This window comes from Photinus pyralis, unplaced genomic scaffold (assembly GCF_008802855.1).
Source record: "Photinus pyralis isolate 1611_PpyrPB1 unplaced genomic scaffold, Ppyr1.3 Ppyr1.4_LG8, whole genome shotgun sequence".
NCBI classification, from domain to species: domain Eukaryota; kingdom Metazoa; phylum Arthropoda; class Insecta; order Coleoptera; family Lampyridae; genus Photinus; species Photinus pyralis.
The window spans coordinates 10,133,349-10,421,706 of record NW_022170819.1 but is presented as its reverse complement, the minus strand read 5'-3'; the positions used below and the strand labels follow the sequence as shown (position 1 = coordinate 10,421,706).

At 37.0% G+C, this 288,358-nt stretch overlaps 14 protein-coding genes across 20 annotated transcripts; 6 read left to right on the top strand and 8 right to left on the bottom strand.

The window, feature by feature from the left end:
• Positions 1-47,283: 47,283 nt before the first annotated feature.
• Positions 47,284-49,279, bottom strand: LOC116177621 (kinesin-like protein Klp10A). Its single transcript, XM_031496631.1, has 2 exons — positions 49,087-49,279; positions 47,284-49,040 (listed from the first exon to the last, which is right to left on the bottom strand). The coding sequence occupies exons 1-2, from the start codon at positions 49,244-49,246 to the stop codon at positions 47,392-47,394; spliced, it is 1,809 nt and encodes a 602-aa protein (XP_031352491.1). The 5' UTR covers positions 49,247-49,279; the 3' UTR covers positions 47,284-47,391.
• A 5,404-nt stretch (positions 49,280-54,683) lies between these two features.
• LOC116178612 lies at positions 54,684-55,894 on the bottom strand. The gene is made up of 5 exons (XM_031498160.1): positions 55,731-55,894; positions 55,503-55,682; positions 55,287-55,451; positions 55,043-55,240; positions 54,684-54,998 (listed from the first exon to the last, which is right to left on the bottom strand). The coding sequence occupies exons 1-5, from the start codon at positions 55,800-55,802 to the stop codon at positions 54,732-54,734; spliced, it is 882 nt and encodes a 293-aa protein (XP_031354020.1). The 5' UTR covers positions 55,803-55,894; the 3' UTR covers positions 54,684-54,731.
• A 6,903-nt stretch (positions 55,895-62,797) lies between these two features.
• LOC116178924 lies at positions 62,798-63,348 on the top strand. The gene is made up of 2 exons (XM_031498584.1): positions 62,798-62,980; positions 63,035-63,348. Exons 1-2 carry the CDS (start codon positions 62,885-62,887, stop codon positions 63,296-63,298), a joined length of 360 nt encoding a protein of 119 aa, XP_031354444.1. The 5' UTR covers positions 62,798-62,884; the 3' UTR covers positions 63,299-63,348.
• A 5,273-nt stretch (positions 63,349-68,621) lies between these two features.
• LOC116178156 lies at positions 68,622-69,449 on the bottom strand. Its single transcript, XM_031497568.1, has 2 exons — positions 69,121-69,449; positions 68,622-69,074 (listed from the first exon to the last, which is right to left on the bottom strand). Exons 1-2 carry the CDS (start codon positions 69,235-69,237, stop codon positions 68,814-68,816), a joined length of 378 nt encoding a protein of 125 aa, XP_031353428.1. The 5' UTR covers positions 69,238-69,449; the 3' UTR covers positions 68,622-68,813.
• Positions 69,450-71,555: 2,106 nt separating this feature from the next.
• LOC116178154 (putative nuclease HARBI1) lies at positions 71,556-73,156 on the top strand. Of its 2 annotated transcripts, XM_031497565.1 has the most exons (4): positions 71,556-72,120; positions 72,176-72,462; positions 72,522-72,557; positions 72,612-73,156. In XM_031497565.1, exons 1-4 carry the CDS (start codon positions 71,729-71,731, stop codon positions 73,100-73,102), a joined length of 1,206 nt encoding a protein of 401 aa, XP_031353425.1. In that variant the 5' UTR covers positions 71,556-71,728; the 3' UTR covers positions 73,103-73,156. The 2 variants fall into 2 exon arrangements, with proteins under 2 accessions (XP_031353425.1, XP_031353424.1); XM_031497564.1 differs by having other exon boundaries at positions 72,522-73,156.
• Positions 73,156-75,104, bottom strand: LOC116178155. Of its 2 annotated transcripts, XM_031497567.1 has the most exons (6): positions 74,909-75,104; positions 74,621-74,862; positions 73,794-73,897; positions 73,567-73,746; positions 73,422-73,508; positions 73,156-73,365 (listed from the first exon to the last, which is right to left on the bottom strand). In XM_031497567.1, exons 3-6 carry the CDS (start codon positions 73,891-73,893, stop codon positions 73,157-73,159), a joined length of 576 nt encoding a protein of 191 aa, XP_031353427.1. In that variant the 5' UTR covers positions 73,894-73,897; positions 74,621-74,862; positions 74,909-75,104; the 3' UTR covers position 73,156. The 2 variants fall into 2 exon arrangements, with proteins under 2 accessions (XP_031353427.1, XP_031353426.1); XM_031497566.1 differs by lacking the exons at positions 74,621-74,862; positions 74,909-75,104 and having other exon boundaries at positions 73,794-73,970.
• A 6,313-nt stretch (positions 75,105-81,417) lies between these two features.
• Positions 81,418-163,584, top strand: LOC116178152 (runt-related transcription factor 3-like). Of its 4 annotated transcripts, XM_031497560.1 has the most exons (6): positions 81,418-82,253; positions 98,961-99,074; positions 109,805-109,840; positions 121,263-121,421; positions 156,758-156,913; positions 162,808-163,584. In XM_031497560.1, the coding sequence occupies exons 1-6, from the start codon at positions 81,851-81,853 to the stop codon at positions 163,338-163,340; spliced, it is 1,401 nt and encodes a 466-aa protein (XP_031353420.1). In that variant the 5' UTR covers positions 81,418-81,850; the 3' UTR covers positions 163,341-163,584. The 4 variants fall into 4 exon arrangements, with proteins under 4 accessions (XP_031353420.1, XP_031353421.1, XP_031353422.1 ...); XM_031497561.1 differs by lacking the exon at positions 109,805-109,840; XM_031497562.1 differs by lacking the exon at positions 121,263-121,421.
• A 6,432-nt stretch (positions 163,585-170,016) lies between these two features.
• LOC116178378 (probable inactive peptidyl-prolyl cis-trans isomerase-like 6) lies at positions 170,017-171,360 on the top strand. Its single transcript, XM_031497860.1, has 6 exons — positions 170,017-170,241; positions 170,284-170,484; positions 170,533-170,595; positions 170,643-170,734; positions 170,780-170,980; positions 171,033-171,360. The coding sequence occupies exons 1-6, from the start codon at positions 170,065-170,067 to the stop codon at positions 171,358-171,360; spliced, it is 1,062 nt and encodes a 353-aa protein (XP_031353720.1). The 5' UTR covers positions 170,017-170,064.
• Positions 171,361-175,996: 4,636 nt separating this feature from the next.
• Positions 175,997-204,038, top strand: LOC116178057 (chloride intracellular channel exc-4). The gene is made up of 3 exons (XM_031497339.1): positions 175,997-176,208; positions 199,054-199,320; positions 203,394-204,038. The coding sequence occupies exons 1-3, from the start codon at positions 176,137-176,139 to the stop codon at positions 203,823-203,825; spliced, it is 771 nt and encodes a 256-aa protein (XP_031353199.1). The 5' UTR covers positions 175,997-176,136; the 3' UTR covers positions 203,826-204,038.
• Positions 204,039-206,038: 2,000 nt separating this feature from the next.
• On the bottom strand, positions 206,039-207,096 carry LOC116178179 (nucleoside diphosphate-linked moiety X motif 8). Its single transcript, XM_031497600.1, has one exon. It carries the CDS (start codon positions 206,783-206,785, stop codon positions 206,042-206,044), a length of 744 nt encoding a protein of 247 aa, XP_031353460.1. The 5' UTR covers positions 206,786-207,096; the 3' UTR covers positions 206,039-206,041.
• An 8,037-nt stretch (positions 207,097-215,133) lies between these two features.
• LOC116178178 (nucleolar MIF4G domain-containing protein 1) lies at positions 215,134-226,500 on the bottom strand. 2 transcript variants are annotated; one of them, XM_031497597.1, is made up of 10 exons: positions 226,198-226,500; positions 225,936-226,158; positions 225,370-225,891; positions 221,993-222,327; positions 221,747-221,943; positions 216,338-216,513; positions 216,107-216,285; positions 215,787-215,951; positions 215,605-215,736; positions 215,134-215,556 (listed from the first exon to the last, which is right to left on the bottom strand). In XM_031497597.1, exons 1-10 carry the CDS (start codon positions 226,423-226,425, stop codon positions 215,263-215,265), a joined length of 2,451 nt encoding a protein of 816 aa, XP_031353457.1. In that variant the 5' UTR covers positions 226,426-226,500; the 3' UTR covers positions 215,134-215,262. The 2 variants fall into 2 exon arrangements, with proteins under 2 accessions (XP_031353457.1, XP_031353458.1); XM_031497598.1 differs by having other exon boundaries at positions 225,936-226,152; positions 226,198-226,499.
• A 2,963-nt stretch (positions 226,501-229,463) lies between these two features.
• On the bottom strand, positions 229,464-230,897 carry LOC116178377. The gene is made up of 7 exons (XM_031497859.1): positions 230,853-230,897; positions 230,566-230,692; positions 230,441-230,515; positions 230,288-230,386; positions 229,996-230,237; positions 229,789-229,948; positions 229,464-229,695 (listed from the first exon to the last, which is right to left on the bottom strand). The coding sequence occupies exons 1-7, from the start codon at positions 230,895-230,897 to the stop codon at positions 229,502-229,504; spliced, it is 942 nt and encodes a 313-aa protein (XP_031353719.1). The 3' UTR covers positions 229,464-229,501.
• Positions 230,898-269,264: 38,367 nt separating this feature from the next.
• On the top strand, positions 269,265-272,280 carry LOC116177609 (sulfotransferase 1E1-like). The gene is made up of 6 exons (XM_031496619.1): positions 269,265-269,660; positions 269,708-271,181; positions 271,231-271,327; positions 271,374-271,530; positions 271,578-271,698; positions 271,742-272,280. Exons 2-6 carry the CDS (start codon positions 270,989-270,991, stop codon positions 272,146-272,148), a joined length of 975 nt encoding a protein of 324 aa, XP_031352479.1. The 5' UTR covers positions 269,265-269,660; positions 269,708-270,988; the 3' UTR covers positions 272,149-272,280.
• Positions 272,281-277,571: 5,291 nt separating this feature from the next.
• Positions 277,572-279,331, bottom strand: LOC116179772 (sulfotransferase 1C4-like). Its single transcript, XM_031499604.1, has 5 exons — positions 279,087-279,331; positions 278,944-279,040; positions 278,740-278,896; positions 278,573-278,693; positions 277,572-278,528 (listed from the first exon to the last, which is right to left on the bottom strand). The coding sequence occupies exons 1-5, from the start codon at positions 279,286-279,288 to the stop codon at positions 278,122-278,124; spliced, it is 984 nt and encodes a 327-aa protein (XP_031355464.1). The 5' UTR covers positions 279,289-279,331; the 3' UTR covers positions 277,572-278,121.
• Between the last annotated feature and the right edge of the window lie 9,027 nt (positions 279,332-288,358).

Here is a 288,358-nt window from a genome sequence, read left to right as displayed (position 1 = left end):
GAAATGCGCTACTTTTTTCGCGACAAAATTATAGATCTTCATTATTGATTAAAAGTTCGAACCGAAAGCCGTATGTATAACCGTAGTGTGTGAGAGAATCATTGCCCTCGCAACCGAAGACAATATCTCCACAAACATTCTGAACAGCTTTTATTTAAATCACTGTCCGGTAAAATCAACATTTACCGAGTTATGCCTTTCAGAACATTCTGTATATTAAAGTCCGCGTCGATAACAACGCTCCTAAAGTCAACTGTCATCCGCATGAATCCATTTCCCCTTTCAGCTTCTGTTACTTTTTCCATCAGTACCGATCCCGATAGTGCCTAAAGAACGGAAACCTTTTGCATTTTCGATGTACGTGTTCAGCGAGTCGTTATAGTTACGTAGTAAAGCACGATATAATTCTGAAATAAGGACGGAATTGCATCATTTACAATGCTCTCAAAGGTATCTGTAAATAACGACACAATTGCTTCGCTACAAAAAACCAAATCTCTTTGATGTAGAGCAATTATGTTATCATTCAATAGATAGTCCCTTATTACTAAAGCACTCCTTTTGAGAGGAGGATTTACATTACATCTGCCAGAAACTCATGTCGGGTAGCTTGTTTTATCACCTTCAGGCTGGAAGAGGATTAGGATTAATTTTGGCGTAAAAGCGTAAGTGCATTACTTCAAATGGTCGACGTGAGCCTTATAGGTGTGAATGCGACTGCAATAAATAAAAGTTGGCAGACACACTGCTGGGACAACATAAAACGCAAAATCTTTATTTCTGCCATTTATTGCCATTTTTATTTAGGTTGCACAGTATTGATTTTGATGAGCATAAGTCGTTTACTCCCTGTTTCGGAATTTCTTTTACATAAAGGTAAACTTATTTAACCGTTTATTTTTATGTGTAAATGCCATAAATTATTTCCGCGCATTTTCATTAACGGCTTTTCGAAGGAACATTCCCTTTTATTAATAACGATCGATATACGTACAACATTCATTGCGTATTTCATATTTCGAACAATCTGTCGAACATTTCCAATGGCAAAAATGGCTTACAACGGTTTTACATCGTAGCTGAAGTGCTTCAATTTCGAGAGTTAAACTGCTCGATTTTGATACGAAACCGCTGGCGTGTAAAGCTGAACCGCAAGTGGAGCCTTGCGAGATATTAAAATGACATCTTTACAGTACCTTTGTATCGTGAAACGACTCGTCTTCTCTCATACTTAACGTAATACATGATTTTGGAGCATTTAGAGTTAAATAATTGTGAAACCAATTTTCCTTGTGGATGAGCACTATTTTTCTTTACAAGAGTAATAAGACATGTTGTAAAGAATAGTTAGCTCTGGAGATACCCAAAATCATCGTCAAAGACGACGTTGCAGCAACACTCATCATTGCACTCGATTTGTCCATTCTGCGCTGCTAAGTTGTCATCTAATACAAGTGTTGGAACAATATAAACATATTCGTTCATTTTTTTGTTTATATATTAAAGTTTTGAAAACAACAGAAATAATTCCATATTCACTTTTGAAGACATACACATACAAGATACAAATGACACAACAAACAACTTAGATTACTATGTGCCCCACGTTGGGCGCCAAATAAAAAATGCCATGTGCAATGGCAAACGATGACTAAACCTTCCACAAAACACCTGCCCAAATAGTTCAATTAAACTCAGGTACTGACAGAACCTTTAAAAGAAGTAATTACCATTTTTCTAGGGCACGTCTAGCCTGCGCCACAATAAAGACCTCGATATTGACGTGTTATTAATTTGAAAAATTCACCTTCTGGGTATAGAAAATCAACACTCTTATTTAGGTCGTAATTTGGTCTCAAAACCAATCATTTACAGATCATTGACATACCGCAATCAGGCTGTAAGTAAAACAGTCACTCAGGGTCAGAATAGAACACCGCGTAAACAAGCGATCGATAGAGAATTAATTAACGCGCTTCTTAATTACCTTAACGTGTCAATAATCTAAAATCTCCGGTCGAAACTGCGATTTTCAAACAAACAGACCCACAAACAGATACAAAATGATGATTCTTCGGACTTCACTTTTTCGATTGCTCTCAGATCTCTATTATTTTAAACGACACCGACTTTGTTGTAATTACAATTATAGTGTTGGCCATTTGATGGAAGACAAACTCCCATTAATGGGTACTTGAAGACCTTTACTTAAGCAACACACGCTCGATAACCACAGCACTTCGATTAGACTTTTTTATAAATGGGAAAATACGCTCCTATCACTTAAACCGGCTTATCTTCATTTTTCACACGACGACTTCTTCGATAACAGCAAAACTAATTGTTTTGCAACAAATACGCTCAAATACAAGCGTCAAAGAAAACTCGATTTACATCTTCCACCGGGAACATCTATCACTAAACAAACGCTTAACTAATAAAGAAGGTCCGATTCACTTATAAAACCTTTTCCCTTTCCTCACTTCCGTTTTTCCTTCCCTACAAAATTAATGCGCCTCTTCGAAAAATCAAGCTGCATCTGTGTTTTCTAAACGACGATAAGACGTCCTCATCTTGAAATTTAATTAGCATACGCAGCGATAAGGACATTTCTTATCTAGGACATGAGATAAACTTTTACAAATACTACGCAAATAATTTCCAGAACGTTTGCACGTACTTTAGATTCAAAATTAAATAAACAAGGCAATTATTCAAACAAAATTCTGATACAAAACAAGGTCGACTTTGAAATCAAATAACATGATAGAAATTACGCTCAATCCCAATTTTTGACTAACTTTAACTTTATGAAATTACACATCCAGGCCAAATAAAACATCCAACTGACGTAGTTTACACAACCTTAATTTTGATTGTGACATCATGCAATGCCACTTCTTTCTAAACATTTTGGCATTGAGACATAAACTGTCTCCAATGTATAATGTTTACCATCAGATAAACCACGGAATAGTAATTTTTTTATGAATACATTTCTATTATTGGAACGTGGTTTGACTTTGGTCAGACGTCAATATTTTGCATGTATCATAATCTACCTTTTTCGAACTATACATTGCCGTTTATAACACTGCCTGCTGTATAAAGATTTGTTCCTTTTCTTAAACATACAATATGTTCAAGCATTAACACATTTACCAATATACTGCAGTATTTACATGTCAATTTTCCCCTTGTATACATAGGGTTTTTACAGTAAACTCTTAACGGTTGCCGTTTAATGCCGTTAATGCCGTTTAAAGAGCGGTGCATACATTTGGCTAATAAACTTGTTTATTTCTCGTAACTAACCGTTCCAGGTATAAACGCAATGAACGTTCTGTACTTGTGACCACAATGCTTTCGTGGAAAATGTATTTTCTCAAAATCACACTAAGTAAATGACCAAAATGAAATTGTTGGAAGTTCCCCTTTTGAATAAATGAGTTACTTTATATTAGGTTTACTCGTAATGGCAACTCGCAAACAATTTGAAAGCACACACGACAACAATTTCGTCAAATTGGCGGTAAAGTTTTCTTTTGTAATGCAGTAAATAATTTCAACTTTCGCAATAAAAATGTCAAGCACTGTTTAAATCTTCCATATACCTTGATTATACGAATTCATCTTGTAACTTTCCGGTTCTCCTTGAAGGTTCAGAGAGGGATTTCATTTTGCGCGATCTAAAATACAACACACGGCTTACATAGGTTCGCCTTGAAAGTTCGGCGAAGAATCTCTCTTCCCCACCCAATTTTTCCTAATATAGTCGTCAATACCGAAAATCGAAATGGACCTGACGCAAACTAAGTTGCGGTTACATTTTTTTATACATGTAAGGTGATGGCAGAAAATTTGTCCCACATGCTTCGTAAGAACGATCTTTAAAATCGCAAAGAATGTTGGTCTTATCCGTTGCACACTCGCTTCTTATCTAAAAGCGTTTCTTTGTATTGTATTTTACTTCCGTACATTTTTACTATGAAGCGGTACACTATAAAATTTCCTATACGGGCAAATTTGTAAATTCGAAACCAAATTTTTTTAAGCCTAAAGCAAGCACCTGTTATACACAGTGCTGCAAGGTATGTAACATCTTTTCATTTGCTGTAGATTAATTCAATTGAATAGATAATGATCCGCATGTAGATTTTATAATACACGGAACTTCCGTGTGGTCTAATTGCCACAAAATAAGTTCATATTACAGCCACTAGGAGCGTAATTCAGAGACAACTTAATTACGCCTTGCGCTTTGTTATTATTAATTAATATTTATCCTTCGCGGAATTATGCGTCCGTCTAACGTCAATTATTTGAACCCAATTGGTATTAAGTTTGCCCAACTATGCGAGCAGCTAACGTACATTATATTAAATTTATCTGAAATGATACTCATTTCCTTTTCCTAGCATCTTTTGTATTTTACTTTATATTTTAATTTTATTATTTGACGAACGTAAATTGGAGTATTCCCGATAAATATGTGCTAGCTTCGGGTAGTTATAAAAGTTTACTGCAGCTTTCAGTGAGGCCGCTTATTACTCTTAATACCAGTTCGCGTTTCCGTAGCGAATCGGTCCTGAGTACTGCCATTTATCCGTGCGTTCATGTAGACCGAAAATTAAGCGCTCAGCCAACGAGAAAGAAGTGGCTGTACCTCACCACGTCGAACTTCACACTTATCGGGAAATATGGCATACAAAGCCAATAAAATCTGTACCAATTTGGTATATGATGCCACTTCTCTGGTAAACCTACCTATATAATTTATGTTGACATTACAAAGTAAATTTAACAATAAGTATTACTTGTGATGGCGTTGTAGTTGTTTTACCCGTAATTTTACACCTACCTGAAAGAGTAGCTAATAAAACATAGCAATAACACATATATTTTATGGTTAACTTTTTTCAACTTATATACACAGCCGCACAACTTTCTTTTACTGCTTAACGCCAGTACTAACTGGGCTTACTGCGTAAATTTTTCGCGGATCGCACACTTAACGCCTTCGCGTTCGAGTCCCGAATGCCTCTCTAGGATTAATCCCCACTTTTCCCAATTTTACAAAACGCGAGTTTAATTCCATACATCAATTGTAACTTTTACTGTGGTTGGATTTGACTACTAGCGGTCATACAGGTAACGTCCTATCGGAAATCCATGTCTTGCCACAGTTTATTAAGCATATTTGCCGCCACTTCTGCAGCTGCGGCAATAATCCGATTTCATCCAAAATACCGACCATGTTCAGGCCCTGTGAAATCTGCCATTTTAGTTTTGGTTGTTACTGTCACACCCAGTGGCGTACCTAATTGAGTACTACAACAATACATGATGTATTTTGCTACAAGATGACACCTCAACAACATGTATAAATCTTCTTAATAAAATTATATATTATGTAAGGAAAGTTGTAGAGCCCTTTTGTAATTACCCGTGCCAGGATCTTTACCATTCCAGAATCATAGTAATATTCCAACTAAATTGAGAATCCGCCAATATTGTTGTTTTTGAACAGTTTTATTAAATGAGGGCACAAATGAAAATTGACACTCATCCCTTATATATTGCGACCACTTTTGCCACAACTGTTTGCATTACTTCGCCCACGTTCAAAATGGCGCGCCTGATGTTGGCGCCGGTACTACATTTAAGGTAAGATATATATCGATCTAATCTGACGCGATAGGATAGTAAATACGAACTTTATTCATTTACTTTGAATTCTTTTGTAGCAAACCGCTAGTAGGGGCAATTGCTTTCGAGTTGTTACAAAGTTTGTCGGTTTATTTATCAGTTCTCACAAATAGATAGCGCCATCTTTATTAGCCTATAATTTGCTGAGCTCTACTTTCTGAGACCTGTAGCCAACGAGATTTATGTAATGTTGATTAAAGTAAAAGATACTATCAGAGTTCGGAGTGGAGTCACTGTCTATTTTCCTACGTAGGTAGTTGTAATATTTTACAAGAAGCTGTAACAAAATGGGCCGCATTAACTCAGATAATTTATCGTTTGAATCAATTGAAAAACGAATCTGAGGAACCCATGGTAATAAAATTCAAATTGGCAAATTCTTAATTTATGACGCTGCCGCCGAGGTAATGGCCTGCACGTGCCATATTTATTACCCACCCTGTAACCTATAGTAAACTATTCGTGAGAGTTTTGTGTGTCACTTACAGATTTTACTCTTATATGCCTAAGAAATTTTCGAGAATGAAATAATTAGGCGGGTCTTTACAGAGGAGGGTTCGAACGCCGCTATACAACTTTTCGGAAATTAAGTGTGCTTTATTTTCCGTTTCGCATCTGAAAGTTTCCCTTTTGAAATACGAACTTGACAGCTATTTTAAGGTACTTTCGAAATAACACAGAACATAATAAAACAATTTGCAACTATTAAGGTTAAAGGAAGACGCATGGCTGGATGCCAAGAGACGCAAGCATTACGGAAGCAAATCACGTAACAATGACGTTTAATTAGCATCGCAAATCTCAAGTTTCACTATTCAATGTCCTTTAGCTCTTTATCTATCGGGATCAATCAGATAAACCAATTTATTCTATCCCGTTGGTTTGTGCAGTTCATTACATTGAGAAGTATAGAAGATGTGGCACTTTAACTAACAAAACTTCGTCACGGAATTTTTGACTTCGCGTGTACATGAGGGAAATGTTGATTGACTACCGTCGTCAATATGTACACTGTAGGAGGTGTCTTGTCGAAGAACGTGTAACGTGTAACCACTGTTGTAAATATACTCTCATTTGCATTCTGTGGTGTAACATGTACCACTATTGTGACAACACTTCGGTTTCAGTTCCAAATGTGTTTTACTAATAATAATTTAACCCCAAATAACTAACTCGCGCTCGAATAAGTCTGCGCCCTATTAGTCTCAGTAGTTTCATTATCGCGAAAGCAGATCTGAAAGCACGAAACAGTATAAGTTATTCTCTTCGGAGATGAAAAACGATTAACCTTTATATTAATTTGACGACTTTCGGAATGGAAAGATCTGAACTGAATGTTGGAATTCATTTAAAGTGAGCAATTACCACAAATCTAACTGAAAATGCACAATTAAAGCTTTAATCAAACATACGTTTATTATTATAGATATTTATTGATCAAGTGCGTCATAAGGTTCTTTATTCACGTGCAAAATAATTTCTCAAGTGGGTAAAGAATCTATGACGCACGAGTTAAATACAAGATTTTATCCAAAATCGCTCAATGAAAAAGTTTTTACTCACAATCGGTTAGTATTATCTGAATTCCTTGTTGTAAATCGCACTAAAATCCATAGTTTAGCTGGCCGATTGTAGGAGTTTGAGTTGGGCGACTGTAATATAAAGGAAGAAGTGAAGATGGCTGAACTAAAAATTGTAATGTTGTTTTTGTATGGAAATAAAAGTAGTTTTATATGATTTAGTGCGTACTTTGTGTTTAAAAACTTCAGGTTATGGGCCCAGACGAATCGAGAGATATAGATAAATAATAATCGGAAAAATGGCAAGTCAAAGCAGGATTACGCAATATTATGCGATTGAACCCTTGAATGGAAATAATTACAACACGTGGAAATTTCGCATGGAAACTATCTTGGAAGAACATGGGGTCAAGAATTATGTAGAACAGAATATTGATATTACAAATTTTAATGAAAAGCAGAAGGAAGAGCATTGTAAACGGGAAGCAAAAGCCAAATCGTTAATAGTCCAGTGTGTGCACGATAACCAGTTAGAGCATTTAAGGGAGAAAGAAACAGCAAAGAAGATGTGGGAAACATTAAAAGAAAAATTCGAGAAGAAGGGTTTGCCCGGACAGTTATATTTAAAGAAAAAACTGTTGGCAATGAAGTGGCAAGAAAAACAATCATTCCATACATTTGTAGCCGATTTCGAGGAAGTGGTAAGACAGTTGAAAACAGCGGGCGCCGACATGAAAGAAGACGACTTAGTATGTAACCTTTTAATGAGTTTGCCGCCATCATATGAGACAATCGTTACCGTACTGGAAAATACACCGAACCTGAAATTTGATGAAGTAAAGAATAAACTTGTTGGTGAATATGAAAAAAGAAAACTAAATAACAAGGTCAGTGACAATTCACATAATGCATGTGCCTTTAATACTCAAAATAAAAAGTCATATGTTACATGTTACGGTTGTGGGGAAGTTGGACATTTTATTAGAGACTGCAAAATGGGCTGGAGTGGAGGTAGCCATTTTACTGGAGGTTCGACAGCAGATCGGAATCGAGAAACAAGTCAAGGGACATCTCGTGGGGAATATTCAAGAGCAAATGCGAACCGAGGAGGATATCGACGTCCGTGGACACAACGAGGTAGTCAGAGAGGTCGGGGAGTTCCAAACAACTATAACAATTATCCCAGAAGTAACTACAGTGAGAATCGTGAAGAGAAATCAGATAAAGAACAGGAAGAAGAAGAGAAAAGCGTATGTTTTATTGGTGAGGTACAAAATGTCAAAGAGGTAGATAGAATGTGTAATGATATCAATTTTTTTATTGATTCTGGTTGTACTGATCACATGGTTAATCAAAAATCTTATTTTTCAAATATAGTTATGCTAAAGGAACCTTTAAAGATCGCAATTGCTAAAAATGAGAAGTTTCTAGTAGCCATGGGTGTTGGAAACATTGAGGCAATAAGTATTGTTGGTAAAAATCGTATTAAATGTACAATGAAAAATGTTCTTTTTGTACCACAATTAAGGAAAAATTTGTTAAGTGTTAAAAAATTAGAAATGTCAAATATTAAGGTCATTTTTGAGAATTCTTGTGTGAAATTAATTGATAGAGATGACAAATTGTTAGGATTAGGGAAAAGATCTAATCTGTATGAAATATCATTTGAATTGCCTAAAATAGAATGTTTAAATGTCGAAAGACAAGATTTTTTGAAATGGCACAAAAGGTTTAGTCATGTAGGTTTATCAGGGTTGAAGGAAATTATAAACAAAGAAATGGTTGATGGTATAGGGAAAAATGTTAAAGTACAAGAGGTTGATTTTTGCGAGTCATGTATTAGTGGAAAGATGAGTAGATTCCCTTTCGGGGTTAGAACTAGAAGTAAACGAATTCTTGAAATCGTCCATACTGATGTATGTGGCCCTATTACTCCCATAACATATGACGGGTACAAATATTTCGTCTCGTTTATTGATGATTTTTCAAATTTCTGTGTAGTGTTTTTAATAAAAGAAAAAGGAGAGGTGTATAGTAAATTTCAGGAATATTTGTATATGGTTGAGGCAAAATTTAGTCAGAAAATATCAAAACTTAGATGTGATAATGGAGGAGAGTATATTTCTAGAGAGTTTAAACTATTATGTCGAGAAAAGGGAATTATATTGGACTATACGGTCCCATATAGCCCACAGCAAAACGGGAAGGCCGAAAGAAAAAATAGAAGTTTGGTAGAAAGAAGTAGGGCAATAATTGACGAATCAGGAATGCCAAAAGAATTTTGGGGGGAGGCTATAAGAACGGTGAACTATGTTATGAATAGAGGTACATCAGCAAGCCTAAAAAATATTACACCCGCAGAAGTTTGGTATGGTAAGAGACCTAATGTAGCAAATTTAAGGGTATTTGGTTGTACAGCATACAGCCATGTTCCACATGGGTTTCGTGAAAAATTTGATTCAAAAGTAGAAAAGTGTGTAATGGTAGGTTATTCAGAAACAGGTTATAGATTGTGGGACATCAATAAACAAAAGATAAAAATAGCTCGGGACGTAGAATTCAATGAAAATGCTTTTTTGTTTAAAAAGAAATTGATCGAAATTGATGAGGATAAAGAACTTTACAAAAATGAAATTGAGGTAGAAAATTCAAATGAACCTGGGGAATTTAAATTGGACGATAAAGATGGTAATTCACCTGTGAACGAAATTGATAATATAAATAGTGAATCAAGTAAACGAAAGACAAAATTACCAAATAAATATAATGACTATGAACTATATATGGCGTTTAATGCTTGTAATTTTTTAAATGATGTTCCTAATAGTTACAAAGAGTTAGAAAGTAGAGTTGATAAAGAAAAATGGTTAGGAGCAGTAAAAAGGGAGTTAGAGTCAATAAAAGAAAACGACACATGGGAAGAGATTGAAAATCCAGATAATGTAAACATTTTAGATACAAGGTGGGTTTTCACATATAAACATTTAGAACATGATGAAAGTGATAAATATAAGGCAAGGTTAGTAGTTAGAGGTTTTGCACAGGAAAAAGAAAGCGATTATGATAATATTTACTCACCTGTTGCAAAAATGACCACGATTAGGGCACTTTTGATAGTTGGTAATCAGTTTAAATATTATTTTCAACAGCTAGATGTAAAAACAGCTTTTTTGAATGGGATTCTGAATGAAAATGTATATATTTTTCCGCCAGATGGCATAAAGCATTGTAAATCAAATCGCATATTAAAATTAAAGAAATCTCTATATGGTTTGAAACAATCGTCAAAATGCTGGAATGACGAAATAAATAAGTTCTTAATCAATATGGGTTTTTATAGATCAGAAAATGATTTCTGCTTATACCAATTAAATACAAAATGTGAAATGGTTTTTCTTTTAATTTATGTAGATGACATAATATTAAGTGGGCCGAATGAAACTACATTAAGTAAAATAAAAGAAAAATTAATGTTACGATTTAAAATGAAAGACAAGGGTACGTTACATAATTTTCTTGGACTTGAAATCAATTATGATAGACAAAATGGCATATTAAGAATAAATCAATCTAATTATGTTCGACGTATTTTAGAGCGTTTTGGTATGGAAAATAGTAATGGATCATTTATACCCATTGATCCAAAGTTAAGGATTGTTTTTGACGATAAAAATGTAACCACAAAACCATTTAGACAACTTGTAGGATGTTTAATGTACTTGATGCTGGGTACCAGACCAGACATTTGTTTTTCAATCAATTTTTTTAGTCGTTATCAAGATAAGGCTAATGACGAAGCGTGGAATTCTTTGAAAAGAGTCTTGAGATACTTGAAATATACAATAAATTTTGGTTTAGAATATTGTAGAAATGACAATGTTGACGAATTTTGTTGTTTTGTAGATGCCGATTGGGGCGGTGACATGCATGATCGAAAATCTGTTACTGGATACACTTTTAAAATTTTTGGTAATACATTATGTTGGACTACACGGAAACAAACATGTGTGTCGTTGTCCACAACGGAGTCTGAACTTATAGCATTGTGTTCTTCAGTTTGCGATGGATTATGGCTAAGAAAATTGTTATATGATTTAGGTGTAAGTTTTGAATGTGTTTCATTTTATGAAGACAATCAGGCATGTATTGCATTAATTAAGAACCCTACAAATAATCGTAGAGTTAAGCATATCGATTTAAAATTCAAATTTGTGTGTGAACATTTTGATAATGGAAATATTAAGTTAGTTTATGTGGAAACTGAAAATCAACAAGCCGACATATTGACAAAAGGCTTACCGAATATTCCTTTTGTAAAATATAGAAATCTTTTAGGTTTAAAGGATTTTAGCGAGGAGGGGTGTTGTAAATCGCACTAAAATCCATAGTTTAGCTGGCCGATTGTAGGAGTTTGAGTTGGGCGACTGTAATATAAAGGAAGAAGTGAAGATGGCTGAACTAAAAATTGTAATGTTGTTTTTGTATGGAAATAAAAGTAGTTTTATATGATTTAGTGCGTACTTTGTGTTTAAAAACTTCATTCCTAACCTTCATAGCGGTTGCGAAGCGACTCATTACTCACCTTAGCTGGGAAAGTAACTTTCCCGGCTAGCTGTCACTTTCCCGGCTAGCATCTGTCACTTTCCTTACCTGCAAATGCTATTCATATTATCCTTATATGAAACTGTGACACCGCCAATGTAACCATTAATGTTTACAACAATAGCAAATTACCGAAACTATTTGCTATTGTTGTAAACATTAATGGTTACAACTATTATTGACAGTTAAAGTAACACCTTGTTGAATTATATACTTTAGATTGTGAGTAAAATAGTATACAAACCTCGCTGGTCAGTGGTTCATTTTATACCTCACCTCCGCGCTTCGCGCGTCGGTGAGGTACCTTAAGCCCTCGGGGTAGGTAATGAACCACCTCCCAGCTCGGTATGTAATCTACTATTCCGTGCGCTAGCCTGGAAAAGGCCAGATACCATTATTTCTAATACAGGTGTAAATAAGGTGATTTCAATGAAGTATAATAAAAATAACTTTTCCCGGTCCCTTTGAGTCTTTCCGTGCGCTGAATATAAATACCCAAAATATTGCTTTAAAATACAAATTTACAGGGAAGTAAACTAATTTTTAGAAATTCTATATGCGTTGTAATGTTTCATATGTAAGTATTTTGCGTTTTAATTCGTAGATGTTTGAATATTTAGATAAACTTCTTTCAGATTTTGTGACATTTTTTGACGTTTCATCAACCTTATCTGAAATAAACTGATTAAACAAATCGCCTTTGAAATGATTTGAGAGTAACCATGAAAACGCATTTTCTATAACTGTTACAAAATAAAAATGTTGGCGAGTTTGTTGTTTTTTGTTATCGATTGAGAAGAAGTATAATAAAAAATATCGTTCATTACATGTCCAGAAATGGTTTTTCCGTGCTTGCATGACTTCCCGTGTTCGGCTACGCCTCACACGGGAATTTGTCACGCGCGCACGGAAACAGCCTGCTTTCCGGACTCGTAATGAAATATACTATTGTATTAAAACCTGATTAAATGTAATGTAATTCATTGCCTACATGAAAATCAAAGGTTTATAGGACGAGGTTTCCATGGAAATAATATTGAACGCGTATAATGACTTCTTTATTGGACGGTTTGGATAAAACGTAAAAGAATAATTGCAACAATAGAACATCATGGGAAGTGAACTCTTGTTTCTGAACAAAAATACGTAACCTTTCGATGCAGCTACATACTGACTGCAATTGTGCGTTAATTGTTAAAGATTAAGTAATTATTCCTAACGAATCGCTATAGGGATAGGAAACGGGATTGGCCGGCTAGTCAGGGAATAGCAGGTTTCCCAGTTTAACAATCCAAAGCGAATGCAAACCCGTATAGGGTGGGCGCCAGACAGGCACAAAATCCTGCCAAAATGAAACTAAAAATAAAACAAAAATGTAGGACCATGTGGGACAATACAAGTTTGAAAAGCTCCGGAACTAGGGGCTCTGATTTCCTGTCTGAATAGTCAGCGATATAGCTGACATATAATAATCATTTAATTTCAAAAGCAAATTATTAAAGAAACCAATTCCGTATCTTAGTAATGTCTATATTATAATACTAAAGTACAAAACAAATTCAGAACAGCTGTTCCTGTAAGACATTGTTTCAAGAGAACAATAATAAATATCCGCTACAATAAATACATGCAACAATACAAAGGCATAAATATACACTAAAAAATGTAGGTTTAAATTAACGTTGAACGACCAACCCATATAAAGTCTATAATAACCAAGACACATGTTACATAAAGAATAGACATACGGTCATTAACAACAAAGGCACGTTTTACATAACTGGGTTCCTATAAATAGATACAGTAGAGAATATATGATATATTAATCGACTTCGAATTTGCCGGGAACATGTGATATAGACTAACCTATAAAATAATGTAAATATAAATAATATGCTTACCTAGATTAAGGTTAGCAACAACTCAACGTTGTTAAGACGTTTAGATAAATAATTTCTGCGATTTTAACTCAGGAATTTCATAAGATTTCAACACCTTTCGCAAAAGTCGTACCTGTCATTTATTTAATCCCAATGGTACCAACTCACATTCATTCAAACCTTGAAGGCGCATTCAATCAGACACTCTTAAGGGTACATTCAACGAGAAACGGAACATTGCAATATTAAGAAAACGTTTTCGGCCTTCTTGCACGTATTAGATATGTGAAATTGGGTTCTTTAAATCAGGACAGAGTAATGCACAATTTGATGAAGATAACTCGAATTTCTAGTGCCACCGAAATTTTGTACTTTGAAAGTTTTGATTAGATTTAGTCGACGTTCTCCTCTCTGTTTGTAACTACGCATTAATTAATTAACTTGAGATATTTGGAAGTTGTAGGCCTATAGCTTACAACCCTATGTCCATGACAAATTAAAGTTCAATTTTTAGTTCATTTACGTTTACTTCTGAAAACATGAATGCCAATTAAACATCGCCCAACGTAGACACCTCAAGCTCTGTTTGGAAAAAAGAGGCAACCGTATTTTTTTGCGTTTTTCTATTATTTCTGAAAATTAATAAGTTCAAACAGCGTACCAATTTGTTACACTACAAGGGTGGAAAATCTTCGTTTGTACTGAAGAGAATTGGCTTTCCACTGCAATGACAATTTTTTTAAATATTTTTTAAATGAGGACAACTCCCAAATAACTTAAAAGAGCTTACTTTACGAAAGTATGACCTTTTGTTCAAAATCTGAAAATCCAAAGTTGGCGTGATGAACATGAGTATATACAATTTTCAAAAGAATGAGTACAACCAAAATTCTTTAGATGGTATCCAAAAATATTAAAGAAGATACTAATTCATTCCATGCAATAAACCTAAACCGATCGATTTCTTTACTATCCTAAGTACCTTTTATAAAAGTTTAATGCAATTTCTTAAAGAAAACCGATCATTATTTTTTATACAAATCAACAAAGATTACGTTGCCTTAATTAAAATGTTTACGACAATGAATGGTTTTTCACTAGGGTACACACGGATCTACCCGTTTTCTTAAATGTTCCTCGGACGACTACCTTTTTGTATAGCTATGGGATTGATCAGGCAATGAACTGCTGTATTTATTTCAACTGCATTCAAACTAGCTGGCTACCTCCGCTATATGAGCTATTAGAGAACTATGAAAGCCAAACTAGTGCAAGGTTAAACACCGAAACTGGACAGATCAAACGCCACATTAACCGGAAACGGCTGTTTGTAATTATGTAAGTTAATGTGACAATTCCTCACACTGATATAACCGTATACATATTTAACTAAGGCAGTTTATTATGAGCAACTTTTTACTATAATCTCATATGAATCACATTACCGAAACGCCCGATTAATTTACATTTACGGTTTATTTCTGTAAGTGTGTAATAATTGTTTTTACCCAAAATCGTCCTGGAACCTTCAGTTTCATGCCTAATTTCTGTCAGGAAATTTGAGTTTCCATGACAGACGCAGAGCAGACTACGGCTCCTGCCGATTGTCACTTTACTGGCCGCACCTGTCACTTTACCGGACGCATCTTCATTTTACCACAGCCGTCTATATTTACAAGCCATGCTGAGAAGTTTGGCAACGTTGTTTGAAAGTCAATCGGTGGGCCGGTTTAATTTTAATTATTAATGGAGTCTTGTTACTCTTGAAAAATTGCATTTTTCCTCTTTCCTGTGTTTCGCCTTGGTGGTTTTAATACAGAAGAAAGATACTTAGGCAGCTTATAATTGTACATATATTTTATTTACTTATTTACAAAAATGGATAAGAACATTTTTATTTGACTTTAAAATTCGGAACGCTGTAAATTGGTAACTGCATCATAATGTGTTTTCCATCGAGACTCCGAAATTGGTGAACTTCTCTCGAAAGAGGTCGAGGTGAAGCACATGCTTGAGCACTTAATTTCGGTAAAAGGACAGTAAATCGCTGTGCATCAGCGAGGTTTTATCAACGACCAGGTGCGATTCGGAATGGCAAATTTTAAGCCAGTCGCTACTCCAGTGGGTCTAGGTACGAAGTTTTTAGAGAGGGGAGCCCCGTAGACTTCAAATTACCGTACCGTGAACTCCTGGGAATAAGTCGAAAGGTTCCTTCAGAAAATCGACTTGACATGTCCGTGCTAGAATACCTGAAATACAAACTAATTGTATTTTTTCACGATAAACACTTACCGTAGTTACGTACCTCGTAGTGTGTAGGTCATATTTGAGCTTGTATAGGTACTTTGAACAAATACAGGTGCTTGTAAAGGGTCCAATAATGAGTAGCCTGCTTTAGAGGTTATGACAACAAATCGATATATTTCGTTTATCAACTTACCTGAATAATAATTTCTGTTCATTCCATACGGGGTAACACAAATTGTTACAATCTCGCTCTGTTAAAACAGGTAAATAGGAATATTACACCCAAAACACTTATAAAATACACCTGAAACTGCCTGAAAAAGTTGAATTAGGAAATCGGCCTACCATGCAGTGTTGTCATAATTCTCAGCACGGCTTGTAATTATAGACGGCTGTGATTTTACCGACCGCAAATTTGACAATTACTAAATGTCTATAATGACTCCTGTCATCACTGACAGATTGACATTAATCAAAAGTTCTATATAAAAATTGAAATTTTATATTAAAATACGATATCAGGTAAAATTTAATACAATACTCGTCAGTAAAATGACATTACCTGACTCGGAAATTAAAGTACTCGGCCCCGAAGGGGCCTCGCACTTCAGTATTTCCTTACCAATAATGTATCATTTTCCTGACTTTTATGTAAATAACTATTGGTTGCGTTATGGCGTCACCTGTCGGCGGATTTTCCACACACGCCTCTAGGCGCGTGCTTTGTTTTTCAATTTCCTCTTCCGGCATTAAAGTAAAAGCACGTCTTAGTTCGGCACGTTGAAGGTAACTGCAGAATTTATTTTACATATTGGTCTAATTGCATTGGCGAAACTCGACCAAAGATGAAGCTAATAAAATACCAAGGTAATAACAATATAGCGGTTCGTTGACTGCGGCGTAGTCTGCACGTGGTGAGTACCAGTCGAATTATGCCGAATAGACGCCAAGGATGGTAATTAATGGTTTCTGCTTTCATGCCAACATCTCGCCGTTTCTGTTAAGATGCGGGTAGATTTTATAATTTCCTAGTGGAGCGACTACTCGGAAAATATATTAATTGCCGTACTTGGCAAGTAGAAGAAATACCGACGCCAGCACATGAGGGACGATGCCAACAATCGGCCGACAATACGGACCATGTTTGCTGGGTAGTCTGAAACTTTTCTTCTGCTTTCGTTCCGGGCTCTTCTCTCGTTGTGGTTTCGATTCTCCCCAGATGGATGTGATTGCTACCAGTGGTACTGCTGTACTTGAAAGGCTGATTATTATGGGCTGTGTTGTATTTTTTTAAGTACCACGGCCTTGGACCACGTGTAAGGTTACTCTTGTAACTTTTAAAAACGTTAGGAATCCAAGATGCTTTCTCCATCTTGTTAGTATCAGGTCACAATTAAAGATCATGTTGCAGTAGTCCTGCAACTGCTAATGTTCTGAACTTCTCGGGTGTGTCTCGGTCATCTAAAACGGTATCTTCACTGTGTTCGTTCCACTGGGATCTATTGTAGTGATTTGTATTTTGTTTGGACGACTTTGCTAGTCCTGGAAATTCTTCTTGCTCCCAAAACTTTTCTACCTGTGCGCCTTCTTTAGATCGACACACCATTTTGTAGATAATAATAATAAAAGTCGAATTGTTTCCTCGGAAGATCTGTAGTGGTCGTCTTCAAGACTACTACGTCCGTCGTTAGTGTGAATGTGCACGAATGACGTGGCCGTAGTTGGTGATTTTTGAGGTTGCTTTTGTCGGTTCTGAATTCCTTAAGCCACTGATTTCTGCACGTACTCCTTGCCTGGCCAGCCTTAGCAATTGTGCTGCCTGATCGGTTATGAAGGACGCCTGGGAACCTTGATCTATCAATGCTCGTTTCTACAATTAAAATCTCGGAGACTGCTCTACGCTAGTACGACCGATGCTCGTATATCTGCTTAAGCTGTGGCTGCCGAGCAAAAGTGAACCAACGCAATCTTCGCGACCAGCGTCCCCTTTTGATAATTGTCAATTTCTATCTGTTTAACATTCTTTGAGGAAAAGAGACTTACAGGCAATAGTATTTAGTGTCGTATGCAGAGTAGCCCTTCTTAAACTTGTTTGATGCGTTGGTCGTCTATAAAGAACGGCAATTTCGTTATAACTTCTTTATTCAGCATTTATCAATTTTTTATCTAATGGAAAATGCTTATTGTTATCTGATCAGATAAAGTACAGTGTACTATCAATTCAGTAGAATACTAACTCCCAGCGTAAATACTATGAGGATTTTTTTGTCAATAGAAAGTAAAGTTAGATTCGAATAAATACAAAAATGCAACAAAAAAGAGATTAAAAGCATACAACTTCACACAGGACGCACTTTACAACTGACAGACGTGATTGGTATTAAGTCAAATAGAAAAGATGAAAGGCTTTGTGCTGCTCTATATACTAACTTGTTACAAAGTGAAACTATTTCCCACTAGATACGTTTGGTTTAATGGTAGATTAGCCATCGACGTGCCGAATGAGAGATTAAAGCGGGAAGTTTCTCGTAATATATACATGTTTCTTCAGTTTTGTTTTACGTGAGACGGCAAATAATCATCCCGAGGGGCGGATGTACTTCATTGAATTTTTCGTGTTGTAAGCTCTTTGGTTGACAAATTTTATAAACGTGTAAAGTGTAGGTAAGTCGTGCAACCTTCCATTCCACTGTACGAGAATGAAGTCTTGCTATTGACAAATTTCTCTCTTGATGGTCGTTCTATATGTATTTTTTTTCATCGAGTTTTAACCTTTGTAGTAGAAACGGTCCAGTAAACCGCGAAATTCACTTAACCGTAAATCACTGCACTAAATTAATTGTTCAAAACGTTGTTTAGTACTTACACGTTTCCAGAACTTTTAGAAAAACGTAACTTGTTTTCCCAACACAAATAATGTTTCATAGGAAATAGGCGATCTTTATACTGCCCCCTCCTTAAATATATTCCGTCCCAGAGTACTGGGATCCTCCTGACGCCATAGTAGATATGTTCCGACTTCGAGAGTATCTTTCTGAAATATCTGATGACTATTTCCTGTCCGTCTTGAATTTGTGACAGGACGCCTTCTATCCCAACTTTGTTGGGAGCTATCCGTGTATAGGCCAAAGTCTTCATGCGTATCGCGATATTCAGCAACCGGTAATGCAAGGGCTTCCTCTAGTCGTTCGAACGCCATCTGTTGTTCATTGGTCGTCTCAAAAACCATTCCTTCCTCAATTAAGCTTTGCTATGTAGATAATTCACTAATCTCCTGTAGATAATATGTGGTTGTCTAGGAAACTGCTCAGCTTCTGATTCTTTCGGTACGGGTGGTTCATCGATATCCTCTTTTTTTGCTCCATGGAAACACCCTCTTCGGATCCTAAATACTGAACACTACGTTGGAAAAAAATTCACTTCAGTCCAGTTTCAAATTGACGCCGGAATACCACTTCCTCTGGAGGAACCGTTTTTCTCGATCATCGACTCGAGAACCCCACAGGTTCCTGAACTTGCTAATTACGTTTTCCTGCTTCATGTCCTGAACGATCTTTTGCGCTTCTTCCCGTTTTGCTGGTCTGGTGGCTCCGTATGACCCATACAAAAATTCAGTATGCTAAAATGTTACGCAGAAATTCAGGGCTAACACTTAAAAAAATAAACGAGACCGTCACTCCACAATTCGTCACTGAACATGACTTCAAAAGAATACAAAAACATTTATTTACACAAGCTTTTTAAATGCATACGATTCTTCGATCGTAACGAAGCGTCTAGTTAATTCATTTAATCACTTCCTTTTATAAACAAGCGCGATATCGCGTACTACGCCCACTATTTTGTGAGACGCACAATTTTTGTAAGCCACTATTTGGCCGTACAATACGTTGTTATTACGTAAATAAAATGTTATCAATTATTATCTTATATAGGCCAATTTCCTGCTATAAGACAATTTTATACAAAGAAACACCTGCGAGTTTTATCAGCTTAAAATGTCATTTTTATCTATAGGCCTAAATTCAACAAATTGTTAAATTAAGCCTTTTTCAATAAAAGTAAAGGAATTACGCAAACGCGTGTTATCACAGCAGAACTACATATTGGGAATGTACAAAACAGTGTACCTATTTCACTTTGTGTCAACGATTGGCCCTTTTATCTCTAAATGAAAATGAATCGATTGGATGTGACAATATTTTTGCCCTTTTGGGATACAGTCAGCTACATTTAAATTCAAATACTTTTTGGTGGTGGATGCGGAAGTAAACAACAAAAGTGGATTAATGCAATGTTTTTGTTCGACGAGTTGCGGCGTCTTTGTATTTCAGTTTCGAATTACAATAAAACATTCGCTTTGACATTTTGATCATTTCCGATTAAAGCGTTTCGTACTTGTGGTTTGTTAATGAGTTCAGAATATGGAATGAAACGTAGGTATACAAACTCTTCGTTATGTTAAATATACAAGGAATGCTTCTTGCTTTTATCGAATGCGTCATTTGCAATGTTTAACGAAGGCAATAATGGTCGCTGAAGTGAATATTTTTAAATGAATTCAAATGTTGTTCTTTTTCTGTTCCTTTAAGCTCGTGCCTCGTGCTGTATGATCATGGGGTTAATGGCGTTATAAGTTTTTTCGCAGATTACTAATATAATGTTGTTATAGGTTTACTTTCGTGATACTATTATAAGTTGGGAGTTACCAATTCTTGAAAAACTAGATACCTAAATAACTGTGCTAAATATGTAGAAACAATTACACAAAAAGCTGTATCCGTGTTTTGTTCGAACAGCATAGATAAACAATTAACTAATTGTATCTATTGTTGTGTAAACAAGGCATCTAGACGTTATTTCGGTTTAAACACGAAAAATATTGACGGGACAGCCTGTAAATGTGAAACACTTTAATTTGTTAACAGTAAGTCGGGAGAGGGGGGGAGGGGGCTATTTACGAACAGACACAGAGTTGGATCTTTTTACTTGAATTTGTGCCTTAGTGCTATTTTTTCATTTGGTTTTGTTTGTAATTGTATAATTTGTGTAAATTACTTAACTTGGATGAGGCGCTTTCGATAAGGCACGTCTGGTTAGCTTCCTAGCGTGTGCTAGGTAGCCGTTTTTTGAACATTTCAAAATTTCATCAAATGTCGACGTTTTAGACCATTTTAAGCAACTTTTAAAGAATAAAATTTTTTTCCGTCTGTATGTACGTACGTATACGTACGTTTGTTGGCAATTTTCTGAGAAAACGGCTCGACGGATTTTGTTGAAATTTTGTATATATGTTTTAGGCATACCGAACAGAAAAATAACGGGCCGGATTTTTGAAAAAAAATTTTGGAGCGCCGTAACGGCAACGAACTTTTTTTTTCAAATAGCAACCTAAAGTTTTTATTCTATTATTTGGAAGACCTTATTTTCCTGTGTACAACCTACAAAAAATTGGGCCGGGTTATATTATCAAAAAACGGAGAAAAAAATTGTCAAAGTCAAAAAATTGTGTTGCATATGTGCAAAACGCAACGATCTTGTTTCTGAAGCAATTTAAACGAAATTTCTATGGTAAGTCCCTTTAATAAAAGCAAACAAAATTCATGCGCAAAAATCGTTTTGCGCATGCGCAGAAATGCATGCGCATGTGCAACATCCAACTTTCTTATTTATGGAGCAATTTTAACGAAATTTGGATGGTAGGTCCCTCTAATAAAAGCAAACAAAATGCATGCGTAAAATAGTTATTTATATAACAAGAGCGCGAAGTTCAATTTCGCGCATTGAGACTGAAGGTATTTTGACGAGGCGAAGCCGAGTTAAAATATCAGTCAAATGCGCGAAATAACTTCGCGCTAGCGTTATATACAATATTTTTTCTACAACTGAACCGATTGTTAATTAAATTGCTGTTTAAGTTCAACTTTGTCCCGTGCGCGAAATACTTTTTTTCACTGTTGACGATTTCGCGCACGTTGTCAATAGCAACCTTACTTATTAATTAACCGATTAAAAATCTAGTACTTCGCGTTTCGAAATCCGTCAGAAAATGACAGGTTTTTTTGACAGTTGTAGAAAAAAACATATATTGGCAATTTTTGGTTTCAGCTAGGAAGCTATTCTGTCAAGAATTTGACACCTGGTTTTTTTTGTCATAAGAAGTTTTGTGATCGGACGTCATTTAATTGATGCACGTGTTCTAATGCTGATAGCAATAGAGGCAGGTAGTGAACTATGTGCGCATTATTCGGCGTAAGTGGGCGCGTTCCGTCGCAGCCGGCGTTATTTAATCTAATTGTAATTGGTGCATTGCATTAGCAAATACCGGACGAAAGAGATTATTCTTCGATGGAAGTGGTATTCCCTTAAATACGCGAGACAAAGTAAAAAAAGGGGCTGGTGTTAGTTCGCGACGGTAAAAAGCGGGTGTAAATTTTATTACGCTAAGTTACAGGCGGTTCCACAAAACTAAAAAAACCGGGAAATTTAAAAATCGCATGTTACGTTGACTTGACTAAATTAGAAACCGTCACGTTCTTAACAATGGCCAAAACGCAATGACTAGTTTGAGGTTAATAATGTTAATTTAGGTGCGGCAACTACATACTTACATAATCCGTTGACCCACGTTCCGTTGAAACGCTAGACATAAAATGTAATTAATGATCGTCGACAAGAAACGAGGTAACGATCGTTGGTTGGGCTACTTTGTGATCCCTGAAAACAACTGAGATATAAGCGCCCTTTATTAAAACTGCACAAATTAAATTATTTCAGTCAAATTGGTGGTCTTCTCTGTGAATACGAACTTTTTCACGGTCCACTTCATTCTTCAGATCGATCGTAAACCCGCACTGTCTCATCAAGGTCATTCTCAAAATCACCTCATCTCTATCACTTGATGCGTATCTTTCTTGAATCTAATATCAATATCGATCGTCAGCTCTCCCAGCACACGAGCTTGATGGATCACCAGTTGCTTTCTTCAGTTTCAGTTTTGAAAATTGTAGCTTTTTCGTTCGGAATGTCAGGTCTTGTCTTGGTCGTTGTACTGTCGAGGCAATTTCTTATAATGTGCCCATTTTTACCATAGTCCCAGCATCGCAGTCGTTTTGCAGGACGATTGTGGAACAGCTAGTAGATTTTGTATTATCACAGATAACACGTCACTCTTTTCGGGTTCTTCAGTCAATAGCATAAATCGACTTCGTTTTCTATCGTATGAAGTTTATCTTGGACACCCTCTATCTCATCTTGAATCATGCCTCTCACTTCTTGTTGACATCCTTCGCATATTAGCTTCCATGGCCTGCTGGCCGGCTTTCATTTCAGTTTGCCCAGTAAAATCGCTCCCACACAAAATGGCACACGTCCGCGTACCCCTCCAAACCAATAGGAAACCTGCAAATGTGTTAAATGCAACGTAGCGAAACCTTTAGATCCGAAGAGAACCGGTTCTTGGTATGGCTTGTTATCGCTAGACATATTTTCGTTCATGTTCGCTATGAAGCGATGCATGTGTAAATTGCCGTATGTTTACCAACATATAAATTCGGAAAATTATTTTTTAAGTCTAAAGTGACAACTACTAGGGTGTTACATGATCGCATGTAAAAAAAATTGGAAGATAGCGGGGATCAAGACTTTTTCAAATAAACCGAGGGTTCAACGTGTTTCGCTGGGAGCCACCCCCAAAGAAATGGTGAAATTTGGATTCCTTCTTTAATTTTTTCTCCGCAATCAAAAGAGTTACAAAGATGGGTGGTACGTCCATGAATAGGTTGTCGGATATGCGCTATCCGATATTTTTCTCAAAATTCTTACTACGAAAGGGCGCACCCCTACTTGGGGGTGCGAAAAAATTTTGATTTCCACGAAATTTAGTATCTGCGGGTTTTTGAACATGAAACCACGAATTTGGAATTAGTTTTTGAAAAATGCGAAAATAAAGTTCCATTGCAATTTTTGGCCGGACAACGAAAATGATCAAAGTCAAAGTGTCCCCCGCCTGAGTGATCTAATTTGGCACGTAATTAGGTAACTGAAAATGATCGGTCAAGAATTGCAGTGGAATTTTGTTTCGAATTTTCAAAAACTAACTCCAGATTCGTGATTTTCATGTTCAAGAACCCCAGATTCCAAATTTAGTCGCAATCAGAAGCGACAATTTATGGGTTACGAAGTTATAAATAAGGATCGACTTATGCAGTTTTCTATGCTGTTACGAAAATTGGATAATACCTTTAAAAATTAAAATAAAATTATAAAAACGTTGACTATTTGTATAATTACCATTTTATGGACGTAGAAGTATAACACAATAGCGTCTTATTGAGGTGTTTGGAGAAAATATGTTTTACTTTCCAATTTCAATCTTTTATGTTCTAATTTATAATATTATCGAAATAATTTAGAGGTTCCATGTTTTTCAAAGTTACCTAACGTAATAAATTTAAATATAAATAAATTCTACGGTACCCCTAAATTTTCCATTTTACTTCCTCTGAATTACAAAACGAATGTTACAGTACCGTCTTGTCCTAATTCGATGTTGTATTGACTTCCATAGATGTCGCTAAGACGAGTCCTTGTAATAATGATCGCATTAGTTGTTACCTATATGGAACTTTTCTATATAAAATTGAAATCGCTTTACGTTTGCGTTTCTGGTTTCACCAGTTTTAATTGTTTTGCGGCCAGCCTTCAAAGATGGTCTCAGCTTTCTCCCGGATCCAACGCATTATCACGTAAGTTCACAAATATGACTAGTATCAAAATTCACAAGTATAGCGTCTTGGTCCTCACGAGGAAATCATAAATCATCACTGTTAATTTGTGCGTCAAACTTAGTAATTGGTTAATCTCGCCGGTAGGTAGTTAACGTGAAATTTTCTCGATTATTAACTAGTATTAATGCTTGGTTATTGCGCATGTGATACAAACAAAAAATTTGCTGTCGCTATAGACAATTACGTCATATCTCACGACACTGAGTCACTTAAGTCTTCAACGCAGTTAAAAGTCAAAACCATACTAGGGACTATATGCACAAAATAGAAAATGATTAGTACCCTGCTAGAAGGTACCGTTACATATGACACAAACTACAGCTAAAATTCATACAAAATATATTTCAGGCAGTGTTAAAAAATAGCTATGCATTTTCTTTATCAATCTCAAATGTCATATTTATATTCTTTAGAGCAACTTTACCAAAAAAGGGCACGGCTTTGGGAATCAGCTACGAGCTAAACAAGTTTCCCAACTGAATATCTTCCCTTTGAATAACAATATCTAATTTTAATATTTAGTAGAGGAAAAGAAAACTTGCACGGCTTTTAATAAGGAGATATTATTTTTAAATCCAATTTGCAATTACTCTTAAAGTTTATGGCTGGAAAAATTTGACAGTGATGATTTACGCGTTTTGACACCACCAAAATTATTATTAAGACCCTCCTCCCAACTTTATTATGCAAATTCTCAGCATTAAACTTTTCTAATTCCTAAATGAAGTTATAAATCACATCCACACGCAAATTTAAAGTTAAATTGGATATGAATTAATATCTCTGTTTCGTGTAAGCAAAAGGAAATTACAGGAGAAGTTTTTAAGGTTGATTTTATTTTTGATTATCTTTGGAAAATTTAATCAGTACTGATCGGGAATGGTGGCGGTAACGTCTCCGACGTTTAGATTTATAGTAATAAATCCATCTTTATCAAAGTAATGTTAACAGCACGTCTTGATTGTATATTAACACGCCATTTGTGTATTTAAATTTTAAACCCCGTCGTTACACAAACTTTACGTGAGTTTGTTTCATGAGGGTTCTTCAGAAACAAAGTTCCAACTTTTAAAACATTATTAAATAGGAGACTCCCTTTGCATAAAAAGCACGTAATGCCTTTGATGTACATACATGTGGAAAATTACGTTGGAAAGTACGGTCGTCTGTTCCTATTCCAAAACGTTATTAAATACACACTCCGATTTATTTCTAAGGTGAATAATAAAAGTGTATTATATATGTTCGAGCACAAGACGGAAGAAGTTGTGCGTAACCCAATTACGTAATGGCACTGCTACGTTTATTTTCCATGCCCAAAGTAACGCTTTAAACGCCCGTGGCGTTAAAAACTCCTGCATCTCGCCAGTTTCAGATTAGTTAACCGCATTTCCCCATTAATTTATTCGAAATTGCCATAACGTGCCGAAGCACGCTTTTTATATTGATTCGCTCGCCTTTATAATGCAATTACTTTTAGGCCGAGAATGATAATTGAACTTTTCGTACACGTGACGTGTGAAAGCTGTTTTGGAAAGCGTCCCAACTTTTAGCAATCGGACCTCAATAAACCAAGTGTACTGAATTTGATATCGTCTTTTCGTATATGTGGACGTCTCACCATAACTTTTGTTAATACCCCGTTTATTCCTTCCAGAATCGCTGATGCCTGTGTAACCATTTCCATGGACCTGTAGGAATGGATCATGGTTGAAGTAAGTAATATGTATGTTGTTATTGTATTACTCGAGGGACCGTCATGTCATGATAAAGGATTTATCTGGAAAGGTTGACATTAACGCGCTGTTATTAGATAAAGGTGATAAATGCTTTCTTCACACCATTACATTGTAGTGAATTTTCATTTTAGACTACTAGAAGTAGACAAGCCTCTATTTGAAATGCTTTCGTTGATATTATGGTTAAAGAGAAGTACAATACTTAATTTGGGCAGCTAAAACGTATTGTTTCTACATTACTCGCACCACCTCTACAGTTAAACTCGACGGTCCGAACAGCCCACAATCACACATCACCGCCCTTCCATCTTTTGTGCCCGATTCTTTTGGTTTTGTATGCCATTTTCCCGATAAGTACGAGGCCTGATGTGCCGGGGTATACCCACTTCTTTTTTGTTCACTGAACCCTTAATTTTCGGTCTACTACGAGCGAACGAATAAGTGATAGTACTCAGAATCGTTTGGCTACGGATCGAACTGGTGTTAAGGGCTGGGATGGCCTGTGATTTAGCCGCAGTTAAATTGTCTGTGGTTCACAGATAAGTATGAGAAGACTGGACCATCCTAACTTTTCACCAAGCAGTCTTAATATCTAGCGACGAGCTTCGTGTAGTTGATCTAGGATCGTTGAAATGTATGGTAAAGGATAGGCGTCTTTAAGTGTACATAAGACAGAGACTTGTTATACATAAGAGACTCAAAATCTTAACTTTAAATAAGGGTTGTCCATCAGCGACTTCATTTATGCGTTTCTTTTGAGGCAATTAGACCTCCAAGGACACGTGCAATTAAATTCAATTAATAAATGATAAATGAAGGGATAATACCTTGAAGTACTTTGTGATTCAAAGTTCATTAGCAGTGTCAATAATATTGCACATTTACTACTTTACGCATTTGAGTATTATTGACTCTCTAAATTACGCATTTCTACTAGACAAGTTGACTCTATTATAAAACTTTACTCACTGTTCCCTGGAAACCCACTCCTTTTCTTTAAAAATGTGCTTAATTTAAAAGTCACTCTAGTGTCTAGTCGGACGTAAATCTATTTTGACAGTTTTTTTATGAGTGAATATCCGTCTTCGTGATTTTTGTTGTTTTTAAGGCAAATAACAACAATATCGAACTAATGTCTAAAAATAGCCCAACTACGAAAGGATTCTCATTTCTAAGTATTAATTCATATTGAATGGTCTAGTAGTTTTAGTGCAAATTTTGCACAATAACTGCCAAATAACTCAATCTATTTAACACATCTGTTGCGAAAACGACAAAACGAAGTAAATCTGTTGGGAAGACCGAAATGTGCTATATAATAGGTAATCATTGAATGATTATGAACACGCAAATGACGAGAAGAGAAGAGCAGTTGTCTTTCTTTGGATCAAGGGTGATGTGACGAAAAAAGAAGAAAGGTGAACGCTATTCTTTTCCTGTAATAATAAATCACAGGGTCGTTTGCAAATCTCAACATGTGGTGTTGTTTCGCTTTGTATGTTCGCTACCAAATTTCCCGCTTAGTTTAGTTTCTTTCTGTTACCAATTTTTTTCCGTTTGGGCATTTTTTATTCGAAGGTTTCTCCTGTTTAATATGGCAGGTCACACATCCGGACTGCAAGTTACGGTTAGTTAAATTTAATGTTGTAGTTAACCAATTTAAGATGACATTAGCATTTAAATTTTAATATGTCAACCATTAAACATCAATTTCTCCTGTCAGTATATTACGTAAGACATTATATTTAACCGAACTTATGCAGCATGCTTTCTAGAATCTTGGTTAACTTCACCATTTCCGCCACGCCACTGACCTTGCAAGGCGATGTTATTTGTAAGATTAATGACGTATTTTAGTTGAGCATTTTCCACTCCTTTTGTGCGATCTCTCAATAATCAGTTGCCACGTTACGGGGGCGTTAGTAATCCCGAAAGGCATTCGAGGTCTCACCCGAGTACTATAAATGCAGTAATAGTATGAGAAGACTGATCCATCCCAACTTTCCAGTAAGCAGACTTAATATCTAGCGACCCTAAGTAACGAGCGCCACGCAGTTGTTCTAGGATCGTTGAAATGTGTGATAAAGGATAGGCGTCTTTGAGTATAACAGAGTTCAATTTCCTGTAATCGATAGGAACCTTCCTTTTTTGGTATCTAGCAGATGCGTGAAGCCCATCCACTTTTTTATGTTTCGATAATCCCCTGTTCGAGCATTTTGTCGATCTCGTCATTAAGAATTTTTTGCTTGGTTGGACTCCCCGAAAAGTACTCAATGCGAACTACGTCAGATGAAAGCGTAATTTCTTGATTTCCTACGGTGGTTAAACCAAGTGAATTCCCCGTGGATCGGGACTGGTCGCCCAGCAAATTATTCAAAGCTTGTCATTCGGGTATTGTTTACACAAGCCCTTTCTAGAATTGCGAACGATTTAAATGTTTTGAGCCCAGACAATTATTTTGTTATCTCTGTGGATCTAAAGGCTCCACCGCCCGAAACTGTCGGGTATGTACGGGAAACGGCCGTTCATTTTATTAACCAAATTTCAACTTGTACCATAGCAGATGGATCTGCTTCTCAATCTAACGGTTATGTAATATCTCCAGTCACCATACGGTTAAGGAACATCATTCTGGGCTGAATTAAATCTTAAAATAAGGCAGGCATAACCAGCAAGTTCAAAATGATGCTCCTTGATTGTATGGCGAATGGAGATCTTACATAACCGATAATAATTGGCTGGGTGGGTATAGAAAACAAAAATTTTCCTGTAAGTATATTACGTATATAAGATATTATTTTTAAACTTTCGCAGGATGCTTCGCCTAACATCTTAGCTAACCATTTAATTACATGAAATCATTGCCAATATTATGGTTTGTACTCTACGGTTTTAAATGCTAGTTTTTAATAAGCAATAACCAATATTCAGAGTGCGTAATTGCAAATTTTCTGATCTTCCTAAACCTTGTCTAAGCTGCATGCAGATGTGAGCATTGTCCCCACGAAGCTCTTTCTATCCACGGGATCTGCTAGCTTCAACTTCAAGAAGTCTACGCCTCTGCCACCGCTCGTCCTATAAAACGGCATGCCAATATTTCAACTTAAGCTTACCTGAACCCTTTGACCTTATTTCGGAAACTTTCACTCGGAAATCACGGCGAAATAAGTACCTCAAATTTCGACGACATACATTTCTCAATATGTACACGCGGTAATCCTCAGAACGCTATTCCTTCTTTAAAAATTAATGGTAGTTGTATTGTTCTGCAGAGATATTCCTGGAATAAAATTACCTTTGAAGTACATCAAAGACTTTTCGAATTTCTGTCGTCCGCTCATATCTATCTTATGCGGCTTAGAAAAATAGCAAATATAGAGCGACGGCTAAATTGGGAAAGCACTGCTTTTACATGCTCGATTTAAGATACCCTTTTGTGAAAAAAAAATGCACAGCCAACTATATAAATCTAGCTTTATTGTGGAAACATTTGGAACGGAGGAGGAAATCACTTACTTAACAATACAGTGTAACCGAATTAGTCACGTATGTTATAGTTTTTGTTTTTAGTTTTTCTAGTGGAAATCGCCACCAGCTATGATGTTTTGACAACAAAGTTATACGCATTCTATCGTCGAAATCAATTAAGAATATTTCAACGTTTGCCCACCTGTGGTTCTCACATGGTCAAATTGATGTGGATGAAAAGCGTTTTTTTAGTGGAACACGTTTCAAGCAGTTCATTGAACATTGGACTGGAGTAATATAACGCGCTTTCTGCGTTGCAAAAAAATTTAGAAAAGAAATTTAGAGATTGCTACGTTCACTTTAGGGAAATGTAACAAAATTACCTTGAGATAAGCACACGGTAAGCTCAGGCAAAGTAGAGACGGGTTGCGGTGAGTCCAGTCGATTCATTTTCCCTTTGAGATTACTCTCCTCCGACAAACCGTATTCGAGATATTCGCTCTTAAAATTTTGACATCACTTGCGTATGCAAAAGTTGGGACCAAATGGTTGTTATGTAGGTTTTTTTTTAAATATCAAAATATTATATTTATGAATTTATGTAAAAGTTATCCACGTTTTACTTTCAAAAACAGAATCTTAGGAAACAATTCTTGGGGGGTCCTCCCATTAAGAGAGCGAAATTTGATGGTCGTCTAGCACACCTGCAAGGTATAGGCTACATATTGCAAAATTTCAGGACTCTAGGGCCATTCCCCTAGAAGTAGTTCAAACGGCAGAAGTGAATCCGGACGGACGGTTCTTAAAAAATGTGCTAAAAAATAGTAATAGTAAACCGGATAGGAGCCACTTGGTGTTTAGTAATTTGAAAGGGAGGAGAGTATACTTACCAAAAGGGGCAAACTAAGAGATCCTTGTTCAGGTCTTGACAAGGTAAACAAAATAAAATACTTCCTAGGGATAGAACAACCTATTCTCGGCTGTTATTAAAAGAAAACTATTTAAAAAAAACATTGACAAGAATTGTTGTCACAATTGAGGGTGATCTCAAAAATAATACAAATAGGTCAAATAGATCTGCAATGCCAAATATTCAAATTTATTTAATTTTTAGTAAAAAGGGGATCAACACGTAGTCCGAGAAAGTATTGATATCGAAACATGCTTCCGCAGAACACAACGGAGCTATAATCGTTAAATGAATATCAAACAAAGGTAGTAATTGCAATTCGCATTGTATCGAAAACCAATCATTTCTCCATTATGAAGCAGCCAAAATATTTATTTGAAAGATCTTCTTAACTTTTGAATAGATGGCTCCATCTATTGTTGGCATTTTAACCACAAAATTTTACGGCGCAGTGGTTGTCGATTATTGTCCACTTTCATTTTCGTCGGCCTTTTGTAAGCCGTAACACTTCGCTTGAACAATCAGATGAGGCGTTAGTTTAGAACGCATGGAATTTGAATTGCCATCATCCATATTTTATTAATCCTACCATTTTCCATAGACAAATTGTTGTTGCATCTATAATAATGTACATTTTATGACATCAACGAAGAAGGTTACCTTTGATTTCTTTTAGGGTTCCAATTGTTAGTTTTAATATTAGTTCAAATTCAGTTTGATTCTTTTAATTCTTCAAATTCTTCAGATCCAATAACATTTGAGGAATTCTTCCATTTCTCAGAAATATTTCAATTTTTGAAAGTTTAGGTATATTTTTGGTGTGTCCTCCAGTTTTTTCAAATCCTTTAACATCTTCAAAATCCTTCATGTACTTCGGATTTTTCGGTTCTTAATAGTAAAACAGTCTCTCTTTGTGAGCATTTGGGACGCTATACGGGTTCTAACCGTACTAATAACTTTTGAAGTATTTTTTCAGGTTTAATAGAGTAGAGATATCATGACGCCCGTGAGACTATTTAAGAAAAAATCTTTCTAGAAACCTTTCCAACAAAATTTGACGTACTTATTTGACGAAATCCATTTTTATAAGGCTTTTTGAGAAGATTCCTATACTTTCAGATTTCAAGTATATTACACTGATGGGGTTACACAAAACATGATGGAGGTAAGTTAGTATCTATTCCCTTTCCATTATTGATTCATTGCTTATTATACAATTCTAAAACGTGATTTACAGCGACGGAGAAACATTAATATTATCATCACACTAATTATACCGCATATCCTCATTTCCCACAGTCGAAAATCGCTTGATGGAAACGAGGTCTCCGTTTCGATAATCACCTGGCAATATGCAAAATGTTTATGCATAAAATGTAAAACGCGAGTTTGAAGTTCTCGTAAAGCATAGCGCTCGCGGAATTATTTTCAAATTGAATATCTAGAAATTGGAACCGGGGGTGTTTGCGAAATGTGCCTATCTATTTTTCTTTTATATTCTTTGGTTCGTTCGCATTCTTATTTACATGATTCGATGCAAATGGATTCCTTAAGATGACATTTATATTGCAACTTACAAGTTTATGTTACGAAAAAGAATGACTGTTCGTTAAAGCACGAAGTGCACAAGTCATCCTTTACAAAACGTGAGAAATGGCGTCATAAATTTTAAGTTCATCGACGCAAAAAAGCGTTTTCCTAACACTAAAGCTGTGGTACTTATTTTCTGAATAAAAAACAGGAAGTTCGTGCGTTGTCTTAAAAGAGCAAAAAAAGCATCATGTAAACAATCCCTGTGATTGGTTAGGCGCCGGGGTGGGAAACAGACCGCAATAATCCTTATTTCGTAGCCTGACCCCGCAATAAATGGTCTTACAACACCACGGGCAACGGTCTGTGACTGCTTCCGGACACCAGAGTCACGCTTAAATTTGATATTTCAACTTTTCAGAACATTTACAGCGCGATTTATGCACGGAATTAGGGTTGCTGGAAACCATCTATCGATCACGGGCTCAATCACTTTCACGACCTTCGAGAACGCTAATTAATAACGGAAAACATTTGCATTGGATCTCCCGTACATTTCCCCTATTTTCCGTATTTTTCAAGTGAACTTTCTATTAGGAAACTTTTTTGGAATTGGAAAGTTTTCCAATTACGCCTACCCATGATATGTTTCTATATTACTCTGTGGCGATATTTTAGACAAACGTAATATGAGAAAAGTAAGGTGTTATTATCGAAATAAATTTGTTTGTTGAAAAGCGAAACAACGCTACCCTCTTTTGTGAATAGATGGCGATACGTAATTAATTAGTAGACAGCACCTGAGACAGTAATTGGTCAACGTGAGGAGGGAGTTGAATAAAGTAGGTACATACAACAAAAAAGCAAGAGAGAATAAGTTTGGCCGCCACTAAGGTTTAGAAGCGAACTTAGAACAAATACGTAATTTTGAAATAATGAGGATATAATAAAACGTAAATTCGTTGCCACCACCAGTAGGTACCTACCTCACGACAGGCCTTGAATTAATATCTATCAAATGAAAATTTTTTGCTGTCTATTGTGTCCTGCGAAGAAGGCGTTGCCCCACTGCAGGGGATCAAATCCAAATGATTGCTGACTATTTCTGCTTGCAACTTATCCATGTTTCAGGCCGCAATACCGATTGCTGTGTAAATTTACATAGTGTAGACGATGGTTACTTTACGGACATTAAAAAGAGAGGTAAGATATGTTGTTAAATAGAGGAAGCAGTGTTTTAACGTGCCCATTCGCCTTTCGCTTTTGGCCGTTTGTGGGAAGTCGGGTGAGTTGTAGTTGGTAAACTTTATAAATGAAAGTCTGTTGAATTAAGGGATTGTCAGTACGTCAGTTGAAAGTAAATAATAGAGTTTATTATTATCGGGACAACATTTGTATAAAAGATAATTTTCAAAACAAATTATACGAAAAGACGTAAAAACATAATAAAATAGTTGGTGCCAAAGCGAGATCCACTACGGTTCTAGAAGAATCCATACCGTCGACTTCAGGCGAGAGGGGAAAAATAAATGGTCAAAACGTATCCATTACGTATGCCCGCGAAGGTTTCTGACGTAGCAAACGGAGGCGGGGTGAGGTGATTGCGCCACCGCCGTCGCAACTGAGTTTATGCCCATTCGAGAGACTGATAAGCGATACGAAATTCGCCGAGTCTGTTAGTTATCGAATAAATGTGTTTTTGTGTCAAGACCCGTATTCATATAGTGTAAGAATTCCGCCCAATGGGTTCGTCCGAATTCTCCCAAATTTGTTTGACGTTAATACACATACATACCTCGGAACGACTCAAGCATTCGTTTATTTTCGCGGGTATTTACGCAGTATACTGTGGGAAACCGTACACACTAGAAAATATGCCGAACGAATTCTTCACGAATTTCTTTTGATATGCCTCCAGGTGAGCGAAAACGAGAGAATGCTAACATATTCGTTCGCCTGTGATTGGTTGTACGTACATTTGTTCGCTACATGAATACGGGCGTTAAAAGAACAGTTTCGCACTAGAACTCGCACTAGAATGAGCCCAAGTTACGACCCAGGATTTTAAGTGTTCTATGTTGATTATTTGTGTGAGTGACCGTTTGCCATTTTACACAACACAGTATTTCAAATTATTTAATACGTATCTAAACAAACTAAGTCTAGGATCAATCCGGCAGTGTATCAGGTTTAGGAAGTTTTAGGGGAAGTCTAGTTAAAACTGATAGGTACCCTCAGCAAAACAATTTATCTGAATTTCTCAATAGAATTGCCAAAAGTTTATTGGGGAAGCTTTCAGAACTTTTAAGGGAGTACCTTCTACTATAATGAGAACACAGCATTTATCTCCAACATTGCATGAGTAGGTATATACTTAATTGCACTTGCGATGTAAACAATGCTCTATACTTCTTGGTCTTTAGCGCATTTTTACAAATAAATGGCCGTTTGCACCGACAAATTTAAGTGGAGCTTAGCTTAAAATCCATGGCAACCATTGTCTCAATAATCGTTGCCATGGATTTTAAGTTACGCTTCAGCTAAGCTCCACTTAAATTTGTTGGCGCAAACGGCCATTACTGTCTGGTATTCAGAAACTTAACTAACTCATAGTTATTTTTATGAAATTTTTTAAAAAGTGAAATTAGAGAAATAAAGGGGAAATTTGAATTTTCCATTTAAGGATTTCATTAAAAAGAACCCAGGGCATTGAGACATTAATGCGTGGGGACCCCTTCTCTCAGCTCTGGAAAATATCCTCACCGCTGTAAGGCCTCCCCAGTTTGGGGAATCCGAGGTTTACACTCCCTACCTAAACTTTTGTGACGAAGAAAATCTGGAAGAAAAGAAATAATCCAGCATTACGGCTCCAGTTGCTCTCGGTGGTATGGGTGGTTCAACGATACTAAAAAAAAAACTGCTCAGGGAATTTAGGCGGCACTAATTTTCGGTAAATCCCGCCGTACAGGAAAAAACTAGAAACCTGCTCCTGGTGATCTGGAAATGCACGACGAAGGGTAAAATTATAACGAGGAGAAAATAGAGAGAAGTAGCGAAATCGGTATTTATTCGGAAAAATCAAGGTTTGTAACTAACGCCGGTATTGCAGGGAGAATGATGGTGAATAAGAAATGGCAGTGGAATGATAACAGGCAATGCAATAAAAGAACGGTACGAGATCTCGTCTTACAATAAGGCACAAAAACTTGACTCAAAATTAATTAAACGGATGTAAGATGACTGATTTAATGTAATGTTTTTTTTGTAATAAACTTAACAGGTTTTTAGGCAATGATAAATGAATAAAGGTACATTGGAGGTTGCTTAGCTATTGTTCCTGGCTCCTGAAGTTGTCCAGCGGTTGTTCGGCAGATTCGGTGAGGTTGTAGATCAGTGGCTAAATACGGGGAAAATGATAGGGAGGAGGGTAGAAGGGATCAAATGGAAAAGAAATTTGAGGGGTATCGATAAAAGACTGAAGACGGGCGACGAAGACTGAAGACGGACGACTGAAGACTGAAGACGGAAGACTGAAGATTTCGTAGCAGTAGGTACAGGCATAACAGATATATACAGAGTGGCCCAACGAGAAGTATACAGAGGGCTTTTAGGGTATTAAATTTAGAAATTTCGAAAAATCCTCAAACACGTCAATTTTGTATTCGAGGGGGACAACTTTTGGAATACAAATCACGAACCCAAGTCTTCACCCCTCTACGTAGGGAGCTTAACCCCTAAAATTTTAAATAGAATCCTATGGCAAATGCCACATTATTTGAAAGCCAATTTAATCGTGATTACTAATCTGCTTTGCTTTTTAAATTCTATTGATTCGTTTCGGAGATATTCGCATTTGAAATGGTTTTTTCCCCTGATTGAAGTCCTTTAGATTACTTCTTGTGGGGATATTTAAAGAATAAAGTTTATGCTACTCCGCCCGGAACATTACAAGGGTTGCGAGCACGTATAACCATAGTGTAAGAATAGAATACACTATGGTATAACCTTAGTGTAAATACACTATGGTATAACCACAGATTAAAATACTCCAGATATATCACGCCATGTAAAAATATGCTGCGCGAAATTTGGATTTCACCGCCAAGTGTGTTAAATCCAAATTAACTTTCTAGTACAGTTTCAAACCCAAACATTAAAATTAAAAGTTCATTCTTAGTTAGAAAGATTTCTGCAACGTTCCTATAGCAGAAGAGAGAAAAAAAATCTTTTATTTATATAACATAGGTAATACCATTGTATTTGTAATACCTAAAGGTATAGTGTTACACCGTCTGCGATAAAATGTTTATCATTTATTCTTTGTAGTGAATGAACTCCACTTTATAGTACGACAATCTCACAAACAAGTTGTAGCTTTGTTTATTCATTTGCAAAGGTTGTAACTAGTAGAAAATTGTTAAACATAGCGGGTGGTTATTCCTAATGTCCTCAATGAGTTAATATCTGATATCTATATAGGATGAAATAATACCTATTATTTACTATAGGTACCTAATTGTTATTTAATATGGGCAATTGGAAAATAATAATAATAAATCTGAATAGAAGGTCAGTGAGATAGGAGAAAAGGTGGCCAGTATTCTTTATCTAGAATGTGCTGGTATCGTACGGCAAGCAACAAAACGTGATTAAAGGAAACTCTTCAACATTTTTTAATTCATACAATATAGCCGAGATACTCACTTCAAAATGAGTAGAGAGGTGAGAGAGAATGTTTTGACTACGGTGACATCATTCCATTGATAAACTTACGCACGTCGGTAACTGGATACCTTTGATACAACGATCGTCTAAATATAGTTTTCAGATGAATATCCGACTTAATTTTTTAACAAGTTATAAGTTCTTAATTCAATAATAACAGCGTTGTTGCAGAACGTAAAAAGTCAATTATTGGATACAAGATAATTAGACAACAATATGCTATGATAATATGATAAAGGGTCCGTTCACTTAGCCAAAAATGAACAAATTTTTTTTACGTATTGTTACGTATTCGCACCGTTTGTGCCTTTTTGGTTTTGGAGATAATAGGACAAATCAAATGGGGGCAACTTAAATCGTTATTTTTTTGTTATTTGTGACATTTTCAACTAACTACATACGAAATTAGATCATTCACTAGTAGGCGAGAGACACTTAGTAACCCCAAGGCCCATTCTTCAAACGAGTACCTATAACTTTTATTTGAAAAGTTATTTTAAAATTTTGTTCCTTAACTCATCTAGTATGTACACAACCAATTTCGTGGAATTCTCTCCATTTTCGTTGTCCGGCCAAGATTTGCAGTGGAACTTTTTTTTCGAATTTTCAAAAACTAATTCCAGATTCGTGATTTTTATGTTCAAAAACCGCCAGGCACCAAATTTCGTCGAAGCAGGGGTGCGCCCTTCCGTGATAGGAAATTTGAAATTTTTTTTCAAAATCGGAAAGGGCATACCCGAAAACCTAATTAAAAACGTGTCACTTATCATTGTAACTGTTGTGTAGTGATTGTTTCAGGTACGGTGAAAATTTTTTTGCGGTTTTAGGTCACTAAGTAGGTCTATTTTAAGAATCTGCAAAAAATACAAAAATTAAATTTTTTAAAAATATGGGCATGTAGCACATCGATTTTAGGGTTTTGAAGTTTTCTGAATTTAAATTTTTAGTTAAAAATGTTTTTGGGGGCATTTTGGAGGAGTGAGGGGTGTTTTTAAGGGGTGGGTTTTTATATTTTTTACATCGATTTATATGTTTTTATGGATAAGGATCCCGAATTCCATATCAAAATGGAGGTACAGCAAGTTATTCAATGTTAAAAAAGTAGAACGACGCCGACAGACGGCCCGAAAATAACATAAAACGCGCGGTACGCCTCGCCCGCGCTGCACGACATCATTTTAATAAAAAGATAATAATTTTGACGCTATCTTGTATATCTTTCTAGGATTTATTCAAAAATCATACTTTGACATCAAAATTGTAATCTCCACCCCAAGAAACTTATAAAAAGACGTATTGCACTTGTTATAATTATTATCTTTTTATTAAAATGATGTCGTGCAGCGCGGGCGAGGCGTACCGTGCGTTTTATGTTATTTTCGGGCCGTCTGTCGGCGTCGTTCTACTTTTTTAACATTGAATAACTTGCCGTACCTCCATTTTGATATGGAATTCGGGATCCTTATCCATAAAAACATATAAATCGATGTACGACAAGTTAATATTGAAAAAATATAAAAACCAACCCCTTAAAAACACCACCCCAATCCGCCAAAACGCCCCCAAAAATATTTTTAACTAAAAATTTAAATTCAGAAGGCTTAAAAACCCTAAAATCCATGTGTTATATGCCCATATTTTTGAAAACTTTAATTTTTGTATTTTTTTGGCCGCCATCTTGAATTTCTCAAAATGCTCAAGGGTGTCAAGGTGGCATTCTCAAAGTAGACATCCTTACGAACAAAAAACCGTCAAAAAACCTTCACCGTACCTCACTTCCAGGTTAAGCTAAAAATCCCAGTTTGGCATCCAGACTATTAGGGAAGCGATTGAAGAATGAAAGGACACGTCACGGAGAACGGCCGCGACCGCGCGGTACGGCAATAGTGCTGTCGCTTGTTTACTTACATGTTTTCTATAATATTAATAATTATGTTTGTGTGCCAATTAATATAGTTTGCGTTGAGCAGTTTGTTGCTGCCCTTTCTTCCAGTAAGACAACACAAAAGTAACTCTGGTGATTGCTGAGAAAAAAATTAAAGAACTCCAAATTTCACCACTTCTTTGGGAGTGGCTCCCAAACGAAACACGTTTGACCCTCGGTTTATTTGAAAAAAAGTGCTTATCTTGAACCCCTCGGCCCTCTATCACCCAATTTTCACCCTGTATAACCAACTTTAAATGACATCCTTACCTTTCCATGCCTGATATTAGAAGTTTTAGTTTTTGTTAAGATGAATTCAGATATTTTCAATCGTCTGAACGTTAATCATCAATACAACACAAGGTATGGTCATAAGCTGCAGTATGAAAGACATAATCTGAAAAAGTATAAACAAGTATAAATTGTGCACAACTCTTGTACAGATAAAGCGTATTTTTTAACCGAAATAGCTTTTGTTTTGACATCACTAATTGATATATTTCTTGCAGACGTCTCAATCGCCCTTTGTGAGTACCACGAACTTATAAATTAAGATGGACTGTTAATGCTGAATTGACAAATGACACCTACATGGGGGCCGCCATGATGTGCACTCACATGGCGCGAAATTCAAATCAACTAATAAACAAGCATTAAAACCCAACATTAACCTCACATTTTCTAAATAAATTACTGTGACATGTCATTTTCCAAGGCTGCAATAGTCTCAAAACTTGAGCACTAGGAAAATTCCCCTACAAAATAACTAGAATGTGCACATCATGGCGGCGCCCCTGCTAGGGCCATTTCTACCTCTATGCAACTGTTTGATCAGCGGTCCATCTTAATTTATAAGTTTGTGTGAGTACCCTCTTCCGACAATCCGATCTTGAGGTATAAGGGAATATACCTGATCACGATAAGAGGTTGAGGAGGAGGGCTATGATTGGTAGAAATTAATTCCTTTCGTTGAGACTCTTCATTAGAGTATCATGATGAAGGATAAAACCAGTTCCCCCCCCCCCCCCCACTGATCTCGAAAATGAGGCGCCCGGAAAAGCTATAGTTTGTACAAATCAGTTTCTTTTGATGAGACCTAAGCGTTCACTTAGCCCCAGGCTTAGCCCCCATTTGATTTTTCCTATTATCTCCGAAACCAAAAAGGCACAAACGATGAGTATGAAAGCACGATTAAACACAATCGAAGTACTACGCAATACCGTCGATGAACTATCAAAAAGTTTAATTTTTGGGAGGGCTAAGCGTTCACTAGCCCCCATTTGATTTTTTCGATTATCTCCAAAACCAAAAAAGCACAAACGGGGCGCATAAATGCACAATTGAGGCACAATACATAAAAAAAAATTGGTTCATTTTTGGGCTAATGGGGGGCTAAGTGAACGGACCCTATGATAAATGTATGTTCTCTTGATTTATTTTTTGACGGTAAAAAACATTCCATTGAATGCGATTGACGACTGCGTCTTTTCTCTTGCTATGGAAATTCATACCTATAGCTTTGAAATTTCTTATTCGATCCGTAAACTCGACTCGAGAACTTAAGCCGTTCTCTGCATACGACTAGGAAAGCGCTTCAATAGAAATTATATGGGTCGAATAGCGTGTCTAGGTGTGGGACTTAGTATAACATTTTGAGTAAATTGGATTCTATACCGTGTTGTTAGGTGCCGATGTAAAGATAAAGGACACATCTATGCCTCTATTGTATTGTAACAGATTTTTGATTTAATACTCGAATTTTGCATAAATAATTGTAGAAGTACTTGATATTAATATGGTATTTTCAGGTGCCGTAATTATTAATATTTAAAAAATATCAAAAATATGTTACAAGAGAGACGTAGAAAAAGGTTTAGAAGCAAACGTGCCGGCATGGCGTTTTCGAGTCTTCGTTTCGTAAAAGTGCAATACAATTTCTTTCATGAAGCCGATTTTAAAAACCTTTCATTTCACATCATAATAGATTATATTGCACTTCTCTCATTTGAATTTTAAAGTTGTTGTTTAAAGTAGTACTTAATTCCAAATTTTGTCTCAAAAACATGTTATTTGTGCATTTATACGGAAACAGCAATTAAACAATATCTGTAAATGCTCGCACAACTGAGACTGACAGTATATTGCATATTCTGAAATATCCCAAAACATTGTCTATAGGTACAATAATAGTAAAGTTTAATTTCGATCTTAAAGTCTACATAGGGTAAGATCGTTGGAATCAAGATTTACTTGTAAGTTGATAACTTTGACGTCATTTCCTAAGAGGTGTGCAAATAATAACATGTATTACGTAAGCATAAGTTTGTAAATACAGAGATAATATTGCATTGCAATACGATCTTCACCTGCTGTTATAACTCCCACGCAGTCTACGAGATAAGTACGCGAAAGTAGCGTCATCTAAAGAAATCTAATCACTTTGATTCAGTTGAGTAGGTGGTATAAAACCTCGATTAAAATTTAGTTACTTTTGATAGTTATAAATTCAATGCTTTTAATAAGCGGAGTTTGTCCCAGAGGGCAACCTACGGAGAAACTCCGTTAAAGTGGACCCTTCAAAAAGCATTGCGTTGTCTTTCTATTCAGATTTATTATTCAATGCTAGTAGTCAGTAATGAGAACTGTCACGCTGTAACTTTTAGAAAACACAACCCGAAATTGCGCTCAATAATCTCTAAAATGAATAATTGCCACCATCCGCCATTTCCAGAGAAAATTACATACCTAAAATTATCACATTTTGAAAAAATTCGAACGAAATTACTCTAAAAAAATATCTCAGTGACAGAACAAAATACGGCATGTTTGACTTGTACTTGTACTTGATTGACATGTTAAATTAATAAACAAAAAATTCTGTCCAACCGTTCACTTTCTTATCAATATAATATGTTAATTTAGAGGACTTCAAGTGCTAGTAGTGAAAAAAAATAGTATATATACCACGGTAGAGAAGTCTATTATTGCCTTCGCACCTTACACCCCTCGGCGCAAGCGCCTCGAGATGTAATCTTGGTGCTCAGGCAATAACACTGTACTTCTCTACCTTGATATATAATGTACTATTACATTTTTTTATTTGTATAAAGTAATGGTCGGTTATTTTTAAGAATGTGCATAAGGAATATTATTTGACATAATTTTAATATCCCTAAAGGAATCGACCACACGTGAAAGTTATTTGCCTTGAACAAACTTTGTATTGTATTAATTGGTATTAACATCTATACAAAGAATTTTGGTTATTTTGTTTCATTGGTGGGAAAATTGCATCTAATTTCCATGATACAATGGTTGGATTAAAATTTTGTTTAGCATGCAGAGGTGTTTGTATGTTTTGAGCAGGTTATGTTAGCCGTAGTCCGAGCGATTGAAGTTTTTAGACAAATTGACGTACGAACAGTGAAGCACGTTGAAATCGACTACCGGAAGGACACCGCTTACAAGGTGGAAATTAGTATAATTAAAAAGTCCTTGCTAAGACTAGACCGGTAGAGGCCTAATCAGTTTCGGGGTTGATAGAGCCACTGCGGCGGCGTTTAATGTGCGATAAGGAAAGCAAAAGCACAGTGCGATTTGGTTATAAATTCAGATTCAGATAGGGCCATAGAAACCCAGCAGGTAGTTGGTCAGTCAGAAGTACAAGGACGCCATCAGGCCCTCTTTTTCCCATTCTTCTTCAACAAGTCTGGGCATTAGTACAACACCAAAAATACTGACGTAGCATCCAGTATAATTAGCGTATATGATAATTATTTCAATTTATGAAGTAAATCTGGGGATTATTTACGAAATAAGAACAGAGTTGGTTTGTTTCATTTGAATTTGTATTCAGTGTGTTTTTCCTTGAAGATTTGTCTGTAAATGCGTAATTCTTGTTTAAATATTATCGCTTTGTAATTATTCAATTTAGATAAAGTGCCAGAAGTAAGAGACATCTGGTCTAATTTGCGTGTTTTATAAAAGGTTACATCTGGTCGTTTGCGATAATAAGTTTTATTGTGAGACGAAATCTAATTAGCGCAAGCGTTCTGGTGCTTTCCATCGTAATTAGCGATTTATTTGAAAATTCTGAAAGTAGTTTATTTTATGGTGGAAGTGGTCTTTCTTTAAATACTGAAGACAAGAAGAAAACGAAACTGCTATTTGCGACGGTTGAAGAGCGTGTACAATTGTTTACGCTAAATTCTCGGACAGTCAGCCCTGTTTATTTTGTTGAACACGCAGTTCGTCATTTTTTATAATAAATATGTGAAGCCAGTTAACCAAAGCGGTGCAAAAAGTTTAACGCGTGTTGTCTGATTACGGAAGAAGTTTTGTAAAGTTGAAAAAGCAAGCAGTTTGGGGGGATTTTGGTCCGGTGTTATTGTCTTGTACCGTTTTTCATTACATCCCCTTCCTACGATTTTCATCAACTATACCAACTTGCCGAGAAAATTTAGTACTTAATTTTTGGGGCACTTCTTATAGCTCGATTTTCTACTGGCGACACGAGAAAGAGCGACCGCTATTTGAGCTCTAAATGACTTTTGGGCGCCCAAAGTCGACTACCCCTCGAAGACGCGCGTCTTGCCAAAGGTGGTTAATTTCACCCCATGGAATAAAAAAGAAAGTTCCGTCACGCAGGAGTTTACAAAATCTTTCCGACGACATGAATTTGAGAACAACCAGACCAAAACTGTAGAAGAAGATGGGGAAAAAACTGAAAAATCACCACGCTTGTGGATGGCGCTCAGATGTCGCCGACCCCACATCATATAGGCCTGTCCCTAAAGTAACTAATTACACGGGCGCGGGAAGTACATGTACATGTACATTCCTCGTCTTTCTACAAGCGTTCTTCTACGTACCCATTTGCTGCCCAGCCAGCCAGTCGACCAAATGGAAAATTAAAGCTTACCTTTTTACAAGTAAATTTGCAGGTACTCCAGCAAGTCAGAAACTGTGCGTAACTTTTATATACGAAAACCAATTGGTGTCAGATTTGGATACGCATGCCTCTAGTGATGCCAAGTTAAAGTTTAGAAAATGAGGGGGGGGGGGGTAATTCCTAATTAAAGGTCTCAACGAAAGGAACAGTTTTCTACAAACTACTGCCTTTCTTCCTGTCCGGGGTGGAGGGGGAGGGGGGGAAAGGAATTAATTTATACTAACCATAGTCTTTCTCCTCGAGCTCTTGCCGTGATCGGTTATAATTCCTTATATCTTAAGAGTGAATTGTCAAAGGAAAGTACTACGGTTGGGACGTTTGGAAGAAATATAACCATTGGACATTTAAATAAAATTTGATACATAGCCACTTGGAATAAAAGCAAATGTAGCGCCATTTTCCAAATTTGGTTTTGTGTAGGATGTGCAGTACCAACTTTCTTATTTATCGAAGAAATTTCGTAGGGGTGTTTAAAAAATGCGCTTTACCTGCACAAGGGTTGTGCACAATTTGTACTTGTTTCAGTTCAGTTTCAGTTATTTTGCGTTATTTAGTATGGGGTAAATAACGTTTTCTACAGATAACCTGAACGTAAAATTTAACGTTAGTGATACGTCACAGGACCGATTATAACATTCATTACACATTATAACATATTATTCAATTCAAATTTGGGTTGTCTAAAAGTGCTTTTGCACTACCGTCTGAAGGAACAAGCTTCAATACGTACATGCAGAAAAATGTGAGATATCTGCACCAATCAAAAGACTTTCAAAGGTAAATAAGTCCATACAACTGTTGACTGTTTTTACATACAGGCACCTCTCATATTTCCGTTATCGTTCTTGACTTGAGAGAATTGAATCCATCTGATAGCTATTATTTTATCAGTCTCTCCGCCACAACTTTCTCACACATTAAGCTCTGGCATATTAACGAAATATCAGTATCTTTTGACAGTTTCTCACGAGAAACAACTTATCGTTGGATTAGTTTTCAATATGATAAGTTGACCACATTAGCGAATGACGAAGCGTTTACAATGATAGGTAAACTCTCTATGTTTGCTAGCTTTGAGAAACAGTTTACTACATACCAAACTATTCTTTTTTTACGCGTCTCTTTACCATCCACGGTTCAACTTGTAGTGCGATTAATTGACAACCTTGCTCCTGAAATAGTATGAAGAAAACTGAGCTTTTCAATCGGGAAAAGTACACAAACTAACTGAGGAGAATTATATTGAAATCACGTTAAATCAGGAAAGAAATGTTCATTAAATAATATCGGGTGATCAGAAATGATTGTCCACATTAAGTGAAGTATTGAGGAATTCAAGTTAGAGGAGCTGAAATTATTAAAAATTCATAATAATCATGCACTTTGTGACGAGTTTTTGAAATTTGGTATAGGTATGATCTTAAGGTTTTAGCAAACCATCGCAAGCAACTTGTGCGCGACCTCTGGTGTTGAATGGGCGGTGTGGAATACCCCCACTAAACGAAAATTAGTTGTCGCTCTCTCTGCAATGGTAACTAAATAATTCGTTTACTCATACGAACAAAAATCTCGTATATCTCAGGTTCCCCGAGATTACGTTTTTACCTACAATTCTGAGTCCTGAGGGGGGTCCTCGTGATACTTTCAGAAGGGACCATCGTGCCTTTTTTTCTTAACGAGCATTGCACTATCCACCGGAGTATTTTCTCTACAATTTTCATGTGAAAACGCTAAACATTTGGGGGGGAATGTAGTATCAGGGGGTATGGAATACTTCCCAGTAAACGGAAATTTGTCTCTTTTTTTACTTTTAAGGCTCTTAAAGATCATAACAAGTCTTTCAAAAAGATCTTTCAAATCCTGCTACGTTCAAGGTTTTTCCAAACCTTTCAGTGCCTCAAAAGGCCATTTACGACTCTTAAAAACTATACAAGTCTACCAAAAAGACTCTTCAGGACCTTTACTACCTTGAAAAACTCAATTCAAATCCTTGTATGATGTCTTTTACTGCTTTTAAGTTGTAACGAACCTGAAAGTCCCACAGTTGGGCGCCATATTACAACGGAAGTTAAACTTCAGGTTCATGGTTCTATATGTGTAGTTTTTCTTGTAAACTTTTTCCTCTTTCCGTGGATAGTATGTTAGGCTCTACGGACAGTTGCAAGAGATTCCAGGACATATTCCGGTTTCTTCTCTCATGGTCAGATTTCAAAGACATTACACGACCTAACGTACGGAACTCGCCCCCAGATGAAGCACCCTGTAAATAAACAGTAACATATTCATGCAAAGGAAAAGAAATGTGCTGCAAGAAAATCACTTACGAATTAACAATATAGTGTCGATGTTTCCAAATACAGCACCATCTACGAATCGCTATTACATCGTTTAATTCTGCATACTCGTATTGGACATCATCCCTAAGAGAACATACTGTAACTAAATATAAATAAAAACACGTAAATCTGTCTGGAATTCTTACTGAGGGTTGGTAGGTAAAACCAGCGCTAGGAACAAAGGGATACTGTAAATTAGAAAATGGGATCTTACCGTAAGTAGCCTTATGCTTTTAATTCAAAGTATGAAAAATGACAATGCCCATGCTGTACTGGAATGCCGTTAATTTAGCAAATAATATAACTGGGTCATATAATTACTAAATGGATGCAATAAACGTAAAGATAAAATAAGGAATACGTCACTAAAGTAATTGTCGAAACTGCACTCACTATTCGAAACGTAAACATTACCACTGCTATCAACAAAAGCACAAATACCTCTGCCCCAATTTCCCCTTGTAAGTAAATCGTAGGCGAAAATTGTTAATATCGACGCGCCCAGAGTCGTCGGTCGATATGGATCATTACCTTACCTCGTACTGCTTTATATTTGACACTTATTGTAGATTATGGCCCATTTGAATGTAGGGCACAAAAGAAAAAAAACACGTGCTCCACGGTCAAACGAAACAAAGCGCAATATTTAATTTTTTCGTTGCGGCCAGGGGAGGATTCGGGAATAATTAAATAGAATTTTAGCGGGCAAATTCGCTTCGATTACAACATAATTATGGGAAATATTGTGCCCTCGTGTTTGGCCCAGGTTTCATGGGGGACAGGAAATTCAGCGCAATTTGCAATAAAACGGAGACTGGGTGACTTGCGGTTGAGTCAAGGCCCACAACCAGTTCATCCGGTAATCCACTTGAATCGAGACGAAACAACTGATGATTGGAAACTAGTGGGAACTGGTTCGTGGACAAAAAAAAACGCGTTCCCCAAAATAATCAGCGTCACATAAGGTGTGGTCACCATTTCGCCATTTATTTGTAATAAAATCTTGAAAGGTAAATAGATAAAACTTGAAAATACTCATTAAGTATAAAAATCTAGAAAAGTTAATATTTCCATTTCTTTTTACAGAGTAGATCGTAGTAGCTCGTCGCATGGACCAGTGCATCCTTGTGCACATCGACCGTGTCCTCCAGTAATTTCTTCCAGAATCGCGCGACATCCATCTTACTACAACTCGGATCTTGGAGATTATCGTAGGAGTCCATCGCCATCTTGTGTAATTCGACGCACTGTTTCATTATTACCTGATGTGTCTGTAGTACTTGGCAAAACTGATCTACAAGCTCGGGATTCTCATCTGGAGAACTGGAAGCGGTCGAGTCATCCGAACACGGGTCACTGTCATTCCCGAAATCGTGCTCGGGGCAAAGGTCACCTTCGCCCACGGCCAACTCCTTGACACGATCGGCGTATCGCAACGTGTTTAAGGTGTGTTCGCACGACGAAACACCGGGAGATATTAACGCGATCATGCAAGTGCGCGAGTTTTCACCGATAAACGAATCGCGAAGGATTTGGGTCAACTTGCTCCCTCTAAACGGGCAATGGGTCTCCTTTTTCCCCAAGGCACGAATGCACTCCTTAAGCGCCAGCAGAGACCGATTAATCACAGCACCTTCTATTCTGGTCAGTCGATTTGATTTAAACGTGTCCGCACCGCGCTCATTCCCCGCCAGATCGATGAGGGAAAAAGTGCCCACAACCCTTTTGCCACCAGCGACTATTTCTCGCAGCACAATCTGGAAAACGGCATGCGATCGCGAGGAAGACAGATTGGCCGAGGTCTGAGCCGATGTCCTTTGGTTCGACCCCTTCTGAATGATTTCGAGGACCTGCTCGACGTTTTTGACGACGATCTCAGTGAGATCGACGATTTGCACCTTTTGATTGCCGTCCTCCCACACCTTCAGACGTTTCCGCTTCGCCAACAGGTCGTATACGAAGTTTCCGTAGATTTCGAAGAAGCTCGCCGAAAGGGCGAGGTTCATTTGGCGATAGGTCGGCGTCGCGAGTAGCTTAAAGATGTCGACGGCTACCAGGCCGTAAATTCCGCTCGCGAAGTTCTGAGTTTTTCCCTTGAATTCGCCGCCCATTGTGTGCGTTTTTCCGGATCCGGTCTGTCCGTACGCGAAACACGTGGCGCGTCCGCCTTCGAAGACCGTTCTGATTAAAGGTTGGGCGGTGAAGCGGTACACCATTTCGTTGCTGACGGTGTCATCGAAGACGTAGTCGAACCTAAAGTTCAGATTGTCGAGGTACTTCGTTAAGTCTACCTTTTGCTTGGGTTCGTGTAGGATTAAGCGGTCGCGTTGGGGTATCGTAATGACGTCAATTTCGTTTTTGTTGAGCTCCTTTGCGTTTAGTGGCCTTTTCCGTACGCATACAGTAATTTGGTGATCGACAACGGGATCTGTGGAGCGAAGCGGATGAAAATCCAGAGTGGTCTTGTACTCCTTGATCATCTTCAGGAACTCCCAGTTTGGATTGTCGCCTTCCATTTTGATGAGTGCCTCTTTGATCGCCTTGGAGTCCGCATTCCTTTGTCTCCGTTCGTTTCGGTTTTTTGCTATTAGCGCAATTTCGCGGACTGCTTTCGATTTGGGTATGTGCATACTTTCATTGCGGTGACAGTTCAGAGACCTTCGCACGCATTGTGGCGAATGCGGCGATGACGAGTGGGATTTTGGGGACGCTACAATTGCGGATGGTTAAATACTGGAAAAACTACCAGCACTTACCTTGCAGTCGATCAACTATCATAGTTTTACTCCTGGAGCGAGTAGCAAACGGAGGAACGGTATTGTTAAGTTGTTCATTGTGATTTCCGGCTTCATCCGATAATTTTGACACCTGATCACGTTCGTCTTGAGCTTTAGAGCTTATTAAATACGAAAACATCCTTCGTGTCAAAGTTTGGAATGTCAATATACAAATTTAGAACCAAATGAGTGACACATAGCAAATGCGATCCTGCAGAATAAATAAGGTCATTAGTGTTCAAATGAAAAATCCTTACCAATTTAGGTGACACAAGAGGCATTTAACTAAAATTAATCACAAACAAAAGTGTACAAGGGTATTTTCCGACAATGAAATCCTATTTACTGCAAACGAGAACTTCAAACGTATTATTGACCAAACTTTCGGGGCGGACCAAAGCTCATGTTCCGTACAATAGTCACATTATAAACGGACAATATTCGCATGGAGGATTATAAGAGGATTCGCTTCTTAGAGAAAGGATTTAAAACATTTCCTCTTGTCGATGTTTTTTGCTATTTACAGCTCCCCCTTTCATTTTACTTCGGAAGATTTTAAAAGAATGTGCGTTTAGATAGAAGCGCCGATTTGCCAAGTGGACAAAAACATACAAAAGAGGTTATTGTGTGACTATATTTAGTGAGAGAGTGTAAATTAATTGCCACGATTGAAACAAAGATCTATACTTAGATTACATTGAACCTAAATTTAGTTAATTAGTATCGCTCGTAAACTGTTCTTTTAGTACTCTTCAAACAGTCGCTCTTGTTATCATAATGTCAAAAAGGTCGAATAAACAATCTCAGCAAGGTACGGTGCTGTAGATGTTATATAACTGTTAGTTTGGTTGAAACTGTTGCAGTAATATAACCTGGGACTTGAAAGTTATAGACAACTTACAATTTCCCACTCGAAGCGAAATATAGTACCTAATTAATTAATTACATATCATTGTTGCATTGGTGTTATGTACCAAATGGTTAATGATTTCTATCGAAATCCATAATTCTTTTACTTTGGTTTTACCGTCGATACGTAATCGCTTACTAGACCTAGGAAATTAGAACAATTTTGCCTGAAAGTTGTATATACCCTCAAAATTGGGGGTGCCGAAAAAATGCTCGGAAATCGTTACTCGAGGGTTTTATGTTTATTTTTACAATTTACTGAAAAGTCGCCTCCGCCTCCCTCGTATCGCCATCCTTGGGCATCCCCGGGAAATGTCGAGGGCAGATCTGAACCTTTTTATAAAAATAAACGTAGTACCCAATAAATCAAATCTGAACTGTCACACAAATGACTTAACAAAACAAATTCATAACGAAAATAAGATAACGTTTCCCTATCCTTAATGATTTTGGGAAATAATCTTTTTACAATGAAACAAATAAACAAATACCTTGGATACAGGCTAGTAGGCAAAATTTTTTGTGTTTAACTGTAAAAAAACCACCAGATTAATTAAATGAATTGAAATTAACATTTGATTAGTAATTAAACGACTCGTATTCACTTCAGGTGTGTAAACAATGTTGGGTTGGACCTCAACGTCCAATATGTTTATAATTTTTATGAAATAATAAATGCATTTTTGCACCCCCTCTGCAATGTTCAAAATATGGGTCAACCGGTATTATACAACATTTTTCTTTGTATTTTTCTGAACACTATGCCAAAAACCGCATTTTGATACGAACTGAGTGCAAAAATTTCCTTATTATCTCTTGAATTCTAAGCGCTTTTTAAAAAGTTGGAACATCGTCAGGACTGTAGATAACTCGTATGAGCCAAACAGACTAAAAAGTTAACAGGTGGTTACAAAATTGGAAATGATTACTTTAAAATTTATCAAAATAGGGGTTGAATCGACTAGGTCAATTGAATGGGACATCCTTAAACTTACGCCGGCCCGCTCAAAATTTTACTTTTTTGTTCTAACTTTAACTTCCTTGTGGATATAACTGCAAAACTTAGCGGACTACCTGCACGCTAGGGCGAGTACTTAGTGTCTATTCCCTTTTTATTTTGCTTTATGTTGCCGAGCAGAAACTCTGAAAAGAACCCACCGAATCGGCCCGCATCCGCCCGCAGAGCTTTGATAGCTTCCGTAGCGCTTTTCCACAAATCCCTATTTTAGTCTTATCTATAGCCGTCAAGAAAAACCAAAACGGATTTAACGCAAACCTCGCCAGACGTCTCCAGTATCGCCTATCCTACGCATTTTTCGCGTCTTGTAGAATGTAGTCGTCATTAAACCTACTCGCGGTCACTCTTCATATAAAGCGGTACATATGCAATTTGACACATTTATAAAATTAATAAATTTAGAAGGTCATGCGAGCACCCATTACAAATGTTCTTAGAGACAATTAAGGACTCGTAAAATCTCCTTAAAGAGAGTTCCTTAAAATTTGGCTTTTAATTTCTTCAAAGTCGTCCTTAAAAACTAAATGTCTATTAAATGTTCTAAAAACCTGTTCGAGGCTGCTATGTCCCTGGGAAATTCTTAAATTCCATGCTGTACTGCATCTCATTTACCTAACTATGATTCGCACAAATAAAATATGTCTTACCATACCATCGTTTGCCGTCACTGTCCCAGGGAAGCGAGATTGTGTGAATTTGCAATTTAATATGCCTTTCCCTCTATTCAGCCCAAACGACTAATTCCGTATACCCTACAAAACCATTAGAAAACTTTTGGAGATCTAAAGGCTATAGACGGTTAAGCCCTAGGCTCTTACTGGATCTTACCGTTAAATGTTATTAAAAATCCCTAAAAGCGTCCACAAAAGCTCTAAAATGCCCGGCTCTGAAAAAGTGCCAAAAATCGCAAAAAATTATAAAATAGACTCTAAAGACTGTAGATAGTGCAGAAAACTCTAGAGAAGTTTACTATGACTGCCTTCCGACCTTTGCAAATAGCGAGTTATGGTTTCCAAATCTCAGAAACGTAGATTCAGTGGAAAACGTGAAAGAAACCGAAGAAGGCAACAAATCTTCGAAAACAGCAGAAAAATGAAAACGACAGGAACAAAATAAACTCGGAGAAGTCAGGAAATTAATGAAGCCCAAATAGACCGACGAATCAGAAATTGAAGAAGGATGAAATGCCAAAAACGAGGTAAATGCTACTTAAAATAACATTTTAGTAGTAGAGGTCTTTTACCTAGTTCTTTAATTTTACTGTTAACGGCGATCCAAGTGTTATAGATTCCTTATTACAATAGTTCTTTGTTTTGTCGTCCGAGTTCGTGCAGAGGTTTTCTTAAATTTTTTGGTGCACGGACTACTTTGTTGAAAAACAGATTCAATCCTTTCTCGTAAGAAGAAGTAGGGGTTACTCGACATTTTTGTCTACCTGTTAAAAGGCATTTATATGGCTGTATAAGTTTGGTGAAGTTTTTCTATTGTTATTTTGCTTTCGATACTTCGCCGACGCTGTTTGCGTTTATACCCGATTGTACGAGCAATCCGTGGTCGAGGCAAAATTTTACTTTTGGTTAGTTAACGTAAATTGAATTATTAATTTTTATTGAGTATTAATTACGGTTTAACATCCGATTGACGACTAGTCCAGTAAAAGTAGACATTGACCCAGAAATTTGAAAAAACAAGCTGAAAATTGGCATACATGGTGAGGATGGTGCTAGAACTAAATCCTGAAAAGTCCCAAAAGATCCCGGTTGGGGAACGGACGCCATCTTGAAAAAACTAACCCTAAATTTGATTTTCCGATTTTTGAGCATAACAAATGAACGGATGGTCCAAATTTCGTCGTCAAGGTGTCAAAATGGTTGTTTTGATGTTTGTTTTGAGTGAAATAATTATTCCGTATAATACGATGCCCTTGCAAATGTGACCTTTTTCAAAAAACGACCCCCATCATGGGTTTCTCTCTTTTCCGGCTATTGTTGTTAAATAAAGCTTCGGATAATTAGTATTGATGTTTCTAATCGTTCTTCTTGACGTTCTCTATCTGAATGTCAAAATTTATGTTAAAAAAACCTTCAGAGTTCAGAACAAGATTGAGAGTACTAACTAAATGAACACTATTTTATTCATTATTATTTGCAGTCAGGTTAAGTTGCAAGTAAAAATATTTAAATGCATTTTACAATTAATGTAAATGAGCGGAATCCTTTCAACTATTCGCACATAACTAAAAAAAACGGCGTGAAAATAATCAATCCATACACAGGTTTTAAACTGGAAACATTCCGAGACCGAACGACAACACAATGACGAACATCTATACTATGAGTAAAAATCAGACACCGATCTACTCTTACAAAAGTAACCGTTACACCTGAACGCACGGTATCGAAACGTGATATAAATTTGGGTGTTTCGTTACTAAGAAACCGTAGCTTCCAGATTTATTTATTTATTTTAGGAATAAACAGAAGGTGATTTAATTTCTAGCGCCCTTTTAGCTGCCGATGAGGAAACCAGTTTCCGTATTACATAAACACTTTCTAAGATAACCGCTCCTTTTGCTGTTTAGGTAGTAAGGTTACACAAGATAATCGTTGCAAGGAAGATATAAAATCCAGGATAGCGCAGGCTAAAAAAGCATTGGCATAAAAGTGGGACCTGCTAAGATATGAGATAAATTAGGAAATTAGGAAAAGATTGATAAAAACGTACAAATGGAGTGTAGGTCATACAGGTGCGAAACCTGGACGATAGGCAGGGAAAAGTAGGATAGAATGAGGCTTAGCTGGATGGATAGGGTAACAAACGAACCAGTCTTGGAGCTAGTACAGGAAATAGGGAAATATGGAAAATCGTACCGAGAAGACGAGCTAGAATGATAGCGAACGTGCTAAGACACGGAGGAATAGCACTACTAGCTATAGAAAGTAGGGCCGAGGGCAAGAGAGGGGTAGGGCCACAGAGACATAAATACATAGACCAAATAGTTAGGGACGTAGGCAAAGGTAGTTATGTAGAACTGAAAAGATTAGCGTAGGATAGGAAAAGGTGGAGGACTGCGTCCAACCAATCCTAGGATTGCGCAAACAAAACAACAACAAATGCCGAAAACGTGAAAAATCCAGGTTGGGGGTGATCTTTCTAAAAAGCTCGAATTTTCAAGGGCGTCTATGTGCGGAATTATGTTTTTACTCCAAATACACATTTTGACATTTTGACACCTTAGCAACGAGAATCAGACCATTGGTTCATTGGTTTTGCTCAAAACTCGAGAAATCGAGTTTAGGGGTAGTTTTTTTAAGATGGCGTCCGTTCCCCAACCGGGATCTTTTGGGACTTTTCAGAAATTGGTTCTGGCACTATCCTGAACATGTTTGCCAATTTTCAGCTTGTTTTTTCAAATTTCCGGGTTTGGCCCTTATTTTGTCTAATTTTACTGGACTAGACTGCCAGACGCGAGAATGGCTTTAGCAATATTTTATCTGCCGCGCTATTCACTACCCCTTCTGTTTCGTTTTGCTAGTGTACAAAAACCCCGATATTCACCCCGGCCCACCTCTTTGTCGAAACGGAATTATAAGCGATCTCACTGATAGCGAGTTAGGGAAAGAGAAGAGGGTAATAATGAAAATACAAGTACTAGTTAACACTATATTTTAGTAGCCCTTACGGAATTACAAGTTATCTAATCCGAATCTTCTTCTACATCGGTACCCCAGACTGTGTACACCTGATCATCGAAGCTCGCTTTCATATGGATAGCGCTCGTGACGTAATGGTCTCCATTTCCAATAACTGCATTGAAGGAGTATTCCGGAAACTGAATCCCCAGGTACCTACACAGAAGCAAAATTCTTTTCTTCGGGTCACTCTTCATGCCACAAGTCCGCTTCAATGCTTCCGCGACCTTCATCTGCATAGGAACAGTCATATCGCTACTCAAAACTGCCACCTAAAATCTCCGATAAGGTCGAGTTGCTTAAAGTTGAGGCGAACCTTTTTAGGTGCGTAGCTAGCCTTATCGGTCTTGATCACCTCCCCAGCATTGTCAAAGGTTTTTATTTCTACTTCAACTGGAAGTTCGAATTCTTTAAGGAAGCCGATGTAGTCTTGAACACTATCGCTGTCAAGTTCATCGTCAGGGTCGCTATCGTCCTCAAATAACATGTGGGTACTACCGTCTTTGAAGTGAATCTGCAGGGAACAAGTGAGAACTTTCAGTGAGCAATACGTTCCTTACCCTTAATTCTTCGGTCAGGAGTGTTTTCTCCTGCAAAACGCCTTCGAGATCGAAAATTTGTCTACTACCCACAGCTGTCAAATTCAACTTCTTGGCTAAAGCAAAGACTGATTTAATTTTGGCTTCATCGTACTTCTCTTCCAGCTGGGGCCCTTCTGGTTTAGTCTGAAAATGGGAGATTATTTTGTTAAATATTAGCAAAGGTAGCTATAGTACTTCGAAGGAAGATGTTCGAATTTCGAAGGTGTCGAGTTTCAAGGGTTTTCCTTCTTCATTATTAAACGGATGCGTGTAGACAACTTTTACCATCATGTTTGCATCCTCAAAGCTCTTCTTAACGGCCTCAAAACGACCGATTTCCTTCTTCAGTATAGCTTCAGTTGCTTCGCCCTCTTCCTGCAAATAATAGTCGTTACTAAGTATTACATTTCCTGAAAGGTTTACCGGAGTGGATTTTGCCAAAGCGAAAGAAAGGCAAAAGCCGATCACAAGTACAAACGCCCTTCGAAGTTGCATTTCGCACGTCTCTGATTCTGATTCAGTTGTGTCTTCGGAATCTCTTTCAACCTTTGATTGATGTCTCCAATAACAGTTATGTAAATGTGTGGTAATGATAACTTTGAGATAGTCACTGTAGTATCTTTAGCTTTATAGTTTATCAAAGGTCAATTACAAAATATGGACAATGCAATCGCACGAGAGAGATCCGCCTTCCAGTTGCACCGTTGGATGCCAGTTATCAAGAATAGCATTAATTTAACAGAGCACAAGATCAAGTGATCTGGTTTGCTTCCGCTAGTATAGAGCTTCGGCAAAGGGCTAGAGCAAAAATTAAATATCGAAAGTTGTTTTAAGATCGTACCATTTCTCCTATTCCACATAGAAATGAAAAATAGTGGAGATCGTAACCCATGAAGCCACAAAACGCGGGACCAGTTCTTTTTTTGCCTAAATTGTAGTAAAATGTGCCGCAGTCAGTTTGTAAGCAAAACATCCCGTTCTCAAATTATCGCATTTTTTTAGATGAACCTCATAAGTTATGAGCTTGACCTGTAATTGGAGTAACGACCGAAATTTTGAGCAGCACCTCCGTATGATAACCTATGCAATAACCTACACCGCGAGTAATCAATTTTCAAATCCGGAGTGTGCCCTTTTGCTCTTCTGTATTTAAACAAATGGTTGGAATTTTACTAATGAAATGGGGGGTTACATTTCAGGGTAGGAAATCCCTGATAGTAATTGCTGTTTACAGTGATGTTAATGTTTTTCCCAAAATGTATCCACGGCTAGTTCAAAAAACAAATTCTAGTGTCATTACCGTACGAAAATTTGGCTCTATTTTTTGTCCGGAAAATTAAAAATGTGGCGTAAATGAGTTCAATCTAATTATTTTATGTGATACGATTCTGATCCATTCAGCCAATTTACAGAAGAATTTTTCTAATTACTTTATGTAAAATTGAATGCCAATTCTTAAAAAGAACTGATAGTTATTTTCTATACAAATCAAAAAAATTTCGTTACCTATATCATTTTCTGGAATCGATGGCTTCCCTATAGTACAAATCACTACGGCCTTCTTTAGCATTTTTATTAATTAATTAATTAATCTCATTTTCCAAATATTTGAGGTTAGGAACGAGATTTTGAAAAACGGTTTTCGCTGACCTCTTTGGGTGTTTTTTGGCTACATTTTCTTAAAGAAAAAGTCATATCATTCCATTTGCTTTTTTTAGTATTTTGTCATAGTGTCAAAGCTATCCCCCTGGCGGAGAAGGATTCAACTAAATTAACTATATTGATTCTTGTTGCCCAAGGAATGCTCTTTTCAATGATACCAAATTTGTTACAATCAGTCAAAGGGTTAAGAAGTTAAAGCAGGTTATTGCACAAACAATTGAACGCCCTACGCTATCTTTGTTTTTTAAATAACTGAGTTTTTGTTTTTACGAAAATGATAGATAAACTGGTTCTCTTTAAAAATGTGAAAAAACAATGTTTAGTTTATTATGCGAAATTTAAAGAAAATGCAATTTTAAAATTTAAGATGGCAGTTACGCCCTTTGGTGGTCATTTTTAGAACTTGAAAATATTTTCCAGTGATTCTTCATAACCGATTTACCCAATAATTTTTTTAACCCCTAAGTCATACGACGAACAGTTCCCGAGATATGGCCGAGGAACAGTCTTATTGGGTCACCCGGTACATGTGCATCGAGCCACTTTAATATCAAGCAATTATTAGTGATAGTGCACTAACACACGGCCCGAAACTGATCTAATTTGTCTTTTGCAATTTGGAAATTATTAAGTGACGAAACTGCTACTCTAAACTCCCGATTTTTTCGCCACAAAAGTCCACTCATAATTTTTAGATTAATTTCTACATTGTACACTCGTTTTACAAAGACAGTTTTTGTGATATTGAATTTTGTGATAATCATTTTGTAACGAAGCAACGGTTTCCCGCCTTCATGTTCATACTCGCAGCGTGTATTTGTGGAATCGACCAGCTCTGCTGAACGCCCGGTATAAAAAGGGGCTTCATTATGAAAGTGTCGTGATGAAAGGAATTCAGTTGCTTCTGGGAGTTGGAAGGAAGAAGGTAAAGGTATTTGATTTAATTTTTAGAGTTGTGTTTCAACCGCCGCTACCGTAATTAACGTTGCAACTATCCCCGCCCGTCGGTCGGTTGCTATCGTTCTTGTCCAGATATTTCAATGGGTTTTGTTGCATCTGAAAGCGCTTGCCAGGGCAAATTAATATTTTAGAATTTCAGCCATGATACGCCATTTTGCTCTTCTAGTATAAAAACAGTCAGCCGCCCACTGCAAACAAATTGTGCTATTATATTTTCATCCCTATCTAGCCCATGCGAAGAAAAAGACGTTTTGCAGCTGTAGGCGGCTTGCCTGATAGACGTAACTGTTTTTATATTAGAAGAGCAATAGTAGCTTTTGTTTCCTATGCTAAATTAAAACGAACATTGGAACTACAATGCCATGCAGGTTTAGCAGTTATCAGCCTAATAGCGTCGACTTCGCCGGTTGATCCCGACATTCCAATGGACAATGGGTGTTAATCGGAAACCGATTCTGGAATTTTGAATATGGCAAATTACTAGGCAAATTAAGTAAGCATAATTAACCATTGACACTTAAATGGGTTACAAAAACCTGTCCGATTGAGCTGGGCCTTATCTGAAAAGAAGTGTTCTTAAATAACTTAAATTTTGACACCGGTCCCGTATTTTTAAATCGTCACCGACCGATTAAAAAGTAAGTTACTTTCCGTTTCATAATTATAAGGAGGGAAATAAATTCAATTACTTAATTGGATGTTCGGTGAACTTTTGCCGGAACCTCACGCACCAACGGTAGCTTCGGTTCTCCTTTACACAAAAAAAATAAAGATTACAAAAATGAAATTTAATGAAGGTAATAAAAAAACAAAATTCAGCGGGGGTACGTGACACTAATAATCCCCCCCCCCCCCATCGCCGGTAATTTACAATACAAGATATGTAGATTGTAAGTCGGCGGAAGACGACTTAACGGCAGCAGGAAATGGCGAAACGGGAGTGATATGGTTTTCGGAAACCCTGCTTCTGGTAAGGATTCGGAACGGCGGTGTCGGGTGCTACAGGTAACTCGAATGGAGAACGGCGGTCCCAGGAGTTCTAAAAGGCAGGCGGTAGGCGGCTTCTGGTAAAGGCTAAAAAAATCTTAAGGCACTCAGCAACTTTCCTAAACGAGAACAGTAAATAAGAGGATTCGGTAGCGGTTTCTAAGGGAAAGCAATTGCAGAAACAATATTTATAATACTCCACGTAAGAAACTTTAATTTAATCCGCGACAGTTCCGTCGAACGCGATTTTTACAGCCTTTAGACTTTGACTGACGGCTTGGCACTAATTTTGTAATTGAGCGTTTCTTTGACTTGGTAAAGCTCCTCGAGAATTAAAAAAAATGTCAAGCTCACGCTTAATGATCGAAAAACTGACCCTCTCTATTTCATCCCTGCTTATTCAATTTTTAAGAACCGTCTAAAATATGACGCGAATATGTCAAAACCGTCATCTTTAATGGTTAAGCAATAGACTGCGCCTACTTGGCCCAATCAGACGCGTATAAAGGCCATTAATCAAAACCCACATGATTTTAAGATCGACTAGTGTGCGCTTCTCACGCTGAATCGTCGCATCAATATGAGTAATTATGATTTACCTGTTTTGGTTACCTAAAAGGAATTAACATTGTGTTATCGCCCGCCAGACTGTCGCCAATAACTTTTCCCATGCAAGTAACCGATCATGACGCATCTACGGCGTACCTCATCTATTTTCCTGTTTGAAAAATTATTACGCATTAGAAATTTTAGAGGAATTTGATAGGAACTTAGAAAGATGTGGAAATATGAAGATAACCTGAGAGGACATGGAGAAAAACTTGAAGCAGAGCAACCTTGGTAGTAGTGTGTGTTGGGGACATGAAGGAAGTTTAAAAGGAACCTTGCACATGACATACTAGAAAAAAAGCAGACATGAAAACGTTATCCGGGCCGCACAATGGATTCGAATAAACACACAATTAATTGATTGACAATGATAACAGTATCTAACATAGTGAAAAAAACAGAAATACCTGCAAGAAAGAAAAGCTTACGAAGCTTGTTTGGACATGTTACTCCGCACGCAGGTGGTCAACAAAATAAAAAATATTAAATACTTATGACCGTTTGGAGCGACAAATTTAAGGGGAACTTAGCTTAGGCGTAGCTTAAAATCCATGACAACCATTGTCTTAATAATTGCTTAAATTTGTCGGTGCAAACGGCCATTACAGTTTTTTTAAATAAACCAAATAATCTGGTCGTACAAGATTTGCAATTACCTCACACAAATGCTGATAGTTTCCGAAAACTTTACTTGTTCTTGATAACACTGAACTTGGTGACAAAATTTGGCTTGTAGAATTTGATGACAAATTTTCGGTAGTTATTCGGACGGTAGAAGCTTTCAACTTTTAATAAAAAGAAAACCTTAACAATAAGGTCTCGCTATACTACACTACTTCCTTTTTCAACTAGTAAACAGACAACAGAGATAATTTTGGTGACCTGGCTTCTGCACAGATTTATTATAAAAAAAATGATGAACTGCGTTTTCAATCAAACAAATAGGGCTGACTGCCCGAGATTTAGCATAAAGAAATTTATACGCTCTTTAATCGTCTCGGAAACTCAGCTGCAGCCGTTTACTCGCTGTCTCCCGTATTTAAGGAAGCACTACTTCCACCATAAAATTAACTTCTACAAAAAAAATTCAAACAACACGCCAATCAACGACAAAACGCGCCAAACGTCCCCACTACTCCAATATCAAATGCGTTATCTCAACAGAAATTAAACACGTGTGTTAATTAATTTTCGCTTCATAAAACTTATCGCGACGACCAGATGTGTCTTACTTCTAACACTTTATATAGATTAAATAAATTACAAAACCTTACCTTTATCATGCATTTAGAAAATTTATAAAAAACAACACTGAGATACAAATTCAAGTGAAATGAACCAACTCTGCGCTTACTTACTAAATAATCCACCAGATTTATTTAATAAATTGAAATATTCTTATATACAGCGTGTCCCGTTATTATTTTACAGGACGTTGTTTACACAACAATACTCACCCACGGGGACTATAGTTAAATCTCTAGTATGTCTACGTCCCTTTAAGAATTCCTTAAGAGGCACTACGGCTATAGAGGCACCGAGGCGACTCGGTGAATTAATAAAAATAATAAATAAAATAAAATATATACTCGTAGAACTAACTAGGTCAGTGGCCAATTCACTAAAAACTTCTGAAGGAGGATTCAGTGATGGGTCTGAAGATACAATATCGCACTTGGTTTTATGCTAAGACAAATCATTATGCCTGGAATATAGGTAGATCGAATCTCGACTTGTGGTATCAGTCCGAAAAATACTTTCTTCTTTTTTACAAAAATCAGACCTATAGCCCGAGTGCTATCACACCAACCTCTTGCCGAATCATACGTTTAAGAGAGATGTACCGGGTGACCCAATAAGACTGTTCCTCGGCCATATCTCGAGAACCGTTTGTCATATGACTTAGGGGTAAAAAAATTATTGGATAAATCGGTCATGAGGAATCGCTGGAAATTATTTTCAAGTTCTATAAATGACCAACAGAGGGCGTAACTGCTATCTTAAACTTTAAAATTGCATTTTCTGTAATGTTCACATAATAAACTAAAAAAAATGTTTTCACGTTTTTAAAGAGAACCAGTTTATCTATCATTTCCGTAAACAAAAACTCAAGTTATTTCAAAAACAAAGATGGTGTGGAGCGTTCAATTGTTATTGCAATAGCCTGCTTAACTTCTTAACCGTTTGACCGATTTTAACAAATTTGGTATGGTTTAAAAGAGCATTCCTTGGGCAATGAAAATCAACGAAAATATAGTTCATTTAGTTGAATCCTTCTCCGCCAGGGGGCTAGTTTTGACACTATGACCCAAAATCCTAAAAAAATCAAAAAAATCAAATGGAATGATATGACCTTTTCTTTATGAAAAAGTAGCCAAATAACATCCAAAGAGGCCAGTGAAAACCGTTTTTCAAAATCTCGTTCCTCCTCAAATATTGGGAAAATGAGATTAATTTGTATTTTATTTGACGTATTTCCGGTATTTGTCGATGGCGCGAAAGATTGTTTAGAAAAGGACCTTACACTTTTAGGTAGGCCTTGGAAAATTAAACAAATGAAACAAGATGCATTATAAAATTCAGAAAGTGCAGTTTTTTGAATTTATAATCTATTCTAAAATGCCGATTTCTAACCAAGAAGCATCTAATATGCTGGCGATATATTTTGAGTATTTTCAAAATGCGACCATCGCTGCCTTCATCTTCTATTTGCGTTATCCGAATCGACCACGAACCATCGCCGCCAGCATATTAAATGCTTCTTGGTTAGCAATCGGCATTTTAGAAAAATTACAAATTCTAAAAGCTGCACTTTCTGAATGCGTAAACATTTGTTTTAGTTTATTATGCGAAATTTAAAGAAAATGCAATTTTAAAATTTAAGATGGCAGTTACGCCCTTTGGTGGCCATTTTTAGAACTTGAAAATATTTTCCAGCGATTCTTTATAACCGATTTACCCAATAATTTTTTTACCCCTAAGTTATACGACGAACGGTTCCCGAGATATGGCGGAGGAACAGCCTTATTGGGTCACCCGGTACGTATTTACACAGACGACAAGATGAACAAAGCCTAGACAATAGAATTTGTTTTGGGCAAAGATTGTGAAAGGTCTTTCTGTAATTATTTCGTTTAAACTTAGTAACTGACAGCAAAATAGTATCTTCTTTTGAATAACACGGTCAAAGATTATCTACACGTATACTTAATTATAACGAAATAGAATTTCTTGAAAATTGTGACAAAAACATGTATAGGGTGCCCTTTGATTGGCCCCACGATTATCGAACTTGACACAAATATCGAACAGAACTGACGCTCTCGGTTCAGTCGCTTGTAACAAGGCACACGGTCAACATGGCAATCGTCAAAATTCTTCTAAGTCTTGCACTTGTCGTAGCGTGCGGGGCCATGCAGGCCAACTACTTCGGGGGCCCTGGCAATGCACCAAGGGTACGTATGATCATAGGTATTTTTAACACGAGAGCTATTAATTTTATTCCGAAGATATCGGTACTGATTGAGAAATCCTCGAACATGTCCCCCAGCATGGAGTTGGACGCTTCCGATATGTTAAAGGACGCGATCGCGTCGAAAGGTGCGCAACACCACAGCGAAATCTGTAACACGTTGAGGCAAAATTACGCTCACAAGCATGACGGGTTCGTATGGCACGTTGTTATGTACAAGGCCTACTCGATCCAACCCATTAAAAGTATCGAATTGAAGGTGGATCATGATATGTATATGCTTTTTGCCACTAAAAAATAATTGTATTTTATGCTCAATTGACAATAAAAAAGTTGTTTATCGCGTTTTTACTTACACTGCAATTATTCGCTGAATGATGTAAGTGATGACCTCGATTATCTAAAATTTTCTCGAATTTCTGTTCGATGAACTATTGTAGTTATCAAATTCTGCAGTTTATTCAATAACGTCCTAACGTCACGAACTCCAGCCTGGATTCCATGCCCAATGTCCTGATAGGGTGGTGTTCAAATAATGAGGATCACCTTCGACTTCCCTCCCTAGTCGCTTACAGTCTGTCAATATCCGAATAGTTTATGAGCTCGTAACGTCTTTCCGTCCGGATATATGCACCAAAAGACCTTGGATGTAGTCACCGACGTAAGTAATGATAATCGAAAGCTTACTGCCACTTAGGCCACCAACCATACACTATCTAAAATGGCAACGTTGAAGTGTAACTTTTCCGGTGGGAATTTATATCTAAAATGGCAACGTTGAAGTGTAACTTTGTTTCTGCATTTCTTCGTCACTGCCTTGATATAAACACTACAGTAGGTATAATTACAAAAATTGGGCAACCGGATTTTATGCATTATATTCTGGCAAACTTAAGACAATAATTGACATTTGTAGCTTAATCTCGTTTTTCTCTTCATTGAAATGAAAAATGGCTTTTAATGTTAATCAAGTTTTTATTTTAGTGATCCAGTTTTGTTACACACTGGCAAAAAAGCCCACGTAAACGTAGTAAAAAAATAAAATTTAACGATTCAAATTTCTTTCTTTAGGTTGTTTTCAATCGAACCCAAAAGTCAAAAAATTGTAATTATTGTCATTGAATCCTTTTCTCTGAATTTAAAAAATTGAGGTAACAAATTCAGCAACAATTCCTAACAAGTAACCGATGAAGTGGTAATTAAACTCCTCGGCATTTAAAATCACATTTCCTTTTAATGGAAGAACCATATGACCACATTGCTTATCTAATAAGTAATTAACAAGGCATTTACATAAAGCGCATTTCCACTTGCATTCATTTCCTATTTGTAACATGCAACTTTTGTTAAAATTGTAAAAATCCGGCCACAAATATGAAAGATAGCGTTGCACATGTGCAATCCATTTTTGACGTGCTACTTCAATTTCAGTTTATAAGAAGAGTTTCATTTCAATGCTTTTCTAAATAAGAAAGTTGGAACTGCGCATGCGCAAACCTAAATTTTGAAGCTAACGTTAGATTTTCGTTTGTTCCAAGTGGTTATGTATCAAATTTCATTTAAATCCCTCCATAAATAAGAAAGTTGGCACTGCGCATGCGCACAACCAAATTTTGAAATTGGCCTTGAGTTTGCTTTTATTCCAAGTGGCTATGTATCAAATTTCATTTAAATCCCTCCATAAATAAGAAAGTTCGCACTGCGCATGCGCAAAACCAAATTTTGAAATTGGCGTTAAATTTGCTTTTATTCCAATACTTTTATAATTAAAAAAGTTTGCAATTCGGTTTATAAATGGTCAAGAAAGGGCACTGTGAATTTTGAATCGATTCGACTCAACTTTTGGCATTGCCTATTATATGGCTAAAGCTATGCCCATATTGAATTTCATGCAATTCAGTTTATAACTAACGGAGATGTAAAAGCGATTGGACATTTCTAAACAAAGTTATCGTTCACACGGACAGATAGAGAGACAGACAGACAAAGGAACAGACAGACAGACCAACAGGCAGACGACAGACAGCAATGTAAAATATTAAACGATCTCTAGGATCGTTAATAAACGGCCTAAGTGTAAAATTATGGATTTTTTGTAAGCGGTACAGAAAAAATTCCTTCCTTGGTGCAAGACTCGACACTATAATGAACCAAATAGCGAAAAAAGTAGAACAATAGCTCTTAAGATAAGAAACTAGTAGCGTCTCAAAGTGAGCGGACGGACGGACGGACCGACGGACGGACGGACAAAGTGGCCACAATAGCGCATTTTTTTTGTGGAAATGCGCTAAAAACAGATTTACCAATTCTTGGTATTATACCTGCTGCAGCGTTTATGTCAAGGCAGTGACAAAGAAACGCCGAAGCAAACACGACAATACACGACGCCGTGCGGCCCATCCCACACGAATTACAGCCGGAAAACTCACACTTCAACGTTGCCATTTTCGATAGTGTATGGTTGGTTACCTAAGTGTCAGTAAGCTTCCGATTATCACTTTTGTCGGTGATCTTACATGCACCGATTTCGCTCGTTTGTCTCAAACTTTATAGTTCGTCATTATTAAATGTTGTTCCCATCATACGTCTGGATAAAAAGAAAATGCGCCCATTCCATTACTTAGATAGATATGTGTATGCACTGACTCGACGGACTGGGACTAACCGTTATCACCTTCCTGTCTGAGTCCACCCTTTTGACAACTGGCAAGTGTTCGTGAAAAGGGGGATAAGGAAGTGTACTCGAATGAAAAGTTTCCATAAAATTAATGAATTTTTAGGGGAATTTTTCGAAACAAAAAAATTTCTCTATGTGATGCTTTTGTCCATCTGTCCGCCTGTTCCTTGCCTAATTCCGCGTTTACACGAGGCCAGTAAGTAGGCCAATAGCTGAACTCCAGTGACTGGATTCCAGTAGCTGACCTGTCCAGTCTGGTGAATTAACGTTTACACGAAGGCAGTTCATTGGACCATTGAATAACGAAATTCTCGATTGGTCCCAGCCAGAATGTCCAGTCGGCCAGGAACCATGGATGATCAGTGTCCCGCTAGGACTTAAATACAGTGTTTCACCAAATATGTCACGATTTAATCACTAAGTCTTGTGATGGGTCCCGGGAAAAGTTGGGAAAAAAGAAAGAGTGGATCAGAAAGTTGAGAAAAGATTCAGAGGGTGCACCATCTCAGTTGCTCAATTAAATCGGTTACACAAACATTCTTTCGCCTATTCTATTTGGCGAATGTCATGTCATTCCCCACTTTTTAGGTCCACTGCTAACTATCGTCGTTATGCCGCCTCGTTCCTTCCTCGTCTAGTCGCCATGTCGTTTCGACGTCTTGATGTTTGTCGCTTTACTCCTCTGCCTCCATTGTCTCTCGTATCATCTACTTTTTGCTTTCTTGTTCCTTTATCTTTTGATCTCCTCGCATCTTCGTAACGTTGTCTCCTAGTATGCGACCTCTTCAGTGTTATAGCCCAGCGATTCTCAACCCAAGGCGGTCGCGCATAGATTTTTGAGGGTCGCGGTAAGTACAGGACAGGCAAGATAATTTCGATTTCAATTCCGAATTCAACAAAATGCAAAGTGCATAAGAAAGTTGTGACGGAAACAGTACCTACTCCGTACTCAAACAGTCGATATTTAAAAATTAGAAAATCTTAAAATTACTTACAATTTTTTTTCTTTTAATAATCCTAAAATCTAATCGTGGACAGGTTTGCGATAAACGGACGCACTTAACTCAACACAAACGCTGATAGCTTCAGAACTTCATTTTCCTTTATCACAAACTTGACGATAACCGAACGGCCATGTTGAACACAATTACAAAAATTATCGGTGGCTACTCGAACAGTTCCCCTTTACATTTTTTGCAAAAAACAAGAGAACCTCAACAGAAGACCTCGCGGTGCACAAATGCCGCTTCCTTTTCTTCAATTCAACTTGACAAATTTTTCCGTAAAACGGACAAACCGCTTTAAACTTCTCACAAAAATATTTTGAAGACGACTAGCTGCGTCCTCAATCAATCGAACCGGGCGGGCAGCAAACTCTTTTCCAACCGTCGTGAATCAGCCATGTTTTTTTGTTGTCTCCCGTATTTAAGAGAACACCACTTATATTCTAGAATAAACTATCGCAATTAAAAAGAAAATGTGCGCACTGATGCCTTGGATTTTAAAGTTTGCAAGGTCTTATTTTGGTGTATTAAACGCATTTGTTTTTCCTACAAATAAAGTAAAAACCTATTCCGAATAGTAAATAAGCGCAAAAACGTCCGTGTGAGCCCATACGGGGGAGATTTTCCTAATGGGGTATTTACATGGGTCAATTTTCTCCGTGCGATTAATCGGTTCACAAAGCCGCATCGCCACCTCCTTTACACAGTTGACTGGAATCACAACCGTTGAACAGATTTTAGTTACCAGCCGCATGGTACCACCCCCCGCACGGCCAAAAGTCGGATGCTAGTCTACTTTGGACCAAGCGATTTTAGTCACTTGCGGCCTAGCCGAATTGACATTTAGACGGTCGATTTTTGCCGCGCGGTTTTGCAGTGCGCGGAAAATCGACACGTGTAAACCCCTTGTATAAGAGACTTCCACCATTCGGTAGAGATTAGATCACCCAAACCTACGTCATCCAGTTTATAGAGAGGTCTTTTAACAAATTTGTATACATCCATGTACAAGCACTAGCCTTTGCCTTAAGGCACTTACACGATAATTAGCGAGAAAAGGCCATCCTAAATACGATCCTAAAAGAGAAATGTGTCTGTCTTTTTCTAAAAAGTCTTATGAAAGGATGAACACAATCATGGGTGAAAGCGATACCGGGGGTCCGGGGGTATGGAATGCATACGAAGATTTGGATATATTTAACCAAAGGTTACCATGAGGGTGCAAGGGATAACAAGAATTAACGGGTCCTCCTTTGCTGAGGGTACTGCTGGGGAGTATTCCATACCCCCAGGATAGAAACGAGTTTTAAATCAAGCCGTTTATGCAGTCTTGCTGATATGCCGGGGTGTAGATAACGACAACAGTTGTTGCGTCGGAAAATTCCCATTACTCTAGGTGTTGATTGGATTAATGAGTATTAAAGTTTAAATGCGCTTAACTGGGTAAGCATTGTTAATGAATGACGTTTTAATGAGTTGTAGATCAAACCGGCAGACGGCATCCAGAGTTATATCAAAATGCTCGTCAAAATGGGTGCGCTTAAAAGACAGGAAGTTCGATTGCCATCTTAAATTTGTTCGATAACTACAGGCCGAGTAATTAATTAAAACCGAATTAATTTGAATCGCTTTAATCTAGGCTTTAGTCGTAAATACGGCGAAGAACTGGAAATTCCCTATTCCATTGCCCCAAAATTCGGATTTATTTATAAAGTAACGCTGGATTTTGTGGGCATCTGTTGCCATTTTTTATTCTTGCCGTAAGTAACTTAATTTATTGAGTCAATTTTTGCGAAACTGTACCGTTTACGGGTTTTGTCACATTGATACCTATACCAGGATATGTCGCTTAATAATTATTACTTCTATAGTTTAATTTTAACTTGACGATTAGGCAACACATCTTACTACCAACATTTTCATTTAAAATCAATGACGCTAGAGACAGAATGAGTGTGTGTAATTTCATCAAATAATACATGAAAATGTGATTCACTCATCATATGTTGAGGTACACGTTTCCAATGCCTGGAGCGTTAACACACACATGCTGCAATTGCTTTTATGATGTAACAAGTGTTGCAATTTTATTGATACAAACAATATGACTTATCTAAATAAAATAAAATAAATATCTAAGTCTTAAGTGAAGCTAAAGAGATACCAAATAAGGTGTACTTAAAATCGTCTACCCTCAAGTCGATGGACACATCTCTGTGGATAGCGTACGATTTATATTCGACGCAGTTCCAAATATATCCAGAATATTTCGCCATGAAGTAATCCCTAAGCCCCTTGCAGGGATTATCGGAGTCTTCGTCGATAAATCTTTTCAACACCTGCACGGCCTCAGTTTTCATAACGTCCGTCATTTTGTCACTGTCTATTATTGACACCTGTACCAAAAACTTCGACGTTACCACTCAACATAAAATTACATACCAAGGGTTCAAAGATGTAAGTCATCACCAAGCCTGTGCCAGTGCGGTTCGCAATTGCGTTTCCATCCACCGATAAAATCGCCAAAGATAACAGAAGCAAAACTATTATTCTCGCCATTTATTTCGTCTTTAAGCTGAAACCACTGCTCTACAAATTCTCCGTTGACCTTCTCCCAGTTTGATAAGCTGAAAGTAAATAAATTGTTGCATAAATAAAAAAAAACGAAACAGCATGCGAAACGTAATAGATCGACTGACTGCATGCTTTAAAAAATAATTAGTGGTAAGTCTGCGGGCTACGATTTTATTAGCTCTGTGACAGTTTTTAACACTTAACCCTGCGGTCGCGGTTTGGTCCCAGGTTTCAACTTCGGTTTCACAAACTGACATGTCTGGCACACTTCTCGTTCTATTTACGTTTACGGTCCGTGCAACACGAATTTACCATTTCGGAATCCGCGCGAATAATTTCCACAAGATATTGAATTAGATAACGAGCCAATTTAGTAAGCGGAAAAAAATGTGGACAAACCACTCCGTCAAAAAATGTACCGATAGATTTCAGGTCTTTATTTTAATGGTCATACATTATAAATAATAATCCACGTACACACAGAAAGACAAAGTGGCGTGATTGACAAATCGAAAAAAAGAGAACCGGAAGAAGCATCATCTTATAAAACAGTTTGTGGTTTGATGCGATCGATAAGCACTTCTTTTTCCGTTCCTGAATGATGTCACTTATATTTTCGGTGTAATTTTCTCACAATTACGCTTAATATTGAATTCTACTGGGCAGATCTAATTGTCCACTAATTATTAATGGTCACTTTTTGCTACCTTACTTATTGCTGGAACATTAAAAACCCGTCTATTCGAGTGAACAAAAATTAAGACAAAGACACCAATAATATATTGAGCGCGTTTTAACAGCAAGACTGTCATCATCAGCGAATAACTCCACTCAGTTGTTCCCTGATGATGACAGCTTCACTGTTGAAACGCTCTGTTGATTGTGCCTTTGTATTGTTTTACTAAGTATTTATTTACGCATTCCGGTGGAAGTAAACATATTACTAGTAAGGTGTTGCCCTGTACGATTCCACAACCCACTTATTCCGTTGAGAAAGTACTTCATACAGTTATGCATCTTTGCTGTATCATATTGCTTTCTCATCGCGTGCGGCCTGCAGCTCTTGCGTCTTAGCAATACAAGAAAGGGGGTCTTCTTCTATATAGTGTGTGGGGTCTGGATGTAAGATAATCGACTTCAACATTAATACTGTTTGTACTTTCACTTGTACTTTTTCATGTTAAATTAATGGTGGGCGATACTGAAGTACCACTTTGATGTTTTTTTTTTGGACAAGCCATTTTACCATTTTACGAGTTGTGTCTAAATTAAATCGTAGATGTCTTTGATGTATTTTCGTACGAAATTGATTGACCTTGTTTTCCATCTGCATTTATGCTGTCTTTTGCTTTTGTTTGTTTGTTGCCGTAGTTGATTTATTTCTTGTAGTTAGGTATTGTGTGTGTTGTGCCAGGTTTTTTTGTCCAGTGAAGGTTCTTTTCCTGACCTTGTTGTGTACATAATATATCTTCAGTTGTTCTTTTGTTTTTTACGCACAAAACTCGCAGCCGAAGCCAAAGCCAAACCCAAAGCTGAAGCTGAAACTCAAGTTGAAGCTAAACCTGCAGTTTTTATATACTCAGACATTAGCGATATCTATGATTTCTATTTTCGTTAAAGTTACCTACACTTCGTTGTTCATTCCTACTCCCTATCCGCGAGGAGGCCTCTGCATATTAAATCACTTCTTTTTCTAGTATTTTCTTTAATTTTGTCTTTTTGCATTTTGTCGCAGTACGCACCGAAAAATTTTGTACGTCCCGGCTTAACGATAAGTTCAATTTTTTTCGTTCAAACACCCCACCCTATGGTCATCGACTGGCTGATTTACTAAACTTTTTGCGATTACTTAATGTTAACGCACATTCCGCGGCCTAGAACGGAATATTTTTCTGTCGCGTTTTGAGAAGAACTCTTCTGCGGCTTTGTTTGAATTCTTTGCCAACTATATAACCAGCTTGCGCAAACCTATGTATGATTGATACTCAACGCCAATGCTATCGTGGCTTGACGCGTATTGCTCTACTGCTTACCATCAACGACCAATTTTCCACCAGTCGTTATTTTTTTAAACTGCGCCCATAGAACGTTTCCCTCCCTAAACCCAAATTAACATTTCTTCTCATACTCACATTGACTCAGCAAAAACAAAACACCTAATGCAAGTTAACTAGTTTTGTTACATATGTGTCATGAGAATTTGGCACCCACCAACATTCACACGCAGTTATGTCCATGAACCTAGCAGAGCATGGTCAGCAGAACACAATAAAACATATTGCATAATTAGGTGCTAATTAAGGGCCGGTTGTATAAAAGGTTATCTCAACCGCCAGTTCACCAACCGTAGGTTGAATTTCAAGCGGCGGTTAAGTTGTAATGGGTTGTATAAAAGTTTATTTGCTATTCGTTGTGTAACCGGTTGTCGAAATAAATTTTTGAATGTTGGTACCAGTGTGGCGGGTAGCTACAACCAATGGGAAGTAACCGTTTCTTAAACTTTCGTAGCCTCAGTAAATTGTCGTTAAGATTTGATTGTGACATTTTACTGTATACGTTATTTTATTTCCTTTATACGCCTTCGAACTTTTTACCTATCTGTGCACTAATGGCACATTCGTCGGATGAGGGTAGTTCTTTTGATGGTGAAGATCTTCTACATACTAGCAGTAATACTTCAGATGAGAATGAAGAGTTAATAGTGGAATTAAATCGTCGAGTGAGACATCCACGTACTTTTCGAAGCCGCCCTGATAACTTTACGAAATGGACAGAAGAGGAATTTAGAATGAGGTTTCGATTATGTAAAGCAACAACCTCTTTTTTGCTTACACTTATCCAAGACCAATTAGTACATAGAAGTAACAGGTAACACACTTTTTAGTAATTTTGGATTACTTATTTGATTTGACTTATATTACAGAAACCATGCAGTTTCAGCAATGAACCAGTTGTTGCTAACCCTTCGTCTTTATGCCACAGGGAGCATGTTAATAGCTGTTGGTGATTTCATTGGTGTAGATAAATCAACTGCTAGCAGAATAGTAAAAAAAGTTACAACAGCAATTTGCACGTTAGCAGGAATTTACATCCAAATGCCAAGAATGGAAAATGCAATACGAAGAAATCAATTGGCATTTTATAATATAGCTCGATTTCCTCGTGTTATAGGGGCAATTGATTGTACTCACGTACGTATACAATCCCCAGGTAGGTACATACATGTTTGTAACTAATTACTTGACTTTTATACCTACGCTTTTATTTAGGAGGAGATAATGCAGAATACTTCAGAAACAGAAAGGGTTATTTTTCATTTAATATTCAAGTGGTTGGTGATGCATCACTACGCATTTTAGATGTTGTTGCAAGATGGCCTGGATCAACACATGATCAAACTGTCTTTAATAACTCGAGAATCCATGCACGCCTAGAAACTAATGAATTCGGCAACAGCATTATATTAGGTGATTCAGGATATGCGATAAAACAGTATTTAATTACACCCTTACTGAATCCACATACAGAAGGGGAACAATTATTTAACGAAGCCCAAATACGATCTAGAAATCCAATTGAACGTTTATTTGGTGTATGGAAGCGTCGATTCCCTATTTTAAGCTTGGGCATTCGATTATCTTTAGAAACAACACAAAGTGTTATAATAGCATGTGCTGTATTGCATAACATAGCACAAGAAAGGAATGAAGACGGACCATTAGTAGACCCTGATGTTATACTTCCTAATAACGATGATGAAATTGACGATGTAGTAAATGTACCAGAAGCAGGGAATATCAACAATAACTTTAGACAAACTTTCATAGATTATTTTTCTTCATTACCGTAATGTGGTTTATGATTTTGACTGTTTGACATTATAAATAATAAAGAAACTCACTCTTTACTGAGCATTTTTTATTTTATCTATTTGTAATGATAACAGTTCATTTTGCAATTTCAAGTGTTCGTTTTGAAGCTTTATTCTTTGCAGCTGTTGTTGGTGTATTTCCATTTTTCTGTTATCCTCCTTTCTCAGTAGTTCCATTTTTAACTTGTTTAATTCAGCTTTTGTGTTACCTATTTCTTCTAACACTTGCGTTGCTGTATTTCCTGTAAAAATACATGTTTGTACAAATACAACACCATTTTTACCTCTAATGAATCACCATATTTCGTTGGTGTCCCTTTTGCTGTTTGTTGTAACAATTTGTGTTTTCTTTTTCTCAACATGCTTGGCTTATAGTTACTCCAATCTAAAATTATTTTGTTATTAATAAAAACTGTTGAATTTTAGAATCGTATGTTTGTAACCAGTTGTTACTGCAATTTCATGTTCATTCACTGCGGAATCGGAAATATCTATTCTTTCTTCACAAGGTTCCAGATGTTGCATTTCGATATTGCAGGCGTCCGGCAAATCTAGGAAAATAACATCGGCGAAATCTTTTTGTTGAGCAACCGATGAAGATGCCTCAGAGGTCTCTATAAGGCCTACCAAAAGCTCATTAGTAATAAGAAAATATGTAAATCACTCTTACAAGCATCACTGTCACCTCTACATGGTGCAACTCCTTCGATAGACAAATTAATGATGGCTTTTATTTTTTCAAAAATTTCTTTTAGAAAATCTCTTATCATAACTTGGGCAGGACCGCCACCAGTACCATACATTTGCTGCCGTTGTTGAGCAAAATACTTCCTGGCCTCTTTTTAGCGTAACACAACGAAGTTGAGGTAAAGCTTATGTGCTCGTGTTTCCGTCCGTCCGTCCGTTCCATCGAGATCTCGGCCCCTGGGCCACCTAGAGACTTCGCGTTTTCGCTAATTGATAGCTGTTATGGTCTATATTTGCCCATTTCGATCAGTTTCATTTAACTCCATATTTTGCGCAGACTGCGCAATGCCAACTTTCATATTTATAGGGATATTTCTCTCAAATTTTAACCACAGACCCTTCTAGTAAAGATAAACATTTCGCGCATAGTAAAAATTATGTGGGCATGCGCAGTGACTGCGCAATGCCAACTTTCTTATTTATGGATGCTTTAAAATTTTAACCTCAGACGCTTCTAGTAAAGGCAAACATTTCGCGCATAGTAAAAATAATGTGTGGGCATGCGCAGTGATGTGTGGGCATACTGCGCAATGCCAAATTTCTTATTTATGGAGATATTTCTTTGAAACTTTATTTTACTTATTTAACTCCTCTCTTTCTCTGGACGTGGACGTGCTTCAATATGCAGATTCGACATTTTGTGTGCTTTCGATGGCAACGCATCGTTTCAATACTTTGTGTTACGCGGCAATACCCACGAGTGGGTTTTGGAACATTTTTTTAAATTATCGTACTTCGTACGTAACTGCTCTGCAGTTTTTTGATCCATCACGGCACAATTAAATTCATTTGCAATTTTAGACCAAATTGCATCCTAAACATGGGAAACAGTTAGATAGTGCACATACCAATTACTACATATTCAAAGTTACCTTCTCCCTCCAAGTTATAACGTCAGTCTTCTTGCATTCTATCTTATGCTTATACTTGAAAACTATATCTATAAGCGTCCGTACATCTATATCTGTAAAGGTAATTCTTTTTTTGGACATCTATAAATTCTGTACTATTATTTGAAGTTTCATGCTTGAATCTTACCTTAAACGATTTATATAACTTCACAAACAAACATAAACTGACGGTTGAATTCGCTAATCCGTACTTCGAGTGCCGTTTGAGCCAACTGACAGTTCAACTGTCAGTTAGAGCTAAATCGTCGATCATGCAACAGAATTTTTCACTCAACCGCCGGTTCAATTTCAACCTTTAGTCAACTACACTTTATACAACCGGCCCTAAGTGCCCTATTCCCGAATTAAATGCCCTTTTTTTTAAAACTTATTACATGTTTTGCCAGGTTCATATGAACTCAACAGAGCACTACCTCAGAAAACCAAGAAAATGAAAAGTGAACTAACTATAATTAGGTGCTAATTAAGTGCCCTGTCCCCGAATTAAATACTCCTTTTTTTAAAAAATTATTACATGTTCTGCCAGGTTCAAATGAACTCAGCAGAACACTACCTTTAAAAACCCAAGAAAATGAAAAGTGAACTAACTATAATTAGGTGCTAATTAAGTGCTAATTAAATACCCTATTCCCAAATTAAATGCTCCTTTTTTTAAAAATTAATACATGTTTTGCCAGGTTCATATGAACTCAGCAGAGCAGAGAGCACTACCTTAAAAACCCAAGAAAATGAAAAGTGAACTAACTATAATTAGGTGCTAATTAAATGCCCTATCCCCGAATTAAATGCTTCTTTTTTTAAAATTATTACATGTTCTACCAGGTCCATAATTTAAAAAAAAGAGCATTTAATTCGGGAAGATGACACTTAATTAGCACCTAATTATAGTTAGTTCACTTTTCATTTTCTTGGGTTTTTAAGGTAGGGCTCTGGTGAGTTCATATGAACCTGGCAGAACATGTAATAATTTTAAAAAAAAGGAGCATTTAATTCGGAAATAGGGCCCTTAATTATCACCTTATTAGCACCTAATTACAGTTAGTTCACTTTTCATTTTCTTGGTTTTTTGAGGTAGTGCTCTGCTGAGTTCATATGAACCTGGCAGAACATGTAATAATTTTTAAAAAAAGGAGCATTTAATTTGGAAATAGGGCCCTTAATTATCACCTAATTAGTACCTAATTACAGTTACTTCACTTTTCATTTTCTTGGGTTTTTAAGGTAGTGCTCTGCTAAGTTCATATGTACCTGGCAGAACATGTAATAATTTAAAAAAAAGATCATTTAATTCGGGGATAGGGCACTTAATTAGCACCTAATTATAGTTAGTTCACTTTTCATTTTCTTGGGTTTTTAAGGTAGGGCTCTGCTGTGTTCATATGAACCTGGCAGAACATGTAATATTTTTTTTAAAAAAGGAGCATTTAATTCGGAAATAGGGCCCTTAATTATTACCTAATTAGCACCTAATTACAGTTAGTTCACTTTTCATTTTCTTGGTTTTTTGAGGTAGTGCTCTGCTGAGTTCATATGAACCTGGCAGAACATGTAATAATTTTTAAAAAAAGGAGCATTTAATTCGGAAATAGGGCCCTTAATTATCACCTAATTAGTACCTAATTACAGTTAGTTCACTTTTCATTTTCTTGGGTTTTTAAGGTAGTGCTCTGCTAAGTTCATATGTACCTGGCAGAACATGTAATAATTTAAAAAAAAGATCATTTAATTCGGGGATAGGGCACTTAATTAGCACCTAATTATAGTTAGTTCACTTTTCATTTTCTTGGGTTTTTAAGGTAGGGCTCTGCTGTGTTCATATGAACCTGGCAGAACATGTAATATTTTTTTTAAAAAAGGAGCATTTAATTCGGAAATAGGGCCCTTAATTATTACCTAATTAGCACCTAATTACAGTTAGTTCACTTTTCATTTTCTTGGTTTTTTGAGGTAGTGCTCTGCTGAGTTCATATGAACCTGGCAGAACATGTAATAACTGTTTAAAAAAAGGAGCATTTAATTCGAAAGTAGGGCTCTTAATTAGCACCTAATTAGCACCTAATTATAGTTAGTTCACTTTTCATTTTCTTGGTTTTTTGAGGTAGTGCTGTGCTGAGTTCATATGAACCTGACAGAACATGTAATAATTTAAAAAAAAGGAGCATTTAATTCGGGAATAGGGCACTTAATTAGCACCTAATTATGCAATATGTTTGATTGTGTTCTGCTGACCTTGCTCTGCTAGGTTAATGGACATCACGCAGTTGGCTCGACAAGGACTCGGAAACCATTCGCTCAAAGAATACAACAATAAAATCTTGAAAATCCTGTCGTATAATGATACTACTATTATCCCAACATAGAAAAATAGCCCAAAGATCGGTTGAAACCACCCTTCAAGGCGCTTTTACTACCAAAATCAAATTAAATTTTCCCCCACACTCGTGCGTCCTTTTTACTATAGCGAACCATGCCTGATTAAAGGAGGAAACTTGGCAGCGTTTTGGAAAAACCCTACTCCCACGCTGCAAACGAAAAGCTGTAACTTCCTATACCCAGTCAAGCATTAGTGCTAGGTTAGAAACGAGGGCGGCAACCACCCAATTGCTAACGTGATTACAGAGGAACTGAGAGGTTTTCAGAACCTACAGAGGATTTATATTAAAAAGCGATCATCTATCCCGCCCCACCTGAATCTTCTTTAACTGTCACTATATCGCCTATACGGTGTCATACTACACCAAAACCCTTAAATATCCCGACAATCCAAGTCCGCTCACAACACGGCCCCAAAGTTGGACGGACGCGCCCCCAGGTGTAAGACAACTATGGTTTAAAATCGTCACAAATCGAGAAAGAAGTAGTAATCGATAAAATCTTGTCAATTTGCCTTCCAAATTTCAGCGGTAGAGTTGCGGCGGACTGGTTGCTGTTTAGTCGCTTTCTACGGCAAGCAATGTCATCTGCCGTAGGGTTGTTCTTATCCGTCCCTACATGGGTAAATACCAGACGACGAAGAATTACTATGAAATCACCCACCAAAAAAATTAATAAGTTTTAAATCCAACAAAAATCCGCCACCGGTCTTCCGTTACAAATTGGATTCACAGGGTTCAATCAACCCCTACAAGAGATTTATCGGTCACGTTTCAAATAACATTTGATTTACGACTTAATGACTGTGTTTGTTTAATCACGTCCTTCCCAAGCGTCTTAAAAACACGGGTCGGGTGTCAAACTTCAAGTTAATTAAGAGCGCTTCTTTTGCGATAGGACCTAACTTAATCGGACGGGTTTTTGCAACTCATTTATATGTCATTCGTTAATAATGTTTAAGTACTTAATTTGCCGTATTCAAATTTCCAAGTCGATGTTCTAATTAATGCCCATTGTTGATTGGGCTAAACATGCATGGCCTTGCAGTTCCAATGCTCGTTTTAATAGGAACCAAAATCTGCTAATTAATTCGGTCTCGCCCTATAGCGCATTCGCACCTCCAGATGCAATATGGGATCTTATGGACTAATTGCCTCTCTTACTAGTTTGCGTCATTCTTCGATAATACTATCCTTGTTTCTAACCGCATTGATGTTAATTTGACATATAATTAAATGGAAGTATTAAAACAAAACATAATCTCCTTGTGCTGTCATTGTCACGTTTGGCAAGCATGTACTGTATGTCCATAAGCACCATACTGCATCTGGAGGTGCGAACGCGCTATACGAGTAGTAAAATTACACGGTGTCATCAGAAGTGAAGATATTTTGTACCGTACACATCCTCTTCGGAAACTGTAATCTTTAGCGAAAGATACTTAGTTGCTTGTGAATATACAGGGTGTTTAAAAAAAAGGTCAGATATTTTATCTGTGAATAGTACTCATGAAAAGAAATAAAAAAGTTGTAATAAACATAGGCCCGCAAGTTCAATGTTTCAGAGATAGGGTTGATTTTGTGTTTTATTTTAAATCCTGGTTTTATGCATTCGAACGAATAAGGGCTTCCGTTCAACGAAGAATGTGATTTTTTTAAGACAATACAAAATCTACTCTGAAACAGTTAATTTGCGGACCTAGTTTATTACCACTTTTTGGCTTCTTTTCATGACCACTATAAGTGCGGATAAAATATCCGACCTTTTATTTGGAACACCCAGTATATAATTTATTAATGTAGCGAGGTACCCAGTTTAGTGTTTACAATGACGTAAATGATAAATACAAATTATGGTGCCGTTACTGTTCACCCGTTTAGTACACAGACCACGGTTTAGTGTGGTGTTTATTACGTTTGAAATCATTTGGCATTCCTATTTTCAGTCTGGAAGTAAATAAACTTCTCTTTCTAACACTTTCAATTAGCTTTTTTTCTTACTATAAACACTAGGAAATTTATATATTCATATGTATATTTTGTTACCCTTAATTCGCTGAATGAACGATTGACACTTCTAGAAACCCATAGCAAAAATTTCCAGCAAAAGATGGCATCTTAAAATCAAAGATATAGACAACAAAATGCTAGAAAGCTGTGGCGCTAATCTCGAGTTGGACTCAGGGCCTGAGGATCAATGCAAGTGATTTTAAAGAAGAATTTACATTATACAGGGTGAACATTTTGTCTGGAACACTGAATATATCTTCAAAACAAACATTTTTTAAAGCAGCTTTCTATGGTATCCAAAATTAAAAAAAAATGGCTACCAATCTACGTACTTTAAATTTGTGGTCAGTGGCGTACTTCTACACGGGCAGAGGGGGTATATTTTTTTAAATAGTACCCTCTAGTTTTCATTACATATTCTTAAAGAGTACATTTTTTGGAATATAGCGGCACAAAAAACTTAAAGTACCACATAATCAAATTTAAGAGAAAATCAAATTAAGAAAAATAGTTAATTAATTTCATAATTTTACTAGCTTGATCTCATTTTTGTTGTCATATTCAAAAAAGTACATTCTTTAATAATACCTCACCAAAAAAATAGTACTGTCCATTAAAAAAAAGTGACTCTCGGAGTAGACGCACGTCACTATATAAATAATTTTTAAGCATGTAAATTTACTTAATTTTTTATTGATTTTTGATACAATAAATTGCGTTCACATAGGTAACTAACAAAAGAATAACGTTTTTTTCAACGCAAAATGAAATTGCTAAATTAATTTTAAAACAATATCATTTTCCTTAATTTTGATTTTTCTCTTCAATTTGAATATGTAATATAATCAATTTTTTATGCTGCTATATCCAAAAAAGTCTCTCTTCAAAAATATGTAATAAAAACTAGCAGTAGTCATTAAAAAAATAATAAACACTTAACCATGCAGAAGTACGCCACTGACCACAAATTTGAAGTGCGGGGATTGGTAGCAAACATTTTATAATTTTGGATACCTACCATAAAAAGTTTCTAAAAACGTTGCTTTGAAGATAATATTCAGTGCTCCAGACAAAATTTTCACCCTGTATATCTAGTACGTTGCCCTTTTCCATGAAATCTTTGGATGTTTTAAATTATTGAAGCCAAAACAACCTAATTAGTTTATTATCCAAATACTGTTGTAGCTATAAGCATCCTGTATCTGCCGCTAGTGGCGAGAGAAATTTTTCTAAACTTCAATTATTGAAAAATTACCGAAGAAATTCTTTAAGCCCATCAAAATTTAGAAATCTGGCATTAATTTCTATTGATGAATCATCACGAACTGCCCCTCCAGACTACACGTCTCTTACTGGCGAATTTGCAGAAGGCTAAAACTGTAGTTGGTTGTTCTTAAAATTTGCACAAGAAATATGCCGATGGTGAAAAATTAGTTGCATAATTGAAATTTTAAATGTCACTGCCAGTAAATCAGTTCTACCATTTACCAACCAATTTTTAATGATATTTTTGCTGGACTAGGCCGGGAAATGCTTTTTGGACACATTTGGTTATAGGCAAATCAAAGTTTTGAAACAAGAAGATAAAAAGCAACGCATACAGCATGGACAAATTCTACACAGTTTCCAACAATTGTGACTGAGCCATTTTTTGGAAATCGCGTAATTTTTTGTACAAGAATCGTTGTTTTCAAACGGGAAAGCAAAAGCGTGACTTGATAATATTTTTGGTACCTACTGTCAGCGATTTCAATATCTCCGAGAATCTTCACAGATTGCTACGAAACGTGCCACAAAATTAGATAATTAATTAGAGAAGTTTACGTGCCTTTTTCCGCGCCCTACACGCAGTGAATAATACGAAAATAGTAAAAGTTCAACAAATAAATTTCAACAACCGCACAATTTTCATATCAATTTGCGGTAAGAAACGAGACCGCCCCGTACCGCCTCTTCCGGTAAAATAAATCAAGCAAAATCCGCTTGGAAAGAACATTTACATTACGCTCAAAATCGACGCAAACGTAAAGTTATTCCGTAAAAACAATGGATACACCTTATGCATTTGAACATTATGAATCAAACGAGCCGCGAAACCAGCCCACTACGACGTGCGCACGATTTTTCGTACGCCCTCTCCGTCGCACGCGCACAGCCCTCGATACCGCCGACTCACTCTTTCTCATTATGGGAAGGCAAACCACATTTTCACCACACAATGCTTCCAATGACTATACAACTTAGCAGTGTGCCAGTCTTGTTTTGACTGCCTGCGTAAACAGTTTACGGTGATTTGCGTCAAAAGAAAAACGCGCACGTTAGGTTGTTAAAACGCGAGAGTGCGCATGCGACCCGCCGTTTTCAAAGGACAAATTCGCGCTTCTTTGAGGCGACGCGTCCGTCTTTGAAAATCGTCCGAAAAGTCCGCTCGCCAATTGCATATGTGTGACAAGTGCGTGACGTAAAAACCCGGCGATTCCCGTTAATACAAATGAATCATCGCAAACAAAACGTGAAAGTCAACAATATGAACATTGCTTTTTTTTCAAATTAATCCGGAAAAGGCTCGAATTCTTCGAGTAATTTTCACGCTCGTTTTACAAAAAAAAAACATCGAGTAGGTTGCGGGTTACTCGAGTGAAACGTGTGAGAAATTCGGTGGCCCCCCAAGAAAAAACTCGTCCTCTATGCATCTACCCGTTGGCTTGACAAATTGCTACTCGGTGTCGGAAGAAGCCTGGCCGAAGATATCGACGATGGAACCCTCGGGGGGTTATGGTAACAATCAGGATCTCTGGTGGACCGAACACTTAATTCACGAGATACAGTCTGAACATCCCGGTGAATTAGTTCGTACAGGTAGTCCGTATTTGTTGTGTTCACAATTGCCGTCGCACTGGAGATCGAATAAGACGCTTCCGGTCGCGTTCAAAGTGGTCGCTCTTGGTGATGTCGGTGATGGAACAGTCGTTACAGTCCGCGCCGGTAACGATGAGAATTACTGTGCTGAGCTGCGAAATTCGACGGCCGTCATGAAGAATCAGGTTGCCAAATTTAATGATCTCAGATTTGTGGGGAGAAGCGGACGGGGTAGGTGCACATTTTAAATAATATATACTTTTGAAAGGCTTCCATCACGCAGTTGTTTATTACGCAATGAAACGCTCTAGTTATCGAAATTTCTACAAATTGAAATATCAAGGATCATTAGATTATTTCAATTTTTCATTTCACCGAATATTTTTTGCAATTTGGACAAACAGAGCGAAAACGACGCTCAATTAACTACGCAAAAACGTGCACGTACATATTTTTAAATGTTTTGAATCGTTTTTGCGATTCGCCTCGAAGGTTTTCTTACACCTATTATAGTAACCGCAAGAAAATACGCGACAGAGAATTACAAAATTTTGAAAGAAAATAACAAGATTCTTGAGGAAATTGCCAATTGCCGATTGGAATTTCAAAAGGTACAAGTGTAGGCTTTTTGCAGTTGTCGGAAACACCAATTCCCAAGATTTTCCGGTTTTCAAAATTTTCAAATTTTGCAGCAAACTACGACTAGGTTTATAAGAAAGAATTAAACATTCGAAATTCCCCATCTCGACTCCTAATTTGGTTTTAGAGTTGAAAAACATTAGGATTTATATGACTAATGTAGGTAGGTATCATAGAAATTAATAAAATAAGTACCCTCGGGCCTTTTTTAGGAAAAGCGGCCGATTTTCAGATGTCTGGAAAACTACGTCTCACCTTACATCGCAAACCTTGGCGTGTTTTTCAATGGCTACTCAGCGAATTCCCTTGCATTAGTATCTTTTTCACCAATAAAACATCGTTAAAGATTCCCAAAAGGTTCTATTTAAAAGACTAAAACCTCCACTAAAACTTACACGGTGTTTGTAATAATATTATTTTACTAGATATTTCGGCCAATATATAGTCTATAGGGCGATTATGATTCTGAAATAAACTCAGAAGAAAATAATTGTGCGATTTAGATTAATTCGTGTAGCTGGATCCAGCCTCACTGTATCCCAGCGCCAGATCTACATTGTATCAATGTAAACACTTTACAATTCAGTGCAACGTCCGCAGTGTCCCATCACGAGGTCCTTCAGCACTGGTGTGGAATAGTCGTCGGCTATTTTTTGATCTAGTGATTTTGCGTGCAGTTACTAATGGACGTGTATAAACGGCACGGCTCAGTGGCGATGCTAACCCATCGCTGGATCCCATCAGTGACGCTGGATCTGCTTTAAAGACTGTTACTATACAGGGTGGTGACTTGTGTAACTCATCTAAGGGATTTCAACGTAAAATTCATAACATGCGATTATTGGCTCCCCAAATTATTTTAGAGCAAAAATGTATTAAGGTTTTTTGTGGAAAAATTTTTTTACGCCAATCAGCCGTATTAGTTTTCAATTTTTTTCGAATTTTTTTCATATAAAGAGGGAAAATTGGGAAAATAAAACCCGCATCTTTTTTAATAATCTGCGATGCCATGGCATTTTCTAACACAAAAAGATATCCAGTTATCAATAAGCAGCAGATCGAAATGGATTTTATGATCGACTTGGTTACTGCCTTGCAGTTAATGGTAACTTATTCGAACATTTATTGTAAATTGTCATATTAGGAAACCGTTTTTAGTAATTTGGTCTTTCTTTATGTTGAATTCGCTGTTCTAAATATACAGGGTGACAATTTGAAAACTTACCACCCCCCATATCTTAGTAAATAAACGAGATATTTAAAAAAATCAAAATCCGTTTCGGTAATTCGGAGGGGGAATCACAATGAGATAGTTGGCGACGCACCCCCTCCAACCCCCTGCGCCCCAGCCACCCCAACTTTTAAATCTTAAATAGTGACCCCCCATGTGTGATACGTCGTTGGAAAGCTCTGAAAAAATGCTTTCCAACCATACCAAATAGCATTACATTTAGGTTAGTAATTATCGTGCAAATCAAAAAATAAACTAATATGATACATTTGAAATCTGTCGTATTTAAAACGCAACCGGCGAACATAGACGAACTAAGACAGAGAATAATTCAAGAATGTCGAAATATTGCAAAACCAACATTGGAAAGGTTCGACAAGAGTTTGAGAATAGATTATAACTGGCGATCAAAAATGAGTTGCTGTCGAGTCGGCTTTGGAAGTTCAAGTTAAATACGATTTTCCGTGTCTATTTTTTGATTTGCACGATAATTACTAACCTAAATGTAATGCTATTTTGTATGGTTGGAAAGCATTTTTTCAGAGCTTTCCAATGACGTATCACACATGGGGAGTCACTATTTAAGATTTAAAAGTTGGGGTGGCTAGGGCGCAGGGGGTGTGAGGGGGTGCGTCGCCAACTATGTCATTGTGATTCCCCTTCCGAATTACCGAAACGGATTTTGATTTTTTTAAATATCTCGTTTATTTACTAAGATATGGGGGGTGGTAAGTTTTCAAATTGTCACCCTGTATACTTTTTGATAGAATTTGATTTGTTTTATAGCTGTCATTCCATGGCATGACGGATATTGACGTAGTTTTTGTAGGTATTATAAAATTCCATGGCATCACAGATTATTGAAAAAGATGGGGGTTTTATTTTTCCAATTTTCCGTCTTTATTATGCAAAAAATTGAAAACTAATACGGTTGATTGACGTAAAAAATTTTTTCCTACAAAAAACCTTAATACATTTTTGCTCTAAAATAATTTGGGGAGCCAATAATCGCAAGTTACGCAAGTCACCACCCTGTATATATATATATATATATATACCATTTAGTGCCAATGGAAATGGGGGTTATGGTAACCAAGCAAGTTATAATATACTTCACTATATTGCGTTCGCGCTTCCAGATGCAGTACGGGATCTTATCTCTCTTACTATTTCGCGTCATTCTTCGTAAACGCTATTCTTGTTCCTCACCGCAATGATGTCAAACTAACATATGATTGAATTGAAGTATTAAAACACAACTTCTGCTGTAATTGTCACTGTCAGTGTCGTGTACCGTATGTCCATAAGCACCATACTGGATCTGGAGGTGCGAACGCGCTATAGTTGAAATCTAACGCGTAAAACCTCTATTACTAATTACTATGGAATATTCTAGGGAGTATTGGATAAAATTTATTTATATCTTTATACAAAGGGAACATTTTGTCTGGAACACCGGATATATCTTGACCTGGTATCCAAAAATATAAAAAAAAATTGTTACCAATCTATACGTACTAAATTTGTGGCCAGTGACGTACTTCTGAATTATCAGGTGGGGGCATTTTTTTAATAGCAACTCAAAACTCAAAATAAGGAAAATAGTGTTGCTAATTAATTTTGTAACTTTAGTAGTTTGATCATGTTAATTTATGTTGTCATGTTAAAAAATAGTTCTTTCCATTTTAAAAGTGGCCCTCTTAGTTCTGTAGACGCACGCCACTGTAAATAATTTTTAAGAATACCTATAGATTTACATTTTTAGTGATTTTTGATACAATAAATTGCTTTGACATAACTAACAAAAGAATACAGTTTTTTTTTCAACGCAAACTAGTGAAATGTTAACATTAATTAACACAACTATTTTTGTTAATTTGAGTTCTTTTAAGCTTTATTATTTAATGTAAGCTTTTATGTTGCTAATCCAAAAAAGTGTACTCTTGAAGAATATTAAACGAAAACTAGTGGCTGCGAAAAAAACCATGCAGAAGTAAGCCACTGACCGCAAATTTAAAGTACGCAAATTGGTAGCAAACTTTTTATCTTGTTTTGGAGATATACCCAGTGTTCCAGACAAAATGTTCCCCCTATATATAAAATTCTCCTGCACGTGTGTTTATGACTGAACTACTAAACGGCTGGACGGATTATGATGAAATTTTTATTGTGTCTCTCTGTGTCCTCGAACTGATTTTTTATTTTCGTTGATGTCTCACTCTGCTACTTCGCGTGCCGATTGATACATGCGTCGCACCGTGCCAATGTGTTTACATTCTACATTCTGTTTGCTGGATTTCTATCATATATCCGTCAATATCGATCGTACCAAGTCGCGGGGGAAAATATTTTTAGTTGTTTATACCATCCACTAGAGGGCGAAATGCGGTGTAAAATCTTTTTTAAAGGAGTGTCGTGGTCAATTCAAGGTAAGAAAGAGACGGCAATAGTAGGTTCCGTCTATCACACTCCCGTTAGTAGAGTCTTGTGTTGTTTTTTTTAAGAAAATCACGTTCGAGGACATTTATTTCAAAACGCAGGATAAACCATAATAGATACGAAAGAATGTGTAGAACTAAATTTCGTAGGAGGCCATGTATCTTATCTTCAACCCTGTTTTAAATAGTAAGCGCCAAATGAGTGGGTATATTACCAGGTTAAGATACACCAAGATACACGTATACAATCGCAAAATTTCTTTCAGGATTTTTATCTCCGTATCATTTTTACAACGTTTGAAGAAATGAACAGTGCAAAACGTCAATATGAACCTCTGTTGACCGCGTCCATGAAACCATACAGACATACGGATAGCTGGCTACAGACAAATGTGAGTTATCGTTACATGGCTGATTTTTTTAATAAAATATCCTGATAAATAGCCAAGTAGAAATCGTCATGTCTTCCAGCGAGATCCCATGGCTTACCTATGGGTGGGAGGGGCGGTCAAATCTGTCAAATGTTAATAAAACCTGACTTTCCGTCATTGAATTGGACTTAAATAGGTACCTATAGTTAGTGATTTGAAACCACCAAATTGTATATTTGTTTGCACGATGGCTATGCTGTAATTTTTCTATAAAAACATAATTATTTATTAGTTTTTTCGATCTTTTTAATACCCCTGTTAGTAGATATTTTTAATTTCAATAGGTATAGAATTTAATTGTGCTCGGAATAGGGCAACTCTTTTCCCATTTCACCAAAATTGTATCTCCTGGTATCCCAGATAAAGGTTACTAAAGTTGTTTACTATCCAATTTGTCTACATGAGAATTTGGGAAACGGCAAGAGAAGAGAAGAAACAACTTGTAAATCAGCATGATTAAAGCACATTTTGTGGTAATACAGATCAGTATTTTATTAGCGAAGTCTAAAATTATCGTTTTCATGAGTAATTTTGGCTGCGTTAAATAATTAATTTTATTTAATTTCAATTGAGGATACGTCTTTATTTTGTAAAACAAATCACAAAGTAAATAATTAAGTTTTTATACTGCTAGCGCTACCTAACGGTAAAATTATAGCACCTCCGAAAACCATATCGAAATTATTTTCTTAAATTATCGATCTCACAAGTAATCTAACTCAAAATAGACTAGAGCCTGCACATCTACACTATAGCAGCAAGCTTTTAATGAAAATTTGAAGTCTCTAGCTATTGTATTTGCTGAGATCTCACCCGGACAGCCGCCCAGCCAGCCATAACGAATATAATAGCGTATTTTTTTCAAAAATGCGCTAAAAAGTTACATTATTCCGAGCACAATTAGATTCTGTATGGAAATTAAAAATATTCGCGTACAGGGATTATAAAAATATCGGGTAACAACAAAAAATGGTGTTTTTCGAAAAATTGAAACATCGTCGCCATCTTGTAAACAAAACTTTGATAGTTTTATATTAGCGCGTGACGTTAACATATTTTTTCTAAGCTTTCTAATTTTATTGTAAACGAAGTCGGAAATGCTCATGCAGTTACTTTTCTATGAAACACCCTTTACAGTAGGTATGTGTAGGTATACCACTCTACGTAATGTAATAGGTACTAGGAAAAAGTAAAAAACAAGTATTAAATTAGCATATGCATGATGAAAGCGCATTTTTGGTAATGCAGATCAGTATTCCATTAGTAAAGTTTTAAATTATCGATCTCACGATAATTAAGTTGTTATACTGGTAGCGCTATCTAACGGTAAAATTATAGCACCTCCGAAAACCACATTGAAATTATTTTCTTAAATTATCGATCTCACAAGTAATCTCACTCAAAATAGACTAGAGCCTGCACATCTACACTACATCAGAAAGCTTTTAGTGAAACGTTGAAGTCTCTCTATTTTAATTGCTGAGATCTCATCCGGACAGCCATCCAGCCACCCATAACGAATAGTGTATTTTTTTCCAAAAATTCGCTAGAAACATAATTTTTAAAGAGAAGTGCAAAAATTAATTCAACCGTTTCTTAGAACAGAGTGTGACAATTAAGTCTGTCAAAAAAAGTGGGTGTAGAGACTAGAGAGGACTAAAACGGAATGTCTAAAATGCTGCGCGTGGGTCTCAAAATTGGGGTTTGTTCTAATTTTTTTCTCAATATCCATAACTGGACTGATCGAACTTGCGGCTTTATCTAAGTTTGTGGATATGACCCTTCTGTTTTTTGTAAAAACATTTCCAAATTTCTTATTCCAAAATGATGCACTTTTGGTGCGAAAAAGATTTCGATCTTGACAAAATTTTGATCCGGAGGCTCTTCAACATTCAACATTCAAGAAAATATAATTATGTAAGAAAATTTTAAAGGTCTCGCAAGTGTTTTAAAAACCACAGAGTTTAAACCATCTGCGCGCAAAAATGCACTAGGAAAATCGATATTCAAAACAGAAAAGTCTGCACTTCCGTATAGTGCCATTTAAAATGTTAAAGAGTGCCAGTAGCGGCAAGAGTTAAATGACGGATATCTTTACTACCTCTCCGCCCCTACAATTTCTAAGCTCCTAGTCCACATTTTAAAGCATGAATGAAATTAGGCGAGGCGATAAATACAAATTCCAATATGGCAGTGACAGTGACGGGTACACCGATCTTAAGGGGGTCAGGGGATGGGACGCAGTTTATGGGATAATTGGGGATGGGATTTTGTGAAGAATTTGTGGCAAAAGTAATGAAAAATTGAATTATGAATGACAGATAAAAACAATGAATTTTAGAGAAACTTAATGGAACCTTAAGAGCAATGAAAATTTGAGAGGGGATATTTGAAGGAGAATTTGAGAAATTTAAAAGGAACTTTAGAGGGACTTGAGGAAATTGAGACAAGCTTAGGGTTAGTATGAAGGAGATCTGATGAAAATTTGATAAGAAAGTTGAACCAACTTGAGAACGAATGGGAAAGTTAAGGAAAACATGAGCAGAACTCTTGAGAAACTTAGGTAAAGAGAACTGGGGAAGAACAATCAATTTTAGAGGAACTTGACAGTAATTTTGAAGAGTACTGGTGGGGAATTTGGCATAAAGGGGAAAGGAACTTGAGAACCTGAGAACAATTTGAGAAGAAAAGTTGGGCAAAGCTTGAGGAGAACATCAAGGGAATTTAATAACTTAAAAGCGGTTTGAGAGGTACTTGAGGTAAGCATCCTTCTTCCCCCCCCCCCCCCCCCGGCTTTCAGACGACTCGGCTCTGCCATAACTCGGCTTCAGGACGACTCGGCTCTGGAATTACTCCGCTCCGGGATTACTCGGCTCCGGGACTACTCGGCTCTGGGACGACTCGGCTCTGCCATAACTCGGCTCTGGAATAACTCGGCTCTGCGACGACTCGGCTCTGCTATAACTCGGTTTCAGGACTATTTGCCTCTGGGATAACTCGGCTCCGGGACTACTTGGAGCTGAGACTACCGCCAGGCGCGGCGTTACACGAGAAATGCTCGTTTTGTAGGTACTATTATTACCGCAACTATTGCGTGACATTTCAATTTGCACGACACAGAGTCACACATAAGCTTTAGTTAAAAATCAGAGGTTGATATCACATACAATATTTCAGGCGGGATAAGTTAGTGCAGTAATTTTAAAATCGATAAAATTTTTAGAGTTGTGAGTAGCGGTCAAAGTCAGTTCTCATTAAGAATTTTCATATTCTCATTTTTTTCACGAAAGATGATTTTGCCCGCCAACTTCACGCTGCGGGCAAAATTGAAAAAAACTCATTATTTTAGAAGAGTTCTGAATAGCGGCTGCGGAGTTCTATAGTTCTCACTAAATTATTGTAAGAGTTCTGCCAAAATACAGGTTTTATCGCAAAAACAGATTTTTGTGTTTTAATACCGAAATTATTCGCAGGATATACCATGTATTGATACTAAGACGAAAAATATGAATTAGTCCTTGGTGATAAAACAATTCGTAATGTTGAAATTTGTATGTGCATAAAGAAGCCATACGAACGGAGGGTTTTTTTTCAGAGCCGAATGATTCTCGCGGTGCCGGTAATGCTAGAGCCGAGTTATCCCAGAGCCGAGTTATCCCAGAGCCGAGTAGTCCCAGAGCCGAGTTATCCCAGAGCCGAGTAGTCCCAGAGCCGAGTAGTCCCGGAGCCGAGTTGTCTCAGAGCCGACTTGACTCGAAGCCGAGTAGTCCGGTGCCGAGTTGCGCAGAGCCGAGTCTTCCTGTACCGGAAAAATCATATGTATAACTCTGGAGGAAAGTACATATCCCTCCCTTGTGTGATTACTGCCCTCCGCGAACATGCGGGAGGGAATGTTTAACTATTCTCCCTTGTTATACAAATAGCTATAAATACGTTTTGCAAAAATTAGGTCGATAAATTAAGGTACTTACGAGTTACGGCAAGTAGAATGGCAAAAGATCCCCCTAAAAGGGAACGTAGGAAATTCCAAGTCGGTCGGCGTGCCGTTGCGATAAAGCTCGAAAATTAAAACTTCTTTAATTAATTGCGCACCCGGGATCAACGGAAAAATATGCATAATTCTCCTTAATTATGCGTGCTTAAGTTGTCAGTAAGAATGTCCCAATCGAACGACCTTTACTGGAACACATTTATTTAACTACTGCTATTTCCACTCACTTAATTGGCCGTATCTATATTTCCAGAATCGGTATTGGAATTCGCATGATCAACCAGGTCAGCGCTACTAATAATGGCTTATTATGTCTGAAATTCTAACATATTAATTTGCCCTCTTCTTCTCTGGCATGACACCTTTCGGCGTCTGTAAAGTCAGTTTAAATATGCTTACAGAAACTGTTGCAAAACTGATAAATTCACCACTTAACTTACGTGCGTTATCGGCGGTAGTAACGAAGCGTCCAACTTAAAACTTTTCTAAGGACCAGGTGTTCAACAAAGCTGCGGTCGGCTCTACAAATCCTTTGAGTATGTTTAAAAACCCCAGATACCCAATCAAATTATTTATTGCACGCTCACTTAGGGGGCAATATTGACAACCTCGCGATTTCAAAAAATTGCTAAATCGCTTTTTTTCAAAAATACTCGTACATATCGCACTTATCTTAAAAATATAAAGAGTCGCTGGGTGTCGGAAGTTATGTAGTTATAATGAAATTTTACATTACATTACGTTTTTAGCTTTTTTATGTATTGCAAGGTTTTGGAGCTATAGCAAGAATTTCAAATGAAACATAACAATTTATGCCCTGTTGTTTTTACAAAAAAATCTGATTTCGGTGACATTAAAAATTAAAAAAGATGTTTTGTTGTAAAAATTTAGAGTATTAATAACTTTTATTCTTTGTTTATAAAAAATAAGTGAGATATCAAAATGGAATTGGGCAGGGAATTGGGCTGCTGGTTGCGTTACTGTTTGAGATAGGCGAAAATCATCAATTTCTCAATTTTTCTCGCAATATCTCTACGTATATAATTTTTTCCTATGGGGATATCGAAATTGGGACATACTGTACAGAATATTCTTGTTCAGATGCTCTGCAAGACAATATGTTTTGCCGTTTTCTGAACGAAATTGATTGTAAAATTATTGCATTAGCCGCATAACGATGATTTTCCTTGCGCTAACATTGGCTTCGTTGTATACCGAACCAGATTTAAGACATTCTGGGAAAAGTCATTATTGAAATAAGATGAATACATGAATGAATGCAGAGACGATCTCCAGTGTATTTTAGTGTGATTGCATCAACAGATTTAGGATGGTAAGACAGTTGCCCCAACAAAATAAATTGAATAAGAATTTCCAGTGAATATTCTCGGTATTATCATTGAATAAAAACACTATTTTTATTCAATGGTATTATTCACGGATATTCTCAGCTTTTTACTGTATTTGCGTGAGTATTTGTAGATGCCTAAAGGGAATCTCACGATTCGAGGATGTTCATGGAGTTCCAAGAATAGGTATAGGTATCCCATTTAAAATTTTAGAGAAAATCTCGTTCTGTAGTTGTCTTTTCACCCTATAGCAGTAATTTCTTTCATCCAACCAAAAAGAACTGTTTCGTGATGGGTTCCTACCTTTCAGGAAAAAAAGAGAGCGGAGAAACCTTCGAAAAGATTAAATTGATATACGTAGTAAAGGTGTATAAAGTATGAGAATGAAGCATGTACTACCTTTTACGACTTGTACAGTCATTGAAGATTAACCAGAGAAGGATCTCAACGTATACAGTTTTTTGTTTGACTATTCATGCACATTCCGATCGGTAAGTAAAAAAAAACCTTTCAATTTTCGAGTTCCATTAACCAAACTTCATTCAACAGATGAATGGGATAGAAGTGAGAGAAAATATTTGAACTACTAAGTGCCATTTGTACCATCTGAATCGATAATGATACGCAAAAATGGTGCATAATTCCGCCTGATTACCGTTAAAAACGGATACACATAAAAATGCACGATCTTTCATATCACTTACAGCATGTCAACATTGTAATTGATATCCAATGATTGCATGTCGCAAGCTGGTAGCACGAAAGATATGTTTGTCAGGCAACATCTTCGTTTACCACGGCGGACCAAACGCGTGAATAAATTAAATCATTGTTTTCCATTAGCATTTTACAATCGTTTCTTAATCACTATTTTATACCTTCAAGGTTATTACTTCTATTTATGAACGTTTACCGTTACCTTATGCATTTATCATCATTTTTTTCCGATACCTTCTCTATTTGCATTCTTAGGTAACGTATTAGCTTATAAATTAAATGGTATTAGGTTATCCCCCAGTTTTGCTCTGCTCTTTTCCAAATTTAATGATTCAACACATTATTAATCCAAAATTTACGACGCGTTTCGTTATTAATGAGGAAATAGTAACTAACAAATTCATTGAGTGATGCATGTGATGCTATTTATATTAGACATTTACCTGCGATTTCTTGTTTTGCTTTTTCGCTTACTTTCTGCTCAATAGAATTGATCCAAAAAACTGCTTGTTGACTCCGCTACTGACCTGACCGATAGAGATTAAGATGAAGTCTTAGATGATTGCACAATGCACTATTTCTATACTGAACTGAAGGCCATATTAAATAAAGTATCCACAAAAATTCAGAGAAAAAAAACATGAAAATTTCGAAAATATTAGAAATATCAAATTAAAAAAAATTGCATAATTAAGAAATATCTTAAGCTTGACCAACAATTCGGAAGTTACAAAAATAAATGGAGACATCATTTTTAGCGCATTTTCCAACGAAGCTAGGTTAAAAGGTTTCTTTTTAGAGAAATTTTTTGAAAGAATCAAATTCCGTTATGGGTGGTTTTTTCGGTCCGTCTGTCCATCTGTTCCTCGTCTAACTCGAGAACGAAAACAGACAGCTATTTCAAACTTTCGCGAAATCGATTTGTACGAGTTCAAGGATCAGTGCTATTGACTATGAGCCGGATTAAATGTCGTGTTTCAGAATGCGAGCTGAGTATCAAAAGATGCACTTACTGAAAATCGTATACGATTCTTCTTATCATGTTTAATTCGAGGTTCAATTATAACTTGAAACTACTTGCTTAGTATATTATTTTAAATTTAATATAAACATTATAGTCAGGATTATAGTCGATGAATTTTTAGCGCTTTTTTGCAAAGGTTTTTTTAAGTATAACTCTCGGAGGACTCATTTTAGTCAGATTATATTTCAGCGCTAATTAAACCTCGTATACAGGGCATTTAAAAAAAAGGTCTGATATTTTATCTGCGTAAAGTACCTACTCATGTAAAGAAACAAAAGATATGGAGTTGATTTTGTGTCTTAATTGAAATATTTTTGTATTAGAACGAATAAGAGCTTCCTTTCAGGGAAGATGCCGAGTCTGTGTGCAAATGGAAGGAACACACCCAGAGACTCTACTTTAAATATTTTACATTACAACACTGTTTTGTTGAAGACAAATACAAAATCTACCCTCTCTCCGAACATTGCCTTATAAGCTCATTACAGTGTTCACATTTTAAATCCTTTGGGGGTTTTGTGAGTTAAGAGATACCAGGACGATGTGTTGCAAAATCACACTGTGCACATTTTCAATTCTTTGATGACCTGTGTCTTAAGACATGCCGTTTCAGAATATGTTGAAGATTTGTTTCAAAATTACAATGTGTACATGCGTATTTTTACGCGACACACTGTGTACTCTTTAAATATTTGGAAGTATTGCGAGTTAACAGATAATTTCTGGTTCGTTACATAATCACACTGTGCATATTTTAAATCCTTTGAAATGTTAAGAGATGAAGATTATTTTAATCTAAAAATTATTTCAGCACGGCCTGATGATGGGAATATATCACCCGAAATCGATCGCCTATAGAAAACTATAATAAAAAAGCCTAGTTTGTTTTTATTTAATTTTTTAATGTTCAACGTAATTCACACAAACTACAATGGAGTACTTCATACAACGAACTAAAAATTAGGCTTGGTGTTTTCTCTGTTTTGCTATGCGAGTTGTTTCATTGTGATAATTTGGATATCATTTGCGTCTGCAATGAATATTTCTACACATTCCAATGATGTAGTATTTGAAACACTAGTTCGATTAGTTACCTTTTTTAGATTTTTTTAAATATTTTTGTCGTTTTTTATATTGTAATATTCTGCTATTCGGGCCGGAGACGAATCCAACACGTCAAAAATCATGAAAATCGGTCCGGACATTCTTATTGAGTTATAATAATAGGTATACGATTTGGTTTTATATATTAAGAATAATCATGAATCAATACTAAAAAAATAAATAAATAAACAAATAAATAAATAAATACAATAAACGAAAGATTAATATTCGATACTGAAGACGTTTTTTTTTAATTTGTGAAACGCAGATGAAAATATGTAAAAAATGCGAATGAAAATATGAAAAAGTGAAAAATAGAAAATGGCATTCGGGGACTGCGAAGGTACTGAACCGGTCGTGAGCTCGCCTCGTCGAAGGGGGTGGAATTTCGACCGTATGAACAGTTATATGTAGAGTAGACCAAAGCAAAGAGTGTCTTTGTTAAAGTATATTGTGAAAATGAAGAAAATCGCTCGACTGGCCCGTAACGGACCCCCTTCTCCCGGCATCGGCGCTTTCGTGTTTTTCTACAGTAAAATTGTTACTCAAGAACGGTAAAAACTATGCAGGATGCCGCAGTTAGAAGAAAGGGGAAGGGAGGGTAAATGGACGCATTGAAAGAACTTTTATTCTCCCTCAGGAGGGTGGACTGCCATAAGGACCATCAAAAACGGCCCCAACCACATTTTCGAACCGTAATGGGACGTTGTTTCTAAAATAGGTAGTGCTTAATTAACCTTCCTTTTATTAAACGGCAGAGCAAAGCGATAAAAGGTTTATAGGGGAATCGATTGTGTCCGTCTGTCCGTGAACACGATAGCTTTCAAACACTTGGGCCGATTCGGTTCTAACTATTAGTTTACCTTTATCGCTGTTCGTCCTCTTCATTCAGAACACTCCTTTAACTTTACAGATATCGAGATGTGATTTTTCTGGATTAGTTAGGGGGGGGGGGGGGGTCAGAGGAAATTATTAATACTTGCTTGAAAACAGAGGTCTTCATAAGTTGACGTCAATTGAACTAATGAAATTTGTTCCAAATTTTCAAAAACTAATTTTGGCAATCTATTTTGATGAATTTTGGAACTAGTTTGGAGATGTATTGGAAAATTTGGAAAGGTGCAGGAAGTGTCGGGCCCTGGTCGAACGTGTTCAGATTCGTTTTTCGAAAAAAAAATTTGGAAATGTTCAGTAAATTTTGGAAATGGCTTGGTAAAGTTGAATATACACATCAGATTTTGGAGATGCGTAGAAGGTGGGAGATTTTTATAATTTAGTTTCCAAAATGTTTACAACAATTTTGAAGAGTTCGGTAAGTTATGGATATGCTTCTGGATGCAGTTTCGAAAATGTCGCGGAAATGTTGGGAATGTTTCGGACGTGTTAAATGTCCAATTTTTTGGAAATTTTGGAACGAGGAAACTAGGTGAAAAATAGATAGAGATGTGTAGGCAATATTAAAAACTTGGAAATGTCACAAATATTTATAAGGTGCGGAATTTGTTTGAAATATTCGAAATATGAAGAAAATATTGGAAGCGTTTTGGAAATGAAAATATGTATCAAATGTTAATAGTTATTTACATAACAGTCAGGAAAATGACACATTACTGGCGAGGAAATATTGAAGTACGAGGCTCCTTCGGGGTCGAGTACTTTAATTTCCGAGTCAGATAATATGTCATTTTAATTACGAGTTTCCTATTAAATTATACCCGAAATCGTATTTTAATATAAAATTTCATTTTTTATATACCTAGAACTTTTGATTAATGTCAATCTGTCAGTGATGGCAGGAGTAATTATAGACATTTATAAATGTCACAAATGCGACCGGTAAAGTGACAGGTGCGGTCAGTAAAGTGACAAGCGGCAGGACACGTAGTCTGCTTTGCCTCTGTCATGGAAACGTAAATTTCCTGACAGAAAGTATGCACGAAAATAAAGATTTCAGGACGATTTTGGGTAGAAATGTTTCCGAAATGTTGGCAAATGTGAAAAATTTTGAAAATTCGCATAAGGTTTTACAACGGAAACCCGTGTAAAGGTAAATGTCATCACGGTTTCGTCGGTCGCGAATTACCACTTTTTTAACTTGTTGTCTTTGTACCTTTTCGTTTTCATATGTTTTTGGAATTCAACCTTGAATCGTTTTCGGTCGATTCTTCTGTAGTAAGCATGTCGCCTTTAATAGACGCTCGCTGTCTTAACACATTCAAATTATATGGGCAAGGTTTTGTGAACTTTGTTCTGGTTTATCATTTTCCCCATTTCGAGCATCCCGAGAGAATATACCGAACAAGTGAACGTGTAGGAAATTGTGGAAACTTTTCAAAAATGTTGGATACGTATACGAGGAGTGTAGACAGTGGTCAGATCTTGATAGTTATAAATTTTTAGGCTTCCACAGGCCAAAATTTACTAGAAACCGTCTCTTACCTATATTACTAGTTTTATTTTATTAAATATTCTCTTAAGTTTCTTTGGTGTTAGTTCTGCAGTTTCTGTTCCCTTCCAATTGTGTCTGATGATCTCTTCGAAATGCTTATATTCAGACTTCTAATTCTAAATATCTTCTTTCGATTCATGTGCTTATCACTTTTTAATCTCCAGCGTTTTCTTTCATATCGTTTCTTCCCACGTTCTTTGTTTTTTCAATGTATTATTTTTGTTTGTCAGTTTCTTTTGTTGTTTTGGTTTAACATTATATTCCTTTTTTCTACTTTTCAATTTTGATCCCTTATATCCTTTGTTAATATTCTGTGCATTATTTCGCTCTATAAGTTCTTCTTTTTCTTTAGCTCTCTCATTCACAATTTCCATAATTATACTGGTCAACTCCTATTTCCGCATATCTTTGGACTTTTCGTCTTATACAAATGATCTAAGGCACTGGAATCTGTGGAACCATTATGAGCGCATTATGTAATTGATAAAACGTAACGGTTATTATTCTACGAATTTTAGTTTCACGGTCACAGAAGGACTGAGTAGGCAGTATTCAAACGATTTCCCAAAATTTCGTCTTAGCTTTCCTAGTTCCATGTTGAATAATGTGAAAAACCTGATCAGTTCCGTATCGTATGTGAACTACCTTTCCTCCAGTTTTTAAGAAGTATTAATGACGAATAAAAACGCTAACGGTAAACTTGTAATCGATTCATAAGTTATTAACAAACAAAAAAAGCGGATTAAATTTGCCTTGTAATGAGAACGTTTGTGCTCATCATCCTTCATGGAAACCGCGCGCTTCCACTTTTCCGATTTTTCGTAAAAGGCTCATCGCGTAATTAACCAAAAAGGGGACGTTCGGCAAAATTAATTACGAACATGATATGTCGAAGTGATTGTTACGGCTTTTTCTCTTAACGTGTGAATGCGTGTGTGTGGCATATATGAAGCTCGCGCCATAATTCTTAAAAACCCTGTGACATTAAGGGGCCGTTAATCACTTTCATAAACTTAAAAGGCGGGTTTATGTAAGTGTTTTATGGCCCATTTTAGTTAACAATGGCCGTGTTTTCGCCGTTTTAGGTTATTTTTGTACAATAATAATAATCACAGCGCGTTCTCTTATCATCGACTTATTTTGCCGGTCGTTGTGGTGAAATGAGGATTTATGGAAACCTGGATGTGGTCGCGTTTCTAAGTTGAATGATAAAAAAATTACGGAATTATCATTGTCTTAAGATTCGTTTATTACCGCGCTGATAATTTTCCCGGAATTTGTACAGGAACGGTTTCCTTTTCTCGCTTTTTTTTTGTTCGTTAGGGCCGATCCGTAAAGTAAAATGATCTCGCCACATGCCAAACCGACACCAATTATAATTAGCAAATTTGTGGCTGGCTCGCCTGGAAAATTATACGTGTCTCTGTATATTTTGTGCACTTTTCGGTAACCGCAATTTTGTTACATCGACCACATGTCTCAAAAATTGGCGTGTAAATAAGGCTTGTTACGCGTGCCCTTCACTCGATCAATTAATACTTATTCTATTCTCTGGTTTATTGCAGGAAAGTCGTTCTCGCTTACGATCACCGTCTCCACCAACCCTCCGCAGATAGCGACTTATAATAAAGCAATTAAGGTGACGGTGGATGGGCCTAGAGAACCACGATCGAAGACGAGTAAGTTTTAATTGTTTATTATTAGCAGTTAATTATTTTAAATTTTCGCAAGAATTCGTGTGGGACCCGCCGTTTTAACATATTGATTTTGCAAGAATTTCCTTTGTACCTACTGTATGGAAAATTTCTAGTAGGTATTTAATTTCCTCTCATGCACGTAATATTTTATGAATTTATTATTTTACCACGATTATCTATACTTACGTATATAACAATGATTTCATTAATATTCAATGTGTTTAGCATATCCACATTTTTTCTCTTTTAGTAATTTAGATGGAAATGATTAAGGGCGTAACAGATTTTCTATTTCTGTCATCAAGCTGGTAATTTCTTAAATCTTGAATATTAAAATTCATTAAACTTTACGGCTTTTTGTATTAATAACATGTACTTAATTATCTCGTTAATTATATATTCTATACTGAGTATTTTTAGTGCCATACCAGACGATATCGCTGAACAGGGGATGCAAAAAAGTTGGAACACTATTCTATTAGAATTGCTCTAAAAAATTTGCACCATGAATAATACATCAAAAACTAACCTTAATTAAACAATATTTTTTTATTGTTTATATACGTGTCAACAAAGGCAAACATATTTAATTAATTTTAAATGCTATAAGCTAATTCTTTTGTATGAGATTACTGCAATACTTACACTTACTTTAGGATCCTTGGAAAACAGTTTCTACAGGATGTTTGCAATACTCAAAATGACTTCAAAGGGTCACAAAAACTAGATTTACAAACAAAATTTAATTGCATTTATTTTCACAAACGGCTTGCCCAAATTACACAAGACTCCTAACTCACCGAGTTCGTAAATACAATTGGCAAAATTTAAAAACAATTACAAACAACTTAAATTTAAAATTAAAACCTAACTTAAATATCATCACAATTATGTCCACCCAAAACAAATTCAGTATTCATCAAACACCACACCACAGATTGAAAGAATATGTGGCTTAACTTTTAGCCACTTGTATGGGTCTTCGCGGCATGCGAACTTCTTAAGGTGGGAAAATTAGACGCTCACTTTTTAATTGTTGATTCTAATGGTAATCTTCAATGCACAAAACTACGGCGACGGATTACTGTGACCCTTTAAATTCGGGTCACAAACAAAAAATAACTGGGCGAGCAAATCAAAATGCTGTGACCCTTAAATTTCGGACCATGTACACAACACCTCAAACCTAACTAGCTCTTTAATGACATTTTTCTCAGTACACTTCCGCACCCCGACACAACAAAAATATTTCCATTCTGACTTCATTCCTGATTCCAGGCAAACAATTTTGAAAGCGCTTGAAATCAACTTTGGATCAATAAAACTGATCGTAATTGAGCATGAGACATCTCTCTGAATCGTTAAAGGAATCGAATAAACACACGACTTGCATGATTTTGTATAAACAAAATGTATTCTATGACCACAAATGAAATTAAACATAAAATCTTATTTAACAATATTGGACCACGGGGTCCTAATAAACAAATCCCGCAGATGCGTTCGATTACAATTTAAACAAAAAATCTTAAAATTAATTATTATACAGGTTTCGAGTTATAAATCCCAATAAAATCCAGGTACACTAATTACTAAGGAAAGCAATGCACTTAACCGACACGTGACGCACAAAAACTTGTTCTTCTTAAATCAATTCCTCAAACACGTTGATTGATTGTGATATCTAGGTGAACGCAAAAGTACACCACCGATAACTCAAATGGCGTTTATCGTAGACGATAATTTCAATGTGAAAGCGCTATTCCCAGCGCGTACTGAACTCACTTCCACAAAACAACAAATTTGCTTAGAGCGACGAACAGCAACTAACACCAACTTCAACACATGTGTTCTCCACTTTCAAAACAGCAACTCGGTCTCGCCATTGATAAAATGCCTCTTCAAAGAACCGCAACTCGGTTTGGAACTTGGTGAGAAAGCGTCTTCTTACGAACGGCATCCCGACCTCGAATTTGGCAAAACGCCCCCGAACTTACGCCGCCTCTAGTATTTAAACGGGCGTCCCTCCTTAGATAGCGTGGAAAAATTTTAACCAAGTAAGGACCCCTGCTCACTGGAACTTGCGACAGGACGCGTGTTTTGATCACGTGCAGGAGCTCGAAATGATCTTATCTTAAATATAACATTTCTACGAAAACAGTTTTTTCATATTAAAAAGCCACCTTATCTCTAGAAAATTACGTTAAATTTTACAAAAATAAACGAAAACCCAATAAATCAAATCGGAGCTGTCACAAATGCATTAACTAAACAAACTGATAACAGAAATTGGGATAAAATACTCTTTCTTTTAGAATGAAATAAAGTAAACGTTTGTGTTTATTGTGTTTATTCGTAAGTAATCCCAGGAAATTGATTAAATGAGTAGTAATAATAAGGGTTTGATTCATAATTAGAACACCCACCTGGATCTAAACGTCAACGTCCCAAACGAACATTGTTTACACAGCAGTATATAACTTTAAAAACTCAATGCTTTCAAAACGTCAAATCATGACGACTAAACTAAATAATTTCAATAACTCTCCTGAAAAAGGTCGAGAATCCCAATTGCCGTTAACGTTCGAGAACGTCACGGACTTTCCGCTGCTAATTCTTCTGTAGCGTTTATAAACAAACGTTATCTGAACCCCACTTCAACTTTTTCAAAGGCATTCTATTTTTATATTTCTCCTCGTACACATCAGGCATCTGCTATAAGAGAGAACTCAATATTGATGTCTCCATTTGAGAGACTCGGTGGCCTCGATCACCAAACATTATACAACATTTGATTAACACCTGAAATAAATCTTGAGCATGATTAGAAAAAAATCTGACATGAAAACTCTTATTTGGATCGCACAATGGATTCGAATAATCCCAGAATTAATTGAATGACGATGACAAAAAATTATTCCGAAATAAAATGAAAAAAAAAATGAAAACGAAATCCCTACAAGAAAGAAAAGCTTACAAAGCTTGTTTGGACATAGTACCCCGCACGCAGACGGTCGACAAATAAAATAAGAAATCCTAAAATAAGGCGCATTTAACTCGTACATACGCTGACAGCTTCTGAACTGCACTTTGCTTTATACTACAGCCCTTTTCCTTTACGAGTGATCGGTTCTATTTCATTCATCATATATGAACAGTGGATTATCCGAGGATGGTACTCACAAAGGGTGATTTAGATTCAGATCGACAACGATTCACAACGTTGTGTAGAGGTGCGAAGGGAACGAAGGAGTGTGAGAGAGCAAGAAAGTGGTCACTTCTATCGACCCGCACGAGGTGTCACTTTCGAATTTTTAGCGCATTTTTTTAAGAATTAAAAAAGTAAAGTAAACTTTTGAAAATGGGAAGCGGGCGGTGGGGGTGAGGGGTGGGGGTGAATAGGCTTGGTTTCTGTAAACTATAACTTTCCCACGCAACTCATCGAAGTCAGTTGGTGATAGAGGAGGGGGAGGGGGTAGACATTGATTTTAACTTTCATAGTACTCTAATTAAAGGTCCTTACGAAAGAAACTGTTATCCATCAACTACCACCCTTCTACCAACTATGGCTTTCATCCACGACCTATTATCGTCATCGGTTATAATTCCTCACCTTTTTGTAATTGGGGGAGGGGGATAAAACTGTTATTATGATTCATGGTATTCTAATACAAAGTCTGGACAACAGGAATTAATTCCTACTGCCCTCCTCTCCAACATCTGTTCGAAATAAGTTATAATTCCTCATATCTTGAGAGCAGAACGACTATGTCACTACGTTAAGTGCTAATATCTCGAGAATGGAATGTCTGGGGACGGTACTCACGAAGGGCTAATGGACCATCTGACCAAAGCATATCTGTTGGTGAAGTCAAAATTATTCACTTGAGGTATTCCTCGTGAACGGAGTGTCGGAAGAGCAAAAAGCTATTGGAACATTTGTACGAGACATACTTAATTTACCGGTCACCGCTTTATCTGCACAAGAGTTGTTCACAATTTGTACTTATTTTTAACATGGTGACTTTGGCACAAATTCTACGTAACACGGAACCGTTAAGTGGCTTAGATATTTTTTTAAACGTGACGGGAAAGTTACATGTAGGTAGATCGTTGGCGCCATGGTAGATCTAATTATTGTGGGAATCGTCTAAAATTTAAGTTTTTGACCCTTGAATGAAATTATCTACTTACATGCCTCCTGGTTTGAAACTCAAATACTAATGTGAACTAAAGCTGCATCCACACGCCGATAGACCCAAATTAGAATAACTAGTCAAATTTAATGAAATTCTGTTAAAACCAGTCGACGAGAACGCTTTCGTTGTTTAACGCGCTATGCCCCACGGCCCTCTACCAACAATCCAATTCTCGCTACTTTTCTTTTTCAATTCCCGCCCATTCCAATAAATAAATAAATCCCTGAATTTCATTATTTGCTGAATTTTTGTGCGGGTTGCATGTGACTTATATTCGCACATAAACTTTATCGACGATGAATTATATCATTTTTGTGGCCGAAAGAACATTAAGTTAGAAAAAATTGAGACGAGTTATGTACAAATAATATAAACAATTACTTCGATCTGATTAATATGGAGAAGGATCTCCATATACCATACAATATGAACCTTGATTTCAACTAGACGAATTCTATGGAGGTTGACGCAATTAAATTAGAAGATACTGTAAATTCTGATTCATTTGTAATTCGAAAACCGCAGCGTAAATACTGTAGGAGTACCGTAGAGGCTGTTGTTAAGTTTTAATAATGTGTGTTGAAATTTCAGTTAGAAAATAAGTTCTATATTTTTTTGTATGTTTATAGGACTTAACTGGGATAAGTTTGACTAGTTGGAATTATTATTAGATTTTCAGTTGGTCAACCTTCTCCCAATTAAGTACAAAATTATGTTAGCGCCTTAGAAAGTAAGTTAGTAAAGGTTGAATAGAATTAGCTTCATTAGTGCAATCTAAATTTTAGGAAATTTTAAAGTATTTAAACTAAATTTTGGTGTTTGGCAAACCTATTGCAAGCCATAATTGTCAAGAATCAAGAAACCTCTAATAATTTTCTTTTTTTACTGAATTACAATTCATATTAACAAATATGTACATTGTGGTGCCCCTTGCCGCACCTGTTAGTTTTGCAAATCAAACTATCAATGCCATTGTAATTTGATAAGGTGAGATTTGAGAGTAATTATTTAAAATATAACGTAGGAATGGAGAAGGTCGCTCAACCAAAATGTTTCCAAAAGAAACATAATCAAATCTCTCATATTGTAAAGAAAAAAGATAAAATAACGTAATCTCCCGCATTAATTAATTTGTAATCATTAAGAAACTAAACGCAATCTTTAAGTAAGTGGTTTGATACGATAATAGCTATACGCGATTATTAATATGGTCACTTGAATCGAAAACCATCAACCACTTTTCTTGGGTCTGAAACCCACGATTCTGTGGTCGAGCGTATATGCGAGCTTACCTCAAATCATCGGCCAGGCCGCTAAAGACGCAAACCGCCGCATCTCTTAATCGATTGATTGTTTTGTACGGCGGCGGCTGTAAAAATTTTTTGACGGAGATAAAAACGATTCTTCGATTATCTCGAGTCTGCAGAGGATAATTGGATTTGGCCATTCGTGATCGACTGTGATTATCAGGAGCAATGGTACTAACCAGTGTGAGGGTATCATTACGATACGATGGTGGTTTTCGAAAATAATCCAACTCATTGCTACCGTACGGTTACGTTTTCTCATCAAATGCGGACGTGTTAAAAAAAAGTAACTGCACACTTTTGCCCGAGGGGTTTTACGCATGTGACCGTCATTAAACATGTGCTCGGCTAAAATTTTGAGAAATATTAATAAACATTCAATGAACAATGTAAGTTTCGTGCTTGTTGAACAATAGCCCGCGTGTATGGCTGGACGAAATTGGTTCTCATGTGAATCGGGTAACGATACAATAAGGTTTATTATTTGTCCGACACCCCTAAGTAAAATACACTGTTTAAATTGGTATAATTTTAGACACGCAACAACAATATGTCGTGTTACAACTTTGCTTCCTAACCATACATTTATTGTCCTACAGAATCGGGTTTTAAATAAAAAATAAAGGACTGTCTGCAAGTTTCGGCAGCTTTCCGAAATTATTATGCCTTTTCATCGTGAGGTAAACATTTTTACAATTTTTGATTTGTTATAACGGTCTCTTCGATTCATAAAATGGGGCGTGAAAGATCTCTTGGATTTTTTCTCAAATTTGCTGGGGAAGGTCATATATTGAATATTTGAAATGCTACAGAAAACAGTTGCATGGGATTTGGATCTGGAAAGATAGGAATTGTCTCCATTGCTACTTTAACCCTGTCATGCAGGTTTTCGGCGCTCCATATCTTCATATTCCGGGAGTTTATTTTATTGGTTTAGTGTATGGTAATTTTTGATTAATTTACTTGCCTGTTGATAAAAAGCAGTTTGGGTTGTTTTAAGTGGCATTGAAGAATTCAAAAATGGGATACAAAGCGAAAAGGAATTTGGTTCGGTTCAAAAAAGACAAAATCTTTTAAATTATGCCCTATTGCATAAGGCGATAGGTAGGTCTATTTTTGAAATCCCTACGATCAAATGTACAAGATTTAATTTAAAAAGCGACGATTTTTGAAAATGTTTTTGCTTCCTTATTTATTTTATTTTTGGTTTTGTGGATGGGGTTTTAGTCACGGTTGCTCTACCAACCCAACCCACTATACATTTATAAATGCCCATGTCCGAACCCGGCTTCGAACCAGGAACCCGTAGTCTCTCAGTAGAGATTCCATTCCACTGCGCCACATAGGCCGGTTTTAATGAGGTAAAGCTACCATGGAAACTTCATCGATTGCGATTTTTTCCAACAAATTTTTGAGGGTATCCTTCTGTAACGCGTTCTTTGCCTCAAATATCAATATCTGAGATGTCGTTCGATCAAATCGGCAGTTTTTTTTTAATTTGTGAGAAGCTTCGGGATTTTTGGGATTATCACGTATATAAAGTGACTTTTTTTGAAAATTTAGTTGTCTCCAGTGCTGTACATAAACGTGTTCGATGTCTCACTAGGGATTATTGCCGTGGAACTGCCTTCAAACACCAGGCATTTTAAAATTAATACGATTTTTAATCAGTATCAATGTTTGAAGCCACAAAAAGGTCACTTAGAGACCTTAAATTAACGTCAAACTTTTGCGTTCACTTTATCATGTAGATCGTCGATGTTAATACAAAAAAAAACAAAAATTATGAATTTATTGAAGGAAATTTTTGAAAAAATCAGTAGGTATCTTCATATCGGTTCAGATTTAACGCATTTGCAGCTCTACTGTCCGGATGGAAATCATCTGTTAAATAAGTAATCGTTTCGTAACGGAAAGTCCAGAAAAGTACCAACTTTGCGCCAATTTATTTAAATTTTTTTCACTTTCCTTATTTGTTTATAAAGGCATGCAAAATTCAAAAAACGAAAATATGCTTATACAGTCAAAACCGTGCTTTTCTGCATAAGGCGATGGGGGTATTTTTAAAATGCCCATTGCCTAAATGTATAAGATCCAGTCAAAAAAGCGACATTAAAAAAATTTTTTTTGCTGTGGTTTTAATGATGTAAGGCTGCCACAATTTCGACTTTCGAAGTAGGCGTTGAATTTTGACGAAACCTTCTGTAACGTGTTTTTTGTGGAAAATTGTAGCATAGGTCATCGAATCGACCTTTTTTTTTTATTTTTTAAAGATGTTTTCGTTCTTACTGGAATATCACTTATACAGGGTGGGCCATTAGTGCGTGAGTGGAAGATTTATTAACGCACACATTTAGAATTCCTTTCCGGGGAATGTTTAAGGACGCTTAAGGCTACATAAAACCTAAAAATGTGTTTAACGAAATTGCAGTTACTGTACAGGGTGATTTATATCAAAATTGCATGTCTTAAATAGAATATCTTGTATATTATTGCATATTTCGATTCCTTGGTCAATTTTAGTGTGAGTTTATGTATTACACATATCTAAAATGAGTCGTCAAAAATTAGATGTCCGGTAAAAATATCATGAAGCTTAGAAGGCCGTGACTCTGCAGTGCATGAAATTGACCAACATCAAGTCAAATTATAAAACACTTACCCCAAACAAAACAAAACAAAAAATCTTTTGGGTTTTTCATAGCTCATTTTATAAGGAGTCGAAATATGCAATAATATACAGGGGGTTCTATTTCAAAAGTGCAACTTTGATCTAAATTACCCTGTATAATAATAGCAATATTGAGATTTAAGTCAGAAAAAAAGGTCAGTTAGGCACCACAAATTATTCGCATCAAACAACCTCCAATTTCCGATCATTTAAAAATGTCACTTAGGGACTCAAATTTCCGTCAATCCTTTTCACTACTTAATCTCGTGATTTAGCGTCGATTTTAACAAAAAACAGAATTTTTAAATTTTTGATGACAAGTGCCCATTTTGCGCACATTTCGATTACTTTTTTCATTTTCACTTTGGTGTCGTTTTGCAAAGACGCTTTTTGAAAAAAATGGTGTCAATTCAATAAAATAAGAATAAGTCAGAAACTGTTAAAGATAGCTATAGGAACATGTATTGTCAAATATGCCCATTTCGATTCTTTATCTCATGCAATAGTAAGAAAATGGTCATTCCATTTAAAAAACTGAGTTTTTAATCTTTGAAGTTTCATAAATTTGGATCTCCAACTTAACTTTTTTTAAGGTCACTAAAAGAAAGCCCTATTCATTCTCTATGCACTGATAAAAATAGGTTGCCATGACTATAACCGTTTCCAAGTAATTAATTATCAAGATACCATCTGCATCTGCCATTTTTTTTCTTAGAGTCAAAATAACTTAAAATCCATAAATGGCAGATATCGACAGGTGGGTATCAAAAGAACTGAAATTTCACGTAAAATCCAAAAATGCAATAAAAAATAGGGGTTGCCACTTAAAATAACGAAGTTACTAGCTACTTCCGGTATTTCCGAAAGTGCGACCATTTTGAAAATATTTATACATCGATTCGGCCTTCAGAGTAACTCCTAAGTACAAATTTTCAAAAACCTACATATTTTACTTTCCCAGAAACGTTTAACTAAAGGTCACAAAAAAACACCCTGTATAACATGCAATTGATCAAGCGACGATTTTTGACAATTTTTTTGCTTCGGTTTAGTGATTTTAACGAAACCTTCTGTGGCCTGTTCTTTTGATAAATTGCAACGTCCGACCTGCCTGTAGATCAAATTGGCAATTTTTTTGGATTTGTTAGGGATATTTTTATTTTGTGGGAATATCCGGTATATAAAGTAATTTTTTCTGAAAATTTCGATTCAACTTGTCTTCGGATCTGCACATTGACGTGTTCTAACGGTTAAGAATTACCCCGATTTTTAGGCAATATCACGTTTCAGACAACAAAAAGGTCACTTAGGGACTTCAAATCCCTTTTGCGTTCGCTTATTTTAATTAGGCAGGGTGTTACATGTAAGTATGTAAACAAAAATTGGGTGGGAGAGGGATCAAAACAAGAACTTTTTCCAAATAAACCGAGGGTACAACGTGTTTCGTTTGGGAGTCACCCCCAAAAAAGGGGTGAAATTGGGATTTCTTCTTTAATTTTTTCTCAGCAACCAAAAAGTTACAAAGACTGGTGGCACGCCTTTCAATAGGTTTTGGGGATGTTTTTTCCGATTTTGAAAATTTTTTTTCAAAAGTTTTTGTTTAAAATTTGCTAAAATGCATACAGTGTGTCTCCCGATTGTTTGTTTGTAAACCAAAAAAAAAACTTCTGTGGATCAGCTCCGCTTTGTAGGAAATTAATTTGTAACATAATTTTAGCTTCGAAATCGCCTTTGAAATTTTCAAAAAAACGAGATACGTACAAATGTTGTTGAGAGTAAAAAACATGTAAAATGTAGGGCCTAGATTTTTTTAATGTTTTTATTTTGTAACTTTTGAGGAAATCCGAAAGAATGGTACGTAAAAAAACTATTCAGAATAGAATGTAATGACCGTTACCGTATGGCCCATTTGAGCAAGTTCAATTAAAATCCTCAATTTTCTTTTGCTTTTAAGAAACATTTTTTTCGGATTTCCTAAAAAAATCCGCAGGTCAAAAATAAAACATAAAAAAATCAAAGTAGGCCTAGGACTCAGATTTTCATTCTGAACAACTTTTGTGCGTATCTCGTCTTTGAAGAGCACTTTACTGATATGCAAAAAACGTTTTTTGAAAATTTCAAAGGCACCCTTGATTTTTCGAAACTAAATTGTCACAAACTAGTTTCCAATCAGGCAGGATTGATTTTGGACCTTTGCAGTACTTCGCACACTCCATTTCTCCCGGCAAGCTGCGAATCCGATCAACTTTGGCTTTGAAGGTCTCTGGACTGTGAACAAACGACGAAATTTAGGAGCGGGGAGTGGAGGGGGACCACAGCCTTAGAATATTCGAGTGCCTGTGTAGATCATCCGGAATCACCTTATGGGAATTAAAAAATTAACCTGTACGCAATAATACGGAATTACGGGTATACCTAAGTTTAAGAGTTTCCCCATTTAATTATAATGACAGAAATAATTAATTATCATTTATCAATGTTGCACACCTTGAAACTTTGACGAATAGCAATTGTTTATAAATCGATTTTTTCCAGATTCGCCCAGTTTTCCGACCTCTTCGAATTTTCCAGGTTAGTGAAACGAAATTATGATGCACATTATATACCTAGAACTTTGCACCAATAAATATGCTTAATTTTAGTATGCGAAACGCGTACGTACTTTCGGCTTGTCGAAATGGTCTCGCTTTCGTGTTTGTACAGGTAAGACTCGTTAATGGCGTCGGAAACAAATCGCCGGTAATTACGTGCAGTAATAATAGATAAAGAAACAAACACATTAATACTTAATTATTATTACGTAGTAATCAGCGCAGCAACTTAACAAACCTAAAGTAAGATGCTGTGGGAAATTCGCTGGCGCGGCTGATAAGGCCGTTTCCTGTTCGGCCGACGATAACGTTAATATTTCGAAAATGTTTGTAACAGTAACGTATAATAAAAATTCTTTCTACCCACTGCAATTCGAAAGGGGTAAAATTTTTCTCTTGTGAATTCCACTGTCTGAAAATTCATATACGCGATGGTTATGTGAAAATCCCGGCGTTAGTCAGACGAGCGAGGGACAGAGACAGTTCGACTGATTCATTTCCTTCTTTCTGTAGAAGTCAATTAATTGAATTTTTAAATATTTAGACTGCACAAATTTTTAAACGTGGAATTCGTTCCTCGTTATTTGCGAAGTTGCAAAAAATAAAATTGTACGAATTTCCCCAAATTTTGTATTTTTGTTTGTAGTTCCTATCACGAGATGGCATATCTCCAAATGGGGGCATCCAAAGGAATTTCTTCAACGACATTTTAGTTTGAATTTTTTAATTCTTTAGATTCATTCAGTTTAAAGAAATACATATTTTGAGACTTGGTTTATTTGCAAAATATTGTTGATTTGATCCTCTGTATTTACCAATTTTTAAAATGTTTATACATAGGGTGTTCAGATTCTTCATTCTTCAGATTCTTCAGATTCCTCCGACCCCCTCAGATTTATCAGATTCTTCAGATTGTTCAGATTCTTCCGATTCCTCAGATTTATCAGATTATTTTCAGATTCCTCCGACCGCTCAGATTTATCAGATTCTTCAGATTTTCCCTATTCTCCTGATTCGTCAGATTCCTCAGATCCTTCAGATTCAGATCTTCAAATCTCGATCCTTTAATTTTGAAATGTAGGGTGGAGGTGGAGAGGGAACCAAGACTTGATGCAATTTATTGTGTGGAACTATTATTATAACACAGAAGGGTGGAACTTGTGGCTTTACCTAGGTTTCTCGGTATCCCCTTTCTAATATTATAAAAACATTTCTAATCATGCACTCCTAAATTGGTAGTACGAAAAAAAATTCTTAGTTTGATAGTATTTGGTTCTGCGAGTTTGGATATCTAGCGAAGAGAAGAGTATACTATTTTCCTCTAAAGTCCATGGTCTCAGATCGATCCTGAAAAGACTTACTCTCTTGAAGGCTTTGGCCCGTAGAATCCGAAACAAACAGAGTTTTCTATTTTGGAAAATTGCATCAAAAATCCGATTGGGTCACCAATTCATATAAAGGTGGTGTTAGAAAGAGGGACTTTTAGTAAGTAGGTACATCATAAACCTCCCTTATTCCTCTACGAAACGTACATTTCTTTGGTGATTAAGGCCTTACTTTTGACAAAAAAACACACCTAGTTAATATAAAGTACTGTAGACTAACGCGTTGAAAATCAGAGTCTAATGTAAGAAACGACTCACTGGATTTACAGGGTGTCCCATTTCGACACTTTTATATAGGCCCCGCAATAGTAATAAAAAGTAATATAGGCGTTATGTGCTCTTTTTGGGGCAAACGTCAAATTTTGAAAATATTCGCTCGCTTAAGAGATACGGGGGAAAATCACAAAGATTGTGAATTTCAGAATGATCCTATTAGAAGAGATACAACAAAATTTTTATAACAAAAGTTTGTTTATAATGATGTTGAACTCTTTTTTCCAAAATATAAAACTAAAAAAGTTCAATAGTGATTCAAAAAGATTCAAAAAAAGTTTTAAAAAAATTTTAAAATTTGATAAATTGTGTTTAACTATTTGAATTTTTTTAATTTTGTTCTTAATCTTTTAGAATAATTTTTGAATATTTTTTAATTACTTGAACCTTTTTTGAATAATATCTCTATTGATTCTAAACGATTCAAAAAAGATTTTTTTAAATTTAAACTTTCACAAATTTTTTAATTTTTTTTCAATTATTTGAACCTTTTTTTAATTTATTCCTAATCTTATGGAATCTTTTTTGAATTTTTTGAATCACTTGAATCTTTTTCGAATATCATCTCTTGCGTGATATACAGGGTGGCACAATGAAATCGAAACAGACTAAATAATCGCAAGAATATAGTTTTTGGAAAAAACGCAAAAACACTTCAAAATTAACACCCCTGCTCTCAACTACCCAAACAGGGTTGCTACCCCTTCAATAATTTTCTGTGTTGATTTCTTATGGTTTATGTTTTTCAGGATTATTTTGTGTACCTAAATTTGTTATAACCAGGTTCATTCACGTAAAAGCTTGAATATTCATTTGAATTATTTGTAATTTGACACCCTGTATTCTATACAAACGATTCGTTCAAATTGGAAAAATAAACCATAGGCGTAATAGGAAATTAAGAGCCCTTTCCAATGATGTGTCACTCGACCCCACGCTCAATTTAAAATTAGTGAAGGGGTGGCAACCCTGCTTGGGGGGTTGACAGCAGGGGAACAAATTTTGAAGTAAAAGATCTCCCCCTTGCAATCCAAATCGCCGTGATTTTGCGTTTGCTTCAAAAGTTATTTCCTTACGAGTTATTCATTTCTGTTTCGTTTTCGTTGAGCCACCCTGTATTTATTTTTGAAAGGAGAATTTAATACTTGTGCTATCCACATCGCTAAGAGCCTCTATGGTTTTTGGAACGGATGCGACACGTGGGAACTTCCCCAAAGTTAAGTTGAGATGACTAGTACATAGATAGTTGTCCCACGGATTCAATCGGAGTGGAATCTTGTGAACAAGGGAATATCGATAAGAACGACGGTGTAAAATAGATAGTGATATATGAACTGCTCCCTCAATTATAAATTTCGTGGTTATTCTATGTAAGAAAGAGGCAAACAGGTTTAGTCACTGCGGCTACTGGAATTTTATGGAGTTTTCTGACCAAAATCACGATCGCCCGCATTTATTTCTAAATTTCGACCGGTTTTTTATGACCAGTGAAATAAATGGCTTTATTTTCGACCTTACGTCTGCAATGCATACCTATGAATGCTTATAGACCCGTGCCGTTATTTTTGTTCATAGTCACATTGTCTATCATTGTCAAAAAAAGTATCTTTAATATTTCGTGACATTTTTACGTTGTTTACGAATAATATGCGCTTAGCGCAGCAGACGAACTCTGAAAGCAAAAATGAATTAGATGAAGAAAGTGCGTGTGGACTGTTCAGTGGTTGCAGAACACGTACCCATAGATATTGCTGAAAAACATGCTCATATTTAAATGTTTATTGTTCAAAAAAGGTTGGGGAGACACATATGCCCTCGCGGAAATTTAGTCGCCTACTTCTATACCTTTTTTTTTGCGTATTTCTGTTTACTCGGCGCTTTGAAATAAATGCGGGCAGTCGTGATTTTGGTAAGAAAACACTATAAGCCTTCACTAGTAGGTAATAGATTGGACCGATTTCATCCAGTTTCTCTTACAAGGCATTGACAGTAACAGTCTGGTCGTGGGATCTCGAAAACTCTAGAAAATACGAAGAGCTGTAAAAAAAAAGAACATTCCGAGTACTTCCGAAGCTATACTAGAACAACCGAAATTTGCCGAATTTAGTTCTTTTTTTTTGCTTTTATTTGAACAGATATAACAAAATAAAAGGAACCCTTTCTCATCTTAATCAATACCCTCGGTGTAGAGGGTGCGAAGAAATAAGAAGAAGAAATACCTCTGCACATACTGGGTCAGTGTATAGGGTATAGTACCCAAGAAACAGATTGATGGACGCATCAGGTATGCTACAAAGTGTTCCTCTCAAGATGATCCTGGATTTTTTAAAAGACCGTACGCATCTGAAGATAACGTAAAATAAAAGCAACAAGCATTTGACAACTTTTTACACAATTAGAGTACACTCGCTCTATTCAACATTCGATGGGAAGACGTTTTCCTGAAGGAAATTCCACTCCGCCGCTTGGAGCGATTCGTGGCAAGAATCTCAACTTCCTGATGTACCCACCGGCTTTTTGAAACAACAAAAAACCGATATTTATTTAAAATAACAGACAAATAAAAGAGGAACCGATAAATACTGTGGCTAGATTTAATCGCGAAAGGAAAGGGTGACCACCACGGCCGCAACAAGATATACGGTTACACACGATGTTCCTAAAACCCGAAGATAAAATAAAAAGTTGCAATAGGGAAAAGGCGTCGAACTTACATACTATAATTAACAATTAAACAAAAAAAATTCTCTAATCTCTTGTTAATTAAAAATTTCTGATAATTTCTATTGATTCGGATTCAGAGCTTTTCCTGTTTATTAAGCGTCGAGATTATTTTCTTGAATTGTTCGGCAAATTGTAATTAATGTTATAGTTTGAAATTATTATTTAAACAATACCTTGGCGATAACACACATATTGAATGGAAACGGGGCAGAAATTGAAATCGAATTGAATAAACGGCGTTTTAATTGCCGGAAATTTTCATTTTAATTTACTCACTATCGATAAGTATAATTACCGCTTATCATTTCGGAATTTATCTCAAAAAACTTGGATAAACTGCTAATCGGAAGTGGAAAAAAGAATACGTTTCACAAAACTATGTAATTAGTGGGCTGCTTTATAAATTATGGACGTACACGTTAAAACAATCGGCGCGCATTTCGGCGTACACGACATGTACAAAACGCATCCAGGTCATGAATGCACATGAGGTGTACTGAATGCGAATAGGTACATCCACCTACAGCTGGATAAATACAAAATACGCATATAGAGATTCAATCACTGATAAATGCGTCAGATTAGCAATTTACAAATCTGCAATTACTGCCTCATTATTCCCCCAAGTAATTACTATTTGCAGTTGATCTGTCAGTTACAATCGGGGTTCGCCGCCCGGTAACTAGTTTGTAAGTTTTTTCCTGTAATGAGGGGGTAAATTATTATTTAGCGCAAATTGATTTTTAGATCTGACCCTGCTCGTTTCGACACATTTCCGTAAACGTGTCCCCAAGAGCTTTCTATTGAAAAATTGCACCTTTTTTATTTTTATACACGATTTTAGTAAACATTCGCGCGTTTGGAGCGCACCGGAGCGAAAATTAAATTATAAATAATAATTCCTAATAGATTACAGGTATTATGCTGTAACGGTAGAAAGTAATGTTGCATGTAATAAATTGAACGCAAATAATAAATAGCATTTTTAACCTAAACAAACTTTATTGTTTATTGTTTGCAAAATCTTGTAACCAATTTATATAATTGCTTAATATTGGACTTCCTAAATCAAAAGCATGCAAAAAATAATGTTCTCACGGGTAGTTACAAATTCAAGACGGCAAATGCCTGCTCGTACTATTCATTCTGACGTTCAAAGAATGTTAAATTTTCGCAAAAACTATGCCGACGGCTAGCTCAATATCGGAAATTTTTTAGCAAATTAATTTCAAACAGAATTTTTTCCTCTATGGTTGAAAGATGTAACTTATCACATTTTTGTTTGAGATCACTTGATTGTAAATAACGACTGAAATCTGGGATCGTTACATATATTGAAAAAATGAAAGTCCGTCTTCACTTAAAAACTTAAAACCAATCTTAATTTTCTTTGAAATCCAGTACTAAAATTGTAATAATTTGGATGGCCACCTTTTTATCTGACGCTCCTTTGACCAAAAAAATACAAAAAGACGAACTATTCACAATCTTAAAAAATAAACTAAGAACTCAGCTAGAAGATTTTCATTGTTTAATATTACATTTAATGTAAAATTTTATTTCCTACCAAATGCGGGGTCTCATCAAAGAAGGGCTCCCTTGATTCTCAAAATTACGTAATCCGACGGTAAGCGTCAATGACATTAAAAAAATACCTGCGCACAATTCTACTACTGCAGTTCGGTGGTACATTACATCATGTAGTTTTATTTCTGTCCAATCACCTTAGAATATTATAACGGTCGGCAGAGTTGACGCTGCGTTTCCTCGAACCCGCCGCATAAACGGCCTACTAGCTGAGGGTTTGAACACAAAATAAGAGCTTGAGACCTTCCACAGCGGTAGATCGTCCGTCGTTGTACTTACCAATGGGGTTGAACGCCACTCAATTTCTACCTTAAGTCTCCCCATGTGAAATTGAAAGGATACGAGGGTAGTAATAACAGTACAAATCAGTTTAGGTACCAAAAGAAAGACTGATTTATTGAAACACTAAATATCAGTAGCAAAAATGAAACTGGATTCCACAATTGGATAACGTATCATACAAATATTCAAAATTATAAGTTACCTTACTCACAACTCTTAGTAACTACACTGTACAATTCAAATTCCTCAGTTTAACAAGCCCCCAATCTAGAATGATCGATTAATAAACTACAAAGTTCAGCCTGAACTTGAACTAAAATTAAAACCCTAAAAGAAATCAAAAGTAACTCTCCTTCGTTGATGTCATACGACAACTGCCGATTGAAATTGCGGTACACAAATATCCGACGAAACGATAACAAGGAAAAAACTCAATTATATCCTCCTATAGGAGTTATAGTACGTGAATCCGTCCTAATTACTGCGGAATCCTGAATTTAATGAATCCAATCGCCAGAGATGAATGAATATGGATGATGGCAATTCCATGCGTTCTTCTAACTCACGCTGTCAGTTGTTTGTGTAACTCGATACGGGTACTTTATCGCGCGCGGCTAAACGCAAATTTTTTCTTTTCCTTTCTTATTTCATATTCCATTTTGTAGCCAATTTCTGTTTTATCCACTCCTTTCCACCTCTCCAAGTCCAAGTCCTTCCATATTATACTTTAATAGTCTTCACTCTTCTGTCAGTATAAAATATATCTGCCTGCAGTAGAGACCAACCGGTGCTTTCCATGCCGCCTTTCAACTTTGATTCTCAAAAACGAGCTTATTGTTTCACTAATTGTCAGCTGTTCGGGCGCCTTTTATAAATCGATCGAGTTCTCGGCAACGGAACGCAATTTTATTCGCACTACCGTGTTATGCCTGCATCGTATCATCGTGTGTAATTAGGTCAGCCGGTAATGTAGAAACTCATCTATGGCGCGCTTGGCCTGATAAGATGGCGGTGGACTCCCCCAAATGAATTTTCCTTGCGTAATATTGAGAAAATAAAAAATTCGGCGGTTTCCACTCAGGAATATCGATGTACAAAGTACAATTCGGTAGGTAATACTAATAATGAAGAAAAGAGTAAACCAGTAGTAAGAAGTAAGAAGTAAGACACCTAAATATGATTATTCAAAGTCAAAGGGTAAATGCGTAATTTTTGTTAACATACCAAAAACAGCCTTAGAACTTATAATAAATCCGCAAATGCATCAGCGAAGTGTAACAAGAGAAAATTTCACTAAACTTAATCCCAAAAGGTTGACAAAATTTTTAAGTAACTGTAATGGCGTGTATGTTCTTCTAGAAATAATGATCGAATTTCGTCTTTGTATAAAGAAGTGCGTGCGTCGAAAGAAATTTAAAAAAAATTGCAGCACCTCCGTCGGCGAAACAAAGAACATCGTAAAAGCCTATACTAAAATAATAAATTTACTACTGGAATTAACTTGCATCTAAAACTAGTGGATTACACACGAAACGCCTAGATGGCGTAAGAATATCAAGTAAAACGTCGAATTTTAATATAAACGAAAGTAAGAACACCAAATTTGGATTACGAGCCAAAAGAACGTAACATTAAAAATGCACTGACGTCTAGTGATGCCACAGCATAGACTTTTTAGCGCATTTTTTTAATAATTAAATTGTTTGTGTTTTATCCGTCTGTCTGTCCGGGCCTCCTTCTGCAGTTTTTAATTACCAGGAGATGCCGTTTTTGAAAGGAAAGTAAAACGTGCCTAACTTTTACATGCGACAACCAATTAACTATTGTCAATGGGGAGGGGCGATGGGTATGTTGTACCCTTCATGGCTTTCTAATGAAAGGTCTCATCGAATTGAATCGGTGTCTCCAAACTATAACTTTCCTGCGCGACTCCTTTTCGAGATCAGAGGGTGACGGGGGGTGGGGAGTTGGGATAGAAATTGATTTCATCTTTCGTGGTATTCTAATTAAACGTCTCAACAAAAGGAATACTTCTACCAATCAGACTCCTTTTCGACCTATCGTTATCGGTTATAATTCCTTATATTTGAAAAGCTGATTGTCGGAGGAGGGTACTCACAAAGGGTGATTGGGACGTTTAGAAGAAATATATAGGCCTTTCGGGGGACGTAACGGTTCGACGGACGAGGTGTTTCGGCGGCGAGACTTTTCGGCGATCTGATGATTCGGTGGAGCACAATTCTGCGGATTATTTATTTACTGGGTGACCCAATAAGACTGTTCCTCAGCTATATCTCGAGAACCGTTCGTCATATGACTTAGGGGTAAACAAAAATTATTGGGTAAATCTGTCATGAAGAATCGCTTGAAAATATTTTCAAGTTCTAAAAATTACCACTAGAGGGCGTAACTGCCAACTTAAATTTTAAAATTGCATTTTCTTTAAATTTCGCATAATAAACTAAACATTATTTTTTTCACATTTTTAAAGAAAACCAGTTTATCTATCATTTTCGTAAAAACAAAAACTCAATTATTTCAAAAAACAAAGATGATGTGGGGCGTTTAATTGCTGTTGCAATAACCTACTTTAACTTCTTAACCGTTTGACCGATTGTAACAAATTTGGTATCGTTGAAAAGAGCATTCCTTGGGCAATAACAATCAACCATATAGTTAATTTAGTTGAATCCTTCTCCCCCAGGGGGCTAGTTTTGACACTATGATCCAAAATCCTAAAAAAATCAAATGAAATGATATGACTTTTTCTTTATGAAAAAGTAGCCAAATAACATCCAAAGAGGCCAGTGAAAACCGTTTTTCAAAATCTCGTTCCTAACCTCGAAATATGGGAAAATTACCGGAAATACGTCAAATAAAATACAATTTAAGCATTTTTATTAATTAATTAATTAATCTCATTTTACCAATATTTGAGGTTAGGAACGAGATCTTGAAAAACGGTTTTCACTTGCCTCTTTGGATGTTATTAATTATTAAAGATGAGAGAAATTTAAGAAAAAGTCATATCATTCCATTTGATTTTTTTGATTTTTTTAGGATTTTGGGTCATATTGTCAAAACTATTCCCCTGGCGGGAAAGGATTCAACTAAATTAATATATTTTGGTTGATTCTTGTTGCCCAAGGAATACTCTTTTCAACGATACCAAATTTGTTACAATCGGTCAGACGGTTAAGATGTTAAAGCAGGTTATTGCAAAAACAATTGAACGCCCCACACTTTGTTTTTGAAATAACTGAATTTTTGTTTTTACGAAAATGATAGATAAACTGGTTCTCTTTAAAAATGTGAAAAAATAATGTTTATAATTTATAATGCGAAATTTAAAGAAAATGCAATTTTAAAATTTAAGATGGCAGTTACGCCCTCTGGTGGTCATTTTTAGAACTGAAACATATTTTCCAGCGATTTACCAAATAATTTTTTTTATCCCTAAGTCATATGACGAACGGTTCTCGAGATATGGCCGAGGAACAGTCTTATTGGGTCACCCGGTACATGCTGGTTTAGAGCAAAGACAGTTTCTACCATTAGTAATAATGATAATAATAATAAATCATTGGAATTGACACAGAATAATCACATAAGGTACATGAACATTATACCACACGGTCCTTCCAGTTTCCCCCTAGGGATTAAGGTTCAGATTGTCAAAAATTTTAACCGTCTGGTCTACCATTAGGCTCGAGTACTGGCGACAAAATTTCAAACTCATATAGATAATCCCAATACCATCGATCCGTATGTGATCGATCGGATTAGGAATAAGCTTGATTACCAGCGACAAAATTTCGAATTCGTATAATCCGAATGCCATCAACCCGCATGTGATCGGATACGGATCGATGGTATGTATAGGGATTACCTATGAGTCCGAAATTTTGACGCTAGTACTCAAGATTCAAGATTGGATTTGGATTCAGAGAAAGCCGTGGAAATGAAATACAATAATTTTACATGACCGATACTTCTATCTCTCTCTGTCAAAGCCAACTCGAGTCACTTTTGATTATAATCCGCCGATAAGTGCGGCCGTTCGTTCTGGAAGTCGCTTGGTCGCCGTTTCCACGTCAGTTAGAAACAGATTGCACCACAAAATTTTGATAAATTGAATGATAGTTGTCAGTGCAAAAAATAGGCAGGCCAATGTGTAAAAATCGTGTAGGTACTTTATCTAAATCAGCGAAAACTTGTACCCAAATTTATACACCAAAAATACTTCATCCAACTGTTGCAGTTTTAATGTTATTGTTCATTTCATGATCATAATGTAGATTTTTCAGAAGTGCTATACCACTGGGGTTTGGTTTTAGGGCGACTAGACGGATTTTTCTGTCTAAGCGGATCGTTCCTCTTCTTTTTCAGATCGTATTGCCTAGGCAATGAGAAGGAACCAGAACGTTTTTCACACATCGCACTCATCTTTCTGAAGTAGGTAGTGAACAACACGTTCATACGGTTTGTGGCGTTTGCAAAAAAGTGTGCTTGCGGAAACACACCACAAACCGTAATCTGTTGTGTATGCGGTGAGGACAATCTATAACCCAAACGCGAATGTTTACATTTTGATATTTGTCTATTCCATTTTCATCCCGACCGATGACTTTCGATCGGAGCAATTGAAATGCGGAGGGTAATTGGCGAGTCTTAAATTTTAAATACGCTCCAACGTTGAAATAATCAACTTGCAAATTCAGCGTGTGTGTGTGTCGATCGTATTGGCGCACGGCCTAAAATTTGTAAACGGCGGCGTCGAACGGAAGCCATCAGACCAGTAGTGCAATGATTTCCTCCCCATGTCATTTCCGTTACCATTAATACTAAATTATTTGTAGAATTTTGTGTACGCTGATGACCCAACATCTGTTAATGATTTGTCCTAATTAACTCACACCACGACATCTAGTTTCGGTTACGCATAAATTGTTCTGTACGTAAACCATTCGCAACCCCTTCGACCGACGGATCGGAACAGTGACGGAATTACCGATGCGATGGGATGCCCTTTTCGAAATTGAATTGATCAAACTAATACATTATGTTGAATTTTAATGCGCTAACGGTTACTAATTAGTCTGAGCTTGTGTGATTTATTTAAGCGAAATTTAACAGTTGTTCACATTTCAGGTGCTACACAATCGTATAGGGCGTTAGGATTAGGGCACCGTCCATTCCCGGACGCGCCGTTCACGTCGCACTTAAGAGAACTGGAGACGCTAAGGCGGAGGGCGCCATCGTCGCAAAGCGGCGACGGTTCGCAAAGTTCCTACAAAACAGACTCGCAAGGTAAACTCATTTCGCTTTTACAGTTAGCCGTAAATTAAAATCTAATAAACTTTTTCGAGAGGCCCCGAAGAACGGGGACCGCCTCACGACCGCCACGGCGAAGTCTAATGAAAAATTAAATCATTTTCGGGTCCATTTTCAAATGCGTGTGGGCCTTAATGGTGTAAGAAATCTATTACGCTATATATGTACATAATTTGCCGAAAGTAGTAATCAGAAGAAAAAGTGGTGCACAGAAACGCTCAAAAAAACCGGTAGAAATTCGTGTCATTATTTTTACATTCAGGTAGCTTCTTATTGAAATAACTTAGCACATTACAGTAATTATAGGTTGGCTCGGTGATGTTATTGTTTCAGAGTTTGATTCCCGTCGGAGTGAAATAATAAGATAGAAATTGAAACGTAACAACCTGTTGAATATTGAGTTATGGAAGATTATGGCATTCTTATATAGCCGTGTTCATTCATGCTTTAATTTCTTTATTGTGTGTATTACGAATAATTCCGCAAAAAAAACGGCTTGTATTTTCATTCTATTCAATAATTTTTTTGGTTAATGTCTATATTGCTAATTTCAATCTCTTCAAATAAATACCAAAGATAAATTAAACGATAATTGTAAGCGAAAGATGAAGATGTTTCCAAAATGTATGAAAGCCGTCACCTATTACAGTGAAAAATGCCAATCATTATCAATGTATACCAACATTTCAGTTAACCGGAACCGTAATTGAGACTCAAAAACTCTCTATCGAAAAATTTTCGTGAATCTGTTTCTCATCATAAAAGCTAAAAAACGGTTAACATAAATAATAAATGCAAAATTGTACAAAATAGTTAGAAGATACTTGACATTAATTAGTCTACATGTACGAAGAAGTAATTATATAAAGCTTTGAAAGAAAATTAGGATTTAGGGGTGGAAGTTGGCAGATGCCCAGACGCTTGGGCTTAATATTTGGCCTTCCATGAACTAGAGCCGTACGTCCTTGGTCACTCGTGGAGTAACTTGTCTGACTAAAATTCCCCCAACATGGAGCTCTCTATTCTACCAGTGACAAAAATGTGCTGAGGCTTACATTCCATCCACTATAAAAAAGAACTTTTCGAGCACTGATCATTATCCCCACCAATTACGACTTGAAATGGATACAGTTGTAACGACATAGTTCCATTTACATGGGCGCTGAAATTAATTCCAAATTTCCAAATCAATTAAGCAAATGCAAATGGTTCTCATAGGTCGATTTCTTTAGGAACATTGAAATTACTCCAAACAAATTCATTATGCAAATTCCTAAAAACAAACGACCCAGTACTTTACGCAAATCAAAATAACTTACAGTAATTCACGTGGATGAAATTTCTTTCACGTTACAATTGATCTTTCTTCTCCTTGGAAAATGGCGTTCCCTTTAGAAATATCGAAATAGACGCTTCAGTGGTACAGTTGACTCCGTAATGGATGAGAAAGCAAAAATGCCCCTACGTAATGCGAATCTGAGCAAACCGCCTTCAATTTCGCGGGATCGTAATTATGCAATAGAAAAAATATCAATATTCCGATGTGCTGATACTAATCTTGCCCAGTTTGTGTTTTGGATAAATGCACAGATTATTTGTCTTTAAATTCCCTGCCGTATGCCGTTGTATACAAAATTTTAGTTATCGCACAAGGCGTTGTCAAATGACGCCACTCAAACATTACAGAAGTTGCTGTTAGCAATTCGAAACAGAATCTTCTCTGTTTATTACAAATTAATATCAGTTTATTTATTCGCGCTCCTACTACGAGATGTTAATTCACGTAAATTAGGGCACCACAACACAAAATTAAGTTTACAGGCGACTAGCAGTTTGTCACCAATTTAGTTTCAATTTAACGACGCGCTTTAAACAACTAGCCGGTTTATGTGTTTTCACTCAAAAGAAAACTATAACTCTCACCGGGAAAGATTACCGGTCACAGCACACCTTGTGTCAATTTACAATCTATGTTTTTTTTAAGATGCGAGCGACTTCCGGAATAGGATCGTGCCAATGTTGAACGAAAAGATTTTTCGTTGAAAATTGTAGACCGGGATCAGGTCTTCTGTGACCAGCAATCTTTCCTGGCGAGAGGTTTAGTAACGCGCTACAGCGTCTATATGAACTCGCACAAAAACATGGTGCGTGGTGGCTCTTGAATGTTTCTTCGCCGTAAAACTTGGCAATTGCACGAACTAAAATTTCTCGTACACCAAATAGCACGCGCCTTCGCTATTTCGCTCAATTTCTGCGCACTTAAAATTTACGCACAGTGACGTGATCACCCGCAAATTCGGCTTCGGATATAATTTTTAAAGCATCCGTTTCGATTCACGAACTCAAGCAAGAATCTTCGCAATTTGAAACTCGCCCGGTAGAAATACTGAAATGGGTCTTCCTTTCTGAACAATACGATTGCGACTAGGGTACCCTTTTAAACGAACAGTAAACTTGATTTTTGTCAAGTGCTCGGCTTGAAACAAAACGAAACGAAACTGATCCTAAAAGATCGTGGCTACCGCGTTCGTTTTCCTCAATACACTTCTTGTTATCGCTTGTTATCATCAGACATACCTTTATTCACGTTCGCTATGAAGCGGTACATGTCTAAATTTTCCTACGCTGAACAAAATACAAATTCGAAAAAAATACTTTTCTTAATTTTAAAACAGATTGGAGTGAAAGTACAAGTGCCCACTCTTCCATCTAGTCGCTTAATAGAATGCAACAGTGGCCATCGCCCACCAATCTCGTTATTTTCAGTCGAAAGGTTGGTCTCAGGGCCTTGTTCTGCACATGAAAATCCTGTGAAAACACCCCCAAGAGCTGTAAAGGTGGCCCCGTGCATGCATGAATAATAATTAATGAATCAAATATAAAACCTCGGAATGCAAGTAAATTTAGGGCCCCGCCGCTTTGTGCATTTTTTTTGGTTAAATTTACCAAAAATGATATATTAGAGGGTGAAAATTCTGCTGATGCACCTTATATAATTTATTCCGCACTCTTTATTGGGTTTAAATTTAAAGAACATAGTGGGGAATTTGAGAACGTGGGAGCAACGATTTAGAAAAAATTGAGCAACGGAATTCGATAGAAATTTGGAAGGAAAAAACTTGAGAAGTACGAGTACGAGGGATTGAGGTAAGTTTGGGGGGAAATGTGAAGATAACTTGGGCAGAACTCTAAGAAGACTTTTGGGAATTTAAATGTTTAAGAAAGGAAAGTGAGGATAAAGGATAATGGAATATCCGAAGAAACATATCTATGGGTGATGTGAAAACTTAAGTGAAAGTATCTCGAAAACGGTGTCAGAAGAAGATACTTACAAAAGGAAAATGAAATATTGCGGAAAATTTCTTTTTAATAGTGTTACATACATCAGTCATATATCTAAAATAAGTTCGAGTTGAATTTAGGGGTAGGGGGTCCGAGCGTATTTCCAAACACCCCTCTATTTCATTTTCATTGAATTTATCCGTTATTAAAATCAAACCCTGCATAGTGATATATAATATTCCCGACATTGGTGCCAACTTCACAATTTTAAGGTTCCTACAAGTATTTCGGGTTGAATATAATGGTAGTGAATCACTATTTTGTATAGTTCTACGTTTTCGCAAAAATCGCCGTTTTTTATTAGGTTTAGGCGTAGGACAGAAAAGGCGGGGCGCATGTTGGGCCGTAGGTAAACGTCGTTTGCCGCCGCGAACGGGGAGAGACGGGTCTACGGGAGAGCCCTAGCTATGCCGAACTCGCCTTCGGCTCGCTAGGCATTGGTGTAGGAAAAATGCGAGCAGTTTTTCGTCGCGAGAAGGGCGAGCTCGAGCTATGCCGAGCTCGCCGTCGCTCGGCATTGGTATGCATTTCGCATATTGTGGCCGGATCCGTTTATCGACCCCGACATTCGGGACGGCGGTTGGTTTATGCCGAACTCGCCTTCGGCTCGCTCGGCATTGGTATATTAGGCGCGCGTGTTAAGAATCGAAAGTCCTAGATTATTTTACTTCGTTAGGGGGAAGGGTTATTAAAAATGTTTGTTGAAATTTGTATTTCAAAAAAGTTAAACAAAAATTTCTCAAACGTACAAATAACGTAATGTACAACGCTGCTTGGTGTGATGTTCTGTTTACCTTCATTTTTGTTTGAATTTGTGTATTAAATTAAAAAAGTAAAAAAAAGTTTCTTAAACCTACAAATAACCTAATGTCCGAAGCTGCTTGGTGTCACACTCTGTTTAGCTTCATTAAGAATTTTTGTATGAGTGTGTAGTACAAAAGAAATTAAAAAAATAATCGAGGTTGAGGAGCGAGTCTACCGGAGAGCCCTTCGGCTCGCTCGGCATTGGTATGAAAAAAAGTGTAGTGTGTGTTTGGCTGTTGATAAATGTCGTTTGCCACCGTGGACGTAGAGAGACGAATCTAAGGGAGAGCCCTAGCTATGCCGAACTCGCCTATTGGTGTAAAAAAAATGTACTGTATGTTTGGCCGTTGGTAAATGTCGTTTGCCACCATGGACGGAGAGAGACGAATCTAAGGGAGAGCCCTAGCTATGCCGAACTCGCCTTCGGCTTGCTCGGCATTGGTGTAAAAAAATGTACTGTGTGTTTGGCCGTTGGCAAATGTCGTTTGCCACCGTGGACGTAGAGAGACGACTCTAAGGGAGGGACAGAGTTATGCCGAACTCGCCTTCGGCTCGCTCGGCATTGGTATACGAGGCGCGTGTAGTAAGAATCGAAAGTCTTTAGTTAGTTTACTTGGTTGGGGAGAGAATTTTTGTTTGAATTTGTATTTCGAAAAAAGTTTAAAAAAAATTTCTTAAATCTACAAGTAACCTAATGTCCCAAGCTGCTTAGTGTCACACTCTGTTTAGCTTCATTTAGAATTTTTGTTTGAATTTATATTTTAAAAAAAATCCTAAATCTACAAATAATCTAATGTGCAAAGCTGATTGGTGTCACATTTTGTTTAGCTTCATTTAGAATTGTTGTTTGAATTTGTATTAAAAGAAATAATCGATGTAGAGTGTAAGTAAAAGCCATAGCTATTCAGAACTCTCCTTCGGCTCGCTCGGCATTGGATAGGAGATACGTGTGCCAAGAATCGAAAGTCCTAGGTCTTTTTGCTTAGTTAGGTGAAGGGTCGCTCGCAGCGTTCCATTAGGAAATTTAAAAAGTTAAAAAAATTCTCAAAACTACAAATATCCTAATGTCCAAAGCTGTTTGTTATGGAACTGTTTATTTTCATTAAGAATTTTTGTTTGAATTTGTGTTTCATAAAAAGTATGTCCAAAGCTGCGTGGTACCACCTTCTGTTTAGTTTCATTTTTTTGATTGTTTCCAAGTGAAACGTTTGACTACGTTCAGAGATTTGATTTATTTAGCCCCCTAACCTAAGCTAACTAACTAACCTACATCCAAACACTATCTTTACTCGAACGAGCGGAGAAAGCGGAACTAACTATCAGCGGAAATGACCTAAACAAAACCCCCTATCCAAAGAATGAGCTGAAAGGGAACTATGTTGTCGTTAGGGAAGTATTATACACTACGTGTACACCCCTCAACGCAGTACGCCGTGGTACACGTCAGGGAATACTTCCCAATGGAAGTTGCGCTAAAAAGCACTACTTCCTAAGAAAATACGTCGACTTACATCGACGGAACCGCCGCAACGTTCAAATGAACTTACGCGGTTGAAATGTGGTATTATTTGAACGGTTATATTGCGCATGCGCCGATACAGAAGATGTATTTTTTTCAAATGGCGCCATCTATACAACTGTCACGGGAACTGTCAAAAAATCTGGGACATTGGGTTATAACTTTCGTTCCACGTGCTATTTACACATGTTCAAATGAATACAGAAAGGGGTCAAATGCTTCATTCGCGCTTTTATGGAGGGGGGGGGGGTCTACCTTAATGTTAAACTTTTACCTACAGGGTGAGTTTTTAAAGTGCTACGGGGAGATATCTCCAAAATGATTTAAATTATTTGGTGACTTAATAAGGATATGGGGGGACAAATTTTAAAATATTTTTATTTACTTACAACTTAAATAAATCTTTCAATGTCTGTTTTTAAGATCGACAAAATGTCCTCGTTGTACTTGCAACCACCTTTATAATGCGTTTCCATGAAAATGCTTAATATTATAAATTAAATCATGTGTCACCATGGAAGCAATTAAACAATAACATATTAACACATACGTAGTAGATTCAAATTTTAGAAACAAAAGAACACCATTTCATGGAATGTGTCAAAGTCACTCTCCCACCCATACAAACTGAGAAACGATAATTTAAAAAATATGTTAAAATTTGTCCCCCCACATCCTTATAAGTCAACAAAATTTTCGATTTTTCGAAATATCTCCTTGTAACACATAAAAAACACCATGTATAATAATAATAATAATAATAATAATAATAATAATAATAATAATAATAATAAAACACATAACTCCTTCTTCACAGAAACACACCACATTTTCACAACCCACTCGTATTCAACCGCAACGCAAAAACCTTAACAGAACTACAGGCTCACAACATACTAAAATATCTCCACCTAAAACCCAAGCAACTTCACAAATACAACCTCAAGAACAAAGAAACATCATAAATACAAGTAACGCAACATGCACTACAAAGACATGTCCACCCAATAAAGTTACACGCCCTAGCACAATTAAAAAACACATAACTCCTTCTTCACAGAAACACACCACATTTTCACAACCCACTCGTATTCAACCCAAACGCAAAAACCTATACAGCACTACTAGCTCACAAAATACTGTAATATCTCCATCAATAACCCAAGCAACCTCACAAATACAACCTCAAGAACAAAGAAACACCATAAATACAACTAACGCAACATGCACTACAAAGACAGGTCCACCCAATAAAGTTACACGCCCTAGCACAATTAAAGAACACATAACTCCTTCTTCACCGAAGCACACCACGTTATCACAACCCACTCGTATTCAACCCAAACGCAAAAACCTATACAGCACTACTAGCTCACAAAATACTGTAATATCTCCATCAACAACCCAAGCAACCTCACAAATACAACCTCAAGAACAAAGAAACACCATAAACACAAGTAACGCAACATGTACTACAAAGACAGGTCCATCCAATAAAGTTACACGCCCTAGCACAGTTAAAAAACACAATACTCCTTCTTCTCAGAAACAACTCACTCGTATACAACCGAAACGCAAAAACCTTAACACAGGCTCACAAAATACTGCAATATCTCCACCAAAAACCCAAGCAACCTCACAAATACGACCTCAGGAACAAAGAAACACCATAAATACAATTAAAAAACACAAAACTCCTTCTTCACAGAAACACACCACGTTATCACAACCCACTCGTATTCAACCCAAACGCAAAGCCAAAGAAACACTTACACAATAAACTCCATTTAATAAAATTACAGGAATTATTATAATGATTTTTTTTTTTGTTTTGTTTTCCTCTTTCCTGATAGCGTTGGCTATTGTGCCCATCAATAGGTATGTTGGTAAGTACGAATTACATACTATCCCTAGATGTCCAATGTACGTGTGTGATTTTTTTTTTTTAAGGGCCCTACATAACTTCACCAAACACAGACACTAATCGTTACTTGATTTTAATCCGTGCGATTAGTTAACCAGGCTAGACCTGAGTTCTCACAAGAAACACCGACAATAATAATAATAATATCTATGAAATCTACTGTTATAGTTCCCATTATTCTTAGTGCTACTGGAGTTATACCAAAGACAATACACCACAATTTACAACTATTAGGTTTAGACAAAAACACATACAAACATTTACAAAAAGCAATCATTATCAACACATGCCATATTGTTCGTAAATTTCTAAACATAACACAAGATACTACATACAGAAATGATCCACAACGTATACATGTAAACAACAGTACTCGCTCACAACACGGTACACAACATACTGTAATATCTTCACCTCTAACCCAAACAAACACACAAATACAACTTACCGAACAAACAAGCACAACAAATGATACAACATATACTACAATCAGAGATTCACCTCTGAAGCAAACCACATTATCACCACCCATTAGTATTCAACCCAAACGCAAAAGCCTAAACAGCACTTTAGACTCACAACATACTGTAATATTTCCAAACTTAACTCAACCAACCACACAAACACAACTTCCTGAACAAACAAACGCAATAAATACAAGTAACGCAACACGCACTACAAAGACGCCCTCACCCACACGGCCTAGCACAGCTAAAAAACACAATACTCTTTCTTCTCAGAAACACACCACGTTATCACAAACACAACCCACTTGTACTCAACCCAAACGCAACAACCTTAACAGCACTACAGGCTCACAAAATACTGTAATGTCTCCACCAGTAACCCATGCAACAACAGAAATACAACTTCAAGAACAAAGAAACACCATAAATACAAGTAACGCAACATGCACTACAAAGACAGGTCCACCCAATAAAGTTACACGCCCTAGCACATTTAAAAAACACAAAACTCCTTCTTCACAGAAACACACCACATTTTCACAACCCACTCATATTCAACCGAAACGCAAAAACCTTAACAGAACTACAGGCTCACAACATACTAAAATATCTCCAGCAAAAACCCAAGCAACCTCTCAAATACAACCTCAAGAACAAAGAAACACCATAAATACAACTAACGCAACATACACTACAAGGACAGGTCCACCCAATAAAATTACACGCCCTAGCACAGTTAAAAAACACATAACTCCTTCTTCACAGAAACACACCACATTTTCACAACCCACTCGTATTCAACCGCAACGCAAAAACCTTAACAGAACTACAGGCTCACAACATACTAAAATATCTCCACCAAAAACCCAAGCAATTTCACAAATACAACCTCAAGAACAAAGAAACATCATAAACACAAGTAACGCAACATGCACTACAAAGACAGGTCCACCCAATAAAGTTACACGCCCTAGCACAATTAAAAAACACATAACTCCTTCTTCACCGAAGCACACCATACGTTATCACAACCCACTCGTATTCAACCCAAACGCAAAAACCTATACAGCACTACTAGCTCACAAAATACTGTAATATCTCCATCAATAACCCAAGCAACCTCACAAATACGACCTCAAGAACAAAGAAACACCATAAACACAAGTAACGCAACATGTACTACAAAGACAGGTCCATCCAATAAAGTTACACGCCCTAGCACAGTTAAAAAACACAATACTCTTTCTTCTCAGAAACAACCCACTCGTATACAACCGAAACGCAAAAACCTTAACACAGGCTCACAAAATACTGCAATATCTCCACCAAAAACCCAAGCAACCTCACAAATACGACCTCAGGAACAAAGAAACACCATAAATACAATTAAAAAACACAAAACTCCTTCTTCACAAAAACACACCACGTTATCACAACCCACTCGTATTCAACCCAAACGCAAAGCCAAAGAAACACTTACACAATAAACTCCATTTAATAAAATTACAGGAATTATTATAATGATTTTTTTTGTTTTGTTTTCCTTTTTCCTGATAGCGTTGGCTATTGTGCCCATCAATAGGTATGTTGGTAAGTACGAATTACATTATCCCTAGATGTCCAATGTACGTGTGTGATTTTTTTTTTTTTTTTTTTAAGGACCCTACATAACTTCACCAGACACAGACACAGACACTAATCGTTACTTGATTTTTATCCGTGCGATTAGTTAACCAGGCTAGACCTGAGTTCTCACAAGAAACACCGATCATAATAATAATAATAATAATAATAAGTGCCATTTATTAGACTTCTAAAATAACATAAAGCAATATAAACGGTAAAAAAAACTATATTGTAGCCAGAAGCCTAAGAGGGCGAAGTTCAGATGTTCAGCATGTATATCAATCTTTTTTTTGTTGCTACTATCAAAACACTATATTTTGATTATTGGCACCTAATTAGCACCCCAATAATGAAATGGTTTAAAAAAAACTGCATTGTTTCGAGATGTAACGTATTTTACAGCGGTGTCTCTATATACGCCAACGGTACTTGTTTCAAATTTGATATCAGACATCGCAACAAAAAAAATCTTCTTCTTTTGTTTATTCTTGCATGTTATACTTATATATCACAATAAAGTGACAATATTACTAACAAAATAACAACCCCATGGTGGTGTAGGGGCGTAGGGCATAAATTATCAGCTATAAAACCATAAGAAAGAAAGAATGACCACTGACTGTTATTAAGCAAGTAGTTAGCACCATTAAATCGGTCTAGCCATACATGGAAGTTGTTAGTTACATCACCCTGTGACTTACACCAAAACATCCGCAAAATACATTGGGTTATATTTGCTCTGTAAGTCACAAATGAATACTTGGAAATGTGACAATCAATTTTCATTGCGGTCAACAATTATGCAATACGAATTTATTTAACAGTTAAAGTAGCTTGATTCACTCGAAGCCATTGGTAGGCGTCGTTTTCTTTAAATTTGTACGTACAAAATCCACGAAGCGGAACTCAATTCCATTTCCCATTTCGAACTGGTAACTTTTTCCACAAAAAAACGAAAATTTCCCACCTTTCACGTTGCCCGTAGGAAACAAACCGCGGAAGTGCTAACGATTGATAAAACTAAACGAAATCGCCACGATTAAATAAATTAATTTACAATTGACTAATTGATTTTCTAACCTTTAACTGGTCTCATTATTATGCGTTTACCAGGGAAGAAAAACCCAATTTGTATTATACGCGTTGGAGAACGATATTAATTACGAACTTTTGACACGCGTTAATAAGTCATCGCTTCGGAGGGGGGTGTCAAAATCTCTACATTGTAAGCTAATTATGAAGTGTCAGTTGCAGATTCCCGTAACTATGCGAAAGTTTTATATATCTTTAGATTGGAAAATAAAAAGTCAAGTACGCGCGCGGTGTGCTTGAATGAAAAACGATTTTAGGTTAACTTCCCACCGTATTTCAGAGCGATCATATAAAAATCGAGATTCTGATTGTAAGGCAACTACATAATTATGGAAATAAAAAGTGAAATAAAGGGTCTCGTAACGCGTTACGCTTGAACACTCGGTACTGCGTACCCGCATTTTTAGTAGTTCCATTCAAAAAAGTCGCGTTTACGCAGATAACGCAATCGAAATGTTTAAATAATTCGGAATGGCGAAAGAAACCGTTGCGATTATATAACAGAAATGCTATAGAGCTAATTTTTCCATTAAAATGAAAGTAGTCGCTTTTAAGGATTTATTCGCGACTAATGAAGTAGAGGTTTATAAAAATTGTGGTTTGGACTAGCAACTGATTGGGAATTACTGAAGCGGCAAATATATCTCTTACATTACGCAGTAACGGATAGTAGTCTGAGGATTGAATTTCGGTTGCAGCAGCTTTACAGCTGAACGACTCGTTAATCAGGGGATAAAGCTCATATTTTCTAGTATTAGATCACGTTGTACTACTTTGTACTGAAGCGCAACAAGGTTATACTTACGCATTTCGATTTGTCGACCATTTTTTTTTTGGGCCGGACGCACCTGTTAAATGTAGTGCATGGGCCTATTTCGAGATTCTGACACTGCGACATTGACACTTCAGTACGGCCCAAGTAGACATTTTTTGAAGATTTTCTGAATCTGGGTTTGCTGCCATCAGTCGACACGTTTGAATTCCTTAAATGCAAAAAAATGTAAAATTCCCCCTTATTTCTTCAGTTATACCCGAATTATAATGAAATGTTGTAATTATAGTTCCTGATTCCAATCCTCAACTTTGCAACCCCCTCTTTTTGGACTGATCAACCCCCCTCCCCCTGTTCCTCCCACTAAACTTGAAATTGGATTCAAAGGTATATTCGACTATTGCGAATTGACGTAAAATAATATCAAGATGGCGCCGCTTCCGTAAATATCGGAAGTTGGGCCCATCTTGTTTTCTTAAATAGAAATATACTATTTTTAGCGCATTTTCCAACGAATTTGGGTGCGCTATTGCAGCCACTTTCTCTGTCCGTCCGTCCGTCCGAGGCCTTAACTACTACTACAGTTTTCAAGATATTTAGTTCGTTCTTTTTGAATTCGATAGCTTATAGCTCTGGCATCAAGAAAAGTCTGGATGATCAACGTGCGCAAACGCAGGCTGTGCAATATAAACTTTCTTATTTATTAATATGTTTTTTAGTCGATAGTCGGAAAAATGGCATATTATTGTTTTGTTTATGTCATCACAAAGCATGTGATTTCCGTACTGTACGGGAATCTTAATTCCTGTACAGTACGGGAAAATATCTATATTAATGTGAGCATGAAAAAATAAAAGAACAGTTATACACGCAAATGAATAGTTTATTGCCTATTAATATGTACATTAATAGTACAATTATTGCAAGTTCCAATCAAATTTGATAGTCCAGTCAATGTCGACTCTACTTCATAATTAATTGAAGAAGTGGACTCCGTATTTGTTTTGGAGATGGTGCTAGTAGAGACGCCAACATTGCTTGCACCCTTACACTGAATATGTGCGCCAGAAATTGAAGTAACTATTCTCTCTGCCACATCCATTTTATTTTTTAAGGATTCTTCTATATATCCTTCCGCCACATTCGACGATTTCCAACCGCCGTGACGTTTTAAAACAGTCAAATCTGCACCATTATCTACCAAAATTGTCGCAGATGTCCTTCGAAAACAATGTCCCGTGTAAAGGTTTGCATCGGACAGTTTCAAAAAGTTAGCAACGATTTGTGGAATGCTGGCAAATGTATGCACCCCCACTACTTGCTTAAATCCTTTACCATTATGGTATTTGAAGAAAAACCTATTGCAGTGAAAATTGGATGGTCGAACGGCTGCATATTTACGGTATGTTTCTAAATAAGTGTCGTTTACTATAAACGACCGTGGTTTATTGGTTTTGTTGCATGGAATCTTCACCAGTAGTTGTGAACCCAAATCCTCAATGTCCGTAAGCTTTATGTTACATAACTCCTCTCGCCGACAGGCGCCATAAATTCCGAAAATTACCACAAGCTAAAAAAATTAAATTATAATCTTCAGGCCTTTCAATTAAAATCTTACTTTAGCCATGAGGTAAGTATCATCTGGAGCGTTCATCATAAATTCTCGGATTTGTTCGTTGGTGAAGACTTTCGACTTCTTTGCTTTGTAACCCACGGATTGCTTTTTCAAATATGCTCGCAGTTTGTTATATGAAGTGATGTCTACATTTTGCTTTAACATAAGAGTGGCCTTCAACATGGAGTAATTTGCCCAAAGTGTTGAGGGTTTCATCTTTTTCGACAAATCAAGAAAATATCCGAGTACCACATTTTCCGAAAACGAATAAGTTCCTTTACTTGATCTATATTCCATAAAACGTTGATAAGCATTTTCATACTTCCCCTCGATTTAGTTGGCAACAGATTAAGAGTAGCTTCATTGACTGCCTCCAAAACTTCAGGTGGTGTTCTACAAAATAAATCTTCATCAAAATTACCATCGATATCCATTTTATATTAATATTGCACATCAACTAATTATAAATTCACTCAAACGAAAAAATTTTCGATTTGTTTACGTCATGCCCATGGTAACGTTCAAACAATGCATGCTCGGAAAACAAACTTGATGTTTGCATTTATTAATTACTGTAAATAAAAAAAAGGCGCCGCCCGGGTTCGATCCTCGCCCCTATCGCATACAAGCCTAGACTAATGACATTAGACCAAATGACAATTGGTGAAAATTAAATTTAGTTTGAAATGGTATATTTGGTGTTTTAACTATTGGCTATCGACTAAAAAATAGTATGTACAACACGTAGGAAAAGTATATTCCTGGACTCTGATAGTTGTAAGCCTCGGCTAACGCCTCGGCTTACAATCACTATCATCGTCCAGGAATATGCAACTTTTCCTACTTGTCATACAATCTACTATTATTTCATACTATCTAGTAATCACCGCTTTCCCAGACTGATTTGAGTCTGGTAAATCGTATTTTACCAGACTGAAAATTTTTACCAGACTGGAAATTTTGCCTAGCAACCGCAACTGACATCCATCTAAACGTGATATTTGATTGATTGATTGATATTGATATTTGTCAAACTACTGTCAGATCAAACAAATCAAGTAATCGACTTTTGCTTTTATTTTATGTGTACCTACAACATTCTAATCCAAATGGCATTTTAATAGAAATAGAGCAGTATGAAATAAAATGTTTTACATTATTTGTATGTCAAATCATCTTACGTTACTCGTTTCGAAATTCCTGCCTCAGCTATACGCTTCGGCAGTAAACATCTCATTCGTTAACGTAAACCTTGATTTACCATACTCATATGTAAATAACTATTGTTGAAATTTTAACCACCATGATACTTCTAGTAAAAGCAAACATATCGCATAAAGTAAAAATCAGATGTGCGAAATGCTTTTTTTATTTATGGAGATATTTCTTTGAAATTTTAACCATAGATGCCTCTAGTAAAGAAAAACAAAGCGCACCTAGCTGGGCCGTTTAGGAGGTACCGATCAATGCATGGAAAATGCGCTGAAGTTACTCGCCTTAGGGCGGAAACCTTTTTACTTGTTCATTTTTTCCTAAATGCGCCGTTTTATTCTGAATTCAAGGGATTTAAGATTTTCGTACCTATATGTCTTAGTCTATACCACGTGGTCTTAGTCGAAGATGCAAGGGTCCATTCAAGAATTCACATCTCTAAAACCGTTCAAGATTCAAGCATTGCTCTTTTTTTAACGGAATCCTAAAGTCTAAGGAATTATTTTTTAAGTAACCGTTGAAAATCTTGAAAATTTTCACGGCTGCTGCGATTTTTCAAAAAGAAATATTCTAAGTCTAAGGAATTATTTTTTAAGTAACCGTTGAAAATCTTGAAAAAATTTTCACGGCTGCTGCGATTTTTCAAAAAGAAATATTCTAATTTTGTGGTAGGCTTTGGAACAAATCATTTTAAATGTCAATCGAATCAAATGTCAAACAATTATTCTTCTTCCCCATTCCATATGTATCTGACGTGGTATCATAAACACTCACTGCGTGGAGAAAAAGTAAGGATCAGGGACTGGAGGAGTAGAGGACCCTGACGTCGGCGTCGTCATGTTCGATGCTAGCATCCGCCATTTGTGTCATCAACATCGATGTGAAAGGCGATCTTATTCTGATCGTTTACCAAGAATTTTTCTTGTGCTATAGTCACCATGGTAAATGAGGAGAACGCGGCTTTAGGGCTTTGTTTCAGTTTTTCAAAATTTCCCCTCTGAGAGAGAACAATTGTATTTGTTCATAAATGTATGCCCAATGGCCATCTAGCAAGCACAGAATCGCGTACACTGCATCCACGAGTGACTCCTCCATAGCTCTTCATAGGACCTGATCAATATTCATGTCAGATCAGATGCTCGACTAAAATTGTGTTAAAAGTTCCTTCAACTCATCGCCTTCGTAACTGGGGGCCAAGATTGTAGTGCTCATAGAAAACTGCCCGAGTTTCAAAAAAATTGTCGTGCGATTGTTTTGCCTGTTAAAACCACAGTGTTGTCAAGTCATGGAGGAAGTGTCGTTGAGAAAGTGTTAAGGGGTACATCTAAGATCTACAACAAAAACTTGGTATGTAAATTGTAAGTGTGGTAAAACAACGTTTTTAGTTTAGTTTAGACCCCCCTTCTATGTGGGGGTACTCCGTACCCTCAACACCCCCAGAATGCGACACCTAACCATCACTGTACTAGTGTACTAACTTACCGAGATATCATCCTGAATCCGGCACTGAATCAACCTAACCTGAAAACCAGCAGACAGAGCCGATACAATAAATGTACAAGGTGGTTCAAATTCGTGCCATTGGGATCCCCGTAACGATGAGAGATACAGTACAGGTGAGTAAAAAACCCATTTGAAATTTACAAGAAACATTTCAAAATTTAATCTAGTTACCCGTGGATTAATGTATAAAACATTTGATTCCGTAAAAATCCAATATGACGTCCATAGGAAATAAGAAAGTAGTATCCTGTAGCTTCTACATCTAGAGTGTTGTGAAAATTCTGATAATAGATTCAGATTCTCCAATAAAAAGTTCACATACAAGGTTTTAACAGGAACAGTCTATTTCCAACTTTTCAAAAATTTCAATTTTTTTAGTGACAAAAAGAGGCAACTTTAGCATTGTATCTCTCACCGTTACGGAAATTCCAATGATGAGCCACGAATTTGAACCACCCGATACATACTGTAGGTGGGAAATCTTTAATCTGTAATCTTTACCACTGATTCCAAGTTTCACTAAGCCATTCCACTCAGGTACCGATGGTGAATATGCAAAGTCTCTTCCATATAGCCAAGAAATGCCATCGGGCGAGGGTACAACATCTTGTGAACTGATGTCTATATTCGCTATTTCAATTATTTTCAGATCTGCTTTGGGTGATGGGTGGTATGACCTCAGCATCAGCAATGACTGGCTTATGAAGACAGCTTCTGCCGGTTTACTTCAGGTTCGGTAGCCACAGCTGTAACAGCCATGATCCCTCCCATTGTGTGGATTGTATCGTGTTCATCCAAAGCATTATTATTGAAGTACGCATTGTCAAATATGAACTGTGCGAATGTAGGATCGTCAGACTCCACAATTTTGGCACTTTCAGGTTGCAGCACTTACGACCCTTCTAAGCTGTCGAGTCCTTCGTAAGATGATAAAAAGCCCATGGAAGATGGCAAATGCGGGAGACGTTTAGAGCCAAACTTCTTGCAGACAAACACGGAAACACCAGTCATGATGGAGGATAGAAAAGGCTTGGAACGCACTGCTATCATTGGTGCATGAGCCGGAGCGTTTCTTTTTCCAAGAGTCTAAGGTTCCTTGTTTGTTAGTCAAAATCAAGACGCGGAGTAGAAGATGCCGTGTTTCTAAAACCGCCCAAGAAGTTGTCAATGGGAAAATACTAAACCGTGTTATCGTACAGAATCTTGTCCTCAACCCTTGATTCTGAAATGATGATTTGGTTTCGCTGTCGACTGTCCTCAATCCCTCAATTTCCTCGGCTTAACACTCCTAGAAAGCACTGCGTAGAAAATGTACCACCACTTACCATGTTATCTCTTCCTTCCCTCCCCCAGTTATCCTCCTTAAGGTTCCTATTTACGAACATGTAAATCTCCCCCTCAACCCGACTCCATTTGATAACCAAACTTTTTCAAAAACAATTCCGCCCTATACCATCTCCGTTTCTAAACCACACACAAGCTTTCAGCCTCTACCTCCTGCAATCTTATATGTAAACATCACATCTCCTTTTCTTTTTCTTCGCCACAACCTCAGTTCTGTCTCCGTCCATACCAAAGACAGATATGAAGAAGTGTTTTTCTCTATGAAACTGTTTGCACAAAAAAGTAATGAAGCGCTATTTTAATTTTTTTGTTCCATATCAGGTTAAAAACTCTATCCAAAATGAGTCAAACAATTTCCAAAAATGTTGGAAAATATAAATAATATCCAAATTTTATCTCGTTTCGAAGAGAATTTTTGTATAGGAATTTTCGGGACTCGTAAAATGAAACTGGCTTTTATTTATATTGCGAATTGCCACAATAATAACGTGACAAGGTAGTAAGATACCTTGATTCTGCAGTCAAATTAAGCTTCTTCTTTCAGAAAGGGTATTAAAGTTCGCAATTTTTTGTGGTGCGTAGTTTTTTTTTCACAAGAATATTCAATCTAATCAGTGTTGTTTCAAACTAACACACCCGCTTCATGACCAAATTCAACTTTTTAACGAAATTAATTTTAACGAATTTTTGCGGAATGTGACAATTAGAACGTCTTTGTCAAATGTGAATTTGTAAGAACGCAATCACGCTCCATTTATTTTTATAATTAATTCGTATAAGAAATGACGCACTTTTCCTTTGAAGTGTAACTACGAAATTATAAAATCTTGATATGGCGCAATTTGTTATTGTTAAATATAGCACAGGGCCTTTCAGTTTTATGGTCCTGTATAATAATTGTACACCAGAAACGCAGAAATACCTTTATATTTGTAGATGGGGAAATATTCAGCTGAGGTTGCTTTAACAATCGAATCACCATACTCAAAATACACTGACTAAACCACACTTGAAGTAATTTTAACAAAATAATGGACCACTAAACTTTCTTCTAGTCGTCTCCCTACGGTTTCAGATGAGTTTTAAACTTTCATTTCTTGCAGTGCTTACGTTGGACACAGCACAATTAGTGAAGACGCTATTTTGTATAACAATCTGTAAGTTTCCCTTTGAAAAATGCAATTGGGTCAAAATTTAGGCACCCAAAGCCCAATTTGACCCGCCGAATCTACTTGTCTCGCAGACTCCTAGATTCAACTTGACACAGGGGACATTAAAACACATGCACGTATATTTACAGAATTTGGCAATAATAATTACACTTTCTGACATAAAGTTCTAAAGCTTTTGAGAAATCTTAGTTACCTACAGTCAGGTTTCAAAGTTTAGGAAACCAACTTCTGCTCCCCTCCCCCCCCCTATCCCTCAGAAAAATAAATCCCTAAAGAGCATCTAAAAAAGCGGCAGAGCACCTCGGTGTAACCCTACAGGGTCATTGGATTTGACACATTTTCAATAGGCTTATTGCTTGTGGCATATAGGTCAACTGTGCAAAATAAACACAGAAATGGATATATATAACTTGGAAAGAAAGCGCTCGGGAGGCAGTCATAAGATGCCTTTGTAGAGTAACTTACTGAGTAGATATGCAATTGAGAGTGATTCAATGAAATTCATCGAGTAGGTAAACAGAACTAATGTGCCAAATAGTGCATTAAATTTTGGGTTCTGTAGGAAGCACATCTAGGCAGAACTACGCCTATTATAATAAAGATATTATTATTCTGTCAGTTGGACCATTGAACCTCCAAGGTTGGTCCTGTAAACCGCAGACCATCTCAACCCCTGATACTAGTCCGTGTTTCCGTGGCCAATCGGTACCGAGTATTTCCATTTATGCGTTAGCTCGTAGTAGATCGAAAATTAAAGGCTCAGTAAACGAAAAGACTGAGCATAAGCTCATCCCCGGGTTCACCATCGATGCAGCCCTTATCAAGTTTGGTAGCAATTTGATCACAGTCCGTTCTGATTATTTTATTCGAATGATAAGCGACGAAAAATTAGTTCTTACTATCGCATAGGTAAAGTTGAGTAATTTCTTTGAGCATAAAGTTTTCCAAATGACGAAGCTTCAATTTATTAAGACAGTTCTTGTTGGTATAAAATGCCATTGAACTATTCTTGCATTTATTGTAAGATGTGAATGTGAATTAAGGACCTATATGATGTCTTTAATTTGCCTTGTCTTTCTGTTTTCCAACCAACACAGTGTATTGGGTTATCTGCATCCAAAAATTAAAACTTATTTAATTGATTTCACGGCTTCTGACCATCATAAACATCTGCAAAAATTGGAGCGCATCCATCAGGGACACCTTACACGCCTGATTTTGATAACGTTTTCTGCAACACATTTACTTAAGTACTGTTAATTGCACTTACTTAATTGACGGGATCGAAATTTGTAAAGTTGATAGTCCAATAAGACTGATTGATAATTAATTGGAATTACACGGACCGGCATAAAGGTCGCTTATCAACACTGATATCGGCGTAGACCTTCACGGTTTAACGAAGCTGATATTCTAAAACATTAATTTGCCCCGGTCTTCTAAATGACAAGAGCTTTCGGACGCTATAAAAATAATTGAAACATTTTGACGGGAACGGTTGCAAATGGCGGACGGATTAATTACATCTTTTGTTTACGGTAACGGCGCGGCTGAAACACCGGAAATTAAATCAATTACCTTTACCTTCAACTCCTAGAGCCAACATAAATACTTTCTGCGCGACACTTTGCGTAACGAAACGCCTCTAGATACCGGGTGTTCATGAATAGGGCGGTTCACATTTGTGGCTCACCACTGGGATCTCCGTAATGGTGCGCGAGTTAAATGGGGGCAAAGTTGCCCTTTTTGAAAATGTCAAATTTCGTTTTCAATTTCCCTTGTTTAAACGATCGGGAATGGACGGTTTCCGTTGCCACTTTCTATGTGCACTTTGCTTTGGAGAATCTGAATTTGTTATCGGACTTTTCATAGCATGCTAGATGTAGAAGCTACAGGCTACACTTTGGTATTTTTTATGGGCACCATGTTGGATTTTTTACGGAATAAGATAGACAAAAACAGAAATTCATTTGAATGCATCGCCATCATAGCCCCGTAAAACTTTTGATTTTGAATTTTTTTGTAAATTTATGTAAAAGTATAGGGTGTGACACTCTAGAACTAGCTTCACTGCATATTGAAAGGGACCCTTGTAGAAATACAAAAACATCTGGGATAAAGAGACTCTATAGGAGGGCTTGATATAATTTCGGCAAAATTTTGAGAGACTTTTATAAAAGATATTAAAAACATTGGCGGATCTTTTTATAGAATCTCACAGACACCTTTCAAAACCAAGAAGACTATTGTTGTGTATTGGTTCTCTCAAGATCCGCCCATCACATCGACAAAAAGGATTTTTCTGTCACTTTCGAACAACTTCCGGAAAAGTTTGCTCCAGAAAAACGTGGCAAAATATTACAAATATTGCAAAGTCCTTGTCAAGATTTTACAGTAGCCGTAGGAGCTTTTGAGAGTACTTTTCGAAAATCTTGAAACAGTTTTGGGAAGGTTAAGGATATTGGAAAGATCTTCAATCGCGTTGGACTAAATATTAGGAAAATTTTGGGTCAATTTTCAAAAGACCTTAAAGTAACTTGGAGGTTGACGGAATGTGGAAGGATCTATTGAATAATATTAAAATATATTAGAAAAATCAGAGGGGCCCACAGAAGTACTTTGGAACATTTCTGACGAATGTAGGAATGTTGTCAATTTTAGCGGAAACTTCAAAGGGAGCCTAAGAAATTTTTAAAAAATCTCAGGACCTTAAAATTGGAAGAAATTTTATAGGGCATTCGCATTTATAACAATAATCCTGTATGGGTCGTTGGAAAATCGTAGCAGAGTATAAGAATGCTATAATCTGGAAAAGGGTCGGACGGAAAATAAAAACTTCATTAAAGGGCTTTGATGAGGTTTGTATTGCAATATATTCAATAGAGCTGGAAAAATATTGAATGAGTGGATATTACAAGAAATTCTCACGGGGACAGGCCACAGAGGTGGAGTTAAAGACAAATGAAATCATCGTGCAGCACTCGACCAGGAATTTTGGGCCTTTTGCTGTAAATCAATTTTATCTTGTATATGAAAGTGCTTGGTGTAAAAAAAATTGAGTTCCTCCAAGGTCATTAGACCTTTTATTGTTGTTGTGTTTTCTTTTTGTGTTTGTGGTACAGTGGAACAATTGGAATTTTTACTAGTTGCATAAAAATTGCCTCCCCCCCCCCCTCTGGCATTTGGGTTTTTGTCAAAACATTTATTTTTCCGAGAAGCTTGGTTTGAAGGGAATACAGACATTTATGAAGAACTGTAGATCTGTAGGTACTGTGGAAAAGACGGAAAGATACTAGATCGGGGGGAATTTTTGTTTTTGGTCTACCCTGTAAATCCATACTACGTTACTGGCAGCATAAAAAAAATTGAGGAAGGTCGCGCGCTCTTTTTAGAAAACAACAAAACGCACGTACAACTTTTATTACCACATCATGATCTCTATCAGGTTAGAGGTCACCATAAAACACAATTTCCCCATTTAATCATTTCATAGAACACCTCGACTGGGCCCATTTCGTTCGAAACATTTTCGGAATTGACCAAATTGAACTGGGCCGCTTTCTTTTCGCCGCCGTTCGCGCGAAATCATTACGCCAAAATACGGGGGACCATCGTGACTAAAATGTAGATCTCGTAATAAAAAAACAAGATTAACCTTGCAGTTCTAATTATACATTTCGAATCGTATTTAATTTGTAACAATAGAAAAAACTTGGCGCCGTTTGTAAAATTAACTTTACTCGTAATAATAAATATTCCCCGAAATACAGTTCATCAATTTCTGTATTCTCCGTAAAAAACGCCACGAAATACAATTTGAATTGTTAATTTTATTTCCGGGAATCGGGATAGATGCATTGAAGTTTGGCCCGTTAGGCTTAAACTGGTGCAGATATTAACGGGGTAGACGTGTATTTAGACATAACCTCAATTTTGTGGTTTATTCGCCTCAAGCAAGGTCAGTTCGAGCCGATTTATGAATGAAGCTGTGGTTTGCGATCTAAATCTATTACAACCTTTAAGAACAACGTTTAGCGCAATTTAATCGATCCCGGTAATTAACGATGAAGTGCACCTGTTACCAGTGTAGCGTGGGGGATCCTTTTTTTCTTTCATAAATCTCCGAGTCCCAAACGGGAAGGGAACAAACGAAACGAAGTCGGCCTCCTCGGTAAATTACAGGGTGTCAACTTAAGGGGTTCATTTTACAGTCATTAACAAAATTGACTTCCGGTAAACAACGAGATCGCCGCCGTGATTTGGGGACGAAGGGGAATTTTTTGACCGTGGCACGATCACGGGCAATTTTTTTATCTGCCGGCGCTGATATTACCTACATTAAAATTATGATTGCGAAAAGAAGTTTAAAAACAAACACTGGGAGAATTAGAGCGAGAAATTACTTGTGTATATTTAAATTTCTTTTGCTTATGTTTCTGCAGGGTACGACCATTATAGTTTGACTTATAACGAATGCAAATTGACCATTTTAAAGGTAAACCAAACCTGAATTTTTTAAAATCAATTGAATTACTTTTTTAATAATTTCGACTACCTACATTGCGTATATACCTACAGGGTGTCCCATATCGAATGGGATTAAATGGGTAACTGAAAGCCTCGATTTGCAAAAAAATAAATATCTGCATAATTATAGAAGTGAAATGAAATTCAAGATTGAATGTTACCTCGAATGTTACTGACATATAACATCAACTCTTAGATCGTCTCCAATATTTATAACAATTGGCACAAAAAACAAAACGTTATCAATATTTCTATCATGTACCAGACGTACCAACAAATTGGTGCACTCCCCTAAAACTCACACAATGTCTCCAAAATAAGAATGTCTGTCATGGGGATCTCAGAAACCATAGAGAATACAAAGATGGTCAAATTAAAGAAACCATTCAAAGAAAACCAGAAAATTCCGAAGATATACCAGAAAAACCGAAATTTTCCAATTTTTTAATTTTTTCTAACTTTATTTGAACAGATTAAAAAAATAAAAAAACATTTTCTCATTGCTACTTTTTGAGCTCTACAAGATACCGTTGAGAGATTTTCAATAAAAGGTTTCGTTTCTGAGAAATCATCGACTTTTTTTATGGCCCGTAAAAGAAGTACACACTGTATTGAATAACATAGCACACAAAAAAGACAAAGCTTGGAGACTGTTGGTTTCAGCAGGATAGTGCACCTGCGCATATCGCCCTAAAATTTCTCCCATTGGTATTCTGGCGCGATTAAGGGGCTATGCGCGGGTGCACCGTCCTATTGAAACCAAGTTTCCAACTTTTGTTTTGTATAAGTGTGTGCCGTATCTCGTAATATAAAATACTCAATACAGTGTGTACTTACGGGCCACAAAAATTAAGTTGATAATGATTTCTCCGAAACACTGTAATGTAAATCTCTCAACGGTGTCTCAAAATCTCAAAAAGTATCAATGTTTTATTTTTTGACGCATCTTTTTCCTAATTTGACCATCTCTGGTTTAGGAGATCGCCATTGTAGACGTCCTTATCTTCGGCACAGTGCATAAATATATACAACGTAACCTGTACTATGAATACAACTTCCGAAGGAATACCCATTACCCACCCTGTATAGTATATTATACAGGGACTTCAATTGTGAGCTTAGTCGATTATGTGGGAAACAAATCCGAATAAATTTTTGAAAATTTGCACATAGGTCGTCCAATGAACCCGTTCTGGCTAACAATTTTCAATTTTATTGTATCAGGAGTTGGATCACACTTTGTTATTTTAAACAAGGTTTTTTAATTTTTTTAAATCTACATAACATTTTGAGTAAATTTAATGTTAAAAGACCATCAGCCCGAAAGCTTTTGTGAATTATTTTTTGATAATATACTCTTTTACAAAATAAAGAAGGGTGTCATTTCTCTAGGTTGAAATAAAGCCAAAGATGAGAGCGAGCCTGTTACAAAATTCTATTCAAAATAAATTTACATGGCGCTGGATGCTATAAACTCCATTGGGTCGACCTCTTCAGGAATATATTAGAATGAGTTTAATCATAAACCTTTTATAAAAATGCCCAAAAAAATCGACAGATGATTTTCTCCTTTGAAAGGGTAGCAGCAAGTTGGAAAAGTGGATGATGGAACATCTTATACACTACAATCATACCTCTCGTATCGCCAGGTAAAATTTGGTTCCTCGTTGAAAGTGAATCTCGAAAGACAATTTGAATCCGGAACAAACCGTGGTTCAGGTTTCTCGAACTTTAATTGTCAAACTTTTGTGTATTCGCTAGAATAATTTCCCAATGTTCCACAGTATGGCAATATCCAAAATGTGACTCGTTCTTTCCGGAAAATGTGACGTGTATGTTCGAGAACACTCAAGAATATTCAGCAGCGTTCGGAAGCTTTCGGGGAGGTTAGGAATGTCGCGAATTCGTCGTAGGAGTGTAATCTTCAAATGTGAATATCTCAACAATGGAGTGCCGTAAAAGCGTACTTACAAAGCGAAATTGGGGGCAGGGACGCGATGTATCCGCCGGTGAAGTCAAATCTGGGTATACCTGAAGGGGGTACAAACGGAAGTAGAAGTTCTTGATAAGACGTGCCTGTCCTTATGGTCAAATATCTCGAAAATTCAGTGCCATATGATGGACGATGGTACTACAAAGGGAAAGTTGGAAAATTCCGATTACTTCCGAATATATGCCAGAAAAACGGAAATTTACTAGAAGCATCTGTTGTTAAAATTTCAAAAAAATATCTCCATAAAAATAAGAAAGTTGACATTGTGCAGATTGTGCATGCGCACATTAATCTTCAAGATTTTTCATGGTTCATGCGCCAGAGTTGTTACCTACTGAATGCAAAAAGAACGAACTTAATATCTTGAAAACTGTAGGAGTAGTTAAGGCCTCGAAAGTGGCTATAATAGCGCCTTCCAAATGTGCTAAAACACTTTCTCATTGGCACTTGATGAGCACTACAAGATTCTGTTGGGAGATTTTCAATACAACTCCAACGTTGCATTTGGGAGAAATCATCATGAACTTTATTTTTTATAAGGCCCGTACATACTTCATATTGCAGCACTTTTCATTGCGAATACAATGATGAACGACACAGAAAAAAACTGTTGGTTTCAACAGGATGGAGGACAACGCCCTAATCGTGCGAGAATACCTATCGGACAAATGCCTGGAAAATTGAAAATTTGTCCGATACGTATTCTCGCACGATTAGAGCCTTGTGCGCGGGTGCACCATCTTGTTGAAACCAACAGTTTCCAACTTTTGTTTTTTTTGTACCTACATTGTAAATAAAGTTGATGATGATTTCTCCAAAACAAAACGTTATATTGAAGCCTTGTATGTTTTGACCCCACCAACAGATATTGTTGTGTAAACTACGTCACGCAGATGTTATTTTGGTGTCAGTAGCTTCAATAAACTTGGGTCACCCTGTATGTGGTATATTTTCAGTTTTTAAATGCAAATCTGGTGGGCTATTTACGAATAAACACAAAGTTGGTTTATTTTATTCCAATTAATATTTCCGTATTTGTTTTTCCTTTTGGACATTTTGTTAGTTTTGCCGCTTTTGTAATTTATCCAATTTAGATAAGGTGTTAGAAGGGAGACACATCTGATCGATCGCGATACGAAGTTTTATTGTTAGGTAAAATTTAATTAACGCACGCGTTCTTTCGCTGATAAGGAGATTCAGATGTTACGAAGAATTGCGTGTTTTATGTGGAGAAGTGGAGACGTTTTGGCGCGGTCCGTTGTGATTTGCGATTTATTTGGAAACGTTTGAAAAAGATGTTTGTTTTATGGTGGATGTGGTGTTTCCTTAAATACTGGAGCTAAAAACAAGACGCTGCTGATTGTTTCGCGGCGGTTGAAGAGCGTGTATATACACCTTGTTACGCCAATTTTCGGGCAGTCAGTCATGCGGCGAGTCTTTTTTTAAGATTCTTTTCTTATTAAAATTTAAAATCTACCGTTCGAACAGCCACCGAAAAATGTTTTCATGTGTTTATTTTTAATTGTCGACCGCCTGCGTGCGGGGTAATACGCCCAAATAGGCTTTGGGCTTCTTTCTTGTTTTACTTCATACATATGTATCGGAAATAAATTTTTGTTCTTGTCAATCAATTAATTGTGTGCTTATTCGAATCTAAGGTGCGGCCCAGATTGAGTTTTGAGATTTCAGTTTTTTTCATTCGTGCCCAAGCTTTATTTCAGATGTTAATCCAAAGTTCTGTAATACATTCCTTGAAGTTTTCAGAAGTTGATTGAGTCCATTGAAAAATTTTAACTCGATATTAGAATTTTTCTTATAGAAGATGCCAGATGTATACGAGGAGAGATAATAAAATTCTAAGTTTAAATTATGATTTGTTTTGAGTTTTGTGGGTGGTGTAGTGACCGCATGCCATTGCCCATAGCAATACTTATGTTTCAGACGTCTCACTTTCACTTGTGAGTACTTTTCTCCGACACTTTCTTTCGAGATATTCGTTTTGGCATCATTAAAGGTTATGTCTCGTTCAGAAGTTACACTCGCCACCCGAGGTAGGGCAATTCTAAACGATCTCGATAAGGGGTCGCGAAGGACTGCGATGTTTGATTTATTAATTCCTTTTGTTGGCACCTTTCATTAGAGTACCATAAAGGAGGGAAGAAGGGCGGTAGCTGTTAGAAAACAACTGCTTTTGTTAAGACTTTTAATACTATAAACTATAAAGGATAAAATCTGTTTTTCACACCCCACTCGCCGATCTCGGAAGGGAGGGAGTTCCTGAAAAATGAATTCCTTTCTATGATATATCATGAAGGGTAAAACCTGTATTTAGCCCTCTAGAATTTTACAACAATCAGCTATCAGAATTTTCAAAAGTAAATTTTCAAAATATATTGAAAATTCAAAAAATTACACAAATATAGATGTATTTATATTGTGGAAATCTGCGATTTCTTTCTGAATGTTGCGATTTATATAGCGACTTCCATGGGAATTATGAAGTCCAAGTGTTTTAAGAGTTAGGGTTTTTGAAAATTACTCAATTATTAAAAAATCGCTTCTGATGTATTTTTATTGATAGCAGTCTATCAGTAATACTTTTTGTCTCGTACGGAACGCTTGATGAGTGAGCAGTAAAAACCAAAATGTTTTCGGTTAATCTGGCAACTAACACATGAGCTGGAGTTTACACCAAAAATGTTTGTCAACCCGGCAAATCATCAATGACAGAAGCTCTTGGTTTGAGTATATCCCATAAGGCCAATGTTCCACAATAATCTGATTTAACCAATACTTTTTCAATCACCTCTTAGTCTTACAAAACAGAAGTTTTAACAAGTTTTTTCTATTATTTCCTCCAAGATTTTTTTTACGCTTTCAGTCACTTGACCGTATCGAGAAGTTTGCCAATTTTGCCTGAGGTGACTTTGTATGGATTGAATCGGTGATTGTGTTGTCGGTTTTTTCGAACCTTCTGGTAATGCGTGAATTACTTTACACCTCATTTCCCAATTACCGATAAGGAAATGGAAAACGTCATAAAATCGGAAATAACTTACATCGTTTACTCATTGGAAAAATTAGTTTAATTTTTGAAATGTCATGGTCAGTCACATCAATGTATCTAAATTTCAGTGAGGACTTTCCACGTATTTATAAATGTAAAACGTGCGATTTGCATATTGTAAACAAAGTCAAATTGTAAAAATGTTTTTTTACCAGAAGTTTTGTGTGAATTTATGGAATTAATTGCAGAGTTTTTTGACACTAAAACTGGCATTTCCTTTTGTTATTATTTTATTTCAAGGCGATTCGTAATTAACAACGTATTTATAACCTTCTAAATTTACTACAACAGGTTTACTTATTGGTCTAATCCATTTTTGGAAATTCTCGCAATGACCTGGTTTTGTAAGACGAATGCTCGAAAGACGATGTTTAAAGTGTGTAATTAAACCTGTTGGCACCTTAAAAATCCTTGGTCCAAATTTCGAACAGAGTTTGTTTATTTCGCGGTTTTGGGTAACGGCTTTTTCACACCACACGTGTTTAAGATGAAGTCAAGTAAACAGAAATTTCTTTGTTTGGGTAGGTAAAGGTACCTTATTAGTTCTTGGCAGTGATTCCTAAAATGCGAGTGATACTTTAAGGTTTCGTTGATGGGTATCGCCTTACGAGATCGCTCCCCAATAAAAATTCTCATGAAACTCAACCCTTGGGGTACGTAAAAAATTTCGCGTAAAATACAACGAAGTTAGTAAAGCATGATGGGCAGTCGTGCAAGTCAAACTAATTTCGATCTAAATCGACCTTGCAAGGTGATTAGCGGAAATCATCCCATACCAAAATTTTGATAGATTTAGATAAATGTCAGGAGGTGTTAGTCACTTTGATAATTGCTTTGATGTAGATCCACGAGGACCACCTTTTCGATTGCCGGAAAAGACGATCCGTATAATTTAAAGATGTGGCGATTTTTCTCGGAATGGCACACCTTCACGCGTATTGTGCCGGAGAGGTATAAATTGGGACACACGAGGCTCAAGGATTTTTCGGCAACTACAACAAACGTATAATTTATAATATGAGGGGTATTTTAAGGATTCGGCTTCCTTCCTGTTTAGTTTCCACTCAAGTTCGGGCAATAAACGTGCCGCACATGTGTTAATTACTAAGTAAATTCCTAATTATTACGTTTTCTGTTCTATTCGGAAACGGCTCATGTCGCCGTACTTATGATTCATTTTCTGCCAGCCATTTACATAATATGCATAATATTTATAGTCCTGTCGTCGCTACAGTAACACTTGTTTTATATCTTTATAATCGTGAATCATTCCAAAAAAATTTACCGTTAGAAACTCTTTCGATCTGATCACACATCGCTTCTTACCACTCGATATGGAACTTACACTTCCGGTAGTATGAGTGATCGTACCATCTCTTGTACATACAATAAAATTGATTTTCAAAAATTCACCGAGAAATCGATTATACCGAGTGTCCAATAATCGCCATATCGGGCGATATCTCGTGACAGGACACAAAAGTTAAAATACAAACTTGTTAGCTGATGCATAACTCAAAATGTTTTTGTATGTACAGGATGCTTCATATCAATTTGGTTTGAGCAACAACTTTCTTATTTTATATGGAACACTATATTTTGTTACAATGGATTGTTTTAAAAAATGTGCACACTTTTTGTTAAGTATCGCGTATACAAAAACTACATCGCTTTTGAAAAATTTAATATTTTTTAGTTTAGGTACACGTTTCAACAAGAACAAACATATTTTATTAATTTAAAACGCAAGAAGCTAGATCTTTTGTAGGGCTTCCTTTGAAAATTTGAAATATTCTACAGGGTGTTTGCACATACACTATTTTTTTTTATTGAGATTACAGTGTCTTGCACTGTTTTTTGTGAAATTTTTAATACCACAGATAGTGTTTCAGATACAGGGTATCTTACTATCCATGTAAGAGAGTATTGCCCTATTTTAGATATTTTTACGTAGGATCCAGTGGCATAGTAAAAAAAATTTGGATCGCCTTTTCTGATTTCAAAGTGGGTATTTTTTAACACTCTGTATATCTTAGCGTCAATTGTTTGCATTCTTTTTCCTGATTACATTCATCACATCATATTTTTCAGATTTTTAAAAGGACAATCAGCCATTTTTATGATTACTATCGGCTACCTTAGTTCCCATGGATACAATAAACAAAAAAATCCATGAATCGATAGCCTTCTATTTAAAAAGCGTAAAGAAGGTTTTTATTTATGTTTCATAGCTAAAATTAAAAAAAAATAGGTTGACATCAATGTAATTAGGATAAAAAATGCCAAAAAATTTTACTGTTGCATTTAAAAAATACCAATAAAATTTCAGAAAGGGTGGTCCAAATTTTTGTTTTCACTACGCCACTGGATTCTACGTAAAAATATCTAAAACAGGAAGTTTTTATCTTTTTTATCCCAAATGGGTAGTAAGATATCCCAAAAAATCAAACTTTGTTTTCGCTCTGTATCTTGGCTAGATTGATTCTATTGGTGATATCAAAAATTTCACAAAAAATAGCTGAGATGTGCACGAAACCAAAAACTTGAAAGAATCACATTTCATTTTTTTTTCGAATGGAAAGCCCCCTTTTTTATCTGTTAACTCAGAGTGGGCGCTACCTCAGCCCGACTACGTGCCTGCATTCATATTTGTTAATTCATTGAAGCGGAGGGATTTAATAGGATAGATTGGTCCTGGGGCCTATTTCATACAGCAACTTTGCAACTTTTCACTTAAGTGCAAAGATTATTATCTAGGTATTTCATAAAATATTTTAGTCAACGTAGCATTTCATGTGTTATTCATCTCTACTTTACATATTTTGATTGTTATCAGTGTTATCACGTGTCACAATAGTCTTTACGGACCCAAATATTATCAGAAAAATGCAAAGTGAAAAGTATGCAAAGTTGCTTTATGAAATAGGCCCCTGTTTTACAGAACCAGTGAAAAGTGAAGAGTGAAAAGTGAAGAGTGAAATGTGAAAAGTGAAGAGTGAAGAGTGAAACGCGAAGAGTAAAAAGCAAAGAGTGAAAAGTGAAGAATGAAAAGTGAAGAGCGAAAAGTGAAGAGCTACAAATGAAGAGTGAAAAGTGAATAGTGAAGAAGGAAGAGTGAAGAATGAAGAGTAAAGAAGAAGTAAGAGCTAGGGAGGAGGAATGAAGGAGGAAGTGTGAGTGAGAAAGAGGAATTTTTCGGAATTCCTTTATTTTCGGGGTAATGTTAGATTGGGTTCCAAAATTGGCAACCACGTCATATCTCTTACGGTATGCTATGCCTATATAGTCGATGTTGGAAATTATCGTAGTTTTGGGCTCATTTTGTGCGATTTTTGCCATATTCTACACATTTTATGTTCCAATTGTTTTAGAGTTACTCGCCTTTTTAGAATGGTACTCCCTGTGACAGAGTTTGTGCATTTCAGGTCTATATACAGGATATAGTTGTTATCATACCTAATTCTTGTGCTCGTTTTGTTACCATATCCTACACACATTGTGTGCATATGTTTCGTAAGCCTCGGGCAAATCCAAACGGAGTAAACGGCAGCTTCAGGAACTCTAAAGGGCAAGCGGCGGCCAGCCACTGGTGAGTGCTACGGGAAAGCAAATGCAGGAAAAGGGAAACAATCCCCCCTCCCCTTAATAATTAATGAAACGGAAAGTAACAAGAAGCTTATCTTCCAATTAAACGGTGCGGCAAAAAAACAAAAGCTATAGTGGCCAAAAGGAAAAAGATCACCTCTAAACAACGCCTTTACCTTTTATAAAATTCTGCTATTTCACGCAGGGATCGACGGTTTTTCCAGCCGACAGCGTATTCGGATAAGTACGCCCAAAAATTACTTCTTTAATTAATTGTGCGGCCTGCTAACGTCCTGGAAATCTGTGTGGAATGACGTTTACTGCAACACATTTAGTAGTGCAGGGAATAGAGGGGTTTTTACTTGCAAAATGAGAAGTAGTTCCAAATTCTTTTGCATTTCATAGACAGTCATCTGGTGGTTAAGCATCTAAGTTTTCGACCTCCCACCCCTTGTGCTTCCCCAGTACCACCCCCAAAACCCCTGAAATTTGGTTGGTTTCTTAGTTTTTCAATCATGTCTCTTGGTTCGCTTTAGAAAAAAATATTGTTATCAGAAATTGTAGACCATAAAATTCTACATAGCTTTGATATACGCTACTTTGTTGTGAAATGTTTGTGGTATAAATCCCTCTACTCTGCACCCTTACCAAAGAGGATGCATAATAATGAAACTTGCAATCCTTGCTAGTGAGGATATTTGAATCACTGTGAGATTGTAGCGCTTTCTAATATACTTTTGAAATTAAAAAAATTGTCTCACTTCAGTTCAGTTTCACCCCCCCCCCCTCCCTTCGCGCGGTAGGAATAGATATTTAAACGCTCTTGTGGCGATTGTGAAGTTAGTCAGAGAGTACAACGCTTACATTACATATGTTTTCTATTCCTCTTCAAGGGGTGAAGTGAGATAATTTTTTTGTTTCAAACGTAGGTATATTAGAAAGCCCTACAATCTCACAGTGATTCAAATATCCCCACTAGCAAGGGTTGAAAGTTGAATTATTATGCATCCCCTTTGGTAAGGGTGCAGCGTAGGGGGATTTATACCACGATAAGTTCAAGATATTTTCTCATAAAACTCTTAATTATAGAGATAAAATATAAAATTTGGTTAAAACATCTACATAGAAATTTCAGAATTCTTAAAAATATAACCAACTCTGTAGCTCGATATCGTTTTTAATAAACATTTCTCAAAAGTGTGCATAAAAGTTGTGTAGAATTGTATAGTCTACAATTTCTGATAACAATATTTTTTTGTAAAATGAACCTATAAAAAGATATGATTGAAAAACTAAAAAACCAACCAAATTTGTTTGGTTTTAAGGGTGGTACGGGGGAAGCACAAGGGGTGGGAGGTCGAAAACTTGGATTCTTAACCACCAGATATTCTTTCACGACATGCAAAAAAAAATTGGAACTACTTCTCGTTTTGCAGGAAATGGTCCATTTTTAGTCTCTATTTTCTGGACTATAGTTTGCTACTGTTAATTTCACTTACTTAATTTACCGGATTGAAATTTCTAAATTCGGTAGTACATTATGGCCTCGATTATGGCTCATTGTTAATTGCAATTCCTCGGGTCGGCATATAGGTCGCTTATTAACCTGATAACGGCGTTAATCTGCACAGCCTTGCAGTTTTTAATGCTTATTTTAAATTAACATAAGAAACAAAAGCTTAACGGAGCCGAAATTCTAAAACGTTAATTTGCCGACATCTTCTAAATGACACAACTGAAATAAACAACAAAAATAATTGAACGGGAACGGTATAGTAAACGGCGGATTATTTATGGTAGCGGCGGCGGCTGAAAGAACTCTAGAAATTAAATTTTAGCTTCTATCTTCAACTCCTAGAACCAACTCAATTACTTTCGGCAATACACTTTTAGTCACGAAGCGCCCAACTTAAAACGCTTCAAGATACCGGGTGTTCAGCAGAGCTGGTCGACTCCACCAATATACGGTGTAGTCATACATCATACTCAACTCATACCTTTAAGGTGGAAGATAGGTGCTTCGTTACAATCTACCCTTGTAGAATAGTGTATTGAGTGTTGTAAAATTGAACACTTTGCCTCAATTTTGTTAAGACAAAGGTAAATTATCGTACCTTAGTTTAGTGCTCACTTTGTGCTATTGTTTTGCTATATCTTACACATTTTCTGTTCCTCACACTTCAGTTCACACGTGTCTTGCTTTTTGTATCTCAACGTTGTGGTATATTCTACCGTAGGAGGCAAAATTGTTGCCCTTGTAATGGGAGATAGCTTCAGCCACCTCGATTTTACGGAAATAATATGTTACTTTTGCCGTATGATTGAGGAATCCACTTTTTGTGGACCAATATTTTACCGTAAACCTGAGTCATTCTTTCGTTGATACATTTCTCACACCATTCCCCTCTTTAGTGACACACTTAGTAACCGCGTTAACTTAACACTTATTCGTTCGTAGGGCATTGAAACCTTTGTAACTTACCAAATGACCGTACTTACGTATGCATCTACTATGAATCCAACTTATAGCCTCCACTTCTAGGAAAAATGTATCCCGATCCAAAACTTTAGAAATTTTGCAATGTGACTGTCATTGAATTTTTCAAAAATGTGTACGACGACTGCTAAAAACGTTACCAATTATTGTTAAGTGAAGTCTCAAGGAAAAGAAAATGAAACCTGCGCATTAAAAATGATGCACCAATCGGAGCTCGTTAAACTGAACCATCAGATGCCATATCCTCAAGCAAAAATTACAGTGATACCCAACCAATAATAATTAATATGTACCTACTTGAGAAAATAAAACTGTTACAAAACTCTGTGTCCTTCAACTAAAGAGTGGCGTTCTGTGAAAATTTCCCTATCTTATTTAGCAAGATTATAGAAGGAATATTGGCAAGCCGGCCATCGATCAGCAAATGCCGACAGTTAAATAAATTAAAATGAAAATTTTCACAGTGGAAAACATGATACTTGTTGACCTACAACGAATTTTAAATCAATCCGCCGCAAAAGGGGAATTATTATGCTATCAAAACCAATACACAGTGGGCAATTAACACATGTAGTTAGCGAACGAATCGAAGCGCTGAAAGTGAAGGTCCATTTGAAAACCTATTCACTCGGTCCGGCGACAAAAATAATATTCAAATCAAAACATCGAAATGGTAATTGTTATGTCACGAGCGAACAGCAATTCGGAATTTCCCCCAACGAAATTTTACTATCTTGATGAGTAACTGTCCAAGGACTATCCAGAAGAAAGGTGCGGAAATTTGAAATGTCCATAAAAATAGTTGTACGCGTCTAGGCAATTTCGTATTTCAGAGAAAAGGAGTAATTTCAGGTGTACAGTTATTCTTGACCAAATAAAACGTCTAGTCGTCCACATAATATTGTTATTAAGGCTCTTTGAAAGCGAGCTTGTCAATATCAATGACAACCGATTTGTTTTCATATTAAATCATTTACATACAATAACTCATTCGAATTGCTCCGTGTGCCGTGCATGTTAACACAATAGAGGGGCAAATCCATATTGCGGTTTTGCCATAAATATTTAAATAATATAGAAAATAACTGTTCTTTTTTATTCCTAAACCCGAAATAGGCGAGCGTGAGACTAGAAAACGAAGAAAGTTTAAATCGAAGTTTCGCTGCATCACGCGTGCATGCGGTTAAGTGATCAAAAACAAATCGCCTGTCAATGCCATTTATAATTAATTTGATGTCCTGCTCGTTACAGATTCGACTGCATTAAACGGACCCACCCCCTCGCACTGTCCGGCGCCCTGGCCGGAGTACTCGGCGCCCTATACGCCGTACAGCCCCCCACAGCCGAGCGGTTACTACGAGCCCCATCAGGATCCGAGCCATACCTCCACGTTACACCTACCCACCGGTATGTATTATGCGTAACACCTAAATTTGATATCGCGACGTAACCGCAAGAATTTCGTGCTATAACGCAACAATAAACTATGCAAAACCAAAAGAATGAACATCGATAATTTTGAGGTTAAGTGTATGCAATTAATCTCTTCGTTGGGGTTAACAATTATGAAAGTCAATCGGCTACTGCTGCATTCCGATTATGCTACGATTGGTGCGTCAGTAACAATTCGACTGTTTCGCGGAAATCAGGTGATTTTTGGTTCTTACGGAATGTGGAGCTTTATTTCGAATTCGGATTAGCGAGAAATGGACTATTATCGCTATTGGTTAAGGTCATCTCAATCCTACTTTAGATGGGGTCGGTCATCTAATGGGAAACTACTTAACTTATAATTATCGCAATAATTTGTGGCCAAGTCAACGATGGATGTGAACCATGGCCTTCTTGTATACTGTCAACTGTGTATCATACACGTAACACATTTGGACGTACCTACCCATTTTTAGATATCGTGGGTCCACGTTGGGCGCCAAATAATTACAGCAGATTCGATTAGATTTGATTAGGTGTCCGGACTGGCTGGACTAGTTTCAGTATTGTATCTGCAGATACCACGTTCTCTTCTTCTTTCCATCGCGGAACGTTGGAAGGGTATGTGGTAGGTCCTCCTCTTCGCAGGTTGGACCAGAAGATTGAATCAGCTTATATCCCATTTGATCCTTTTTTTCCTCCTTCCTAGATCTCAGTCCTTGCTTTTTGGCAGTACGAGTGTGTCCTCGGTGGCATCTGGCGACCGAGTGTCATCCAGATCTAAGAAATTACAATGGAACTTTCTGGAACCTCACTGTCCACCGTTTCCGGAGGTGAATAGATGTCCCAGCAATAGTTCCTCTAAGATTCTGTCTAACCGAACTGTTTGATATACACTGTTTGGCTTTGTGGTAGTTTGTCAAATCGTTGGTGGTTTTTTATCTGTTGAAAACGCGTGGCGTATTCCACCAGGTGATTTTTGATCCGCACTAACCGAGTTTGGATTTGGGGAAGCAGTCTTTATAGGAGGCTTCTCCAGCTGACGAGTCTGTAGGGTTTTCCTGCAGGAGGAATTGAATTCTATGGGTCTTTCTCACTTCCCGCGTCATTTTACACGAAATACAGTTTTGATCGGATAATGAAGGTTCGTATATGCATTGATCGCAGATATTTATTATATATTTATTTATTTATTATATACAGGGTGACAATTTGAAAACTTACCACCCCCCATATCTTAGTAAATAAACGAGATATTTAAAAAAATCAAAATCCGTTTCGGTAATTCGGAGGGGAATCACAATGACATAGTTGGCGACGCACCCCCTCCAACCCCCTGCGCCCCAGCCACCCCAACTTTTAAATCTTAAATAGTGACCCCCCATGTGTGATACGTCGTTGGAAAGCTCTGAAAAAATGCTTTCCAACCATACCAAATAGCATTACATTTAGGTTAGTAATTATCGTGCAAATCAAAAAATAAACTAATATGATACATTTGAAATCTGTCGTATTTAAAACGCAACCGGCGAACATAGACGAACTAAGACAGAGAATAATTCAAGAATGTCGAAATATTGCAAAACCAACATTTGAAAAGGTTCGACAAGAGTTTGAGAATAGATTATAACTGGCGATCAAAAATGAGTTGCTGTCGAGTCGGCTTTGGAAGTTCAAGTTAAATACGATTTTCCATGTTTATTTTTTGATTTGCACGATAATTACTAACCTAAATGTAATGCTATTTGGTATGGTTGGAAAGCATTTTTTCAGAGCTTTCCAATGACGTATCACACATGGGGAGTCCTATTTAAGATTTAAAAGTTGGGGTGGCTAGGGCGCAGGGGGTGTGAGGGGGTGCGTCGCCAACTATGTCATTGTGATTCCCCCTCCGAATTACCGAAACGGATTTTGATTTTTTTAAATATCTCGTTTATTTACTAAGATATGGGGGGTGGTAAGTTTTCAAATTGTCACCCTGTATATTATTATTTATTATATATTTATTATTTATTATAAAATGAACACTGGCACAAATTTCTACTACCAGAATGTTTAGCGAATGTTTTTTTATTCTCAAAGAGGAGCTTATAGTTTCACTAACTGTGTTCGGGGGTCTTTTAAGCTTTTTATGAATTGACCGAGATCCTGCAATGGAATGTCGTAGAACTTTCGGGGTTTTCGCATTATATTCATACTATTGTGTTATTCATGCGTCTCTTAGTGATGGCACCAGCGGTCTTTTTAACTAGTTCATTACGGAGAGAACCCTACTTTAAAATGGCTAGTTTTCTTTACCTTCAGTTGCATCTTACTTTAAAACCATCTCAATGCCTCGGGCGAGGTCAGGGGCCAAATGGTTACGTGTCATCAATTCCGACGCATTTGGATTGGCGAGAACTCGACCTCGTGTTTAGTATGGTTCGTCTTTCATTACGTTAGGTGGGACCAAGCGTCAAGTAGAAAACTGGACGGCGAAGTCGGTACGGTGTCATCTGTACATCATATGGGCCTAGGTGCAATAGAGGGCGAGACGCATAAAGATAGACCGAAGAGCAACAGAAGAAAGAACATAAACTTCCTAGAAAGATAAGCTCTGTTTCGACGGCTGCGCCTCCTCACCTCGCCCACATATCCCGCTCCCGGGTGGAGCATATAGGCTCGGTTTCGGTGGATGCGCCGCCTCACCTCTCCTAAATGTACCGTGACACATTTTTATTTATATAGACATGGTCGGGTAAATTACAGAAAGAGTGTATTTTTAACATTGGAAATGTTCATGTTTTCGTACATGGCTACAAAGTTACGTAAGTTTCGTTCAAGGCCAAAAGATAACGGTGTCGCATCAAGTGACGTTTCTACCGTACTCGGCCCTGATCATTAGATTAAGGAAAAGTGATGGATACTGTCGATAGGGTGACGGGGTGATCCGAGTAAATAAAAGTTATTTGTATTTTACATTATACGGTTATTTCCAATTCAGAAAATTCAAAAAATCAATTAACAGTCGCAAAATATATCGCACTTTTTTGTAATGACAGACGCAGAAGATGGGAAGAAAAGGAAATAGAAGAAGAAAAAAATGTAGGGACAAGAGTGACGAGAACCGATCGATGGAGCATTCAGACAACAGCAAAGATGAGGGAAATGAACGAAAAATAATGAAAAGAGTAGAACAGTAGCATAAATAAAAGGCCAATAACATAGGAAAATGAAAGTAGTGAAGAAAGGTGACCTGAGACAAAATTGATAATAAAGATCCTATTGATGCGAGTTTGATTAACGGTTCTAAAATCGCAAAGGCGAAACAAAGAAGAAAACGTAGTAAGGGGTGAGCGAAGGGAGCGCTTGAGACAAAGTTGGGGGGAATGATTCGTGGTAAAAACGTTGTATGCAGGAGATGTTATACGTATAAAGAAACAAAGTATAGTGGACGAAGTTTGTTCTTGAGTCCCAAAATCGAGCAGCAAAAAGATCTATAAACAGGCGAAGGAGATGAAAGGTGGGAGTGGAGACAAAGTTCGAGAAATTAATGGGAGAGCCGAAATACAGAAAAACGGAAATAGAGTAAGAATAGGGGAAACGGTTCAAAGATTGCAGTCTGGAAGAAAGAGAGAGAGCAGAATTTGAGTGGAGGGAAGTTTATTGACGAGTCCAAAAGCCACAAACGAGAAACAAAATTAAAAAGGGAAAGCAAAATATGAAGAGGGGAGGCGACAGTAGAGACAAAATTGGAGAAGATTGGTTGTGTAATTATGTGAGCAGACACCAAGTTAGAAAATCAGGAGACAGAACAGGAGACGATGAAGAGTCCCAAAATGGCAAAGGCAACAGAAGAAATGGGAGTGAGGCAGGAATAAACGAATTACTGAAAATACTGGATTCTTGTGAGATATCACGTTGGGTTCAAGACAATCATTTTGTGAACTGGACATCGTGCCGCAATTGTTGAGGCCACTTAAGGCTCACGGCTACTTTACAAGGAATCGACTACTATCAAATGGAAGGCTACTTAAGGATGTGCAACCCTTACAGCCCATCCCCCAAAAGGATAGATGTGGAATGTAAGCCGATATAGTGCCACCTGTATAGCAGATGGGGTCAATTGCGGCAGCTCAAGAGTGACATATAGAACGGAAGAAGAAGGAGAACATCATTTAAGTAAAAAAAGGGTCGTAAGATCTGGAGTAAGTTCTAAAAACCAAGTTGAGGGATATTGCGGTAAGTGCAGGAACAAGATTGGCGAGAAGGATTCCTTAAAGATTTAGAGACAGCTGGGATGAAGACGATAGGAGAATAGAAGATAAGAAGAATTGGTTTATAAGAATGGTAGAGATGCAGAAATAGGCGAAGAACGAAAAAGAAAGCGGAAACAAGATTGGCGAGAAGCAGGTGGTAATTATGAGGTTACCCGAAGAAGTAGAATAGTAAGACAGAAGAAAGAACAGTGTGAGCGGAAAATGAACGCACAGATGAAACAGAGATCGAATAGTGAGAATGAAGACAAAGTGGGCAAGAAGAATGCATTAGAAAAATGATAAGAATCACAGAGATGCGAAGATGGAGACAGTGGAAAGATGAAAAGAAGAATTGTGCGACTTCGCTAGCTCGCAAACGAGAAGAAAAGGCGAAAGGGAAGTAGATGAATGTAATAAACGTAGAAAGAAAGAGTAGGGAAATTAAGTGGAGACAATGTTGGAGTTAATGTAAAGAAACTAACTCGGAAACTAATGACTGTACTATTGAACAATTTCTATTAGAGACGATAGAATGTCCATGATTACAAAGGTGGAAAGCAATAAAGAAGGGTGGAGAAATACGGATGGTGAAAAATCGGGCAGATTGTTAAAAGATACCTAATAAACGTAGAAAGAAAAAGAAGAGTGGGCGACTGAATGAAGACAACTATATATGTTACAGAATAAAACGAAGGAAAAAAGATGGCGTGGGTTTCATTAAACGTTCGAAACTCGCATACGGGAGAGCGACCTCGTTAGGGATTTAAGAAAACCGCATGGAAAATGGGCGAAGTTTGTGCGAAAGTTTAGCAAAAAAGGCAATAAAAAAAAACGTGACAAGAGGGGGAGCCCTAGTAAAAATTATGGAAGCAGTAGGGATATAGAAGAAAAATCAAATGGTGCGATGACAAAATTGTCAGTCAGGATTCGTTAAACAAATTATACCAACAGTTGAAGAACATGAAGAACACGGAAAGATAAACAGAAGTATGAGGGACAGTTCGAAAATCGCTAATGAGAAACAAAAGAAGAATCCACGATGAAAATGAATTTGGAAAGAGAGAGAATAAAGGCAGAGTGGAGACGAGAAAATTTCAAGAATTATAGAAGCAGCAGAGCGGAGCGGAGAAAATGTGAAGGGGACAGGGAAAATGCCAAAATAGAAGTATAATAAATGTAGGTGTATGATTAATTGTTCAAATATTTCAAAACGAGAGCATAGCAGAAAGTGTTTTAGAAAGTTCTAAATAGTTGAAGAAGTGGAAAAGGGAGAAAGAAGAATGAAAAACGCTTGATAAAGAGTCTGAATAACGAAAAGTAAAACTAAAAGGAGAGTTGGCGAATGGTTTCGTGTCTGGATGTTAGATTAACCGCAAATCGGTTATCAGAAGTAGTTCAAAAAGTATCCCATGATTGTAGTCACACTCTGGTTCGCAAGCAAGAACTGGATCAGGGGTCTGAAGGAATGCGTGGGTCAAGTTGGGTCTGTGGGTTATATGGTCACTTGTGTCGGTTGGGTCTATGCGTCAGAAGATTTTTATTTAAATTCAAGATATGTTACCGTCTGGTTTTTGACAAACTTTTAGCTTTATGAATGAATATAGTACTAATTTTCCTTTTTCTCTGTTGCAGTACTTCCCGAGGTTCCATCTCATGAATTCATCAACACCTCACTCGCCTCACCCTCAGTATTTCACAACTCAAAGGCCGGAATATCGGGAACGTCCGATCTAGACCCGATGTTGTGCGGAAGCCCAAGGTATCCCGATAACAACACCTATTACCCAAACAACTGGGGATCGAATCCCACCTACCCCAACAACTACAATTACTACAACACGCCTAACAACAATCAACAACCCTACATAAATTCGGGCACCCCAACGATGGTCCTTTACCCTCACCTTTACTCAACCGTCAACCAAAACCAAATCCATCTGCACCTCCACGGGAACGGCGAAAAATTGGAGTACATCAACACGGATTCCCTAAGCTTGATGCCGACCAGAAGCAGCATGGATTTGGAACCGGCTTCGGCAAATTCGGACGTACCAACGAATCAGCAGATGGCGACCCAAGTCCCTGGCCAAGGGCAAATTGAAGAAGCCGAACGCGGCGAAGTGCAATCCGTTACCGACCCCTCGAGCGTTTGGAGGCCTTACTGAACTGATTACTTTCCCCTCTCAAAACCAAATTGGTAAACGAAACCAAAAATATTTTCCTACGCTCACGAAGACATGCAATTGTAAATAGACCGTTTCTGTTTAGGAAAAAATGTAATTAAAGTAATTCAGATACATACATATCAAGCTTATGTGATTGTAAATACGTCAGCGGATATCTTATATCCGCCCTATGTAATAAATATTACTTTATATTGTATATAATAAAGCCGATACATGTTTTTTAGCCGCACGTTTTCTTTGGACAACTTCAGCATAGACAGACAGATGAAAGTTGTAATGACTGTCACGGCGAGAAATTCGAACAAATTCACTTAAGTTCACAACAACAATAAAATATTTAGTTGTAACCGCATGCAATACATGTAACACACATATTTTATGATTCATAAAACGTTCATTGCTATTAATTTTATGCAGGTCGTAAGTTATCTTCTTTTCAGTTAGACAATAACCGCCAGTTTTTAACAATAAGCTCGGACGTGAAGAAAAATAAAATAAACAGACGTAAATGTAATAATCCATTAAAGTTTTCGAAGTTGCCTGGCAATTTTTCAAATCGTCACGTGACAAAGTGATGAGAAATACCGCGGAGTAAATCAATTTTGGAACGCGATGTTAACGAGCGTTGGTCAAACTTTAACCTCGCGTTTTTATTGTTTTTCAAGACTTTGTCGGTTAGGTACACAAGCGAAAATATGTGCTGCTTTCTAACCAGTTCAAATAAACACTTTTGGCCATCGACAATCATGTCAATTTCACGCGTTTTCATAGAAAAACATTATTGGTGGAAAATTACGTGATAAAGTAGGTACCATCATAATCACTTGACCACTTATTTGTAAGCACGACCCTAAGTTAGGTGCTTTTAAAATCCGCCCTAACAGCTCAATTCCTTCTCCATTCTAGTAAAGTCATCATGAGACGCTCTTAGGATCCACAATCGATGTTCTTTAGCAATGACATTTACCTAGAATTCTCCAATACGAGTATTTCAAGGTGCAATCATTCTGTGGTACAGCTTGTTTGCGCAAAGCTAGCGAGTGGGAAAGCATTCGGAAAGAATATACGATAACCTCTAAGCGCGACGACTGCCGTAAAATAACTTGACAAATTTTATTATTACACAGACTCTTACTACTAAACAAATTAACTAAACAGTAAACCAGTAAATTCTGCCCATTTTATCAATTCAATTCAATTTATCAATTATTAATGACCATTTCCAATTAGGTATATTGGCATTCGGATTTGTCATAATTATAGAAGAATTTTGAAGATTTCTTTAAGTCCGTAAGTGGTAGGATTATAGACGAAAAAATCGGAATAAACCGACGGTACCACGATGCAGTTTCTATTAAAGCTCGAACCTCAGAAACCTTAGTTGGTGTAGAGATAAAAAAAATGTCGGAAATTTTCTCCGGTTCGACTTTTAGTCTATATTCATTGACGACATACCCTAAGAGTAATTTAGCTCACTCCGACAAAATTGAAACTTTTCCCTATTAAGGATTAGCCTTGCAGCTTTCAAGCGCTCGAACACTTTGGTCAAAACCTTAATGTGTTGGTCGAAAGTAGGAGTAACGATTATTATATCGTCAACAAGCTCCGAATCTATCCCCGCCACTCGGTCTATTAGTCGTTGCCAAGCAGCTGGAGCTCTGTGTGCAATCCAAAAGGATATATCCACAGGACGGTACAGTAAACGCTGCCAACGGTCTAGAATCCTCGAACCGACCTTATGCCCAAACTGATTAGGAATCTGGCACCCCGTAAACGATCCGGAATGTTCGCAACAAACGGCAAAGGATATGCGTCGTGCCAAGTAACTTTATTGAGCTGACAAAAGTGGACACAGGATCTCCATGGCCCATCCTTTTTTTTACCATCACAGTCGCGCTACTCCAAGGGCTCGTACAGGGTTCGACGACACCCTCATCCAGCATTTGCTGTAATCAACATATATCTCCTTTAATAAAGTAGACGAGACTGGATAGTGTCGCCGTTTGATGGGTTCGACATTTTCGAAATGGCCAAAACAATTCTCCACATCCTCACATAGTCTACGTTCCTGGTCAGGTCATTCAGGTTTTGTCTCGAGTTCACGGTTTTGAACCGTCTCCTTCAGTTCAATTGGAACATGCGAAAAAATATAAAATCTAACACTGCTTCACCCTATTGGCCTCTTGATATCTCCGAGATGATAGTTGTCTAAGTCCGATACTCCTTTTTCGGCCAAGGTTGGCATTGAGGACACTGACGAGCGGTAACATCAAGCTTACCACAGGTAAAACAGTGCTTTCTAACCGGTCTATTACAGAATCTAGCAAAGTGACCATTTTTCAGACAATTCCAGCAACTTACCGCATTGGGATTAAACCCAGTTCAAATACTCCTCTTCCAATGCTGTTATGGATTTTACTACCGATAATTGCATGGTGTAGAATGGATCTAGGTTCTTCACCAAGATACTTAGTCACCATACTGACAGAATAATTTAGTGGGAAGGTAAAAAGTGCTTACACAATAATACTGATAACTCGAACCAATTATGGCACCTCGCCTACAATCGTACGGTTTAATGAAAAACATACGATTGTAGACCGGAATCGGGTGTTCTGTGACCGGCATTCTCTCCTGGTGAGCAATATATGTAAATAACACTACTTGATCTCTTGATGCATCAATTGATAGCTACAAATTTTCCAAGATTACTAACAATGCTCTTAAGTGTATTGTGTAAACGAAACGACTTCTACTAGTCGTCAACAACGGGGACTACACCGAACTAAAGGGAATCCGTAAGTCACCGCGATGTTTTCCATAAACAAACCCCGGTAAGGAAGTGTAATGTTCCTATACTCTGTTTTTTAACTAGGAAGACGGATTTAAAAGTTCCCGCAAAAATCCTTAGTTTCTATTGGCTCCCGCTGCGCCCGTTTTACACCCAGGTAAAATTGCTATTGACATGATTTAACTGTCAAATTTAATCGCGATTCTCGTCCGTAACTGTTGTACTTATTTTTGAGTTTTTCTGTGTTCTGAGTCCATTTGCATAAATTTTAACAAAAAAAAAACAGTTCTTTTAAGAACTAAAGTTGATATTTCGCGTCCTAAGTATACTGGTATTAGTGATGGATTCAACTCCAAGTACCAGTAAAGCAAGCTTGTCTCCTTTGAAAAAACGTAATCGCTTAAACTTGGGTCATTTTATCAGTCTTCGAGAAGCAGTTTATTATAAACAAATCTTGTCTGATATTCCGGATATGAATTTTGCTACCCTTGTGTTGAAGGTTGCATCTACCACAGGTAAAGTAAATAATGATGTAGGCATATATTTGGTTGTTAAAGTATGACACATATTAGGAGTTGCACGATCTACAGTATACCGGATAATTAAAGAATATCGAAGTACTGGGATTGTTACCCCTTCGAAACGTTCCGGTGGTCATAACGCTGTTGCAAATGTGAGCTCTGACGATTGGCGGAATTGCGTGCAACACGTTATTAAGGAAGAAAATAAAATGTGGATGGCCTAATGGATACACTTATAGAACCCTTAATTATTTCACTGGGATCGAAGAACAGTGACAGTTCTAGTGAACTCTCGGAAGACAGTGACTAAATCTCTTATACATAAAGCAGTGAACTGTGCTGTCTAATAATATGAGTATAATTCCATTGTTCTGAATTTGTTCAATAACTTAACATTTGTTGTAAATTATAATGTGGATTGTGTAGTATTACAACTGATAAAACATTTAAAAATACAATTCAAAATAATGTTTCAAAGGCCAAAAAATGTATGCAGGATGATTACCTATTATCAATGTATTACCTATTTATTATAATTCGCTTTTAAAAGTATGATGTATGCATAATATAAAGGAGTTCCTACCAAGTAATAACCCAAAACCATAAATAATGAAATCTATCCAAATGTGAAAGAAAATCACATCACGCAACCCACAATACATATGTGTATAAAATGAGTCTATTATTTTTGTTACTAGATTCTAGTGACATTTTCAGTGTAAATCAGGTTTTTAAATCTGTCTTCCTAGTTAAAAAACAGAGTATAGGGGTCTATCAAGCCGACACTGTAAACGTTGACTTACCCTGTACTTACCGTTGGCAACTCTGGAAAAAAAACTTGGATGAAAAAATAACTGGATTGCTAGCACAGTCAAATTAATGAAGCCAACATCTACAGCGCCATCACAGGGCTTATTCCACGATCTATTGGTATCATTATCCAAAAATTATATCTACTTCAAATTTATTTATTATATAAATTAATTAATCAAGTATACAGTTAAACAGTTATCGTATAAATATTTTGTGTGGATATACTTGTCCTTGCAAAATTCATATTTAGCGCCTCAGATTTAGTTCTCATTTTAGTCATAGGTACCCAGTGATGGCGCTGCAGATGTTGGCTTCAATTTTTATATTAAATATTATACGACGCTAGCAGTCCAGCTTTAAATGGTCGAAGCAAAAAAACTACAAGCAGAGCCACCTACCTTTCAATCGAAACGATGGTAGTTTCGCGGCACTTTTGAATTTGGATGGCAGTCGGCTCGATATGGGTGGCACAAGACCATGCCAGAGAAACCTTCTACGGGACTAAAACCCCGGCATAGGCCACACAAATACATGAAATAAATCACCTACAGCAATAAAATACAAGAGAAAATACACAAATAAAACATCTCAAATTGTATGATAAAAATCAGATAATCAAATCAAATGCAATTAAACAAGTTCATAAAAACAAAATGCACAAGACATCATAAATGAAGTGGAAAACATGATAAATCAAATCAGTACAAAAACACATTAAAATACCTGTACCATCAATTGAGATAACACCACTCGTAAAATAATAAATTGCATGTACATAGGAAACATCAAAATGGTGTGGTTCTACTCCAGCCTTCCGTTAACATAATTTAATTTAACACGAAAAGTACATGTGAGAATGCCATAGGCCAATAGCAAGGATTCATGTGAAAATCGATTATCGCTCAAGCAGAACATATTTTAAATAGTGGGAATGCTAATAAGAGGTCCCCTTCTCATATTGCAAGACACAGAAATGCAGCCTGCATGAGACGAGCAGGTAACAGATACAGCAAACGGTCGAACTGTATTAGGTACCTACTTCACGGATACAGAATGACCCACTCGCACATACAAACATCGAAACATCAAATAAGAGAGCCCCTCTTCGTATAGCTAACGCACAAGAAATGCAGCGCGCCACGAATCAGAAAGTAAAGGATACTTCGAACAGTCAAACTGTATTAGGTACTTCCCTCACGAAATAGTTACGGATCAATCGGACAGAGCAACTTCGTACTGATAATCAACTCCTCGTGAATACAGAAATAAATACTTAATTAAAAAAAATAATTGAATAATCATCTGTACAGTATAACAAACAAACATAATTCATCTAACGGTACTCAAAACAAAGGCATGGAGTACGCCATGATTCAGATATCGTAGTTGATGCTAAATCAGCAAAATGTAAACAATATCAAATTGTGGCAAGAAATTCAATGATTAAATAGCTAGTACAAGGAAAGAATAAAATGGTGACTACCTGTAATTACTGGTAATTACACCTTCAAAACACCACCACCAAAATAATCAAAAATAAAAAAAACCGGGAACGCGTGATGCCTTCCGTCGGCATCTTCTCCATCTTCTTTCTCCCCTAGCTTCGTTACGAAAATCCCCTAGTATTCGGCATCTGCGCAAAACCGTCGATTGGTTATATAAGAGCATATCATATTTTTGTTTCAGATGAAAAGGTGTGTTGCCTAACCATAAGGGTGGATTATCGCAGAAGTTAAATACAAAAGTTAGCTCTGGGAGTCCTCGCGCATCTCCCTGAGACACCTTCCTGCCAACTCCAATGGTAACCAAATAAAGTTGGTCGACACCAACTCCACGACTCACGACGGTTCCGCTCTAGGTTCCGCTATTAATTATTATCGGATCGCTCCCTTCGGTAAAATGGAATTCTTCCCACACGGTGCTATTGATAGCGTGTAATAGTTATGGCTCTTCCCCAAATGTAGCTACACATACATAGATGACCCCAAGATTATAGTTCATTGCGACTACGGAAACGTTCCACTAACTCCCAACGGTTTTTCCGTCCCAAGTATTTTCGATAAAATAAACCCCAAGATATCACAACGAACCAAACAACGGCAATATCGGAAAGGGACTCGTCTTTTTAACAATCGAATTAGTCAAATGAAAGTAGATGAACACGAATAACATTCATTAATGCAAACTTCCAATTATTTTCCGCAAACCAAACCAAACGGACGCCTCCATAAAAACCAAATTTTCATCAGCTGTATTTTCGAACGTGCTCACTTACAAATCATGTCGCCATCTTCCCATCTACACAAAGGTATCTATCAATGTTTTGATCCGTTCAGAAAGAGAGAGGATGTGCTTGCACCAGCACGTTAAGTACGTTAGTACGCGCAATGTTGACCGCCCAAATTTTGAACTCCAAAATTTTCCCAACAAAATTGCTTTACGGAGCTGATCTAGAGTCAGGCTCTCCAAACTGTGAAAGTTGTAAAAGTTGCTAAACAAAAATTGAGATTAAATCAAGGTTGCATGCTTCAGAGAGTATTATCAACGTCTAATCAAGGACGTTAATCAATTTAATGAAATGTCGAGCAAACACGAATTGAAAATTTCCTTCAATGTGTACGGATTAATAACTTCTAGAGAATTTCAATTAGCAAAAACTTATATTGAGAGACTTCGCGCGCGATTGCCGCAAGAGTACTGCAAACCAAACATCGTCTCCATGTTGGACCTGGACTGGAACCTGTTCATATTAAAGGTTCGTATACGATTTCACATCGTGGATCAAATGTTCACCTAGATAAGGAGGGAAATTGGAGGGGAAAAACTTTGGACGTTAAAGAAGCAGGTTGTTATTTTCAAAAATGAAGAACTACTAGGGGACGATGAGGATTTGTTGGAGTTCGTTGGATCTAAGTACAGATTTACTATTTTTGAAGAATTTGAGTGCATTGGCGCCCAGCAATTTATCAATTACATCGAGCAACAAAAAGTGAATGGAGTAAGGCGTTGCGCTTCCATACAACGCTTTTACATACTGTACTTTCAGAATACTTTTGTTTATTTTACCATTGCCGTGGATCAGCAGATTATTGGTACTTTGCTCTTCGAGGTTTGGTAGAGTATAATTTTTGCTAAAATCACATAAGCAAATTTTAGCTGTACGCGACTGCCGTGCCGACAATATCAAAAATTTTTCTTAAAACGTGCGCGAAGAAAGTTGGTGGTTACTCAGGTACATGTATTCAACGGTAATAGCAATCTGCAGGGTGTGGGTATTTTTGGTGCGTTTTCAGAATAGTATGGCCGAGTTGGATACAGTGCGGAGGCTGGTGCTTAGAACAATACAAGGTACCATGCGAAAACTACAGCATTTCTCACAACAAACGAGGAGTTCTATCCATGTGCAACAATGGAAAGCACATTGACAACTGTACTCAGTTCTTCGTCACCTTAGAACCAACACCATGGATGGATTACAAATACGTGGCCTTCGGGTAACCTTCACCTTTCTAATGTACCTACTCTAATTTAGTCACCCGCACTCAGTCAACTGATAAATGGTGATCACGTTCTTCGCATCTTACAAAACATTCCCACACTCTACGAAGAACCGCTCAAGAAAATCGATATTGTGAAATCTGGCGAGCTTGACTTACGCCCCACCTTCGGCCCCAAAGATTTGTCGTACCTGAAAGACTTCCTTGCAACAAGGGATCCTATCAGCGGCTTGCACCCGGACGTGACCGACGTGAGAGATTGCTCCTCTGACTACTCTCTAGGGAGCGACAACCAGCCACCATGCGACATTATTGACTACCTACTAGAAATGTACAGGGAGGAAAACGAGGAAAATGGAGGTGCCATCAATCTGTAAATTTTGAACAGTGACAATAAATCTCTCTTTGAAATGCAAATATTGAGTTTTTAACAGGGATAATCGGGAGAGCCATATATTTAAGATTCTTTGAACTTTTAATAAGTTTCTATTTAAGTATTAACGCAGGGAGGGCATTATCGTCAACTCTCTCCCAATCCGCCTCACAACCCTGCATGTGGTATTAGAGCGACAAAGGTTTGTCGACATTTAAGAGGTCATAGTAACACCATTTTTCCCATACGCATTTCCAATAACGCTTTGGAAGAGAGCGCGGCATACCCAACGTGTCGCCTCTTATTCGAATCAGCAGCTTCTCTTCAACGAAGGCGACCATAAGAGGGCGTGTCATATCGTCTAAAACAAGTTGTGATCATTTCACTTATATTTATAGAGCGTTTAATATGATATCAAGTAGAAACAAACCTTGCAGGTAAGAAACGTAGCGTCAGAAATAGGCAGACTAGCTTCGTTGATCGGCACAGATTAAAATCTGTGCTATCGGTTTTCGTGTCGGTCAAGGCGAAAGACGCATTTTGATTGGCCAGGCCGCCGATGATTCTCCAATCAAACAGAATGTCTCCTTACAAGTTTGGACTGAAATGCATTTATACCTAACGGGGATCTTCTAGGGTAAAATATCATATGTACTGCTTCATAAGAATAGTAGGTTCAATAACGACCACAAAGCGTGGCTAAAAATTCGTCGGCTTTGAGATACTACAAGCGGATCGCAAATATTACGTTGATTCCTTTTCTGGACGGCTACAGAGATTAGATCAAAGTAGGAAACTACGGTTGCGGAAACTATCAAAGCTGATAGTTGATTTAAGTATGTCCATCTCGCCTTCGGATCATTCGGCGTTGGTATGAACTCTGCGTTTTCTGACTGGAGCCACATAACTAATACAGCTAACCTAACCTAACGATCCATTGTCTATGCACATAACGCTCCAGAATTTCAGGCGAGCAGTGTAACGAAGCACCTGTTTTCCGTCGTTTTAGTAATAACTCTGTAGATGAACAGTTGGTATATACGCGGGCACTTCGTTACTAAGGAACTGTGGTTTCTTACTTTACTTTTTGCTCTAGGAGACAAGGGTTTGTGATCATTTTGTTTAATTGTTTATCTTACCGCCAAGAGCGCACGTAAGTTTCGTATGGAATTTATTCGTTTTACAACCGTTCCTATAGGAATATTTAAATTGTTTTTTTTATAGCCGGTAAAAGATACCTTGCCAGGGAAGAAGAGAGAATTACGTTTCAGCATTAAACGCGCAAGGTCGTGCAGTTTACGAAAATATCAACGTAACAGTAGACCCCGTCGCTTAACCTCACATTCCAAGGAACAGCAGGGCATTTCTGGGCTGCCGAATTTGCAATTTTATTCCGACTATTTGGATAAGTATAATTAATCGTAATTAGTTGAATGGGTTAGAGTAACAGCCTCCGATCAAGTTTAGAGTAGATGCGTTAGGTGCGCTCATGAAAAACATAAATTTTGCCATCGGTTCCGTATTTTTAAGCCGTCTTGGAAGAACGTAATTAGAAGAAGAAGTTGTATTTGGATGTAGATAACAGAATATGCCGTGTCGGGTGGGGTTGGAATTTGCTACGTTCCCTCCATGGTATAGCCGAATTTTATATAAAGTAAACGTTTAATTTAGCGGGGATCTTTTTGCATTTGATGGTGAACCTAAACGTAAGTTTAACCGAAACTCGAAAGTTAGATATTGCACTGCTATAAGTAATTGTTCGCGTTGTTCCCCGGAGTTGCCAATTCTAAGTATACGTAAGTCAAAGTTTTCAGTGTCGACTGGGAAATCCGGTGATCATTGCATATTTAATGGAAAAGTAAAGGAGCTTGACTTTTTAGCCCGGCTCACAATTGTTTAAAGCGCATTTGCCTATTTGAAAGGAGATATGGCATTAAAATCATTGATGTTACATTAAAATTGACTAATATACACATTGAAATTGTTTAGAGGCAGTTGCAGTATCGACGCCGAATTGATGACTAGTGAAAAATTCCTAAGGGGGGTTACTGTGACACCCACGGGGTGGAGTTTCGGAATATAGTTTATATGATATTTCTTCTCCATCAACAACAAATTTGGGCTTGTGGTAACGTACCCCTAAGGTTAGGCAATACATTCACAACTGAAAGAATAGCAGTATCGGGAAAAAACGAAGAAGTTATCCGAGCCGAGCTGGAATAATGGCGGGTCTAGCGTTTATTTTGTTTGTTGAAAGTTGAAAAGTGTATTTATAGGTAGTAATAATTTTATTCTTTGTACTAACAATCAACCATTGAATTTCATGTCAGAATTTGTTATTTACATTTTGCATAAAATACTGATATTGAACCGTGCCGCACCTACTGCAAGTTTCGGTTTAAGTACCGCTACTGTATTATGTTTGTTTGTTATACTGTGCACGTGATTATGCTTTTATCTTGTTTTATTAAGTATTTGTTTATGTGTTCAGGCGGCAGTTTATTATCGGGTGTGTTGTTGCTCTGCATGATCCGATTTAACTATTCCACAAAGCAATAAATACCAAATTCAGTCCGATTCTTCGCTGTATCTGTTGATTTTTTTCTCATGCCGGTCTTCTAATTTGACGTTTCTTTGTATGTGTCGTTTAATTATATTCCGCGAAGGGGGAACCTGACACGATGATTCGCTGTATAATTTTGCTTTCTTACTTGTGGCCAGCTGCCGGATGGTGCTATATGAAAAAGAAGGCCCTCCTATTAACATTTTTTCCTATTTATCTAATTTACTTGGGTGATAATGGACTATAATTTGAATACTTAGGTAAATGCAATTTGTCATTTTACGAGTTGTTTGATATCAATTGATCGTACATGTGTTTTTGCGTTACATTTATGAGGTCTCGTGTGTTTTATTTTTAAAAAATTTGTTTTATTCCTACAATTTGAGATGTTTTATTTGTGTATTTTCTCTTGCATTTTGTTAACGTAATTGGTTTATTTCATGTATTTGTGTGAGCTATCCCGCGGTTTTTGTCCCGAAGAAGGTTTCCCTGGTATCGCTCGGTTGTGTGCGTAATATATTTTCTATGTTCTTGTCTTTACTTACGCATAAAATTCTGAATTTCCTTCAGATTGTGTTATACCTCCAACACATAAAAGAACCGTCAGTATACACAACGTAGGACCCATCCGTACATAGTCTTGATCAATATCCCCTGTACTGTCTAGCGAGATGTGGACGGCAGTAGGTACTAATGTTTGTTTATATCCTGGTTATCAATTTCTCGTGTACTGGCTATAGCTAGAGGCATTTGGACAGTAGCCAGTACAAGGCAATCCTTAAAGGTATAAAAAAACGGATTGTGTATACAGTCAGTACCCAAGAAGTACTATAAATACTATTGTCACAGATGTACGTAAAGAACGTATATCTGTGCTATTGTGGAGGTATCCAGTGTATCGGCTAGCTTCCAACAACCGTCAGCCACTACCAGACGGTACTACATAGTACTGATGTACTACTGGTGCGTACTGGCTACCTTCACCTAAGTATAATACCGCTCTCATTCAGGGTCGGATTTAGGCGTACGCGATATAACCCGTAAAAGGACGTAAAAATCCGTACACGAGAGGCATAGGTATTCGTAAATAGCAGACGCGTTATCCCTCCGGTAGCATTTTTGTATAACTTTGTTTTTCAAAAAAATGTGAGAACACAATTTTAAACCTACAGAATAACCTAATGTTCCACTCCGAAACAATTGGAATTAGCGGGATATGAACCTCTATACAAGCTGTTAATTAATGTCATGCAGATATTTCAGGGGGTGATAGTACTCGTCAAAATAAGAAAAAAAAATGCAAACATATGCGTCGTTTTCGATATACAGGGTGGCAAAGAAAATGTAACACCCTGTATACCGCGACCAATTGTTTTGATACTTGTAGAGATTCTAAAAAATAATTGATGTATCAAATTTGAAACAATTATCACAGAACATAAGATAGAAAGCGCAAAATACGAGAAAAAAATTTAAACTTTATCACCATGTATAACGAAAATGAAGCCTTTTAGAGTTTAGACCACGCACATATTTGCATTTTTTTCTTATTTTGACGAGTGCCATCACCCCCTGAAATACCTGCATGACATTAATTAACACCCTGTATTTTTAAAAACATGTTTGCCAAAAATTCCCATTATTCAGGCTATAGCGAGGCGGGCAGAGGAGCAAATTTGAGTGCTTGCTTACATGTAACTTTTACCTTGAGCCGACCCTGCTCTCATTTTTGGGGAGTAGTCAGTAAAGTGTCTCAAAGGTTTGCGTTGTAGCGGTGTGCATCGTGTGTTGCCTACCCTATGACACATAAGAATGTAGCTAACTTTTTTTTGTCATTAAACTTGTAAGTACGTCACGATATTAGTTAATTATAAAATACCCGGTATACAATTTCACATCAAGATCAATTAAGTTATGTGAATCTAAACACCAATACAAGAAGCATATAAATTCCAAGTGAACTGTTACGATCTCGTGACCGATTCAAACATTTTTCCTTTTCACACCAGGTGGCGCTAGTACGAAACAAATCTAGGTTCATGCTTTTTATTCGCCAAACTGTAGCGAACCTACATTTCGTGGTTGGAATCTAAAGTGGCGTTGTTTGCAGTGTCGTTTCACAAACCGCCGACCGCGACCAGTCAACAATTTAGTAACGTGATAGCGAGTAATCAAACGTAACGCCAGTGTCTTCCAAGTGATTTTTTTGTGTGAAAAATGTCGGACGAAGTAACCGAAAACGGACATCAGAACGGCGACGACGTACCTGAAATCGAATTAATAATTAAGGTAAGTTAGCCGACTGCGATCTTTGCGAGCAATTTGGGGCGTGCCGACCGCTGCAGTGTGCAAGAAAGTATGGCTTTTGAACTTTAGATTACCTTTCGGAAATTGTACTCCTCGCGCGTTACGTCAAGCAGACCGCTGAATCGGTTTTTTTGATAACGACGAGGGGTGGTGGTGGTGATTTTGTCGCTCGCCGTGTTGCTATTTTTACATCTGACCTTGAGTTGTCGTGCGTTGGTGGACCGACAGTCTCAATTTAAAAAAAAACGGTTCCGTGTAAATTTTCCACTTACGGCGCTTTATCACTACTTAGCTGAAAACTGAGAGAAACACCGATTAAGCTTTGCGCTTCCAGAGAAATCAATTTTACTGCCGTTTTTCTGAAGGCATAAGTTTCTGGACTTTCCTTTGATTCATTTGTTTGAAATTAATTGCTTGAAGAAAGCGATGATGTTAGCCGTTTCATAATTAAAAATAGCTCCCGCTGTTTAACAGTGCCGTGCAGTGGAATGTTTAATTAGGGGATTTCGATGATTTATCTCACGTATATGGATCCGAGACATTTTTTGTAATTAGAAAAAGTCCCAAATGATCTGTAATGTACAGCCTGTAATTTTGTATCCAACTAAGCAATAACCTAAAGCAAAGTTGGCAGATTTTCTTAAGAAAAACACCGGGTCAGCGCGCGTTCTTGCGATACACCGCCACCCACGTGTCTTATATCAGCATTTCATTACGAGACAAAAATGTTGAATGTTTCATTACACACAATTGAAATAGGCGAATACGGTTCGAAACTGTACAAGTTTCGGCAATAAGTTTGGAGGACCCAGACAATAAAAATCGCGATCCACCGATGACTCACCGTTGCACTCTGCACAAAAAACAATTCCTTCGAATGTAGAACGTTTCATTGGCTTCTACGGTATTACTTTTATCGGAACATGGTCACAGTTAGTTAACCCAATTGCTTGCCATAGATAATCGAATCGTGTACAAAAACGCATTTAATCATAAAAATTAATATTTTATTACCCGCAATAAACGCGTAACCAACAAATATTACATATTAGTATACGAGGATCGTTTTGACCGAAGCGAGTTGATTTCATTGAATGTACAGATGGATGGTCCAATTGTCTAGGGTAAGTATCTCCGAAGGTATCTCCTTAATCCTTAGTGCCATCAAAAAAGAAATGTAGGCGGGACGAACTTAGAATGGTACAATCAAAATTTGGAAACATTCACGCGCTTAAGAGATACGGGGTATAATCAAAAAATTACGAATTTCAGAATAGCAGAGAATAGAATAGAATAGTTTTTATTGAAAAGGGATACAGACGAGGATACAGAGGAATGTTTCTTTATAATGATCGTTGAATAATGGCGCCATTTTAAAACTGACGGGGTCAGGTAAAAAATCAGGTTATCCTACCTAACCTAATTTTTTTGAAATGAAACACTAATATTGTAATGTAAAAAGATATGAAATTATCTTCTCAAAAATATAAGTAACACGCCAGGGTTCAGGATCAGATTAATTTGATTCAAAAAATTAAAAAAAAGATTCCAATAATTCAAAAAATACAAAAAATTTAAAAACAGATAGTGTTAATTTTTTTCAAATTTTATTTGTTTAATCTTTTTGAATCGATAGTGTTGTAAAAACCAGCATAAAGTGGAAATTTCGGACAAATGTTTTTGTTAAGTTCCTGACAATTTATTGGAAATATTCACTTAAATTTCCGGTGTCCGAATATTCGTTCTTTGCAATGCGAATAGTTCTGGAAATATTGCAAAATCCGCTTGGAAATATTCCCGCCTCACAATTTCTTACGCACAACCCGCATAAGCTTCTGGCCACATTGGGCTATTGTGTGCGTTTACGGTTTTTGTCGATCGTCTGAAGGACTCGAGCTAATATTCTGCAGTACTATCTGGCGCATGTAAAGTTAGCAAGAACCAGTCAGCAATAGATTCTGCATTTTTTTATGAACGTAGCAATGACGAGGCAGCAATAAATATGCAAATGAATGAACAATTTTTATTTAGGAACTTAATGTCATGGTCCAAAATACAAAAGAGAAGTTGTGTAATATAATATGTCCCCCCCCCCCCCTACTCCTCAGAATGGCTAGCTATTTCTAGAAGTGAATCAATCCTTTATGCCGAGAATTTTAATTTTGTGCGCAAGATTTCGTCGTAAGTAATTCTGTCCCCGTACGAAAGTAAATACTCCCCCCCCCCCCCCCGCAAGGTGTGGTGCCTGGTTCCAGCAGCTATGAGACATCCCGATGTTTGCGCTTTTGTGTCAAACTTATAGTAGCAAAATCAAAATTTGAAAATATTAGTTTGCTTAAGAGATACAGGGGGAAATTAAAAAAATTGTCAATTTCAGAAAGACTGTATTTTATTAGTTAAGACACACGGGAAAATAGTGATTTAAAAGTTCATATAATGATCTACCGTTTCCATTATACGGGGTCAGGTAAAAAAGTTATCGGACCTAAAAAGGTAGCTTCTCTTCAAAAGTATTACATTGAAAAAATTCAAAAAAAATTAAAAACATTTTTAAATCTTTTTAGAAAATGTTTGCATTTTTGTTCATCATTTGAACCTTTTTTTAAAATTTTTTGAATCTTTTTTTAATATTCTCTCCCGGCGTGTTCTATTTTTGTTGAGAGAATTTACTATAGTATGCCATTTCCGTTTTCCTGATGACTCTGCGAAAAAACATACAGGGCTACTAACGGGTAAAGTAAAGTAAAAGTAAGTAAAAAAGTTACAGATCTCGAGGATCGTTCGGTATTCAGTTGCATCGGATTTACTTACTTTGTAGTCACCCGAGCGCGGATTTTACTATTTATCACTTTGATATTGATATTAAAACTGAAACTAAGCACATTTCAATTTGCTTGTATAGCAAACAAAAACTTTCTCGGTAAATCGCGAACGTCAACACAGAAAGAATGAATCTCATGCGCTTTTATTCTCTATCCTCGAGTAAGTAATAATCCTTTATCGACTTGATGGCGCCTCGATAATGTTCTAGATCCTAGAAGGATCGTCACAGCACAATGTCTGGACGAGACATATTTATTAATAGTTCAGTCAATGACCGTTTTCTCGTGTAATTTTGCCTAAATTAATATTTGGATTTAGGTTCTGCCGAGGGTTCTGCTGACCTTCAAAGTGAATGCCATACCGGAGGTTGCTTTCACCCTAGTATGAAAAATGTTTCATTGAAAATAAGTATGAGAATGAATAGATGACTTAATTATAAGCAACTTTTGTTCAATAAGTTTTTTCTCAAAATACTTTTTGACATATTCGTGAAAAGCGAGGTGAAAAGTTTCAGTTTTTCTGCTAAATAACTGGCCCACGACCCACGTTTTCAGACGGTTTTTCGTGAATGACTCAAAAAGTATTTTATCGAAAAAATGACCAACCTTTCATGATGCCTTGTAACAGGAGCCCGTTAACGGATTTTATTTCATTCCGAGTTTCATGAATACGGTCCTGACTGATTAACTGCGTGCACAAGCAGTGAGATGGGGTCGCCGACATCTGGTCGCCATCGCCGAGTGTGTTATACTAACGTAGTGATTTTTCAGTTTTTTCCTATCTTCTACAGTTTTGGTCCGATTGTTTTCAAATTGGTGCTGTCGGAAAGATTTTGTGAACGCGCACAACTACTGCGTGACGGAATTGCGAGTAGACGTCTGAAGCGGGTACCGACGAAGGGAATGTGGTTGCCCCGACAAGATCTTATTGATAGTGGAGTTAAAATTAGCTAATAAAATACTGATCTCCCACACAAAAATGCACCGAAGCCCCTTCGATCTTACATGAGAACTTTGATTTTTTTTAAACCGAAATAGCTTAGTAAATGGTTGGGTTATATTTGCTATATTTAGTATATTGATCAATGTTTACTACTTGGTCTCCGAAATATTGCATTTTCTTTTCTCTTTGTAGATACCTTCCTCCAACATTTTCGAGATATTCGCTCTTAAACTTTTGAGATCACCAATGCATATATTTCTTCCAGACGCCCCGATCGCCCTTTGGGAGTACCCTCCTCCGAAAATCCGATCTTAAGATACAATGAATCATATCCGATCACGATAAGGGGTCGAGGAGGAGAAGGACCTCGAGGAGAACTATGATTGGTAGAAAATAATTCCTTTCATTGAGGCCTTTCATGAGAGTACCATGAAGGTACTTCGAGTACTTCGACAAATTCTGCAAGTACCTCGACTAGTCTCAGAAGATCTTTGACTACTTTCTACTCCATTCTCGCAGTTCTATTGCACCGGTGCGGACAAAAAGTAATGTGCTGTGCGCATGCGCGATCACCGTCGAAATTCATTTTTTTCCGTACTACTTCGACTACTTTGAAAGGTACTTCGACGACTATTTCGAGTGAAATGTACACCTACTTCGACTAGTGGACCAGTCTTGGGTTATCGTCCCCTAAAAAAACTCCAGTGTATGACAGTTTACGACCTAAAACTGTAGTTTTATATTTATCCCCAAATTTTCAAAAAGTACGATTGGGCATTTCAGTCTCAATTTTGTAACGAAGTACCTTTTACAAACTTTAAATATTACTTAACAGTTAAATCTTCATCGAAAGAGTTGTACTTACGTTGGAGGTTATCTATCATATAAAATTAACTGAAACATCATAAGATGAACGCCATGTGCATAAATTTTTCTGGATGTATTTAAAGGCGAATTTGTGCATATTTAAAATCAAACACACCATTTGATATAATTAGTATCGCAACGTTACCCATCCATATGCATATTTTTGCATATTTACTGTATCGTTATTCCTATCTTCAATGCGAAATCTCTGGCTGTAGGATATTGCTAACTTAAAATTAAAACTATATTGTTGCTATTTGGAATACCAAATAAACCATGTGCATATTTTTGCATATTTGTGGCAATTCGAAAGGAAATCAAAATATTTAAACTTTATTGACTCTCAATAGTTCACCAAGACTTTAGCAAGGCTGAAAAACGAACTTTTCGCTTCCCAAATCCTTTCTCAAGGTAAGTTCCTTCTCATCATTCGGTACGAGTTCCGGTTACACCGCTATTCCAAAAATTGTTATCAAACTGCATCGGATAGATAACAGAAATAGCCGTAGTAATTCGCTTTTAAATATTTTTAATTTTCAAAAATAGCCATTCCACAAATCACGTGGTTAATTAAGGCATGAGCGACTACAACTCGTGAGAGAAAATTAATAAGCCAGCAACCTTGAAGTTCACTGTTTAGCATTATACGCTTTTGAGATTTTTGAGTTTTAACTGTATTTAAACAAACATGTTTCAAAATCGCAAAAAAAACTCATTAGTGATGCAGGTATTTTATTACGTTTGCATTGTTTACGACGAATGTATGTCAGTAGATACAAAACTAAACTTACACCTTTATTGATTGTAAATAAATTGTTTCGCCATTGTCTTTCGGAAATTATTTTGTCTCTTCCCGATTTAGCAGATCAGGTACTGCAAAAGTCAATTGTCTTGACTATAGCAAAGGTTGTCAACATACCATCTGGTGCTGAAAAACCACTGAAGATTTACTATGTATTGTTCAGTGTTGATTTTTAACTGCAGAGAACCATGATGGAAATTGCGAAATACTACGCTTCAGAAACCAAAACGCTATCTAAGTAGTTCGCACCATTTCATGATGTGTCACATGGTGTCATATAAGGACCTCTTTTATTTACTTCTTTGGGCATTCGGAAGCGCGGAAGTATTTCTGGTACAATTTCCAGGCATTAAATATCGTTCGCTAATTAGACTGCGGTTACATTCTCGTCGCCTTTCCCAACGGTGCAGTACCGGATATCCCCTTTTCGGCCAGATTCATGAATGGGTAATAATTAGGAAAAATATTTCCTTTTTACGTTTCCATCGTTTAATCTTCGTTTCAACACAAAGTGAAGATAGAAATTTAGACGCTTTCTCCTAGCGTGTCACAGTAAAGCAGAGACTTGCTATAACTAGACTGCGCTTAACGTATCTAAGGTGTTGTCGACACAGTATGCAACACACAATGCACCGCGGGGCAAAAATCGCTGAGATGATATGCAATATAATGAAATAAGCTGTTATTTTAGATGTTCCGTTCATTAATCATTCTCGTGATTAGCTCGAATTAGTGAACAGATAAATTTCTGTTGAGAATAAACCAATAAACTTAGGTTAACTTGTGCCTATCAACATGTACTCTGTCGATAAATTTTTAAATAATATGCTGATTTTCAACGGATAAAAGTTTAAAGGGCCAATGGATCAGAGCCATTCGAAGAGAAAAATTTACTCCCACCATAGTGCATTTGCGGGGAATGAAGCCGATTTTAGAAAGGTACCTACGAAGGTGTTAAACAATAATGCAATACCGAGCGTTTTCGACTTTCCCATTCACTTAAAATAACGTAGAACTATTCGACATCCTTTACCAGCAAGACAACTGCAATTTGCCTATTAGGTATAGACGTAAATAAGTACTTACTGGTACTGAGTATATTTCAGGTTTTCTACAAAAAAAATAGCTAAGTCTGTTAAATGTTCCATATGTGCAGATGCGATATTCGCATCAGAAAGTCATTCAAAGCTTTTAACTAGAAAAAATCGTGGAGGATTGTTGCACGTATCAAGCGATGTATTAAAAATTTTCCAAATTGCTGAAAATGTGTTCAGGTTTTTCATTCAATCCACACCACACCGCGTTGTAAACAAAATGGTTATCAGCAGTCTAAGAAAAATAAATAACAGTTACAGCCCATTTGGGTTTTTGAATAGGCATATATTGAATCAAAATCCGCTAAATAATCATATCTTACTACCTACATCTTTAGTTTTAAGAGTATATTTTTCCATACGTGTTCACCACCAAAATACATATATAAATCAAATTACGACTAGAGTAAGGCAGTTTTATATACCAATTTAGTTCAAATAAAATACCAATAAATTCGATTAAAACAGTTAACAGCTATATGTTATCTTTTTTTGCTACTAAAATTTAGAATAAACATGGCTAAAGCAAGCTTCAGAACGTACGTCTGCCCCGCGATGAACAGTTGGTTGCCTATCCTATCTTGACAACAGGCGTTTATAGTAAAATCTACGTTACGCGCCGTCTAGTTATAACAAGTCTCTGCAGTAAAGAGACGATCTTATTAACCTCATTTCTTATCAATAATAAATTAACGTCATAAATAAAGTTGTCGCTCAATAATTTCGATCACATGTTTATTATCACGGAGAAACTTCCGCCGTGACGATTAATCTTGCGGTAGAAATACCGAGTTCGGTCGGTCAGCGAGGTAGATTACACAAACCGAATAAATTTGAATTAGAATTTTTGATAATCTTATCATTTTTCCATATTACGCAATATTATACGGATATGTCTCAAAAATTTCAATTTGTTCTCCCACATTAAAACGTGATAGTCTGATAGCGTCATCTCATTACGCGAGAAAGACTGGCATTTGGGTGAGTCAGTCGTCAAACAGAAATGAGTCACGTTAAGGTAAAATGAAAGGATGCCGGTGCATACGTAATATTGATCTATGGATAGCTCTTGCTTCATCATTGAAGTATTCTGTTACTAAACAATAGTTTCGATTCCATATACCTACATTTGTGTCACCTTTTGCGAACAGTTTACATAATTTGGACGATCGACTTGTTTTTCATTCAGCTTTCGCCTGGATTAGCATAGAAGTGTCAACAGGTGGTTTTATTAAAAAATGGAGATGCTGAAGGTTACGTAAAAGTTCCCAAATCCTCTTAATTAACATATGTATATGTAGCTTACATGCCAGAATCGAGACTTTTTCAGTGCTGTCTTAATTTGTGGAGAAAAATGTGCCATCCCCATCGGCAAGACAACAGTGCTAATTTGTTGCTGATTAAGAACAGTAGTAAAAACAAGTAAACGAAATCCACCACTACGTGGGTATTGCCAGCACAACGCACCCACATGGGCAGACGGACAGACTACTTTTAAAGTCGATACGTTTGTAGATGGGCAAACGGACGCACTACTGTGAGCACAACACCACTTTCATAATGGAACCCGAGAAGGAACCCATAAGCTTTCGTGTAGCGAAAACTCGGAAGTTGGTACGAAGTTTTTTTACCAAGAAAATCTATGCAGAAATAACGATCTTGACATCTTTTGGGTAAAAATATTTTGCGCGACCTAAATACTTCTTGGGCATCGAGCAATCGAGTTTGATCTTTTGTATGTATGTATAAAATTTAATTTATTCAATTTAAATCTATTTCTAATATTTTATCAGAAAACTTTTGCCATGTTGCATACGAGTAAATCGAAACGGCCCTTCCCCCTGAAACGCGAAAGCAATTTCTTTTACATTCTTTTCCAATTTGATTCTTCAATATGCGCTCTTAAGAGGGGCAAATCGCTAGGCAAAATCGTGTACACCAAACTTCATACTTCACGTATTTCACCAATACTTCATGAGTACTTCACGGACTTCACCAATGCTTCACGGACTTCACCGACACTTAATACCTATATTTCAACTCGTATTTCACCAAAAACTTCACGGACATCACTGATACTTAATGAATTTCACCGATATTTTGCACTGGGAAAAATCACATCCTGCTTTTTTCAAGTGCTGTTGATTCTCCAATAAGATCAATAGAAGAACCGCTTTCCCGTCGCATAATTTATCTAACATTTGCGAAATGTGTGGTAGAGGATCAGCAGCTCTGGTCGTAACTGCATTTATTTTTTTTAAGTCAATGTAAAATCTGCTTTTTAATTAACACCCCTCCTACCCTGATGTCCATTTTGTCTCGAGGTTAATGATTTTTTGGAGATATGGGGAGACCGGATAACGTATGTCCCATCCGCAAGCTAGAAGTTTTCTCGAAATTTCCTGTAGAAAATGTATCACTAACATAATGATTATAACAATGTACCGCATCATGTGAATAGTAAACTCAAGTAGGTTTAATGGCGACAACCAAACTTGTTTGGGTAGCGTGGGATGGGTAAGAACACCCAAGTTTTCGTTTATTCTCGTTCGATTTTGTTGGCGGGGGTTGATTACGGAATATAAGAATGGTAGATTGCGGTTGGTGGTGCACGGGCACGAAAGATCTCGACCGCTGAGAGCAGTCCTGGTCCGTTTCCGTCTTTCTGAATGGCTTTGATAGGAAAGAAAAAAAACAGAGAAGAAAAACGGTCGCTCTAGCGTACAGGTCGTCTACGAAAATTAAATCTCGAAAACTGTAAAAGTTATGAAGGGCAATGAGAATCCCTCCAATCAGAACGCATATTAATGAATTTTGATCGGCAAGTACGAACTTACAGATTTATATCTTTGACCTGGAGGAAAGGTAAAGAAGCTGCTGTTCAAGTGATTAGGAGCTACTTAATCTGGGAAGACATGTCATAATTTGTCAAGTATAGTCTAGTATAGAGGGAGTATCCTTGCGATAGGTAAAACTCTTCATTTTATACAACGTATGAACACGGAGATGTTCCTCGGACGGGCGTATTATTTAATCGCTAAAGGTCTGCGCGTGTTAATGTTAATAAAGAATTTCTGTAATTTTTCTTATTGGACCCATTTACATAACGTATAATTTGCCCATCATGAATCATCGTCATTGATAAAAAATTGTTTAGGGCTCCAGCAATTATTTGTTTATTTTGTAAGGGAACGAGATAGTAGAAACAGCCGGAGCGGAGCATAAATTTATAACGCGAGCACGAATTTCAGTATTAATCACTCATCAATTTTCAGACTAATTCTGTAATGTGCCCAGGCCAGCCCCGAGAGACTGCGCAACTCAAGATTTAAATTCAAAACTTTCCCTCTCAAACTAACTGAACCCCATGGCACGTGATCGTCTAGACAAAGCTACCTAACCTGAATAACAGAATAATAGGACCAACTTACTACGTTCTGTTTTTAGGAGTCGCTACAAAATATGTGTTGCCTGGCGGAGCGAGGATCAAGTATGGAATACAAATAAAACAAGTACATGCTTTAAAAACGGAAATTTAATCCAAATAATTCGCATTGCAAGATTAAATTTAGAAAATGGTAGTTCACCGAGTACAAATATAAAAATAGGCTGGGAAAAAAGAACTGACCAAGAAAAAACCTAGCCAACAAATTAATGTTGAACTTTATAGCCTAATTAGTTGTCTGTAATGGCATGAATGCATATTATGATGATTATCAAGTAAATTAGGATCATGTTGAATCACAGGCTCCGCTGGAATTCCTAAAGAATCAATATTTCACACACATAACAAAAACCATCATTAAAAACAATACAATAAATTCATATAATAGGTTTGGATATTGAATGGCCAGTCCAAATCCCACACCGAGTAGTCTTTAGTTGCTCTGGTCATGACATGTGAACATTGTATGAAATCGCTAGGAGTTGGCCTCTCAGAAGAGCCTTTCACATAGGAAGGATAATTGATAACACAAACAAAAGGTCACAACGCGAACACGCCGCACGCTTTTAGCGAATCCCTGCGCAAGTGAGGCCGGGCTTAGCCGGCAGCCCCATGTACGACTAAGCGGGACCCCAACTCTTTCATTCACACATCTCTAGGGCCAGTCCAACCTACTATAGTTATAAAGTGCCGGGTTATAAATTACCGAACTCCAGGCTCTCTATCATGAGTACTGACAGTAACCGATCAAAAGACAAATCATGATATAATAAAAATCACAGAGCAACAAACGACAAACTCGCACGCATACATAATCATAAACAAAATATACAGAATTTATGTAGGCGTTGACAGTTGACATATTTGCACTGGCATAACAAAGACGGACACAAAACCAATATTCGGTCACTACATGTCAGGGATCGACTGATCGGATTGATTAGCAATATCGACAAGATGGCTCTTTTCAAAGACACAAAAAAACAAAGATGTATCTCTGCGTATGTCAGTTCTGAACTTTAGCCAGCCTCTGCTACGTCAAATCGAGATTAAATATCGGTAGCAAATATCAATATCAAATATAGTACAGTACATATTCGAAACAAATATTAATAATCATAATCACCCGGTTCAAATAAATAGTAGAAGCATAACGTTAAATATGACATTATAATAAAGCAAAGGAACATGTCGTGGCAAAACATTAGTATCAAGTAATTAATTCTCAATGCCAAGTGCAATATGTAACAATCAACCACCTAGCGTATGTCACTCGCTCCCAGACGAAGCACCCTGTAAATACACGGTAACATGTTCAGGCAAACAAAAGCGAAATGTGCTGCAATAAATTCAATTATAAATTAAAATGTAGTTCTGCATATTTGTATTGAATATCGCCTCTAAGGGAACATGCAGTATCTAAATATAAATAAAAACACGTAAATCGGTCAGTAATTCAAGTTGCCAGCTTTTGGAACAAAGGAGTACTGTAAATTTGACAACATATTTATGTAGAATGTGTTGTAAATGGCAATAATCATGCTGTACGAGAATAACATTAAATTGGCAAATAATCGAACATGATGATATTATTTATTAGATGGAGGCAATAGACGTAGAGATTAAAAAAAACGAGTACCTTTGTAATTGTCGAAGCTGCACTCACTATTCGAAACGTAAAAATTTACTTCTGCTCTCAACAAAAGCACAAATACCTCTGCCCAATTCTTCCCTTTTTTAAACAAATCCTAGACGAAAATTGTTAATATCGATCGCGCTCCGAGATGTCGGGTCGATAGGGATCATTAAGTTCCCTCGTATTGCGTTATATTTGACACTTTTATTGTAAATTATGGCCCATTTCAATGTAGAGCAGAGAAGAAAAAAAACACGTGTTCCACGGAAACGAAACAAAGCGCAATCTTGACTTTTTTCGTCGCGCCAGGGTTGGTTTCGGGAATATTTAAATCGAATTTTATCGGGCAAATTCGGTTCTATCACACTACATACAATTAAATTTGCCTATATACAATACAAAAAGTACCGCTTTAATTTCTTATCACCGGTGACTAATCCTTCATCGACTTGGTAGCGACTTGATGGCGCCTTGATATCGCTCTAGAAAATCCGCTACAATAGTATTCAACGAGCAAGTAATGGGGAATGCTTTTCTACGAATATAAATAAAATACAAATAATAGCATACGAAGCCTCGAATTATACCTTATCTGAGCCTTGGTATTGATGTCGACAAGACAGATGATTTGTAGTAGGTTGGTACCAGTGGGATGCTGTTCAAAACTACTAGACACAAATAATATGGATAGTGTGTACTAAAAACTAAACAAGTATAAATTGTGCACAGGTCTTGTGCAGATAAAGCGCATTTTTTTTAACCGAAATAGCTTTTTTTTGACATCACCAATGGATATATTTCTTGTAGACGTTTCAATCGCCCTTTGTGAGTACCCTCTTCCGACAATCCGTTCTTGAGGTATAAGGGAATATACCCGGATCACGATAAGAGCTCGAGGAGGAGGGCTATGGTTGGTAGAAATTAGTTCCTTTCGTTGAGACCTTTCATTAGAGTAGCATGAAGGATAAAACTAGTTCCACTCCCCCTCCCCCTCCACCCCGTACCACCATTTAAGGCATGCGTATGCAAAATCTGAAACCAATTGGTTGTCGTATGTAAAAGTTATGCACGTTTTACTTACAAAAACAGCATCTCAGGAAATAATTCGTGGGGGGGTCCCCCTTTTAGACAGCAAAATTTAATGGCCGTCTGGCACACCTTCAAGGCTACCTACCAGGACTCTAGGACCATTCCCCTAGAAGTAGTTCAGAGCGGTAGAAGGACGGGCGAACAAAACGCAAACAATAGTACATTTTTTTAATTCTTAAAAAATGCGCTAAAAAATAAAAACGAAATGGGCAAATTTCGGTTTTTTTGGCACATCTTCGGAAATAATCGGAATTTTCTGGTTTCCTTCACACTCTTTAATTGCGCATCTTTTCCGTAATTTGACCATCGTCGTATCCTTTATGAGATCCCCATGATAGACAACCTTCTCTTGGACACAGTGTATAGTAAAAGCAGAACATTGCGACCATCTTATCTCTTGCGTTAAAAACTTTGCCGATGTCGATTTCTAAACGCAACTTCAGTTTCGGAGGTCGCGCACGAGTCGGTACCAAGAAATAGATCCAATTTTTTTTTCTGTTTCGAAATTTAAAGTACCCCGAATGTGGGCCATACGCCGACAACACATGAAATTATTTCGCAACGTTCTTCACGAAAATACGAGCTCTTAAAGCGCTAACACCGAAACTGTTGTACGAGTTTAATTTAATTACGTCATTGTGTGCGTTACCAAAATAGGTTAACGTACTTGAATTGAATGGGGGGTCACAGACCCACCTTGCTCTTTGTCAAAATGTTGCATTTAAATCCAATCGGAAGAGAATTTCGTCGACGTCAAGGCTACGCACGCGAGCCTCGTTTCGATTTAGTGATGAAGTGCTAACGATTTAAGTATATACTATTTATACGTGGAAAAAATTCACCGTTTATGTATTTTTTTATAATGCGGAAAGTTAAATCCAATTACTTCCACTTTTTATGACCATGTAAAACGAAATATTTACGCCAAAGTTTGAAGTAAAAGGCGTCGGGCACTTTCTATAGGTCGGGTTGCGATTTTTTTGCCTTTTTTGGATTATGGAGATGTGCGATCGGTTTACGCGAGGAAAGTTGGTAATTAGGTGCGGCTCTAATGGGATGGTTGTCACTGTTTCAGTCATTATCTTAATTTGCTTAATTTTAGATAACATAGAAGATTACATTGACCTTAGAATATTTTTAGAGTGAGTGAGTGGAGAGTTGTGACTAGCAATTATTTCTAATAATTTATTGAATTGCTGAGGTGTTGCCATATTCTCCTCATTCTCATCCGTACAGGTGTCCCTTGAACCCTGTATAAAAAAAATGCATCAGTGTGCTAAACAAATTGGGGGCGCTATTAAAAAAATATCTATGACGTCATAGGTCTGTCAAATATGACTCAAAAATATGCTAATCTTATATTACTCATCGAGATCGCTTGAAAACACATCAGATACGAATTTTTTGCGTTACTTGTGGGACTCCCTGTATTAGAAATCGCATAACAAAAGATGATAAGTTTAAATTAATTTTTTTGGGAAGGCGCGAATTTTGGGTAAATCCTATTCCAACATTGGCATTGTGGTATGATCTTATTCAAAGTTTTGACTCACTATCTGCACAAAATTCTTATTCATTTACCAATTTTGTTCATGAAGCGGTAAAACGCACTTACTCGTTTCGTATACTTTTTTTACATTTTGCATAACATGAGAGCTGCGTTGTTTTTAGGTGAGTAAAGATAGGGGTTTTTAATCCACCAAGCTCCCAGTTAAACTGTGAGTTTGAACGGACTAGTGAAAAAGAGAAATATTCGTTTGGTTTTTCCGTAAAATGGCCCCCATCAGCTGGTATAAGTTCGTAATTGTTTCTAAATTGTATTCCCCTTCGCGTTTTTTTTTAGATTCGGGAACAAAAAATGGCCACTGGGTGCTAGATCTAGATTATAAGGCGGACGTTCAATTTTTTCGAACCCACAATCAGCTACAGCAGCTTTTGAAAGTCTGGACTTGTGCACTGGTGCGTTGCCGTGGAGCAACAAGACACCTTGCGACAGTTTTCCGCAGCTCTTAAGGCGATGCATCAGGTTTGCATAATAGTCTCCCGTTACCGTACCACCCTCATTTATATAATCAATCAGTAAAATTCTCCTCCCAAAAAAATGGTTGCCATTATTTTTCCTCTACAGGTCTCTACGTGGACATACATTTGGAATGGCGACAGCTTTCGCGGAACCCATCTTGCACTAACCACCCCACGGTACTCGTGTAAAATTCTAAAAACCGTGCCAAAGTTCGTCAAAAGTACTCATAATTCGCGTTTAATAGGTACTAGCAATTTTGCCAGAAACGTAAAGAATAATATGGGACTGCCTTTCCAGACGGTTCTAATCGCTTCCACACAATCAACAAGTGGATTTTTAATTGGAAATTGGGTAGTTCCTTAATTAGCGTGGCTTCGACCTTGCTATTAACCTCGCCCAATTATTTTGAATTATCATCACGAGATGTTTGTGACAATATAATTTTTTAATCTTCATTTCTAGGTCGCTTTCACATTTTTCTCCATTTTGTTTATCACCGGTAGGTAGCTTAGATGAAAGTGGTTTTAGTGTATAGTTCGTCATGTAATAAACAATAAAGACACGACGTTTTCGCTTCAATTGGAAAATGCACACATCTCTCACGTACCAAACTAATCGCGTAATAATTACGTAATTACGCACAATTTAATATTCATGAAAATTTATCACTAAGGTGGGAGCAGTGAAAGCTTTTTTCAAAAACGAAACGGACCAAATAAACTGTTTGATAGCAGGCGCTCTAATCTCACAATCTTGTTTTATGTTGTGTAGTTTTGGTTTATTGCACTTTCGTTTTGCGAAACACGGTAATTCATTTAAATTGATGCTGTAATAAAGAATTCTTTTTTATTTGCCTCGTTGATAAAATCGGTTAGGTAATTGTAAATTCAAATTTGACTGTATTGTAACGGTTTCTGTTGTATCTAGCGCCTTGGTGAATGGATGTTTTCGTTTACAAGTCAATATCATCGAACAGACAATGAATATCGATAAAAAAGACAATTGTTGATTACGTTGTTGAAGTTGTATTGCAAAATTGTCTTATCGCCACGCCGTCATGATACGCTTAGACTATGATTGTATTGTATTTCACAATATTTAGGAGTGGTTAAGTGGCGCCGTCCAGAAGGACACGGTCCGACTTAGAACTTAGTACTTAAAAAAAACAAAGGCAATAAATTTCTTCGAAGGAAGAGTCCACGGGTTCGGGGGAAGTCGTTTATTGCGCAATCGTAAAACGTTTTTCCAAGAAACCCGCTTGTTCCAGGGGCGCGATTCCCGAAGATGTGCTTTGTTCACATCGACTGACCTTGATGTGAACGTGAATGTCACTGCATTCTCGAACCTACCACATCGAGCGAAAAGTTGATCGAACGCAACGACTGGTCTAGACCACTCGTTGCGTGAAAGTCATGCGCAGTTCCAGCTACAGGACGGATCTTGCAGCTGTTTTGCTATAGAGGTTATTCAGTGCCCTAACCTATAAATTCACATATTTTCTGTGAAATAAAACATGGAATTGTTCGAGGATTTTCTGGTTATTAATAACAGTATCCTTAATGCAAAAACGAAACAAAATACAAAACTGACAAATGACAGTTCAATTCTTGTCTGTGATTGGTTAGCGCATACAGTTTGTTCGCGATTCGGGAATGCAGCTAAACTTGAACTTATCCCTATCGTATACGATCATGACGTCATGGCAGCCGGTCACATCACATGCACATCACGGAGCATATCGACTAACTTCGGGAATCGATACCCAGGAATCAAACCAATGGAAATCAACTGAAATTGAGAGGTCTACTACCCGAACATATCCGAAGTACCTATACCTACACGTTCCTTTTGTTAGAAGTCAGGCAGTTACAAGAAGTCGAGAGTACTAAATAATCACGGAATTTATTAGGACATTAAACAATTCTCGATAAATGATATATTTTACACTGGATTTTAGATAAGACAATGAAAACAATTTTAATTTTATCATTAATGACAAAATTACATATACACTGCGTCCTAGAAATAATGTGAAAATTCAATAATTAAATTTCTTGGAAAAAATCCCTCGTCGATTTTTATTTTTTAGGGCAGTTTTTTATGGTAAATACATGTAGGCCCCCAAACACATATTTTTTTTTCAAACGAAAACGCCCATTTTTAATTTTATTTTGCATTTTCGACACTTGCAATTGTTCTATCAAAAAAGTAATAATGTGGGCACCATGCAAGTCATGTGTTCTTTTTGAGTCTGGTTGGAATTTTGACGTCGAAACAGGAATTCGAAATATTCTTTAAAGACTCGGTCTAATCATTTTGTACCTATTTGTATTTTTTAAGGAATTTTCCACTGTAATCAATATTCAGTGTATGCACTCAGAACAAGATAATAAGTTTTTATTTAAAATCAATATTAAGTACCGAAAATGTTCTAACTAAGTTAAATCTATAAATTTTAAGTTTTCAAGTAGTAGTGTAAAAAAGCAGATATTTATTAATATTTTTCTATAGTTTATTTAAGGGGATTATTTAAATTTTGGATAGGTACTGGATGTTTCAATGAAGCTAGTACAAGTTTTTTTACGGCCGTAGGTGAGAGAAGGAATTGATCGATTTATCTAAATTTCAATGTATGTCAACATGTGTGATTTTGTGTATTGATTTATTACCAAAGTATTCGAAGACGGAAGTGATTTTTTTTTTATTTTCAGGTTGGAAACAAATAAATCTATGTTACTAGAGAAATTGTATCGAAGTATTTTAGTAAAAGTTGAGCTAGCCATAGTTGGGCAAAAATCTCACATTACCCTAAAAAGTAAAAAAAAAACGATCAGTGACTTCCCCTGTTACAAACTTTATATAATCATGCCTTATACATAGCGAAAATTTTTTTGGTATAGCCAAAATTACCCTAAATGTGTGTGTCCCATTTTTGACACTTTTATAGGCCATCTGCGTAATGTTTGTGCTATCAAACAAGTGAAAAAAAAATTCAAGAATATTTTAAAAAAGTTCAAATTTGACAAAATACAAAAATATTGTTGAAATTTTTTTAAACCTTCTTTGAATCCATATTTTGTTTCTATTATGTAGTTTTTCATTTAAATAGACACTTATAGGGTATCTATTAAACGAATTTATGCTATTTTTGGGTCAAACTTAAAATGGTCAAATCAAAATTTTAAAATATTCACTCGCTTAAGACATGCGGGGGAAAATCAAAAAATGGTCAATCTCAGAATGACCCTATATTATCAAAATAAGTATACGGGGTCGAACCAAAATGTTATAGGACCTAACCTCATTTTTTTAAAATTCGTTTTTACTATTAAAAATGACCCTTCAAGTTATATTCACATCGTTAATTCTACCAAAGTTACAGGAGAGAGCCCAATTTGGTTTACGCACGATGTATGCATTTTTAGTCCCCACTCCGCAACCAATATAGGGTTGCGACCTACTTGACTATACTAGTAGTAATTTTCGGAAAATAAATCATGGCTGGAGAGGTTCAAGCGAAACATTTGTTTATATTATACTTTAATGCAAACCGCTGAGAGCAACCTCTAGTTCAAAACCGGAGAAGTGAAAGCGAATGGATGAGCCACTCCATATACAGGGTGGGCCAATAGTATCCGAGGAATCAATATAATAATATATAAGGGTGTTCCATTAAAAAGTATGTAACTTTGATATGGATCACCCTGTATGTGTGTTCCGGCCGATCACCATGTCCAAGCGGCGAACTTTAAAAATGTACATTAATAAACCCACAAGGATCCGTCCACACACTATTGGCCCACCCTATATTTCATATAAATATGTACACTGATTAGCTTATTAAAAAAAATTATTTTTAAATAATGCATTTTGAACATTTTTTAATGCACTGAGTGCCCCATTTTCGATACATCTATAGGGTACCTCCGTAACTATTAGTTGTACTATCAAAAAAGTAATATAGACGTTATATGCCCTTTTTGGGTCAAACTTAAAATAGTAAATCGAAATTTAAAAATATTCACTCGACTAAGAGATACGGAGCGAAATAAAAAAATGTGTATTACAAAAGTTTCTTTATAATACTGTTGAACAATCTGCCGTTTTCAAAATAAGTATACGGGGGCAGACAAAGAAGTTATCGAACCTAACCTCATTTTTTGTAAGGAACGCCTGTATGATTTAATCTAAAATAGCATATTAAATTCTGTAAAAAATTCACTATTGGTTCAAAAAAATTCAAAAGATGTAAAAAAATTTAAAATCTTTTTGAATTTTTTTTTGTAGTAACCTTTTTAAATCTACTTTAATCTTTTTAATTTTTTTGAATCTTATTTTTTTATATCATCCCTCCGGTGTTTGAAAAAGATAGTTTACTATGGTATCTTTTTAGATTAAAATATACTCATTAAAAAATGTGGTTCTCTATAAAAATTTCGAAAGTGGGATTCCGTCTACTTGTTAAACAGCCTGTATAGTGTTCCTAAATACAATGTTTTCTTTAATTTTTGAATAACTATAGTAAACCTTATCATGAATTTTTGTATGATAACCGGAACCTTGCAACACCGAACGAATTAATTTTTAATTTATTAAAAATCTGGAAACAGTATATTTTAGCCTACCTGTGAAACACCCTGTATATTTTTAATTAATTTACAATTTTTTGAATAACTACGTTTATATTTTTTATGAAGTCAAAAATATTATCCAATACATTTTTATTAATGCATAGGTCTAATATTTGCATTTCTGTTGCTTTAACTGCTTACCAATGGGTCAACCGGTTTCAATGTGATTTGCTTTATTTAAGGGTTAATATAACGGGGGATCATCAAAAAAGGATTGACGTCGAGTACTCTTTGAAAGTTAAAGGTAAATATAATTTCCCATTTAAGCAAAAATTCTAAAGGTGACTCGACAGCAACTCTTTTTTGATCGCATAGTACCTAAGAAACCACTTAAGATGGTTCAAATAATTTTTTATGGAAATATGGTAAGCGTGCGTATTATTTGTACGGACAGTAATTACCAGTGTTGTGGATCTGTTCACAATTGAAATATTTCCTAGATCAATAATGGAGATCTCTGTGTATAAGCTATAAGTTAAGTCTTTATACTTCGTTCCCCTCCAGACAGTTTGATACATTTATTGCTTTGCGTGTTATGAACTAAATATATTGGCATATTTTGTTATTCCACGCATGTAAAAATGTTTACCACATAATATTGTAGAGTTGTTCTTTGGGTGCAGTCGAGGTGTGAGGACCTGATCTCATTGTTTCCAATTGAACACCCTGTATATTGTAATTTAAAAGTTGACATTCTCTTTTCAAAAATATAACACAGGGAATGATTCAAAAAGATCTAAACAAAATTCAAAAAATGTTCAAATTATTTAAATTTTGTTTTGTGTTGCTTAGTATTGCTTCTCTTGAACATGTAACCTTGCCATGCACGACTCTTCTCCCAGTTTCGCTCCGACTGTTTCTACTATCTCGTTCCCTCATAACATATGTGCAAGTGCCCAAAAATAGATAAAGATTAATCGATGTATACTTTCACATTTATAAACATGACACATTTGGGTAGGTACTTACTTTCTTTGTAATTATTTAATAAAGATCCGTGTTCGTATTTTAATGTCGGCGAACTATACATTTTACTCCGGCTAACGGCAAAATAGAGACCTGCTGGCCACATTCTAAACACGTACTTTCTGTAAAAATGTTTTATTTAAGCGTACGATGTTAGTATTCGGTGCGTAGAAGAAACTTGCATTTTACCTATTTTGGAACAACAGTGGCCCGTTTCATCACTTGATACCAAGAGCCAAGTATTTTTCTTATACGAGCTTAGTGTGGTGTTTAATCCCCCTTTTGTAAATTTGTATATTTTATCACGTCCCCATGCGTCGTCTTTGTGAAATAGGCGCGTATCTTTTATTACGTTAAGTAGGATTATGTGCCACTATCAGGGACATCGCCTTTTACGTTTATGGAATATTAATTAGGTCTAAAAACGCCGTGCACTTTTAAATATAGTTGAAACGCAGTTTAGCGCCACGTTACGTAACTTGTGAACGTAAACTTGTAAGGTTTAATGCGGGAGTTAAAGGATTAATGGGGCTCAAAAATAGACGCGTTTATGCGTTCTGGTTTTCGACGTTCTTTACGTGATAATAATTGTATTTTTTTAATGCACAAAAAATCGTTTGCCACCTGGCGGTACTCGTTCTTACGGCAGACCACGATCAATGGCGCGATCTGACAAGGATGAAACTGATTTGTCGGTTTTCTTCTTCTAGGCATTAACGATAGAGGGCGCTTTCAACATTGTAGGAATCGCTACTACTGAGCTTATTTAGGATCAACAAAAATACTTGCGCAATCAAGGAAGTGCGCAATGTGAATTAGGTAGGTAGGTACTAACGAGGGTACTAATTTTTGACACTTGTATCTCGATCACGTGCTTGATTACTATGTCCTAAAGCGTCCAAAATTTTCCAGCTTAATTACCACATTATGATATCTAGAATTTTCCACTTTTTCAGGGGGCCAAGCTTGGTGGGCTTATAACATAAAAAAAATTTCAAAAATTTAAAAAAAAATCTGAAAATGAAAAATATTTGGAAAATAAAAAACTCCCCCAAAAATCATGAGAATTGATGAACAAGAAAATTAACCTCTTATTTCCCCGTTCTTCCAAGTGGGCCCACACGATGGTCCAAAGTAATATATAATCGAGTATATAATGCTGTGCAGACTACATGAGGATGTCGTTTCTCTAGATTGAAACAATGCTGAAGATGAGAGCGAGTCACCTTGTAGTGTAAAAATACGCGTTGTTAACGTAATTTCATTCGGTTGGAAATGGTAGTCGGGACATCCTGTATGTAACATAATTCATTTTATGTTATTTCTTTTTTTTTCGACACATAATGGGAAAGTTTTGTTGAATTGTTTTAATGTTAGTGTCTTATTGTAAATATAGTCGGTAATTGTTTACTGCATTTAATTCTATTTCGTGTATTTAGTTGGTATGAGAATAATAATAATAATTTCAAACTCCTAAATAGGGGGATATTTGGTAGTAATTTTTGTGAAGAGTTAAAAGATCAGGTCAGGTGTTTGTAAAAGAAGTTCTTATCGGACTAAAATTAATTGGTTTTGCGATAAGAATGCCATGTGCGAGATAAACGACGCAGGTGGTTATCAGTTCGGGCGACTGAGCGGAATTTCGATTGTTGCCGGGGAACAACGATATTGAATTTATTAGTTGAAGCAGTTTTTTCCTTAAGAGTTCAGGAAAAAGGGGACGGTTGAGTAGACGAAGGCAATTAATTCTATGCGGTGTATATTGCTGCCTATAGGAAATCTGCAATCGAGGTTTGATAGTGCGTAGACTTTCTCACCGATTATGGCAACATGTAGGTATCTCATATCGTTTTTGCATTTTTTTGGAACACAACTTCAAGAAGGATCGCTATACAATACATACATCCAAACCTTGCTGAAATAAAATGTATAATTTTTAATTACTACCACTAAAGCGACATTAATTGGTAATAACGGTTAGAATGCTATATTTATGGTTGATGATGTAATGTTTGTTAACCACATGTTACAAATCGCTCGCGTAACTCAACTTCTTAGAATTCCATACATTTGGAAGGATTTCGTTTCGTGATGATTGACATCGACGTTATCGGTTGCAATATATGAAAGCGAGATGAATAATGTATTATTGTTTCGCAATTGTGGGACCTTTTTGGGATGGCAGCAATAAAAAAAATTGAGTTCTAACGTAATTATCAGGAAATTACGTTTCTATTCGATAATTAGGCAGTTTATTAAGTATTTAGGCCACGATGATATTTTACTCTCGTGTTGAATTGTATCCCATTGTACGTTAATTCTAAAGTGAGAGGTAAGGTCAGTGACAGACTCCTTTAGAATGTGACATAATTTAATAAATGAATCGCTTTTATATAAGATTATCTCATAATACTTCAGAAGACATCTGCTAACCACTACCTTTTGTGTGGTATAGTCACAATGTTATTCAATCAAGTACTTCAATTTACATAAAATGGTCTTGTTACAGGCATCAACGATCGATGGCAGACGGAAGGGAGCGTGCCTATTTTGTCAGGAGTACTTCATGGACCTTTACCTATTGGCAGAATTAAAAACGATAAGCTTAAAAGTAACGACAGTCGATATGCAGAAACCTCCGCCCGATTTTCGCACCAACTTCGAAGCGACGCCGCCGCCCATTCTGATCGACAGGGGGATGGCGATTTTGGAAAATGAAAAAATCGAACGACATATAATGAAAAATGTTCCTGGGGGACATAATCTTTTTGTTCAGGTAAATATGAGGCAATGGTACGGTTCCCAGTGAAGCACATTTCCAAAGTATCTTCGCTTTTAGACACCTACATCAGTAAAGTATGTAAAATTGTAGGAAAGAATAACGAACAGCTGCAGAGGAATACTAGAGAATATCAAAATCGGTGACTGCCACAAGAATACCACTTTCATTTTTATACAAAACGCCATATGCAAATCACGTTCGTTGACGTGTTCTCGTCCACGAATCATCAACACAATGACCGTTAATTTAGTGACACCTATTGTTAGGTTTCAAAACAGATTAAGTACTTAATGAGCCTTTCAATTTAATCCTTATTGCCTATTAAGGCCGTCCGCAGTCGAAGTTTTTCATCGGACTAAACGCCTTTTGTTCAGATCATTTCCTCTCTGTACAAAACATCCTGTATATTTAATTTAATAATGCCGCCAAATTGCCCGCTTTTACTGTTATCCCGCTAAATTGAGATTTGAACAGGGGCGGAAAGTTTTTTTGTAGCGCTGGATCAACTTGACTGTTTTCCAGCGATATAATCGTGCAATTTTGATGTTTCCTGCAATTTGTAAATAGCAATTTTGGAACATCTTAGATAAAAATGTCTAAATCCCACTTCTGCTTTTTTTCGTAATTAAATCTATACGTAAATGCACAACAAGCAAAACTGTAATGAATTGTCGCTGTTAGAGGAGATAACGGGTTGTGCAGGTGGCCAACGATATGCGCATTATTTTCAGCGTTCCCTCGCAGGCGGCGTCTAATTGTAATTGGCGCATTATTTGTAAATACCGGAGTACAAAGATTATTCTATGATGGAAGTGGCGTTCCCTGAAATACATGAGAAGCAAAAAAAATGACGATGGTTCGCGACGGTTGGTAAAGAGTATACGTCTGAAATTAAAAATTTCAGTCAATATTGGGATTTTTCTTTGTAGCATATGCCTGATGTATATGAGGAGAAATTATTCTTAATTTAAAGTTTGACCTAGTTGGACAGGTGCTTTGTGGGTGGTGTAGTTGACCGCATATACGCAAATACGTAATTTTACATACTAGGAAAATAATCATTAATTCTACAATTCTAAAATGGAAAAACAAGTACGGAAATACAAATTCAAATGAAATAAACCAATTGTTTATGTGTGTTTATTCGAATTTCTCTCCAGATTTACTGTAATTGAAATACTTCTCGTACACAGGGTGTCCCGTCATTATTTTAGGTGCTTAAACCGAAATATCCAAAAAGCCGCAACAATATTTTGTATTTCATTGTATAGTATGTAACCATTTACATTACATTCATAGTAAAATTGGCCTTTTAGTCTATTACTCTCGATAATCCGGATGCTTTGATCATCCCGCTGTTGCGTGATCCTATATATGTCAGATTATCAACATTGTACTGTACTTTACAAATTGTTTTCTAATATTTGATTATAATAAGTTTTAGAAATTGGGGTTAAAATGACACAAACACGTTTCCTGAGGTACTAGTAAAATGATTCTTTATGAGAATATTTCTACTGACTAGTACATTCACAACTCAGTGCTTCCGGAATAGCTCTAATATTTAGCTTCCTATGTAGTGTTTGTACAGTTCTTTTTTCCTACAATTGATAATTTTAGGTCAGTGCTTTTTTAAAAACTCTATTTCACATCTGAGCTTGATAAAAAAATGAAAGGTAGCGAGAGGCCCATGTTTCTGTGACACTTTGGGGCCTTTCCCATACTTTCAAAATAACATTAAAAACACCCTGTATATTTCTGGAAAAATCCTCAAATTTTTACGTGGCAACCTTAGAAATCTTTGAAGAAATATATCTTGAACCTTTCTCGAAAATCTGCCTGCGACTTCCCCCCCCCCCCCCACCCTACCTTTACATTCTTCTAGAAAGCGCTTACAAAGAATATTTTAAGCATTTTTAGGAGCTGTTCCTAAATGTGATGTAAATACAGAAGGAGATAATTCTTTGGCTTATTTTATGACCAAAGTTCATATAAACATAGGTCCCCAAACGCTTAGTTACGATCTACAGAGTGTTACAATTTCAAGATCATTACAGTAAAACCATCGTAACCTTAGAAAATTTGCACATGCGTGTTCGGATTCGTCCGCACTTGATCGGCGTTTCTTACCAGGTTCGCCTATAATGTACATTCGGAACAGAAAACTACAAACAGAACAGAAGTAGTATTTGCTCATTACTCACGGTATTAATGTCAATATAATTAAGAAAGTTATCGATTATTTATTACTAGTTAACAACACATTACTCAATTCTACAATAGTCATTTAACTTAACATTAAACTGAGCAATAATCAATAGCGCACTGAGGCTAAAAACGAACTACTTCTTACTGGTAGTGTACAATCTCTTCCCATGCCTTCTATATTAGCTGCGCAAAGCATACTTTTTCTAAGGTTACAGTGGTTTTACCGTACTATTCTGTAGTTTTTGAGATATTTCGCTCAAATTTGAAATATAAGTTTCGCTTAGGGCCTTAAATCATTGGTCAGGTTAATGGTAGTGAGAATCTACAGGGTGTTGTTTTTTCAGGGGGTCATGTTAAAATTTGATACCTGACTTTTTTTTTCGAGCGCCACTGCTAGACTGTAAAACAAGAATTGAACCGTTATCGCGAAAAAACTGAATTTTCCGTAGTTGGCCAAATGAAAATATAATTTTTAAAATGGTCCTGGCCTTATTTGGGTAATAAATTGTTTTTATTACTTTTGACAGTTGGCATTGAAAATTGTGTCTTGTGTAGGGTAGAACTGTAACACCATGTAGATCGGTAACGAAGCGTTTGTGGGCCTATGTTAATGTGAACTTTAAGGAATAAAGTATGGCAAAGATTTAGCGTATTCACATCATATTTAGGAATACCCTGTATATAGGTATAGCCTGTTTCAAATTAAGTAGCCACTATCGCTAACTTTCCTAGTTGTACAGGTAGGAAGATCAAAATTTTATATTTTTTCTACTGAAGCCAAATCTGTAATCAAAAACAAAACAACATAGTATGGAACACCCTGTATATCTATAAAAATTTGTTACAATTGAATACTGAACTTTTCTTTGGGACACCTTGTATGCTTATACATATATCCGTTTAATATATTGCTATGTGCAATGGTAAACGGTCACCAAACCCACATTAAACACTTGTCCAGCTAGCTAGCTTAATTGAGCTCATTGCATAATCCTGGGCAGGAATAGAAAATTTGACATAGGATGTCGTAATTTGGGCTCGATTAAAGACACAGCTAAGCATTTACAGATCAAACAAATGTATACGACATAAATCAATCAATAAAGCTGAAAGAAAAATAGGCGGTCAGGGACAACGATCAAATACCATGCACAAGCGATCGATAGAAACAAGTTAAATTTAAACAAAAATTCTAGTTAATAATCCTTGGATTCATGTACTTATACAAGAGATAGACAGACAGATAAATACACTTCTTATTATTTAACACCATGAGAATCTATTTGGGAAGGTTTTTTGAAGTCTTTGAAATCTCAGTAATCTTGAAAACCATTTGCATCTTTGAAATATTGTTAGCGTTTCAAGAGCCTTTTTGAAAAGCTTTCTTTTTAATATTCTTAGGAGTTCTTCGAGAAATACTTTAAGGAGTCTCTGTGTTAAAGAATATTTCCCGGGGTGTCATGACAGTACTGATACTCATATCATTGTTGGTATTATTATGATTACTATTGCAACTATAACATTGTGTCGGTAACCATTCAATTTTACAATATTCTGAAAATTAACCCATGTACAAACATTTGAGATTGTGTTTTTATCGAAGAAGAAACAATTATGAAATGACGCCCAAATTTAGGCAAAATCTTCGGTTATTCACCAATCTTGTCGAGGAAACGGCAAAACATATTGACTTGATGCACAGGAATTAGATTCAAAATTTTCTAAACAGGGTCTTTATCATCGCTCATTTAATTAATCTTCTTTATTCGAAGGTTTTTTCTAAAATTTTTGACAAATCAAAACAGACCACTTTGACAATAAAATAACATGCCTGTATTAATTTTCAATTTTGTTTGCAGGATAAAGAAGTGGCTACACTGATTGAAAATTTGTACAGTAAACTGAAGCTAGTATTAGTAAAAAAAGACGAGCAAAAGAGCGCACAACTTCTAGGACACTTGCGAAGAATCGACGAACATTTACGACGAAGAGACACCCGATTTTTGACCGGCGATACGATCTGCTGCTTCGACTGCGAACTGATGCCACGTCTGCAGCACATTCGCGTCGCCGCAAAGTATTTCGTCGACTTCGACATACCGACCGAACTTACTTCGCTTTGGCGCTACATGTACAACATGTACCAATTGGACGCGTTCACCCAAAGCTGTCCGGCGGATCAGGACATCATCAACCATTACAAATTACAGCAAGCCTTAAAGATGAAGAAACACGAAGAGTTAGAAACGCCCACGTTCACTACGTCTATTCCCGTCAACGTTAGTCAGTAACTTGTTAACTTAATCCTCGGTTTCATTTTATTTCCTGATGGCTTTTGATAGTAACGAACAGACTGGATGTGCCTGAAGATCTAAGACGGTAGACTTTAGCATTACGAAATACAATGAACCAATTTTTGTACTTCATTAAGGATACTACATTACTAACTGCTAACATAATTGATGTTTTTTTTATATATGTATGGTTGCAGAAAAGTATATAAATTGTTAATTTGAGACGTTTGAAAATTGGAGCCGGTCTTCAAGCATTGGTTTTGTTTATATTATATTATGCAAGAAATTTACCTGCTTGTTGACCTTTTATTTTATGCTTTATTTTTCTATTTTAATTTTCGTATTATAAGGCGACTTAAATAAGTATATTTTATTTTTTCGATTACCTAAAACTCCATGTATTGTGCAAAATCATTGACATGAAACGTTAAAGGTCAACTTGTACAGACTTAAATTTATGTTATGTATTTCTACATTTAAATAAACTAAAAAGTTCTGTAAACATATTTTGTTGCCATTAGTAAATAGAAGAGTGAAGGTGAAATACAACAAAAGCGGCCCTGCAATAGTGCACTGTGGTACCCCAAGAGAAGAAATCTGTACAATTACTCATCAACTGATTTCAGCCTCTATTCTACTTTACACTATAGATTTGAGTAGATGTCCCGACCAAGATTTGGCTTCTGGTGCTGTCTGTATTCAAACTTGTATTTCAGCATTTGTCCCTTTAACTATATAGTTTCGCAATTGTGTCTACAGATTCGAGGTTCTTGATTGTGGGTGTCGACATCAGCAGATTGGTGCATCTCTATACATGCAATATTCCACTTTTCTTTAAATACTAATGAAATTCTTGTACTGCGTGGTAGATGTGCTGGTATGGGCTATTTGCCTTGCAGCAAAGTATTGATTGAATATCTTCCTAGGAGGTGAAGAATTTTCTCAGATCTTTGCTATCAAAAGAAAGATAAAGTGAAGCCATTGATTGTACCTATATAATCAATGACTGAAGTTAGAATATTGTTCTGTTATGGTGACTTACCCCTACGGTTAGGCAATACACCGTACATTGTTGCGCAGATGCGTCGGTAACGGAATGACCATAATAATAATATTCTGCCATAAGGGCGTGCTGGCTTTCTCTAAATGTTTATTTTGATTGTTCTATTTGTATACTTAGTGTAATTAACACTATACATGTCATTTTATTGTATCAGTGTTTCAATTTCGGGTCACAATTTGTTGTCATTTACATTTTGCATTAAAATGCTGATATTTATTTATTGAAGCATGACGTGCTCCAAGCTTTTGTTTTTACTACCGTTACTGAATCATGGTTGTTTGTTATACTGTACAGGTGCAGGTTATGCCTTTGTCTTATTTTATTTATGTATTCAAGTGGGACTATATTATCAGTGTGATATTGCTCTATCTGTGTCAACTTATAGTTTATTGCTTGAAGAGAGTACCTCACACAATTCCGATTCTTCGTTGTATTTGTTCATGCGGACGGCAGTTTTGTGTCAAACCCCAATCAGAGACCTTTCAGGTGATGTGCTAGTTATTGTTGCTGCATATACAGTACGATGAGCTTCTTCATTCACGCAGCTCTCTAATATCTTTGAAAATAGTTTTAGTATACGCTTCTGCTATGGCACCAAACACCTTCGTACTGGGACCCTTGTCAGTAATTTCCTAGTCGGTCATTTTTAGATTTCGCTGTTAGTTCGTTGGTCTTGACGGAAACCTGGAGAAGTCCAAAACTTCATCCCTCCGTAACCCATAAACCCACATTTTGTATAAGCCACACAATGGCTGTGGTACTTGTGTTTTACCTCTAAGAGCTGTCGGGTTGAGAGTAACTTCGGGAAATGACCTACCGTGAAATACAAATTCAGTATTTTTAGCTCAAATAAGTGGGGATATAAGATAAGGGATTTCAAATTCAATGAGCGGGGACTCAGATTGGCCGTCAGAGGAGGCGGCATCTAATGTGGGAATTTTACAACACCCATTACAAAAAGTTTACAAATAAAATGACTGCGTTGCCGATTTTTTTACAGGGTGTTACGCCATTTTTGAGAGGACTAGGTCTGTTAAATTACAGCAATGGCAATTGCCAGCATGGCCCGCTTTTTTGGTACGCCACTGGTACCGATCTCGAAGACATAGGTATATCTGAATTAGGTTGATACAAAAGCGTTCAATGAAAATTAGCTATTATATTTTTTACTACTACTGTTTCGTACATATGGTATCATTGGCACAATGTTATTATAAGTTACAATTAAAGCTAAAGATTTTAAAAATTGATGCGTAATCAATGCGGTCAAACCCCATATCCTATGAGCACCCGCTAGGAACACCGGCATTGAATATCCTCCACGAAACTGCGTATGTCGCAAAAATTTCGGATCACACAAATCCTCCAGTGGCACAGTGAAAACCTCTTCGACCTCATTCTTGTTGATCTTCAACGATTTGCATGTGAAATCCGTTAAAATTTGTCCCATAATCGGCAACACGCACTTGTCGGTCGCCGTCACAATTAATTTACCTCTCCCCCAAACGCGTATGTCCTCCTCGCCTATTCCCAATTCCTCTTCCGTTTCTCGCGTGGCGGTGTGCTCCAGACACTTGTCCTTGTCGTCGAACATTCCACCGGGAAAGCTAACCTGCGCGCGGTGCGATTTCAAATTTGCCGCCCTTAAGGTGTACAGCAGCGACACCTTGTCGTCGACGACACAAAGCGGAATCAGTACGGCTGCCCTTTTGCTCGGCTCGTGAGTCTGCAAACGAATTGTGGGCATGTTCGCGAACTTTGAGGCGACCTTCTTCAAATTTTCTTCATTTAAAATATTCTCGGCGGAAAACATACTTGAGTTCCGATGGCTAAGATGGCGCCAGTTAAACGACCATAGTAATTTGGGCATGTTTAATGAAATAAGTATTCTCATTGTCAACGGTAATTTAAACACATGTCAAACTTTTATTTTACCCAACATCACGTTTGTCAAATCGTTACGTTTGTACGCAGTTCAAGGTAATTTTACGCAAACCTCAATATTTATATCAAATTAAATGCCCGCGTTGTGTAACACTAACCAGTGGCGTAACATGCTTTGTACGAGTTGGAGGCAGTAAATTCTTCAGCTTCTGCAGATTTAAAACGATCTTCTCTGCGCCGTCGTTTTGAACGAGAATTTTTATTTTAAACCAATACCACATATACGTGCATCGTACAATCAAACAATAAACTACTTCACTCCTTTTCACCCTCTGCCCCCCAGGCATCATTCCCTTAAAAATTTTAAATGACAAATTGTATCGAGTAATAGCTTGTTTGAAAGGTCTTTCGAAGTCCTTTATTTTGACGTTTGATTTTTTAAAATCGGTCGATTCCTTTTCGAGAAAATTAGAAAAATCTTTGTTTAATCGACCTACCTTAGTTTGTTCTAATAGAAAACAAAAGCAAACGAAAATATCACTTATTTGTTGGTATTGGAAAGAAAAAAATAAGAAACAAATAAAAGGGGCGGTGAATAGCGCGGAACATAAAATATTGCGTAAGTCTGACGTTTGACACGAAGGAAATCGGATACAAAAACTCGTAATTAATATTAAAAAAGAATTCGAATGACTTTGCACTAGCAACAGCAAAATTTTGATCGACCACGGATTATCCTTACAATCGTGTATAAAAGCATATAGACGTGACGTTAAATTAAAAAAAAATACCTTACGATGCACAAATAACTAAATTCTTTCTATTGATTTGCAAATGCAAATAAGGCCGAAGTCTAACATCTTCAAATAATTTACACACATCAACAATAAAATAAAAGAAAAACATCGACCACCACACTAAGCAGATTGGCTCGCCGTTTGGCGGATTCCAAAGCCTAGTAGTTTAACTCCAACCTGCACGTGCAACTAAAAAAATAACAAGTAAAAAAGTCTGTAAGTCAAGTCCAGTAAACAAAAATTGAGAAAAGTAAAATCCAGGAATAAACATGCACAACAAGAATACTATCCAAAGTAGATCTAAAGGTACTCCAAAGTAAATAACAAACTTTCTAACACGAACGCGAATTTCACTATTTTTCACTTCGGCATTGATATTGAAACTTCGATTAAACACAACACAATCTGCTTATATAGCAAACGAAAAGGTTCTAGAAGCATCACAGCATGCCACACCTCCTGGAAAGTACACGTCATCTCCGCTTTCATTCCTTGTCATCCATGACTAATCCTTTTATCGAATTGATGGTCAACAAAATCTTGCCTTTTGAATTACGTCTAGAGTTGCAAAATTTGCACAAATTTTAAAAGTCAAAAATCAAAATCTCACTGTTATTCAGAGCTGCCAGACTAATTTCTACCAACTCAACAAATATAACATATTTTTTTCACTACTAGCGTCGGATGACATGATTATTAACCTTTTTTCCACTTGTAAAGTAGGCTTTTTCGGCATTTGTTGAAAGTGGTTAATAATGTGGACATTATTAACTAGTAGCATTGAATAAAAACACTATAAGAAGCCTAACGCTTATGGAAGAAAGCGCGACAAATCCACTTGCACCCGCATTGGTTGTGACCACCGAACTCTCTTTGCGGTAAATAGGAGGAAAGCAAATTCTCATTCTTCTCAGTTCAAGAATCGACTCTATTGACAGTGTTCCCATTATATTCTCAGTTCAAGCTCTGTCGCGCTTTATTTCCACGGGGTTAGGCTTCTTATAGTGTTTTTATTCAATGCTAGTAGTCAATAATGAGAACTGTCACACTGTCACTTTTAAAAAACACAACCACAAATTTCGCTGAATAAACGTTTGGACAAGTTCTCTAAAATGAATAATTGCCACCATCCGCCATTTCTAGAAAAATTACATACCTAAAATTATCACATTTTGAAAAAATTTAAACGAAATTACTCTTTGAAAATATTTCAATGACAGAACAAAATACGGCCTGTTTGACTTCTACGTACTTGATTGACATGTTAAATTAAGAAACAAAAAATTCTGTCCAACCGTTCATTTTCTTATCAATATAATATGTTAATTTAGAGGACTTCAAGTGCTAGTAGTGAAAAAATAGTATATATACCACGGTAGAGAAGTCTATTATTGCCTTCGCACCTTACACCCCTCGGCGCAAGCGCCTCGTGATGTAATCTTGGTGCTCAGGCAATAATACTGTACTTCTCTACCTTGATATATAATGTACTATTTTTCACTACTAGCGTCTGATGACATGATTATTAACCTTTTTTCCACTTGTAAAGTACCTAGGCTTTCTAGGCATTTGTTCAAAGTGGTTAATAATGTGGACATTATTAACTAGTAGTCAATAATGAGAACTGTCACATTGTCAGTTTTAGAAAACACAACCCGAAATTTCGCTCAATAAACGTTAGACAAGTTCTCTAAAATGAATAAACCGATACAACGAAATATCGAAGGATCCTCAGTATTACAATCACTTTTAACGACAATTTATTTTAATCTTACAAAATACATTTTATAGTTAACAAAAATGCATCCCATTCATGTCTTGGGCTTTGAGATAATGCTCTTGGTTTTTTTCCCAACGATCTTGGTGCATAAATAACGATTTTGACATGTTTTGATCAAAATCCATGTGGTTCATAAAAATAGATCAAATTCATGTTTAGATCATTGAGATAATGCTCTTGATCTTTTTCCCAACGATCTTGGTGCATAAATAACGATTTTGACATGTTTTGATCAAAATCCACGTTTTCGCCAATAAATCATCAAATTCATGTCTTGGGCATTGAGATAATGCGCCTAGTCTTTTTCCCAATGATCTTGGTGCATAAATAACGATTTTGACATGTTTTGATCAAAATCCACGTGGTCGCCAAAAATGCATCAAATTCATGTCTTGGGCATTGAGATAATGCGCTTAGTCTTTTTCCCCACGCTCTTGGTGCATAAATAACGATTTTGACATGTTTTGATCAAAATCCACGTGGTCGCCAAAAATGCATCAAATTCATGTCTTGGGCATTGAGATAATGCGCCTAGTCTTTTCTCAACGATCCTGGTGCATAAATAACGATTTTGACATGTTTTGATCAAAATCCACGTGGTCGCCAAAAATGCATCAAATTTATGTCTTGGGCATTGAGATAATGCGCGTAGTCTTTTTCCCAACGCTCTTGGTGCATAAATAACGATTTTGACATGTTTTGATCAAAATCCACGTGGTCGCCAAAATGCATCAAATTCATGTCTTGGGCATTGAGATAATGCGCCTAGTCTTTTCCCAACGATCTTGGTGCATAATTAACGATTTTGACATATTTTGATCAAAATCCATGTGGCCTCAGAAAAATAATTTAACATTTTTGAATCACACACATGCGGTTATCAAACGTGCACGTTATCAACTCTTTCAGCATCAAGATAATGCGTTTGAAAGCTTTTACAACTCTAAATTCATGTGTAAAGAATAATTCTGGGTACATTTTGCTCTAAAATTTTTGACCGAGACCACAGAGAAGAGTTATATTGAATTGTTACACATCTAAGAGTCATAGGGAATAATCTAGCGAAAGTCCGAACTCGATACATGACCTAGGGAATGAAATATGTTAATTTTTATTATTGAGTTCGCAGTTTTTCCTGTTCCCGATTCACTCGAAGTCGTATAACTTTTGTTCCTGTTGAACCAGCTTCCTGAAAATAGCGTCCGTTCTTAATGTCCAACGTACCCGTATACCAAATTTCAACACAATCGGCCACTTTTAAAAAGAGTTAGAGCGCACACGGACGGACGGACGACAATACAAAACTATAAAGGATCTGAGGATCCTTAATAATTGCCACCGTCCGCCATTTCCAGAGAAATTATATACCTAAAATTATCATATTTTGAAAAATTCGAACGAAATTACTCTTTGAAAATATCTCAATGACAGAACAAAATACGGCCTGTTTGACTTATTGTACTTCAACGTATTTATACTCTCGGGTGACTAAAAAGTTTAACTCGTCTTGTCGCCCTCGCGAATATAAACATCACTATTGTGCCCTTAATACATAAATAACTATTAATACTTCCATTTAATCAAATGTCAATTTGACATCAATGCGGTTAAAAACAAGGATAGTATTAGCGAAGAATGACGCAGACTAGTAAGAGAGGCAATTAGTCCGTAAGATCCCATACTGAATCTGGAGGTGCGAACGTGCTATAGACCGTTTTATTTTCTACCCTTTCGGTATAGAAACACTTGGCGCTTGGGGTCCATCTGCAAAAAAAGAAATTACCTAGTAAAAAAATTTTTAAAAAAAACATAAGAAAAACGTTGTTTTGAATATTTAAAACAAAGATTCAGTTTAGCTGTTCCGCAGGGAAATGCGGCTTGTATTTTAGGCACTCTACCGCTACAGACTGAAATTTTTTATATATTAAGTATGCGGTAAATTTCTTTTTTTTTTAATGTTTTTAATTTTATTTGCAATATGTGTTAATGTTGTAACCTTTTGTTAAATTCATAAATATAATATTATATATTTGAAAAAGTAGGTAAGTACAATATAAAGGCGTATAATTGTTACTACTAGTAAATACACTTTTCAAAATACAGCAAACAAAATAAACTCAAGACCTGCCATTACTCAAGTTCGGCTCCTATTTGAATCCCGTTAATAGAGGCTGGCTTTTTCCCCACGCTTCATTGTGTAAATTCCCTGTTCTTCGCCACCTGCGCTGTGCGCATGACGATTTCTTTATATGGTGAGCGTTTCGTATTTTTCCCATACTGCGATTCTTTCAGTTATGCGAGGTGTGTTGCCTAATCGTAGGGGTATGGAAAACAAGATAAATCAATGTGATACAAAAAACACATCACAGAGTTAAATTTAAAATGATAAATGAACATAAAACAACATCAAAATAGTATAGCTGTGTTCTGGCATCATCTAATTAAACACGGAAAAGTACAGGTGAAAACTGTAATATTTATATGTATAGCCAAGACAAGACAACCGCAGTCCGCAAGAGGCGAGGAAGTAACATGCTACAGCAAAGAATTGGAACTGTGTGAGGTACTTCCTCCACGGAATAAATGGTTAGTCGTCGACTCATACAGGGTATCGTCACAAAAATACTTCATAAAATAATTCAAAGGCACAACCACCTATACAAGGTGGTTCAAATTCGTGGCTCACAACTGGGCTCTTCGTAATGGTGACAGATACAGTGTAGGTTAAGTGGGAGCAAAAGTTTGTAGTGTACCTACTTAACCCCCAGGTTCTACACTAACTTCACACTACAGGAACACGGAAATAAAGTCAACCCGGCAACGTTTAAAAACGGCCACCCGAATGACTATCCCCCACCCCCAAAACTAAACAAGATCCCGCTTAAATTTGAAAAGTGGCAAGTGCTAAGACATCTAAGGCAGGGCCCCCTTATGTTAGTTGTCAACAACGCTTTGACCTGAAGCACAGTAGGGAAGGAACGTTAAAATAAAACACTCAAATTGTGAAAAGTTTGTTTAATAATAATTGCAAATTATTAAGATTGTGAAAGCTCGGAAATTTAAGTCGAAATAAATTACATTGCAAAAATAAACTTTTGAAAATGGTAGTTCACTGGATCAAAATAGAAATAGGCTGGGGAAAAAAGAACCTACCAAAAAAACCATTATTGAATCTCCATTCATTTATCGCACATAGATTCTAAAGTGAAGAGTTTTGATTAGCATAATCTCGCCCCTGCAAGATAGGTAGCGTCGCCCCTCGTTCGGGGTTTCGAGCCTACAGTTGAATGTCGAAGACAATCACGGAATTAGGTGTCGTAACTCAATTTTGACTACAGTTTTTTTCACCCCTGTGACTGCTTCATTCACGGAGAAAATTGTTAGTTACAAACAACAAGTCAGTATACATACCTACATCAAACGAATCGCTAATTTCCACATAATAAAATAAAATGATTTGGACTTATATGAATGTTACTTGAAGGACAAGACCAAGTAATCAACATCAATAAACATAAATTAAGCAAGTATTACACCAAAAACGTAAACAAGAGCATAGCGGTATTTAACATGTCATTCTGCATTGCGGTTAAATCAAGTAAATTTCAAAATCAAAGATTGAAACACACAAAAAATATAAACTGTGGCATACAATACACAAATACGATATAAAGAAATGCAAAAATTACTACCTGCATTAAATAACACAAAATAACAACAAACATTTATGGAGCGACGCGTTCACGACCGCCATTCAAGACAAGATGATCCACGTAACCCCAGTTCCTGCTTTTTAGATGGCGCAGGCAGCTTTTTCCCCACCTAGAAATTGCATGGTTGCCAACTTTCAAAAATTTATATATCATCGTAAGTTGTATATACAGGGTGGAACCTCTCAAGTTGCCTCTTTTTGTTCTCTCGTTGTTCGCTAGATGTACAGGCTACTACTTTATTATGGGTGCCATTTTGGATCTTTACGGAATGAGATGGAGGATAAAAAGAGAAAAATAATGCCACACCATACCTTTACATAAATTTATAGAAAATCAAATGTTTCACATTCATTTCTCAACAAATCATCCACGGGTACCTAGATCTTGCTGAATCAACATGGCTATGACGGCATTCAAATCCATTTATTCTTTATCCTCTTATCACTATCTCATTCCGTAAAAATCCAATGTGGCGTTAATAAGAACTAATAAAGTAGTAGCCTGTATGTTCTCCAACGCTCTAATCATGCGAGAATACCAATCGGACAAATTTCCTGGAAAATGAAGAAGTTAGAGCGTTGTGCGCGGGTGCACCATCCTGTTGAAACCAATATTCGTTTTTCTTGTGTGTGATATACATCGTTGAATTCGTAATAAAAAATGTTGTTCAAATACAGTAAGTATGTACGTTTTTTACAGTCCATATAAAAAATAAAGTTGGTGATGATTTCTCCGAAACGATACGTTTTATTGAACGTCTCTCAACGGTGTCTTTGTAGAGCTCAAATAGTGGCAATGAGAAAATGTTTGTTATTTTTTGTATCTCTGCAAATAAATAGCAACAGAAAAAAATAAAATCCAAATCGGCAAATATCGGTTTTTCTGGCATATTTTTAGAATTAAAAAGGGAATTTTCTGGTTTTCTTTAAAATATATGATAATAACTGATCAATTGGGATGGGTGCAAATAGATATGTATAACAACCATACAAATATGCACGCCTTTTTAAAGGAAGAAATTTATTACAATTGAGTAGTCCTTGATAGTAACTCATCTATGCCATTTGTTTTCCTCTTTGGGTACTAAGTTCATCACCCTATGAGCTTTAGGTGCAATCGGAACTGCCTTTCATTTTTAAAATAAATCGCAAACCTATTTTTTTTTAATTTGTATGATCGCAGTAGGTAGATTGAAATCTTACCTTGAGCGCTCTGCTATTTCTCGTTTTTCTACTCTCATTACACCAGCTGGAATTTCTCAATACTTGCCATACACAATTTTAATAATACACAAAGCAATTTTTCATGCAACTTCCTGCTGCAATTAATTGTACTGTACAATACAGCCTTTGAAATTTTAAGCTGTTATCGTTACTTGCCTATACAACTGCAAATCATTACTTCCGATGGCGGTAGTACATACGTAAATTGAATGTTCAGAAATATACCAAGTGCAAATTTGTTGAGGAAGTAAAGACAGTGATATGGAAAGTAGCGAAGTTCAAGTGAAGAGTAAACAAAACGAGATTTAAATTATTATCCAGCAGCTCAGATTTCTACAATTGTTGTTTTTCTACGATTCTACAAACGAACTTTCTTCATCAATAGTAGGTATTTCATTAAACAGCCTCCTGAAGTAGGTTGACACTTTGTCACAATTTACAGAGTCGGCAAATAAAAAAATAGTTTTTATTTGAACAATTTGGTGCTTAAAATTTGATACCAATGCAAACAATCATCAAAGTACAATTGATCGAGCTGTGACACAGACACGGTTGAGGTTACATTATGTCTAAGTTATTATTTGTACAAAACAAAGAAACATAAATTAATAATTATTTACATCGCCATTGAAAATTGCTGCAGCGTCACTAACGTTTAGGCATAGTCCTCTGGGTGGCACGCTGAACGTTTTGTAATCTTCAAATTGTACTTCTTCTCCACACACTTGTATTCGCACATGTTGTTGTATGTTCTGCCGTTCGATGCACAAATCGGTTCCAAGTTTCTTGGGCACGCGCAAGTATCTTCGTCCGCGTTAATTATTGAGACCATCAACATGGCAATGATAGCACCAATCAATAGAATTACCTTCATTTTGGCAATTTGCAATAATTGTCTTTGTAGACAACTACACGTCTTATATACACACACTCTTATCTTTATATCACTGATAAGTGTTTGCTTAAACTTAATATCAAAAAATTAATTTTTTATCAGCACTACTACTTAAGATACCGTTAACGATTCCTGCTCTGTCACGTAGCAATGATTTTTGCTTTTCAGGAATGGAATCCGACTTCAAGTTCCTAACCAAAAAATGTTGGATGAATAGTTTCAAACTTTCCCGAAACAATTTCAATTTTTCTGACTGGGCGACGTTTCTAAAAACGTCCTTGCAGGTGTCTTCCTCTTCGCAAAGTAGAACACCGATCAATATTTGCCGTATAAATCGAAGGGTAATCTTATCTAGCTCACTAAACTGTACAACCTAAGAAAGACATTGTCCCATGAACAATCGACTGTAAAAAAAAGTTACCTTCAACGTCGATATCGCCAGACCCCGCTCCAGAAATAGATGCGTCAGTAATTTGGCTAAATTGGACAGTTGAGACGCCGAGCATTCGGTTAACGCTTTCAATTTGTCCCAAATCGAATACTTTATTGTCATCTTAAAAAGAAGAGGATGTACCCTGGAGTGGGCGCTAAATGGGTGGTTACCTGAAATTTTCTTTCATACTCGCAAAATTTCTGTGCTAGCAACGCGTAGTAGGGGTTAAACGCTTTCTCTTGTAAACAGCAGTGGAGGATTACATGTATTATTTCCCTTTCCTGTTGGTTCTTCAATCCCAAGTGTAAAAGCTGCTCAAAGGCCTCGAGATAATCCTGAAATAGTGAATCATTTTAAATAGGATGATTACTCAGAACGCAATCTCAAGTACTCGATGACTTACCAGCATCAGCTCAAAACCGATACTACAATTGCGATTGAAAAATTAGGAACGTATAATCGAGCGTGTAATTAAAACCAAAATATTTACCTCCGCCGACATTATGATGCAGAATATATTGCGTCTCGCGTCCGTATTCATTCGTTGCTTTCGCGCCAAATCGAGAAGTTGTCGCGAATAGCCCTTCTGCTTTACGACCGCCTCCTTCTTGTCTTCCGTTTTTCCAGACCAAGCGGATCCAACCACCCACCACTTTCCGTATTGGTCCGCTATTGAATTTGAGAATAATACACGTATGCGAGTGAGCGACGAGAACCTCACCTTTTAGCAGATCTTCTAACGATATGTTTAACGTTGTAACGTAACTGCCCTTGCGAACGAAACTCTTCAACAGTTTCTTTAGGTGATCCGCATAGGATGTATCGTAGTTCGGGATTTTGGACATGTTATTATTTTTTATTGCCAGCAGTATGTCGAGCATGAATTTTACTCTTGCGCTAAAAAATCAGGCGCTATCTTTAATTAAATTTAAGTGAGTGGGTTTCTTGTACAAGGTCAATCATAAATTACAAATTATGCGGAAAATTGAATTGCTAAATTACAATCATGAAAGTAATTATACCATCATTAAACAGCACGAGATTTTCTATAAATAGGTGTGTACAGTCATCGAAATAAAAAATTTATTCCATTTGGATTTTCCAAAATTCAGGAGGAAACATTGTTACGAATACGGACAAACGAGTCAAGTTTTAAACGCGAATCAAAGTTTCTATTGAGCCTCCTTTTCAAAGGATTATATACGCCTTAGAAACTATTACGTTAAATACGAACAATGGTGGAAGTTTCCATCCACTACGTGACCTTAAATAAAATTACATTGTGAAATGAAAATTTCTAATGTTTAATGTTAATGTTGTAATTCTTCGTACGTCTGAAGTGGTGGATTGTGCGCAAATATTTTTTTTCTATTTCGGTGTTACAATGATGATTTTGTACAACTGTTTTCGGCCGAAAACAGTTGCACAAAGACCGTGATTATAGTCGTTTTTTTTTGGTAACTCATCTCTTAAGTTGGCAGTTACTAGTTAGTACAAGTAGGTACTTCGTTGGGTACTTCCATGTTTGAACTTCAAAATGTCAGTCTTACTACGCTGCCAACCTAAAACTTAACGGCATAAAAAGTGTTCCCAACATAAAACATGTTAGTTCTAATCTTCCCTATAGTTTCTGATAATGATTTTTTTAATTAAATTAAAGCACCGAAATAGAAAAAATAGTATGAAAAACGCGTGTTACAATGCTTTATTGTAATACTCCTATTTTGCGGACACTCGTGGCTACGCTTCGCGTCGCCACTCGTGCCACAAGATAGTCGTATTACAATAGGTCGCATTGTAACACTTGTCTTTCAATATACTATTGTATACGACATTGACACTTACCGTTAAAATCAAATTTTGAGTGATCGTATTTGACGGTTAAAATCAAAGGAGCCGTTCATTATAGGAATTTGTATCGACTGTCCTCATTTGGATCAATCAGTACATTAGGAGTGAACGATCAATTCCTTTAAGGGTGTTGGAAATTTGAATTTTTTATTTCCATTAAATAATAAGGATTGTGTGATTTGCTTGGATCGGTTTAGAGAAATAAAAAGGAATTAAATTGTATATGTGTGCCTCCAGTTAGAATTTTTGATGAAATTCATTAACAGATGACAAGAATTCTTAAGCTTGGTTTATTTTTATTTTTAAGCTTGGAAATTGCTAGCCCATGAGATAGTAACCATTGCCATTAGTATAACTCAAGAAAGTTTAATTATTCCGTACATTATGGATATTTGAATTTGACATAGAATTAACATTTATTTATCTGACAAAGGGTAGTTTTTGTCTAAAGATTTTCGTTATATTGAGCTAGCCGATGGCATAATTTTGTAACCATTTTTTTATATGATTTAAAAAATAGCATCAGAATTATTAGTACAAGCAGGCATTATTTCCATCCTGGCTTTGTAACTACCCCCTACAGAATCTATTTTTAAGATATCCTCAAAGTGGTGTAATATATAGCTATCAGCTGTGCCATATCATTGCTATTATCAATAACAATACCATTGAATTTATCAATGCAATGATAATACGATCCACCATTCCTCTTATGTTTCATAGGTATTCAAAGTGGCTTTGTGGGTTTATTATCCGACATATTTAAACTTCATTGTCCGGGCATTTTCAAGGAGTCTTTCGTCTACAACCTAAAAATGTGCTCAACAAAATTGCAATTGTTATACAGGGTGATTTATACCAAAGTTGCAGTTTTTAAATAAAACTCGTGCGTATATTATTATATACTTCGATTCCTTGGTCAATTTTAGTGTGACTTTATGTATTACACATAGTATCTAAAATGAATCGCTTAGCAACATTTTTTCATAAAAGTTCAGATCCAATACAAACTGAATATCGCAGTTATCATAAAACTTAGAAGTCCGTGCAGTATTACTAATTATTCTTATGAATAAGAAACTTAACCTTGAGTAGTCAGCGCATGCGCACACCTGATGTTTAAAATATGCGATATGTTTGCCTTTACTAGAAGAATCTTTGGTTAAGATTACAAAAAATTATCTCTATAAAGAAGAAAGCCTTTTTACAATATGCCATATGCTTGTTCCGTGAGGTGGAGGCACCCATCGAGCGCGTCCTCGAGTGGCAGATGGGGGACACCTGAATGATCACAAAGTGACCCGTGCTTCAGTGCGGGTAGTGACGATTATAAGTGGCTCGTCGTAGCGACGAAGGTCGTGGCCAGCCTCCTAAGTCAAGGTGTTAGCGACCGTGCCGAGGATTACGTGCCACTGGGATGCAGTGTCATGAACGGTGGCCCTCGGATACCGGCCGACCTCCCAGTGGTGGCCTCTTTCCTTCAGAATGGGAATGGCAGCCAAACTAGGTAAGCGGCTCTGTCCAGGTTAGACCGCATTTCCGCAATACGCGTGGGAATTGTATGAACGAATATTCAAACAAACCCTTTCTGGGGTTCTCGTCAGAGGGGACCATCAGCCGAGCCCTCAAAAGAGGTCCGGTAATGGGGCAGCTCCTATTCGCAAGAAAAATAGGACTGGCGCACAAAAGGCGATGGCCAGGAAGCGCAGGCTCGTAAGTAAAACCTCGGGTCAAGCGGGCCCTGCGCCAAAGCCCAAGGCTGTGTCTGGGTCGTTGGTTCAGTGGAGCAATCCAATGTCAGGGACCAAGCGTCTCAGGTCTGAGGGAATACCCCAGGGTCTGACTCAGGGAAGCTGGAGAAGAAGTCTAGAGGTTCTGGAGCACCCAAAGTTGCAGGTGCACCATGAACCTACGGGCAAGTCGCTGCGGCGGGGCTCAGGGTGGCCATCATGGAAATCACTGAGCCTCAGTTGAGGTGCATTATGGCTGCATTGAATACACTTGTCGATGGGATGGAGGGGGGCCTATTCCTTGGCTGGAATCTGCAGGGTGCCATTGTGGTGAGGACCAGTGGACCTTGGACTGGTTCAAGAGGACCGTCCCTCGTATTAGGTCATGGGATGGCGCGTCTCTGAAAGTTCAGAGGCAAGTCCCTAGGGTAACCAAGGTGATGACCGTATCATACGGGTTCGCCGATGACACCGCCACCAACTTGAAGCGCCTCCAGAAGCAAAATCCTGTCTATTGAGGACGTTTCTTCTGCAGAGAGGAGCCTGGCAAGGCCCTCCTCGCATTTGGTGTCGATTAGGCATCCTATCAGGCACTCCAACAACAGAACTTTCAGGCACACGCCGGGGTTCTCGCGTGTCACTTTCGTGACGAAAACGAGTGCACCGGCTGCGCCAGGGAAGGGAAAAAGCTCCACCGGAGCAGCGGGACTCAATGCCGTTGTGACGGAGGGGGCTCCATCCCGCGTTATGTATCTCGAAGAGGCGTTGGGATTACTACTGGCATCCTCTGAGATCGAGAAAGATTTTGGCGAGCTTTTGGCTCATACCGGAATCGCTAGAGGAGAGAAAGTAGTACATCAGTGATGGACAAGGTCACCTTCTTACAGAGAAATTTGCAGCACAGTAAGGGGGCGGCCTGTTTAATAGGCCGTCAACCTGCTGTAAAGCAGATAGGCGTATGCCTCATACAAGAACCTTGACTTTACAGGGACAAGTAAGAGATCTGGGCCAGGTGGAGGACTACCTTTATTATAAGAAGGATTGCCAACTGAACCCTAAGACACAGCTTACTTACTATCCAGCTGCACAACTCTCTTGGCGGGAGCGGTTTGCGCCGATCTACGCGCGCAGCGCTTATGCCCCGCCTCTTGGGGTAAAAGACTGCATTGCCTGTTTGGCGTGCAATCAAGCCCAGTGTTACCACGTTGGCCATTGTCCCGAATTCAATTCAATTAGGCAATAAAATGTATTAAACACCCAACCCTAGTTTCATTGCAATATTACGTAATATTGTACAGCAAATTCTAAACGTTCACATTACAATACAGCTCAAAAATCACCTACTACGGTACTGTGCAGCGACCGCGCGATGAAAATTCGTTTAATCCGGCCCTGACTTTTACCCCAAGCGCGAGAAAGAGGGCACCATTCCATCTCGCTTGGTTGTAGACCGCCAGATCAAAGGCGCCGCTCGAGAGTTGCGGAGCTGGATAGTAAGTAAGCTGTGCCTAAGACTTGCATTTATGTCTATATCTAATGTCTATATCGCCTGTCTGGGAGTCACTGGAACCCTAAAAACCACGTCAACTTTGACCATTGAGGCACTTCTGGGGCTAGAGCCTTTACACTTAGCTGTGGAGGCAAAGGCTCGAAAGGCTTCCAAACGATTGGGACGAGTGGAAGGATCGAACCAGTCTTGGGCACGGGCGGATCTGGGAGGAAACACTCAGATCCGATTTCCTCCTTGCAAGAAAGGGTGATCCGAATTGTCTTACTAAGACCAATAAGACCAAAGAGTTATAATGTCATCCCCTGGACAGGGCACTGCTCCCTGTCCAGGGGTGACTTCCTCAAACCTGAGGGACTCCTGTGGTTTACAGACCGGTCCCTAACAGAAAGGGGAACGAGCATGGTGATCGACCGAGAGCTGAAGTCCGCTTCTCCCTAGGAATTGCTCACTCCGTTGTCAGGGCCAAGATTAAAGACTGGGGGGTCAGTCAATTCCAGGCTCAGTGGGCTTTTTAACAGCGCCCCTTGGCAAATCTGGGGCTTGTAGAGGAGCCCATGTGGAAGTTCTGTGGCGAGGCAAATGAAACTACCGAGCATACATAATCTGTCACTGTGACACCTTCATCAAAGACAGACATCAACTCCTTTGGAGACACCTACCTGGAACCGGGGAGAGTGAAGCCGAGGGTGAAGCAAGGTTTAGGCTCTAAGTCTAAACTGTCAAATTTGTGTGTAAGTTGGGCTGCATAACTGTCAGGCATATCAATGCATTGACTTTTATGTCTCAGAACGATGTTCAGAGTTTTTGCTCTAAATCAAAAACCACCTTCAAAAATTGTCTCGTAAGTTTGGTAGCGACCCCTCACATCCACTTATAGAAAATTTTGTTAGAAAATTCTTGTGCAATCAGGCAATTTAAACGTGTCTTTACAGTTAACTTGCACTAATGAGTACAATAGCATGTAATAAGAGAAACGAAAAAGTTCTGCAGGCAAAAAACTGATTAAATTTAATGCAGGCGTCCTCACCAATTCACTTACTTATCACGAACTTTGGACTGCACGTTATTAGCTCGCTCCTGCAAAGACAAAATTAACTTTTTCAACTCCAACGGATCGTCCTTCCTTAAACTGAAGCCGACGCTCTTCAAAATCAGCAGAATACATTCAATGTCAGTTTCCGTAAATCGCCCACTAAGTTTATTCAACATCTCGTATATTAATTGGGCGTGAATGACCTAAACCGAGCCGCATTATACCGTGAGCGACGGTTTAGCGCATACCAACCTTATAGTCGTACAAATGCGCAATGATGGACGCGCCGTTGTCCAACATTTTATTCTCCACCGGCCTTTCTTCGTCAAACAAATTGTGAAACCGTTTCACGGACATTTGCAAGAAATGCGCTCCCACCTCTGTGCCGACGTTTGCATGTAAAATTGTCACGAGCAACATGTGCTCGAGCATCAAACGTTCGGGAGTCAGCACGGGGGTGACGAGCGAATCGAAGAGTAAAGTAGTCAAAGTGTCGTTCATGTCATTTCGGCTGTTGTTCATGTAGAGATCTTCAATCTGCGAGGCGATACTGTGCATGTTACTTTCGGCCAAGCGGTTTAGAAGTCCTGCCAACAAAAAAATAGATTAACTAAATATGATAGAATCACGTATAAATTGAAAGATGTAAATTGGCCAAATATGAAAAATAGGCGACTGCATCATAGTCTTGTGCTTTACCATTCTATCATCCTAAATAAGACACCGGCGTACCTCCATGATAAAATAACCTATAGAACCGATGTACATAATTTAAATTTGAGATTTAGGGGTTTAATAAGTCCGCCACTCCATCAAACAGCTTTATTTCAAAGATGCTTTAGTTACAACATCTACAAGAGTTATAACCCACTCCCTCTAAATCTCAAATCACTTTCTTTAAAGCAGTTTAAGAGGAACTGCAAGATGTTCATACAACAAAAGCAAGCACAGTAAGAGCAAGGAGTAATAATTTTTATTACAACCTGAACTCCGTCCTTTGAGTAGTGAGTAATTGGTAATAAAAATTTGTTTTTTTCAGGTAAGGTGTAGCTCAATAAAGGCATTATTATTATTATTATTAATGAGAAGAATCATAAAACTGTAAGAACTTTATTGACTGTTTTAGGTACATGATTTTTTCTGTCCTACTGCAAATTTTTAGACAGAAATGTCATAAATTCTCTCTATCTAAGGCACCTAGCTGGGCATCAAAATGCTTTTTTATATTTACGACCGGGATTCTTGTATTAGGTTAACTGGACTAGCTCATGTTAAGTCTTCGCCTCAGGAATATAGAAAGATAAACAAGGTAAAACAATATTTATTTATTTATTACCGAAAAAATTAATTACCCCACTGGAAGAAAATACACGTTAGTAAATGGAGATGAGGTAGATGAAAAGGATAAAGGAAAAACACTCGTTGATCCTCAAACTAAATTCAGTAACGGTTAATTGGAGGTGAACATTTATTTTTTTTGCTATTAAACAGTAAATTAAAAAAAAAACGAGCAAATATCTAGCGAATAAACAATTTTGAGATGCCTTTAAAGACGGCAGACGAGGAAATATCAGATATTTTGACCTGCTGTACCGCCTCAAACGCTTGAGCAGTGCTTTTCGCGCGGTGGTTACTAGGTAGGACATACCAATAAACTACCATTTTTTTTAACTTATATTGGCCAAAATTCGAGCCAAAATGACTTAAAAAACTCTACAAAAAATTGATTACAGTTTTTTTTGTGAGTTCCTTTGGTTTTGAGAAGTTTTGAATTGAAAAGTGAAACTATTTATTTTATTTTTTTAATTTGCATTTCCCTCTAAAAGTAAGCATCAAAGTGAAAAGTGTTAGTTACAAAAAAGAAGGGTCTTGATGAGATCTACAAAAAAACTTCTACACTTTTTGCGTCGGGTTCAAAATAAAGGCGCTAGAGGGCATTTTCTAAATGTTATACTTACAGTGACTTTATAGAGACAGTGGCGACAATAGGAGTTTGGACGCCATTTTGCGTCAAAAAGTTGGCAACACACAATACACGTAGGCATGTGTGGCGTACACCGCAATATCATATTAGGGAGCAGTCAAATTACCGGCGCTACGCGCGGTGGTTGCGTTACACATATTGCAAACGACTGTTTTCTAAACGTTTTATTAGTACAATTAGCGATATAAAAACTGTAAATATGAATATGGTTGTCTCTAGTTTAGTCTCCGCCTGAGTGGATGGTCCACATTCCATCAACTACTTTCTGAAAACCATCCTTTCAATTGATCGTCTTACTCTGCCTCGTCAACATAATCTCTTCGCTGAATCCAACTCATAGAAATTGGTCGATGGGCTATTGCACTGCGAGTCGAATATGGTATCGCGTTTCACAACAATATCCTCAATTTCTGCCACATTGTCACACATATTAGGTTCCGCCACATTCGTTTTCAGCTATTTTTCGATGCCTTTGTCCTCCAAAGCTAATTGCACGCGGAAATACAATTAGGTACTGAATTCACGGCCATTGAAACACAAATTTTTCATCGTCTGCCTCTAGCATTTGACTGCAGAAGTCGCTAATGTCAGGCTGTCATCTGTCATGATACTATTTTTTGTAGGAATATCATGGCACCTGTACTTCAAATGTGTCAACTAGTGACGTTTATAGAAGCGCGGGAATGCGCGTGAGCATATCTATTATCGGAAACACGTGAAACTTGACGCAAAATGGCGGCCGATCTCAACGACCAATCAAAAATTAGACACTCTATTGTCGCCACTGTCTCTATAAAGTCACTGTAGTTATACTTAGTCACTAGATATAGTCAAACCATAATTGTTTCCTTTTCGCATTTCTTTCACCACTTGATAAAGGAAACAACCTCGCACCTTCAGCATTACTTTTTTTACAACCTGAAACACAACAACTCCCTATAGGTACCTATATTTGATTTATTAGGAAAAGAAAATTCAAATTTCAGATACTTGACAGATATCTCCAAACAGGTGGAACAATCCCTAACATTAAAGTTACTAGAATCTGGTAACTTCCGCCATTTTTGGGCAAAAATCATGCGTTCTCTCTCTAACACACGAGCCCAATGGATTACGGTACTTTCTATATTTAGTGACTTTAGTTATACCAAAGAGTATAAGTATTCTTTGGTTATACTATGACCAAAGATAATAATTGCAATGACTCTATTAAAAGTAGTCGGAAAGTCAAGTCAGGAGTTTACCTGACAACTAGTTTTTTTAGGCAACTGAACTGTGTCAAAGATCGACTGTGTAATTTGAGAGCAATAAGTAAGCTTGTCCTTCAGGTTCATCAACAGATGGTTGGAGTTGTTTACATGTGTACGTGGTGGGTTGCCTATGGTTAGGGGTAAATTACACTTCTAGCACTAGCACAGCTTCTGGTAATAGTTAATATGTTAGTTATGTCAAAATAGTACTTACCCCTTTCATATACATTTTAACGATTATTTTGCATTAAATAGAAAGAAAAACTATGGGGGCAGAATTCGTCCCATCTGGCACTTGACGTTTTAAAATTGATAATAAAAAAGGTTAATAACGACTGTGTAAGTGACTTCCACCTCATTAACAGACAATGGACAATCGACCTACAAACATTTACCTTTAATTTGACGCTGCAGTTTCCGCAACGTCTCTGCACGTTTTTTATCAGATGATCCGCCCTCCATCTTTGCCCTGATGGCAGGTGGTATGTACTTTGCTTCATTATTAGTGACAATTTCGCCATCCTTTCCGCGCAACCGTCCGTATATGTCTTCCCAAGTATCACTTTTTCCCTCCTCCTGCTGCTCACTTTCTTCCATATCCATGCTCTTTGGATCACCGGATTCAAGATCAAATTCCTCCTCTTTGTCATCTGAACCATCGGACATGGCCTCAACGTCTTCCTCCTCGTCATCTACATCATCAGACATAGCTTGGTCCTCTTCCTCCGAGTTATCTCCACCATCAGACATAGTTGCGTCGTCTTCTTCTGATTCAGAGGTGTCTCGAGTCATCTGTGACTTTGTTTTGTTCGCCATAAGTTGGAAATCTTCATCGAAATCGTCATTTACTTCGGTAAATTGCTGTTCGGCCGCAACGGCTGCCTGCATGTTGCTCGAATCGCACACCTCCAACAAATCTAAAACGTGATTTAGTCAATACAAACGCACCGCACACACATACAATCTAATCCGTCGTCAAGAAATGACTTAGGTGTTGTTTTCGACTTCCGCTTATTCAGATGCAATTGCTTTTCCAGTCTTTTGATGTTACGATCTTCTACATTGTTTGCCTTTAACAGTTGTTCCTTTCGTTGCTCTTCCATTTGCTTGCGTAATTTCTCTTGCTCTCGCTTTTCTTTGTTCAACTGCCTTAAACGTATTTCGTCCGATGTGATTGCCTGAAACTCGCATGCTAGGAATTTCAAATCGTGCATCATTGTTACCTCTTTTGGGTCCTTCGAAAGTTTCTTTTCCAGTGGTGGTGACGATTCGGATGGTTTGTTTCTAAGCAACACATATTTTCCATTTTGATTTCGGTTCGTGTAGTAATCGTGCTTCCGTGCTTTTTTCTCCTTTCGCAATTCTTTTCGAATCTGCTTTCTTGTCTTCGGTGTGTTGATGCTTTTGGGTTTCGTTTGCTTTTCGAGCTTTGAGAACTTTTTTGGTTTCATTATTGCACGAAAAAGTGTTGGATTTCAAAAATAAAAAGTGTGGTTAAAACATTTATTTACGCATGTGGCCGTGGCTAAAGGAACGTATTCACACATCAATCAATGAGTGATTCCGGTACCTGCACTGTAGCATTAGGGTGGTCAGACCTAAGGTTAGAGAGAGCAAGGTTAGTAGAGAGACTGAGAGAGTAGGTTGCCTCGTAACTTTAGAGAGACGCGTCATCAAGAATCCGGATGTCCCATTTGATTGGTGTTTAAATTTTCGTTGACTTTGACAGTTATATTTGAACTGTGTAAGTACTTAATTGTCAGATAGTGCTGAAGACTCTATTACGAATACTTATTATAATTCGATTGAATACTTACTGTTGGATACTTAAGTATCAATATAGGGTATTAGATGCCGGATGGAAGTCTTTGTGACGTTATATGCAATAGCAGCTCCAACAAATCGAAAGCAAATGGATCGCAGGTTCAGTTTTTTGCTTTTCCAAAAGGTAATTCCTGTATTACAAATCGAATGGGTTATAAAGCGCAATGGAAAGGGGAACCTAAACCCCGTATGCAATAGACTTGCGTGCAGTCTGCATTTCCCGGCCGAAGACTATGAAGATGAAATGTAAGCTATTTTGAATAAAGTGCGTTTTCGCCAGTATGTTTCTTTCTATGCAATGCAGGAACTTTTTAGCACATCCATGTAAAGTACCATTTCGATCCATTTTGCATTTTTTGAACTTGCTCTGCTGGTATTGCGTTAATAATTAATTTTTATGATGTGGACAAAATGGGATTCTGGGTGACGTCATTCGCGTAATTTTATACTGAACGTTTATTGGCTGAAAGTTACGAGGCAACCTACTTTCTCTATTAACCTTGAGTAGAGAGAGTAGGTTCGTAACTTTAGAGCGACGCGTCATCGAGAAGGAAGGCTCATTTGATTGGTGTTTAAATTTTCGTTGACTTTGACAGTTATATTTGAACTGTTTATGGCCGTTTGCACCGACAAATTTAAGCGGAGCTTAGCTTAAGCGTAGCTTAAAAACCATGGTGACGATTATTGAGACAATGGTTGCCATGGATTTTAAGCTACGCCATTGAATAAGTGGCTACGCTTAAGCTAAGCTCCGCTTAAATTTGTCGATGCAAACGGCCATTAAGTGCTTAATTATCAGACAGTGCTGAAGACTATTACGTATACAACAAATCGAAAGCAAATGGATCGCAGATTCAGTTTTTTGCTTTTCCAAAAGGTAATTCCTGTATTAAAAAAAGAATGGGTTATAAAGTGCACGGAAAGGGGAACCTGAACCCCGTATGCATTAGACTGTGCAGTCTGCATTTACCGGCCGAAAACTACGAAGATGAAATGTAAGATATTTTAAATAAAGTGTGTTTAATATTTCACTAACATCATTGAATAAAAGCAGGAACTTTTCAGCACCATCCAGGTAAAGTACCATTTTGATCCATTTTGCATTTTTTGAACTTGCTCTGTTGTTGTTGCGTTAATGATGTGGACAAAATGGGATTCTGGGTGACGTCATTCGCGTATTTTAATACTGAACGTTTATTGGCTGAAAGTTACGAGGCAACCTACTTTCTCTATTAACCTTGAGTCAGACCATTTTAGGTATTGCATCTTAGGGCAACTCATATATTTTGGAGCAGTGACAATAAATTGTATCGCCCGCCCCCCCACTCCTTGATATTTACTTTGGATTTCTTTATTAGTCGCGTCAATGAAGGTTTTTCTTTGGAAGTCTTCGGAAACAGTTCCAAGAACCTGGGTTTGATTTCCACCTCGCCGGATATTTCCACGGAAACATTTTTTCTGCGAAGACCCAAGCGTTCAGCGGAATCTTGGCCGACGAAGGACATTTATCAATGGGCCGCTGGTTATAATGGTGCCCTAACACTCCCATTTATTTTGCTGATTTTGCACTGTCATGACGGCGGTGGCGACTTGGCGAGAAATATTTCCTTAGCACTCTCACCGATTGTGGAGTGGTTTGGAACCTTGCCTCTGGGAAGCTCGACAACTTTTCGAAGGCGACTAATGTTGCTGCATCCACTTTTTCGCATACGAAGTGCGTCACAATGGGTCCTCACGAATTGGTTTGTTAAATACGCGGAGCCTATTGGCAATGGTATTATGGACGGTTTTATGTCCCTCTGGAGCGGTTTAACTTATTTTTGGTAAGTTGAAGATGTTACTTAGTTGGGAACAGGAAACTGCACAATATCACAGATATGGTTATACTAAAAATTACAATTACCAAAATATTATAAAATTCCTGAAAGATACAAACAAAGTTCAGCAGAAAAAACCGCTGCCTGTTTTTACACTTAACCCTTCGCGAGGCGAAAGCGAATTCGCGAAGGAAAAAGCGAAGTCCGGAATGAGAAATCGAATTCGCGATGCCCGAAAACGAATTCGCAAGAGGGGAAGCGAATTCACGAGGGCGAAAACGAATTCGCGAAACGAATGCGAATTCACAAGGGGGAAGGCGAATTCACTAAAGGATGAAAGCGAAACAGGCAAAAGCAAATTTGCGTGAGCGAAAGTAAATTCGCTAAGAAGAAAGCGAAGAGAACGAAAGAGAATTCGAAAGAGGGGAGGCGAATTTGGGTGAGCAAAAGCGAATTTGCATGAATTATTGACGGGGGAAGCGAATTCACGAGAGCGAAACCAAATTTTCGAGGGCAAAAGCGAATTTGCAAGATTTTTATCCTAAACCTCGTCCTAAACGAAATTTTGCCTTTGAATATTTTTGGTTATTATCCCACACAGCACAAAGACAACCATTGGACGTCTAAGATGTGTTTTTTATGGATATCCATGATCTCTATTAGATATACATAGACGTATAGTGGATGTCCTTTAGACATCCAGATGTCCCACTATATCCAAGAATCTGGATATCCATACAGATCTCCATTAGACGTTAAATGATTATCTCCATTAGATATCTGCCAGTTTTATGAAAGGGGTGAAAAAAGATATCCAGTAATCCTTTTAAATAAAAAATTTCTGATTATAGCAATCTTTATTTTACGAATCTGTAACTTATACACTTCATTGTATTTCTTGATTCTGATTCTTCTTGCTGTAATTAGAAAAAAATTTTTCCTGATAAATAAACATACATGCAACAATAACATACCATTGATTTGAATATCTTGCAGCAGCATGTCTTAACCAATTCTTAATTGAATCAATCACATCTTTTTCTGTAGCACCAACCAAAGATTTATTTCGTTTTACAGCAGCTGAAAGAATTAGATTAATAGAAGTAGGTCCCAAGTGCATAAAGTAATAGGTAAAAACATAATTGCTTATATCGTACATATATTTTAACTTACATAAAATAACTTCTGCTATCTGTAATCCACTGAATGACATTTTCTTTTTCGCTCCCAACCAACTGTAGTTGCCAGCTAATTTATTTGATAGTAATTTTTTCAAAATAATTTTAGTAACCTCATCGACTTTATGTCCACCAAAGCTACTACAATAACTGACCTAAAATAATGTATTAAGTATATAATTCATTCGCCTAGTAATCTCACCATAAATTTTTTTAAATCAGGATTCTCTGTTAATTGCCTTTCCATATTTTGTAAATCTGCTTCCAATTGTAATGGGAACTGATTTTTGATTATCTCCTCAAAATCATTATTTATGTGATCGTCATCAGCTTCTGTTTTGGATGAACTATTGAGATTTTCCTCCAATGCCGAAAGTCGTTGGCTAACTTTGATTAAATGTACCTTTATAAAGGACAACTCCTTAAATAACTTAGATTTAAAATCTAAAAATTAATAGTGTTACACATAAGAAATCAGCACGTTTAATGTATACCTTCATCAGCGTTAACAGTATATTGGGGTGTAGAACATCGTGACACCGAAGTCGTTGGTGTTTGTGATTGTAACTCCCGCAACGCCCTCAAAGAAGATACTGTAGAATAATTTATTAGATATTTAGAATTTTAATAAAAAGCTAAACAAATACCTGGTGCCTCAATTTGGTCCAATTTTTGGATACCAGAGCTAGATTGGTTTTCCAAAACTATGTCTTGACTATTATCTAAAAATACATGTTGTACAAAATCTATTGCAATCTTATAATTTCTTTACCTTTTACTGCCTGGAGTTGTCTGGAGCGTTTTGGTGGTTGTGGATATTCCAATATGCGCTCATCAGTAGCGTCCGAGGCTTCGGACTCTTCTTCGCTGGAAGAACTCGTTTTCTTCTTTTTTTCTGTCTTCTAACTTCTTTAGATAATTCGGTGTCGGTATTTAAATCAGATTGATCTTCAGCGGATAATGGTAAGCTGTCAATTGGAAGGACATCATCATTTACAAGTTTGTCATCATTAATCCCAAACTTTTCTTGATCTTCATTGTTCGAGACATCCAGTATACATATAAAAGAGCCTTCGGAATCGTATCCATCAATTCGTTCCTCATCAGGATCAATACAGCTATTTGCGATTAGTTATTATTGCTCATCGTTGTTTACGATGGCTTGAGCTACATGTGATGCGCAGTTCTTTTTAGCTACATTATGTATTATGCGATTTAACTGCCGTTTGGAAAGACCCAAAAGACATTTCTCTGGCAATTCTTTAGAATCAGACATACTCAATATACAGCCGATTATTCTGCCATAATTACAGCGAAATCCAATTTCTAACAAAAAATATGGGAAATGAAGAAATCAAGTATTAAGCGGCCCATACACGATCAATAATAACAATATTTCTAAATATTGACAATAATTTTGAGATTGCCTCTTTGGTATTGATGGTTTGACTAAGGGTATTGAAGTAAAATTCTTGCAATTTTGAAATACAGCCATTAGTATGAATTATGTAGATCATATCGACTGGTTTCACAATATTATTGATCATGTACGGGCCGCTTTCTGCCATTAATATTTTACCTCGTGTTTTACTCACCTGTTAATAAAATATCCCGCTTGTAATAAATGTTAACACCGATACAAATACATACGATTGCAAAATAAAAACACACTCACAGTAACCTCTAAAGCTAAACCAACAAGATTTACAAAATGGCGTTGTAGTTAACATTTATGATTTATTCATTGCAAAAAATTCAGCTACACAGCACGTTTCTGCGCGCGCGCGGACTTACCCACAATGCAATGGGTTTAGATTGGGTCAAAATCTACACTTTTATTATAAATATTGTTTGTAGATACCATTTTATCCTACAACTGGAACACTTCTTATAATACGCATTGACCGTATTGGATATCTATATTTATCCATTAGACATTCACTATAATAACACATATTACATAATTATGTATATAATTCATTTAATTTGTTGCAAACAACATAACTGTATGTGTAGTATGAATTTTCTAATTCACTTTTATTTCGCTTTTTAAAAATCTAGTTAAACATCTAATGGATAGCCATTAGACATTTGTTGTGGAGTAGATATGTTATAGACATGCTACACATCTAATGGATATCTAGCGGATGTGTTGTGCTGTGTGGGTAGTGAACAGCTAACATATTTGTTCTAAATATGGTTCGGAAATGTTCAAATGAAACATCATTAGGAAAAAAAGTAGCCGCTTTTGTATTACTCCCTCCGAAAAATAAGAAATCCCTAGAAACCCAAATTGATAGTTCTCCTCAATATACTCTTCCCATAGGCTCAGCAAAACAAAGCACGCTGCATACTAGGCTCGATAACGGTGGATTTGGCATCAACAGGAGCATCACTTAATTCCTCTCGTCCCACAACTTTCGGGCGCCTTTAACTTTCACACGCAGTTAGATGGACAGGGCCGTTAGTACTCAGAAACCATTCGAAGTCAAAACACCATTATTATTATTATTTTCGGAATTTCATTTCAAAATATGCTATTATGCCGGCCGGCCCGTGTGGCGCAGTTCATTAACGCTGAACTGTGATGCTAAAGGTCCCTGATTCGAATCCGGGTTCGGGAATGGATATTTGTAAATGTATAGTGGGTTGGGTTGGCAGAGCAGCCTAGGCTGAAACCCCGCCCACTCATAAATAAAGGCAAATAAATATGAAAAGGATACTAGCTTTTCAATAGGATTTTGGCAGTTGGTAAACGGTATGGAACTTGTCTCTCAAAGGCAAATGAGTAATGATTTCTAAAATACACAAAAAATAACAACATGTTGAAGTATGTGCTAAGTTCTGAAAAATACGGAATAAGTTCAAATTCACAGACACAATATTCTCGTTGATGCCACACCACGTGAATGTTTCTAAAGCACAATATATCCAGCAACACAATTTATTCGCGATTCAGATTAACAGTGAGCCCTCTGGTGGCAGCACATTGTAATTAATATTGGTGGTATAATACCGCCATTTTGTTTATTTACAGTGGCAAAAGAAATCAATATTATAGTTTTCACAGCTGTAAAAGTAAGTACATGTACATTTGCAATCAATGTAGAGCAAGTATAGTCTAAAACGTCACATTTTATCACGTTAATTTCAAGAATTTTAAATGTGATCAGTGCAATTATGCAACCAACAATAAAGATAAGTTAAAGAATCTTTGTGTAACGCGTAACATTTCCAAAGTCTTTAATTGTGAACAGTGCAAATACATAACAAAAAAATAGGAGATATATACTTACGTCATTCTTTGACACACACCGCTTTGAATAAGATTCTATCACTGCTATCAGTGTAATTACGCTACAATTAAGCGTTACTCTTAACACACACAACCTTCTCAAACATTTAATTTGCGAACATTGTAATTGCGCTACTCACGATAAGCAAAACTTAAAGCGGAATATTCACATTGAAAGATGTTAGTCTGCGCGATTAGATAGGTAATAACAAAAATTTAAATCGTTGTTTATTAAAGTACGACACATCGAAGAATTCCTATTATTTAAATTGTGATCAGTGTAATTGTGCACGAATGTTTTAAGCATAATCAACGTAAGGGAATGTCGGCGAGTTGTTCTAAAACTGCAGGCATGAGTGCCCTAGACATTGAATGATAAATCATGATCCTTATTTGTATATAAAGTTAATTGCGCGGTGTTCAAGCTAATTCGAAACAGCCTCGAGTTCTTTAAAACTTTTAGAAAAAGGCGTTCACGTAGGATAGGATTAAGGGGTTATAGTTTCAATTTTAAAAAATGGTAGGATAAATTCAATTCACTTTCAAATTAGTACAATTTCACTTAAAAACGTTCACAAACCGCTCCTACCAATACACGCCATTTGTAAATTACATCAGCGCCCCTGAATCGCGAATAGGTATCTGAAATGGTCCTTCAGTGAAATTAGAGCATGTGAAGAAGGGTCGACTATTAAAGTGACGTGGAAAAGCGAATGCGTTTAACCGGTCAACTGTTAAGGGCACGCCGAATTCCAGCACCAAGTGGCAAGAGTTACCTTCACAACGCCTTTGAAGTAGGGCAAAGTGCCATCGCATTGCTAGTTTTACTCTTATAGTCGTTCGAATGAAATGGCGCGCGAAGCGGAAGAAACTTTTTTCCCTTTAGATTTATCTCTTCCAGCACACCCCTTGCGTACTTAGTAAGTACTCGCGGTAATAACTAAAAAAAAACTGTCGAGGTTTTTATAAATTTAGCCGTAATCGAATTTAAAAAAGTTCCGGTTCAGAAAATCCTCTCGCAAACCCTTTGAGATTAATACATAACGAGACAAAGTTTATTATGCAAACAGAAAGGAAAATGCGTAGAATAGGAGTTGAATATCTGTTTATAAACTTCCACTTTCTATTTACGGAAAGGGGTTTCGATCCCTTTTTCTGTTTATTGAAAATACCGAAAGGAAGTTGAGGGAAAATTTCCTGTTTCTGACATCCGATTAGGACATATACATACTTTAAAAGAAGTTTAATTTGTCAGATTTTGTCTTGTGTACTTTACAATGGGACTAAAGTGAAATTCAACAGTAGAAGTTGTTGAAGCGAGAAGTAAACAATGTAAAAAGATTAAAGCTTCGCTTTCACCATTATCCAACCCGAGAGATTCAAGTTTCCGTACAACAAAACGCGCTTTTTCAGCCCCTTGTGATAATTGCACGCATTGTTTCCCATTCGAGCGCACGAAATGATTACGAAACGGTTACCAAACTCATTAATACTACACGTAGGCACAAAAGCTCAACTTTTACCCACGCGGTTACGTGAAAAAGTAAAAAATTCTCAGGTTCTCGTTTTGTTTACATCAAATGGTAAATGTTGGAAGGTTAGAGGGTTAAGCGTAGGTGCGAAGGTTGATGGAATAGCGCGGATGTGGGTGTTTTTGTCAATGAATAGCATGAGCTTTGGCGGGAACTGTTGGCGCATGGTTTCCAGTGAAAACCTGCCGACAAGGATGCACGCTGAAATTGCGTGTGAGCGACAAGGATGCACGCGAAACCCCGCTCGAAGCTTTCGAAAAGCTCAGTTTGCGCCGACTGTTCAAGTGGGCGAGTATATTTAAAACGTGAAGCTTTTCCAGTGGAAATCGGTACGTGTCGGGCATAATAAGGTTAATGTTACAAGTGGTTTTTAAAGTGTCTCGCTTGATGAAGCTCCCGAGATTTGCTAGTGTTTAAAAGTGAATGGACGCACCTTTAATTGGGTTTGCGTTTCTGAACTGCCCTTAAGACACTTTTGGAAGTTTGAAGTAAGGAATTTCAGAGTTAGAAAAAGCGCATCCGTGAGTCCTTTCCACGTTCCCAAATAAGCTTACGCAGATTAGCACAGTTTTTACAAAGAAAAAGAGGTTTATTACGATTTTTAAAATTTCTTTCTATGAACTTCCCCTACCTAAGAACTTAACGGGTAAAATTGCTCTTGCAAATAACGGCGTGTCCCCGAGGCATTGCGTCAGAGAAACGGAAAATTCACCTAAAAGGAAATATCCTTGGGGACATAACCGTTCAACAGGTACGACGCAATTTAATTAAAAAACTGAAATAAAGCATTCTCGATTGGAGCACAATGTCACCGTCAAAATGGCGTCTATTGTCTTGTTCTAAGCCCCTTTACATTTAATTAAATACAATACAATAAGAGAATTGCTAAGAATTCAAATTTTGTTTACATTTTGGGGAAGCTGAAGTGGGTTTTCGAAATTTCAAAATATAAATAGAAGCGCCAAAGTTAATTTATAAGGTAGCCAGTTAAAATTTACCATTACATTAGGTTTTCAACGCTCCAATTGGTTAGTTGACGCAGAGGATCTCACGACGAGGTTTTCCCAGTTGCGGAGATTATTGAACGAATGCTAGTTCTAGTAGACCCGTAGAGTGCAAGTGCAAATTGAAAAGAAAACATTGACTTTGAGACTGTCTTCGAATATTCTAAAGCAAGTCGGGGGTTTCGAAGAATCACTAGAAATTGCGATTTAATAGATACCCTAAACAAAATATTGGTTCTTCCCCCAAGTCCCAGAACCGAAACATCCTTTACACATTAATTAATGTTCATATTAAGGGAGATGTAGAATTTTCAATCTGGGGTTACAAACTTAATGCCTGCGTAACATTTTACATGATGAATTGTGCTCGTTTTGTGCTGACTTGTGGCGCCAACGGTCACACATGTCACGTGATTTGTGTTTCAATATTAACAGAGATTTTTAATTAATTTTTATTCTGAGAGTTATAACTTAGTGCTAAGAGGAAGGCTTTCCAATCGAGGTTAATCTACACATCGGATGGATTAGTGCATGAATTCTGTGCATCGCTGTTAACGAAGGTATTTTTCATTTTTACATGATGAATTTGTGCTTGCTTTGTGCAGATTTGGGGCGCATCTCCACATGATTTGTGCCTCAATACGAAGATTTTTTTAAATTTTTGGTCTAGAGGTTACGACTTAGCGCTAAGGGGAAGGGAGTTTTCCGATTACATTTGTCATCTAAACTGTGCTCGTTTTTTACTTACAGTTGGCAGTTATGTCACAACTGCGGACGTTTCGCACCATTCTCAAATCAAAGGGTCAATTCCAGAATTCGGAAGGTCCGTTACTGACAAAGAAGCTAAAACAAAATTACAGCACACGGGAAACCTAACCTCAACCTGAACGGTGCGGCATCGTATAAACTAAATCGGCCCAAAAAGCATGCAAAATATGAAGATCCCCCTTAAATCACGTTCTTTCCTTTTATAAAAATCGGCCATTTCGGTGAGGAACGCTGAGTTTCCGAACCAGACCGGTGAACTAAAGGTAATAACGTTCAAAAAGTAACTTTTTCAATTAAATAAGCGCCCTGTTATTATAAAAATATGGGACCTGTCTTAAATTTCGTGTTATTTAAGCGCTCTACCAACAATACCAAACCGGACCCATTTGGTGTAACACAATTAATTAACTACGGTTAATTATACTGACTTCATTGGCCGGATTGAAAAACCAAAATCCTGTAGTGCAGTAAGGCGCATTGTTAATTGTCATTCTCGGGTCAAACAGTTTTTAGTAACAAAGCGCTCGTTCGGGTTTATCAATGTACCGGGTGTTCATTAAGGCTGGTAGAAATTATGTACGAACACACAGACACAAGACATAAATTCACTCTCGAATCCACTATTGTAACAAAATGTAAGAGAAATACGTATAGAACTATATATCAAGTCAAATTAATAAAAACAAGATACAAGTGACAAAATAAATACAAATGAAGGACAAGATAAATCAAGTTAAAAAAACGCATCAAACACTACACAACACATCGGTTATCCGGTATGCCGGGTGAAAAATTAGAAAGACACATACTATATAAAATAAGAAGAAAAAGCTTTCGGATAACTTTTTTAAAAAAATAAATTTCAGCGATTCTTTGAACTATAATTATAGTTATGCCTTATAACTTCTGGAGATTCTTAAAAAACTGTTACTAGATTAACAAGATTCTTTACTATGGGCTCTTTTTCAAAAGCTCTTCCCTGATGATCGTCGCACCTCTGCCTTAGACCACTTGACAACAAATAAAGACAAAAAACTAAATCTCAAAATTAAAAAAAATATTTTACAAAATTAAATTCTCGTCCTTAAAAATTTGATTTGAAGTTAAAACAGGGCACTTAAAGTTTTTTGTACTCCGTAGAGGACTAATGGGTCGAGGTACAAGCAACGAGGGACAAATAGTGACGGTACACACTGAAATGTCAAACACAATTTAATGATTAATGGTGTGTAGAAAATGTCGATGTGGGCGTTGTTGTTTTGGGCCCCGTCGCCTGAAATAAATACGGATCGGTAATTACTAATCAAATGTTCATTTCAATTAATTTAATTAATCTGGTGGGGTTCCTTACGGATAAACGAAAAATCGCTATTGCATATCTGACCTTACTCAAGGTAGTTGTTTGTTTTATTTTTTTTGTAAAAAGATCACTTCTTAGAATTATAAGTATAGGGAAATGTTCGTTATGAATTTTGTTTTGCTAAATTATTTATGTGACAGTTCAGATTTAATTTATTGGGCACTTTGTTTATTTTTATAAAAGGTGGATGTAATTATCTAGCAGAAAATGGTGTATTTTAGATAAGATAATTTCACGTAAAATCTGCCTAGAACGTCCTGTGGCGAAGTTTCGATTGGTTTGTCGAGTTGCCAAGCTTCGATAATTGGATAAGAAATATCAATTTGATTAAGGAGGGAAGACGCGTTAAATACTGAAAAATGTGTCTTTATCAGTACCTTTTCATGCATCACTTCGAGGTACACCGCATTCTTTTAACTTTGAACAGGGGGTTTGTGAAACAAAATTGCTACTATATAAGTCACCTCGCCCCAATCGTGACGACTAACGTGGATTACAGGGAAAGCTTCTATAAATTATGGAATAGATTTTTCATGTCAATCTGAATATCTAAACCGATGAGTTTGTGTATCCTGACAAAGAGAACAATGGGAACGTAGCCTATAATAAAATTAATGAGTAGATGCTTTGATGTACGATCGAAAAGGGCTTACCCCGCAACTTTATAAACTCTGCTTTGGTGGCCTAACCCAACAGCAGTTCTATTAAAGGGTATATTTGCGTATCTGAATTATGCAAGCATAGTACAGAGAAAGACACTTGTTGAATTTTTATTCTTGTGGTCACCTAATGTAATTTTAATATAGGAACTACATTTGAAGGACTCTTCTCCTTCTTATTTGTACCACAAGTACAAATTTAGTACACTATCATTGATTTCATTTGCCGCTATCCGCTCTCGAAGCGTCGTTTCCGATATAAGATTTTCCTCACGAGACCTTTATTTGTTCTCTCTTTTGTGGCAGCCCGTTTTCGAGGTATCCGTATTTAAAGTTCTACCTCCATCGACGCCATCAAATAATAGGGATGGAGGTTTAAATAACTGAAATGATCCAGGATTCATAAAGAACCACAACTTTAGATTTAAAAATCGAAACGCATAGCAGTCTTTCCCGCAATAAAACGTATACCAGTTTCTTTCTCTAAGAAAAAGAGTATCTGGATTCACGGTTTGGAAGCCCATAATTTATATGTTGGAGGTCGTAACACAAAAAGTTCGGCGGTTATACGACTAAAGCAATAAAAGGCAAAGAGTTTACGTTCTTGCAAGCGTAAAATAATTGCTTTATGTTATTTTTGGGCGTGGAACTTGTAAAGAAAGCGTTCGGGGTGTAGTCAAAGATATCCGTTGAAGTAGAAATGTGCAACCTATGAGGGCAACTTACTTAAGAAAAATGCAATTTGGTCACATAATGAGCGGAGCGTTACTAAAAATGTACACAAAGTGCGAACTCACTATCGGAATACTGCACTACAGGGTAAATTTTTTTCAATTCAAATTAATTAATTGAATTAGAAATATTTGGCAAGTAACCCTTATAATCATAATATAAATGTGCGCCGTGGAACGTGATTCAGGAACAGACAATTAATCTAGCCGTGGCAATGTTACCTGGGATTAATTAAAATGAAGCCGTTCGGAATTATGCGTCCAGATGTTAATTATTGGTCATTTGCATTTAAGTTGCCAAAACCTGCGAACTACTAACGTAATTTATATTAAATTGAACTGGAGGAATTAGTTATCTCCTTTTACTTGTTTCTCTTTATTTTATTTTTATTATTTATTGATTTATAGAGCGCTTTTAATTAATTTCTCCAGAAAAGAGTGTCGACTTTGGTTCTGTGAACCACAGAACATTTTATTCCAACTGTTAGTGGGGCTCTCGGTGTGGCCAAAAATGAGCCTTCAAATGGTTTTGTAAAACGTAGGACATTACATCGCCCTAATACCAGTTCCGCATTCCCGTGGACTTTCGGTCTCGAGTACTGTCATTTATGCGTTCGTTGAAATTTTAACAGTATCTTTGTGGTTAAATCACAGATGGAGTGGTGAATCTCATTTAATATACAGAATATATTGGATTTAGACATAGGGTCTCAGTCAAATTTTGTGCTCGTATGATTTTCTAGTTGGACACCTGTAGGTTAGTTCAGTGTGGATTTTAGTTAGTGAAAGATTAGCGTCGAACCGCAAGAGAATTGGCATCGAACAGTGAGAGAATTCGCGTCGACCCGCGAGCGAAGGGAAGTTAACTATCTATAATTTACCGCAGAGTGGATTTTATACTTTGTGTAATTCGAATTCGCGCTCAGAAATAAGACGCATAAAGTTTTAAATGTGAAGTTTGGTGACCTAATTTACGGCTTAGAAAATTGTTACGTTAAAGACGAACGATAACGGAAGTTTTATAATCCCGTGCCGTGCGGAAGTATGGCCTCTTATCTATCTTAAAATATGAAATTCGCAATCCAATGCTCTGGTTTCATTGAACTCAAATAAATACAACTATGAATTTACTTGATTGAATATAGTAAAAACAACAAAGGGTGATCAAATTCTATTTTTATTTACACGTTCTTGGATTTAAAATACTGGTTTGACTCATAAAAAGAAATTTAAAAAATGCAACACCTGTTTCGTGTTGCCAAATTTGACCCTAACCTAAAATTTTTTGCTACTAGTGCACTTTTGAATGATAAACACAAAATTTTAATCCAACCAAAGGAATGGTATCACAGAAATTAAATGCAAATTTCCAACCAATGAAACAAAATATCCAAAATCCTTTACTTGGATTCGATTTTGATCAATAAATGAAATACATGCAAGTGATTCTTATAGGTCGATTCTTTTAGGAATATCAAAATTACTTCAAACAAAATGAATGCGAAAATTCCTAAAAGTAATTGACCAGTACTTTTATACAAATAAAAAAATTTAACATACCTTTTGCAACGCATGGTAAACCTGTATTTTTGTTACGTGCTTGGAACAGCTGGAACTCTTAGGTTCGAAGGGATCGCAGCCCAATTTGAGACATTACCTTTGGGTATCGCCAGACATACTTTTGTTCATGTCCGCTATGAAGCGCTACACTCGTAATTTTCTCAGGTTTAACAAAATACAAATTCCAAACCAAATTTTTGAATCGGCTACCCATGATCGTTAAATCTCGTCGTCTCGACAGTCGGCAATCTACACCAATCAAATATTGGCCCGACATGGTAGCGGCTAGTGGCTAGAAACCATGTTTCTTTGTTTTAAGAGCGACGTATTAATTTTAAGTTGGGAGCCTGATTGCCTAGAACTCGCCCGGCAATTTACGTCTTACTTGTTAACCAACGAGTGAAATCATTTTTTTTACATCTTGAGGACATAATTACTTGTAACTGAACACATGTGTAGAGGTGTATGCAGCTAAATACTTACTTCTAGATGGTCTGCATTGAATTACGTCTAATAAACTTATACGAGCTAGCTATGACCACGAAAAATAATAGGTAAAACGAAGGTTTATTAAGATGAATGGTAACTCGCTATTACGGTCCCAGTAGCCAGAGTCGAGCGGTTCCCAACCCACATCACTGTCAGTCTCTACAAATATATCAGAAGTTTGAGTACTTATTTAATTTAACTTGGTCACTAGAAAAACCAATGTCAATCCTAGAAATAATTTTAAATATCATTGTTCCCTTTGTGCGACACGAACAAATTTGTACTTGTACAACCACAAATTTGGCAATATCAATTTTTTCTATTAAAAGTTTATAATGAAAAATGCCAAGTATAATACAAAACTTTTAATAAGTTTCTTGGAAAAAAGAAAAACTTGGCGATTCCCAACATTTCACTTTCATTGTGAAACACTTAGTATATCTACCGTGAATAAGTCACGTTCCAGTTGGTCCATTTTTATGTAACTTACCAATGGCGTGCATTTCTATTGATAGTGAATAAAAGTAGCCACTATCAATTATAAATAACTTGTAGCGTTTCGGCCCCCTCGTGTACCTACCGATCCCAAGTTGAATGTATTATCTGTTTTCCACAACTGAAGTAGTATCGACCCTAGAAATGCCGCGATCCTTCGGGAATTCTCACCAATTCCCAACGGCCATTCCGCCAGTTTGGTAGATTTTGTATCGTAATAACCATAACTTTGTTTTATACAGCCGTGATGAAACACTTCTTTGTAGCTTTGCCCGTATACATTCTCATTCGACATCAATAAATTATAGTCCCGGTCTACGCATTGCTTAACTATTGCTTTAACCCCAAAAAATTGCCACCTTTTCAGGATTTTTGTTATCAACAGTATACAACGGACTTCCAATAACATATGGCGAAGCACATTCCTTCTATCATAGGATACGGCCATTTATCCAAGAGAATTGCCTTTAGGAAGCAGTGACCTTTATTTTCCAATTCACGAGTCTACGAATTAGTGATTTATGAGTAGCTGAGTGTACTGGAAAGCAATTTTTAGAAAATCGCTTAAGCATCTGAACAAATATTTGGCTCTCACAGCTACTCATAAATTAACTATTTGCGGAGTTGCATTCTTTAAGGTCATAAAGTTGAGTAGATGGGTCATTTATCACTGGCTAACCCCCCCCCCCCCATATTCTCAGCAAATAATAAAAAATTACCGTTTAAAAATGCTACAACCTTTATGTTTATCAGATTTGAAGACATTGACTTCTGAACGAAAACTGCTGGCATCGCATCGCAAATGTCGATCTTTTATAGTTGCGGTTGTATTATGATAAGAACGCTGAGCGCATTCAAGATAATATGACGCATATTAACAGGATGCTCGCGCTTAGATCGAGTTTTCTTAATTCAAATATCCCGAAGGATTCCTCTTGATGACCTTTGAAAGTACTTGACGTTCAATCGCTGTTCAAACTGATTGAAAGCTTTATAAGACTAAATGACGCCAGAAGGATTTTAAGAGATACTTAGATGCTCTTGAAAACTTGGAAGAAAGAGTAGAGTTCAGACGTTTATCTTCAATGGAACTATTTTTAATGAGTTTAGGGCGTTATGGTTCTTAAGGCCCTTAATGCTATTAATAAGGCTCAAAAATCTCTTCTAGCCTTCCAGACTTTGAGGTTTGTCGAGGTTCATAAGGCTACAGGTCCTTGAGGCTCTGGATCTTTTTAAGGATCTAAATGATTTCTTAGCAACTTTAAATACTTAAGGCGTTTAAAGCTGTAAGGTGCAAGGAAAATCGAGCAGTAAATCTCTGGAGTTATTTACGAATAAGCACACAATTGGTTTATTTTATTTCAATTTGCGTCTTGGCGTTTTTTTTGCCATTTTATAACTGTTTTTTGTTTGTTTATTTTTATCACTTGTGCGAATTGTTTACTTGTGTTTTTAATTGTAAACCGTGAAACTGCGTGTTAAAATGTAGGCGCATCTGGTAGGTTTCTGTTATCGGACGAGATTTAATTGATGTGAGTGTCTTTTTTAGCGCTGGAAGAGATAACGGGATATGCAAGTGGTCGACGAAGTGCGCATTATTTTCGGCGTTCCTTCGCAGCCGACGGCGTTTTCTAATCTAATTGTAATTGGCGCATTTTTGGTAAATACCGGAGGAAGGAGATTATTCGATAATGGAAGTGGTATTCTTTAAATACGAGAACTGTAGCTGGTTCGCGACGGTTTAAAAATAGTGTACGTCTCTTTACTATATTTCTATTCGGGCAGTTCACCATATTTGATTAATTGAAGTTTGTTGTTATAATAATTGTGTAAAGACGAAAGTTAACGTTGTTAAATATGTGAGAAGTTTAAAGCGTGTTGTTCGCTTTACGCAAAAAATTAGTCAAGTTGAAGTAAAGTGAGCAGTATTAGTGCACCGTAAGGTCTTCTTTTGAGGTTATTTTGTTAAAAATTAAAAGTTATATCGTTCGATAATGTTCATCATCGTATTCAACATGCCAGTTCAAGTTAAGTGCGCAAACCTGTTTACGACTAGATTGCTTGGATTATTTAAAAAGAAAAATTGTAAGTAATTTTAAGACTTTTTTATTTTAGTTGTCGAACGCCTGCGTGCGGAGCAATTTGTTTAAACAAACTTTGTAAGCTTTTCTGTCTTCTAGGAATTTTGTTTTAATTTTCTTCATTTAATGTGTTTCGGAATAAATTTTTATTGTCAATCAATTAATTGTGTGTTTATTCAATCCAATTGTGCGACCCGGAGAGAGTGTTCATGTCAGATGTTTCTTCTCGTATCCAATAGTTATTTTTCTGATATTGATCAAAATATGCGTAGTAAATTCTTTGGACATTTCTGAAGTTGATTGAGACCACTGAATCTTCTAAAACTTCAATTTCAGTCAATATGGGAAGTGTACGAAAAGAAATGATAAAAATTCAATTTTGATTTGTTTGAGCTAGTTGGTCAGGTGTTTTGTGGGTGGTGTAGTTGACCGCAGGATTATCTATATGGCTCCCAACGTGGGGCCACAGCAATATATTATTAAGGCGTTTATGCTTCTTAAAGTTTGTAATGTTTTTTTAGAATCTTCAAGTTATTAGTACTACGGGCTCGACTTCGGGCCCTTGAAGCTCTTAGAATCCCAACCTCCTTAACGATAAGACACAATACGCCCTCTATATTCCTCTCCCATTTCGAGCACACCATAAACAGAACCAGAAACTCTGATTACCTTAATTTTTACAGGAAAATCCATTTCTCGAACCTGAAAATAAAAGGACCTGTTTTGGAAAGGAGTGATCGTAGCTCGGTAGGTCCGATCACATGTATAGTTCATCTAAGGAGGTCGCCAGCAGGGCATCCTTATATAAGATTCTCCAAATACCATGACTCAGCTCAACTGAAACAGCCGTTTCCTTCGTTTCTTAAAAATAATTATCAATTTTTCCGAGAAAATTTAAGGCAATTGTGGCTTTCGTTTACACTCTGCAGGATCTACTGTAGTAATCAGCAATATTTAACTTCCGACTAAAAGGAAACACTTTTTATGCTGTTTTATGGCACCCCTAGGCATAAAATGGAATGTGGTGAAGTATACTCGCTTTTTTCGTCGACTGAGCCCTTAACTTTTGGTTTACTAAGAGCGCGTTATATAGAACTAAAGTTTAAGGATACATTTGGTCCTTACTGTTAGCTGCAAAAAATTTCTCCGAGATACTCCAATGATATGATAAAATTACACTATAAGTGAAAGTCGAAGAGAAGCAAGTAAACAGAAATAATTAATCATTTCAGCTGAATGTTTGATATGGTGGTGTTTTGAATTAAAAAAACTCCAAGAATTTAAAATTGAAAAATGAACAGTTATAATTTCCTAGTTTCAAAACCAATAATTTAGCTTTGAAGGTTTCAACAATCCAATTTCGTGATTTCAAAAATTATTAACCGCTTTTTAGTCAATTTTTAAGAACTATCAATAATTAAAAAATAAGAGAAATAAAATAAAATCTAATCGATCTTATACTCGAATACTTATTCGAAATTCGACGATTGCAATGAATATGCCACTTAAAGTTTGTTTATAAAAATCACTGTCTTTAGAAATAAAATTAATTTGGTTGCAAAAGATAATACAGCGCGCATTCAGTGGTTTGTCGCAGAAGCAGAAGAAAAGTCGCTACCTACAAAATCCAGTAAAACTTATTACAAAAAATAAATTGTTGTCGACGGATCAATAAAAAGCATTTTACGAACAAAGTCTTAAATGCACCGATAATTCATAAGAAGTAATGGGTTATCTTCCAGGAAAACAACAATCGATACCTCTCCCTAGGAAATGACAATAGGTGCTTTAGGGGAAGGTCAGCGTCAGTATCCATGCTAGTCTTCTATAAGTAATTAGTTTATCTGTAATCGTGTTGTACTACCTTAGGTTTTTGATTAAACGTACTTTTCAGACATTCAAGCGAGAGTGAGAGGACTACGTAGAGCAGAAAAGAAGGAGTGATAATTTCGACGCTTATATTCGAAAGGGAATAATATTGGATTTGAAAATAAGTACCCTGTCACTTTGTACAATTTGACTAAATTACAATTAAATACCGTGATTTCGTTTTAAGTGTGGAATAAATTTAACAAATGTAAATCAACTAGAATTAAACTCTAATTAACTTCTCTTCAATTTTCCAGTCATTACTCTTAAATTCCTCCTTTTAAATGTCTTAAACAGTTTATGCTCTGTTAAACATTACGCCTTTTGCTCAGACAACTTCTTGAAATATATCACTTTATGTGCAACGGCCGCCAGTAACGCCACCTCTTGCAACCATCGTGTTTTTCCACTTAACGCACCTCTAAAATCTAGTATTGTCCGCACCGTCTATACTTGGGTATGACTCATAGATGTATATCGAAAGGCCCGTATTATTATAGCGAAAGAAATCGGCCGAATTCTCCTAAATTCATTCGACGTTAATATATTTTGCCCGCATACATCCGAGCGACTGCTTTTTTCGTTTGTCGTATATTTTCGCGGGTGTATACGCAGTGTATAGCCACTAAGAATGCTGTGGGAAGTATATAGTACACAATTACCCCCCGACAAATCACAACATGACGCTTAATAAGTCCATTCTTCTAGTTTTCAGAGATACAGAATTTAATTTCGCGTGTTTAAAAACTTCCACTATTGTTCGTATTTATTATAATAGTTTTTAAGTCGTAAATTATGTTTTGTGAATGAGGTTTATTAAAAACTTTAATGTGTGCTCTCGATTATTAGATTTGTCATACCAATATATAAAAACACCCTGTTGATTACCAAAGTTATTCGATTATTGCAGTATTTAAGTACCCAATTGGCTAGTATAAATGCAAATTGGCTCATATTTTATTAAAAGATCGAAAAACCATTTCAATTTGGCAATCTTCCGAAATAGAATAGTTAGAGGCGAGAAGTTGTAACCTGGGAACCACCCCTAATTGGTAATTTGATATTTAACTAGGCATAAGATCGATACCAGACTGATCAAATACCTTATAGATACCTATCGCTCAGTTCGGCTTCACTATGTTTTGATTTTGTCCAATTCGCTCGACGCCTAACAACCTCATTACTACGCAATATTTTCGATGAGAGACAATTATGTGAGGGAAACTTGACCTTGATCCTGTCACTTACAAAACGCCCACAGTTTGGAAAATGAATCTGTTTTTCTATAGGGTAGATAGTTACCTACGCCTTTATTTCGCCCACTTAAAACAAATTTGTAAGCGAATTGCTTTGGGTTTCGCTTTTATCTTGTCACTTTCCGCTTTTTTTGTGTGTGTGCGTTACGTCGAATTGTCGGTAATAAAAATTGTAAAACGCGAAAACCCTTACCGGTTTTCTGTGCGATTGTAATTTTCGGAAGATTGCTTTTCATTTCCTGGGCCCGGAAATACTGAGACTCGAAGATATTTTAAATTTTCGAATAGAGTAGGATAAGAAAAAGATCAGGAAAGATGATACAGGACTCTATATGCGAGGAAACCTTGTCGCAACGATACACGGATGTCAATATTTGATTTTGGGGGAAGTTTCTTTTATTTTCGTTTTCTCTGTGAATGATTATTGGAAGGAATAGGAATTGCAAGGAATTGAAAGAAGAGTTAAATCTAAGCTGATGCATTTCCTTAGTGGCCACCGCTTTTCCTGTCGATTAATTTTACTAACTATACTGTACTGTATTACACACCCACCATTTTTCTGAAAAGAACATCTCTCCAGCTATTTTGAAATGCGACCATAACCAACACCAATAACACGCCTTTATCCTACGAAGTTGATACGAGTTTCACTCCATCCAGTTGACGGATCCAGTGCCACGTGAGGATCCCAATCATCTTCTCCTCTGTTCAGTTTTAGAAGCCTAAAAGACCCAGATCTGACCAAAGACCCCGATTAGAAGGCCCTGGACTGTTCGAGTCCAGTTATTCGTTGCTACTGAACCTGGAATTGATTGGTTACTCAGTCATTGATCCTGGCTCTGACTACGAATGGAACAATTCCTAGAGAAGGTTCGGATTCGACGAAGACACCTGTACTGCCTCCGTGAGGCAACTTTCGCGTCCTTTCGCTGCTTCCTATTCTACAGTTCGACCATAGTCTATGTAGGATTCGCTTGCACTCAACCGCCTGTCAGCTGACAGACCTATCAGCGCCGCCTGACGGTATCCCTGAATAGTGAATATGCATATTTTTGTGGAAATTACGTCATGCGGGCGTTATATTTGGTATCACCATCTCCAGTAATGTTGAGTCACTCTGTATGTGTTTATTTTCACTTATTTTTGACGTTAAATGCTGATCGCTAATTCATAATGAACACAGTTTCCATCATGTTATTCGAATTTGAAGTCTTTGTTGATCTTATTTAGAATTGTTTATTTAATGATGTGTAATTTTGTTTAAATAATCGCCTTTGAATTTACTTATGTTATTACTCAGATAGATTTGCGTGTAAGGTTTTGTAAAAGTTTGTATTATGTTATCTCCGGTCATTGCGATAAGAGCGTTATGGCTGCGTAGGCCAATTGATTTCAAGTTAACAGATGCTTTTTTGCCGTAGTGAACATATGCATTTAATTTGCTCGAAGTCATGCAGAAAATTAAGGAAGAGAAAGGAAAGCACGTAAGAATGTTTTACATAAGCAACCGGACGTTAATCGCGACTTTTTTCGTGGTGGAGGCTTTTGGTGTATCGCAGTCAGCGGTAGTTGAGCGTATATTTGTTACAAGACAGCCGTTTTCCCAGTTGTACAATTTTTGTATTTTTATTACGCCGTTTAAAATGAATGTTTAAGGACCGGGCGCATAAAGCCCGTTTGACCGGAGGTTGAACTTCAACCGACGGTTGAGCGAGAATTTACATTGCATAAAGACCAATCGCGTGTTCAACCGACAGTCGAACCGACGAAATTTCGACCAGCGGAAATCCACCGGTCGAGCCGATTGAACTGTCGGTTGACGGTCCAGTTGATCTTTCTGCTCATATTTCCACTTTTGTTAGTTCTTGTAATGTGGTCTCAATAGTGCTTCTGATTTTACAGCATCAAATTCTTACCTTACTAATATTCTAACCAAAACTTCTATCGCCTCCTCGTAGACTGCTAGTTCGGTTAGGTGAGAAATCTTGTATCAGGAGAATGTAATCTGCGAGGAGGTGATTGAAGGTTAGGCAGTATTAGTGAGATTAGGTTAGAGTGCTAGTTAGGTTAGGCGAGAAATCTTATATCAGGAGAATATAATGTGCGAGAAGGTGATTGAAGGTTAGATTAAAGTATTAGTGAGGTTAAGTTAGACTGCTACTTAGGTTAGGTAATAAATCTTGTATCAGGGGAATAAATGTGCGAGGAGGTGATTGAAGGTTAGGCAGTATTAGTGAGGTTAGGTTAGAGTGCTAGTTAGGTTAGGCGAGAAATCTTATATCAGGAGAATATGATGTGCGAGAAGGTGATTGAAGGTTAGATTAAAGTATTAGTGAGGTTAAGTTAGACTGCTACTTAGGTTAGGTAATAAATCTTGTATCAGGGGAATATTATGTGCGAGAAGGCGATTGAAGGTGAGGAAGTGAGGTTAGGTTAGAGTGCTAGTTAGGTTAGGTAATAAATCTTGTATCAGGAGAATATAATGTGCGAGGAGGTGATTGAAGGTTAGGCAGTATTCGTGAGATTAGGTTAGAGTGCTAGTTAGGTTAGGCGAGAAATCTTATATCAAGAGAATATAATGTGCGAGGAGGTGATTGAAGGTTGGATTAAAGTAGTAGTGTGGTGAGGTTATTTATAGTGCTAATTAGTTTAGGGGATAAATATTGTATCAGGGGAATTTAATGTGGGAGGAGGTGATTGAAGGTTAGGCAGTATTAGTGAGATTAGGTTAGAGGGCTAGTTAGGTTAAGCGAGATATCCTATATCAGGGGAATATAATGTGCGAGAAGGTGATTGAAGGTTAGATTAAAGTATTAGTGAGGTTAGGTTAGAGTACTAGTTAGGTTAGGTGATAAATCTTGTATCAGGGGCATAAATGTGCGAGGAGGTGATTGAAGGTTAGGCAGTATTAGTGAGGTTAGGTTAGAGTGCTAGTTTGGTTAGGCGAGAAATCTTCTATCAGGAGAATATAATATGCGAGGAGGTGATTGAAGGTTAGGCAGTATTAGTGAGATTATGTTAGAGCGCTAGTTAGGTTAGGCGAGATATCCTATATCAGGAGAATATAATGTGCGTGGATGTGATTGAAGGTTAGATTAAAGTATTAGTGAGGTGAGGGTAGAGTGCTAGTTAGTATAGGGGATAAACCTTGTATCAGGAGAATATAATGTGCGAGAAGGTTAGATTGAAGTATTAGTGGGGGTAGGTTAGAGTGCTAGTTAGGTTAGGCGATAAATATTGTATCCGGGGAAAACGAGGAGGTGATTGAAGGTTAGGAAGTATTAGTGAGATTAGGTTAGAGTGCTAGTTAGGTTAGGTAATAAATCTTATATCAGGAGAATATAATGTGCGAGGAGGTGATTGAAGGTTAGATTAAAGTATTAGTGAGGTTAGGGTAGAGTGCTAGTTAGGTAATAAATCTTGTATCAGGAGAATATAATGTGCGAGAAGGTTAGATTGAAGTATTAGTGAGGTTAGGTTAGAGTGCTAGTTAGGTTAGGCGATAAATATTGTATCAGGGGAAAACGAGGAGGTGATTGAAGGTTAGGAAGTGAGGTTAGGCTAGAGTGCTAGTTAGGTTAGGTAATAAATCTTATATCAGGAAACTATAATGTGCGAGGAGGTGATTGAAGGTTAGGCAGTATTAGTGAGGTTAGGTTAGAGTGCTAGTTAGGTTAGGCGGGAAATCTTTTGTCACTTATAATTGCACAAGAGGTTTGTATTTTACCGAGTAAATTTGGGTTGTTTAGGTAATGAAAATCTGTTGCCTAGCAATTAGACGAGAAAAACTGTCAACTAATAAAAATGCGCCACCGCAGGTGGAGCATTTTTAGGTTGACAGTTTTTCGAGTTCAATTACTGAAAGGAAACAGATTTGAGTTGCAACAACCCAAATTTAATCGGTTTAAATACAAACCTCGAGTGTAATTCGGCAGGACAATTTAACGAACAAGAAATTCACCAAACTAATCAATTATTGACAGATGTCAAACTAGTCATATGGGTAAGGATAATGCGATTATTGGTTCGAAAATGAATAAGTGAAAAAACCACTAGTGCATTTGTCGCTGGAAAAGTTGCAGGTAACTTTTGCCGCTGTCAAAGTGACAATTACACTGCGGCTTATGCGATTTTTTATACATGAGTTGAATTGTCAGGAGAATATAATGTGCGAGGAGGTAATTGAAGGTTAGATTAATGTATTAGTGTGGTGAGGTTAGAGTGCTAGTTAGTTTAGGGGATAAATCTTGTATCAGGGGAATTTAATGTGCGAGGAGGTGATTGAAGGTTAGGAAGTGAGGTTAGGTTAGAGTGCTAGTTAGGTTAGGTAATAAATCTTGTATCAGGAGAATATAATGTGGGAGGAGGTGATTGAAGGTTAGGTTAAACTTAAAGTATTAGCGAGATTAGAATGATAGTTAGGTTAGTTGAGAAATCTTGTATCAGGAGAATATAATGTGCCAAGAGGTACGACCGCACCGTAGGAGCAGGATAGACTTCCAAATCGAGTATGAGTATTGAAGTTTCCTGCCGCCGTTTCGCCAACTGGTTTCCTGCCGCCGTTTCGCCAACTGGTTGCCGCCAACTCCCGCTGCTGTATTTACTTACCATAATTTGTTTATTTATTTATTTAATTAAATTGTAATGACTCTTCCACTAATAGTTAGTTAATTCCTCAAGTTCACCCATTGTTCGTCGCAATTATGGTCTTCCATTCTACCGCCTATTTTAATACAAACTTACAAATTGTAGAAAAAATCACGTGCATTTCTACAATATGGCAATATTTTAGAACCAAATCCACCAAACTGTGACAACCTTTTTCCGTAAACAGTCGTCATGGTAACCATCGGAAACGCAATTGAACACAGCTGGCGCGTCATACATTAAAAGCTGTTTGGCTAGTATCGAATCGTCAGTGTATGCTTTCTTTAGGGTTATCCAAGTTACCTGTTCAAGGAAATTTTTCCACCATCAAGGAGCCAATGTTACCTAGTGGGAAATAATTGAAGCTTTACGAGCCGAATTTGGCGTAATCTGTTATTAAAAAACTGAACAAGTATTTAAATATCTTGCAAAATTTACGTTTCTCAATTCTCTATCTTTTGTGCCAGTTTTTACTGGCGTTGTAATGTATAATAAAGTCGTTAAAATAACCAACGAAAACACAAAACCTTTCCCTATGCCATTTTATCTGATAAGTGTGAAGTCGGATGTGGTTAAGATATTCAACTCACTCCATTTTCTTCGACTGAGCCCTTGACTTTCGGCTTACTACAAAGACACGGAGAAGTGGCAGTAATCAAGACCAATACGGCCACGGGAACGCGAGCTGGTATTAGGGCTTTAAATGGTCTGCGGTTTACAGAACCCAAATTTAAGGCTCAATTCTGCCCTTACTGACAGCTGCAGTAAACCGTTTACACTACCTTAAACCAGCCGAAATATCTTTGAAATACTCCAATTTATGTTCATAAAATGATAAAATATAAACTAAACCACAAAGAGAGACGTAAAAAGGAAAGAATTAATTCTGCTAAGTTTCTGTATTCTGGGGTGATCTTCCAAAGTATAGCTTCTATAACTTTGACATCTTTATTCTAGGGTACTGGGTCAGAAATGATGATTGATTTAAATGAGCTCGCCCAGACGTGGATGAAATGAGGTGAGGCAGATGACACAACGTACGTGGCATCGAATATTAGCTCTCCATATTTTTGGCAGATTGATTTGCATAATGTTCACAGGTACAAGTCGCGCTTTTTCGATTAGTACCTACCCGTAGATACCGCCTTTCAGTAGGTACTCGTAGAAATTACAGTGAGTAATATTCTAGATAATGGCTTTCCGATACCAAATTATTAAGTGTTATAAATAAACTAAAATTAAAGATCGATAAACGTTCCTCACGCTATGAACTATTTATTCGGTTTCGGACCCGAAATACAAAATTATACGTTTTCACCTACTACACCATCGACGACTGCCTACAACCGCGACCGTTTTTCATAATCGAGGCCACCACAAAACCATTCCTCAAGCTTTCAGCACGAAAAACTCGCAAAAAGAAACAGTATACGACGAGAAATTATCGACGATTCTTCTAAGCCGTGGTCAGTTTTATTGGTAGCGAAGGGATGGGCGCCCTTTCAAATACACATATCTACAAAAAAAAAGAATCAATATCGGCTCTTATAACTTTTTCTATCCGCGCGGAAAGCAGATTACAATAGATAAAAATGTTTGCTTTTTTTATAATTCAATTCGCATCCATCTTCCCAAACGAAATCCGACAATGTTTTATTCAAACGAAAAAAGGGCAGATCGCCGTTAAAAAAGGCGACCAGTGGGAGCTAATAGGTATTTTTCAATTTAATAAGTTAACTGAATTTGGATGAAAGTGGCCGAAATAAATAATACGATAAAAGGGCGGATTTAAAAGAGAACGTGCAATTACTTGGAGGCAAACCTTTTTTAATTGCTGTTATACAATCCAACCTGATAATTAAGTAATAAGAGTAATTTCGTTTTAAGCTCATTAAACACGAACGGGATAGTAATTTTAATTTAATGGAAAAGTTATGATATGAACAAGAATTTTTTTCACTTACTCTTTACAATTTCATTATGGTTAAATGTGAACTGAAAGGTTCAGAATGAACAAAAGTTCATAGCGTCTCACGACGATAGTCGATGGTTCAGTATACGAGTTTTAGAGGTTGGGGCGCAAAAGCATAAAGTGGTCACTCGCGACCGACGAAAGCTCATTTTCTCCGCTCAGAATCAGTAATAACTCGGGAAGGGAGTGAGTAATCCAAAAAAACTTTTATCGTTCTGGTCTCTGAGCTGTGCTACACCGTATAAGAAAGAAGGTGGCCCTTTCGCTTTCGAGTGTATAAGGGTGTCCATGCATAGTCACCGGCTGATACGAAAAATGCGTTTGAAGTTAATTGGCGGTCGATACGAATGAATCGGTCTATGGAAGATGGAGATCTCGGTGATCGATACGGAAAAGGCGATGCTTTCCAGATGCTGTAGACGTTCTTCTTCCCTAAGGCGTTCAAGTTTAGACTGCATGCACTTGCAAAAGTGGTTTTATTAAAAGTATATCCACATGTGACGTGTTGCTTATTTTGAATGTAAATCGAACTAAACCTAAAATTTATTGTATATTATACCTATATTATACTACTTTTATTACGTTAATTGTTAAACCAAGCATATTTCAATTTAGTAGAGGAAGAGTTAACGTAGCCTTTTACAGATTTCACTTAAACGATCACATTTTTCAGTTTCACCAACTTAAGAATGACGAAATATAAGTAACATAACATCAGATTTCGACGAAATGAAGTGAACTTTGTGAGAAGATTGTGCAAAATTTCGGGCTTTTCTCGCAATTTTTTTGGTTAAAACTTCTCGAACCATTTTTATTAATTTCATGATCGTAGCTGGGGGCCCTAATAGCGCCACGTATCCGAGAATATCTGACAAAGGTGGATTTCTAGAAAGATGTGAGTTGTCTTTTTCATCCGTTTTCAGCAATGTGCTCAGTTTCCTTTCATCCTACGCTTTAAACTTTTTACTCTTTTCAGGACCGTTCCTGTTTTGATCCCCATTTTAGAATTCTGTTATCAATTCTTTGTACCTACATATTTGCCCGTTTCCATACGATTTTGTAAGTGGGCGAGTGGTTCATGAATACGGTCCTGTCAAGAAATCTGATTGGATGGAAAAAGTGAGTTTACGGTATAAATCACGTAATGGGTGTGAATTATAAAAGAAAAGTAGTGGGAATTAGGTCGCTCACGGAGAGCCCTATGGTAATACGCGTCAAGCCACGATAACGTTCGCGTCGAGCGGTTAATAAAGTTAAGTGGCCACCTATGCATTAGCGCAGGGTTGATTTTAGTGCGTGTAAAGAATTCAGATAAAGCGGTGAGGCAATTCGCCCAGACCACCGTTAGAAAATTCGAGTAAAACCGCACGCGACCAAAATTCCGCTGATTTCCAATTCAAGAGTAAAACTACGTGTGACTACAAAAAATTCAAACTGTTCTTAGGTGAAGATAAAAACTACAATTATAAAGTACACAGAAATCTTCTTCCTCTGTGGGGATAAATGTAAACCCGTTGATTATCTGTACTCTTGCACACATATAATAGTTCTTCGTTAGACGCTAGCAAAAGGGCGTCTTTTTGTAACCTTCCCAGAAACCGAATGCGAATCTTAGCGTCCTTAGTATTGTTAAGTGTGGCGTGGCGTTTCCGGATTTTCGTTTAGATTTTTTCGAATCTGTTCTGGTGGTTTAATGGTTGTTAGGATTGAGTTGCTGCGACTCACCTGTAATCCACAACGAACAAGTATAAATTGTGCACAACTCATGTGCAGACAAAGCGCATTTTTTAAAACCGAAATAGCTTAGTTTTTGAGATATAAGAAATTATTTCTAGCCGATCACGGTAAAGAGTCGAGGAGGAGGCTATGGTTGGTAGAAATTAATTCCTTTCACCCCCAACCCTTCTTCTGATAAGAAGTCAGAAAGTATAGCGGTAGAAAACAGTTCCTTTTGTTGAGACCTTTAATTGGAATACCCGAGGGAATGAAAGATAACATTAATTTCTACCCCCTCCGTCCTCCGGCCACCTACGAGTTCTCGGAAAGGAGTCGCACAGGAAAGTTATAGTTTATACAAACCAATTTATGCTCGTTTTACATTCAAAAGCAGTATCACAAGAAATAATTTATGCCTCCCCGCCCCCCTTCAGACAGCGAAATCTGATGGCCGTTTGGCACACCTTTAAGGTATAGGCTACATATTGCAAAAAATCCAGGAATCTAGGAACATTCCCCTAAAAGTAGTTCAAAACTGCAGAAGTGTGTTCGGACGGTCGGATGGATGCATAAAACGCAAACAATACTACTTCGCGGCCACCCGTATAATAATCTCGCGAGCTCCGCGGACCGCTAACGCTTAATCCATCTGAAAACCTTTCTCATTTAGTCCCCACTTTTGCCCAATTTTACAAAATACACATACAAAATGGCGGCTAATCGTTTCAACGATCATATTTACTCGAGCAGTCCGTAAACTTCGTCCTTTGACCAATTCTATGTTTATAAAATCAATTAACAGGAAACCACGGCATCATTACTTTTTTAAACCTGTGCTAGAGTTCTGCCGTTAGCGTTTCCCACGCTACGATACGAAACGGAACCGAATCATCAGAAACAGACACATATAAGTCATTAAGTTTACCTAATTTCCGGCTAGACTGGTGGCACCAACTTTCTCATGCAGTTAATCGGCCAGTGGCGCACTTTAAAACAATTCAAACAAAAAAGTCATAGATCGACCAATTAATTAAAAATCATTGACTTAAAAACCACTAAAGCAACAAAATCGTGGAGTACTCTGTCGTCCAATGAAACCCTTAATTTGGGAAGATGACCCTTAAAATCGCTCCAACCACAAAAATTAATTTTAAATAGTTACAGTAACAACCGTGAAATCAATTGTTAGAAAAGTTGGGCCTCATTTTTTACAGTTAGGGTTACTTAAACTCGAGATTAAGTAGAACCCTTAATTAAAAGCTTAGCCGTAACGCAAATACCGCTTTCAAACTCCTGGAAACAGTTCGAAGTCCTATCAGAACTTAACCTACATTTCTCCGTTTAATCTCGGGAACGATTTATCCTTATAATTACGATGTGTGGAGATCATATTGGAGAACTTTCCATGCACTGTTTACACAAAAATGGTAAAATGGTCAGCTTGACAAAAAAAATCCGTTGTACAAGACAATGAAATAATTATGCACATGACTTTAATTTGAAAAGTCAAAAGAGTAAAACTGGCTTTATGGATACTCCTAAAGCGTTGCTGAGGAAGATTTTCATTTAGATGCCAGCTTGAAGTGGCCCTTCTGCACAATTAATTGTTGACTGAAAACGAGTTTGTATACCCGCCTCGCATCTTTTAGCAGAAAAAATGTAAACTTTTATAATAATCCACTTAGTGCTCGAGAGGGTCATTAATTCCGCTATCTGCAGTTAAAGGGTAATGGGGTTATATTCTTAACCTTTGCCTGCCTTCCACTCTTCCAATCTAATGCGCCCCTTCCGCCATCGCATTACACAACCTTTGCCTAATCATGGACGATCTCAATAATAATTCTCGTTACTTCTTTATTACAGGCACGCGGAAAAATGCAGTTTTATCCGTTTTTGGAGTTACTCGCCGTTTTCGTCACGATAACAGGTGAGTTTTCGATATTCAATTAATTATGTTCGTGCGTGACGCGCTTTTCATTATGTAATTGGTTTATTTTAATGTTTTTTTCAGTGCGGGGGTCCCTCGGCCCTGCTTATTTCGTCGCATTAGTTTAATCATGTGCCGCGGTAATAAATTAGGAAGGAATAATTTGGGGGACGTATAAAAGGTTTTACAATATTGTGTTGCGCCGAATGCCCTTATCAGGGCACTTTTGTAAGGATAACGATCTAAAAGTAGAAGGGAACGGGTCTTGTGTTCGGTGCATGATGAATGAATCGCGTGATATGGCCATCCTTTGTAGGTCCGCAGAAATGTAATACAAATTACCAAACCATTTTTTGATATAAACGACGCGAGTGATGAAAATGTTAAACTTGGAAATGTGGGCGACTGGCAGGGTGCGTCTCTAGGCAGTTCCATAATCAATTATATATTATATATTATTATATATTATTATTATTATTATTATAATTCTTAAGTCTTAAAGCACGAAACTCGAATAAGACAGTGGTGGAGCCACAGTGGCAGTTATTGTTGTACATATGTGGAAGCATAGAGGAAATACAATAAGAGTTACTGAGTTACAAACAAATAGGATAAACTGGCATTGCCAATTTTCGTTCAGGAGATGCTGTCATCTGCTTTTAAAGGGGCGTAAGTAACGGTAAAAAAAGAAAATCGTACGTTCACAAGCGTGCCGATATGCGATCCCCTCGTTCTGAGATGGCGCTAGGAGCGCCTAGTTACTAAAGTCACTAGATATAGAAAGTACCGTAATCATCCGCCATTTTTGGGCAAATTTGCTGCCAACTTAAAAAAATTGACACAATAAATCTGAATAGCTGTCATTTTTTGTAACCTAACTTCATACTACTGTCATGTTTTATAAAAATATCATTGAACTATATACTCTGTAACTGGAACGGCATCGCCCATAAATCAGCCATTGCCAGGGGCCGTGGCGAATTTTTGTGAGAGAGAGATGGGTAGAGGTAGGTATCCCTTACCTTGTTTAACTCATGTGGGCTTATGGGATGGTTTATACTACGTCTTACATTTTGCTTATTTTTGTCGAAATTAAGTTATTAAGAGATTTGCAAGAATGGTCATGAATTGTGTTGCATATACGTGCAATTATTTTTATAATAAAAATTCAAATATTCAATTTCATGGGTACGTTTTGATAACATTTTTCAACCTCGACGGGCGCATTTAATATTTTTGCGCATGACGGCATTTGTACCGCTCAGATTTCTTTACTAATGTACACTCACACTCATTTATACTGTCCTTATGAATGATAATTCTTCTTTCGCACTCTTTAATACTAATTCAATAGGGGATTCCACTAGCTAGAGAGCATCATATGAAGAATAGCGTTAACGCCGCCAAGACCTATAAAGCCGTTTTGACTTACTAATTTGAATATGAAGTTCCTTATTATTTAATTTTTCACTCAACGTTATTATTGAGGCTGCTCACTAATGGGGCGAAAAATACTTTAAGGATTGATTTTTTTATTTATTACCGATTCCTTCGGCCCACAATGAACGTACATTAGGAGGCGTCAAAGTGTAAAGATAAAATATAAAAGCATACACATATCACACAGGTATAGGTACCACAAAAGTTAGAGTAGAAAGTATCACGGTTTGCATTTTCTTCACCCATATCCATCCACATAGTTACAAACTTTTTTATTTCCCTACGAAATATTCCGAAGGATTTGCAGGTCTTGAGTTTTTCTGGGGCAAGTTCCGAAAAATATGGGAGACCTTTTGTAGAAGGTGTAATTCTGACCTCACATAACTCGGCGTACGTTTCATCTTGGGACAAAACTGGGTTATATAAGTAACGCAATGCCTTATAAACCCTCTGGTCCCATTACCGTAGTTAGATGCATCAGAAACCTTTCGCTGCTCAACAACGAAATGTGCACTTATGCATTACTCAAGCCGCTCACTGTGGATGTATATATTTTAAGATATTCCATTAACAAAGAGATATTGGCACTTACAAAAGCATAGACAAGCATTTATCTTTATCTTTCTAAGGCCCCGACCTCCCATTTTATTTACTTATCTGAATTTTTAACCAAATACGTGTGATCGGTCCTACATATGCAATACAAAACAACGTGCCAGACAAGGATGAGAATACCTACGTTATGCTGGTTGCCTAAAATCATTGCGGCACGCGATTTTGGCGCTCGATGCCGTTCCAGTTACAGAGTATATAGTTCATAGTTCATATAGTTCAAAAATATATACAGATATCTCCAAACAGGTGGAACAATCCCTAACATTAAAGTTACTAGAATCTGGTAACTTCCGCCATTTTTGGGCAAAAATCATGCGTTCTCTCTCTAACAGACGAGCCCAATGGATTGCGGTACTTTCTATATTTAGTGACTTTACAAGTTACGAAATGCGTTTCTCGTAAATCTAGTTTAGAAAAACGTACATAGTTCATTCACTCTCACACTTTAGACTCTTTAGAGTTTCATTAAAATTTGTCTCTACGTTTTAAGACATAAATACAATTTCAACCGAAATACAGTTCAACAAATGCCCAACGTACTTATTTGGTTTCAGCAATGGAGCAATTTACGACATTTACTGTACGCTCAACTGCAAGTGCACAATCTAATCTACTATGAAATATGACACTATCTATACAATGTGTAAAAGATAATTCGCTTAATTCGAAGAAATATGACAACACAAAAGGCGTAAAAATGAGGAAAGAGAGGTTTTAATTTTGATATCTAGAAATTGAAATTATAAAGGCTCTCCGGTGTGAGTTGTTTCTTCAATTCTTCAACACGGAAGACAACTTGCATCTTATTCTTACCAGACCACATATGCTCTACAATCTAACCAGTAACCAGCAATGCAATGAAAGGTAGATTGGCAAAGATTGTACTTTTTTGCGTTTTTTAGCTCTGGCGCTATTGTTTTGCGTGTTCTCCGTCGGTCAGGAATCAGTGTTACGATATAAGAGGGTCGATATCCTTATTTAATGCGCATAAGGTCAGTATAAGCCCGTAAAGGGGACCTATTTAAAAGCGATACTTAATGTATGGGGCGATAGGGGTCAATATCTTCGACAGTAAAACAGCCAAGTCTAGCAATTCGAATTTCCCGCTCAAATTTTACGTCACACTAATAGAGTCTATTGGTCATATGCGCATACCTTTAGTGGCAAGTAAAACTTTTGAAAATCGGAAAGGCGAAGGAGGGGCAACCACACGTTTTACCCATTCATGGTATTCTAATTAAAGGTCTCAACAACAGGAACTGTTTTCTACAAACTATCGCCCTTTTTTCTGACACTGAAAAAATTGGAAATTACTACAAACGAATTTTTGAATTTTTAAGAAATCTTTTTTGGACCTTTTTGAATCGATATTGAACTTTTTCAGTGTTATATTTAAAAAAACAGAATTTAATATGCTATTTTTAGATTGAAATATACAGGGTATGTCATTTAAATAAAATGAAGTTAGATCCAATAACTTCGTTATTCGATACTGTATAATTATTTATTTTGAACACGGCAGATTTTTTATCAATAATTTTCAAGAAACATTTTTTGTTTCTGTTTTTACTAAGAATATATACGGTCATTATGAAATTGAAAATTGTTTGATTTATCTCCGTATCTCTGAAGCAAAAATGTGCAAATTTTGATTTTACCATTGCAAGTTTGACCCAAAAAGAGTCCATAACGCCTATAAAAGTGTCGAAAATGGGACACCCTGTACATGAAACACTATGTAAAATTCCAAAAGGAAAATAAAAATGTATTTTCATTTAAATAAAAGTTGTTGGTTGTAACTTATTTTTGGGCATGTGCTCTTTTTAAACTTTAAAACTTAATACGGTAAAATCAACATTTTCGCTCGGGTAAGAAATACAGGGAAAACCACAAAATTGTTAATTTCAAAATGATTATCGGCGCGTATTATAAAGTCATACAGCATACTTAACTATGTTGTAAGCTAACAGTGTTGTTAAGACATGTGATTGGATGTTTTTACAAACAATAACATCATTCTTAAGCCGGCCCGTGTGTCGCAGTTGAGTTGAAGTTGGACTGCGGTATTAAGTGTCCCTGGTTCGAATCCGGGTACGGGCATGGGTATTTGTAAATGTGTAGTGGGTCAGGTTGATAGAGCAGCCTTAGCTAAAATCCCGCCCACACAATACTAAAGACAAGTTAAAAAAGTAATCGTAAACGATTTACAATAAGCGCATTTCCACTTGCATTCATTTCTCATTTGTAAGATGCAACTTCTATTAAAATCGTAAAAAATCCGGCCACAAATATGAAAGATAGCGTTGCATATGTGCAATCCATTTTGACGCCCTACTTCAATTTCAGTTTATAAGAAGAATTTCATTTCAATGCTTTCATAAATAAGAAAGTTGACACTGCGCATGCGCAAACCTAAATTTTGAAACGAACGTTATATTTTCCTTTGTTCCAAGTGCCTATGTATCAAATTTCGTTTAAATGCTTCCATAAATAAAAAAATTTCCAATTCGGTTTATAAATGGTCGAGATGCGAAAAGGGCACTGTGAATTTTGAATCGATTCGACTCAACTTTTGGCTAAAGCTATGCCGATATTGAATTTGAATTTGAAGTTAGACGACAGTTTTAGGACCGTTTAGCAGCAAACAGTTATTTAACTTTTTTTGTAATTACCTCTTTTTAACGCATTTTTTGCAAATTTATTTGTAAAACGGTGGCTTTTAATGTCACTTTGACCGGCTAGCTAGCTGGCTGGCAGCAAATGAGACCCCGTAGAAGATCGCTTGTAGAAAGATGAGGAGTGTACTTGTACCTACCGGGCCGCATAATTAACCATTCTTTAGGGACGGGGCTACATGATGTGGGGTGGGTGACATCCGGGCGCTATCCCCGAGAGTGGTTTACTAACGTGGTGATTTTTCAGTTTTTCCTGCAGAAGAAGATAAGGAAAAACCTAAAAAGTCACCACGTTAGTAAACCACGCTCGGGGATGGCGCCCGGATGTCGCCGACCCAACATCATGTATCCCCATCTCTAAAGAATTGTTAATTATGCGGCCTGGTAGGTACAAGTACACTCCTCATCTTTCTACAACTGCAGAAGAAGACTAAAAAATCACCACGCGCGGTTACCTTTTGAAAAAGTTACTTTGCGACTTTCATGTTGCAATATAATTGGCTAATAGAAAATGGTCTACCACACAATAATGCGCTGAAGTATTTACAGAGAATGTACGTAAATTTATCAGCTCAAGGTCAGACATTATAAATGAATTCGTAAAGCCGCGGCTTTGAGTGGTTCATAAATGCGCTAATTCAGCTACCCAATTTAGTGATCTGTCCTACATAACAGAGGGCGCTGAATGAAAATTTTCCCACGCTTACATCGCCATCTACTTATGAGGTGTGTGAAAGGTGGTCACAAATTAATAAGCTTCTGGAACTCTTATTGTATTTATTCTATGGTGGAAGTCGTCGAATCACGAAAATACCATCACCATGTCTGAACCAACGTCAGAGCTTCACTTTTGGCGTTTGCAGTGTCTTGGTGCCAAAGTGTTCAACGCTTTGTAACGGGAACCCGTTAACGCATTTTTTTAATTTGATTTTTTCGATTTTATATTGATACTGGTGGCACGTCTTCTGGAATTTACCCGTGTAGGGGCGGAAAGGAATAGCCCTACAAGTCAGCCCCGCAACTTTAGCGCTAGGGTTTGGATCAATGTTAAGGGCTAAATTGTAAAGGAGTGGAATGTATTAAAGCAAGTTTAGGCATGGCAAATAAATAAATTACTGCTGATATTTGTGCACCAATAATAACCTCAGAGTTTTACCATAAATGGAAAACTTTCCATTTAATAATGGTCGTCTGTTTAAAATTGCAGCGCATCGTTTCCTTTCTTGCTTGCGATTTGTTTTATTTAAAAAGCTTGCGTTTTGTTTGCGGTCCTGGACGTTCGGCACGAAAGGCGAGATTCACTCTATATTCCAAAGGATTTCGACCCAGCTAGCAGGCGCCGATGGCACACAGTTGAAACGTGGTCCAGCGAAATATAATCCACATAAAGAATTTCCAAGACGACAAGGTACAGACCATTAGCTTTATTTCTTGCATTTATTTCGAGTTATCTGTGAATAAATTGAATTTAGATTCGCTAATTTTGAACTAGTTGGTTATATAACCAGATAAGCCAGAAAAGAAAGATTGTAAGAAGAATTTTACCAATAGAACCATTAAGCCAAAGTTCCTATTCACAATTGTTACTACCGTTACACAACTGTGTTGCGAGGGGACTCGTGTACTCGCGATATTGAAGGAGTTTTTTTGTAGAAAGAAGGCCACCAGGAATGGCGATGTAGTTAGCAGTTAATAGTTCAGATGGAGCAAGACTGAGGTTAGGTTCTTCAAACCGTGTCGTACCACGACAATCAGAGTAACGTTCGGGTAGTTTCCGTCCCCGTTCTTGTCTGTGTATCTAGAGAAGTAGCTACAGTTTTTTATTTGCAGTGTGAGTTTTTTCCAAGATCGATATAGTAAAAAGGACACATACGTGTGCGCAACCATTTTTTATTAGTTTGATATCTTAAGTTAGGTTAAACAAAGCGTTTCTTCCAGATCAGGCTCAGGAGTTGATTTTAGTGGGGTTGCAAAGTTTATTAAATGAAATACGATACAGAATTTTAAACTCGTGCGAAAGCTGGAGGCGCCAGTGCGTCTTGGGAAATGGAATGATTGCTTCAAATTAAAATGAAATATATTGTTTATTTTGCAGTCGCCGCAACGGCGTAGCGTAGGTTTTGCATAGTCACTTTGAGTCGATTAATCGCTGTCCAGTGTTTTGATTGGACGGGAAAGTTGGTTTTTATTGCTCGAAAAGGATGGGCATCGATCAAAAAGTCAAGTAGTGGAAAGTAGGTAGCTCGGGGACAATCTTTGAGCCACAGGGGGATTCGTGTCAAATTGTCAAAGCGGTGAGCGAATTTAGGTCGGTCACCTGTGAATCACTGTAGGGTGGTCTTTATTTTTTGTCCGAACTTTGCGTTGAGCTGCGAGCAAAGTTAAGTCAACCACCTGTTATTTATCGGAAGGTGTGGACTTATTCCCTTAAAAATGAGTAAAAGTTATAGAAACCAAAGCTCTTTTGAAATTAAGAGCCAGCAAGCATATTATACAGAATCTCTTAAGGATTCAAGCAAAAATTCTAGTGAGAGAGAAAGATACACAGTTCTCGAGAATCATGGAAGGATCATTAGGGAACGTTACTTTTAAGTGGACGTAGATTAGGCACATGATTCAGACCAGAACAATGACAGTCCAGTAGAAATGATCTACTCCAATTTATAAAAGGTTTAGAAAGCTCTGAAAAAAATCTTGAACTTTCTGGAGGAAACATGCAAAGCTTTGAAAAGGGGTCTCTGTTCCGGCTCTGCAATTTTGATGTACCCTATACATACAGTTAGTAATCAGGTTTAGATCCACTTTCAACTTCCGGTAATGTTTTATTAGCCAAATCATTTCCGGTGCCCATGTCGAACCTGGAACGATCAAAGATGAAAGAGTTCGATTTTGTTGCGATTATACCCGATCTTGGATATGTGTTGAGAAAGATGTCGTCATCGCGAGTTTAAAAATTTTCAATTTCTTCTCCGTAGTTTTTGTACGATTTACGTAGACAAATTTCTTCTGGCCCAAACAAGCAAAAACCTAAACGTGGGTCACTGGCAAAATCGCGCTCTATGATTTCGCCTATTTCATTGTTAGGTAGCTCCTTGATTTCCATTATGCGTACTTCAATGATTATGGCGTACCAACTGGAATATCTTACCGCAGTCAAGTTAGGGGTTATCATTAAGTGATTATGTACCATTTAAGCAGCGCGAGATAACTTTAATCACTATGCCTAATTTACAGTCGTTATTGTGTGCTAGTCTAAATAATTCAAAACAATGCGTAAAATGCGGTAAGAGCACGAGACGGCCAACTAACATTACCACGTCAGATCACGGAATCATGGAAAGGGGATGGTTTGAAAGAAAAACTTGGTTTACGGACTATGTAGGCCAATTGAAATAAAACCAATTGTTGCATGCCAAAACATGGTAGCTTAATGAAAGTAAGCGTTCTGGACGTAGACCACAAAATCAAATTGAGAAAAAAAAAATTATATAAGTGGCAAAATTGAAGACCGAAATAAAAAGTAAAAGGTTTCGACATCCATGGTTTCCAAATTCCGTCATCGTTATTAAAGGCTTCAAGAATCAAGTTCCAAAATCCAGGGTTGAGGGTCAAATGACTGATTGTCTGACAACTTATGCCCTTTGGAGTAGAATCAATTTAAGATACTAAACGTCATGGTTCAAGACAAAATGATTCAGTCTGAAGTTTGAAGACTGAAAGTTGCCCTTTGGAGTAGAATCAATTTAAGATACTAAACGTCATGGTTCAAGACAAAATGATTCAGTCTGAAGTTTGAAGACTGAAAGTTAGACCTTAGTCTATAGTTCCAAGGTTTCTAGTTATAAGATTTCAGATTGAAGATTCAAGATTTAAAGTTTCAACAGCCAAAAAGATTCAAGACTCCAAATATAAGATTATGGTTCAAGGTCATGAAATCAAGGCCCAGCGTTTTTGATTTAAGGTTTGAGATTCAGGATTTCATATCCAATACACCAAATCTAAGACCCATGATTTAGGATCCAAACTCAAAGTTTATAGCTAAAGGTTTAAAAACCACTCCTCGCTAATAAAAAGTTTTAGGTTCCAGACCTAAGGTCCAAGATAAGAAATTTAATGTTTAGGGTTTAAGGTCCAATATATCCAAATTTTAGGTTTTAACGCCCAAGATCTAAGGTTCAAGAGTTAAGGTACAAGGTTAATGGTTTATGATTGGATTCAAGAGATAATAGCCCCAATATTGAAAGCTCAAGGTTCACAATCAAGGTTTAGGGATCAAATTCTAAGGTACCAATATTTAAGTTCAAGGTTAAAATAATTAAAAAAATTGTAAATCTTAAAGATCACAGAGTTTCACACAAAAGCCCAAAAGGGAAAACTACGCATAGCTATCTATTAGGAAGATCAAAGGTACAATAAAGGTCAAATGCCAAAGAGCAAAGGCCTAAAATAGATCGAATAACAAAAGCCTAAGTTAAAAGATAAACGTGAAAGATTGAGGATCAAAATATACTCTCGTTTATTTAAATTATCTTACGCCATCTGGGTATCTTCTTTGTAATCCACTAGTTTTAGGTGTAAGCTAATTTCTGTACTAGATTTCTCATTACCTTAATTTTTAATTTCGCCGTTATAGGTTTCTCATTATAATACGAGGGTTTAGTGCAATACAAGCGTAACTACAAATTTGACATTTTTGAGTTAGGTTGGTTTTGCGCTTTGTTAGGGTCACTTTTATGTCGTGCAATACAGGTTTTAAATAAAACTTAAGTATAGAGGAAAATAGCGTCTAACGTATGTCATAAAATATTAATTTGTTTAGAGCAAAAGAAGCGTAAATAGAGATACGTTTGTATTGCTCTTACAACGAAACAACGTGACTTATGTTCGTACTTGACATCCGTTTGTGTTGATTTACAAATTTTTGATAAGTAAGCAATCTGGTTTAACGAAAAACGGTTATTTGAGTGTTTCGCGCCAATACGTCGTTGTTAGTGGTAGTGAATAGAAACCGTGTCTTTTATGTGTAAAAATGACGTTATACAGATGGCTTCCCGACGTAAGAAGTATGAGGTGATAGAGATGGGACAATCTAAATTTTTTGATTTTGGGTTAATTCAACAGCAATTTGTAAAAAATAAGAACATTGACACCGATGGGAATAGTATACAATGGCTTAACGGTACAGAAAAAATGACTTGGAGCATATTTACTTTAAATATGATTTAAATGAAGAATTTCGAAAATTTGAAACGTTAAGGCGAAATCAAAGAAAGCGTATGGCGAAAGAATTAATGAGCTTTCTGGAATTGTTGAAACATATTTACAACGAACCATTACCTATTAAACCTTTAAAACTAAAAAATCTTCAAGAATTGTGCAACGATGAGACCATACCTCAGCAGTACCACGACTTTTACAATAAACTTTTTTCAGTTGACAGTGAAGATGAATCAGAATGGATATGTATTATGATTTTTATTACTTAAAAATAAATTTTTTTTACTAATTTTTTTTAAACATGAACGTATATACTGAAAATGATAATTGTGGTAAGGGCAATACAAACGTAACTCGTGTGTTTTTTGAAAAAAAAATTATACCAATGCCTTGAAATAATTTTTAATTAATAATATATGTCATAAGGGTTTATGTTACGTATTGATACTTCAATTAAGCAAGCGCTTTACTTTGCTAAAATTAACATTGCCCCAAAAATTAAATAAGAAGTGTAGTAAAACTCTTTTATCGTTGATATCTCAAAACTTAATATTTGTAGTTACGTTTGTGTTGCACTAAACCCTCGAATAGTTCTTTGTTGTGCCGTTAGAGTTTAGAGGCTATCCTAGTAATAGAGGTTTCTTTTACCTAGTTCTTTGTCTTGTTGCTAGAGTGCGCGCCTTTCTGCACTGAATTCTACCTCTTCTTCTTAAGTTGATTTTGCTCGCGCAGTTGTATTTCTTTCCCCGCAGTCATGTTTCTGCTTTCGCACTGGTTAGATGATAAATGTTCTCTTGGTAACTATTGCGTGTATTAACTTCGCGTCTTACATTGAATGGGACTAGTGCTTTGGCTTTACAATAATTATCTTTATAGTGGTTCTCTCTTTCTTCTGGTGTCTGTGGTGGCTCCATTGGAACGTTTTTATCGATCTGTAATTTTCATTTACAATACGAGGGCTATAACTTTGCTCAGCCCTTGCTTACAATTTTCTATTAAGTTCCCATCTGTAATTCTTTTGAATTACCTTTTACGTTGATTACCTGGATTTTTCCTACGACCTACGCAGAACGTGGATGAAATTGCAATTTTTACTTGGACTGGCTATTTTAGGAAGACTGACAGTGTCGAACGTCGCGATAGATGTTTCTACATTAACGGCTTGGCAGAATTATCCGCCATTTCAGGGAAATCAAACAGCTCTACCTACATGATCTACTTCAAGTTTATATCTGGAGATGTCGATATTTGTTCCGGAATTGTACCTGCAAGTAAAGCAAAACTTTGGAGGTTAACGATCTGGTAAATTACCCAGATACGTCTGATTTTACGTAAGTTACTACGAAGAAAATACCGTCCGACAATCGCTACTGTTGACGATTACCTTTGTTACTCTGAGACTTCTTTCTGTTGGTCTGTTGATCCGTCTATACTCTCATTTCCGGCTAAATGGCCAAACCAATTGAAACCAAATTTGGTGCACATATTCTTAGACATAAAAGAAAGAACGCGCATGCGCAGGTGTCCGGTTGGTATCTCTACTAGCCACAGCAAATTTTTTCGGTTATCTTGTTTGTTTACTCGGAAAATTTTGCTCATATTATCTTGTTAACTTTTTGAATTAATTAAATTACATTGGTATTGCGTATAAATTTTGTTATTTCGATTATAATCCTTTAATAATCCTTTATTTGCTCAACAGAAAGACAGAAAAACTTTCCAATTTCAGAGCAAGAACAACATTTTACTGTACAATAGAGTTAAAATAAATCAAAAATAAAAATATATATACTAACATTGTCGAGTCAAAATTTTGCTTTTACTGGTGTAAAGTCATTAGAATTATTGATTCTTCTTGAGTATTAATTACAGTTTTTATATCCGATTGCCTCCGTGTCAGACGTTAGACATTTCTATTTCGCAATATTTTATGTGCAGCCCGATTTACTATCAGTTTTATTTGTTTGTGTTGTGATCGCGCCATTCGGAATTCAGACGGCCGCTACGACCAGAATTCAAAGGTACATTTTTTTAATTCGCCGCGTCCTTGATTAACGTTTGAATACATACTGGTTTTCGATACAATCGAATTGTAATTATTACATTTGCTTGATATTCACTTAAGGATTATATAGCTCTATTGTTTTCCGCGGAATCATGTTTTGATACTAATATTTTGTCTGACTACGTGTTGATCCACTTTTTACTAAAAATCAATATATCAACAGTGAGAAAGTATGAAAGAAAAGTATGTATAATACTTTTGAGATGATTTGATTAAATTACTCTCGACTGTAACGGCAATTATTGTTTATGTTCTATCTTTAAGCATTTATTTCTTTAGCTTATCAAGACCATAACAAGGATCTCTTAGCCTTCCTTGTTTCCCCTTTTGTAAGTATATTCGTTCCTCTCTTTTGAAATTGACTACAGACTAAGTGGATCCGGTTTACTCTTATTACATTTCCCTTTTGTTTATTTTTGCTAGTGAACAAGAACCCTGATATTTACCCCGACCCACCTCTACTTTGCCTGAGTTTACCGTGTGCTTATCTCAAGGTAATTTTGTTACATTTGCCCAAAGTGAACGTAACAAAGGTTCACAGATCCGCGGTATGACGTTCGAAGCTTTCGAGGAACGGTTTTGAAGATCAAACAGACTTACCGTTCAAGGTTAAAAATTAAGGATCGCCATCTACAGCTAAAGTTCCAAAGATCAAACGTTGTCATTTCAAGGTTCAAGATATTATGGTTTAAGGTTCACAGCTTCAAGATTCACAACGTTAAAACTTTCTCTCAAGATTTATGGATACAAAATTAAAGATCCGAACTGCAACATTCAAGATAGTTTCAAGATCCAAAACACTAAGATCACGGATTCAAGATCTGAAGGTTAAAGTCTAAGGTAAGAAATTAAGGACGTCAGGATTTGAGATTCCTAATAACAAAATCCAAGATCTTCAAATCCAAGATTCAAAGCTAAAAGAGTGCAGAATCAATGCTAAATGCTATGTTCAACATTTACTATCGAATGTTGAAAGTTCTAGGCTCGAACGTTAAGATTTTAGTATCTAAACTTGAAATCCGAAGCTCAATTCCAGATCCAAGGTTTAAAATCACAAAGAATCCAGTTTTTAGGTTCATCGTGCAAGTTTAAAAGTTTGGCTTTCCGGGCTTGAGGGCCTTAAGGTTTCAAATCTAAAGGTGGCATGGTTCAATAGTAAAGTAGTATTGCAGATGTAAACCGCACCAATTCAAAATCCAACGATGTAAGGTCCAAACATCAAGGTCTCAAGGTTCTACATACGAGATTCTTGAACCTTGAACTTTAAACTCAAACCTCAAACTTTGAACTCCCCACTTCGGCTTTCGAGCTCCGGGTCTGGAGTTTCAACCCTGAAACCCTGAATCTTTTACATTTTTACAGTGTATCTTCAATCTTGAAGTATTTCGAGCTACAATCATTGGCTCTTGGCTTTCGTCCTGTATTATCTACCGTTGACATTTTCCATATGCCACTTGACTTTTGCCGTAGATCCGCGACCTTTCACTGTCAACCATTGGGTTTTGACCTTTATCCTCTGTCTAGTGTCTATGGACCTTTTAGACTCTATCCTTGATGCATGATCGTCAATTTAGCAACATTTAGGACAGTTTAGTAAAATTTGAAAAATATTAAATAAAAACTCATGAAAAAGATAAGATATCTTTAATATTCTGCACAGCACATCAACTTTGGACCTTTTTTTATGATAAGCGTATAAAAAACTTTTGCGCGATAATTAAATGAAACAAAGAATTGTCAAGTGTAGACCCTTGCGAATCTTATCTATTCGTTATCTTCTTCACTTCACAAAATATGATCACATGTTCCAATTCCATCAGCGATGATGAAAGTATCGCATGTTGCTGACGAGAGCATAGACAAAATTGCCGAAGAAAAATGTAAGGACTTCTCTGCTCTTTTGTTTGGGGAAGATGAGACGACAATGCCGAGCGCGTTTCAAAATTACGTGTCTGAAGTAGAGAATTTTGAAATTCTTCAAGACGACATTATTGTCGCGGCGTTCCCAAAATCAGGTGAGAAACTAAAACTGCACCTTTGGTTAATTACAATTTATGGTGTAAGGTACGACATGGACCCAAGAGATGGTTTGGTTAATAAAAAACCGTCACAATTTGGAGGACAGCTCTTTGAATTTATATCAGCGCTTTCCTATGATGGAGTAAGAGTTTGGATTCTCTGGACGACTCTGTAAAGTATATTTTTAGAGCGTGCCTCCTTTCCTCTTTACATGGTAGGAATGAAGAGTTTACTTTGAATTCGATCAAGTATCTCCAAAAAATCAAGGGCCAGAGGTTTATTAAGACCCATCTTCCGTTTTCATTGTTGCCCAAAGATATACGATGCCACAGGAAGAGCCCAAAGGTATTTATTATTATCGGAGATTTTTCTGTGCAAAATTCTCCTTAAAGATCATCTACGTAACGAGAAACACAAAGGACGTTTTTATCTCAATGTATCACTTCCATCGGATAATGTTAGGGTACACAGGCGATCTGGAAACCTTTTCGCAACTATTCCTGAATAACAGAGGTAGGATTTTACATTGTTTTTTGTAAATAAAGTTGTGTTGCAGTATTTTTCGCCCCATACTGGAAGCACGTTATGGGTTACTATAGTCAAAAAGACCTACCGAACTTTTGCTTCTTGAAATACGAAGACCTGAAGCGCGATCTCAAATCGGAAATGGTGAAGGTGTGCCGGTTTCTGGAGGAAAAGCCGTTAACCGACGCCGAATTAACGTTGTTATGTCAGCGTCTGGATTTTAACTTCATGAAGGATAACGAGGCGGTGAATCATGAACGTTACATCGACGTGTTCAAGCGGGAAAATCCTCAACAGGAGGGCTGCTTTATGCGGTCCGGGTCAATTGGATCGTACAAATTGGAAATGCCGCCCGAAATGGTGTCGAGATTCGATAAGTATATACAAGATAATATATCGAACACTGAGCTGGACGATCCGTACTGGTTTGGGCCTTAATGTGGTTCTCAAGCATCTAGTCAATTCATTCTATAACTCCAATCTTGGGTCTGATTGGCTTATTAAACTATTTAGAGCTAAGGGTGTTACATATTACTAAGTAAACGTAAATATTATGTTCAATATTTGAGATTCAGAGTTTCAAGATTTCAAGATTCAATGTTACAAGGTTCAAGGTTTAAAATTGAAAGTTTTACGATCGAAAGGTTCAAGACTACGGACTTTACGATCCAAGGCCGATGTCAGGCTGAAAGTGGTATTCAAGATTCTTCAAAATCAAAGGTCTAATTTAATTATCACATTGTCCTGGATTTAAGATGCGAGTGTCAGATCAAGACTCAGAATTAATTATTCAAAGTACAAATTTTAACGTTCAAGTTATGAACAACGCAGGAGCTTAAGAGTTTAAGCCACAAGGTCCACAGTACAAGAATGTAGGGTTAAGCTACATGACTCTAAGTACAAAGCTAAAGGTTTGGAGGTTAAGTTTGAAAGTCCAAGGTGTACAGGTGTAAAATTCAAACTGGAAGGCTCCAAGTGAGTTAAGGTTTAAGGCTCATAACCCAAGATATTAGATCTAAGTTCTAAAATTCAATGTAAAAAGTCTACAAATCAATGGCCAAGGAGCAAGGTCTATGATCCAAAATTGAAGCTACCATGTAAGGTTCAGTGTTTAAGGTTCAATGTTCAATGTTCAACGTTTAAGGTTCAATGTTCAAGGTTCAATGTTCAAGGTTCAATGTTCAAGGTTCAATGTTCAAGGTTCAATGTTCAAGGTTCAATGTTCAAGGTTCAATGTTCAAGGTTCAATGTTAAGGTTCAATGTTCAAGGTTCAATGTTCAAGGTTCAATGTTCAAGGTTCAATGTTCAAGGTTCAATGTTCAAGGTTCAAGGTTCAATATTCAAGGTTCTAGGTTCAAGGTTCAATGCTCAAGGTTCAATGTTCAAGGTTCAATGTTATAATAATAATAATAATGTATATTTTGCCCAACAGATGAGTATCCAATTAACGGACAAAATTCATATAACAAATAAGCAAGCAAGTAACAAAAAGAGAAATTTAAATATCTGAGTAGAATAACAATAAATAAATTTAAAAATACACTATATAACAAAGACAAAAAATATTTAACATTTCTTATAATATTAATTATTAACAATGAAAATCTAAAAATGGAACCTTTGGCAAATACAAGATATCATAGTTTTTAGAAAACATGTTACAATACTTACACATTCTATAAAATGGCGAATTCTTCAAAATATTGGAATTACAATAAGGTAAGTAAAATGTATCATTGCCACGGTAACCAAAACGGGGAACATAAAAGTTCAGGTATTGTAACAAATCAGGACAATCGATTTTATTGTGGATAAGATTATGGAGAAAAGACATACTCGTTTTATACTCGTTCAAGGTTCAATGTTCAAGGTTCAATGTTCAAGGCCAATGTTCAAGGTTCAATGGCCCATATGAATAAAAGGGGGCATATGCTTATACTTACAAAATTCGAAGTAACCACGCGTAAGTGCTCATTCATACTGGGCGACTTAGCAGCCCTGCTGAGCAGCAGGACAGGACGCAGTGCACCGCTGCTAAACAGACTAGTATGAAGGAGGATTTATGAGTATTTCTATTCTATTCTATTCTCAGGGGAGCCCGACCGGGCAGCACTTAGGCACATCAGAGGCCCATTGTGCCTACCCCCTTTCTTCGCAACTGAGTTCAGAGCGCGTTCCTCTCAATGAAGGATAGGACCCTGTTTAGCCTAAGTTGCTTCACCCTCCTCGGTTCCAGGTATCTGTCTCCAAGGAGTTGATATCTGTCCCTGATCAAAGCGTCACAGTGACAGACCACATGCTCGGTAGTTTCATCTGCCTCGCCACAGAACCTGCACGTGGACTCCTCCGCGAGCCCAATGTTATGCAGGTGATAGTTGACCATCCAGTGTCCCGTAAGGACACCGGTGATCTTCCTAATCTGGCTTCTATTCAGTTTTAGAAGCTTAGAAGACCCCGATTTTCCAAGGGGCCCTGTTAGAAAGGCCTTGGACTGCCGGAGCCCGGTTACTTGTTGCCACTGAGCTTGGAATTGACTGGTCAACCAATCTTTAATCCTGGCCCTAACAACGGAGGGAGCAATCCCTAGGGTAGGATCGGGCCCGACGAAGACTCCACCACTGCCTTCGCGAGCCAACTCGTCCGCCCTTTCGTTGCCCCCTATTCCGCAGTGCGCTGGCACCCAAATCAAGCTTACCCTATTAGACTCACCTAATCTATCTAGGGTTCGCCTACAATCAAGCGCCGTAGCTGATCGGAACATGTCTACCGACAGGGCCCTCAACGCCGCCTGACTATCGCTGCATATGTATATATGCTTATTACGGTAACCTCTACGGAGGTTTTCCTGTGCACAGGTCATGATGGCTAACATCTCTGCCTGAAACACGGTGCTATGCTGACCAAGGGAGACGCCGACGCTGGCTCTCGGTCGATCACCATATATACCCATGCCCGTTCCCCTTTCTGTTTGGGACCCGTCTGTAAACCACACGAGCCCCTCAGGTTTGAGGAACGGGCAATCCGAGTTCAGCCACTGCTCCCTATCCGGGAGAATGACTTTATAACGCTTTGGTCTTAACAAGATAGCCCGGATCACGTCCCTCCTTGCGAGGAGGGGATCGGTCCTGAGGGTTTCCTCCCAGATCCGCCCGTGCCCAAGGCTGCCTCGATCCTTCCATTCATCCCAATCGTTTAGCCGTATGGAAGCCTTCCGAGCCTCTGCCTCCACAGCTAAGTGTAAAGGCTCTAGGCCCAGAAGTGCCTCCATGGCCAAGGTTGGCGTGGTTTTTAGGGCTCCAGTGACTCCCAGACAGGCGAGTCGCTGGACCTTTCCTAGCTGCTTCCTGTAGGTTACCCTGCGCACGGCAGGCCACCATACAAGTGCACCATACAGTATTATTGGCCTTATCACTGCAGTGTAAAGCCAGTATACCAGTCGAGGGTTCAAGCCCCATGTACAACCAAAAGCCCTTCTACATGCCCATAGACATGCAGTGGCCTTTTTGCTTATGCGCTCAATGTGCCCTTTCCAGGTCAGGCGGGAGTCAATGATGACTCCCAGGTATTTCACTGACCTGGTCAGACCCAGTTGACGTCCTCGAAGAGCGAGTCCAGCAAGATCCGCTCTCCTTCTATTCGTAAATGAAACAACCTCGGTCTTTTCCGGGTTAACGGAAAGGCTATGGCTACTGCACCACCTATCCACCTGTTCGAGAGCCCCCTGCATGAGCTCTTTCACGGTGTTTGGAAACTTCCCAGTTATGACGATCGCGAGATCGTCCGCGTATCCCTGTGTATACGCTCCCCCCTCGTTCAAGATGCGGAGGAGCCCGTCTAGTACCAGGCACCACAGAAGTGGAGACAACACCCCACCCTGCGGACATCCTCTAGTAACCGATGAGCTCATCTCCGTCATCCCAATTGAGGATATAATGACTCTGCTTTCGAGCATGGCTCGGATCCATCTTACGATCGACCCATCAATACCAAAGCTCTCAGCAGCCTCACTAATCGAATCGAACGTGGTGTTGTTAAACGCACCCTCGATATCTAAAAACGCTTCCAGAGCTATCCCCCCGGAAGACATTCCCTTTTCCAGCCTGCACACCAGGCTGTGTAGAGCCGCGTAAGTGCTCATTCATACTGGGCGACTTAGCAGCCCTGCTGAGCAGCAGGACAGGACGCAGTGCACCGCTGCTAAACAGACTAGTATGAGGGAGCATTTATGAGTATTTACTTTGAATTCTGCAAGTATAAGCACATGCTCCCTTTTATTCAAGGTTCAGTGTACAAGGATCAATGTTCAAGGTTCAAGGTTCAATGTTCAATGTTCAACGTACAATGTTCAAGGTACAATGTTCAAGCTACAATGTTCAAGGTTCAATGTTCAATGTTCAATGTTCAATGTTCAAGGTTCAATGTTCAAGGTTCAATGTTCAAGGGTCAATGTTCAAGGTTCAATGTTCAAGGTTCAATGTTCAAGATTCAATGTTCAAGGTTCAACGTTCAAGGTTCAATGTTCAAGGTACAATGTTCAAGGTACAATGTTCAAGGTTCAATGTTCAATGTTCAAGGTGCAATGTTCAAGGTTCAATGTTAAAGGTTCAATGTTCAAGGTTCAGTGTTCAAGGTTCAAGGTTCAATGTTCAAGGTTCAATGTTCAAAGTTCAATGTTCAAGGTTCGATGTTCAAGGTTCGAGACGAGCTGCGAAGTTCAGGTTTCATGCTGTAAGTCTGTTCACTTGAACTTCATTGGTAACGGTTTTAAAAACTAGCCTAGTCGTTGAAACCATCTATTGTTAAATCTTGAATCTTGAGTCACGAATTTTGAATCTGGAATCTTGAATCTTGAATTCAATTCAAAATTCAAAGTTCAATGTTCAAGGTACAATGTTCAAGGTTCAATGTTCAAGGTTCAATATTCAAGGTTTAATGTTCAAGGTTCAATGTTCCAAGTTCAATGTTCAAGGCTCAATGGCCCATATGAATAAAATGGAGCATATGCGTATACTTGCAAAATTCAAAGTAAATACTCGTAAGTGCTCCTTCACACTGGGCGGCTTAGCAGCACTTCTGAGCAGCAGGACAGAACGCAGTGCAGTGCTGCTAAACAGACCAGTATGAAGGGGCATTTACGAGTATTTATTTTGAATTTTGCAAGTATAAGCATATGCTCCCTTTTATTCATACGGGCCAATGTTTAAGGTTCAATGTTTAAGGATCAATGTTCAAGGTCAATGTTCAAGTTTCAATGTTCAAGGTTCAATGTTCAAGGGTCAATGTTCGAGGTTCAATGTTCGAGGTTCAAAGTCGAAGCCCGAAGACCGCAAACCGAAAACCAAAGACCGAAAACCGAAGGCCGATGATCGAAGGCGGAAAATTCGACATTCATATGTACTTCAATTATCAAGCTAAAGCTTTCCAACTTACTTCAATCCTTAAACATCTAAATCAAACCTCAAGCCGAGCTGCCAAGTTCAGGTTTCATGCTGTAAGTCTGAACTTCATTGGCAACAGTTTTAAAAACTACCCTCCCCGTTGGAACCGTGCATCGTTAAATGTTGAATCTTGATCTTGAATCTTGAATTTTGGGTTTTGAATCTGGAATCTTGGATCTTGATCTTGAATGTTGAATGTTGAATTGAAAATTTTATTTTCGAAATTGCGCTGGCGTTTACTTACTTTCAAAGGTATCAAAAAATAAAGACCTAGGTTCAAAAGCCCAAAGATCCATAAGGTCTGAACTTTAAGATCAACTATTAAAAGCTCACGGTTTAAGGTTGAAAGTTAGTTCGAGGTTCAAGGCATAAGATCAAATCCAAGCTTTAATAACCAAGGTTAAGAGACCAAAGTTACAGCAGTTAAGGGCTTAGGGTCCAATACGTAAAATTCGGTGGTTTGATTGAACACATTTACTGCTTAAAGTTCCAAATTCAAAGATCAACATTCTCAGTCAAATATTCAAGTACCCAATACCCAATACTCCCGACTCCAGGAACGGAGGAAGGAAGAACGAGAGGAAGAATGGAAAGAAGAAAGGATAGAAAGAAGGAAGAAAGCTGATTAAAATTTTCAAAAATTTTGTTTGAAAAGAAAACAGCCCTACGTTTTCCATTAAGAATTAAGCGTTTTTGTAAAAAATTGAAATTTTATAAAATATTGCACATTTTTACCAAATACGCTAATCGTAAAGCTATTGCTTAAGAAAAATCAAAGACTTGCGGTTATTAACGAATAATCAAAATTTTGATGAAAATTCATAAAGTATCCGAACAGAAAGAAACAATAAGAAGCACTGAGATCAATCCCAGTGAAAGGTGGGTTATTTATGGAAGGGATACAAAGTCATCATTGCCTTTAAAACAGTTTTTCTTAAATCAGAATCGAACTAATTGCTAAAAAACATCATGTTAGGCTCCAAACCAATATTTCTCATATAACTCTGTGTCTGTTATATTTTCTTCAATCCACCTGTCAAATTTTTGCACCATTTCGTCTGTCATTTCCCGCTTGTAACCACCGACTGATCCCGATTTCATAAAATCTCCTTCCAACTGGTGATTCTTCCGCTTCATCTCGTCAGAAAAACACTGATGATTTACCGATGGGTTGTTCTTCATAAAGTTGAAATCCAAACGTCTACCTATCAACGTCAATTCATCGTCAGTTAACGGTTTCTCCTCCAAAAATTGAGACACTCTCACAATTTCCGATTTAAGGTTCTTTTTCATATCCTCGTATTTGAGTATGAGAACGTTTGGTAGGTCTTTGCGGTTGTAAAATCCAAAGACATGTTTCCAGAACGGAGCAAAAACCACTAAAATGCACACTTTACTGGAGGTTTTTATTACTAGATCCCACCGCTGTCACTCAGAAAGAGGTCGGCAAAGTCTTCCAGGTTCCCCTTAAATCCATCAATTATGCGGGTATGATTAAAGTACGAAATGAAAACGTCTTTTGGATTCCTTACCACGTAGATAATCTACAAGAAGACAGTTTTGCGAAGGCTACGAGAGTAATATAAACACCTTTGGACTCTTCCTTTGCAGTTGTATGTCTTTGGGCAACAACGAGAACGGGAGGTGGGTCTTAATTAGCCGTTGACCTTTAATTTGGCCAAGATATTCGAGCGAATTCAAAATGAAGGGCTCTCCGGTCGTGAGCAGCGAAGGTAGGCCACACGCTCTAAAAAATAAAAATTAAAGATTGCCCAGTAGGTGACGAATTTCTACTCTAGCATGGGAAACCGTTGGTAGATATTCAAAGACGCCCCTTCGAAATTGGCACGGTTTTTGATCGACCAAACCATCTCTTGTGTCCATGTCGTTCCTACACCAGAAACAAAATTATTAATAAAGCAGCTCCAATTCCTAACCTGCTTTTGGAAACGATGCAACGATTACGTCGTCATTACGCACTGCAAAATTGTCTATTTCGGTTGCGAATTTTTGGGTTATACTCGGTAGACACGTTTGCTCTTCACCAAATAGCATCAGAAAATCTTCTAAGTCACTTCTATAATTTATTTGTATAGTTTTCTTAATGCGACTCTCGGGTATTTTTGTTATTGGTAACATGTTTAATGTAACGTGAACAATGAAATATAATGATGCGGCTTCTAGATACTAATTGAAGTACGTAAACGATATCAAGTAGATAAGTGTTATAGTAATCTAAATTAATGAAGGTCAAGAGTTACTGTGTGTACCGGGTGGTCAAATATGAAGGGCACACTGCTATCTAAAATAACAAGAAAACTAACTCTTTTTTAGCGCGTTTCCACAAAAATTAAAAAAAATGCGCTATTGTGGCCACTTTGTCCGTCCGTCCGTCCGTCCGATTGTTTCGGAAATGTACTATCGCTATTCAGCAAGTTTGCGAAAGTCTTTGGTTCCAAAACAAATTTTCCATTTTCTTTAGGAGATCCTTAAGTGATCTTTAGAGATAAATATTCAACTAAGAACTGCTGACAGCGCCTCTTAAGATCCCCCCCAAGGCTTTTTATGGATCCCTTATTACAGGTTTTTCATCAGGGCCTCTTCAAAAATCTTTTTCAGACTTTTAAATTTAATCAGGTACCCGTATCTTAGAGAATTTTCAAATGTTTCTCAAAATATTCTTTCAAAAATTTGGTAATGAGAGCCTCGTCATTGATTCGATACAAATGACCGTTTGCACCGCCAAATTTAAGTAGGGGTTAGCTTAGGCGTGGCAACGATTATTGGGACAATGGTTGCCATGGATTTTAAGCTATGCTTAAGCTAAGCTCCGCTTAAATTTGTCGGTGCAAACGGCCATAAGTACAATGTCTAAAAGGTCACATCAGAATATCTTCCAAAAACCACCCTACGGTCTTCACAGTTTGTTAAGAAAACTCTGTAACACTCTAGTAGCCGAGGTGTGTTAGACTTTGCAGTTTCTTCCTTACTGATTCAAAATCGATATCTATTTTATGATGATCCGTGAAACATCTCCACATCTTGAGCTGGAATTAGAAATTAGGCTGTAAAACTTTAGCACCAGGAAGATATGTCAGATATTACTATTAATAGAACTTGTGCCTGAAGATCAATTTAAGTTCAGATAAAGCTACTTTTAGCATTGAAACTGGAGCGGGTACACTCATATGTGAGGCTAATGGAGAGCATCAACTCCAGACGTTTCTAAAATATTCATTCACCTGAATGGAACACAATGTTCTAATGAATTCCTTGGTAACCTTCCCTTTATTAATTTTTAAATGCAGTTGCGCTTGCTTAGCTCGCATGTAATACAATTGAATGTACTACCCTACGGTAATTGTCCACGTGGGAAATTTGTGCTTTACGGTAATAGCAGAAAAAGTCGCGATGTCTTTCCAAGTGAAAATTAAGACATCAATCTTTTTCAGCGCACTTCCTTTGCCAGTAGGTACTGATTTGTTGTTTGTAGCGTTTAGAGGGTTATTGGAAATGGGCCATTTAAGTACTGCAATAAAGTTGCAAGAACTGCCAGTAACTGAATTTTGTAAATATAACGAATAAATAAAAGTAAAGAGGATTTAGTGTAGTCGTTTAAAAGTTACTACGACATTGGAAATACTGTAACAGGGAAAAAGAAAATCTCATCGCTTTCACAATGAAACGACGTAAAGAATAATTTCGCTTCTCTCATTCTGGTGCATATAAAACCGCTATAAACCTACAACGATATGATATCTCAATCTGTGTAATAGATTGAACAGAATTTGATTCAGTAACCTACTTATACTTAATTTAAATGCAGTGCACTATAACGGTCGGTTGATACAATTCTATGGTTGAAATACCCAGTACGTTGTTGAATGTTACGTTCAACTCAGTTAGAAGATTTTCGTTACTTAGTATTGAATTCAAATGGAGAAAGTTTACCTTCTTCTAACTGGGTTCATACAATATGTACATTGTATACACTGGAATTTCTATAGAATTTTCCAAATCGATTAAAAATGAAGCGATCGGATCTTTAAGGGATCTCTTTACTATTTAAGCAAAATTCTGACCCATCAATAGCCTTAAATAAATCGGTCTATATTGAACACATATGAAAAAAAAAAGATTTACCTTAGTAATACAGCTACTAAAACTACCCTTTTTGTCGTCCAACCTTGGAATGTTGGACCATCTTCGACTAGGTACCATGGAAATGATCTATGTTTCAATTCGCGCGGATCTTATTTACTAGCATACGAATTTACTTCACATTTTCCGCTTTATGCGTTTATTCGTCTTTTAAATGAGAGTTTTTCTTTTTTAAACAAGATAATGTTTCTGAACGTAAAAGTCACTACTGACACAATGGTGATCTGGGGGATGAAATCGTTCTCAGCATACAGATCACCAGGTTTGAACGGTATAATGCCAGCCCTCCTACAATGTGGACTGGATGTTATTGTCTTCTACCTAGTGAGAATATGTACGAGCTGTATCGCTTTCAAATACATACCTACACAATGGAGGGAGATCTGTCTTTATCCCCAAACCTGGCAAAGGTGATTGCACCACACCTAAAGCTGCAACTGTAAGTAACTCCAAACCCAGTTCCAGTGGAACATGATGTTAGATTGTCGCTATTCGAGGGAAGCCTTCAAAGGACTATCTCGCAGCCTGGCGCGTTTTGGCACAGGGCTATCGAGAAAGAACCCGAAGTTACTCGTGCCCATATTCTCTGGGCACGCTTCCTTAGGTTCATCTCACGTATGAAATGATTTTAGTTAAGTCGAGGGTTGGACGACTATAGTAAGGGAGGTAGTACAAAAGGCTCGAATTTGAGATACAGGTGGACCCTGTCCACCCTCCTATCGTAATGCAGAATTCAGTATCCCCCAATGGTTTCTACGGCTGGTCGACTTAACTTTACATCAAACCACGCAAAACCCACCCTTGAATTTCTATACGATCTTTATGGTAGCCCGTCGCGTATATTTATCTTTTTGACACGCCGCGCCGTCGCACTTGACCTCTACGACCTTCACTTAAAAAAATACGTCCCAACAGAGCTTTGCCAATCGGATCTTTCGAAAAGCACTTTGCCAGAATCCTCTGCCAGAAACCTCTACTCCCAGAATTATCGAAGATATTAGTTCTGATGCTCTAAAACACCCATACGTATACGTATCATGTATATCCCATTAATTCTGGCTTATCTCGCGACTTGTTGGCTACCAATCTTTCACACAAAAATATCAGTTAGATCCATAACCGAGATCTATATTTCGCCTACAAATTTACGCAACAAAATTTTGAAAAAAACTCTCCTTTAAAAACCACCCTGTATATTTTCTAATACTAAATAAAAAAAATCGCACAACCCATTGAAAAATCTAGACCACACCTAACTTGGGAAGAACCACCTTGAAAAACGTTTCAACTATTAAAATCGAATTTAAATCGCTTGTGTTTTAATTACTCTACAAAAAACAAAAAATATAATCGTTTGACATATTACTCTACAAAATTGAAAAATCAATTTAATGAAACGCACCAGCGGGCTTCCGTTACAGTACTCACTAAAAGAAAATACTGTTCTGCTGGTTAGCTAACCCAAAAGGGGTCGCTTCCTTTGTAGTTTACGTGAAGGGTTGTTGACTACAATGAGAGAGTATCGACGCATGCGACAAAAGGCAGAAATCTCGACGGATGTTTGTGTCAATTTATTGAACATGGCGGAAACGAAATTGAAGCAAAGCGGAAGCGAAAAACGTAAACGAGACAAAGACCAGACGAAGAACAGGCTGAAATGATGCGGACACGACACAAAGATGTGACGGGGACAAAGCAGGAACGACACACAGACGAAACTGAGACGAAGCGAAAACGAAGCGGAGACGAAATGGTAACGAAAAGGAGATGTAACGTAAACGAAACTTTTTAAAGCGGGCTTTTATATACAGGGTGAAAATTTTGTCTGGAATGCTAAACAAGGTTTTTAAAAAAAAATATTTTATCGTATCAAAAATTATAAAAAGCTTTTTATGCTGTTATGTCCAAAAAAGGGTGATCTTTAAGAATATGCAATGAAAACTATCGATTGCCATAAAAAAATTCCCCTATGCATAAGTGCGCCACTGGTCACAAATTAAAGTGCGTAGCAAACTTTTCATAATTGTGGATGGCTCCTTTAAAAAAAGTTGTTTTAAAGACATATTCAGTGTTCCAAACAAAATTTTCACCCTGCATACGTGCATATTTAAAATTCACCTTTGAGCGGAAAGAATAGTGAGAACGGAAACACAATACTTTCATCATGGGACAACCTATAAAAAATGCGAGCAAATAAAAAACAGAGCTTCATAAAGGTTATCCAATTTGTGTGTTCGCATACGTTCTTTTTAATTTAGTTTTTCGATTGTAATTCTGATTGCACTTGAAATATGTAACACTTTCACACACCCGCACCATCGGGAGAGCGGCAATTTTGTTTCCCATTACTCTCGACGTATGGCGTACAATATTATCCAATTCCGCTTTAATACAAGTGACGGTAGAATATATCCCTTTAATTACGTCCGAGATGATCTATTCTAGAATTAATAAAGCAAAAAAGACCCAACAGAATCGAGTTAATGTTCGACATTAGAAGGGTAGTCACGTCTAATTACGTCGTACGACCGTTACGTTAAAACGTTATGTATACGTAGAATAATCTACAGCAATTACCGCACTGTAAACGTTTGTATTTTGAATTATTTACCAAATGGTTCTTGTACCCGTAATTTCTTTGTCATACGTTCATAGTTAGGTTTGGTTGGCCACATCCGTAGCAATTGGTGGCGGTGGTCATTGCCTTGCTTATTGAGCTGTTGTTCCATGATGCACGCATTTTCCCCGGGTACGACCGGTGAAGCGGCTATAAGCGCAACTGGGTTGCTTCAGTTGTTTTTGTACAGGGAAAGCCGACGGACCATCAGTTGTTCCCGAGTATTCGTTTATTCTCCGGGATGTTAGAAGCGTTGAGGATGGCTAACTTTGTCGTATTTAATGCTCGTTACATCTAAGAACTAAAATTCCAAAATTAGACCGAATTCCAATTAATTCAAACTTACGTACCCCATTAATAAATGGGTTTCGGATTGCGATATAGGTAAAACAAAAATAGCTAATTTAAAATAGAACATTTACCATAACATTAAAGGAAGTGTGTCTATGAAAATAACATTACTTAAAGAGGATACAGTCACTGTTCCATTCGCGTAAAGACACTTAGATAATGAATTTAAACAATTTTATCGTGATGACGCTGGAATTTTCGCATTCAAATCAACATTATTGGCTATGCTTGACCGGTCAGCAAAAGCAAAAGTGAAACGACCTCAATCCCAATGGCACACACTAAGAGCACATTCAGATAGTTACCAAAACCAAGAGTACGTTCAACGAAACGTTACAAACTTTCAGAATGACCTCTTTAAGAGCCCCCTTAGGCTTGTCATTTTAAGCGCTTTTGAATTTACAATGGCCTCCCAGACCTCAAAAGAACTTAAAAAAATTGGAGAGCCTTTGCGATTACCTCCACTTTCTACGTTCTAAAAAGGATTTGTGATTGCTAGAGGGTTCTTAAGAGTTTGAAAGTGTTTGTTTATAACACCTGTTTTCAAAGCCTACTTAGGCTTTAAAGTTTAATAGTATTTTAAGAAGATTTTGACACGTTAGTTCCATTGCCATTTCCAATAAAGCACCATACCGAGGATTATAGGGAAAGTGTTATCGAGTTTTTCTTCGCTGGGTGTATTTTTAACCCTCGTTTTCAAATCATTGAAGGTCAATGGCTTTCAAGGTTATCCAGGTCAATGACCGGTTAAAGTCATCTCTTATTATTTATCACTTTAAAGTGATTGGTTTATTACTATTTGAATACAAACAAAAATGGTTTCTTTAGGTATGCGGCAAACTAATGGTGATATTCCTTGGTCGTCCAAATTCGCAGTATGTACTGATTGTCCACCAGGTTGACTCAAATTAGTGGAATAAACGAGTCTATACAACATCCTAGGTCTAGTAAAATGAATGGCGCTTTGATTTGAAACTGAAACACGGCCATCTCAAAAATTAGATGATCCGACGGTAAGCGTCAATATTATGTAAAAAAATATTTTTGCGCACCTTCCGCCGTGCAGAGAATTACGCAATGAAAGTGTACTGTAGTACCGCGAGTTTAAGTTTTGCTGCAGTTCGCATTTGCAACAAAATCCGATATTTCGCAATTCAACTTTATTTAAGATCACACAGGTTTAATTCTTTCTGAGTTAAACCTTCCACTGTTGTTCGTATTTATCGTAATAGTTATCGTTTTTAAATGAAGTTTATCCAACATTCTAATTTGCGCTATGTAGCTTTTTATCAGCGATTAAACGCTAGGTAGTTTTTTATCATCGACAAAAATGCGTGTAGGAATGAATGCGTAAAATATATAGTGGTTGTAAAATCTACTGTCTTTTATTAGTCTCCCTAAAATACTCTAGATCTTGGTTTTAAATCAGGATAATTTTATTTTTAATTCACTCAAATTTTGTTGCTTCCGGGAAAAAACTCTCTATCAAAAGCATATGATAAAATCGCTCCAGCTCAAGCTGTTATCACACTATTGATCTCTAGTTTCTTCCGCTGCAACAAAACTTTCGTGTAAAAATAAAATTATCCGATTAAAAATCAAGCTCTTGTGTATTTACCCCCGATTAATTAATGTAGACTAGAAGGACAAGCCAGTTTGATTGCTTTATCTTATTTAACAAGGTGTTTAGATTGTGTGTAATTTGCAGGTGTGTCCTTTGATAAATTTTATTATTTTGTAAGAGCATTATATAAAGGTACTCGATAAGAGAACAATTGATAGCGTGTTATTTTTAACCTCGTATAAGTGCGATTTTTACGAAATGTGGAGGTGGATCGAGATAAGTGTAACATGGAAGAAAAATGGTGGAAGATTCTCGTGATTTATGGCATTCTAGTTGTTCAAGTTATTCAGGTATTTGACGCTTTGAAGTGTGAAGTCAGGTTGAGGTCGATTGAATGAAACTGATGATCTCATTTGTTTCATATCTTACTTCATTTTTTATGCCATATTTCATTTTCAAGGTTATCTAACGACAATGACCACCGAGGTCACTGAACTTTGATAACCTTGAAAATGAATTGAAATGACATCATAATAAAGAGGATATTGATCTCCCATGACTACTGAAAATAAACTGGGATAACATAAAAAGGAAGTCCTCGACCTCTTTTTGCCATGAAAATCAAATATGATACCACAAAAAAAGCAGTCATTGGCCCCCAATGACCTTGAGAGTAAAATATGACACCGCAAAGGAATAAACTGAGCTTAAATAACCTTGAAAATGAACTAAGATATGACAAACATAAGGCCGTTGAACCTTAATGACCTTGAAAATTATATACATGAAATAAAAAATGGGGTCATTGACCTTTAATGGTCTTGGGAATAAAATGTGGCACCGCGGAAATGGGGTCGTTAACCTGTGGTAAACTTTAAAGTGAAATACAACATGGAATGACCGACTTCCGATGACCTTAAAAGTGAATGCGTTGTCTTGACCTACTTTCCAAGGTCACCGAAGGATGGTGAACTGTAGCAGGTTTGAACTTTATTTAATCATGTAGCGTGGCATTTGTCGCTGGCACTGTCGTCACTTTCTATTACACCAATTATTATCGATTAAATTTGAACAGTTTTGCATCAGACTGAGCCCAAGTAATAATTCTGGAATTCTGGAGTTTTATGTTAATTGTTTTTACGAGTGACTTTATTTAAGTGACTTAGTTGGACAGGCATTTTATGGGTGGCTAAGTGACCGTTTACCATTACACACAGCAATTGATTTATTTTTGATTGTTTCAAAATCGGCTAAAGCATCGAATCCTCTCTTACTATTTAACACGTTTAAAGCAATTAGTTTACTACTATTTGAATACAAAAATATGGTTTCTTTAGGTATGCAGCAAACTAATGGTGATATTCCTTGGTCGTTCAAATTCGACGTACTGATTGTCCATTGAACTAATACACAATTATAGCTGGTGGATTTAACTGCAGTGATTGCTCGACAGGAATTCGACTAACGTAAATCGACCCTGCGATAAGTTACAGGTGGTTGATTTAATTTCGTTTGCGGATCAATGCGAGTTTCGCACAATTAATACCGCCCTACACTAATTTACAGGTGACCACTTATTTTCTCTGTCGTGGACTAACGCAAATTCTCCCGCGATTCTTACCGTTCTCTCGGAACATTGATACTCATCTCGTGACACAAACCTTCTTCTCTAATACAATTAATTCTTTTCCCTAATCAGATTATTAGACAATCGACAGACCGTGGAGTAATTTACCGCTGAGCTGGCAAAACCCACGCTACGTAGCTACGACTGCAAAATAAACAAAACTCTCCTGTAATCGGAAATAATCACGCATATCCCACGACTTACTGGCGCTGCAAGCTTTCATACGCATTCACGTATAAAAGTCAGGACCATCTATTTGGACTACTCTCTTACTTAAACACGACAAAAAAATTTAAGAAATCTTGCCAAATAGAGAAATATAGTATCCTTCCGCTTATGCTACCTTGTTTGCCTTGAAAATGAAAGATTGTTGTACTGTAAATTTAATACGTGATTCATTAAACGGTTGTTGTTGTAAAATTGATCATTAATGTTCACAGGAACTAACGTTCGAGAAAGTTCGCTACATTAGCGTTGTTTGCAACTATTCCAATAGATCTCTACATTTAATATCACCAAAAGCTGATGAACCAACTCGAGGAATTTGCAGTACAATTCTTATATAGAAGGTAGTGTTTTGTTCAAGATGATAATGATTTCCTCCCCTTTTCATTACGTATGTAATAACAACCGCTACGGTTGAATAACTATGATACATTCTCGAATTAATAAAACAGAAACTCAACAGATCCGAATAAATGGTTCGACATTAAAACGGCAATGAGGCGTAATTACGCAGTAGGTACGCCCGTTACATTTAAACATTATATATACGCTGAACGGCCCATCAATCTCAATCAGAATGTTGGCTTAACCTAATTTTTTGTGTTTTATATTCTGTACCGGTCGGTGTGTACAACACGTTATTTAAATAGCCGCGTTTCCCTCG

Bases quoted from the DNA above. Each gene is read 5' to 3' on its own strand.
- LOC116179772 (XM_031499604.1), bottom strand. From the start codon at position 279,288: ATGTTACCAATAACAAAAATACCCGAGAGTCGCATTAAGAAAACTATA. The intron at 279,041-279,086 runs GTTAGGAATTGG...TTTCTGGTGTAG, and splicing joins TGCATCGTTTCCAAAAGCAG to GAACGACATGGACACAAGAG. The intron at 278,529-278,572 runs GTGGGATCTAGT...TGTGCATTTTAG, and splicing joins CCTCTTTCTGAGTGACAGCG to TGGTTTTTGCTCCGTTCTGG.
- LOC116178155 (XM_031497566.1), bottom strand. From the start codon at position 73,926: ATGTATGGTACTGGTGGCGGTCCTGCCCAAGTTATGATAAGAGATTTT. The intron at 73,747-73,793 runs GTAAGAGTGATT...AGCTTTTGGTAG, and splicing joins TAGAGGTGACAGTGATGCTT to GCCTTATAGAGACCTCTGAG. The intron at 73,509-73,566 runs GTTACAAACATA...AAATAATTTTAG, and splicing joins TGAAATTGCAGTAACAACTG to ATTGGAGTAACTATAAGCCA.
- LOC116178924 (XM_031498584.1), top strand. From the start codon at position 62,885: ATGGCAATCGTCAAAATTCTTCTAAGTCTTGCACTTGTCGTAGCGTGC. The intron at 62,981-63,034 runs GTACGTATGATC...TTTATTCCGAAG, and splicing joins GCCCTGGCAATGCACCAAGG to ATATCGGTACTGATTGAGAA.
- LOC116177609 (XM_031496619.1), top strand. From the start codon at position 270,989: ATGATGAAAGTATCGCATGTTGCTGACGAGAGCATAGACAAAATTGCC. The intron at 271,328-271,373 runs GTAAGAGTTTGG...GTATATTTTTAG, and splicing joins CAGCGCTTTCCTATGATGGA to AGCGTGCCTCCTTTCCTCTT. The intron at 271,531-271,577 runs GTATTTATTATT...TTCTCCTTAAAG, and splicing joins GCCACAGGAAGAGCCCAAAG to ATCATCTACGTAACGAGAAA.
- LOC116178154 (XM_031497564.1), top strand. From the start codon at position 71,729: ATGGGAAGTAACCGTTTCTTAAACTTTCGTAGCCTCAGTAAATTGTCG. The intron at 72,121-72,175 runs GTAACACACTTT...CTTATATTACAG, and splicing joins TTAGTACATAGAAGTAACAG to AAACCATGCAGTTTCAGCAA. The intron at 72,463-72,521 runs GTAGGTACATAC...GCTTTTATTTAG, and splicing joins CGTACGTATACAATCCCCAG to GAGGAGATAATGCAGAATAC.
- LOC116178156 (XM_031497568.1), bottom strand. From the start codon at position 69,237: ATGGCGAGAATAATAGTTTTGCTTCTGTTATCTTTGGCGATTTTATCG. The intron at 69,075-69,120 runs GTATGTAATTTT...TTTTTGGTACAG, and splicing joins CTTACATCTTTGAACCCTTG to GTGTCAATAATAGACAGTGA.
- LOC116178057 (XM_031497339.1), top strand. From the start codon at position 176,137: ATGTCGGACGAAGTAACCGAAAACGGACATCAGAACGGCGACGACGTA. The intron at 176,209-199,053 runs GTAAGTTAGCCG...GTCTTGTTACAG, and splicing joins AAATCGAATTAATAATTAAG to GCATCAACGATCGATGGCAG. The intron at 199,321-203,393 runs GTAAATATGAGG...TTTTGTTTGCAG, and splicing joins GACATAATCTTTTTGTTCAG to GATAAAGAAGTGGCTACACT.
- LOC116178377 (XM_031497859.1), bottom strand. From the start codon at position 230,897: ATGAGGAACGAATTGATGGATACGATTCCGAAGGCTCTTTTATAT. The intron at 230,238-230,287 runs GTATACATTAAA...ATTAATTTTTAG, and splicing joins TACTGTTAACGCTGATGAAG to ATTTTAAATCTAAGTTATTT. The intron at 229,949-229,995 runs GTGAGATTACTA...ACATTATTTTAG, and splicing joins CTGATTTAAAAAAATTTATG to GTCAGTTATTGTAGTAGCTT.
- LOC116178178 (XM_031497597.1), bottom strand. From the start codon at position 226,425: ATGAAACCAAAAAAGTTCTCAAAGCTCGAAAAGCAAACGAAACCCAAA. The intron at 215,952-216,106 runs GTAAATATTTTG...TCACTATTTCAG, and splicing joins GCATCATAATGTCGGCGGAG to GATTATCTCGAGGCCTTTGA. The intron at 215,557-215,604 runs GTAACTTTTTTT...TGTCTTTCTTAG, and splicing joins TGGCGATATCGACGTTGAAG to GTTGTACAGTTTAGTGAGCT.
- LOC116177621 (XM_031496631.1), bottom strand. From the start codon at position 49,246: ATGTTTTCGTATTTAATAAGCTCTAAAGCTCAAGACGAACGTGATCAG. The intron at 49,041-49,086 runs GTAAGTGCTGGT...CCGCAATTGTAG, and splicing joins GATAGTTGATCGACTGCAAG to CGTCCCCAAAATCCCACTCG.
- LOC116178179 (XM_031497600.1), bottom strand. From the start codon at position 206,785: ATGAGAATACTTATTTCATTAAACATGCCCAAATTACTATGGTCGTTT.
- LOC116178612 (XM_031498160.1), bottom strand. From the start codon at position 55,802: ATGCAACTTCGAAGGGCGTTTGTACTTGTGATCGGCTTTTGCCTTTCT. The intron at 55,241-55,286 runs GTAAGGAACGTA...TGTTCCCTGCAG, and splicing joins TCCTGACCGAAGAATTAAGG to ATTCACTTCAAAGACGGTAG. The intron at 54,999-55,042 runs GTTCGCCTCAAC...CGGAGATTTTAG, and splicing joins CTAGCTACGCACCTAAAAAG to GTGGCAGTTTTGAGTAGCGA.
- LOC116178378 (XM_031497860.1), top strand. From the start codon at position 170,065: ATGTCGAGCAAACACGAATTGAAAATTTCCTTCAATGTGTACGGATTA. The intron at 170,596-170,642 runs GTTTGGTAGAGT...AGCAAATTTTAG, and splicing joins TTGGTACTTTGCTCTTCGAG to CTGTACGCGACTGCCGTGCC. The intron at 170,735-170,779 runs GTAATAGCAATC...GTGCGTTTTCAG, and splicing joins TCAGGTACATGTATTCAACG to AATAGTATGGCCGAGTTGGA.
- LOC116178152 (XM_031497560.1), top strand. From the start codon at position 81,851: ATGCATCTACCCGTTGGCTTGACAAATTGCTACTCGGTGTCGGAAGAA. The intron at 82,254-98,960 runs GTAGGTGCACAT...GGTTTATTGCAG, and splicing joins TGTGGGGAGAAGCGGACGGG to GAAAGTCGTTCTCGCTTACG. The intron at 109,841-121,262 runs GTTAGTGAAACG...TTCACATTTCAG, and splicing joins GACCTCTTCGAATTTTCCAG to GTGCTACACAATCGTATAGG.